We start from the raw sequence: 219,864 nt of genomic DNA, 5'->3' as shown, positions 1-219,864 counted from the left end.
ATACACAAATAACATACAATATGTTTTATGGTGCCTATATAGTGCAATATACTGTATTATATAATGTATATCACATTATATACATTATATACTACATAGATTTTAGATCACAGATTCTGCATATGATGCTTACTGAAATAGAATATTGTATACACATTATATCCGTCTGTATTTAATACCTGTAATATATACTGTATCTCATATACATAATATATCAGATATATAATTGGTTCTACTATAACATGATAAATATATGTAATATATTATTTAATGTTTCTATAATTATATAACATATTTATAGATAGAGCAATAAGATAATAGAGGTGGAAATGTTAGGCATTGTTATGTATAAGTACAAATTAATTTTTTTTTTATTTTATTTTATTTTATTTTATTTTATTTTATTTTATTTTATTTTATTTTATTTTATTTTATTTTATTTTATATTTTATTTTTAATGCACGTCTGTCTGTGGACATTTTTCCGCCCATTGCCGCCAGCTGGTCGGGCTGATGTTGCTGGGGGCGACTCGGGGCAGCGGCCGCCTGCTCCCACGCTGCACCCGGCCAGGCTCTGCCCCCGCGCCCGTGTCCCTGCGCCCACCTGCAGGCCCCGGCCAGGAGCTGCACCGTGCGGATAGCGCAGCGCTGGCCGCGTCCGTGTCGGGGTGCGGGGACCCGCTGTGTGCCCCCCGGGCTTGGGGCGCGGGAGCGGGGCAGGTGGGGCCGGGCACCTGCTGGCGGTGCCCGCTCGGGGCTGTGCTGGCTGCTGAGCGCCCGGGCCGTGAGGAGGGTGGTCCGGGGTGGCAGCTATGGCCGAGGGCTGGGTGGGGACCCCGGCGGGTGATCAGCCTGGGCACCACACCTGCCCTGCGCCCACTTGCTGACGGGGGGTGTGGGGTGCACGTGTTTGTATAGATGTCCCTCCCCTGGGGTACCTGGGGGCTCACGGAATGATGCAAATTAAATGGGAGGGTACAATGACTGCCCTGCGAATGATCCGGCTTCCTCCAGTGTGCCACGGCCGTCGTACATCCGCACGGAGCACCTCTCGGCCGCACGGCAGGAAGGACGGTGGTTAAGGTGCCACGGAAGCCCCAGCGGCGTCTGGCCCCAGGGACGTGCCCGCCAGGCTGGGACCAGGTGCCCACATCAGCCCTGGGGCCACAGGAACGTCCCGCACCCATCAGTGCCGGGCACAGCCCAGCTCTGTGTGGAGACAGCGCGGGTGGCCCCAGCGCCCCGCTGGCTCTGCCGAGCGGCAGCTGCCAACCCTCGTCCGGGAGAACGGCCGGTTCCGGCTGCTCCCGGAGCTCAGCACGAGTGTGGCCAGTGCAGGGCCTGCGCCCCGGCTCCTCCGTGCGAAGGACGGGTGGAAGGTGGGTTCCCAACGCCGACTTGACGTGCAAAGGTGCTTCTGGAAATGGAGCCGCTCGGGACTTTATCTGGAGCCACTCGGATTAATTCTCCGTTTCTGCCTGAAGCACCTGCAACCCATGTGAGTGAGAACTTTGTGGGCTCTTTTCAGCCAAGGAACAGCCATTTCCAAGTGCCTTTTCCCACTGCCGGATAACCCCTCGCAGTCCCACCACCATCCGGGTGGTGATGCGTCAGCGCCCCGACGCAGTGCCGACGGAGCACGCAGACCCCCTCCGTGTCCTTGAGTGATGTCGCCGGAGCGCAGGAAATCACCACTGGACACAGTAGTACTGGTTTTACTGTCGGTGTGGATCGCCCAGCAGTGAGGCTGTACGCGGGGACGCCGTGTCACCATGCGTTCCTCGCGCTGGGCAGGACGTGCATAATGCCCGGTGGGGCTTCCCAGTGCTCCGATGGGGCGCGGGCCTCAGCCCAGCGCGCGCTGGGGGAACGCAGCGTAGAATCATGGAATCACAGAATGGTTTGGGTTGGGAGGGACCTCAAAGACCATCCAGTTCCAACCCCCCTGCCGTGGGCAGGGACACCCTCCACTACACCAGGTTGCCCAAAGCCCCATCCAGCCTGGCCTTGGACCCTGCCAGGGATGGAGCAGCCACAGCTTCTCTGGGCAACCTGTGCCAGTGCCTCATCCGAGCCATGGCAGTACCACGTCCCATCACTGAACACAACCCCCTCCGCGGCACCCGACCCACCCTGCAAACCCACGCGGATCCTGCCCAGCGGCTGTGTGAGCCTGGGCACCAGCGCCCCGGCGCGGAGCCTCGCCGGCGCTGCACAGACCACGCAGGTACGTCCCCTCGAATTGCTCCGTCAGGATTTCGGTGTGAGCCAAGATTTATTGAGTTTGTCAGGGGTAACAGGACAGCTTTGTTATCCAGTTCACAGTACAAAACCGCAGGTGGATTTTTTTACAAATCAGTATTTTTAGGTTTTTGACATCAGGAAAATACTATTTTCATCCGTGTTTTAATTCTTCCCTGAATGAGAGATGCATATTGCTCTAAAGAGACCAGTCTCCTTTCATTCAGAAGAATGCCTTTGAAATTGTTTCAGACCATTTATTGGACAACTGAGAACAAGACAGCCTTGCCTACCCACTCCTGAACATAAAATAAATTAAAATACAGGTTTTATTTTCTGATTTCCTTTACCGACACACCATCGGCAGAAAGCAAAACCACAACATGAGGCAGAAAAGCAAAACCAAAACCTTGAGCCAGCCAGGCTCGTCCCAGCCGGACGGCTGCGTTACCGGCGTCCCGTGCCAGCCAGGGTCGCGCTCAGCACCACCAGCTCCAGCGCCTGCCCGGGGCAGGCACGGCGCCCGGCGGCACCTCACCCGAGCCCGCTGCCTCTCGGACCGGGTAACCCGCTACGGCAAAGCCTGGGGCTGCCTCGGGGTGACTGGCAATATCCATAAACGTCCTGTATTCACAGGGAAGTGGCGGGGCTGGACGCTGACATGCCAACAGATGTTGGCGTGAACGCCCAAGCACAAGTGCAAAAAACCAGTGGCCCAGTGGTGCATTTGGCTTCACCGAAACCCAAACCCCGTCAGCCGAACCGGATCCCACGAGCTGAGGTGTGCGTTTGAGGCCCAGGAGCAAAACAAGAATGGAACGGAATGTGCCCCGGAGCGGAGGTGGGTGAGGAAGGCTGAAGGGGTCTGGCACAGCACGCAGGAACGGGCAGACACTGGTGTTCAAAACAGCAAAAAAATGCAGTTAACGCAGTATTGTTCGCTTTGCAGCCGTCTCCTCTCGTGCCCCCACGCGCCAGGAGAGCCGGGAGCCCTGGCCGGACGTGGTGCCCAGCCCGTGCCAGCCGCCGGCGGGTCCCGCAGCGGTCGTGCGGCGGGGGCTGATGTTCTGCTGCGCCCAGCGTGTCCGGCGCGGTGCAGCAGCGATGGATTCTCCCCGCGGTCCGGCCATCCCCGTTCACAGCGAGTGGTTGCGGGACGTCTCTCAAATTGCTTTTGCTTTTATAACACAGGGTTTTAGCTATAAATAGTTCTCGCCCAGAAGCCCAGGATAGACTGAAACGCGTTTCCTGTGAAAACACGGGCTGGCTGACTGCACCCAGCGCCAGGGGACACTGCACGAACTCAAAAGCTTCAGCCTTATCTTAATCAGCGATACGTCAAGTCGCGGCCGATGCCCTGACGTCGTGACAAGGTGAGGGGGTGACCTGAGAGCTGCTCTGCCTAATTATTGAAGCCGTGGAGAGAGGCAGTCGTGGCAGATGTGCGGCCTTTGCTCTTCAAAGAGGGATTTGATTGTTTTTATTTTTCTAGCGAGTAGTTCGCAGTAGGCAGCCGTCGCACGCGCTATCGCGAACGACACGGCAATCCCGAAGCCAGAGGCGGTGCTGGGAAAGAGGACTTGGAGCTCAAATAGTGCAAAGAGGTGAAGGTAAGTGGTTGAACCCGGCCAGTGCAGCAGCTGCTGACTGGTACCTCCCACCCGCCAGTAATGGCACCGCTGCCTCGGCGGGCACCTGACGGGCGCTACGGAGAGGAGCCCGGTCCTCTGCTTTGCGGCCCTGCCCCAGGTGTGCCCGAGTGGGGCTGGAGCATCTTCAGCTTCAGGATTTTACACAACAGGCAGTTACGTGTGGCCTTGAACGAGATACTGCGATTACACAGATTTTAATGCAGGTACTGGCTGTACCCTCCGGAATTCCAGGTAATTGACCTCTTTGATGATTACTGGTTCTTAGCTACATGCACAAAACTGGTGCGGGGTGACCTCAGGCAGCCGGAGGGGAGCAGGGGCTGAACACAGACTGGAAAGCACCTCCATCATCCACCCACGCTCCAGAGGAGAACGTTTGTTATGTGGCCACTCACATGAAAACCTCTACTTAGACAAAATCCCCTCGTACGCAGTGAAGTGCTGACCGGAACGACTAACCGCGATGCTCTAAAGTTACATTAAATAACTGGTTTCAGTACTGGTTCGTGTCCTCTTGCTGCAACACCAGCACTGGTGCACAGGTGCCTGGGGAGAAGCGCGTGCTGCCGTCAGCCCGATGCCACGCCAGTGGCGGGCGCTCCCATCGCTACCAGTCTCTGTGAGGGAAACGATGGAGTGATGGGCACGACGACAACGCAGGGGATGGCTGCTCAGCGGCCACGTCTGGCTGAATGCATCAGAACTGCAATTCCACGGAGCAAACCCCCCGCCCGGCCCCTCCAGCACGCCAAGATGGCAAGTTCTGCCGGGGCAGTGAACGATTTATCTGCGTGGAGGCCTCGGGGTTCCCTCCGCGGCAGTTCTGCTCCCGCGGCGGCTCAGGTGGAAGCCTTGCTGAGCGCGCTGGCGGAGCGGCGGAGCTTCCCAGGGACTCTGCTTCGCGAGGCACGTGGCACCGTGGGCGAGGGCTGGGCCGCGAACTCCAGTCCGATGGTGAGAGTGAGGTCAGCGCTTGCGCTCGCCGTGAGGCAGCCTGGAACACAGAGCGGGCGGAGAAACAGGAGCGTAAGGAACGATGGAGCCGCCAGCTTTGCGTCGGAGCAACGGCTCAGCGGAACGTGGCCCCCCCACCCCACCCCCCCAGCCTATTTCCAAATCCACCCTGGGTACCACTCAGGTGAGCTTGGCATTTATAGTGTAAATTTGGCCCAGGCAGCTCAGGAATGGCCACACTGGGCTTTCCTGGAGAAATACGGAATTTCTCTTTGCCAGCTTCCAGAAGCAGCACGGAGCAGGTGGGCTGTGCGTGGTCGCCAGTGCCCAGGTGAGTGCTCGAGAGCCCCCCTGGCAGCTGCCAGCGGTCCGGCACCACGAGGTGCCGCAGCGGCCCCGCAGCGGGGAGTGGATGCACCGATCCTGCTACCTCAAAGCTCCAACAAAACAGAACTCAAAAAATCTTTCTTTCAAGTGTGTTTTATAAAATTGCCATTTTTGCTGTGTGTCACTAAAAGGCTGATTCTAATTAGTTCCACTACTTGGGCAGGACACTAAGTACCCATCGTCGTCGGTGCACCCACGGCCACCACCAAGACCCTTATCTGTGGGCTGGGGAACCCGGGGCTGCGGCGGTGCCCACACGTGTTTACACGTTGTTGCTCACAACATTAAGTTACATCCCAGTCATTCCCCACAGGCAATTCCGACTGGAGCCCAGGACTAAACAGGGCGTCTGGCTGCGAACAGATGAGGATACAGCTGTTCAAGGAAGCAGCAGATGAATAAACGGAGGCTCCAGCCTCTCCCCTGCGTGACCGTAACGGTGCTCGGAGGAACACAAACACGTATGCTGCAACCCAGCCCTGCTCTTGCTGCTGGGATTCTGTGTCCCAGGGCACGGCCTGGTGTCAGCGTCATTGCGGCAGCTCCCGGGGGTACCGTGTTTTTAGCCATGTTACAATTCTGTCTCTGAGCCTTAACACAAAGGTGGTGGGTTTTTTAAAGGTGGGATGGAGGAGCAGCCTCGCGCCCAGGTGCTCGCAGGCCCGTGGGGAGAACAGAGGCAGACTCTGAGCCCACCCCGAAGGTCGGGGCCAGTCTCAGCAGCCGTGCGACCGTCTCTGGACTCCAGACGGATGGTTCCGTTTTGCACCACTACCCTATTTCCAGTTCAACGATGAGGGGTATTTTCAGAGTGCACTTTTAATTGCTGTTAGTGTATGTGATTGATGATTACAGGGATGTCCTTAATAATCCCTTCAACTTTATTAACCTGTGTGTGCAGAGACATCATGTGCTCAGGGAGAGCAGCTGTAGGTGCAGTGCATGGGGCTGGGCGATGTGGGGCTGGGGCCATGTGGGGCTGGGGCGATGTGGGGCTGGGGCGATGTGGGGCTGGGGCGATGCAGGGCCGGGGGGATACAGGGCTGGGGTGATGTGGGGCTGGGGGGATACAGGGCTGGGGGGATGCGGGGCTGGGGGGATGTGGGGCTGGGGCGATGCGGGGCTGGGGGGATGTGGGGCTGGGGGGATGCGGGGCTGGGGGGATGTGGGGCCGGGCCACACTGGCACCTCCGACCGCTACTGACATCGGGAGCCCCTGTGCCGGGCGAGAGGGGCAGGCACTCGCCGTCACAGCTGGCACTCGGCTGGCATCCGCCCTTTGGGTTATCGGGTGAATCCTCAAAACGCTGAAATCGACAGCTTGCGCCGATCCTGCCACTGCTCGGGAATAACTTGGAAACTCCGCGGAGTTTGTTGGGCCCAGGCAGCATCGGTTCCGTTCCTCACTACAAGGTGCGAGCTGCCCCGTGCGCGAGCTGCCGCGAGGCGCTGTGCGGCCTGAAAGCGCGGAGCCGAGCGGTGCGGAGCTCGGCTGCGGCTGCACCCAGAACCCCCTCGGCCCGTTCCAGAGCGGCGTTTGCATTTCAAAGAGGGTCTTCACTTACCACATTTGTACTTCACTACAGCTGACTGAAGGGAAAATATTGCATTAAAAAAAGGTGAAAAACGGGACTTAGCGTGTAAAGGCATTTTCTGTGAAAAATGTGGAGCTGTCAGTTTTGGATTAAAAACAAAACCTGCGGTGCCGTTGGCGGGGAGAAAAGCGTGGGGGAGGGAAGGGCTGTGAGGGAGGTGTCGTACTTTACATTCCTGCAGTTCAGCGGAATGGCAGATGGTCAAAATAATACAGTTTTCCCCAACTGGACAAGCTCAAGCAATATTCATGCAAGCGCCGAACAATGCCCGGGCTGCGCGTACGCGAAGCCGGGCGGCTGTGGCAGGCGGGAGCCCCTCGCTCCGCTCCGGGAGCACCGCAGCACCCGCCCGCCTCGGGAGCCCCCACATTCCTCCGGTCCCAACTTTCTTCTGGCCAGTCCTTAGCTATGCACTCAACCTTGAAGCTCCTCCGAAAGCGCCTTGATTGATAGGGAGACAGCAGCTGCGGAGTGAGCGCGCAATGCCCACCAAAGAGAAAGGCTTCCATACAAATATGATAATTCCACTTGCAAGCTGTCTGGCACGGACTCTAATTACTTGGCCGTCTTGCAAGGGGAGCCGGCAACTTTGCTCAGAGAGGAGGCTCCGCGCGCTCGGCTGCGCCGGGGAGGGAAGCGGAGCTGCGCTCAGCCGCCGGCGCGCGCCCGGGAGCATCGGTGCTGTGGTAGCACTGGTGTTAAGATGCTCGCCAGGGCACCTTAGTTCTTTTTCCTTTTGCAGTGATGCGGAGGAGGGTTTTTTCCCTCTCGTGCTGCGTTTGTTTCAGAGGATGCCCAGGCAATGTGAAGTTACAAGTTGTGAAAACCAAGCAGCAGCTCCGCGATGGCGTAGTAAATAAAAAATACTAATTTCTGACTCACAGGTGGACCAGTGGCATGCTCAGCCAAACATGTGAAATTTGCAAAAACGAGGGGAAAAACCCACCGAAAGGTGCACAGCATTTCCGGGCAAGTGCGCCCGCGGAGCCGATGCTGTGCAGCTCCCGTGGGCACGCGTTGCCCGCAGGCCCGGGATCATGCCCAGCCCCGGTCCTGCCCTGTGATGCCCCAGTGACACACACACAGACGGGCCCAGCCGTGACCAACACGCTTCCCAGCGCGGCAGGTGCCGGCATCGGCTGCGCCCGGCAGCAGCCGGAGGGAGCAGCAGCCGCCCGGGCGGGCAGTGGGCACCCCCGGGGCTCGGTGTGCGGGGAGTGGGAAGGGCTGGGGTGGTGGTGACAGGGACGGGCAGAGACAGACCCAGAGAGCCCCAGAGCCACCGCGGCCGCGCGCTGAGCACAGGAGGAGGAAGAGGAGGAGGAGAGCTGTTAGTGATGGAGCACAGTGCCAGCAGCAGCGGGGCCTTTGGGAAGCATTGCTCTTACCTGAGGCAATTACCGTAACGAGACCATTACATATTCTAATCTAAAGGGAGAAAACACAAATCATATAAATACAGGAACAGCACACTCGTCGCGCGCGCACGAAGGTCAGGCCGGCTGGTGTTTGGTTACGAAAAATAGGAAAAGTGGCGTCTCGAGGAGCTGTGAGTGAAGCGGTAGAAGAATCTGAAACAAGGGGTTAACGAGAGGCAAAGACAACCCCAAAAAGCCCTGGGCTCCCACACAGGTGATGAGTGCCCGACACCACCACAAACCAAGCCCTGACGGCTCTGGAGACTCAGAAATACACCCGGCAAAGTGCCAATTAGTCGTGACTTGGAGCGGCCGCTAATTAGTTCTGCGGCGGTCGGGCAGCCAGAGGGGCCACAGCGAGCCTGAGGGTCACTGCGCCTGTCCCTGCACGGATGTAACACCACGCAGCCGTAACCACAACCCTTAACCACGACCCTTAACCATGACCCACCACACAGCCATAACCACAACCCTTAACCACGACCCACCGCGCAGCCGAAACCCGCCCCATGGCTCCGCTGGGCGCGGGACGGCACGGCACGGGCCCTCCGCCGCGGCCGCAGGGCTGACGTGCGTCAGTGCGGAGGGACAACGCGACGGGGCTGCATCGCCCGGAGCCTTCTCGGGAGCTGACAGCTGGAGCAGCTGGAGCTGTCACCCGGCAGAAGAGAGGGGCCCGTCAAGCCAGTGTTTTTTCCCATCCCAGCGCTGATTGCTCGGAGGAAGCCCGCCCTGCCGGCCTCTCTCCCGGAGACCCCAGCTGGGGGAGCTCCCTCGGAGACACTCAATTCAGCGCCCCGATGTGCTCCCACACCCCCGCCGCCGCAGATCCGCAGGTGACCCCGGGCCGGGGGAGAAGCACCCCCAGCACCCGGGCAGCCTCGGGGCCGGGTCCAGGCTGGGCACCCTCCCGGGCCGTGGGCAAAGGGAGAAACTGCCCTGGCACCCAACACAGTCTGCACCCAATGCAGAGAGCTGCAAGGCAGTCGCGCCAGTTCCTCACCGCTCCGCACGGTCCGTGCGCTCCCGAACCAGCGCTGGTTGTCCTGGCGTACGTTTACATCAGGCTGTTCCAGCCAGAGGCACGATGGGGGCACAGAGCCGATGCCGCCTAACAACGCATGGCGTTTCCTGTGACTTTGCCCTATTTAATAGCAGACCTTTCCTAACCCTGATGGGAACACGAAGCATTTGACTGTTTCAAGAAAGTACTTTTCTTTCATGAAAATATGCAAACGCTCATCCTGCCAACGGGCACAACCCTCGACTCTTTAAAACCACAAAGGGTCTGATGGAGGCACGGGAGCGGCCCCGTGGCGTACGGAGGAGGCAGGAGCCCTTTTCATTCCTTCTTCTGTAGCTACCAGCAAGGTGCCTGAACCCTTCAGACTGCTAAAGGCACCTGCAGGTGAACAAATTCAAGAAGACACCACAGCCTGGGAAAGATTTTCACTCGGTGCCTGGGTTCAAAAGAGGAAAAATAGGGTTTCCGATTTTTAGTGCTGGCTTTGCGACTGTAACAAGTGCTGCTGTGGGAGGAGGGACGCACTTTTGCTCTGTCGCTGCTTCCCCATTCAGCAAAATTATTATTGTGTTTACAGCATCCATAGAAACCTTTGGGATTTCTGGGGTTTGCCATTAAACATCCCGAAAGTAGATCAGAATTGCTGTGTCGTGTTACTTGAATACGCTCACGTGGGTCTCCCCAGGCCAGGAGGGAGGGAGGAAGTAATGGAAAATATGAAATGGATTTATTCCGTGTGTCTCGCTGAAAGGCATCTCTGGGGAGAAAGGGTAAATTTGGGGTTTCTGCAGAACATCCTGACTTTCCTCCTTCATTAAATCAGGTAATTACGCTTGATTCAATCGGAAACTTGTTTTGGCACCTTTTCATTCTCTGCTATCGAGCAGCCACCATGGGCCAAGAGACCATTTCACCGCGCAGGGAAGCACCATCTGCCCCCGGCTCTGCCTCTCGGCGCTGCGGAGCTGCAGCTGGAGCTCAGCCAGCTCTCCGGCGAGCCCGGCGCTGCCACGGGAGGACCGCAGTGCTGGGGGATGTCCATGTGCCTGAGCCAAGGGGTCTGGGGTGGCAGTGACCGAGAGGGTTATGACGCTGCCGTGTGCCCGTGAGCCCGAGCACGGACTTGCACGCACGCGACAGCGCGGTGCTGAATGCTGCCCAGCGCGGCGCTCGCCGCTGGGCACCACACGTCCTGCGGTGGGGACAGTTCTGGCAGGCGGTGGCTTGGTGGAAGAGAGGCAGGAAAGCCACACAGGGACCCCGATGACCAAGACCATCGGGGCAAGGAGGGCCTCCTGGATCGGCTGGTGCAGCCTCAGGGTCCTCCCGAAGGTGGCCCGAGCCGCCAGCCCTGAGAGATGCTCTGGTTTGCCGTAGGTCAGCTGGAAGGACCACTGGGATTAAGTGGAGAGAGGAGCAGGGCAGGTCCCTGCACCTCCTCCTCAACACTCTCCGCAGGGGAAGGCAAAAAAATCCCACCCGCCTTCAGCCCTGCCTCCTCCGCTAACTCTTCCCACTCCTCTGCACCACCTCCCGGAGCTCTTCCTCTTTGTTTACTGCCTGGAGAATCCCTACAATCGCAACGTCTGGCACCTGTGGTTGCACATTTTCCTTCCCACCTACTGAGAGCTAAGCTCAGGCAGAGCTCGTCGGCAGCTCTGGGCTAGGGCTGAACTGGTGCTTCCCTTCATGCCCCAGGGCAGCGCCTGTGTTGGAAAAGGACGGACCCGGCACAGCGGTTCGAGCCCAGGGCACAGCGCCGCGTGCAGCTCCGCAGCGGCGCCCTGTCCGGCCGGTGACCATCACCAGATGGTCCCAGCAGCGCCTCTGCTCACAGCGGCACAGCCGAGCAGTGGGCTCCTCTCTGCTGGCGTAGTCTGGAATTTTCTACATCCCAATCACTAGGAACTAATTTTTCGGTTTCAGGCAACAGTGTCATATTGGTCAAACCCGACGCTTGGCACGTGCTGCGTTCAGTATCGTGGCACAGCTACTTATGGTCAGATGCGTATTTTTTTAATACTCAGCTCCATCCAGCTTCCCTAAAAATATGCAAAGATATTTTTTATTCCACCTAGTACACAGAACCGACAAAACATCCTACAGATTCTCAAGGAAAATGCACAGACAAAGAAGTAAAAAAAAAAACCTCCAGAAAAAGCAAACTAAACAAAGCCAAAAGGTTTAAAGCTGCTCAGTCAGCTTTAAAAATAATATAATCCTGTTTAAGACAACAGTTACTCCGGGTCTCGTTTTGTTTCTGTCAAAAATACAATTTAAAATCACATGGCCCTTTGAAATACTCCTTTTGCTTTAAAGTGGGAAAGATAAAGCTTGGAATCTAGCAAAAAGTGTTAAAAATAAACCAAATCTTGCTTGTTGTACATTCGACTATTTTCTACAAGAAATTTATGCATGTAAAAATCCGGAGACAAAAGCAAAGCATGTGTCACCTTTCCAACAAAAAGGCTGCAAAATCTCAGTTTTATGTAAATAAGCAGGCACAGCTTCAAGGCTTTCAAACCCGGGAATGCTGAAAACGTCTATAGTTCCTCAACTCAAGTGTTGCTCCTGGGCAATGCTATAATATTCATTAAAGAATCCATTTATCAACAGATACCACATGTCAGAGTTTTCCAGCACAGTTTTCCTGACACTCCACTGAAAACGATGCTTTAAAAAAATGAAACTGGCGAGCGCCGACCCGCGATGCTTGTGCCCCGCTTCATCCCGCAAGAAAAAAAGCCAGATTTACACTATATCCTTCCCGATAACGTCAAGCGTTATGCTTTATTTTCCAAATCATTAGCATGCACAAGAATGACCTCATGGTGAACAGATGCACTTGGATATGGCAGTGATTAGATCAGTCCTCTCAGCAGTCAAGTGTGCCCATTTCAATTAACCCTTTGAAGCACTGGCTGCGAGTCGACGCTGCTGAAAAGCGGGTTTGTAGCTTCTCTTGAAAGTAGCAATCTGCCCTTGAGCGTGTGAAAACCTCAAATACGAACCCTTCTCTAGTGGGACAGTTATCTCTTCTCCTGTCTAGAATATCTGACCACTTCCATTTTCCAAGCCTTAACACGATTCTGGCTTCTGATCTCCAAAGAGAAAACCACCCACCCAAACGTTCTGGAGGTAATTAAAGTTGGAACGCGTTCGTGTCTGTTTGTGCCTGCTTCATTCTCAGCATTTTTTTAAAGGATGCAGAAGTACTTTGTTGAATAACTGTTTTTCTTTTTGGCTGAGGGAGCAAGAGCAGAAAAAGACCGCAGCTTAAAAGCCCGTCCTCTAAAACGAGAGAAATCTGCAGAGGGAAAGGATAAGAATAATTCAATAGCGTTGGATTACGGAGGATTTCCTGGGCTGACTCTCGTACCCAGCCTAATTAAAATACAGCATGTAATGGACCAGTTTAACAACAAAGGACCGTATTCTCATCTTTTGTTCCTGATCTGCACATCCCCTAAATGAGTTCAGGGATGTCCGTTCCGCCTACCAGGCTGCCTTTCCAACGTCTGAGATGCACGGGGCTACCTGCACTACGTACAGGGAGTTTAAGGCTCTGCTTCTGAAGGCAGCAAGAGGTCAACTGGGCCGTTTTCGTGCACCAGACGAAGCACCTGCAAGACTATCTGTGAGCCTGAGTCAGGGCACCCTTCAGGAAACCCATATCCCATCTGAGCCGAGGGGAAGCATCCCTAGAGACAGTATCAGGAACATAAAAACCTTTAGTTCAAATAAACAGATCATGGTTAATAATAGACCAACAACGTGTGTCATTAACAGCGACACATCCGATTCGCTTAATGATCTTGATTTCCTTCTTATAGTGTGTGCACTGAGACCAACCTTAGTGTCGACACCAAGCGTTCTCACTCACTGACCCTTGTGCACGCGTACGTGCAGTGATGGCAGGATCACAGCTAGGCGGAATTAAGAAGATCAGAGGAGAATTCATCGGAAATTCACCTGAGAAGTTGGAGCTAGGCAGGGTGAGGAGCTTCAGCTGCCTTGTTACTCGAGAGGGGGAAACGCAGACCTGTCTCAGCTCCGGGCATTTACTGCGCCTTGATTCATTTTTTTCTGTTTCAGAACAGAAATTCCCCTTTTACACACAGAAAAACGCCTTCTGTGCCTGCTAAGCGGCACAGAGCCGGTTCTGCAGACAAGGACGGGTCGATCTCAGCCCGGAGGAGGTCAGGCTGCCCACGGCACGGGGGGAAGGCTGCGTGCTGAGAACGCGGCGCACGGCCCCGACCGCCCTGCCCGCCCCAGCTGTGCCCACCCGGCCCCGACCGCCCTGCCCGCCCCGGCTGTGCCCACCCGGCGGGAGCCCGCGGCTCCGAACAGCTTTTCATCCCGTTCTAGTCACCGACAGGGATGGCTCGGGGGCTGCGAACGCTGTCCCACCGCACCCCAGCTGGCTGCTTCCTCGTTCCCGGACGCTGCCGGCACATTTGTAGCACCCGTCCATCGCACCGCTGAAAACGCGGAAGCGGGAAGGCTGCGGCGGGCGCTCGCGATCCGCGCGGGGCTCCTGCTCGCGGGACGGGGACTCGCCCGCGCGGCGGCTGGCAGCGGGCCGGGCTGCGGGGTACGCTCAGCATCCCTGCCCACTGCCAGGGCCTCCGGTGGGAAACACATCCCGACGGCAGCGGCTGGCACAGCCCTGGTAACGTTCACTAAATGCCCGAGTGAAGGGGTCGGTGAGGCGGGGAGACCCTCGAAGCGACGGCTTTGACTCCAGAAGTCGCCACCGGCCTCTGGTTCCTCTGAGAGTACGAAAGAAACTTGGATGCTCGGCAGTCCGAAAATCGGGACCCGACTGTGGCAGGTTTTACTCTTAAAAAATAAATAAATCATGAAACCATTCAAATGTGTTCAAGTGCTCATGATTTAACAGTGTTCTGAAAAAATTAAGTAGGTATTAAGAAACATTTTAAATATATTTTGCGTACAAAAAATCACAGAGTTTTTAAAGTACAACTACGGTATTATCAAATTAATCTGGCCTTGCTCGTCAAAATAAATTCGTTTATAGTAAGATCACTGTGTGCTATAAGAATGTGAAAACCAAATACAGTTATGCATAGAGCAAAAAATTTAAAATATATCAATATATCTCCGTTTTTACTTGCTGATACGTCACCAGACAAATGATTCAAAGTGCCAACAACACTGGGCACGAAATCTACATTTCCATTGAAACTGATAATTTTTTTTTGTCTCAGACTTTTGGCAGAGCGTATAAAAGAATTTAATTCACAGCTGTTCTACTTTTTAATGTAGAAAACATTAATCAAAGCTTTAAGTTATAAGCTTTTCTAATGTTGTTTAGTATTCCAGTTCAACAAAGATCAATAGGGGCCATCCCTGTGTTTCTTGACGCCTCTCCAGGAAGCGGCGGCGCGATTATGTAAATAGCACCGGCTCCCCTCTCCCCCTGCCAGCGCTTATCTCCAAAGCCTTCTGCTGCTGGCGACCGGCGCAAGGCCAGGCGCACACCTCTTATCTCCTGACAAAGCTCTGAAAGCTCCAGGATTGCAGCCAGTAACGTTAAACAATGATGCACGGCTGATTTTATTTGTAAGTGATTTATTTTAGTAAATTTGATTTCTTCCTTCAATTTTTCAGTTTAGATGGAAGATATTTGCTAACGAGTCGGGCTAAAGAGAAATAGAGCAGATGTCCTGCAACGTTTGTGCAGGTTTGAAACAATCTATGAAACAATCCGAAAGAATAGCGGGGAATAATCAGGAAGTGCCAGTTTCATCCTGGGAGTGCAAAATAGGGATTAAGGAATCTTTGTGAAAGAGGCCAACACACGGTGACCATATACTTTTTGGAGGCTGGAAAACCAAATCCTGAGGGTACCAGAAATCCGCATGCCAGAGTCAGAGCTCCCTTTCAGGAGGCGTTTATTTGAACTCGGGCGAAGCAGCGGAGCGGCGGTTGGTGGCTCGCCGACCGCACGCCAGCCGAAGAGCCCGGCAGGGCGCAGAGGGAATAAACCCAGAGAGTTCGGCGCGACGTTTTCGTCGCTCAGCGGGGCTGACGGAGGGTGACCAGCACCCACGGGGGTGCACGCACGCACGCACACGCACGTACGTACGTACACCCATCCATACACGAACAACCCCGAGCAGGTTCCAGGCCAGCTGTTGGAAGAAAGCCTGAGATTTGCTCGTCTACATTGAAGGGAAGCGTTAGCATCCGGCACGCTGCTACGATTTTCTAACAGAACACCGTTCTGACGTTTCTTTTGCATTAATCCCTGACCCTGGTATCTCAGCAGCATAATCCCCATTTAGCATTAGCAGCAACGGCTTCTACTGGGAGGAACTATTTCTCGATAAGTAAGCACCGATTCAGGCACAGCTTTTGAACAACATATTCCCAGCTCAGCAAGAAACCCGCACTCCTGAATGAGCCCGAGCACATTACAGAGAGAAAGTTCATTAACCTTGCTAGATTCGGGGGTTAACAGGATAGCTGAAGAAAGGAGCAGAGTGAATAGCTCTGATGCAAAACAAATTAAAATGAATGTCATCATTCCTTTTGATATTCATTAGTTGATTCAGGGGAAGAATAGTCTTCTTAAATTTGCAAGCATTTATCTACAAAAAACAGGTGTACATCTGCTGCTCAAGTGCTTCTTAGTGCTAAAGAGAAGAATAACGTGCAGAGACTCACCAGTTCCACCGAGGGAGTAGCTGGGAGAGGGAGAAAAGACCTGAGCGGCAAAATCCTCAAATGTCATGACTTCTTTATGGTTCTGGATTATTGCTTCGAGATACAGAGCTCTTTCCTCGTAACTGCAACGACCAGGTTAAGGAAACGTGTGGGCAGAATTAAATGCTGTTACACAACACCCACCACCACCGGCTCTTCAGATGCACAGCAGCACCGCCCGGGCCGTACGCAGAAAGCGGGGACCAAAGCTGCCCCGTGCTGCCGAGCGGTTCTGAAGGTGAGCAGCAAGGAGTGAACGCACCTGAAGGGCTGAGAAGAAGGGCAGTGCCGTTCAGCTGCACGCAGGAGAAGCAGTGGCTGGGTAGATCTGACCGATTGCTGAAGTTACCCAGGGCAGCAAGGACCCCCCAGGCTGCAGGCTGCTTTAATCCGAACCCCACTTCAACAGCCAGGCTGTGGGATCACCCAACGTTCCTCCTGCAATCACCCCGTCAGACTAGGAAAAAACTGTCAGGTTGGAGAAACAACCTAACAGGAGAGAGGCGATCCCCCCCCCCCCATCTTTATTTGATCATTGTACTTCTCAAAGGCAATTAGCTGTAATCAACACAATTCCTGAAAGCGTGAAGTCTCCGTCCAAGGCAGGTGCTGGAAGCTGTAATCTTACGTATCCCAAAGAAACGATGCGCATCGGAAAAAACTCACCGCACAGCTCGCGGGCGCTGCGGTCTGCGCAACGCCGACGACAAAGCCATCTAAACGCAGGGCTATTGCCTTTTAATTAAAACTCGGCAACCTGGAACCCACGGCATTCAGATGTGTAATCAAAAACCAGTCACCAATAAAACTTACAAGCGTAACAAGCCGAAGCAACTTTCCAGCTGTCTTAATAGGACCCCTGCTTGCGGCAGCTTTTCACGGCGGAGAAAGCAAATCTTTTCCCTTTGTGTGCAGCTTCTGTTTTCTCAGAAGGTGAATCATACACTTCCAATAACAGGATAACGCCTGAAACAAATCCACAACGGGCTGAAGAGCCTCACGTATGACTTTATGAATTAACGCTCGCAGGAGCCAGTATGACATCTCATTCTCCGTCACCTCATTTAGAACAAAAGTTTTCGGGTCCTCACTGTGTTCCTGTTACAGGGAAATGCATTTTGGCTCTGCGAGACTGCTACGTGGGAGCAAAGGGCAATTTAAGTTTAGAAATTAGGAGCAGTGAGAACAACACCAGTGGCAGCACAGTGCAGGTGAGAGCATTTAGAACTGAAAAGCATTACTAATTAATACTGAAGTGCCATTTGTGACTTTCATTACATTAACAAAACCACTTTGAAACAGTTTTTTTTTAAACAATAAAATCAGAGTAAAGTGGTAACTGAAAATAGGAGAGGATGGTCCAGTGTTCTGCCTCAGGGGGAGTAAGCAAAGCGCGTCTTAATTGCGTGCAAGTTCCTATAGGCGTGGTGGTAAAAAAGACAAAAAAAAAAAAAAAAAGAATTTTGCTTTTAAGGCTGGCAGAGGCCGATTGATGGGTGACAAATCTCCTTATAAACTTCCCGTGGAAGCCTGAAGAAAGAAAATCAATACGCAGCGTTTCAGAGTTCGCACCTGCTGACAGCCTTATTTGCTTCGTTCTCCTGCCTCCTTCCCCCAGCCCCGCAGGAGCATTCCTGCTAGCGGAGCAGGAGCCCGCCTGCGCCCGCGCTGCCTCCCCATTATGGGCTGAACTCCTGATGACTCTTGGTAATGAATAGGCTGCCAAACTTCCTCGGAGAGGAGGCACACGCCTGGGCCCTGTTCTAAAGGGACTGACGGATGCCATTCACTCCTCATTATGAAGCCCCTGATTCCGCGGCGCGCTCGGCTGTTGCCAGGGCCGTGCGGAGCGCGCGGCCGGGCGAGCGCCGGCCCCCGCCAACAGCGGGACGCGGGGGCTGCGCGGCCGTCTGGCGAACAGCCCCTCCGACACGGAGCTGGCACGTGCTGGCGCAGCGGGAGCAGACCCCAGGCGTGACAAATTGCTGAAAGGGCTCGGCTCAGCGCGGGGCTGGCGGCCACCTGAGCCTGCCGACCGGCCGGCGGCGCGCGGCCGTTGGGGCCGCGGTCTGCTCGTGGGCCGCCTCGCACACGGCCGGGAGGCCAGAAAGGCTTTTCACGCTCTGCCCAACAACGTCCCGCTGTTTAACGGAAGGCCTCGCGCGGCTGGCGCGGAACGACTGCCGCCGCACCAGAAGTTTGCACCGGTTTTGCTGAGTATTGCACGGGAAAGGAGAGCGAGGAGGCTCGGACTGGGTTAGCTCTGCATCTCCTAAAATCCTTATTTATGAGGTGGGAGGTGCCCCTAACCACACAAAAGACTGGGAAACAAACCACTCGGCCAAACAGCCCGGTAGCTACAGGAGAGGCATCTGAAAAATAACGCACTGAGCCGTCTAAGCCGGGGTCCAGAGAGCTGTGCAGATCCATCGGCAGCTTTGGAGGCGTACGAGGAAGATCCCGACCCAGTGCTGCTCCTGCAGACTGAAAAGCTGAAAGCAGGAGGTGCAGACAGCATGGACTCAGCGAGGAAGACCGCTGTGCAAACCGGCCCCGCGGCACCAGCACCCTTCTCCGCTCTGCGCGCTCCGTACGTCTCCCCCAGGCTCCCCTGAGCACGGCTACTGGGAGCACTGGGCAGCACGGGGGTCCTGCTGTACGCTCCACTTACAGCCCAACCTAAAAAGCATTGTCACTGCAGGAAAATTAAACTCTCTGCTATCTCCGTTTTAATACGTTCACATATTAGGGGAAACGGTTTGGATTCATTAAAAAAAAAAGTCAACTAAAGTTTTAGCGAAGTTTAAGAATTTGAACGGAGGCATTAGGAGCACAACAAGTGGTAAAGAGCCCTTTGAAAAACACCTCCAGCCTGTACACATAGGTCAGGGAAGCAGCACGACATCCCAAAAACCATCTGATCTCTCACACCAAATCTTTGTTCGGTAACTTGTTCAAGTCTCGTACGCAAACAAACCCAGCGCCCAGCTACTCCGTGGTGTCTATGCCAGACCCTCCAGTGGGCATCACTATGTCGGTCGTGTGCCAGGTACCCCGGGCACCAGTAACGTGTTGAGGCTCCGAGAGAACATAACGTACCCAAAGCATAACCGTGTGGGATAGATGGGGGGTAGGGGAAGACTCAGCATTTCCAGACTGTTTGTACGGCGCAGTCTGGAACAGCGCTGCAGCCTCACGAAGCTGCACGTTTACCACCAGGCAGGAATGCCTTCATCCAGAGAATCTCTCGTGCAACACCCGACCTGTCAGAGCGGCCGCCCTGGGAAACGCGCCGTGCCTTCGCCCTGATGAACCAGTGATGTGGTTTTACTCATCTGCACGTACCAGAAGTACCAAGTCGTGCCACCTCTCTCCCGTGGGCCCCCAGCGCAGCGTCTCTGACACAAAGATGCAACGGGCACTAACGTTTTTATTTATTTCCTACACTAAATGACGTAGAGTCATGGCAAGGTGCGAATTATCGGCGATGAGTATATGTGTTTGACGACAATCAAATATCAGTGTTTGAATATGATGAGGTTTTAGAACTGTTTTATCAGTTTATCAATGATTTTAATGGTTCAATCACACAACGCAAGCTGTTTGAAAAAAACGTGACGATGCTAAAATTCACTATTTGCAATAAACCGTGTCCTCTTATCGCACGCAGCAGGATGAACTGGGAAGTTCTGGGCTGAAAGACATGCAAGACCTCCTTCCAGATGGAGAATCCGAAACCAGACAAAGGGTGGAATTTTTTGAGAACTCACCAGAGATGCAGGCAGCAGCCGGTGCACAGCTCCGATCTACGAGCATCCCTTCCATATTTAACCGCTGCAACGCAGAGCCGGTTTCAGACACACGGTTTAAAAGGGAAAGCCTTTGAAGAGCCTTCAAAGGCCTCGTGGCCTGGGTTCTGCAGGTGAACTGAGCCATCCTGGGGTCAAGATCTGTCTAATGTTTCCCCCTCTGCACACACACACACAAGGTTAAACCACAAATAACTACATAAGTAGAAACGGGGAATACAGAAGACTCTTATTTAAACGGATCCCAAAAATCTAGAGCCTTTGCTTTTTAACCTTAACTCTGTGCTGACCTCCAGCAAAACCATCAGCTACCCATCACTGCTGATGGCAATGGCCAGCAATTCCTTCCCCACGCTACTTTCAGAAAACAAAAGCATTTGGGCAACATTTATATACTCTCACCAACATACGGAAACAACTGCGTGTTCTGTTGACACAGCACTCTTTTCGTGCAAGTAAAAGACAAAACCATTTGTGGGTTTGTGAACAGACGAAGAGAGAACTGACTGGCTGCTCTCCACAGCTCGGTGTGTGCCGCGTGCCCATGCCAAGGGGCTGCAGACTGGAACCCAACCGCTCGGGTCCATGAGGTGCACGCACCGAAGCGACTGTTCCTCCAGCTCCAGAGGGACTGCCAAGGAAGCTAATGCGGACTGCTGGCATGAACCTATTGCAATTCCCATCTGTGATGTGAATCCCACCCTGAGAAGGGTTTTGGGGGCATCTGGCCAGTGGAGAAGCTGGAAGTATAGAGGCAGACAGCTCTTTCCAGCCCATCAGACATCAAGGCTGTCTACATGTCCACATGCCAATTCCTTCTTCCACCCAACTAGAGAGACTTAAAGCAAACCTTTGAACTGATTGGTGAATGCAAGGAAGCACGCTTCCCAAATCTGCACTAGGGCTCTCCAGCCTCACAGGTGCTTACAGAGGAGATGGCACCGGTAGCGCGTGGACACGAGAAGGAAAGCCTGTTTTGCAAACAGCTGGTTTCTTGGGCAGCCTGGCAGAATCCCAGGCAGAGGAAAAACGGGGCTGTGGTGAACTTCTGTTTTACTGGTCGCCCTGGCAAGATTTCAGTTCCACAGAACTACTGGTAAGTCATTTCTGACCATCACACGTATTTCAGTATCCTCCTAATTTGTGTCATAAGAACCAAAGACGGTTCTACAAAAAGAACTTGCTCCTGACACCGTGATAGCGGTTTTGAAAACAAACAGGAACATAAATGTTTGGGACTTACCAAGGTAGAATAAAGCGGGGACCATAAAATTGAGGTTAACGTAAACGTATCGGTAGATGATCTTTACGCACCTAATTGTCCTCCTTAAGCTCTGAACAGGACAGGGCTCCTGTGCTTTTAAAACGTTGGGACAGGCAATTTCGGTGCGAAACTCAATATGCTTGATGGGGCTTGCCATCATTTATGGTCTGGTGACTGTCACTACTGCACAAATTTAACTGGAAACTTTTGGGGGAATTCTAGTAACACATATCCTTCCTTGAACAGGTGCAATTAAACTATACCTGTCAACAACTGCAGATTTATGTGCTTTTTTTAAACCAAAGCATCTGAGATCAAAACTTTTCAGCGCGAACCATGTCTCAAACTGGTCGATGTAACACGTAGGACACGCGTTGGACGAGGTTGACTCTGCGTAACCGTCCAGCTCAAACCGAGGGTTCTGTGGGAGAGGGGAGCAGGGTTGGCTGCTGTGCCCCACGCTCAGCCCCCAGGAAGACCATCTGTCTGCGGTGCCGCCGCGGGAGGCAGGGCTGGACGCTCTCCCTTGGCAGAGCAGGGCTGGCTAGTGCCAGGGCTGCTCTTCCTCCTCCTTATCCAGAGCGGGCAGATGATCCTCTGCTGCCAAACCCAAGAGCTCATCCTCTCCGCAGAGCAATTCCCTCTGCTCTGCCAGTGCTCACTGCAGAATCACACGGACGGGCAGCCCTCTCCTACCGCTGCGCCGGGGGGTCGGGGGGGGGGTCCAGCCGCGAGGGATGGCCGGAGCCCGGAACACCCTGGTGTACAAGAGACGTGACTCTCGCTGAGACCGACAGGTACACAAAGGTTTTCCAACAGATTTCTGGTTCGTGGAGCTTTGCCCAGCACCTCAGCACCCCGTCTGGAGCTCTGCCACCTCCCTGCCCCCGTGGGGCCTGTGTCTTTGCACGGGATTACAACAGAACTGATGGAGATGGGGCTCCAGGTACCGCCAGAACACAGAATAAAAAATAACCTGTAATTGCTTTGAGTAAGATGGCAGGTGCTACGGCACTCTCCAACGTGCACCATGCAAGACCGTCGCCGTTAATCGCTTTAAAGAGGAAAGTGAAACACAACAACAAAACACGTCTCACGTGGCTGCAAACCCTCTTCGTGGAAATCCAGTAACGAAACAGCAAAATTGTACCGAAGGCGCCCTGAGGCATGAAGCTCCGGCTCGTGCTCCTCTGCGCGGAGCCGCGCTCTGCGCTGCTCGGCAGGCAGCGCGGTGCCCAAGGTGTGCCGCCGACCACCCGTCTGGCGCAAGCCCTCGCCTGCCGCTCGGGGACACCGAGAATATGTGGCACATTAGTCATGCCAAGTGCTTCAGGGAAGAATTTTGCATTTATTATGAATAAGGCAGAAAAGAAGCTTTCATCTTAATTTACTACTACTCCTTCTTGTGGGAAGCCCCTGGGAGGAGATAGGTTGTACCGTTACAGATGGATCATTCCACAGGAGGAGTGAAGGAACAATGAGTTACGTCCCTGATACAACAATTGTGTACTTTATTGGCACTCGCGTTTATCCCCATCTGAAGCTTTTTGCATTCTAACATAGAGGACTTGTGATGATCTCCCATCAGGTATTCCTGTTTGTACAGACACCTGCTCTGTTGGAAAGAGAACAGTTACAAACGCACCTCATCTCTTTCATTAGCTTTGTTCTCATGGAGATCGTTCCCAATCCAGCAGAAATGAAATGCTACAGCGGTGCCCAAACCAGTGGTAAAACCACCAAACACGCATGTGCCAAGAGAAACGGCATTGTACGGTCAGCCCTCTGCACATCCTCTGTGCTCCACGCTTCACCGTACTGAAAAGGCTTGTTTAGAATATTCCAATTGATTAAAATGATGACATAATTGCCCATTATCAGCTAATGCAGCAGAAGCCCTAGCTGGTAAGTCATTCCACAGAGCACACAAAGATTTAACCACCAAGAGCGCTGTATTGGAAGAACTATCATGACTTCAGTTATACAAGTTTTTGGCCAGTAAACTAGTGGGCATGATTCCCCCAATGTACATTTTCTCTACAAGTATCCATATAGTCCCCTATGCAATCCCAAGAGATATTCTAAAGGGACAGAAGCTGTTTGGGTCAAATTGAAAGTTGCCTTCCCAGTGCCCCAGAGCAGAGAGACATAGAGGTCTTCTCTCCTGAGGGCCGTGGGGTGAGTTATCTTCTGGTCTCCTCCCGCAAAGTACTTACTCACCCAGGGAAATGACCTGGAGACTGCAAAACTAAAGATTTTGGGTGGGAGAGGCCCAGAGAGTGGAGGGTCAGGAAGATGTGCTGGTGTCCCAGAGGCAGCACAGGCTGCAGGGAGAGATGGACCTTGAGAAGAACGTCCTGAGGAGCAGAGCCTGGCCATGGCTTGCCTTGCCCGTGTGCTGCGCGGGAGCTCGGGAAAGGAGCTGCCATCCCGGAGCCTTCGTCGTTCGGCTCTGGAAGGAGCAGAAGACAAATCCCTCGGTCACGTTTTCAGAGAGATCATTATCCCGCCGTGGCTGTCCCGTTTTATCAGTGTATGTACAGCTGCCGATGCTCGTGTTCTGCAATTATCCAGCTTGTTCCGCAAACGGGGTGATCATCAGGGGATAAATAACTGGAGGAAAGGTCACATGTTACCGAGCAATGCTTCCCCTGTGCTTTGTTGCGGTCTTAATTTTATTCAAACACTAATGAAATGCACCTATTTCAGTAATTCCACTAATGAGCTGTTACTTTTGGACATCTTAGAAAAAGGGCAAAGGTACGAAGGTTCAATTATTTGTCATCTCCTTATGCCTCGTGGTTCCTTCAGATTGGCTGCCTGAACACCCAGGGATAACGCCGTCTCCTCGGTCCGCCGTTGTCAGCCACGTACCGGCAATACGGCCCCTTCGACTTCTGTCGTCCTCTTTGTTGCAGCGTGCATCACGGAGAAGGGGAGGCTCCTTTGGAAAGCTGGAGTATTTTTCCACTAGACAGTGCACTAACAATTCCTTGTTTGTGAACAGATTTTCCGAACTGTCACAAGTCACCCGCACCACCTTCAGGGAGGGGCGGCAAAACCCCCGACAGCTTTGCCAGGCAAATCCTGGCAACTTCTGGAAACGTCAGCCCTGCAAGAAGAGCTGTAAGGACCGAGTAACGGCCGAGTACCACAACGCCACACATGAGCTGTCCCTCCCAACACGCCATCACCTCCCACGCATCGTCCCCGCGGCTGCGGCAGCAGCTTACGGCGACAGACGCTGCGCTGCACTGAAATCTCCCCAAAACCGTGCGGAGAAAACACCCCAGGCTGTTTGCACTGGGGGAACGGCCTCTGTGATCCTCATTCTTCAGACAAAAAAGCGACCGAGTGACCGAACCCCTGGGGAAGGGGCTGTCTGGGAGACGTCAGCGCTGCCTTGGAGCTACACACCCAAAAGCCCCGAGCCATCCCCGGCCGGGTCCGTACCGTGCATCCGCTTCTGCGTACCGCGGGCGCTCGCTGGGCGCCGGCACGCTGCGCCGCGGGGTCGGGTGAGGAGGAGGTGGTTAACTCACTCATTTTTGCAGCACGTGTGGACCAAATATTTAATTAAAGCCGGGCCTGGCGTGTGCTATCACACAATATAGCCCGCCTGAATGCGCGACATAAAGACATTGTCCACCGGCGCGGGTGATTAATTCAGCACTTACAGATGGCCGAGCCACGTGGGTGTCATTCAGCGTATTCCAAGTGCGAGACCCTCGCCGGTAGGTTGGGTGACCTAATGGAAACTAAAGGACCAGAACGTGCTAAGTGAGAAACAAATATGCCTCATCCACGCAAATAAATTAAAAATGCTGAGGAATGCTCTGGCACGTCACCTATTTCGTACGGAGCACTTTGCACCCATGCTATTAGTTTTTTTTCTAGTTTCCAAAGCAGGATAGCTGTGTCCAAGTATTTTATGCTTAAGAAGAGAGAAAACCATGCAGATGGGGAGTGTTATTACCTTCATGTTACAGAGGACCTAGGCTACAGAGAGACAGAAAAATGTATTTAGAAGCTATGCAGGAAGACTTTGTGGTTAAGGAACTAGAAAACAACTCAGGTCTCAATTTATTTTTCCTTAACAGATTTCCTTCTCTCCTGTTTTAATAATTTTAAAAAACGTCAAATGATGGCTTTTTAAAACACTTCCACTATCTGATATGTTTTAGAAACATAAAAGTGACTTTAATTGGGATTTTTTAAATGAATAGGAATTCTGTCCTTTTAAAATCTTAAGCAGAAGTCGTTTCATTTTTGCAAAGCTAGAAATTCTCTCTCTCTCTCATCAGATAAAGCATCCATTTTTGGTAGCAGTAGCAGACTGCAAAACATCCAAACCTTTGGTTAGTCCTGGACTTCAGCATCTTTAGCTTTGGGCCGTACACGTGTATTAACCAGGGAATCAAGTTCAGGGGAGAAGCAGAAACAGTTTTTTCTGCAGCTCATTGTTTGCATTTGACAGCTGTTGGAAAGTGCTTACATGCTGGAAATATTAATAGTCCTGATGGAGATAAGTGAGGCAGGCGGGCAGGAATGGGAAGAGCTGTTTATCACACGGCTCTCCTCTATGGCTGCAACTTCCTCTGGACAGCCAGATAATACGATTTGGCCCTAAAACACGCGCAGCAGACAGCGGAATGTTTACTTGGAGCCGAAACCAGAACATAAAGGCGGCAGCATGGTTAGGCAAGTGGAAGCCGTGCGCCTCCTCGGGAAATGCCAGGCTGCTCCTGCAGGTTCACGCAGCCGCAGCGGTTACTTTTGCAGTCGACACAACAGGGAAGGGGAGAATCTCTCCTGCGGACCTTGTTCCAGTGAGCTGTGCCTCTGCACCTCACGATTAGATTGCTGCCATGCCCTGTACGTGCTCCTTTGCCCTCGGGGCACCCAGACCCAGAGCTGACACAGAACGCAGCTGCCCGCGAGCGCCCACGCTGGGAGCACGGCTAGCGCTTGGCCAGGCTCCGCGCCGCCTCCGCGGGCTGGGATCCCGGGGGGAACTCAGAGGGACCCTGCGAACCTCCAGATCCCGCGGCGGTGGAGCGCGGGCAGCCGGGGGCCCTCCTGGCAGGGCTGCTCTGCCGCGCGCGGGCCGGGCTGCGATTTCTCACCGTGAACGCAGAGGAGCTGCGAGTGGGTGGATGCTCAGCCAGCTACACCAGATCTGCCTGCCTTCTCCTCAGACCTTTAGGAAAGGAGCAGGCTTGCCTGAAAGGTCTGTGGGTTTATTTCATTAATGGTATCAGACGATGACAAAATGCTGTTGGCAGTCGCTTATATTTAAAATTTTATAATAAAAAAATGATAGCCCATAAAAGCATAAGAAAGAGGCTTACGAAGTTTTTGAAAATGTGTTGCTATACTTTGGTCACTGCACGTTTGAAAGTGCACAAACATAAAAATATATACCTATAGCCTTACAGGCACATGTGTCCCTATTTAAACACATGCACCTGTATGCCCTTCTCAGTGTATTTTAACGTTGCTACACTTACTGCCATCTCTTTCTCCAAATTCAGGCATATTCACCTGAAGTCAGAAACGTCACCAAACTGGTACACTGCCTCTTAAAAAATTCAAATGCCACATCAGCTTTACTCCTCAGCCCACTCTGTCACAAAATGCAGCTTAAGACAGGGTACAGGTCCCTGCGTGTCCTCAAGAGCCCGTATTTTCAAGCTCCATCACGGCAGTATCCAAGTGAACACGCACTTAGTCATTCTCAGTCACTCTCAGCTTTGAAAATTAAACAACCAGAGACAGGGGAAGAGAGAGATAATGACTGATTCATAATTCAAAATTCTCGAGAACTGTTCATCAGACTTACAAGGCAATCAAGTAACTTGCAAGATAATTCTCCCACAGTAAACCAGAAGCCAACTTTTGTCTCAGTGTTACATTTAAACGATAAGGGAAAGCAAGCAGGGATTATCAAAACATTTCCCCGCACATTCACTTCAGAAATCCGGGCACTTTGGAAATGGAAAAAGAGGTAATTACTGACAGCTTACAGCCGACAAGCAGCGCCAAGGCAGGACAACACTGGCAAAACAGGTGAGACAGCTGCGGAGAGGAATCTGGCTCCCCCAGCCACGCACCAGCACGCACCGGAGCAGAGCACGCCGGCCCTGGCGGGCAGCCGGGCGGCACAGCCCCCCCAGGCAGACCCCCGTCACACTCAGAACCTCCCTCCGTAAACTGGAGGGCCTTTTCCCTACAGGAGCACCAGAACTGCCCTACCTGGGAAGCGGCTGCACGACTGACCGCGCTCCGGAGAAAGCGCAGCGCTCCTGGCAGCAGAACCAGCGCGCCCAGGGCGTGCCGAACGGACACGCAGCGCTCCCGGTCCCTTCCGAATTTACCGGGTGGGTAAACACAGCCCTGCAGAGCGGCCAGGGGAGCAGAGGGTACAATTACCCAGAAAAACCTGGTTAAACAGGGAAGAGTCCACACTTAATTGTGTGTTTGCACATAAAACCTTGGGGGGGGATGGACGAGCTGGCAATCGCAGACTCATAGATCAGCTGAAGTTATATTCACCTACAAATTTGCTGGTAAAAGCCTGTGTTTCGAGTTTCTGAGCAAGATGCTACAAGTGTTATTTAAACGGCACATATATGCCAAGGACAAGTCAGGAGACCGCTGTGTCCAACGAAGGGTGAAGGGTCTGGAGCACAGTTCCTACGAGGAGCAGCTGAGGGACCTGGGGCTGTTCAGCCTGGAGAAAAGGGGGGTCAGGGAAGACCTTATCGCTCCCCACAACTGCAAGAAAGGGGTTGTAGGGAGGTGGGGGTCGGTCTCTTTTCCCAGGTAACAAGCAGTAGGACAAGAGGAAACAGCCTCAAGTTGTGCCAGGGGAGGGTTCGATGGGATATTAGAACAAACGTCTTCACCAGAAGGGCCGTCGGGCATTGGAACAGGCTGCGCGGGGAGCGGTGGAGTCACATCTGAAAAGACATGTGGATGTGGTGCGTGGGGACTTGGCAGTGCTGGGGTTAATGGTTGGACTCGATGATCTTAAAGGTCTGTTCCCACCTAAGTGATTCTATGATTCTACAATTCTATCTACGTGAGCCTGAACAAAAGGAAACGCTTTTGATTTTAAATAAATTGAAACAAAAACTGTACTTCAGTTAGTTTTAAAGCAATCTTTTTGCCCACAATGAGAGCAGCAGGCTGCCCACTAAACCGACCTGCATCACACATGCATCTCGTTGATGGGAGCATCTATGCCTTCAATGAAAAAGTGCTGTAAGCCTGATGAGAAGTAACGAGCTACTCCATTGCTTATAAAAATATAACACTCAGCGTATCACTCGCACAAATATATTTGATTTCCTGATAGTGATATTTCCAGCTCTTCAAAATTAAATGTTTTCCAAATGTAAATCCTTGGAAAACTTGGTTTCTCTGAAAAGACAAGATTCTACAAACTGTGAAGCAGTTACCAATGTTTACAAATATTTATTCTTTACTTTTGAAAGAGGATATCCATAAAGGATCTTAACACACAGTCTAGAAAAAAATAAACTGAAATGCCTTTAATCATGTATGATTGCCACCCACCCAAAACAAGTGCAAGGACACTGATTTCTAAGAGCACACGCTGCCCCACGGCCAAAGGGCTCCGTGCGTGCGTAACGTCGGCCGCACCGAGTTGCTGATGAGCTGCACGCAGACATGGAAATGTAAATTCCTGGAATTTACCAGTATGAGATTTCATCTCCCATCGCACATGTACCCAGGTCACCTTTGTGCCTTGGATATAACCGATGGACTAGCAATCTCTCCTTCAAATTCTCACTCTTTGGTTAAGGGAAAATCTTTTTGGATGAATTTGTAATCGTATTTTTTACCTCCTAAAGGTTAATAAACCATCACTGTCAGTTTGATGAGAGTATAAGGATCAGGCAGCTACAACCAGAACAAAATATAATTACACAAAATAATTTTGCCCCTTCTACTTTATTACAGATCTTTTCATTATTCTGGGACTAACACTAAATGGCTCAGTTTCAGGTCTATTACACGTGATAATTTACATTCATTACAATCAGGGACAGGTAACTGTGGTGCTTATTATCACATCCATTACCAGTGACACCGTTTGCAAGATGCTCAACACTAAATGTACTTGTTGCTGCAGTGATACAGGCTGGGAAATAGCTCTGCATTAGAGGATAGGAAGGAAGAACAAATTAAAAAAAGACCACCAAGAAATTGGTGGGGATGTCCCAGTTTTAAATTAAAAAAAATAAAAAAAGAGAAGGAGAAGTTTAAAATAATCTGACACATTCGTAACTGTCGTAGACGTTCTAAAGCAGAGCAGAGCCAGGGGCCGCCCAGGGGACCTGCTGGGCACGAGGCTCTGAGTAACAGACACAGCACCTCGGAAACATCTTCTCAGGTCTGATTTTGAGAACACGGGAGCTTCGTGGGGGCTTAATTTCAAACCAATACTCCCGTGCCGCCCCGTTCGTTCCGTACGAGCCCCGTAACGCCCGCTCTACCTGAGCCCACTGGGGTGCAGTGGGAGTGGGGTCCCTGGCTGGCAGTGGGGTGCCCAGCCAGCAGCAGGACCCTGGCTGGCAGCGGGGTGCCTGGCCAGCAGCCATGCCTGCCCTGCGCCGCAGCCGCAGCCGCGCCGTTTGTTCCGCGGCGCCAACCGGGCAGTGCGGCGCAGCACAGCACCTGGTACTCCGGTCCAGGCCCTCCGTGGCAGCTGACTCTGCAATCTCCCTGCCAGGTGGTTGCACTTCAATTCCATTAGCTAGGCTTTGTAGGGTTAACCAGTATCCAGAGGAAATCTTTTATTCATATAACACAGTACGCCTTTTGTTGATCTCTGAACAATGTTGCTTAAAGTCCATTAAATTAAAATTCTCTTTCAGGCACAGGGCCTGCAACAGGTACAGCGGCACGTACCCACCCTGTCCGCTCCCGCGGCATTGTCGTGGGCACGCAGCCGTCGCAGCAAAATTTGGTCCCCAAAAGCAGACGATTAAGCCAGCATTTAAAATAACATTTTTTTCCCTGGGAGTGACCTCTGAGTAGGGGGAATGGATTCCCCTTTCATTGCACAGCTCAGCCGGTGTGCGTGCTGTGATGACCCTCCGTTTTCCCAAAGGAGTAAATTAAAATTCTGGTGCATGTTTACGAAACCTGCTTTTTTTTTTTTTTAAATTATAAAGTGGGGGTGAGGGGTGAACAAGGAAGAAGCAAAACTGAAAATGTGACTCTTTCACAACAAGGCAAGTTAGTGCAATAGTTTCACTGCTGGTGACTTCTTCTAAATGCTCTACTATTTCTAAAAAAATTTCCCCGTGGGTTTTACGTAACTCAAGTTGCCCAGAGTCTTATCCTCACATTTAATTATGGGGCAAGAGGTGAGTTAATGACTAAGCTGTACGATATGCTTTTAAATAATCAAGTTCTAAATTCAAGCACGAGAGAAACTGTGGTGAAAACGGAGAAAGAGTAGCAGGGTGGAGGACGGAGGGCTGTCGAGGTGCCACGCAGCCCGAGCTGATGGTCACTGTTTCAACGCCCAGGACTGGTCAGTTTTAAATCAACTTTAAAGAAATGTGAGAATAAGACATAATCAGAAAACAGACAATTGTGTACAGGTAATGCAACGCACAGAGGAAGAACAGAAGTGCTGAAAACTGCCCCAGGAAAAACTACTTCTGCCTATAGGAAGAAACGACATTACGGGAAGGACGGGGAGGGCTCCGACAAACCAGCAAGGGGGTCGGCCACAACGGACGAAGCGCCACCGGAGGCCTCTCCAGATCAGGGCATTGAGGTTGTGTTTCCCAATTTAAAGCTGCCAAAGCGCACTGCAGCACCGGGGGCAGCGGGAGCTGAGGCTGCGCGTCGCAGGGGGAAGAGGTGGGACAGCCTCTCCCCATGGGGTACACCCCCCCCCCCCCCCAGGGGCTCATAAAATTGGGGTCACCAAAAAATACACCTGGGAAAGCGCAGGCGAGCAATTCTGCTGCACGAGCCACGGGGCACTGGCAGAGGCTTTACGCTGCAGCCCATCACCGAGGTGTCTGGGTTATGGAGGACGCACTTCCGCCGCGATGAGATTACGGCCGACGCGCAGAACGGCAGCGCTTTGCTCAAACGGAAAGTTAATCTGGTTTGGGGAGGCAGAGGAGCGAGCTAGAACTGCCCTAGAGAAAGCTGTGACGCGGAGCAGAAACCCCACCCGAGACCAGAAGGACCTTCTGCTGACGCTCGCTGGGAGCCTGCCCGGGGCAGGGGAGGTGGCTGGCAGCCGGTGACCACCGTGCGGCTCCAGCCCCCTCCTCCCAGGCCATCAGAACCAGCGCCTCGGAGCCCCCTGCGAAAGAGCAGAGCTGCTCTGCTCTGCACAGCCCTCCCCATCTGCTTCCTGCCAGGCCCCACTGACACATCTCCTTCTCCAGACAGCAGGAAACGCTCCTTTGTGCGCCGTGTTGGAGATGACCACGGATCACCTGAGGGGCTGACCCTTCCCCAGCACGTGCCTTGAAGCATCTCCAGCTTTAGAGAAGGGAAGAAGGATTCTAACAAAAGGTGTGTGCCGAGGAGCTGAACACCTAACTACCTGGTGCACGAACCTCTGCAGGTGCCCGGGAGTCCGGCTGTTCCACCGTTTCGGGACACACCAGGTGTCCGGGTTGCACAGCCCTCATCGCAGAAACCAACTGAGCAAAAACCTGTGAAGCTTTCTTCTCGTTCTTGGCTTCCGCTGGAACACGTAATTCTTAGTGTTACCACTGCTTCTTGAAGATGGTGCCCTTTAAGCTAAAGTTCTGAAGTTCTTTGAAGTCCTTAACTGCAGAATCATCTCAGATACAAAAGGAGATCATGGGAACCGAAGAGAAAGGGGGAGAGCAGACGATGAATTTTTAATGAAGCATCAAAGTTGGTGGAAGCAGAGAGGGAGAATCTATAGGGAGAGCGACCCAGGGAAGAAGCGACGCAGCAGTAATGCTGCTGCCATCGTACCTCACCAGGAAATGTTTCGAGTGCAGGCTTAGGTAAGACTTTTCTTTATTCACGTTTTCTTCCAACTTTTGTTAAGTCTTAAGTTTATCAACGAAATACCTGCCCAGGTATAAGCTTTCTGAACTAGCATCTTTTAATTAAAATAAGAAATGATAAGAGAGTTTTGAACACGTCCTACTTCACCGCTTAGTTGGCAACTGACTGTTTTTATAACTACAGCTTTTTGAAAGCTATCGTCTTCTACGGCTTGAGAAACGCATCAGGCCCATGCTGTGAGTCTGGAGCAGAAAGCTGTTCCGCACACCAGATGACACTTCCCTATAACACCCATCACCAGAGGCTGGTTCACAGTGAGTTAACTTACTCACTCAAAACTCAACCACCAAATTTCACCCAATTTTAAAAAGAAGGGTTTTTTATCACTCGATTGACAAGTGTCTTCTACAGAACGCAATCGACGCTGACGTACCGCCTGCGCAGTCACACACGGACGCTTCCCACACCTATCTTCACCAGGAATCCAGTGAACTACTTCTTCACAGTCAGTAACACAAGGAGAAGCGGTGTCTTTGGCAAAGGTAAGAGTGGCTACAAACAGCCCTTCTCCGTGCCAACCTCACTACGCCTGCGTCACGCAGCTACGTGAGCCGTGAGCTGGTCCTGCCAGCAGCCTGCAAAGTCTCATCCATTTGCTGGAAAACACCCACTGCGACACAAGATGAGGCCATCAAATAATTTCACTTGCTAATTAACTTTGGAAATGCGTTCCAGCCTTGTCTTCAAGAGTGATGTTAACAGACTACAGCGCTCGTTGCACCGCCAAGCTTGCTTTCTATTTGAAAACTGAATTATATGACTGGGTGGAACAGCATAACACCGACACCCGTAAGTGGATTATTTGAAATGAAATATTTAGCTTTTTTGCGATATCTATTTTCAATAAATGCCTTGGCTTTGCCGTGGTATTTATCTGTGCAGGCACACTGCTATCTGATCCCAGCGTACGATGCCATTAACACGACGGCACGTTTACACGATGCTACCTCGAGCCAGGCTGGGCTGCCCGGGCACCAGGATCTGCCTACATGAAGCAGATACTGTTCTGCAGCTCAAAACAATGACCAGCACTTGTGAATGAAAAGAGAGAAAGTGAACATTAGCACATCAAAGGCCCTTTCTGAAAGAAGAAAAATTGCATGATGCACACTTTAATCTTTCTGACAATCTATGCATGGATTGAACTGAATTCTGTTTTTCACACAAATGTGAATGCTTGATATGAGGACATCTTTACCAACAGCAAAAAGAACAGAGAAAGACATGCTAGGACAGTCTTTGAACTTTTACAATATGGATTAACATGCAATAATATTTAACAACTGACAGAATTACATCCTTCTTATCTCTTAATAAACCCAGAAAACGTAAATATCATTTTACGGGCAACATACGGAAAAACTGTTATAAATATTTTGATCTGAAAGTTAAAAAATTAAGAAATTAGTAGTAATCAAAATACAGGCAATATTAAAACCTTCACCAAATGTCTATTATTTAAGATCAGTTACCCATCACAGAACAGCCTTAAGAGACATTCAGTTAATTAGCACTTCTATTTAGCTAACTACCGGTGGAATAGGACGCGTGCTTGTGGGTTTAAAAGAAAATACTGCAAAAATACGCGTATGACACATATCCCACTAATCATCCTGCTGTGATAAGCGCAGAGCTTTCTGCACGGGGCTCCTCTCGCATTGCAGAAGAGCCAGGTCAGCCAGGCTGGAGAAGGGAACACTTGGGAGCTGCGCCGTTTGATCCAGACAGCTCCGCTCAGCACGGCGTAGGGAGGAGCACTTCCCAAAAACTGGAGCATGAGCCAACGGCACGACACCCCGGAACGCTGCGAGAGCACCTCAACGATACAGCTGTCTGCACCAAATCATTACTTCGGGCAGGGTAACACCACGGACGGGATGCTTTTGGTTACCTCTTCTCCACTCAGGCAAAACCAGCTTTTATTCTGACCCTACAAAGAAGCAGCTGAAAGGAGAGCAGGTAACCAGAACACTTCAGGTGTGTTTCTGCAGCAGGTACATGTCTAGAAGATGGTGCAACACCTTTGGAGGGTTGCTGCAAGGTAGTTACTCCCAGCCACGTGACCCGACAGACCTGCACCTACCCGTGGAGGAACGAGAGGGAAAACGAGTGAAGGGCAAGATGTTTCTCCTCTCATTCCTTCATCAGGATGCTCTGCTTGCAGCTAGAATTTCACCAAGATCACCTGTACGGTTTTTTTTCTGCTGACAACATGTTGCACCGTTGAGTCCAACTGCTTGCAGAGAGCAGGAAAGGGACTGCACGGAAATGACAGCCCAGAGTTTTCTTCAGGTGAACAGAACTGCGTCCTCATAACCATCAGCTTGTGAAGGAATCGTACGAGTTTATAGACAAGCCTTCTTAAATGCACGTGCTGAATGAATTTGTCCCTAAAAAAGCCGAATTCATTTGGGTGTAACTCGATCACAGGCAGTGGAACGACACATCGAAAGAACCTGAGCAAGATCAGAGCCTCTGACGTGCAGAACGTCACTTTTCTAAACACGGTGGGTTCAGCCCCACGCCCCCCGGACTTTTATTTCACTTTGCATTTTGCTTCTCCAGGATACGGCCTTACTCAAAGCACCAGCTAAAAAGCATACTGGGGGAGGAAGGAACGACTGGACCAGACAGATGGTCTGCCTTTGGATGCTGAAAAGGATTTTGAGGGAGTTGAGTAGTATGACTTAATTCTTGTCCTGAATATTTAAGGTAAAGACAGATCAACCCAAATTAGGTAAAGCACAACCACAGCACTACAACACTGTGCTGCATGCAGCAACCAGCAACAGATGATGAGTGCAAAAACGCCCTTGGAAAACGTGTCCTCCTTCTCCTTCGCTAATCTCTCCAGCTCCAAAGGCAGTCGTGGCAGTCGTTTGACATTCACATTCAGCACAACTATTTGCCTACACATCCTTAATATACAGAAGCCCGCTAAGGTGGATTTTCTTAAAAATCCTGACACTCTTGAAATATTGCCTCTTCAGTCTGATCAGGGAGCACAAATTTACTTTCATTTCTAAAAAACCACAACTATTTACTCATTCTGCATAAATCATTGACTCGGCACACTACTGCACAGTCAAAACGCACAGAGGTGAAGCAGCAGAAACATTCAAAGTATTTAGGAACTTCTCTCCTACTGTTTTCTTGTGATTCTGGACTATTATTACAATAGTCTGGATGATAACTTCAACAGCACTGGTGGATTCCACTCCATCCTAAAACCTCATTATATGGAACACTCCGAAAAAAACCCCAAAGCTGTCTCAGCCCTGATGCTCTAAATGTAACAAAAAGATGAAACACAAGGGGAGGAAAACGTGTGTCTGCATGCACTGTATTTCTAGCGTTCTTCCAATAAGTGCTAAAATGAAAAATAAGGTTTGTTTACTGGTCTCTGTGTATCTTCTTCAGTGATACAAGGGAAAATGAAAAATTGTTGGTTTGGGCATGAAAAAGAACAGTGAAGTCCACGTGAGCCTTTCATTTGTAAGCACGGGTTTCACAGATACTGTAACTGACACGAAAAATTGAAACTAAAAGTAAAATCTCTCCACCTTGCTTTCCAAGATACCAGTGCTTTGTGTGTTGACTTTTGGGATTCCAAAATGCACGTTGCTGTGGTATTTAAAAACAAACGGAAATGCTGGCATGCAAATCCCATTCAGCAACTTGAGAATACCAAGGGCTTTTACAAGGCAAAGAACACGTTAAAAGTTCATTAATTAAACAGTGCTTGCGAACAGATGGAATGGCTATCTGGGCTCTAATTACTGTAAGTTGGTACAGAGGTTCGCAGACCTTAATGAGGTTCAATAAAATGAATGATTACACATCAATCACAATTAGGGAAACCTGTAAGATGAGCTGAATTATCGCAGCAACAAGTCATAGAACATGGGAGCACAAACACAGCGGGCTCTGCGAAAGCATACAGAGAAAACATTTCTGAATTCAAACTGGATTGGAAGGATTCCTCCCTACTGCCAACCCCGTAAAAACGCCCCGTGATTTAACTGGAAGGGCTGTGCTGTCCCTCGCTGCCAGCCCCGAGGGCCGATGAGCCGCAGGAGAGCGCGGGGCACTGCGGCACCCAAAGGGCTGGCCACAGCGCAGCAAACAGGGCAGTGACCTGAAAACCAGTTACAGACGTGCACGGAACGGGAACCCTTTGTCACACATTAAAGATGTGGCTGAAAATAAAGGCACTGATGTTTCTTTTCACCCTCCCAGTGAAACGGAGATGTCAAGCATCAGGTACAGAGGCTGTTTAAAACCAGTGCAACTGGAAAGCGCAGCTACACGGAAAACTGTGAAGCTGAGGTTATTCCGACTGATACGTGTGGGTATAGCTGCTACTCCTACAGCTCCAGACCTTAAAACAACGCATATGTTTATTTAAAAATTAAAGACAGAAAAATAATCCGAGTCATTTCCACTTCTTACCACTGGAGCCACCTGTGGGAAACTGTTTTCAGAGCCTCGAGTTTCCCAGCTGTAAGAGATGCTGGCGGTGGGCAGAGGAAGGTGGTGAGACGAAGACAGAAATTAAGAGTAAGGGGAGGAGGTCACTTATGGTATATGAAGAAGTCTCTGAACATCAGCTCCAGTGCTTGTTCCCCAAAATAACAGCTCTGTACTTTTATCATCTTCTCTGTATGCTGCACTTCTATGGCCTTAATGGTGTCAGCTGGGCAGACACAGCCCTTAGAAGCTCCAGCAGCCAACTCTCAATGCCAGGAAGGTAAATTAGAGTCACAGGTACGGCACGAGCTCAGGTAAGATCTTTCAGGAACACGAGGAAAGAAAAAGGCATGCTAGCTTGAGGCTGTTTTCTACATTTTAATGACTTCCCTTTCATGATGCTGCACTTCCAGTATCAAGACTTTGCAGCAGTGCAAACTGAGCTAAGCCCCAGTTTGCTCGTCACAGCGCTCACACTAAGGTTTCTCAGTGAAAGAACTGCTCCTTGAACACCCTGCTCTGCCCAGCTGAACGCCTGTTTTATTTAAGGAAGCCAACCAACTGCAGGCTAGCGAGGTTTTGCAAGATCATCCACATCGTTACACAGGTGAAAATGAACGAGATGGCTAACCCTAAATTGGCACAATAAATCTAGCTGTTCAGCAGAAGTTACAGCTACAGGTTCTCAAAAAACCCTGGCTCAAGCCAATTTAGAGAAAGTATTAAAAAACAGCAAATGAACTGAGATTTTTTTTTTTTTAAACAGAAAACGCTCCACATGTACTAGATTGTTACTTAGCATTAGATTTAAGAAATCATTAAAAGCCATCTGCTCCTGTTTATACACTAGAACCCTGACAGTTAATCTTACTGTGAAATACACACAAAGTATGACACTGCTGAAAGAAAAAATACAAGTTAAATATGCCAGCCAATAAACCCACTCTGAGAAAGCAGCTTTCTCCTACTTCTCTCTCTTGTTGTCTCCACATTTATGTATCCAACTTAATAAAAAAGTCCCCAGTAACAGGATGGCTTTAAAAGTTTTTCAAGTACATGTAGAGGGAAAGCCTTTCCTCTTTAAAGAATGATGTAAGGTTATTGTGCCACCCATTAAAGTAGCTTTTATATAACAGGCACAAAAATTACGCGCCTCATCCTCTTAGTATCAGCTGCACAGAATCAGTCGGGTTGGAAGATGTCAGGAGGTGATCTAGTCTCACCTCCGTAGAGCATGGTCAACACTGAACTCAGAAGCTCAGTTTTACTAAGAGAGAAACAAAGCGATTAAGGAAATTCAAATCTAAACCTAAAAACATTTTTCCTGTTCTGAAAACTGTCTCTTAACTTTTGAACAAAGTGATTGCAGCATGTCTGGTTCAGGGAAAACACACACCGAAGGCAGCTCTTCTTTGAAAGAGAAAGATAAGAAAAGTTGGAAAAAATATGTAAGCCTATTTAAAGTGCCTTCCAACCCGCGCCGTTCTAGGATTCCGTACCGGTGACCCCACACGTGTGTTAGTGCGAGCGCCCGGCTCGCTGGGGCGCGCACGCGGGAACGCCCCCGCGCACATCCCGCTGGTCTCCTGCATCCTCTGGGCCCCCTCACCGCCCATGCAGAAGCGCGTGCGGCTTTGGGTACACGGGCACTGCCTCGCTGGACCGAAACTGCCATTTCCGAGGCTGGCACAGGGGCTACGGCTGTGGCGAGGATGCGGCACGGCGTGCCAGCCCTGCTGGAACCCCACAGCAGGTTGGTGTGGGGTCACCAGCCCCACAAAAGCTCTGGTGCTGTCCCCTAGCAAAGGCTTTCTGAAGCCAGGACTTCCTAAAAACCATCCCCACGGGAGCGCTAACCCCGCGGCGGCGCGGCCGCGGCTCCCGGTAACGAGGTGCTCACGGGGAGCCCGCGCCGCCGAGCTCGGCCACCTTCGTCCCTCACCGCGGGTCCCTTTGTTCCTTTGTTGCGACGGAGGGAGCCGGGAGCTTCCCGCCGTGCCGCCCGCTCCGTCCCTACCGCTCCGACGTCCCGGGCGCTTTTTGTCTCCCAGCCCCTGTCAGCAAGGCTCAGCTTTTCACTCTCTTTTCTAAGGAGCCTTTTCATGACCTGTATAATTCCACCCTCACGCAGGGTGCCCGCGTGCCATGCGACCAGGATACGCCGGAGTTTTCTCCGAATTTTGCAGTTTAATTTGATGATCACGCTGGAAAAATTAAGACGCGTCCTTTTAATCTAAATTACTTGGGGTAATTTAACTTAATTATATTAAAACGAAGAAGCGATCGCTGCACGTTCTGCACAAAGGGATTAGACTGGAAGGTTAAGGATCAGCATCGGCGATACCAGCAGCTCCCTCTAGTTGGAAAGTGCACGGTTTTTCTCCCCAAAGAGCTGGCACATAGGAAAGACAGCCAGATATTACAAGCTGCTTACAATAAGCAGCCTGGTAACTCGTGCTGTAATATGTCATCGCTGCAGGTCTAGGAGCTACACTGCTCTGATTCTCTCTCAGATGAAAAAAACTTTGTATTGTCTGTGCTGATTTCTGACTGGTTTTGTCATGCGTAGCTACCAAAAAATTTAAAATTCTCAACACTTGACAGCGCATCTACTTTGGAACAAAAAAAACCCAAACAAAACCTTACGTTAGAACAGTGATTTGAAAACTGTGTTTTTACTGAAATTGAAAATAAGCATTAGAGCTTGCATATGCTTTAAATAAATATAGGGTTTCATATATTGATCCAGAAGCCACCTCCTTACATTTCCAAGGCTTTGAAACTAAAGAAGAGGCTTTTTAGCCTGAGGGGTTAAAAGTGTGGGTGTGGAAGTGGGCTTTTGTTAGAAAAATTAGCAATGCTATGAGTCATTGTGCATTAGCGGCAGAATAGTTTTGCATCTTGTATGAATCCAGACACCATATGCCATGCGAGGGCCCCGCTACTTTATGCGGTGCCGCTGCTGCCGGGCGGCCACGTGGGCATCCCCAGCGGAAAGGCTGTCTGCGCGCGGCGGCGAGCGCAGGAACCCGGTGATCCGAACACGCCGGACATTGTCGCGAGCAGCAGGAACAGCTGGTAGGCCAGCAGAGCTGGTGGAGCTCGCCGAGCCCGCAACGGCAACGCCAGCGCCGCGGCGGCCAGCCAGCATGCTAATGAGCCGGCGAGCGCGCACAAAGCCTGCCGCAGAGGGGGTCGGCCCGGGTTGCGGGGGGTTTAGCCCGCTCCTCCAAACCTCCTCCGCGGCTCCCCTGCGCCCGCCGGGCTCCCCGTGCCGCAGCACGGGCTCGGGGCTGGCACCGTGCCCTCCTCGGGCACGAGCGTCATCGCTCTTCTCGCCAGCGACGCGGCGAGAGCGCCGAGATGACAACCCCTACACGCCGAAGCCATAAGGGTTTTCTCCGTGTGAGGGTTGCACAGCCTGAAATAAATTTAAAGTCCATTCGGATAAAGCTCTGCTTGCCTTTTCCCCCCCCCCCCACCTGTTTGTGACACAAGCCAAACAACAATAACCTTAGGGAATCCAAACTGCAAGTGAGCATCCAGAAACGAGTTTCCAAAAGATACAACGGAGTGTTTTAGCTACACAAATCCCTTCAGAGTTAATAGGGGTGGAACAGCAAAATCACCAAAATTTACTTTGAAAATACAAAAAAAACCAAACCCCTTTAATTTGTCTGGTGCATAAGTCAAAAAAACCAAAAACAACCCACCAAGAAACCCTGTAAGATTGAATGAAGTACGCAGCAGTAAGTTGAATACGTCAGTTTTGCTCCTGCTGGACTTCAAGGAGAGCCTCTCGTTAAACACAAGTCAGAGTTCTTGGTCTGACACGGCAAAACCCGAAACTCGGAGCAGCGGGGCCCCCGCACACCTCCCGGGAAGAGCGTGCCAGCTTGAGGTCACACCTGGCGACGAGAGGCGCGTCTCCTGGTGCCTGCACTGACCCAGTGTTGGTCACTGCAAGCTCAACAGAGGCAGGTCCCACCACAGACCTCCTGGGAGCACCCCGGGAAGGCCATGATTACGCTAACAAAGCTGCACCTTTAATAAACTTGTTTTTACAGAACCCACAGACGCACTCTGCTCGCCCTCAGCACCACCAAACCGTAGGCGTTTCGTGAGCAATGCCCCAAAGCTGACGGACTGCTGGGCAGCGAGAGGGGAGCGGCCAGTGAGTCCAGACACACGGCCAGCGTCGGGCAGCCCTGGACACCTACCAGCCACGGGCCAGTCGGTACCAACCTCAGCATCCGCACGTGCTCTTCCCAGACCGGCACAGAAACCTACTGCACGTTGCGTCTGAATACATGAAGAATTATACTGTGCTCTTACGGATTCAAGCTGGATAAATGTTAATTTATCCCCAGCAATCTTACGAGCGGCGGCGGTACACAAACCCTTTTGCACAACTCAAGTTTGATTCAGTGCTGGGACACGAGTTTAAAGCAGCATTGACATAAAACCCTCAGCTTCCTGCAAAGTTATTCATGAACAAATAAAATAGTACTGATGAAGAAACGGAATAAAGAAATGAAGTGTTTCATTTAAAGCAGCAGCTTCTCCGTGCAGAGGAGAGTTTGAATTCAAATTCCCAACTCTCAATCCTGCTCTGCTACTTATACTTTACGTACTATATTATTTCCAGCAAGATCATGACTTCCCAGTCTTTGGCAGTGGCTAAAGAAGTATGGCTGTGTATTTCAGGAAGCTTGTTTTCAATTAGTGCACATGTACATCATTTAACAAATCCAAAGTTGAGTTTGGTTGGTTTCCCCCCCCCCTATTTCTGACATACATCGCACAGTGAAATCACTTTTCATTTAAAAAAACGTTACATTGACGGTGTCACTTAACCACAGGTCCATTTTTGGAACTACCCATTAAATCACTTAGCAAATAAAAGCCTTTAAACCTGCTGGGGTTTATTTACTCTTACTGAAGAGTCCAGTTGCTGCCCAGAGATCAGGAGGGGCAGCAGTCAGTGCTGTTTAAAACGCTGCTGCAGAATTAGCTTGGGACTTTCTCAGCAGCCTTCCCTGATCTTTACAGCTTCCAGGCGCGGAGAAGAACAACGATGCCCCACGTTACAGCAGAAAAAGAAACGGCACTGCTGCCACGCGACCTTCGCTGTTGCCTCCCGTGCCCTCTGTACGGCGGGCAAGCCACCAGCAGCTTGCAGTAACGCGCACGCCACGCGTCTAACGAGGGACAGGTGTGTACAGATGCAGGCACAAACCCAGAGATTTAAAAGCACCGTGCCCGTACATGGCTCAGCAGCACGTGGCGCTCAAAGCCGCAGAAGCATTATATACTCTTCCTACATTCACCAGTGGGACGCAGTAGATTTCCCCGCAAGTCTATGAAGAGCACGATGAATAAGAGCTGAAGAGCCGACTCCACAATCCCGTGTAATGCCACCTAAAAGCTTTGCCTCGCATGACTTATTACAGGCTGGAGCAGATTAGAGGCATCGATCGCCGCCTGGAGAAGGTTCTCGCTGCGAGGAGGGACGCAGCCGCAGGGACGGGCAGCCCGGCCATCGATCCGCGCCGGCGGGGAGCTGCGCGGCAGAGGGCAGGTCAGCGCCGCTGCACGCCGCCGCGGCCCCCGGAGTCTGCCGGGACCAAACGGGACCGAACGCTCCTGTCTGGGACTCCGACCCTCGTGCGTGGGGCGGCGCGGGACAGCGAGTCGGAGCGGCTGCTCCCCACGGCCGGAGCGGAGCCGCCAGCCAGAACCCATCGCTTCGGCACACAACTGTCAGGTGCCATGTCACAAAAATTGTCACAGCTCCTGTGACACGTGCCTTAGAATCTCGTGGTCATTTCTAGCAGCATCTATATAGCTTGAGGGCATAACTTCTTCAGATGCAATAAAAGGAACAAATTGTGAACCCTTCTCTGAAAAGAGGAACAGGCTTTACTTTATTCTCGCGGTACCATCAAACAGCCCTTTATAACCAAAGCAGAGTTCTCAACGCAAGCTCAACACAGCACATTTCAAAAGGTATGCAAAACACGTTTTCAGGCATCTGACATTACGTGCACCTACAAAATGTATGACTGCCACTCACAAAATTAAGTCCATCGCAGCAAATATCTTCCTTTCCAAGTCCCCGATAAAGCAGGTAAGCAGATCAGCCACTCTACGTTAAGCTAATCAGAAATTGGCTTAAACCAACAAAAGGAATTAATTCAGAATTCAAAGCTCATGTTCTTCACCTAATCTTCTTGATTCCAGACATGACATACTCATATATAGTAGATGTGTTAATATCTGGATGCAACGTAAAGAACTAAAGTTATGGATATCTTTTTTGGTTATGTAAGTAGATGGCCTTTCGATTTTATCCTAAGGAACTACTTGTTTGGCATAGTTAAGTAGGAATTCCACATTCATCACAGCGGATAAAACTTTAAAAGTTATTCATGTATCAAATTACTTCTCCAAAGTAAGGGCTGCATTTTCTTCTGGCCCACCAACATGATTGCAAACTGTAAGCAGGGAAATGGTGACATCCAGTGCTCAGATATTATGTAAAGCGTGTGCATCCTCCTGGTGCTCGTTTCCGTTTGATCTAACGCGCAGATGCATGACACTGCAGCAAAGTGCTGGCAACATCCATGACAAACTTAAGAAGAATTTAAAACTCTTCTACCTTCAGGTTTTCTCTTTGAATGAAGAACAAACAACTCCTTTGGAAACTACCACAACCTGCCGCTGTGGTCATTTTTTTCTTCTTACCAGGCTAAGAATATTTAGGTCAGCCCTTGCATAAATCTATTTATATTAGTGAAAAAGCACAGCTTCTGTCAGAGGTTTGTTAGGACGACATCTCCAAGAAGACTGGCACGGCCACCTGAAATGGACAGTTTCGACAGCAAAAATAGTGGCTGACAGACAGGGGTCTGCATGCCCACCCCGACAGTTATTTCTTCTTCCCCGCAGAGTCACACGGCACTGTGCTCTCATCGAGATGCCACGGAAGAGCGTGAAAAATACACAGGAAATCAACAGGCAGAATAAGAGCAAACCCCTGTTCTTTCCATCAGACCAAACCTTAATTTATCCAATTTATCCTTAAAAAGATACATTTATAATAAACACGTTAATTCTCAATAAACCCCAACGGGAACTAACTCCCTATTTACTCATTCACAAGAAGGTACATGTAGCTTAAACTGTCCAGAAAATAATTCAAAGACTACCAAAAAATCAGCAAAGAGCACAGGACAGAAGCCATCTGGTGCTTGCACATCGGGACATTTTACACCCTCGAGCAGATTACAAAACGCTGGTCGATGGTGGGGTGACAATTGCAGACCTGTCGGAATCTCTCCTACTCTTCTTCCAATTCAGTCAGCGAGACTGAAGGTACGACTGAAGTATGAGAGTTATTTGCAGTGGTGGGGGGGAAATAAAAGCAGTAGATACTACAAATAACATCAAAGTAATTTTTCGATTAAAAAGAAGCTTTTTTTCAATAGAAGAGTGAACACACAGAGACATGGGCGTTTACATGCAGGTGCACGGGGCCACTTCACAGATCATGACAGGAATTCACCAAAGTCTCCTCTTCATCACTGTGGCCATTTTTCAAACTCTGAGAAGCCTTTCTTTCCAGTTGAGCAGCTCGTGAAAAGGTTCAAATACATCGCTCCACCTTACACTTCCATGTTTCTCTAAAACAAACCAGGTCTGGCACAATCTTTCGGCCAACGCAATCTAAAGAACAGCTGTCTTGGCTGTGAAGATGATAAAAGATGTAAGAATCCAGGCTGTTTATCTCCATTGTTACTATGAAACACGTGAGATAGGGAAGAATAAGCATCCTGGTTATGAAACTTCATAAGCAAAACCCAAGACCAGCTTACAAATCTCTAAACAAGAACAATTTAATTCAGGGAGTAAGGAAATTACTCTATTTTGAAAGACAGTGTGTGTTCTGGGTAGTCAAAATTGCATTTCCCTATGCATCTAAAGAGAGCTTTCGCTCAGGCATCACTGTCCCCAAATCCCAAAATCTTTTTGGAGACCAACATTAAATTATGGACCAACCAAAGCTCCTGACACCTGCAGACTTAGTTGCATATTTGGAGGTTTATTGGCACCGAGTTTAAAAACTGTCAGCTTAAGCAGCAGCTGTAAATCAGATGCAAATCTTAAACACAGACACTGTCCCCCCCGCCAGTATTTATCGTTACAGATAAGAGCAGCTCCCAAAGACGTGGCACCACTGCAGCTTAGGGCGACTGGGACTCCAGAGTGTACAAACGTTCAAAAATCCTTTCTGGCATACAACTAATTCACTCTAAGCTGGAAGAGAGCACAAAGACGCAGTTTTATGTCATCACCCCTACTGCTTTTTGAAATATTCAGTACTCCTGGAGCCAGACCAGCCCCCTGCTCAACGCGATCACAATCACCGAAGCACCACATTAGGAATGCACTGGTTTCCATCGCTGCGCCTAACTCCTGAGGCATCCTGCTTACAGACTTGCCTTTCTCTTAAATACTGACAATTGGCAACCTCTGCTAGGAACCTCGGTTTTGATACGTAATTATTCCTCTGTGAGATCAGTTGTTCCTCCCTTTCTGCGGCACGTAAAAAGGTGGCTTTAATGCTCTCAAAAACCTGCATAAATATATACGACAATTTTTACACAACGGTTTTAGTAAGTTCAAATGTTATTCTTCCTTGTTCTTACATAATTTAAGCCACCTCATTGGTTCTGATTTATGTAAAATACACAAGCACACTGAAAATAAAAATTACTGCCTGAAAGAGCAGAGTGGTGAAGCTGCTGAAACACGTTCCCTTGCACTCAGCGGTGACTTAGGGACGGACGGCGAGAGCACCAATTAGTACGGTCTGCAGCCGCTCGGTCTCGATGCTTCATTGCACCAAGGATGAATGCATCCCTGAAAAAAAGCGCTTACTTGGAACATATACTAATGTATAATCACCCATGACCATGTAAACATCGCAGCAGAGAGGGACAACCGAGCTTTCACCTTCCAAAGGGCAACTGAGCTGGGCGTTAACTCCCTTGGTTTTGCTCCTGCGTAACACCATCGCGTGCCACTCGACGTACATCACGAACTTGCAGCCAGAAAGGCTTTAAGCTAAAGTTTTAATAGAGTTAATGAATATTTCTCTCACCCTAATGAATTCCTTAAACCAGAAACAGCTACATAAACGTAGAAAAATAGACTTTAAAAAAAAAAAATAATCTGATGTGGTCTGCCATAGTTACCTTCCTCATTTTCAAAGAGATTTCCAACAGAAAAATGTATTTGGGTACGACAGTGGAATTTGTGTCATCATGACCAAGCGATTACAGCGCACAGCGAGATTCGGCCGCCGCTCTGCGGTCCTGGTCCCCATGGAAACCGGACTCGGATATTGTCCTCCACTCGCTGGAGCACCGAGACTTGGGAGCCTTTTGTGCCTGATGAGATTTCTTCCACAACCTTCCAGCAACAGACCCTATGCTTCCTCCTGACTCTTTCCTAATTGAGATGCAAATTAATCTCTGTGGCTGATTACACTTCCCTTAAAGCCCCTGACAAGAGCAGCTGTAACCGGAGTTTACAGACTTTCCAACAAGTGACTTCAGCTGTCACTGCTGGCGAGCTGCGGCCCCAGCTCGCGGCACGCGCCCCTTCCCGCGGGCACCGCCGGCCGGCGCGCTCCCCTGGCACCTTGCAGCGAGGATGAGGGCTCTGCTGGGGCTGGGCAGGCTCCCAGCAGGCATTTCACACCCCGCCGCTGCTCCAGCGCGAGACACCGAGTCCGCGGTGCTCATCGCCGCTGGACCGTTTACACCAGGAGCAGCGTTCGACCGACTGCCAACAACGCTCGAACCGAGAAAACGTTTAGCTACGAAGGCTCAGGATGGATATTAGGAAAAAATTTTTTACCATGAGAGTGGTAGAACACTGGAACAGGTTGCCCAGAGAGGTGGTGGATGCTCCATCCCTGGAGACGTTCAAGGCCAGGTTGGACGAGGCCCTGAGCAACCTGATCTAGTTGGAGATATCCCTGTTCCTTGCAGGGGGGTTGGACTAGATGACCTTTGAAGGTCCCTTCCAGCCCTAACCATTCTATGATTCTATGATTCTATGACACTGGTGTTCAACTGGCATGGGGCCAACACGTGGGGCAGGCTGCTCCTCAGCCCTGCCTTGCACGAGCTCTTCTGCTCCTATCCAAACCGCAAGGTTACATCTAACGCCGCTGCCCAGCATCACCCGTCACTCTTCCAGGACTATCCTTTTTATTTCTCCCTTCTATGGAAATTTTGTGCGTTATTCCACCTTTGAGGTTTCATCCCCAGTCTGATGAAGTGAACAAACTCTTCCATTTACTGTTTACATGGCTGGGCCTGCGTCCCTGCTGCTCTCCTTGTGGCAGTTAGCAAAGCAAACACCAAAGCCTTCACTGCACGTGCACCCTCGGGAGCTCCAAAGCCGAGTTACTGCCTCGGCCAGGTCAGGCACCACCTTCACACATCTATACATTTGCATTCCTATTTCTGGCTCTGAGAATTTGAGTACATCTAAAAGTGTTTCATTATCTGTAGTAAAAGTCATGGATAGCTTTCTGTCCCACTCCAGCGTCATCCCGATGGGATCTTCCCACCATGTTTTCTTTGCCCAGTTTCAGAAGTTTCTCAGCCCACTTTCACTTACCAAGCAGACAAGATGATTCGCTACAGATACCGTGGGTGCAAAGCAGGCACAATAAAAGGAAGAAAAGAATCCGGGAACAGATGCTGTTTCAGCTAAACCACAAACACATGCTGAGAAGCGGCATGCGCCATCATGTTTGTGCGGCTCGTGTCTCCCTGGGGAGGAGGAGGGACCCAGGGAGCGACCCTGCTGGAGAGCTGGAGCACAGCAGGCTGGGGAGCACTGTTTGCTCACCGAACGCTGAAAGCCAAAAGATGAGCAGGGTGGTAAGAGGCAACAGGAGCCCCTCACTCCTGCAACCACCGTTACTCATGTTCATTTTACCGCACTGCTGGTTTACTGGGGTAAAGCAGTTGACTGGAGAAGCAGGCAGACGAAGCTAAATTCTGCAGAGAAGAATTCTGGTCACTAGCCAGATTTGTCTCATGAAGCAAAAGGGGAAAACTGGGCAAGTTTTGAATCGTCTGTTAGGTACTGCCGCGGTTTTGCAGCTGGTGTAGCGCACTCAACCGCTTACGCAACAACCACCAACGGTCTTTGTTTTAAAACGAGCACACGGTGAAGTTAATAAAAGACAAATTCATTTAACCACGATGCTACTTTTAATTCCTGACAACTTTTGCAAAGCATACTGGATAAAATTTAGCCTTTTAAAAAAACTTGTTCAAGTACTTTGAGGATATTTTGGGTTTTAAAAGTGAGAGAGTCTAATTAATCAATGTTCTTTCAAAGATCAAAACATTTCATTTACAAACTCTTGCTGCAAGTCATATGGTTAGAAACATACTCAAAAGATCCCCAGAGAAAACGAAGTGCAGTGAGTGTTGGTCCTGAGATAAGTGATGTGATTAACAAAACGAGCTATAAAATGTTTCTAGCATAATTACGGCAATACGAGAAAACCAGAGAATAAGTGAAAACCAGTAATAATGTCGTTAGTCTGTGTATCACACAAGAATCAAAGCCTGTGCTGCCATCCCCATGACAGAAGCACACCACCTAGCTACCTTCCAGCAACTCTTGGAAAATATGTTCTGAAAACGCCCAAATACAGGCCCGGCTGGAATGAAGCAGGAATTCAGGAACTGAAACATTCGTTTCTGAGGCCAAATCCCATCTGCCTCATTAACGTAATGAGGCCAAGCCAAGTCAATGGGACTGCTTCTCTGACTAAGAGCAGGATACCACAGAGCTCCACGTACTACCCTCATACACACCGTAGGTAACTTCTATCAGCGTGAAAGAAAATGGACGTTTATCAGTCCTTACAGCAGAAAGCAGCAGTGTTAATCCAGGCCCACCACCAGCGAGACTGACTGAAGCCGCTGGTGAGAAGAACACTCTTGTGATGTTACCATCTTATTTTGAAAACACTGATGACAACCAAGGGTGAATGACTGAAAACATTGAGCTTGATGTGAAGAAAGCTTTGGCCTTTTCCAGCAAAATCCAATGGGAAGGATTTTCATTAAGACTTACCCGTCTGCAGAAGACTGTTGAGAAGTAAGAGCCCTACACCAAGGGGAGCCTTGCCCCAGCAGCAGGAAAGGATACAAGCTCTGGTAGAGAGGGATGAGCGACTTGACGGCCCTGCTGGCGTTGATGCACGTGGCACATATGAGGCTTGGCAGCAGCTTTGCAGTCACGATTGCTCCATCGAAGAGAGGACCGAAAAATGGCACCTGCAGACCCCAAAACAGAAACAGGGCGTGTAAAGCCGAGCCACGGGAAGCTGAGAGCTTAGTGCAGAGCACAGGGGCGACTTCCGAAACCGCAAACAGGAACGACACGCCAAACGCCCGGGGGGCTCCCGCGGCAAGGTGTCTGCGGCTAAGAAAGGTGCCAGGGAGGCAAGAGGAGGCCAGTTCCACCCTGCCCTGCTCCGGACAGCGAGGTTATTCCGGTGAATTGCAAGGGTTAGCTTGCTCTGGTCTCCTCTCTAGACCACAGGCACAAAGAGACTCCTCCAAGTACAGCAGAAGGCAGAAACAAATCACCGCCGCGGGCTGCAGCCGTGGGGCCGTTACCGGCCCGGTCGGCACGGTCCAAGCGTGCTCCTGCCAGCACCACGCACTGCGTCCTGCACCGTCTCCCTGGCGTCTGCAATAACAAGCACCAGACCCACTACAGAAGACCAGTACATTATTTTGCCATAAAATGCTATGACCACATTGCTTTCCACACTGAAACTTCCAGTGTGAGATTAATCCCGCAGTTTTTAAGTTTTTAAACCTTCCATAACTGCCATCAGCATGCTTTACACATATATGCACATTCCACAGAATATTCAACTGGGTAAACACGAGCTTGTAATGCATATGAACAAAATTCCTCTACAAATTTGGAATGGGCATTCCATTTTGAGCAGATATTAAGCGCTGTTTTCTGTCCTGCATCCCAGCAAGAGACCCTGACTCGCTGGCCAAATCTGACACTGGCAGGAGTTTTTGCAAAGAAGCATTTGTTTCAGATAATCCTCTGTGAACTCCTTCCATGGTCTTCACTGAAGGAAAAATAAAAACTGAGCTGATCCAAGATGAGGAGGTCTGTGGAAAGCAGAGGAGATGGTGGAAGAGGCACAGACAGGTCTGTCCAGCACTGCCCGTGAGGGGCTACCACGCTGTTCCTCCAGGGCTACCTCCAGAGGAAACCCCATATCATGTCGTTTAGTGACACGTGGCTCCTCAGATAAAGGCTACACTAGGGAAGAGAGACACTTGATAAAAGTGGAAAACGTCCGGAATTGCATACACGTAACAGATTCTGCCATGTCAGACCTAGAAAATTGTAATGCTTAAGTAAATACTAAAATTTATTACGTAGAAGTAGTCAAACTCGTTTCCCTTTCAGAAACTCAAAATGAAAAAAAAAAAAATCCAAAGCCCCCAACTGAAACCCCAAACAGAAGCTAGCAGCAATTATCAATATTTAAGCTGTGGATTTTTTCCATCTGTACAGAGGCTTATCACATAAATAAATACCCTCTATTATTCTTCTGCAACTGCTTGTGGGTGACTGTGACAGTCATTCAATAACTGGACAAAGGGAATAATATAAATCCCCTGCATCTAGGGAATTCCTCTAATTAGAAGTGGCAATGAATTACAGAAGAAATTTGGTTTTAATATAACATCTGCAAATGACAGCTGTCTTTTCACACAGTTATTTTGTCATTCCTTTACTTAAAATAATTATCCACCTCACAAAAAATAGATTAGTGTAAAATGTTTCCATAGTGGTTTTGCCTTTTTTTTTTTTTAATGCTAGCATTAGCATCTAGGCAGTTGGAAAGAAAGGTGACAGGAAGAAAATGTATGCCACCAAAGTGATAATGTTCTGGAGCATCAAGTTTTTCCTCTTTAAGCAATGACATTTCTAAGTGATTTTTTTAACGCATAACTGTTTACAAGTATTGACAAAAGGAGAAAAAAAATGTAAAACTATATTTTTATGTAAGTACAAATCAGGAGGTTAAGTACACACTAGTTCTAAAATTATAGGAACATACAAATACCAGATATTTAAAGTCAGATTAGCACTCACATACACTGCTGTACAGGGAAACTCACTGTCAGGCTCCTGGACAAGCAGCTTTTCCCTACGGGACTTGGTTTCACAGGACTTGCTTCCAGGACTGTTTCAAAACCACCTGGAGTCTAGGGAGCCTGGTGGATTTTCTTAACACAGTATTACAGAATTTATATACTCAAAATATAGATGAGGTGTGTATACTCTACACGCCTTACACGTGTGTACACGATACACAAGTACATACACATCTATATGCATATGCTGGCATTCCAAAAAATCTTTCAGTGGCCACTCTCCAGCAAACATTTCAAAAAGACCTCCAGTCCCTCTGCCACTTTAAACCAAAAAGTTCAATAGTTGTTTTCTCTAAAAGTTTAATAGCCAAAAATCACACTTTACTCTAAAAGTGCTTTTGAACAGAGAAGTAGGTGAACCCTGCAGAGCCCTCCCTCCCGGGCACCCCTGGGCGCTGTCCCCCAGCGCAGGGGTAGGGGTGCCGTGGGTGCTCTTCGGAGGGACTGTCATGAAATTGGGAAACCTGCTTTTTTCCCCAGCATGTTTCAAATAATCCAACCGATCAGAGTCCAAGAACTGCGCCCTGGGCACGCGATTTACCCAACGCAGACGTTTTTCACGACCCGAAGGCGGCACACGCTGGCAGATGGACGAGGGGAACAACGGGAAGGACGGAAGCGGCTTTGGAAGAGCGGCTGCTTTGGCGTGACCGAAGGAAAAGCGGGGCCGACCCGAGAGCGGCACTTCCCTGGGCCGGCTCGCAGCCTCGGGGCGCGCGGGGCGAACCCCGCGAGAGCCGCCGAGGGGCGGCTGCCCGGCGGGCGCGGGGTCCGCGGAGCCCGCTGCGACAGGCGGAGCGCACAGCCGGCCCGCGCGCCCGCCCGGACACAAAGCTCGGGAATTATTAATTCCTGAGCAGAGCTACCGGCCACGCCGAGGGTCATTAAAGTCAATGGGGCTCGCATATCGTCAGCTTCCATCTGCACAGGGGCTCTGCCTTAACGAGGAGCTGCAGGGGGGGCACCATCTGAATGCAGAGGGACGTGCTCCCCGCGCCGTATTGTTCTGGAAGTTGGTATTAAACGCCCATTTGAGGAAAACAGCGTTTCGAATGGTTACAAAAAAATATATTATGCTTGCACAGGAATCAATTAAAAAAAAATACTTAAAAAAGAGTAAAGGGAAATACCCCCTTCCTTGACTAGACTACTCCAAATGTCAACGCAAGTTACCCATGAAACAAAAATTAATATTCAGCCCGCTGCAAACACCTGCTTCATTTCAATTTCCAAGGAAAAAAATAATTATTTCTGTTGCGCGCAGTAAAAGTAGGCAAGGTCAAACAAACCTTTTGAGCACAAAGCCTTCCCCTCTGCAGCAAGCAGCACTAGTTAAAAGAGTGGGGAATGGGTAAATTATTGTACCAAATGGCTGAGAATTAATCTCTGATGACTAGCTGCAATCTAACGAGGCATCTGTGTCCCAGGGAACCCGCAGCATGTCCCTGGCGGTATGTGCAGTGTGTCGAGTCTGCCTGGCATGCTTTGTCCTCTCTCGCAGGCAGCTTTCCGTCTCATTGTTCGGAATATCCGCGTGCATCTGTGACGCGTGGAATGCATTCACACCAACAGACTTACTATTGTCTTCCCTCCCAAGCTTTGTCGGGCAAAGACTGCGGCACGGTTCCTGATAATTATATTGCTTAATTAATCAAGACAAAAAAAATTTGCAAATCATTGCCCGGTTGCCAAGCAGGGAGATAAAAAATGAAAACAATACGAGCTGAGGCAATATAACAAAAGTAACAGCTATCTGATCAGAAATTCTTATATAATGAAGCTATTAATGCTAAATCGGTTAATGTTAACATTGCTCCAGGTGTCTCTACTTAGACGCAAACAAAAAGGCTAACATTATGGATATAAAAGGCCAAATGTTGCCATGGATTCTGTAACCTGATAGAGAGGACAGCCTTTTCATTTGATTAGGGAATGCAATTTAAATACCAGGGACTGAAGCCAAACAACAGACATTTCTCTCTGCAAGCCTCTTTCATTCACCCTGGGGTCAGTAGCTGGTGAACAAAAGGTCAGCCACACTTGCCCTGGAAATGTCTGGATTAATTTTATTACATTGTAATGGTTTGTACTTTAAATGTAGGGATAACACTAAATTTCCAGTTAGCTGTTATTCTCTCTGCCCGTTGGGTATTTTTGACTAATATGTAAGATGACATCGCTTTCCTCGATTGGTTCATAGAGTTTTCAAGCGTGTTCGTAACCCTAAATTCCGATTTTCCTGATGGAACATTAAAAGCTGAAATTCCCAAGAAGCTGATTGCAGACCTCAAACTCAAGTGTAGGAAAAACCCCACTATTTCAATTTATAAAAAATTTTCCAGTTTGAAATGTCTGCTGGCAAACCACTGGTTGTTAATACATAAATAGCTCTGCCATTCACAACTGAAAAAATATTGTATGCAGCTGGTAAATATGTCATTTGATGTATGCATTTTTCCACAGCTGGTTATTCTCTTGGACAAATATCGTCCCTCATATAAGGGAAATGGTACTCATCACACCGACTACTTTCATAAAGTTGTATTTTATACACATTTTTGCATCCATGAGGTACCAGACAAGCATTTATCGAAGCACCTTTTTTATACTTACACATATATCTATCTACATACATACACATCCCTGGCACTTTCCAGGGAAAACAACCCATTATTTCCAAAAAACGTCTAAAAAGTGGTTGTATAACAACAATTTAAACAGAAAATACGAAACCTCAAATACTTTGTTTGATGTAAGGATATCCAATGCCTACACGATCCCGTTGAGTCAGATTACGAGGAGGGTCTCAAAGACATGTGAGGTTATGCCCAGCACCATATGTACCACAGTAACCAAGCTGTGTGGGGTGAATTAATGGCAAACGAGAACTCAAATCTATTATTTTGCTTTTACAGCCTCACATTGGAAACTCACAATTATTTTAAACATTGTACAATGGCTCCCACGGGTTGAGAATTTTGAAATATTTCTTGAAGTGCTAAGCATGAATATAAAATGAATTACTAACCGTTTCCATTGCTATTAATAATTCTAATTTTAAAATAAAAGCTCATTACTCAGTATACTTTTAAACTGAGATGGACAGACTATATTTAGCATTTGCTGGAAAAAAAAAAAACAAACTAAACTCTAAAAGGCTGGAAAAAAACCCCAAAACTAAACTCTAAGCCGCTGAGCTTTCTTTAAGCAACAAAACTCTCGGTCACTTGTGTAACACATACGATAGATCCAACAGAAGAGTCGAAACGTACCTCGGGTTTCTTCATTATCTCAATGAAAAACATGTGATTCTTCATTGGATAAATAACAATTAAAACGTCTCCGAAATCCGTTGGTATAATGCCCCTGCGGTAGTTCCTGGTGTGCTCAGACCAGACGATGTGAACCTCGTCATTTCCCAAGTGACGAAGCTGCAACGGCAAATTGGCTCTTTATTAATCAGAGTGATAACAACAGTTTATGAGGGGTGATGGCTTACAAATTGAATTACAATGCTCAATAGTAGAAATATTTCATCACAGAAAAAGTTAAAATATTGTTTTTCTCCAGTTGCTCATGAAAAGATCAGCTAAATGATTTGCTTCATTCAGAACACATTGTTGCCTGATGGCTTAATTAAGTAATTACCAAACTAGCCATTAGCACAATATGTAAATGCACCTTACCTACAATAATTTCAGATGGCAATCTGAATTACTAGGACAAAACATTAACCAACAGAACATCATATTCCAGCTAAAATAATGTAGCTGCCACAAATATGAAAGGCCTTGACTCAGGATGTCAAGAAACTTTCCATCACGAACCACTGTTACTGAATTTATTATATTACAAATATCTCTGTGCTGACTCTGTCTGGGGAGGACTTTTGTTTGAAAACGTAAGCAAAATATCTTGGGCAGCGCGAACTAGAGCAGCATGAGAAATACTGTGGGAGTTAGTTTTTAATTTGGAGCAGAGTTGCATAAAACATGGATAAAATTTAAATGTGACGTACACGAAATGCATCTGAAAGCCCGTGTGCTTGCTTTGTTACGGGAGGAGCTGGAGGTGATCTAACAGATGGCAAAAAGTGTTTGGCAATCATGTACAAGCCACTCACAATAGTTTCAACTGTAAGCTTTAAAGTTAAAATTTCATCCACATGCAGAATGCCAGCTCAAAGCATAAAGAGAATTTAAGTCCCACTTAAAGCTTAAAAGACCACCCCCCCAATTTGGTGCTAGCCCCCGGAACAATGTGCACAACAGGCCTAACAAAGAAGCCAAAACGTGGCTCTGTCTTCTCCACTGTGTGTGTGCGTAGTGGGGGGATGAGGAAAGGAAAAGGTGGTGCTTTTCCTTGGCACAGAGCAGCGAAGCAGTCGCCACACGCCTTCTACCAGCCCATATTACACCACTGAATTTTCCTCCTTCAGAACCAGTAAAGAATTTCACTCCTACAGGACCAGGTGGCAAAGCTTACCCTGGTTGTAAGGGGCAGCTCGCAAAAAGCGTGATACGTTACAAGGATAAAAAAGCCAAAGACAATGAACTTGGCTTACAGTTTATACCCCAGCAGAATAAAACAAAGATAAGTTCATAGAATGGCTTCGATTCTCATTTTGTTTTAAATGAAACAGACATTAAAGGGATTTAATTACACCTATGAATAAAAGACATTTTTAGATCCATTTGAAGAAAATATAAACCATTTGTGTCCTATAAAAAACATGGAAGCATTAACGATGTTATTATATTACTATATAATAGATAGTCATATTATTACCAGCGGTTCTTACACGTACAAAAATCAGGAAAAACTACTGTTCTGATGGCCATCCTGACTTCTGTGCATTCTCTTGTATTTTCTTAATTGCTCAGTAAAAAATAAAGCAGCATCCAAGAAAATGCTTCTGTTGATAGTATCGCAGCACAGACCGATACCTACAAAACTAAGCAGTAATTGAGGCGCAGGACAAAACCCTGACTTGACTTTCTGGGAACAGATGCAGCCAGGTCACCTTAAAAGCAAGATGTAAAGTTCAGCCTTAAAAGCCCAAAAACTCCGTCTGGCTCCGAGACTCTGTGCACAGGAGGTTACAGCCAGGAGGACGCGGTGCGCGGCGCGGCTCCGCACACACGGCCGATGCGGAGCTGCGGTTCTCCCGACAGCCCCGGCTCACACCGGCGGCATTCGGAGCCGCCCGACGGCCACGCGTTTGGGCGCAGCGCCCGCGATTTATGGGGCTGGACCCAACGTGCCCTGATCCTAGAGCAAGGCTGGCGCTGGCTTCGCAGCACCGGGAGAGCCTACCGCGGCGGCATCCAGCGACCTCCGCTTTAAAAAGCCCAAAGAAACACGGAACCCGGATTCTGCAAGGTGATACGGTCGTCCAGTCGCACAGGGCGATTCACAAACCCAACACAGCTGCTCCTGCGACAAAAACAAGCCCTGAAGAAAAGGCTCTGTGCTGCCCTGCCTCCTCCTGCACTTGGAGTGACAAACAGCACATACTGCTGTAAAACAGGAATCAAAGTATGTCCAAACACTCATTAGGAGACCCTTTTTAAATCACAAGGAACTATTCTGATAATAACAAATGCTTTTCATACCGAAGCATCCCAAACCACTCTGTACCTATACCGCATCCAGGAGAACAAAATTCTGTGAACAGGGAGAAGCCAGACCAACGGAGGCTTGCTGTGCTTGTTTGAGACAGGAAGGGATGGCCGCGAGCTCAACATCTTGCAAACATTGTGTGATAACAAATTGCTACCTCTGCCACCATCCTCACCACGTGCTAGTGACTCGTGTTAAAGCTTGAGTTCCTACCTGTCGTTGTTTTGATGTCATACATCCTTAATCGTCGCATGTATAGGACGTAACATTACAAATAAAAAATTAGTCTTAATAAAAAAATATTTGTTCTCGCAAGATCATCTCATTGATAAAAAAATACTATAATAATCTTATCAGCGACAATGAACCAGCTGCTATTGTCCTGTATCGCTCATTCAGACCCAACTGTGGGGCAGACTCAGTACCCCCTGAAGGACATAAGCAAGTTTGGCTTAGAGGTCCAAAGCAACACAGAGGATGTGTTTGGAGTGAGGGTCCTGTGCTATGCTCTCCATGTAGTTTAGGGGTGGGGGGGGGAAGGAAAAAAATATGTTAAAAAATTCCCAAAGCAGCCTGGAAATGAGATATATATATGAAAAAGCAAAAGCAAACAACAGAACAGCTCAAGCACAAGTGGCCAGATTGTTTAGGTTTATTGCCGACTTGAGCCATCTCCCTACAAACCTTCAGGGAAGGCAGCTCCCGAAATGGCAACTGCTTCCCCGCCGAGCGAGCCGGCCGCAGGGACTGCCGGCCCGCGCGGAGCCGTTTGGCCAACGCCAACAAAACACACGCTCCTCTCCGTGCCACGGCCGGATGGGCGCTACGCCCAGCGCCCGGGAGCTGCTCCACGGAGAGCCCCTGCCGCGCGTCACGCCGCCCTTCCCCACGTCTGCTCCGCATCTCCTCGGCCCCGACGTGGGCGCCGCAGCGCGGGCGGCAGCTCCGGGGGGCTGGCTCCCCTCCGCCCCGGCACACGGCGCACGGGGCGGCGCGCTCCGGCTGCCCGCTGCCTGCCAGGCAAGGCGCCGCCGCCACCGGTCACGGTACACACCTCGTGGCCTGACCTCCTTTCCCCGCTAATTGCATTACCCGGCCAGCTGGCTCCAGAGAGGAGTCGTCTGTTTGACCGAAGAATTCCTGCTTTTGGGCAGGCATGGCTGCTACTTTTGCTAAGTAACAGTCGGGCCTGACATCCCCATTGTCTGGCTGACAGTGTACCCATCCTAAAATCTAAGTTTTATTTGTAAATTAACCCAGAAACTTCCTGCCAGAACAGCGCTGCCTGGAGACTGATAATGTGTGCCTTTCATTCCCTTTCACTCTTACTGTATCACTGCCAATTTGTTTTTCTGCTGCTCGCCAGCCCTAGGCTATAAAAGCCTTGTAAGACATAAGTGCAATTATAGTCCTGGAGTCAAATGAATTGGACAAATCCAATAGCACAGCTCTGTCCCCACTTTGCAAACCCCTACAGCAGTTAGATTAGCTGCTAAAAATCTAATCTAGCTCCAGCTAACAAATTTCTGCAGCGAAGGAGCAAGAGTTCAGTATGGGGTTGCAACCAGATTTCTGAATCGAAAAAGTTCTGCTATGACAATGGAGAAGATGGAATAAATCACTCGGAAATTCTGCAGCTCGTTTTTAAACCGTTAGGTACAATTTAGGCAGAACAAGACAGGGAGCAGTAGGATGCTGTTACTATGATTGATTTTCACTCTTGCCACAAGACAGCCAGACAAAAAAAAAAAAAGAAGTTTAGAACCGACGATGCTGAACCCCACAGCAACAAAAGATATCAGCTGAATTTTGATTATTCCACCAGAAAAGATTTCTTTCAGGGCTAAGACTTATTTGGAGAGTTTTTTCCTCCTCCCTCCTCCGAATGAGCAATATGTCAGCATATACTTCAAATAAAAGAATACAAACTGCAAATTACAAGTGTACCGCACAAAAACGAGGGTCCAAGCTCATCCTCAGCGGAAGTGCACTCATTCTTGTGAATTTATACCAGAAACGAATTTATCCTCTTGTGTTCAGTAAAAATAAAAGAACTATAATAACATATTTAAGTAAAATTACTGCATCTGCTTAATTCCCCAGCCCACAGAATTTATGGCCTGCTGTACTACTTCCTTGGCCAGCAGGTGGTAAGACCTTCTGTTCAGCTCCGGAGCCGGCGAGCCAGGCACACTGATGGGTATTGAATTCTTTTTGCCTGTCTGGAGGCAAGACAAGCAGAGAAGGGACCACAGAAATGACATCAAGATTTCAGAGATAAGGGGGACCCCTTAGATCCCAGACAGTATCCATCTTATCTGATGAAAGCAAGGAAGGCAAAGGGGAAGGCAAGACAACAACTCGTGGCCACCACTGCATCCCGATGGGCAACGTGATAAAGTTTTCTCCTCCCAGTGACGCTGTCCTCTCCCACCACGCACAGTTCTATCGCAGTAACTGTGCAGTGAGCAACTGGAAGTACTAAAACACTCGTGACGATCTCGAGAGCTGCTGCAACCCCGGCAGCAATGGCAACACGCTGGCTGCTGATGGATGAGCTAGCTTGCATTTGAATTTTCACGGGATTAGAGAACTATCCATCTTCCAGAAAATTTACAGTGCTTCTGAAATGCATCTGCCTCCGCTCTCAGCTGCAGTTTTGTAAAATTTGTGAAGAAGTCTATGCGAATTTGCACAGAAATACAAGCTTGCTGACGAAAGAGCTGCGACAAATCCAAGGAAGCTGTTCCGTGGAGCAGCCCGGAACCGCGGGAGATGACATGCTAAAACAGACCTCTGGAAGCCCTCTGGTCCGACCCACTGCTTCCAGCGAGGCCGGCTCCCGAGCTCCGTTAGGTTGCTCAGAGCTTTGTGCTTTACAGGAACACACAGTGTGATCCCTGCAGGGTTCCATTCCTATAGCAGACTTCAGAGTTTTTGCAAAGTCTCGGAGTAATTACTCGGCAGTATTTCTGCGGATAACGTACTGGAGCTGGCCTGCTTTCCCAGCACTTCAGGACCTGGGGGCTGGCAGCTACTAAATGCTTTTGCTTTTTCTTTCTCACAAAGAAGAAATTCTCTCAAAGCAAACTTAGGGAAGACAATTAAATAGAATAGCCAGACTCTCTCAATGTCTGTGTTAATCCCTGATGTGGGTGGGAATTAGGAGAATTAGTAAAATAGACTGTTTGCAATTAAACCCCATTTTTCCCCTGGTAGTAGCTCTGTCAGACTGTGCTCTCTCCTCTCCCAGGTTACTGGGAGCTCAACAGCTACACGTATACACACACACACATTTCACTGCCTTTGCTATGCTTTCATAAAATCCAGGAGCTCTGATTTACACGGGAAGATTAGACTAAACGACCCCAATTTGCGTAGGCAAAATAAGACTGGGAAAGACGTGGTAGCAGTTCTCAAACACGAATAAGTCTGCTGCAAAGCGATCTGTTCTCCGTATCCATGTGGAATAGGGTAAGAATAAATGGGCTTAAATTGAAGCAAAGTAGATGCTACAAGAAATTTTCTCATGGTACAAGAAGTGGAGCATAGGAATACGTTGCCCAGGGAAACTGCAAAGCACTCATCACTGGAGTTTTTAACTAGCAGCTAGATAAATACTGGCCAGGAACAATAAAAATACAGGTAGTCCTGCCTTGGTGAAGTGATGAAGACTATCCAGACTCCTAATAATACACACCACAGCCCTACTTCTCTATCCTAATGTACTCAGATTACGTATTTTTCCATAGCCATGTAAATCCACTAACACAACGATAATGCGTTGCATACAAAAAGAGAAACATGTAATTCGGTTGACTTTTTTTTTTTTAATGACATATCACAATAAAAAAGAAAGGATCTAGCTTTAGTATTAAACGCTGGGCAAGTTTTCAGGATTGGTAATTAAAAATTCCACCTTTTTATTTTGAGGAGAAGCACATGTTATTTTGAGACTAATTGGACAACAAACACAACCACCCAGTGACATATTTAAAGATAACTTTGAGAGCACAACAGTACTACGTGGCAGACTGGGTGGCTGTAGCAGCATTATTAAGGCACATTAACAACATGTGTAGGACAAGTTGCCAATCCTAATGAAAAAGGCAAGGATTCGGTACGCACCTAAAACCTTCTTTGACTCTAGGCAGCAGTTGGCAAGCGCCATAATCTCAAATCACTCCTTGTTAGGACAGACAAATGATTAAGTACTGATATCAACACAATTTCGGGCTGGGTTCTGGCCATCTTTGAAGCAGAGCCTGCTTGTCAGAATTGAGAACAATTGGATAAGGGCTTTGAACATCGTCTGCTTTTGGTTCTGTTCTTGTCACTTCCCTTCTTTTCTGTGACGTGCTGACGATCCATATGCAAGGTTTTATTATGCTGCCTTCGGTTGTTTTGTTCTACCAAACTACAGCAGTTTTGGCAAGCAGTCAACACACAAATGAAATTATTGCTAATATTATTACTAATGGTGGTATTCGAGGCTACCATGGAAATGTTAATTGTGTTTCAGAATCCAGAATTTAGATGCTATTTAATTCGGACAATCCAGCTGCAGAGCACCACATGGCAGAGCAAAGCTGGCCTGCTAGGGCCAGCCAGCACGATCTGTTTTCAGTGTAAACTTCAATTTAAGCACTTGAGGATTACAGACAACGTTTTGACACAGGCAGCAAGTTACCTTTTTGGTCAGCGAATCGTCCGAATCCGACGGCATTCTTGTAGACACGTGAAAAATGATTTCCACGGTCGAGGTGGCGTAGTAGGGCGCTGTTTGTCCCGTGCTGCCGTTGCGCTGCAGGCCGCCCATAAACCCACCGTGTGTTGACAGATCCACCTGTTCGAGTGAAAGTCATAATTAGAAGAAATCTGAAAAGACTGATGAATAATCAGTAGTTATTGATATGCCAAGACTTGGTGAACTTACTGCTCTAGAACCCTGTTACCATTCCAGAGACAGAGAAGTCTGGCCCTAGGCATTTGTGATCTTTGCATTAGATCTGTCCATTCCCCATTCCTGAATTTGGCATTTACCAAAAGTAAACATCTCTAAACCAGGTACTGAGTCGTCACCCACATGGCCATCCCACCTTCCTTCCAGCAAACAGCAGCAAGCAAGCCAAAGCGTTCTGCCACGCGCAGCTGCGCTAAGGGCTACGCGCAGCTCAGCGAGCCCACGCAAAGCATGCACAGAGAGAACTAACTACGAAGCACAGAGAAAATACAGGGAGTCAGAAAAACTGCATGAGATACTGAAGATTTGAACAAAAAGAAAAACCTCAGAAGAAACTATGCTGGAAGATGTTTCAGAAGAAACACCTCTCCAAAGACAAGCCTGTGTCCTGAAGCCCGTTTGTTTTCCCAGCTGCATCGGTCTAACTGAGGATGCTCCCTCTCCCTGTAGATCTTACGTCCCTTAAATCCCTAAACACGAGATGCAGCTACGATGCACTTCCCAAACCCATCAATGTTCATGTCATTTCGGTTACTGACACACCACTTCAACAACGCAAAGTAAAACCAAACATCTTTGTCCTTCGTAAAGCAGTCGTGGTTGGGGAAGTGGCCTGATCACGTGGAGAGCCAAAAGCAGCTAAAATTCAGGTAAAATTCTGTGATAGCTCTTAATGATGCAGAAACAGCCACTGCAGTGCCACCTGTCCATCAGAAACAAGAAGGATGCATTCACCCAGAAACAGCCTGCGGATTTACTGAATTCTGTTAAAAAGGTGATCTTTTAAGTACTGCTAAATATTTGAGTATATTAAAATTGATCTTTTTTGAGAGAGAGTTAAACGTTCAGCGATATAAGCAGTTTGTTTTCCTTTTACTGTTTTACTGGCCTACTTTGATTTCCGTAGGTCTTCAGATCAAGCATGTTAGCTTGCCTAAATTTATACCATTACCTCCCAGCCCAGTCCAGCAACAAAATCTTCATATGCCTGGCTTCCCCTCGCGTTGGACAGAATCGAACATTTGTCCTCCTGCCCTTCTGCGATGTAAAACACTGCAATCTTGTGAGTTTCACGGCTGTAGAAACAAAAAGAAACAAAAGTTAAAGAAGTTTTAGCTCAGAATTATCTTTTAGATGACCTGCACTCAAAAGCTATGACCAGGCGACTATGTTTAACTCTACGTGTCCATTTCTTTTGTGCACAAAATACATCACTCGATTTCAGTTGCAGAAACGTATTTTCACCAATTTTTACCCCATGACCACAGTTGAGAGAGCGGAGCTGAGTCTGTTCCTTTCGTGTATCGGCAAAAGAACTGATGCCCAAGCTCCAATTCCAGGGTTAATGCCAAAGACAGTAAGATTGCCCAGGTGCTAATGGGAGCTAATTTGACCTACAGAATTTTAATTATAGGGTGATGATACGTGAGAAAGAAAAACCCATTATTATTGACTTTCAGATCCTGGGTTGAGTTTTACAAGGCTGATAGTGACAGCAACTTCTCTGAAAACAAGCTGGGTGGATTGGCTTGAAAATTGTTGGGGTACAAGAAAATCAGAGCTCTGCAGTGCTGCAGACGTTTTTCAAACAGCTACATGTCAAGTAATGAAAATAAACCAGAATATTCAGAACTCTATTCTGCCACTGCCTGGCTGCAGAGTAGTTGTATGGAAACTACCCCTTAAAGTACTGCTCTTGACACAGGGATAATCCTGCAGAAAACAGTCCTTTGGGTGAGTGGAGCCAAGGTCACAAAAAATTTTGGAACTCCTTTCCTCCCCTCCCAGCTAAAGAAAACAGGTTGCTGTGTCTTATTATTTGCTACTAATTTTGAATTCTGTGTATAAAAGCACGAGTGAAAATAGCTTGTCAGGCTATACAGAACTCTTTGGAAACAAAGAGTCCATTTTTCATACAAATATTTGTATGGGTGGCACGTGCAGTTTTAATGAATTTTTTGGTTTAGTGACATACTTACTCCTTCTTTGGGAACACTAACCTTATCAATTATTGTGTTTAACAAACGTTACCTACCATTGGCGGGAATCCAGATTTTTCAGCTCTCGCAGTAATTTTGAATTTTTCTTAAGAAGATGAAAGCTTTTTCTATAAATATATAAAAAAAGACTTGAAGGAAATTGCAACACAGTACAGGCAGACTATTTTCTCATTCAAACACCTAAGAGAAGAGAATCAAATTAGCATGATTCAAATGATTTAAAAAAAAAATATTCTTATTATAAACGATCTGCAGATGTCTATTTAAAACAATCACCAAAGCAAGTATATGTAAAAGTTCAAGAGGATGCTCTGACTACCCCCCAGCTAATCAATTCCTGCTTTCTTAAGAGTGCACACGCTTGGGGGTAGAACTGAGAAGAGCAAGAGTGCCATAAACATGTTCTGAACCCTCTCTCCCTACCTTCTGTCCCAGGAGTTCATCCCCAAGTCATTTAGCAAGAGCCGACAGAAATAAAAGGACGCCTGAGGTTCAGCAGGACGTGGCTCTTCTTGACGGGCCACCTTCATACTGAAGTTGGAGCTGCATTTAAATATGTACTCTTTTTCCTGGGCGCTCTGCCTCATCAGGGCTTCAGTGATGGCACTCTCTTGGTCGTAGCTCATGCCAAAGGGTGGCGGCGATGGCTCATTCAGCTTTCGCTGGGGATGCAACAGGCATTCCGGACTGGTGTGACCAATCTTTTCCAGCAACTGGTCGAGAGCGTCTTCTCCTTCTTCCACCTGAGAAATGTCTGTCTGGGAAATGAAGTGGTGCTCAGGGTTGCCCGAGATCACAAACGCTTTCGTTGTGCTCTGCTGTGGAAGGCAGTCCTCCAGAGGTCCGTACAATATTCTGCCATCCCAAGAGTACTTCCCTGAGATATCTCTGACAATTACCCTGACGTCCGAGGGGGCTGCTGCTGGCTCAGTGTCTGTCTTCTTCTCTGCGGGGATCTGGAGGTAAGATATGAGAGTACTGTCGTTAAACACGAAGAGCTGCAGGTTGGGACTCCGGAAGACTTCTGAGGACAGTTCGGAGGACTCCACGTAGGAGTTGTCGTGGTTCTCGCTAAGGAGACTGTGGAGAATGGCAGGGCCTCCGCTGAGCGGGTAGTGGCTCAGGTGATTCACCAGGTGAGTCATAACCATCCGTGCCGTTAGAGGTATCAATTCTAAGTTCCTCCTCCTTTTTTCTAAAATGACCAACAAAAAGATAACAGATCAACAAGAGCAGCAGAAGGTAACTAAAAAGAGCACCTGCAAATTTCTGTCATATTTCAGAAGCTTGCCTTAGCTGTCCTCCTAACCCTTCCTGTTCAAGAAGCCATTTCCAATCACTTTCCAAGAATCCTACCCGTCACACATTTTTATTTTATTTTACCACGTGTCCTTTGACATTTAGCCTACAGTCACATCCATGACTCCATACAACACACACACAGTCCTGCACACTGACCCCCCAGTGCCTGCTAGCCTTTTGCTAGCCCCAAAAGCCAAAATTCCTCAGCCTCCTCTCATAAAAAAAGCTCTTTATTCTTTTCCGGAATCTCCCAGTAGTAAAAACTCTGAGTTAATGTTTTTCGCAAACAAGCCAACCAAAGAGCTCGTGGGGCACTAGAATATCCAAGATGATAAGAAACGCCTCGTTCTGCCCAAAACAACAGAAGTACCTGACACACAACTTTATCTTTCTGCTATCCACAACACGTCCTGCTCGGTGAGAAATTTGTGTAGAGTGGCTTTAACTTCATATCGCGTCTCCACTTTCAATTCTTTTGCAAAAAATACGATAATGCATATTAATGCAGGAAATTGCTTAAAACAGACTTAATTCATAGTTGAACAGCCATTGTCTTAAAGGTTACTTTCAGCAAATGTTTGAAACAAAGATGATGTCTATGATAAATCACTTAGAGAGAAATTATTTCATATGTTTGGATGAATAGTTTTAAGTTGACTTTAAAAAGTTAGTAACCTAGTGTGCCTAGTTCCAAATAATTTCTTTTCACTTTAGGCACAGGCAGACTGAATTGCTGGAATGGCACATTCATGCAGTTGCAGAATTTGATCCAAATCATACACGTTCTTCTCAAATCACTCAGAACAGGCACGTTATCTATGACAACGCAGTCGTTTCTCCTGAAAAATTCAAGAAGGGCAGCTGCATGCTTCTGAAAGAAGTTTGATTTGGGACTTACCTTATCTGCTGAATTTAATCCTATATACCAAATTTTAAGTAGTACCAAAGACAAAACCAGCTTCTCAGTCTAAACTGTTGCTGTACAAATTTCTCACTATACAGCACCTTAGTGTCTCCTGTGATCTTCATAAAGTGTGACAAACAAACTCCAACATCCCATTACAGAGGCAACTGCAATTCATTTTCACAAGGGCGCTGCCCAGTTTTCAAGGAATAGTTGCTACGTGCAGTAAGGAGAAGCACATTTTCAAGGAAGAGATGCAACCTGGAAAGCTTTATCTCCTAGCTGCCGAACGTTGACGTGCTGGTCCTCACCCCGCTCTGTGAACTCTCTTACCTTCAGCAACGGTGAGCAGGTTGCCCAAATCCGTGGAGGAGTGGCACTGGGCTGGCTCAGAGCTCCTGACGTTGCCCAGTGGCAAAAATGGGTCATAATCACTGGACGAGAGATCGGCCAGACTCAGCACGTAATGGCTTTGCTGCGTGTAGGTGCTGGAGCCATTCACACAGCAGTGCAGAACCTGCAGGGACACAAGCATGGCACTGAGCAAGTCGCAAAGCGTGCGTTACGGTACCCACCTAAACACAGCCACTAAGGAGGGACCCACCACAATTTTTACATTGTGAAAGCCAAGACGTGCTACAAACCCAGCTACGTCTAAATACAGGTTTTAAAATAACAATCTGCATCAGCACTCGTTTTGTACTTTACCAGCCCATTTCAAATAACTCAAATATTTCTGCAAAGATTATTTTCCCTGGCTTGTTGTTTTAGAGCTTTTTACCTTTCTCTCTTCACTATCCTCTGACTATGCTACATCTCTGATTTCATAGATTTCATAGATTTCACAGATTTCTAGGTTGGAAAAGACCTTAGAGATCATCCAGTCCAACCGTCCCTAATCCCCATTAAACCATATCCCCAAGTAGATCATCCACCCTTTTCTTAAACACATCCAGGGATGGGGACTCAACCACCTCCCTGGGCAGCCTATTCCAGTGGCTGACAACCCTTTCAGAGAAGAAATTCTTTCTAACACCCAACCTGTACCTCCCCTGACTAAGCTTATACCCATTTCCTCTTGTTCTATCGCCCATCACTACTGTTAAGAGCCCTTCCCTTGTCTTACAATCGTAACATTTCACATTCTTAACTTCTTATCTGTACAACTTCTGCCCACACTGCAAGAATTCATGATCTTCTACAGCTTGCGAAAAACGTTTCTGTGCCTAACAGGACCCGTGAAAGGCACCTTTGAACTTCTAGACACCAAAAAAAAAATAAAAAAAATCACATTTCTTCCTCATACTCACTCTGTAAATATAGTCCAGTAAAGGAGCTTTGGGTGCATGTTGATCTTCAAGAACCCCAGCAGACACTGGCTCCAGGAGCATTTTCATAGGTAACGCCATACACCAATCCAGCAAGCAAAGCAGCAGTGAAACTATGAACTAAACAGAAACACGCGCCACAGCATTTAGGTACGTTCCATTAAATTCACCCGAACTTAAAGGCAGGAGTTTGACAGTTCAAAACGTGAGTCTGGTTCCAAGTGTCTCCACTCAACAACCATCTCGAGCAGCACAAAGGACCGAGGCTGCTTCTCCAGTGCCGTACCTTTTTATCTGCCTCCACTGAGGAGTGTTCCGCGCTCGGCAGAAGAAACGCGATCGTGGCCACGAGGATCTGCATTGAAACAAACAAAATGCCAGAAAGACATTTGATTTCTTCCGCTATCAAGACAGCATGAACTTCATTTGAACAGCGTATGAAAAAGGTTAGATTCTCTTAGGAGCATCTAACTGCCCTTGTAAATCAATGTCCAAGAGAAATAGAACATTTTATGAAGCATTTTGGAAATAAATCACTACAAATGAGAGAAGTACACTGGTCCTAGGACCACACCAAGTACATCTCCTAACAACAATTGCAGAAGAAAGAGAAAGTTAACCAAGTCACGGTTCCAGTAGCTCAAGTAAGGAATTGAGACAACTTTGCACATGATTTCCATCCAAACATTTGAGAGAAACTGACGTACTTCAGTAATTTTTCTGGACAGAGAGGATTCGTACTTCTGAAGCTTTTGCCAATAAGAAACCAGCAGCTGAAGAACATCACAGGCTACCTGAGCTACTAGTTTATTAGAAAACTGGAAGAAAAGAAAAATTATTAAAAGTCAAATTAAATATCCAGATACAATACAATACATGTAGTTTTTTCTACATTTTAAATTATTTTGCATCTACACAAACAATAAAAAAAAAGTTAATGTTGCGAAATCACACGGTCAGCGTTAGAAACCAGCAGGCTTGACGCTACCTACGCAACCTTCACGTGGTCTGTTGTGGAAAGGGTCTATAGGCACACAATCACACGCTATTTCTGCAAATATTTTGCAGTTTTGCATAGAGTACCACCTTGGCCCCACTGAAGAACTGTGCACACACTCTTCAGCAAGTTCCCAGGAGCCGTAAGGATCCGAGCCGTGCTCGCTGAAGATAACGAGCTCCTGAGTACGTGCCAAGGTTCGGAACTGGGAGACATCTCTCTGAAAATGGCCCACGCTGTATCCCTAAGACCACACAAAAAGTCCTGAGCAGCTGCGTGTTAACCAGCATCCTGACAGTGCTTTAAGCAACGAAAAGACAAACCAGCAGACTGTGCTCTGTACGACCAGCAACTGTTTTAAAAAAATGAAAATACCTTTTCTACACAATGTTTATTGATTACAGAGACTGTCACAGTAATACCTTCAGTGTCACACCTATGACATTGATCGCTTCCTTCACTTGGGGATGGTTTGTGCACTGTGTTAGTTCTTCACATATCCAAACTCCAAGGCCACAAATGGCTATGCATCTTTTTCAAAAGAAAAAGTAGTTTTGTCAGAAATTTTAGAAGAACATTTAGAAAAAAAGAAAAAAAAAAAAGAAAAAGAAATCAATGCATAAAGACGTGATCTCTCTTTGGTCACACAACAGGTCAACGCCTTCATGGCGCAGAGCGAACCTCATCTCAGCAGGGCTAAAGGGAAGAACTCATCCAAATAGGATCAAACCACCAGGTAGTAGCAACAACTCAGCTGTACGAGCACCAAAAAATCAGTAGCGAAAAAGGTTTTCCCGTTTTTCCTGTTACTTAATATTTTACCTTGCAGCTTCACTTGGCTCCTCTGTAGCGTTCTTCAATAAAATGTTTATGAGGTAGCACTAAAATAATAAAAGGAGTTAGAATCAGTATCTTCTTCACACATCCACTGTATTTAAAGTTGTTTAATTTTGACACAGTTACAAGTCAAATAGCTTTAATTCTCAGTCTGTTCTTAAACCGTTTTTACTACACACCAACTTTATTTTGTCAAGGAAAATAAATTAGATTAGAACTCCAATTACAGTTTAGAATTGATTAGAACTCCAATACACAAGCCCTTGTGGATAAATCTAATTGACTTAAGATCATGTACAGGCAGCAAGATGGAAATAATTCATTTTCAGAGTTGAGGGGTATTTACTAACGATGAGTGGTGATCACCTGACAACACAAACTACGGCGTTCAAGCTCTAAGCAAGCCACGTTTTGAAAACTTTAAGAGTATTTTCTAGTACAGAAAAGACACTTATAAAATTGAGACTGTTTTAATGCTGCCCCAACGACTCTCCGAGGCCTGATGAAGGACGCAAGAAGGGGAGCCAAGTGTGCCAAGGGGTCTGCAATCTCTCTGGCTCTGCCTTCTCAGGCTGCGGGAGGAGTTCAGAGATTCCTCCCCGGCTTTGCCCAACTTTGTGCAGTGGAACAGCGTGGTGCCTCAAGCTTAGGGAAAGGCAACGGAGGTTTGTGTGAGGGCAACCATTTGGAGAGGTTCCACTTGCAAGCCATGCTCCAAGACACCTTTACTGGGTCTTTATGGGATGGCACGTGTGATTTTTTTTTCCCCCACCAAGAGTATTGCTGTGAGGGTCATTAAATTACAAAGCTTTCCATCCATCAAAAAAATTCATGTCACAGGGTGTTCCACTGAAATGAATTCTCAGGGAAAAACTATTCCTGTAAGTTGATGGTTCTGTCTAAGAGCAGACTTTTCTTAACATTTTACTATAATACCAATAAGGCAAAAAATATTTCCCTTATGTGCGCCCCACATCTCTCACAGGACAAGCTGACATACACAGATACAACGAACGGGCACTTTAAATAATATCACCGACATCTTTTAATGAATTGACCTGCCAGGCAGCTGGCTGGAAAACATCGCATTTGATCATAGCCAGGTCACTCCCCTTGAAAATAAAATGTCATTTGCAGTATCTAGGCATCGTTAATTTTATGGTCCACGTCAAGCAAAGCCATGCTTATCAATGAAGTGTATATAATGTGTGCAGTTGTGGGGTTCTGAGGGGAGGGGTTTATTTCTCGAACAAAAAGCGCACGGCAAACACGCAGGGACGGTGGAGTAAAACACGTCGGGTTACACGAGGATTTGCTGATCACACGTGACTTGACCTTCACATCTGCAGTTCCCGCGATGATCTCGCCAGCTTCCGAGGCGGGCCGCAGGAGCGGGATTTCTTGGTAGATATTTGGAAAGCAAACCAGAGAACCAAGGATGGTATGAGCTTCTGAACGGGGAGCCTGGTGAAGGAAAAGTCAACAAAAATAGGAACAAAAAAGAAAACTTGATAAGGCTATGAAAATGGCACGAGCTCTGAGGCTAGTGTCTCTCACCATGCATAGCAGGTGTGCTGCATTCGCAATGCAGCACTGGAAGCGTCCCGAGGAACACGTCCCAGTAGCTTTTCCTTCAGAATTACAGCAAAAGCAGCACTAAAGCTGCGACTTACAGACTGTGCTTACACTTTTGGCTGCTGCGTTGCTCTGCTCTTTTGCTGAGGCTGAGCTGCAACGCCAGCAGGGACGTGGCCCCGCTCCGAAGCGCATTCTACATTTTTAATACCTCCTCTGTCATTACACAACTCAACCATCAGCGATTCGGTGCCAATAAAGACCTTCAGAACAACCCAAAGAAACGCTGGGTGCCGGTTTTAGGCACTGACCCAGCCCTGTTGGCTGATGGCGTGACCCAAAGGACAGCACGACGCGCTCAAACTGCCTGTGCACAGGATATAACACACAGAGGGCTCCACACTCCAACAGAACCATCGAAGGCAACACGCCAAGAGCTATAAATGCACCAGCTATTGCCATATAATCTTGCAACATTATAAAATGCAACGCACGCTAAGTTTTATGCTTGTAGGAGAAATGGAAAGTGGTGGTGGGTTTTTTTTTTTTCCATGGAAAGCTGAGTACTCGTTTCTTATTAGCACTTTAAGCTTTAGATCAACGACCAAGTTGATCAGGTTTTTTTTAAAGAGATGTCAGAAAATTAACGGCTATAAACTCTTTGAGGGAGGACGGGAAAAGTGTGGCCAGGCTGCCCATCTCAGGTCTGCCGAAATCCGAGTGGCCGTGGCCCTGTGCAGAGCCACACATGCGTCAAGCAGCTGTGAAAGCACTTGGCCAGAACGGACAGAAAGGTCTCCCCTGCACTCGTGTTCCATGTACAACACAGCTTTCCTGGTTTTCCCAGGATTGCCAGACCTTTACCCTTATTTCGGCATCCCATCTTTGATATATTTTACTTATCCTTCGTTAATTTAATTGATTAAAATCACATTTCTATTAGTGTCGATATTTAATAAGAAATTCCATATTACTAAAAGGCTTCTGTACTTTCAATATTTTCTCCCTGAAAAAAAAGCTAATGAGATTCTGCACTCCAAGCCCTGCCTTCCATACAGAGGCACACTGCGCTCGGAGCGAGGATATGATTTCTCACACTTTGGCCTTTTGATGAAACACCTCTGCAACACCAGCGTGTCGCCTCACCCCACAATTTCACACATCAGCTGCCGTGGTATCCGCCCCAAGAGCCCCGCTTCCCTTTGCACTGATGAGTCAACACCTGTTGGAGCGGAGACATCGGAACCCAGCTGGCCGGCGCGCGCTCCCGGGCACGGGGGGCATTGCCATGCTCACCTCTGGCACGTCGGTGCTCAGCACCCTGGCCGCTGCCGTGATGAAGTCTCCTATCAGCATCGTAAAGCCAGGCAAGCCCAGGAAGAAAAACCAAGGTGGGCAGTGCTTGATGATGGTATTTAAGATATCCTGAAAGAGAAGTTACCCGTTTGAGAAGATATAAGCCCCCCCCCCCCCCCCCCCGAAAAAAAAAAATAAAAGCCCCAAACCAAAAGGGAGCGTTTGGGAAGATTTAACTTTGCAATTCACCAGTTCCACACTGATTGAGATGATAATTCACAGAGTCCCACAGCTCTACGTGTAACTGATTGTCACATAACCACCACTACTCTGCGCTGCAGATGCATTTAGTAGGAAAAGTGCATTTTGGTAATATTTGTACTCTTAAATTCCCATTTAAGAAAAAACAAACACACATATCCTCGTGTCTAAGCATAAAAGAACTGTTGTCCTGTTAAATAAGACTTTGGATGCAAACCACTCAAACCGTTAATCAGTTTAAGATGCAGCATTGCACCACTCCAAACGAGGTATTCCCTAAAATCACATTACTCAAAATTCCGTAGCCATAAGAGGTGAGCTGCCACGAACAACTGCTGCCTTTCCCCGAAGGAGCCCGGGGCACTCACTGACAGCTCACTGCTGTTACGCTGCTCCAGCACACTCCGGATGTTTTAGTTATTCTGGACTGGTTGAGATGCACAGGGATGTCAAATGCAAGAAGTGATCACACACAGCAAGGTCACACAGACAGATCCATGCCAAGCAGATTGTTCTAAGTCACTCTTCTTCTAAATGACTAAGATAGCAAACAGAGATAAGCCTTGGGGAGAAGAAGAGTTTTGCTGAACTTCTGAACGAACAGAGGGAGTTTTTGTTTTGAAGAGGAAGCACTGTATGTGTACGAGTACATTACCCTGTGACACAGAACAAACTCGAGACAAGCGTTTCAACGTTAGTCCTTCCACATTTCAATTCTTCATGGTCTCTCCAAATCAGAGCAAAGTTCCTGCATTTGAGTTAAGATTTCCTTCCTATGAGGTTTCAGCAGGTTTAAAATTCAGCATAAAATCTATATAATCCTTACCCGCAACATTATGTTTGCTGAAGAATTAGATAATGCTATTTCTGTACCGAGTAGAAAATTATTTTTCGCCTCAATAAAACTTCAGAGAAAATTTGTGAAAGAAAACCATTTTCAATGTCCATCTTTACGGGTTTTATGATGTGTTAAGGAAGGCTTGAGCTTAAATTTAGTCCCAGAATGTGTTCATATGCTCGATTTCTACATCAGAAACTAAAAAAGCCAAACTCATTTTTCTCTCTACGAAGTTATGCTTTAACTACACCAGTATTTTCTCACTGCTAGAGACCTGGAAAGAATCTATTTAGTGTTCTGCTAAGTATTTACAGCAGGAACATCCTATGAAATAACTGTGTTATATATTTTAAATCAATAATATCAGTTCTTAACATAGTAGCAGATAATGCTTTCGCTTTCCTGAATAAGCTAAAATGCCACTCGAGTTAATGTTTAAACTAGTTTTAATCACTTCCTTTGATACATTTTAAAGTCAATATCAGTCAATGCAAACATTCAAAAAGAGAGAGCAGATGGATGCAGCAGCTCATAAAGCGGGTGGTAAACCCACGCTCCCAGCAGAACAAAAGACCCACCTTTTCATAATTAAGGGTCTGATTAATGCACCGGGCTCCTCACAACACGACGCACCTGTAATTACCACCAGAGCCAGGTACCGTGATGTGTTTGGTCTCCGAATAATTTGGCACCGAGCTCTGGAGCAGCAGATGGGAGAACACTCCTGTTGACATATGCCACAATAAAAGAGCCCGTGCTAACCTGGCCTGAAAGGTAACAGAACGTGGCGAGTACAAAGCCCTGCTGCAAACAGCCGCGTGAACTCCTGTCCTCGCTCCATCAATCCCATCTGTCAAACACCGCCGTAACGACCATCCGGCTTCGCCGACTCTGAACCGTGGCGCAGGACGCTCAGAAAACGAGGATAAAATAGAAATTAGTACGTTAGTGCCTGCGAGTTTACACCACGGCACAACTGACACAACTCCAACAACTCCCGCCACAACGCACGCCTGCCAAAAAGCTGCAAGAACGTGGCTGCGTGGATCTACTTGCTGTTTATGAGATGCACTACTCCCGAAAAAATGAAGTTATTTTTCATAGTAAGAAACCTTGGAAAAACTTATTTTGAGAAGCTAATGAAGCAATCCTCGATTTCCCTTTTGTGTCACCGGGCTCCCAACTGCTGCGTTCACAGCCCGGACCGTAGCTGGGCGGTGGAACACGCACCTCGCTGTTCACAGTCAGCCACGTGCCAGTGCACCAGGGCCCCCACAAAAACACATTCAGCCTGGCTTTCCATTAGCTTCCAGTTCTCATCCCAGGCGTTTCAGTTACGTTTGGATCGTTTGAGGGACTTGCTTCAAATTACCAGGAGGCAGAACATCTCCTGACTGCAGTACTGTTGTTCTACCCGAGCTTGCTCCAAACAGCAGGGACAGGAACGAACCCACACCCCAGGAAGGTGCTTACTGGTAAAACTGGGCAGATTCTCTCCCGCTTCCCAAGCAGCACTGCCATGCACAGCCCAGCTGACAAGGAAAGCGGGTTTTTTCCCCGCAGTAATCCGGTAGCATCGCTCGCTTATCGGAAGATTCAGGCTTATGAGAAAGCGACCGAGTGAGAACATATGTCCTATCAGCGATACTGCAAAAATCAGGTAATTCAAACAGAGGCAAGTTGTTTCCTTCCCTTCAAAGTGCTGTTCTAGAAATGTAAACTCTGTTCAGCAGCTCACAGCCTAGTAAATGAATCACTTTAATTGAATGCTATGTACACAGTAACTGGAAAAACACAAGCAATAAGAAAAACATATGGTGATGGCAATAGAAATTGGTTTACTCATTCTGTACAGTGTTGTTTCTTTACTTCTTTCATAATTGACCTTTAGAACGATAAACGTGTAAAATAATTTTGGTTTATTACGGCTCCAAACCTTTCAGCAATTACACAAAATGAAAATCTAAAAGGAAGTATTCATTCTGGAAGCATTTCCATTGTTTACATAATTGCACAGCTATAATTTAGTGTTCATGTTGTTAAAGAAAAGTGAAAAAAAGGACTATTATGGACTATTTCGATTCAAAATGATGCTCGGTAGTGTTAAAGATGGGGAGGAGGGGAGAGAAGGGGGCAATCACACGCATGTCCTTCTCAAATGCATTAACCCTACAAATGGCATAATATTTCAGCATAGGTTAATCTAGTAATCCAAATAATAAGGTCACAAACATCCACTGAGTAAGTGAAAAAAATTTATGCAAGTTCATGGAAAGTTCAATTACAAAAATATTCCTCGCCTAATTTTTGTTCCAGCTTTTGCAGATTACAGGTGTAACCAAATAGCCTGCCATCTGCCTTCATCACGTTTCCAATTGTCCCTCAACAGGAACAACACGGATTTTTCGCTTAAAGTTCATTCTGTTCTTCACTGAGAGACACCTCATTAGAGGCTGAAATTTACAGCATGGGAAAGATTATTAATTTACACAAGACTGACGTGTTAAATCCTTCATTTTTTAATTTTAAAGGAACAAAAGCTTCCGTTTACTTGTTCTAAGTTCTCCTAGCTATCATCACATTTTAAGCAAGAGTTAACTTGTCAAAAATTAAGTTCCAATAAAAATTTGTGAAGTATTTTGACACCTTCAGAAAGCACAGGATTAGGTTGTCAGAAAAATCTATTTCAATCTGTCATTTAAATGTAACCTCCAAAAAAGCTGTATTTGCTAAAAGTATCCTGTGACCGGAATGCGATAAGGAGAGACACTAAAAACCAGAACAACGTGGTATTTGCAAAACATGGAGAAGGTTATTCGCAAGCACTCCAGATGACAGATTCCTGCCTACATCACTGGCTGCTAATTGCTCCTTCCCCTCCAGACTGCACTAGAAAACTCTCTCTTCTACAGTTGTACCAATAATTAAAGAAAAAAAAACCCAAAGCCCTTGTGCTGCCAGAGAGGTGCTCTGTCAACAGAGCTCAGAAACAGAATTTTCAGTTTCTCCCTTCTCAGAGTGTGTCAGAAGTTTTCACAACCCAGGAGGCCATTGGGATCAAGACGACACTTCGAATCGGAAGAAATATTTTAAGATGAGGCACAACGAGAGGAAAACATCTGAACACCCATTTGCTACTAGAGGTGCGGAGGTTCGGGTGCCAAGAACACAGTCCCGACTTCGCGGCGCTGCGTGTGTCACCGGAGGGATTTCTCCCAAACGCCCGGGGCAGGAGCGCTCCCAGGTCTCCGGCTGGCAGAAGCCACAGTGGCAGTGCCACAGCACCTGTGGAGCGGGAGGTTGGATGCTCGGAGGGACGGGGGGGTTTTAGGGAAGCACTGGTGAGCACTGGTCGGAGAGCAGAGGCGAAGGAGCTCCCTGCGGTGCCCCGCGGGAAGGTGGGTCCCCACCTTGGGTGGCAATTAGCAGCACTCAACGCTTCTCCCTTCCACCTGCGTGCTGCATGGGTTTTCAGCGTGGAGGAACACGTGCAGAGGATAAGGGATTGTTCTGCATGTTTTTGTTCGAACATCCCAAAAAACGGCAAATGGTTAAACCCTGATTCGGTTACAATAGTCACACTCAGGATCCACCACGTACCATTGCTCAAAAGAGAACAGCTGGGCGAGAAGTTGAAGGAAAAGGTGTCCGAAGAGGAGAAGCAGGACTGAAGATGGAGGGAAAAGGCAGGATCCCGGAGATGCAGCCCGGCTGAAGATGGAGGGAAAAGGCAGGATCCCGGAGGTGCAGCCCGGCTGGAATAAGCAGCAGGAAGAGGGGAAGTGACGCAGAGGGCTAAGGGAAGGGATGTTGGAACAGCGTTGTATCGCAGGGCCAGGGTAACAAAAACTTACTTCAGGAGATCCCGAAGCTACACGGACGACTGGAGAGGTGGAAGGGAAGGTGTGAGCAAAACGAGAGGACAGAGATGCTGCCCCTCGTTCAAAAACTCTGTTTCTATTCTGGACAGAGTGCGGAAAATCCTCATAAAGGAGCTCGCAAGCAGCGGGCACTCCAGCAAGATACTGCTGGGATGACAGAAGGGACAGACCGAGCACCGACTACGAAACAGGAATTTGTGTGGGATGGAAGCAATTCAGAAAGAACAAAAGCGTTACCAAGAAAAACAAACCAAAAAGTATCCAAATTTTTCCACGACACACGGTTCCTACAATCAGCGCTACCTGGTTCTCCATTTCTTTCAGTCAATCCTAGCAGCTATTTTCCTCCAGCACTTCCAACTCACCCTACTACGGGTGAGAGGGCGTGCAGGATTTCCTGGGAGACCTTGGCATCCGTATTTTTGTCCCTACTGCAAAGGTGCTTTCTGTTAACGCTTTCCCAAAGCACTCATAAAACACAGCATGGAGGCACACAGGCAAATTTTCTACAGAAAGTGAGATATGGGGGAGATTAGGAGAGGGAGGAAACCGTGGTAGTCATTGGAAGAAAGTCACAAGAAACTAAAATACAGGAATCTAAGCTTTAATAGACTATATTATAATTTTCTTGTAAATGGCAGTCTGGAAAGGAATCTAAAATGCATGATGATTTCTGAAATGCTGTACAACTAAGGGCCCTCATGTGCAACGTTACCGGGCAGAAATCTGAGCAAGGAGGACTTACTCCACAGCGTACGCAAGCGAAGCTGCTCGATTATTGTACCTTCAGAAGACAATGCTCTACCCAGCTAATGCTGCCCCAGTGAACAGCACTCTAGAACTTGCACACCGCTCCTCACTGTTGAATAAAAACTTAACAGAAAGATATAAAAGCTCACTTTTATAAAAAAGTGCCTTTTTTTTTTTAACTCCACTAAAAAATGCCTGATATGATAAATTAGCCATTTCTCATGCACAGAGCTAGAGTCAGTGTTTCTACACAAGCTTACTACATAACTGGTGTGGCTTCCTTTCCACAATTAGCAACAGCATATCTAAACAAACTGAGAGGCTTACAGACAAGCACAACATACATTAGCATATCATCATCTTTATTGATAGAGTGTGTCATCCAAGTCATCCTTTCACTCCTAAAAGGATCCGAGCTAAAAACATAGCTGTTAACTTATCTGCCCACAGCTGGGCTGCGTTCTGCAGGCAGTCCAATCTGCATGTGCTGAAATCTAATCACCAGGGACATCTGTCAACTCATTTGGATTTGGGCTTTTTTTGCTTCTTACATATTTAAAGTTTGTTCTGCCCGTAACATCACCCAACTGAAAAAAGCCACCAGCACAGTCTCCTTCCTTGTCTGTTCATTGTCCTTTCCACAGAGAATTTCTCAAGTCTATACTTTTTATCACATTCCTTAATATCTTCTTTTTATATAAATGCACTCTATTCCACAGATACTCTGGCAAGCCAGTGTAATTGTACGTTTATTAAACTTATTAAAACTCACTTCAAAAGTCAGGACTACAACTAACCTGTTAACCTCTGACCACCGGGCGAAACCTCGGCGGCACGTGTGGCAGTAGGTTATGCCAAGCACGTTAACTGATGCCAAAGCCCTGGTACTGGGGTGAGACTGCCTGCAAAAACCTGCACCAAACAGCTGGGGGTTTGAAACCTGAAAAGTGTTGAAAAGCTGCCTCTTCTTTGACAGCGTAACGACAAGGGAAGCACCTAACTTGCACTGCATTCTCTTCTCAAACTAAGGGCAAATTCAGAAATCAGACAGTGCCACAAGAATCCACAGAAGTTTTATGAGAAAAATATCAGGAATCTAGAAGGATTACTTAATTACCAAAAGTGCCAGAATTAAGGAATCAGAATTATCTCAATAGCTGCTTTTCTGAGAAGGAGGATGAATCGTGTTGTTAGTATTTTGGAATTGCGGTTTGGTACTTTTTTTCTTCAGCAAAACCAAGGAAGCTATGAAACAAGGAGATGCTTACGGACTTTTTCAATTTCATGAAGCAAAAATGACTGCTACAGTAAGCAGCCAGTAGCAATAATAAAATACATTTCCTTTCCTACTTCAGGTATTTGTAAAATTTGTGCATTGCAGTGTTAGACTTTGGTTTAATTTAAGAAGCTGTGCTTGTTTTGCAAATCGAAAGACACGTATAGTTGCAATCACTGGAACGGGGGTTTTTCGACCATCAGTCTCACCTAGCAGCACAGGCAGCTATGCCTACCCAAACTGCAACAGGCTATCCCCTGGTATATGTTCAAAATCACACCCCAGGAGCATTTCATGCTTTTCCATAATCCAGACGAGGAATTGGAGCAACTGAAGGTGAAATACCCCCAACTAACCCACGATGTCACAGCGAACGTCCAAATTTACTTTTCTTTACACTGGAGGTGAGGGAAGGGAGGTGGTGAGCCTCAGTGAGCTTCGTTCATAAAAAGCTGTAGGAAAAAAACCCAGGCTCACTACAGCATCAGGAAAACGCCCACTGAGCCGAGCGGTACCGGAGGAGAATCACCATCCCAGGACGGTGCCCTGCCCTCCGAGCCCGGGCCCCTTGGCAAGCTGGAAGTCGTTGCCACGCCAGACCGTGACTTACGCCACGGCGCCGTTGGTGCAACGACTTCTCCCACCTGGAAAGGTGATGCAATTGTTGCAGAGAATTGGTCACCTCCTTGTACAGAGCTGTTTGTTGTTAGATGCTTCCACGTGGACAAATTAGATGCAGCTCATTACCTCGCTATCTCCTTTCTCATCTGCTAAGCTAATTGCCACATCTTGAACTCGGAGTGCCACAGGAGCTTTCTATGAAATACACCCTTACATTGCTCTTTTATATGCCCCAGGAGACAAGTCTGCAAAGTCAGGTTGCACTTGCTGGGAATAATATTGTGTTAATTTATAACCATATTCAAAAATGTATTGCTTTGGTTTTCTATCAACACTCAAATCTGCACAATACAGCAGAAATTTTTTATACTCGTATCCTTAAGGGAGGAGTGACAAGAGAAATACATTTCAAGCTCAGGTATTGATAATCACATTCGGGTCAAAAAGGTTTCTGATTGTAATTTTTTAAATTATGTAAAAATTTAAAGCTCTTCTAAAGCAGCCAATGGGATTTCCTGGAGTTGGTCTACCGTTCTGTCGCCTTCCCCCATCAATTTTGAAGTTGCACTAGTCATACTTACAGAAAGAAAATTCCTCCACGAGAACACCCTCTGCTTTCTCCTGTTAATGTTCCTTAAGAGTGTGAAATACATGCTTGTGCTTAGCAAACTAAAACAATCTGTGCTGAAAAAATCTGCACCAAAGCTTATTTTGGTACGCAATAACTTGAATCCTGGAAATCATTCTTTGGTGGGGAAGATTCTGCAGTGCTACAAAGAACTAGGATCTGTGTTCCAGCGATCCTTGTGCCCCACGATACCGCACCCTCTTTCATAAGAAGTTCATCAGGTGTAACAGCATATACTAAAAATTACTGAGGAGTATCAAAAAAAAAAAAAATCACAAAATCAGTACCAGTACTGTGTTGCAGAGATCATATATTGTCCTGTTTCTTACGGGAAGCTGTGAGACCCTACGCCAGCAAAGTGCTTGCCACATTGCTGCTGCTGGCAGGTACCAGAGGAGGCACTTCTGCCTCCTACAGCACATTCCTGCGTTTGTCCTTACAGCAGATGTCCCTCCAGCATGCAAGTTGTCCGACTAGTCTCAACGCCCATCGAGCACCTTGGCACTATTCGTACTGGACATACAGAACTAGGCATCAGGATGGTGCTTCTCGTCAACACGCTGCAGGAGAATCCGAGCTCCGAAGCAGGAGGAGCTAACTCATCTCATAGCCCAGGAAAGCAAAACTGAAAGGACAGTACCATCAGAGCAAACTTGTGGTCAAGTGTGCCACCAAGAGGCAAAACAAGCAAAACCGAGCGAGGTGAGGAAGAACAAAGAGCAGCGTCAGTGTGAGAAATATCAGGGAAACCCCGGAACGACAGGCAAGGCGAGGGCTGCGCAGCCCTCACCTCCTCATCTTCAACTGCTGGGCTGTAACTGCGCAAGCACTGAAATCCAACCCCCACAGCAGCAAGAAGCTGAAGATCTGCGGAACTGTTATTAACACCAAAACGCAGTAAACAGAGTAAAAAAGGGCTCAAAACCAACCAACTCCACATTTTAAAAATCTCCCAGTTTCTGTGTAGGAACTGGTTCTCCAGGAAGCAATCGGATTTCAAAATACAGAGCATCCTTTAGCTTAGAAAAAAGGAGCTGCCAACAGCCAAACACCTCTGAAAATCCGGCCGTTTCATGGAAATGTGTAGATGAAAACAATTTAAGTATTAAAATTGCTGATATTTTCCATCCCTATGGCCCTGTGTCAGCAGTGGCTGCTATATTGACTTAAAAATCTTTGTTTTTTCAAAGTGAACACTTTTTTTAAAATCTGTTCTACGTCAGGCTTTAAAGTTTCCCAAGTTGTGTGTCTTATGCGAGAGGATTTAATGCTGCGTGGTTTCTAAAATTCAGGGGGTCTGACCATAGTGGGTGTCATCACAGTCTTTTTTTTTGGAGGAGAATGAAGTCACTCTGCACACCGAGCAGTGCTGAACTCTCTGAAATGTGAAGGGCATTAACGAACTGAGAGAGTAACGAGCTCTTCGTCACTCTCGGGTAACACAGAGTGGCATGACGGGGAGCTCCCACTACGCTTTTTTGTTCCCCCCCATGTGTGCTTTATAAACAGCAGATGCTTATGGTTTTGTCTAAGCTTCAGCAGCAGCCAGGACTCTTAGGTTTTTCCAGAAGAAACCTCTTTCCTTTCTTTTCTTGCCCCCCTTATCTATTTAAAAGGAATATTTTCCAAACGCTTTAGTTTTCAGGAGGGGAACTGAGACTGAGAGGGCAGGAGTCTGGTAAAAACGGATTATTTCTCTCTCTCACCTCAGAAATAACCAAACCTGTGCACGTCTCTTCCTCGCTGGCTCCCTGAAGGCACCAGAAACAACTCAGAAGCAGCAAAGTGTCGGCACTGGGATTTACGGAGGGGTCTGTGTGCCCTCTGCCGGCATCTGCAGCACAGCTCCAGCCACCGCTGGCCCTACACTATTTCTCTTCAAGGAGAAAACTCTCTCCTACAGCTAGAAAAACGTGGAAAATCTTAAGATATTCTCTATTTTGTCTAAAGAGTATTTCTTATCGTTCTTGTGAGCGCTTAGCTGCTTCTGTGGCCAAATAATCTTCTCACATCTCAACAGATTAAGTCTTTCTCCCACTGAATGCTTCGCTAATTAGGCTGACCCAGGACATGGGTACCTCAAAACATTTCCATCAGCACACAGGAATAAATCAATTTTTTTATCAAGTAAAGTTTGTACCTGGTCTTCACTCGTTAAGCCAAGGTGCATTACGAAATAAAAGTGGACCAGGAAATCGGAATTTGGCAGAACATCTTGACGCCTTGTCATCATAGCACAGATCAGCCGGTACGCCTGAAGTTTCCCTTCCTTGTACTCATTTGGCAGGGTGGTTGCCTGAAAAGAGAAAAAAATCTTGTGTCATTACCTTTTTTCCTAGTAGTCAGCTAATGCAAAACTGTATCTTCAGCAGATTTTCCATAAAGCAAATCTGTTCCGTGTATTTAGTAAAACAGATTCAAGCCCAAATAGCCTTTGGAGAGCACTCGTCGTCTTAGCCAGCAGTGACTGCAAAAACTAAAACTGACGCAACCAAACACACACAAATTCAGTACTGACATAGAAGAAAACACCAATGTGTGAAAATTTGAGAAAGAACTTACCTTGAACAACCACGATGCAAATATTCTGAGAGGAGGAATTAAGACAGGAGGAGAGGGAGTAGACTGATTGTCCACGCTTATCGCCAGGTTGTCCCGTATCTAACGTTTTTAAAAGAAGAGCGTTAATAAAACTGATAGCTTACTTTATTAATGCTCTTTATGTCATATTATTACTTTTACTTTTTATTTTATTTACTTTAAGGGCACTGTGCCCTATGCTACACATAAGGGAAACCACCAGGGAAGCTTTTTCTACAGTGCTTCCCACATTCGAAGCAAACGTTACCATTGTAGGTCACACCATGGGCTTTCACACCCAACACCAGCGTTTGTGGTACCCTATTCAACACTTCTGTATGCTTTGCTGCTGTTGCCTCACCCCATTCAAATTGCCTAATCCAAATTCTCTTTCAATGGAACAGAAACATTCTCTACTGGGGATACGTACTAGAAATCAAAAAAGATTATCTTTCTCTGTGACAGAATCCTCCAAATCTCATGCTTATGTTCCAGATGTTAATACTGAAGCAAATTTAATGATTTTACAACGAAAGAAAAGTCATTATCATTTGGTGTAGGCACCACATACAATACCTTTGCAAGTTTATACCACAGCTCGTAAAGATATCCAAAAACTTTTGCATGGATTTTCGGTGACTGTATATTGTTCACATCTCCAAGAATTCCCAAGATCCTCCTCCATAACACAGCAGCCGAATCAGGATGCCAACCGATAAGGCTTCCGCCAGCAATTATACTGCAGTCATCAGCAAGGAACTCACTGCTGTCTGTAAAGCAAAAAAGTTCCATTTCCATCAATTAGAAACGCAGCTCACAGTACAAATTCAGTCAACAAAAAATGAACACTGCTCCTTCTAGCCGTCTGCTATCCCACAAGTATTCTCTCCCACCAAATCTTGTCTCCCTTTCATTGCTCAAGCTGGCACATGATTCAAAGACAAATGGTGGAAAACGTAGGCTGCAGGGCCTACAGAGATGGCATGAGAGCAGTTTGACATCAGACAAGCAAAGAAAGGGTTGGGATTTTGTTTTTAGCAGGGAGGCACACACGGTTAAACGGAACATTCATGTACTCAGGGATTTATTCAATCGATAACTGGCTTTTACAGGGAGTATTTCTGTGGCCAAGAGTCCTTTCTGTTCTACGATCACGCAGTATGAAGTGACCTGGAAATGGAACTGAACAAGGAACCAAAAAGCAGGCACCACCAGTGATGAAGAATACGCTCCGGCAGCTCCGAGGGTGTTGTGAGGACTGCCAGGATAGTGGAGTTAGTATGCTTAAACAGTAGAAGAAAAATTCCATATTGAAGTGCAAATTTTAATGACAAGAGCTGTTACACCCTCTGTCCGAGCAGGCAGAGCTGCGTAGCTGCCTGTCTGCGGGCAGAATCAGACCCACGGTCCAGCGTGGCACCCTGCAGGGCTCAGCAGCCGATGTTTTGAGGAAAGGTGCAGGAAACCTCTAGGCAGGCAGAGGGAAACAGCTTCTGTCCTCCCAGGACCCAAAGGTTAGCAAAATAAAAGCCATTTTAGATGGGTTTATGCTTTCTTGAATTTGTTTTTACGAAAAGCTTTGGGGATTTTTTTTTTTGCCTTTTTTTTTTATTTCGTTTGTTGTAGCATTATGAATTCTCAAAGTGTTAAAACACACATTGTTTGCTAAGCACATTAGAATGATCTTCAACAGATCTATTATCAGAGAAATCGCATCTACGCTGCTCAGCACTGGCAGCACAGCACTTTTTTTGCCTTACACCACAGAGGTTTCTACAGCAAAACAAAGTTTTGTGACTTGGGTGAGAACCAGAAATGCAGTAAGGGCACACTGGCTCTGTTGAGCAATTATACATCTATTATCTCATTTTTTCGTTTTAGTCTACATCACCTTTCAGGTTATTTTATGTAATTCACTCTCTTTGGACACACAAAGGAGCAATGTCTTGCAGCATAGCCATGAAGCAAGCAACGAATTTATCATCCCTAGCAACCCTTACCACGTACTGTGTTACGCTTCACCTTTCGTACAATGGCAGCCTGAACTGCCGAACTAGGTGTGCTGGTTCATTAAATTAGAGACATTTCAAAGAAAGAGTGAGCATGATAAAAAAAAATCCTTGGAACTACGTATCTGCTAGCTAAAACAGCCTATGAGAGTTTCATACGTTACTGCATTAAGTTACTGAGATAACATTGTCAGACAGGAAGGTACCTTCACAAATTGCAAAGAATCAAAATGTTTCAATAAATAATCATGAGCATTGTATATGTTGAAGATACTATAAATAAAATGACAAGGTAAAGAAAGGCCTTTTGCTTCCGAATTAACATTTCTGAGAATGCCACTTACCCCACCCTACTAGAGCACAGGCATTGTGGACTTTGAACTGTGAATAAGGAGGGTAACAGGATTAAGACCAGAGAAGTTATCATGAATTAAATTAGTTATTTCCTATCGGTCGAAATATATAGTAAGGAATTTCTTTCCATCATTCTGCTATGAAATAAAACTTAAAATATTAATTAACTTAAAATATAAATTAATTTATTTTACCTGAACACTGGGGCAGGCTAAGAGAGCACAAGCGATCAGCTGTCACATCTCGCTGATTAGCAGTAATTTGACAGAGTAAGCAACCCAACTATTTTCACCTGTGTGATCATTTTCTGGATCACAGTTTATGTCGGCTTCAATCTGATTATCCAAATTCCTTAAACTCTGGGCATTCAAATCTCATCTTTCAATTAACATTATGAACGAAACTTCATGACATAAGTCAAATGAAACATGTTTCTCCTAAGCAAACTGAACTGTATAAACTCCTTTTCGAGATAAAGATCTGAAGTAGTAAACACATTTTCTGGACTGCAGGACCTGTTAGGTTTGCAGCATCCGAAGGACTGAGCTGGAGCCAGCGAGGCGCGTCGGGATCCACACCAACATCTGCTGACGCATGGACGTCGTGGTCGCCTTCGGCCGCCTGCCAGGGGACCAGCGAGATCTCCACGTCGGTGCCATCGCCGATGGACGTGTCGCTGCTCACGCTCTCGCCTAAAGCAAGAAGGAGAGCAACAAAAACCACAAACCCTCTTTCTAAAGGCTCCATGAGCAAAGCATGACGAGAACAGCGTCTAATATATCCGTCACGAGACAAAATTATGACACTGGTTTCAATTAACACACTTCAGAAAAATGCTGTATTTCTTGAAACTCACTTTTTTCTCTCTCTCTGTAATTCCCATGTGATTGCTGCAAGTCTGCTTTCAAATCTAATTCAGCTGTACTGCTGCTTCTTCGTACTAGTACCTTCAGAGAAGAAAAAAATATTAATTTCTGCTTATTACAGTTTTGAGAACTACATCATTTTTTTGCAAATTCAAGATATACACACAGTTATTAGAAATTAAAGACAACTCAGTCAAAATATTTTCACGAATATTCAGACTACCCAAATATGTTTAAATATCTCAAGGAAACATCATGCTTTCCATTTCAGTAGTCATCCTCCCTTTCTTAAGCTCAGTTTTCATATCAACAAGCAGGACTCTATTTATGCATTTCTACAAACCTGAAATCATTCAATACTTTTAAAAGCATCCAAAAAAAAAATTTTTTGGGAAGCAATCAGTAGTTATCTCTTATGTCAGGGCACTACTCTGTTGCAAAACAACTCATGCAAAGACACCTGGTCTCTTGTTTACCACCAAATGGATTTATAGCCCATTTGCTGAAAACCCTTCAGCCAGTTTTCTGCTCCAAGATGCTACTGCTCTGTCCCTAAGCATAATTGTTTTGCTTTGTATCTGGCAGATCATCTTCAAATTCACATTTCTTGCAACTCCATGTCATCTATAAGAGCAAAACTTAATGCCTGCCAGAAAAATAGATCATCGCGCTTTCCACTGCCAAGAAACAAGAAAAAGCCCCAATGCCTTATCCCTAGGAACACACTAGATCTGACTGCTGAAGAAATCTCTACTCTAAAATACCTCAATTCAGTTAACATTTCTGAAATTCCATTTTTTATATTTGCAATTATTAGTATTACTATTGCAAAATAAATTTCTTGAAGCAATTTCTGATCCACCTGCCAGACATGAATGCATTTGCTCTTTCTGCACATATCAGAGAGCAAATGATCGCCACCGAAGAGACGACCGGCTTGTAGAAATTATATTATCTAACATTATGGCTTTTTTCATTATTTTTTTATTTAACTGGAGAGAACTGGCAATCATTCCCAAGAAACACACGTTTGCTTGTGCTGCCTGATAGGCTGCAGAGTGGCCTCTCTTCCCTGGCAAACGTGGCTCCTGGTGGTCAGTGACGACAATACTTCAGTGGGTTGTGATATGGAGTCAAACTGGTTCCCATGGTGCATCAGCAAGGTATGCAGAGAACACATGGTCAAACCCCAGTTCCACTTGCAAAAGGGTGAAAGTGCAATGCTGGTAACAGCCTGGCAGCACACGCTCATGAATATTTTATAACACAGCCCACTAAAACAGAACGGGGAGCCAGGTTAATTTTTAATTCCTCCAACTACTGAGCTTACTTCTCTCCCTCCCCCTTACACCGTGCAAAGCGCACTGGGCTCTTCTTCCTTTTTGAGACACTCAGCTATTCTCGACGCGATTACGGAAAGCACTCCGCAGCAAACGTCCCGTCCCGCTTTTCCAGAGCTAAGTGTTCATGGTGCTTTAGATGTATGGGAGACCCACGGCCCAAAGACCAGCTTCAGCTTGAAGTCCTCCCCACGGCATCACATACTTCCACAAAGATGGTCAGCCTCAGCCATTTACTATTTCTACTGTTTATCCAACAGTTGCATTAAAAACTTACAAAGCTTGCCTGCCCTAATGGTAACTCACACAAACAGCTGCAGCACGAAGCTGGCGATACAAATCGTGCTGAAGGAGAGCATTTTCCCCAGCACTTTAATCCATCAAACATTTATTCCAGTGTACTACAGCTCTAAGATAGTGATTAATTATTTATATTTAAAAACATATGAACTTCTCATTTATGATTAATATAAAAAAAGGACAAAGGTCTTGTATAAGGCTAGAATACAGCCGGTGACATGCACCTGCATGAGCACCTGGCAAGATGAGGACACACCGAATGATCACACCAAACAGCATAATGGACAGCTACAGCTCAATTCCAGACTCCATACTAGAAACGTGATGAATGATTTTTTCCCACTTCCAGTTGCTAGAGCTTCTAAATACTGAAAGGCACCTGATTAGAAAAAAAAGTTAGACTCTTATCAAGAATCACTTTCTATTTTGACTTACTTGCTCAGCTTCATGGTCCTTCTTTGTACATCCTTTATTCTCCTGACCTGATTTGGAGTCTGAAGAAGTTAAATTATGAGAACTTCCAGCCTTTTTACCTAGAAATTTTAGGAAGTAAACAAGAAATAGACATTTGTGAGACCAAATTACATAGCAAATGATATGAAAATTTCAGTTATGTTTACATGTATGCTTCTTATATTTATAGGTAAGTGAAGCAATACAACACTACAATGGAATACAAGATGTTTTGGAAAATCCTTACAAGCATAACATACTTCCATGACAGGAACAGAACTGTCAGCTTGAATATACAAAATTTAAATGCAAGTCAGATTAAAAAAAAAGTTTCAGAGTTACAAACGCATACAAAATGCACACAATCAGAGGTTTCATTTTTAACCCCCCTGCTTTATGAAAGCAACTTCTTTAAAACAGTTCTTTCAACAAGATACCAACAACATATTTACTGAGAAAATGAGATAAAAACCATTTCAGAAGAGAGCTGGAAGCCAAGGTAAATAACAGCAGTATTTATGAGGCCGAACGAGCCTCAACACTTTTTCTTCAGAAGTACAGTCTCGCTGTATTTTATCAAAATCACCTTGGAAAAAATCAGATGGAAACTGATCTGTAATATCTGATGTGCTGCTACTTCGAGTTAGCTGCTGCTCTTGGTCTGCAAACAGGCCCGTAGCTTCTGTTCCTGTTGAATTTTCCAGCTGTTGCGATTCTTCAACTTCTGTTGATTTAATTAAAACACAAAATATTTGCACAACCTCAGAATTATATACGGTGATCTCCTCACCAAAGCAAGCTATACAAAAAAGTGACCTGTTCCAATATTTAAAACTCCCCAGTTAAAAAGCTAGAATTTAACTTCTAGTTATAGAAGTTATAAGTTTTACGAAATATCCTTAGAAAAATTGTAAAGTTTATAGAGAGATGTATGAGCAGCGTAAGTGGTAAAAAGTCTAGAAAAAGGACAGAAATGACTCTGGGGGTTCGGCGTACACATGGGAGGGTGGGAGGGTGGCACGTGAACAAAGCTGTGGTTTTCAGTGCTGGAGACCCAAACTGGACCCTGTTCCCCTGTTCATTCTGGGAAGGAAAGCAGAGAGCAGAGGCAGCAGACCCACTGCAGATGCAGAGGGCAGTGAGGATGGCCGTGCCTGCTGACCGCCCCTCCGTAAAGAGGGGAAGGGGAGAGCAAAGAAGGCCACAATTCAAACAGCAAAAAAGGATCTGAGCCACATATGACTCGGGCTCTCTTTGTGAGGGCAAGGTGAATCATGCAGCTTTTTTGCTGTAACTGCAAATGAGAAATAGAAAGAGAGGAGAGGGGGGCATGAAAATTCGAGTGAGAAAGTAAATTGATGTCCCAGGGCGGGAGCAGCAGGAACTCCTGAGATCAGCCAGTACCACAGTGCTTTTAGAAACACATTTCTCCCAGCATTTGGGGGAGGCAAGCGAAAGGCAGTAACACTCGGGATCAAGGAGGTAGATGGCATTGATCAGTAGCCGTGCCAGTTATGGCCAGGACACTGATTGATGCCATCTACCATGCTTAAGCTCATTGTTAACTCATTGCTAACTCTCTGCAGCCAAAGCAGTGGCCCACATGCCCCATCAAAGCTGACCCAACAGGACCACCAGCAGACTGCTCAAGGTGTTCAATCTGCACAGCCAACGCTGCGATCTTTTTATGAAGAATTTAAAACAAATTTTACTCTTGTTACTAGGGAATATAAATCTAATTGTAGTTCATGGTAATCTTTAATATGAAAATGAACAAAAACTGCATTGCTTGCAGTACTACAAACATCTTGGGAGAAATCAAACACTATTTGAGAACTAAGAGGCACAGACAAATCTTTCAGATTTGCTTCTGGAATCATAGAATCATCATAGAATCATAGAATGGTTTGGGTTGGAAAGGACCTCAAAGATCATTTAGTTCCAACCCCCCTGCCATGGGCAGGGAAATCCTCCACTACAGCAGGTTGCCCAAAGCCTCATCCAACAATAATTACAGGAAGAATTCTTTGGGAAAAAAAAAACAACAAACTGCTTTTGTATGCATTGATTTGTAACTGAGTGTAACAGACTGAAGGAGATTTTCCTTTCCAATCAAGTAGCCCACCAGCCAGTGAGTTTGAGTATTCAGCTCACACTAGCTCATCCCTTCAACTGGGCTCTACAGCAGGTCCTTGAAAAGATACTGCTATTGCTCTCCTCCTTTTCCCTGGAAAGGTTACTTATTTTGACAATGAACCCAGAAACAAAAGAAAGGCATTACAAGTAGCCACTTTTTGCCACCCTTTGAAGAAGGACGAGACATGCTCCCGTTAAACTTACTCCTCCCTTAATGGCTACCAATAGTACTTAACATCACGGTTCTAACAGATCCGAGGCACGGGGAACAGAACCAGTGAAGACATCTCATTCCACACTACTAACGAATAATCAACTGGGCAGAAAGGGAGTAGACAGACAGTAGTTTAAAATATAAAGAACATTTATATAAAAGATGACTTTAAGGTACAGTACCTGACAGTCTGTGAGAGCAAGAAGTGTAAGAGATACCAGGTAAGAGAGAGCTCACAGTGTGAAGCAGAAGAGGAACGCTTTTAGTGGCTGGCAAAGCCTCAGAAAGATGAGCACAGTTGCTGATAGACTGGCTTCGCTTAGCTTCCGGGAAAAAATAAAGCAATAATTATGTCAGAAAAAAAAAATCATGAAATATTTCAAGTTTTGAATGTCATGATAAAACGAAACACAAAGCTTTTGAAAAAAAAAAAACAGTTTTACAACATTAAGCCCGGAAGCATTTCCTACAAGCTGTAAGTTACTAATGTGGAACTCTCATACATTGCAAGTGCAATAATCGGTGATTGCTGAATCGCAGCAGTTCCACAAGGCGGAATGTTTCATTTTCTCAGTTGTGATGCCTACCCGTCTCTGGGCTAATTTGACTTACCTTTTTTTCTTTTCATTGAAGCATCTGTAGCAGCACATACGGCTCAAAAATAAAGAATGGAAAAAATTTACTCAAATTCCCCTTTACCAGCTACCTTTTACGTCCATCCATCTCTACTGAAAACAAATAATTTTCATCTGAGAAGCAGGATAGTGTGCCTCTCAAAAGTGGACCTAAAGATAGAGCTGCCTCTGGTTTTGCTAGGGAACCCAGTTCCAGACAGGATAAAGCCCCAAGTATCCTGTAATGTCTTACATTAGAGAAGGGATACACATTTTATATATTTGACATTATTACTTGTTATAACCCCTGTGCAAACATAAAACATTTTTGCACCTGCTGATCTGGGAGCCGCTGATCATCACAAGTTCCACGAAAGGCAGAGCAATTCTCTTTTTATATGACCATGAGACAGAACAAAACTAAGGGCTTTTTACACATAAAGTTCATCCTCCTACCTGACAACCTACTTGCTCCCTACCAAATAAGCTTTTCTTACTAAACGTAGGAACTTTCTTTAATCTGAAGGCACACAACCAAGTAAAGTCCTTGCTGATCAATACTTCCAGGTTCTCTCCATTGCTCTGGAGAGAAGTCTAGGGGAGAAATGCTGAAGCAGAAGAAAGAAAGATTTCTCCACTGGCGTGCAAACAGAAACTTGCTGAATTAAAAAATAAAACAGGCACAAAGAATGAATTGACTCCACTGCCAAAACGTTTTGTGATCTAAGCTGAAGACTGTGGCTTAGTTATGAAGCCTGTAGTCACGAAAACATACTAAATCACCTTCAAATTCACCTGGTAGGAAATACAACTAATCTGTTATGAATGAGGAAGGAAGCTGTGCAGCAAAATATCTCCTATTCAAAATCAGGAGATTTTCTATGGAGACTTTTAATCCATAGCTCGTTGAATTGGAACACAGAAACATGCTACCATGAAATGAAAGAGAGCTCAAATTCAGACTGCTGAAAGGCTTTAAAAATCAGGTGTCTGTTCAGTATCTGGGGTCTCCGACCCCATCATTCCTCTCCCCCGTTCTCCCTTCTCCTGTTTTCCTTTTTCCAGAAGTAAACATGAGAGAAAAAATGGAAAAGGAGATGCTATACATACCTCATCATGCTAATAAAAAGAAAGCAAATAAAGCGAATAAGATAAATATTTGGTTTACCTGGTGCTCACAGCAAATAGCTACCTCTCTGGAAGTTTGGAAGCGATACGTATTATCTGACTGAGGTTAATAAATGCTTTCTTACGAACTGATAAAAATAGGAATGTACTGTACTTCTTTACAAAAAAACGTAACTTCCACACGACTAACTTGCAATTAAGTGTAATGCATTTAAAAGCATACATTTAGATTTTTCCAAAATCCTTGGATTCTTTATTCATACTGGCAGTGGTCAGGACATCCAGACACAGGTACGCAATCTCTCTGTTTAGGCATTCAATTATCAATTGCACGACTGTGGAAGCAGCTGCAACTCACAGGCAGATTTAGAACTGGAGTGTTACTGCGTGTTTGGGAACATGAGTGTGCAGTCCTGGTCTAACCTGTTGCTCTTTGACGCACGATATTTCTTGCTTTCTCGACTCCTGGGGCTCCAGAGGTGGTAGCACTTCTGAATCTCATCGGCTCCACAACTTCAGGATGACTTTTCCAGCTTAATGAAAAAGATCTTCCCACTACAGCTGTCTTCTGAGGCTCCAAAACGCCACCTTAGAGATAAAGAAAACAAAATTCTCTAGCGTTGTATGCTTTGGCACGTATTTTTCTGGAAGGATGAATGGACTTAAAGCACTCAAATATGAAAAATACTAATCTTTTAAACAACCTTGATGTATTTCTACTGTTATTAAAAAACAATCACTACTTCAACTATGTGCACCAATTGCAAGGAGGCACAGAAATGCAGCTAAAATACTGTAATTAATAAAGTTTAATAAAACATATGGAAAAGAATTTTTACATTGATGACTATGCCAGACTACAGCACAGGAAATCATCTTTCATTTCCACTACGCAGAACAGACTGATTTTGAGCGCGTGCTAAAACCTGCTAAATAGCTATAGTCTACTGACCCTAATTACCTTTCCTCCCACAATGAAGGATGAGAACACATAAATCCAAAGCACTTCACATTTGCTTAATCAGATTCTTGCACTAGATTAAGTAATATTTAATGTTAGATTAAATTAAATTAGTTTTTAAGTTTAAACTTAAACATTTAAATTGTTTGACACAAAAAGCAGCGAAGCACAGAGACTAACCTTTTCCTCTCTGCTTTTTTTCTTTTTGTTCACTGAGCTTATCCAAAGGTAAGTTTGTCATTTCCACCCCGTAGACGGTTCTCGCTAGCACCGCCGTTAGAGAGTCCATGATATTGGCCCACTCGTTTATGAGCTCCTCCCAGTCCGTCAGGGCAGACAGAACGCTGAGCAGCTCATCCCACAGCTCCCGAGAGATGTAAACACTCAGGTTTGCTCTGATCCAAGCCACGATGAGGGTCTGAGAGAGGGGAAACAGGTGACAGGTCATGCATTTCTGTCGAGATTAATTCAGCACACCACCATGGACCCACACACCGACCTGCATACTCGCATGGATTATTTGTGATGCACACATACTATGTGTAGATATGCTTCACCAAAGAAAACATTCCTTGAAATTGGTGGATAAATAATCGAGGAAGTTACTGACTATGGAAAACTAAAAATTCCGAAATGTTATGTTTCAGGTGGTCTACAAGTTCTCTGGCAAACTGAAATAATACAGTTTATAACAAGAATAGAATGAAGAACTGTCTCCTGCACCTACAGAACGACCGCGGCGATCGAGCTCCGCCAGCGCCACTCAGACCGAGGCGCTGCAGCTGAGCGTGCCCAGTACAACATCACCTGCAAAAGTTTTCGTCTCATTCAACATGACTCAGTTTTGACTTCCCCGCTGAACTTCCAGGAAAACAGTTACACCAAGCTTACACTTCAGACATACTCACTGAAGGTATCCCACACAGAGACTGTGTGCCTGACCACTCCACCACGGTTTGTAACAGAGCCCTGGAGAGCAGATCAAATCGACTGCTTTTTGCACCTGGAATCTGTGTCCCTCTCTTAGGAACAGGTTATAAAATAACTACTTGTATTACTGCAAAGGAGAGTTTCTTTGTGTTTTACAAGTAGGTTTCGTAGTACTGTGCAACAGTACTTAACTAAAACTACAGGTAGCCATCCCAAAAATCAACATCCACAACCAACCAACCCCAGGCACTCACTCGGAAAAGCAGTCCCGACATGCTTTGAGCGAACGTATCCCTCATTTGGTTTTCTTTCGGCTTCTGCATCACAGCTTCTGTTATTCTAAGGAGTATCTGTAACATCTGTTCCCTGGTTCCAAAACAGAATTGTACTTTTTGTTCACATGTTCTATTAATTGCACTCGGTAATTTTCACGTACCAAACCCCACTCTTAATTCTCCAGTAAACCTGACATACTGAGAATGGGATCACACTTCAGACTTCACAGATCACTTGGAAAATAACATTAGTTGCCTGTAGACTGTAAAAACTAATTTTTGAGGTGGTGAAGTCAGGCATGGAAACACCAGTCAAAACCTTGAAGGTAAATAGTATCACGATGTAGAGTCAACAGAACCTGCAATCTCACAGATCAATTCAGAGGCCAGTTACAAGTGTGACTTATGTCGTAAGGTCTACCCCTGACAAAGCCAGTTTTTTCCCTACCCAATACTTCTCCCATCAAGTTTAAACACTGATAATTTTCTCTTAAAACGATGCAGAACATATTAAGCTTACCATGTCTTTTTATTCATTGACAGTTCCATTATCATGTGCCTAAAGATACTCAGAACTGCTTTGCAAGCATCGACTTGCTCCTTCAGAAGCACAGGGACCTCAGTGCACGGTTCCAGTAAGAAAACGTTTGCAGAGTTTGTCAAGAACACCTTCAAGACAGGCATTTACAATCAGTTTACACAGTGTCAGGAATAAAAAAAGTCAAGACTTTAAATAAACTACTTGTCCTCCTCTAGTCAGACCTTCTGCTTTCCTCAGAGCAAGTTTCATGTTTTACCTCTAACTTTATTTTTCTGCATCATTCTAAAAGTCAGGTGGCATTACAGGCCCATCAAAGGCACACACTGCACACTAGGGAGTCTGGAGGTATCTCTTCTATTTGGTCAGGCAAGAGTTCCATTCCTCCAGCTACTCATTTCCTGGCATTATATGCTTGAGCAACCACCCATATTTCCAGTAAATGAGGTTACACGAAAGCAAACGTACAGTTCTGATTCCTACAGCCCACAGCAGGAAAAAAAAAAAGCAGCTTTGTCCTAAATGGATACCTGGCTCTAAGACATGGCCATATGGTTTAATATTCATTTTTAAAAAGTTATAAACGAAGTTGAAATAGTATCTTACAAAAAACATCGACTGCTGGTAGCTATTTGCCTTAATGTCCGAGACTGTATTGTAATTTGTGGTGTAAGTTACACCACTACGTAAGTCCCAGCCTGGCCCCCTTTCCACACCCGCACCTGTAACGCAGCCTGAGCGCCGGCTTTAACGTTTTTGTCCTCGTCTTCCAGCACGCAGCCTCTGCTCACAGCGCTGGTGAAGGAGTACGTTCTCCCCCAGCTGGAGGAGCGCTTGTGGCCGCAATGGTCAGAGGAAAGCTGTCCAAAACACGACCCAGTTAGTGACAAGGCAGAAAGGAACAGGTCCACATTTATGCAAAATCATTTCCACGTCAAGAGCAAAAAAGGGACGCTCATTCCAGCAAGGAATTCCTGTCCATAATTTCTTAATCTCTGAACAAGCAGACAGTATACAGAATTTAAAGGTTCATAAAAGTTTTAAGAGCTATGTTACTTAAAATATTTTGTATCACATTTTGCAGTCATTGATTGCAGCAATAGTTGAACTTAAGCCTGGCAAAACTACAAATCCCCTACAAAAATAATCTGTCATAACCTTGTAATTCTCACTATGTTTTTACAACTTGAACCTCTTTCTCAGTACAACAAAACTCCCTTTTAAATAGCTTCACAGTGTCAATAGTGTCAAAGTCAACTTTCACTGACGGTTCAATACGGAGTACTAAAAAGATGATGTACAGAATTTTTATCTACACTTTAATTTTCTAAATTATTATAGGAAATATTAAATATTATTCTAATTTTTATTATTATAATTTTATATTAATTAAATATTACTATAATTTCCTAAAATTTCCTAAATTACAGTGTCTGAATCCAAATATTTCATCCAGTATATATAAATTCACAGGTATTTTCAAATTCTTAAGTAACCACCACCAAAAGGAGGTAGTCCCACACGCACTAGGCCGACAGACAGCGTAAATTTTAACACTGCAGAACATACTGGTATTCCATCCGTTAAGTTCTTCCTACTTCTATTTGAATAGACAGGGAATGATCAAATCACATTTCTTAAACTAGCTTCAATCTTTCCCTGCACTCAGTAAGGGCTACTGAACACCCAATATTTATTTAAATTTCTGCACCTTAAATAAAAGCATTTTTTAATCTTGATTTTCCACACTTTCAAAAAATTGTTACTCATTTACACAGCGAGTTTAAAACCTAAATCATATATTGTAGGTGAAGAGAATAAAGTAACATTGACACCATACATGTTTACTGTCCGTTTGCTCTGATGAATCCTCCAAGCTGACAACGGCATCCTGACTGTCTTCCTTTTTGTCTGGCTCCTCCATGAACACGGGTTTCTCTTGCAGTATCCACTTCCGATAGACCTTCACCACTTTTCGCGTTGCAGATATATCAGAAGGTGGCAACAAAAAAGCCTAAATCGAAAAGTGCACCAATTTCACCATGTATAGGACACAGATGTGCGTGTAGAATCATAGAATCATAGAATCGTTAGGGCTGGAAGGGACCTTCAAAGGTCATCTAGTCCAACCCCCCTGCAAGGAACAGGGATATCTCCAACTAGATCAGGTTGCTCAGGGCCTCGTCCAACCTGGCCTTGAACGTCTCCAGGGATGGAGCATCCACCACCTCTCTGGGCAACCTGTTCCAGTGTTCTACAACTCTCATGGTAAAAAATTTTTTCCTAATATCCAACCTGAATCTACCTCCCTCTATTTTAAAACCACTACCATGTGTGTGTACATACAAACACACCCTCACACACCACCCCTAAATAATATAGCTCAAAAAAAAAAGAATACATGATTTTTACTCTCTGCAGAAGATGACTTCAAAGCACAGCAGCAGCATGCGAGGTGAAACGCCGCCGCGGCGAGCGTAGGTGGAGACAGGGCAGCGAGCTGTGGTGCAGGTAACAGTGGCTGGCACTTGATCCCTTCTCACTATGGATCGGGAAATGGACACAACGAGTTGATTTTCACCGTGCTACCCCGTGTTTGTATTTGGGAACCATTCTGGAAAGACGTCCCCTTTGGAAGCTTGCAAAGGCTGGACCGGCTGCCTCCCCAGTTTCTGGAGGTCTTAAGCTCCCCACTACACTCAAACACATAGAGCGACAGAGACCTTTGCACTGCCGTGAACAGGCACAGAAACCAACGTCTGAAAACGTCATCTGGTACAAAAAAGTGCATTTTGCCAATAAAAAACATATTTGTATCAATACACGTTATATTACAAAACCACTGAAAAAGACAAAAATAAATTCTTCATACTAAAAAACAGGTTCTTTCAAATAGGAAGAGATTTTTCCACTCTCCATGATTAACAGGGACAAAAACTATAGCATTGCATTTCAGAGCGCTCACTCGTGGTGTATTTTCCTATACCCAGCACAGCTGCAAAAACATTACGAAGGTATCTTGCCCAGCCCAGGGGCAAATCTTTGCATCACACAGAACATTTTCAGGTCTCTGGTAGCAGGAGGTGCGACATCCAGCAGCTGATTTCAACAGAAATCGAAAGGTGAACAGAAGAAAGTTTAAATACGCCACACGGCAAGCGTCTGTGAAATTTCTGAAAAAGTCTTCCCTGTCACGTTCTTAAGGATGCAGGAACTGAAAGAGCCAGAAGGCAACTGCTAGAAAATCAGAGAAACAGCAGCTTGCCAGGGGGATGAATGGGCACTACACAGAATGTTTGCAGAAAAGCTAGGAAGTAGGGTAGGAAAAACAAAAAAAAGGAAAAAAAAGAGTAGAGGAATTCCGAGTGACTAGTGAGATTCCTGTAAGGGAGAGATAAACACAAAAGGGATCCAAGATCCAAATCCCAGTACCTGTTTCAATGACTGAACACTGACCATATTTAACCAAGGCAGAAGCACTGCATCACGTTCGCCTGTGCTGCCGGGGGCTGGTCTAACCTCACACCCCCTGAGCAGAGCCCAGGGGAGGGCAGCACACCACAGCAGCTCTGCACACACACAGAAGTACCCCATCCTGCCAAAATGCCATCCCTCCCACTGGAAAGCACTGCTGCAAGGAGGTCCTGCCCCCTGCCACACGGGCACTTCATAGCAAAGTGTGTGTGCTCACTCAGCTGCTGGAGAGCATCTTCTGCACATTTGTGTGACCTGGAATTGCTGCTTCCATCAAGTTCTACCTTGGAACTGGACAAAAAAGCAAAACCAGAAACAAACAAAAGAACACCCACTAAAAACAAACTCTGCCCTCCAAAAAAAAAAAAAAACCACCAACCAACAAAAAAAGAAACCAAACAAACAACAAAAAAAAGAGACTGGTACTCTCCAGTAGGTCCACACGTATTTTTATCACAAACAACTGAAAAGATGTCACACTAATGAAAAACACTAGTAGAAGTAATCAAGGTTCAATTAGACACTAAATACTGACGATGACAGGAGGAATATGAATCTTACTAATTCTAATAATAAATTTGCAAGCTAATAGGTCTTTACACACCTTTAAATCACACCATAATACCAAGAACAAACAAAGTGGCCCATTCAGACAAGACACGTCGCTGTCTGGCATCACCAACAAGCTTCAGTTCCTATAAAAATTTCATAATTCTCTAATGAAAACTAGACCTAGGAAAGACTCCAAACGAAAAGGGTGCTGGTGTAACTAACATTGAGTTTGAGCAGTTACCTGACCAATAGCCTTTGCAGTGCTCTTCCTCATAACCACGACATTTCCTTTAAAAACCCAAAAAGATACAACAGCAACTCAACACCCGCACTTACCTGCCGAAACACCTCATTAACAAAGTTAACGTATCCTCGAGTGGACAGGAGGATCCTCTGCACCATCTCATAGACAGTCCGGTGCTGCTCGTCGATGCTGCAGAGGCTGGAATTGCTGAGCCTTCTGTCCGACAAGGTGCTGCTGTTCGAGTGGCTTCTCTCCTGCTCGCTTCCGTAGGGCGCACCAGTTTCCAGCTCCGCAGTTTTATCTTGGTTTACACCACCAACGGTCTACACAGAAGAAAACGCACATCTAATTAAAGAGCTGAAGCAGTGTACACCAAAAATCCAGAATACTTAACGCGGAACTCGAGATACTCTTTGGCACACAACACGCTGGGATCCCAGCAGTCACGAAGTGTAATTTTCAGTCTACTGCTGGATGCAAGAAGGAATTCGGTCTACAGTCAGTAGTGAACTTCAAAACCACTAAGGAGTCAACATGTGCCAAAAGCTGGCACACAGCTTCAGCTAAGTGAGAACTTCTGACCAGTTTCCATTCTGAGGGCAGCAATACCTTTATACAACCTAAACATTTATTTGGTGTCCACTGCCTACAAAATTCAGTGAAAAGAATAAAAATCTTTTTCCAGGCTATGTCCGTTGGAGTGACACAGCAGTTTACACAAAAGGTGGAATTTCCAATGAGAAAGAAACGATTAATTGAAAAAGCACTTCCAGCAGGTGAGCTACACTTAGCTGGTTTAGGGTTTCAGAATTCTACAGCGAAGAACTTCAAACACAACCGACATGAAAATATACAGTTCTACCATAATAGTGAAGGCATGCTTTTCCAATGAATCCACGTTTGACATTGACCTATGATTCAAGAGAAGACTGTAAGTTGACATCAATCCTAAATTTTTAACAGGAAGTTGGAGATCTCTTAAAAGAAAAAGAATCTTTTTCTATAAAATTCGTTGTGAAGTCCCTAATCCTAAGGAAGTTTCAACCAGCAATTTGAAAGTGAAATATTTTTCTAATGTCTCATTGTAAACAGCTGCTATAGGAAAATAAAGCAGCCTTTGATGTTGCTGGGAAATGCTCCATGGCACAAATAAGTTTGACAGTTTACAAATTAAATTCCAAAGTCTAAACATAACACTGATGAAGCTGGTAGGGCAAGTAGCTAGGAGAAAAAAAATTTCTAGTCAATCTCTAATGAGTTTCCCTTGGAGATTCCCTCCTTCAAAGGAAAAAAAACAAATCAAATAATCAAGTACATAATTTATTCACTTAGGGGTAACTTTTCGTTCTTGCTTCAGCGCATCGTGACCATCTGCGAGGTTAGCATGTGCGTAAGGAAAGAGAGGTAAACTTTAAAGCACACCTGAATAATTTTAGGGATCATTTCTCCTCCATTTTTTGTATGCTGAACAGCAGTTAAATACTTCTTTTCAAGAAAGAAGGTAACAAGCCACTTAATAAAAACAACTCGAGCTGCCATGTATGGGATTTTTGTGCTATAGACATTTTCATTGTTCCGTGTTGCAGTAACGTATACCGGTCTTGGTCTTACATCAGGAATATCTGGTGAGGTAAAAAGGGAAGACAAAGAAAATCCAATCTTAAAAAACAGTAATTGCTTCCAGACTCTGGTTAAATGTATTGAACATGTCACCAGCATTTTCTTCACATGAAATAACAGATGCAATGACTGACAAATTACATTAATGCTTACATTCTATCACAATTTTATTACTCCTAAAGAAAAACAAGAACATAAAAGCCCAAATCTTTCCTGAAGGTTACAATTTGTATCACACAAAACAAAGGAAAGCAAAAGAGAAGGGCTGCAAAAAGAAGGGCAGAATCTGAAACTAAGAACTACTCCTACTACAATGTACATGAATTTTATAAGTTTCACAGAGTTTTATTAATAAAGTACAGTGAGGAAGAGAAGATGGCTCTGGAACACTCAATAGAGCAAGGATGAAGAAGGACACTGTGCATTGGAAAGAAGATAACTGAGGTGCAAAGAGCACTGCACAAGCTGAAATAAAAGGAAGAAAACACATGGGAAGAAGTGGAAGATTGCTGAAGGGAAACAGGTTGGGCCATAATTCATTCAGATGCTTAGTTTCGGGAAAAATCATTTGTATAAGCTGAAAAACATGGAAGGCCTGGGCTGTAGCTGTGAATGGCACCGAGGTGATTTTAGACACCAAACTGCAAAGGCCAGGAGTTGGGTCAGAGGAGAGGGGGCAAAGATGATGCAGAAGAGGCTGCAGTACATCAGGTGAGTATTAACACCACTGTTCCTATGGGCTCTAAGACATAATTCAGTAGAAAATTAGGAAAAATGAGAGCGTTTCTGAAATAACATGCTTTTAATCCTACAACTGTAGCTGTACATCCCCATTTCCTTTCACTTGGCCTTCCACGCTCATTTTCTCTCCAAGGAAACACGAAGCAAAATAAGAGTAACTAAGCTGGCTACTCCCTCACGCCCCGGCAGCGTGCAGAATCGTTAAAAAGCCCATCAGGGAGCACGTTCTGACGTGGTGACACAGCACAGTCACAGAGCCCTCGCTCACTCACTGTAAATGCTGTGCCCCTGGACACGTCCTTAGGGAAGGAGAATCAGGGCAGCCCTTACGCAGTGATAAGCAGCAGCAGCAGCTTCCTGGACTATCCCAGAAAACCAAAAGTTGTGCTAGGAAAAAACAAAACCATTTAGACAAGGGAGGAAGAGTCCTCATTCAACAGAAGTGCAGTGATACACCAGCAGGTAACAGAGATGCTCCTGAGAACAGTCACTATTATTTCTTTTTCTACCCAAAAGACAAAATTCACTACTTACCAAGAACAGGTTTGTAGAGGTTGGTTAGCTTTGTAAAAGATGGGAACAAGTGAGGAAGATAGTATTTTCTGAACAAGGTAAAGAGAAACTTAAAACCAGTGTCTTGGTTCTCCTTATTCTTCCACTCTAAGCTTGCAGCCTTTGTCACGGAGTTAGAGAAAGAAAAAGCTTTAAGTCGACGTGTTATACAGACAATCATTCCATATCAAACAGAAAACAAACGATTACACTTTAACAACAGATATAAATTAGCACTGTCCCAAAAAACCTTACAGACTGCAGGGAGAATGTCAGACAAAGCCAGGAAGGCTTTAGCCCACGAAGCAAGCAAGCTCGTCAGAAGCCAGCGCCTTTGTGCTGCTCTAACACGGTGAAGCACAGAAAATGCCTTATTAATGTTTTTAACAAAATTGATTGCTACCTGTAAGCTTAGACGAGCTTACTCTGCGCTACACTTTTATCAGAAAGATGTTTGCCATCAGAAACACGCTCAATGCTCATGTTCAATACGGTTGCACACATAACGACATACCGACGCAAAGCACAATAAATCCCCAGTGACACGGGAGAGGCTGACACCCAAGTTCCTTTTTAGAGGCACTTTCTGCACGGATCGACACCAGAGTCACAAACGGACTTTGAGCTGCTCTTTACCGACACTTTTGAACTACAATTCCTCGGAAGACTGTGCCAAATTTGGATAGTGGTGCTCTTTTCGTATCAAAACGCCTTCGGTTTGGAGTAAGCTGCACGCAGCCTACAGCAGTGCGCTCGCTTTATTTGTATAAGCAAATACAACAGCATTTCAAACCAGAAAGCTAAAAGCAGGGTTTTAGCACAAAACAATGTGGCACATTTTCCACGGATGACTCAAACCTACCTTGGTTTTAATCACTTCAATCACTTCTCTGTGAAACCCAAGCGAGCACTAGAAGTGTTTATGTTTGACAGACACTTTTAATTCAGGCCCATCTCTCTCTTTTCTGTTTGTTTTGTGGGTTTTTTTTGCTTGTTTGGTGTTGCTTTTTTAAAAGCAGTATCAAAAGACTACAGGATTCTTATTTGTTTTGCAGTAGCAAAAAGTAGCAAACTTAGAAAAGCTTGTCCAACTATAAACAGCAGATAAGTTTGCTGACTCTATATCCAAGATGATAATTAAATTAAAGAAAATGACTTGTTTACATCAGTCATGTGATATTTATTTCTTTATTTTCTTTTAAACACATTTTCTTACTTTAATCTGCACTAGATCTTTTCCAAATCTCTATAAAAATCGTGGAACTTGCAACGTCCTACTTTTGCAAGATACACATGTAGAGCTTGGAAACAAGGCTACTGAGGTTTTGTATCATTTTATTTGTTATGTAAATAAACTGATTCCTATTCAATGCTACCGAGTTGCAGACACAAATTTTCTTGACGATGTAGATTTGCTCTACGCTCTGGCTCTGAGTGATCATTTTGTACTTGCATCAGATATTTTAATCTCATCTCTTGCCTGAAGCAAGAAGGTTACTGCCCAGCTGTGGTCCCCTCTGCTGTGCAACACAAATAAGTGAACGTGGATGAACCACAATGCAGCTGGATTTATAGTGTAGTCAGTTTTTTTACATCTCAAACATGTAGTACAAGTACGAGAAGAACAGTGAAAATATTTTTTTTTTAACTGAAGTATTGTGAGACTCTGATATGTGAAACAAAGAGTGCCGTGTAGGAAGCTGATAATTTCGTATAGCTACTTTTCAAAATAAAGCATTTATTCAAGATGACAATACCCCTTCCAAATATCATTTTGGTCTTGCCTTTTGGTATTAAAAAACGTATCTCAAAGCATTTCATTATCTTGTATCTTTTTTTCCTAATACTGAGTTCTTTAATGTTCATTGTCTATAGTTTCTACTTTATTTAAAATGTTGTTTCATTTGTAGTTTTTAAATGTATACATTATCTTAATTTCTTTCCTGTACAGATTAATCTGATCTATTTCTAATTAAAATTTTTGCTGCACGTTACTTGCATCCTTTTAAAAAAAAATATCTTAGAAGCCATCTCTCTTTTTTTATCTCTTCTCCAGCGGTCCTTTACATGTCTTCTCAGCTATGATGTGCCCAAAGGTAACAAACTGCATCTTTACCCCATACCAATTTTCTAAATGGGACCACAAGCACATAAAATAGTCAGTTATCCTGCAGGTTTGGATAACGTTCACTAATTCTTATCACATGTGTGAAAAACTTCTTATTTTCACCAAAAATGGCACAAGGGAATACCTTTGGGATGATTTTTTCCCTTTTAAAAACAAGAGTGAGAAAGTGCAGAAGACAGTTTCTTCCTGGGGAGAGGCAAAACCAGCTCTGTGTAGATACAGTGTAGAATTAATTGTCTACCACAAGTACATTCTCCTAAATATCAATAGTTAGAAACGTATATCCTCCGCACCTGAATTACCATATATTTTAACAGCAGCTGAAGAAAATAGCAGGTTTGATCTTCAGTAATTTTCTCTCCAGAGACAGCTGGCAAAAGTGGCGTTATTTCTTCTGGAAAAATCTTAGCTAAAATAAAAAGAAGATGTTTTAAACATAGAAAACCTGCAAATAGTGAAATAAAACACATTTTCTATAAAAAGATTAATTTGAAAATAATCATTAATAAAATAACTGCTAAGTTGTATGAAGTCAAAGTCCAATAACTGCTTCAGATTCCCATATTTCCCCAGGTCCTACCACGTACAGTCGAGGATGGCACCAACCTCTGATCTCCTGCAGTGTGGAAGGGTTAACACAAGCAATCACTGCAGGTAACCAGTAAGCTGTAAATCTACACACCTGCTTGTTTTGCAGTACTGTGTTCATATATCTGTGCTCCAATTAAAACAACAAACCAAAACCCAAAACCCAGCTGTTCTGAACTCAGAACGACAAGATCAGAAGGCTTTACAGCTGCAATAAACACAACAGCTTGACAAATTCAGTGAATCTCTGAATTACAAAGACAAATAGCACCATCCATGGGACATCTCCCCACAAGAAACTCCACTGCTCCCCAGTGACCTCAGTGGAAGGGGGATGTACACCCATCATGGAAGCGCTGTCTGTCTACTCACCGTCTGGCGCATTAGGAGGACTAATGAGGTTATCGAGCGTGTAGGGACCTCGTGAGGACATAAGGGGTGGAAAGCCAGGCACGAGACAAGCAAATATTAATATCTGCTCTTCTGCACAGTTAGTCTGAAGTGCTTGAAGCCAGAGAAGAAACAGTCGTATTCCTTCACATCTTATCTACGAGGGGGGTTGGTAGAAGAAGATACTCAAACAAACTTGTAAGTACAGTAACACAAATAGCCAAGAAAAAGCAGAACAAGTACTTTCATCCCAGCTACGTGCCAATGAGCCCTTCCATCACAGCAAGAGTAAATCACATTAATTTAATTATGAGCGGAGAAGGGCAGGAGCAAGCTGAACCCAAGGCAGTGTCACTCCAAGGAGACGGCACTACCACTTCCATCAAGTGGCCGAAACGTTCTAGCTCCACTCCCCCAGCTCCAGGGGCCAAATGCATCTTGGCTAGTCCCAAGACTCGATTTCAACAGGGGCTCTGGAAGCACAACAGCAAGTGTAACGCCCAGTCGCGGAGCTGCCACGCTTCGTGCCCCAAGTCTGAAATCCTGGCTCCGCAGAGGACCAAGCAAGATATTGTCCTCAGCACAGAAGATCATAGAGGATTCATGAAGATCCTCAGGAAAACTAAGATGCAACAAAAGCACCCAAGGTAGGGCATTCAGGAAGTTTACTAAGTTCGTTCACTTTTATTTTAATTAACAAGATACAATTGTAATTTTAGCAATATATTTAGAAAACAGAAAATGGATTAAAAACTCTTTGGCAAACAAGAAACCAATACGTTTAATACTGCATACTTAGTGCTAGAGAGACCAGAAAAAATGAAGTATTAAGCAAAATATATCGATACTTTCTCCAGGTAACTTTACCAAGGTGACCAAAACAGCAAAATCACTGAAGATAAACATTAAAATAACCTAGGATTACAATAACATTTATGATTAAAAGGTGATTAAGTAAAATTACAAAGCCTAATGATCTGAAAAATACTAATATTGGAAAATTATAAAGTAAAATGCTTCATAAGAATTAAAGTGAAAAGAAATATGAATGAATACATCAAAGAGAAATACCTTGAGAGAATTTCCAGTGTGCAAAAGTTTCTTCAGAATCGACCCTGGATTAGAAAAATTAAACAGGCACGTATCAGATACTAAGATGGTCACTTTCCTCCAGAATGTTTTTTAAAAAATATTAAAAAAAGACTAGTTTAATGCCATTTCCTATGTGGCTACTGTGCCAGAGAAAAAAAACTATGGGGTGAAAAAGCCCAAAGTTAATCTAATTACAGTCATCACCATCGGTGTTACAAGATTAAACATTAGCTATCTTTACAGTGAGGTACTTTGGTTTTAGTCAGATGACAACATCTCAAATTATTTTCATTAAAAATAAGATATCTAGAGGAAATTTTGACTTACTAGACTCGGAGGAATCAAGAAGTCCAACTTCTATGACTAAACGCATTCAAATACACTAATATTGATAACAATACAAAAAAAGATGCTAACAATCTATACTGCATTCATGTCTCTAAACCATAACTATTAAAATTGCAAAGTATTTTGATTCTGGTTTTAGAAATACCAGGCTAACTGCCCTTAACTTCAAACATCTGATCTAAAAATCAAAGAGTGATTTAACTTCATATGCTTCAGGTAAAAACTGGTTTTCATCCAATTCTGAGAGAAAGACATGATGTAGCACTCCGATACATGATCCTTCCCTCAAGACCTCACCCTTTCACAGCATTAAAAGGAAATTATAACATATATAGCAAATATATATTAATGCACATTAAGCAAAAAGACATTCATTTAAGCAAAAAGCAAATCACAAGGTATAGCTGTAAGTAACTGCACTGCCAAATTTTGTAGCTTATTTATGGGACATAGTCAAAAAATTATTCAAGTACGACTATTCAAGAGAAAAATAAAGAGGATATTAACTATAAGACAACTGACTAAAACCAATTTGTTCTGGACTAATTCAGATGAAATGGCAGTAAAGTGGTCAAGCAGATGTCTCCTTTTATTTTTGTCGGTGCTAACTGGAAATGTGACTACAGCCCTTTCCTCGACCTGTAACTTCCACCCGTTATTTCTTCTGCAATAGCAAACTCATTGCTCTGATGGAAACGTGGCAGCTGCTGAAACAGTGCTGGAAACCAAACCAAACTTGATGTGCAAGAGAGAACAACCATAGCAGAAGAACATCGAGCGCTCTAAGCCAAGCTCTCCAAGCACACGCCTTAACTAAGCTGGCAACTTTATTTTGTTCTTTTTTCATGCATGTATTGCAACACAGTCTTCAGTTCAGGGCTTATGAAGCCTTTTTGTGCAGAACACCTGCCCCACAAAGCAGGCAGAGTGGACAGGAGACTAAGGAAAAAAAAAAAAAAGGCAGAGCTTCACTAACTCCAAGATTTCTCTCTGCCGGACTCCTCCTATTCCTTCCCTTGCTCCAGAAGCCAGAATTTGTACAGAAAACACCATGAGAGCATGTGGAAAGAAGGGAGAGTCTCCGGTTTGACCAGGTGAATGCCATCCGTAGGTGTCTTGTGTCTGTCACGGCCAGCGGGATATTCTAATGGGATGATCAGCAAATCCTCCATTATTCGAGGATCAGTGAAAGACAGCTGGAGCTAAACTTGCACAAGTACCACGTATTTGTGATATCATTTACAAAGGTCAGTAAAATTGTGGGCTATCCATTAAAATGGATCAAGAAGAGTTACTAAGAAGTTTGTGGTTTTGTCCCTAATCTCTTTCCTTCACTATCCCAGCTCTAAACCAGAAATTCCTCATTTAATTCCAACAAGCAGTGTGACAACTGGGTGTTTCACAAATGTTAATGACGTGAACTGCACAGAGAACACAGGGATATCAGAGAGGAGCTTCAGCTCCTGCTCACTGCAGCAGCCCAGCGGTTTGCATTCAGTTTAGCACATGCTCGACTGCCCAACAGCCGCCCACCCACAGCACAAGTTTCACAAAACAAATTCCCAGGAGGCAGCAAGGGCTGGGCTCACCATGGCACCCATCGTCAGGCACAGAGCAATATTTAGCACTATGAATTTCTGTGGACATCTCATATAGGACCACTTGCAAAAGACCATCATAATGCAAATTTGCAAGAGAGTCACACAGAGATTCCACGAACCTCCCCAGTCTGAATTTTTGGTGTAAGCCTGTGGACACAAAGACAGACCTAACTAGATGATGTGCTGGTTTATAACCCCCAACATCTTGATAGCTTCTACCATGTGAAAGAGAAGAAAGGGAGGGGGCAGAAGAGGAACAGAAAAATTAGAACAGTATTTGTGCAAAATAAAAACGAAGCAGGCAACCAAAACCACATAAACCAAGGAACACACAGAGCTGTTAGAGCAGGTACAAAGATTTTCCATACACTTTGAGAATTTTCAGCTGCAAGTCTCACACGTAAGCACTATTTGTGTACAGGCAATACTAAAGGATTCGGTGGTTAACAGGACTTGCAGAACCAGGGAAGCCACTGCAGAAAACATTGATTTTATTTGTACTAGAATGTCTTTAAACCATTCCTTCTTACCTATGCTGCGAAAATGCCATCGATAAAAAATCCTCTCAGGTAGTAGCTGCAATATTTTCTGCAGGAAACAAAACTAAATAGTCAAATTTTCCATAATAAACTGGCTCATTCAGAGGATACAGAGAGACTAATACACAAGACATAAATGAAATGGTAATACATACACAGAGAACATGATAGAAAGCAAACACCTATCACAGTAAAGGGCTCCCACCCATTACTTTAATCTCTTGTTATGGAAAAAGACACACTTGGAACGGTCCTGAATAAATATCATGACACTGTCATGAACTGCTTTCCCTTGCCCACTGTCTTGCAAAACCCTAGCATTCCAGAACATAAACTGACGTCTAACAAAGAAGTTCTGGATTTCTAAGCTGCTCACTTTGGGTTACGTTTTTCTGAAGTGTCTTGTAATGGTCCAGCCCAGATTTTGAGCTTCCGCGGCTGAGGTCTGTCCTTCCACCAGCCAACGGGCTCGGATCTCCCAGCTACGGCAGAGATGACCAACGGTGCAGGGATTTTTCCTGCATTTTGAGCTGGAGAGCCAAGCCATGGGAAGCCAGACTCGCTGCATTCCCAGCACGCGCAGCTAACGAAGCGCTTACGCGGAATAACGCGCAGCGGTCTGCGTCTTGGGGCTGATCCTCACCGAGGCAGATCACACACAGAGGGAGGCTGTGGCCAAACCCATTCCCCCTCAGTTTTGTTACCCTACGGGGCACCAACAAAGCACAGCAATTTCAGCGTGTGCTTAAGTGCTTTCCTAAGTGGAGCCTTGTAATCCCAGTTGCAAAGAGCAGTTGGAGCCACCAAACGTTCTTTGTCAGTTTAGTGGCTGGTAATGCTATTAAACTACATGGACAAGTCAAAACTATTGGAGAGCCTCACTTGGGTAATTATGGCTTTTAAAAGGACTTTAACAGGCTACAAGACACCTTCCCCCCCCCCCCCCCCCCCTTTTTTCCTTAAACTATTAGCTGTATAGACTAGGGCTCAGCCAGTAGGTGTATCAGCAGTACAGGACAGCTGACTTATTGCTGCTCAGCCTCCCAAAAAAAGTGAGGAAACAAACATGGTTTCATGTAGATTCCATAGAAAAAAGTGTCTGGATCTTGTAACTTTTCAGTCACTGACATATGAAATTACAAAGATATATTTAGATAAGAAACTAGCTTGCAACATTTACTTTTGAAAGTAAAATTAAATTAAACAATGTTATAAATGACTAACAGTTCCTTGTAGTCATCAAACATCACTGGAAAAAACTTCTGCACAACTAAGCTTTCAGAAATACTACATGCAGGATGCAAAATGAATGACAAGTCATTTAAGCAACGGTGACCCATTTGTTGGTCTTTTGCACATAAAAGCTCACAAGAGGAAATAAAGCTCACAGCCAAGAAAGCGAGAACTGGCGTTTTAGGCAATCCTTCCAGACAGCCAACACATGAATCATTATTGCTGTTAAAAACAGTATGCTCCAGAGATGGAATAAGACAGACCACTTCTTTTTTTTGACAATAAAGTGCTTCAGAAATTATATGCAACACTCAAAATAGAGTCCTTTTGAAAATGGAACATTCCTTTCTCCATTGCAGAAGATGGAAGTCATGACAAGTTCTTTGACTTAGGGAACTAGACCTCGGGCCACACAGCCAGCCTGGCCTTCCTTCACATCTTTACCATAGCACACGCTCCCCAAATAGTGCTTGGCATTTCTAAAAGTTTCCCTAGAATAAAAATATAAATTTGGCACATCCCTTCTATGTTCTCACGGCATTTTGTTTCAGCATTATGCCACAGCTCCCTCCCCAGGCCACCATGGCAACAGGGACCAAAGGAGCAGGAGGCTGGTGGCCTGAGGTCTGGCTCCCCATCCATGGGCAGGAGGAATGCGCTTGGGATGAAGGATCTGACTGGCTAAAAATGAGGCCATGATTGACATTTGGGCTTTACCTGTTAGTTAAGCACCATGTTTCTGCCAGTCAGATTGCAGGATCCATAGACAAAGAATTATCATTATCCATCTAAACGTTAAAATACTAGCAGCCCACCACTTTTCAACACTATTTCTGACATTAATCTTTATCTAACTTGGCAGAGGGCAGAAAGGAGCATCTGATCTAAATCCTGACTACTTCAAGTCACTGCAGGAGCGGTGGCACTGCATGCAGAGTCTCCAGGCACACGTCAGGCTGATCCCGTACCGCACGCCCAGAGCGCACGAGGAAGGGCTCCATTAAGCAAAACCCTAAGACAAACTGGCAAGAAAAGAAATGGTCTGAATTCAGGTATTAGAATATGCTGCAGGGAGGAATCTTCAAGCATCTTCATGTTTATCATGGAAAACCAGACAAAAACCACTTATATTTTGTTTCCATTGCTTAAGTCATTATAAGAAGTACAGTAAACTATTAGAGCAAAACCAATTCCCTTTTACAGGCCACACTAATAAGATACCTTCAGTTTGTCTTTGGATGTAAATTCTCTCTCATTTGTTTCAAAACACTAACTTTTGAGAATCGATTGTATTAAACGTTCAAAAAAAAAATCAAGCATCACTTCTGTATCAAAATGTTGTATTAGAAATCTGCCAAAATCTGGTAAATACTACTAGTGCAAACACGTATCTTAGTATATTTCAGATGATACAGTAAAATTCTACTTTATTTTACTGTTTATTTATAAAACAAAAATTATATTTAGAAAACATACGTCTGTTTCACTGAAAGGCTGATGTATACACCGGGCATGGCACACTCATGTCTTAGGAGTGAAAGTTTGTGAAAGTAATCTGAAGTACAAATACACATTCCTTAGCTGCCAAAAGAAACAACATGTATTTCCCAAGAGCTCCAGCAAGGTTCTTAGATTAATTTCACAGCTTACACATCCCAGTTGATTCAGGATCAGCCCAGTTGCTGGCTGCTCCAAAACCCAGCAGTGCACCGAAGGCAGCTGGGTTTTACTCCGCCGTCTCCGCACGATGCCCAGCACCTTACCCGCTATTTGGGAAAGGCCAGTGGCACGGTGGCACACGGAGGGAGGGCAGTACTGACACATTCTGCAATTTCACCTCAACTTGAACACCAAGTTCCCTTCCAGAAGGCCAACTACGACAAGGTGAGAGCTGCATCAGCTGGTAAGGTGGCAAAGCTGCGTAACGAAGACTCATTTCGAAAAAGAAGTTAGTAAAGTTAGTAACGACTCTCGTATCCAAGTGTTAGTGAATTTTAGGTTATGCTCAGAGAAAATCTAGAAAACAAAAGCTGTTGCAGAGTACAAACACCACCAGGAAAAGCAAGCTTAAACTTTAAATTGCATGAAGCTGGGAGAGTTGGGCAAGAAAAGAACACGCTTACAATTTTTTTCTTTTAAAAAACCACAGAATCAAACACCCTTGTCAGGGGACTGAATCAAAACAATTCAAGGGTCGAAATACATAGTGAAAGGACAGAAGTTCCTATCTGAGGAAAGCTTCCATATCTCAAAATCTTTTCATATAGCAAAAATTGAGACACTTAAGTAGTTTGTCATGCCGTTCTGCTTTTCAGCATCTCAAAATCAGGGGAGTTGGGGGGGTGGAAATACACGGACGCACTTTGAAAAAATGCAAAGATGTGATTAATCACCTGCATAGTACTATCAAACAGCAAACACGAGTCTTTTTTAAAAAAGCAAATTACATTGCTACCATCACAGCTACCTACTTGCAGATACGAAAGCTTTGCAGCAGATTAGAGTGAACATAAATGATTTAAATTCAGAGCCCACGCTTGCTCCTGCAATGCAATAATAAGTTATCATGGTCAAAAGTCTACACAAAAAGTTCCAAATGTTCCAAGTTAGTTCAAAGTGACGGGTAGAATGCCTTTTAACTAGTCATTTTCGCACGTGTGCAGCGAGAGTCCCCAGGCTAAGACGGCGTTCCAGTGCGACATCAGACTGCGTAAGTCATGAACAAGCTCCAGTTGTTGTCCTTTCAACTTGGCATTTCCAACAACGTTTTCTACGCTCTCCCAACCCCTGGTGTTCCAAAAACCACATATTGCTATTTCTATAAAACAAATGGCAGTTTCTTCCACTCCAGCCTAGACTTTCAGCAATACCGCTGTGAATCCACACTGGCTATTGACATCTCGTTTCTAGTTTCACAGTACACTAATAAGAAATATTTTAAGAAACCCCACAGTGCGAAATAATATTGCTTTTTCAGAAAACACATAGATCTATTTAATGCTTAGTGCTTTGCTGCATCTATATGGTAATCCATTATAGCACACTTGAAATAGAAATTAGGTATTACTACTGATCAACACATCAGGGTATCTGTCAGTTCTTTTAACTGATTATCCATAGTTCTTTTTCTTCTGGACTTCTTGCATGACTGGGAATAATGTCAAGTTTAAATCTTAGTTTACACAGAATGCTGCTTTTTGAAAGATGTATCTCCCTATTTTCTCCAAGTAAAATAAAAAATACCAAGGTTTGTATTTCAACAGATTCACTCTGACTTAACCAATACTGCAATTTCTTTTAAAAAGCCTTTTATTTTTGCCGGCTTTGTCGAATCACATCACAATCGGTGGCTTTGTGCCTGTTACTGTGTGCTGTGCTGCCCTGCTGTAAAACGTGCAGAAAGCTGTTACCAAATCTTGCACTGAAGACCCCTACGGCCTGAACGTTTTCCAGCTTCACGTGCACAGAAGTGAGACAATAAGCGTGGCTGCTGCGCCTTCCGGAGCTACGAGAAGCTGTCCTCTAACATGCCATGCAGAGTCTCCTATTAGCAACAACAAAGCCAAAAGCGTTCTTGCTGATTGAACATGCTCTCAGAGGCAATGCCAATGGCAAGTTCAGAATAACAGTCATTCCAGGAGAATGGATTCTGAGGAAAAACAAAAAATAGCTTTTCTGATACAAGCTGTACATGATAAGGAGTCTCTATTAGTCAGGGGCAGGTGGATCTACTTTAAGCCAAGTCAAATGTAGAATGGCTCTCCTACGCCTCTATGTTCAAGTACTCTTTGGTGGTATCTCCACAAGAGCTTCAGAGCATTCAACTACTGAAGTCTGCAGTAATTTAGAAACTTTCCAGCTATTACTCACCAATTTAGGTGGAGCCAAGAGCCCACTGAAGTTAGTATGCCTGCAGCAGCTCAATCTAAATAGAGATACTCCATTTATCGCAACAATAAATTATTTACAGTTATTCGTTGAGGGAAAACATCTGCCCAAAGCACGCAAGATACTTATTCTTGCCCTAGGTGTACCAATAAACAGTAAGGTCCCTGACGTTGAACATATGCAACGTATCATTAGAAGTACAAGAGAACACTAAGAATAACATCAATGTTACTTTAAGAGCAATAAGAGATGAACCGATCAGAATTATAGCAGAACAAACTGCAGATAGTTCAAAAAGTAATTTTCTATCTGTAGAAAAGAAGAGCTATAAGCAATTTTATTGCTATCAACAAATAAGCCCTTTTTACTCTATTGAGCTTGAGAATTGGCCAGCCAAGTCTGTGTGCCCAGACTTGAGGCTCAACAGTGGGAATGGCAATCACAGCAGGCACAGGGAACCCACTGAACAGCTCTAACAGAACCTACAACCTGAATTTAAAGCTGTGACTCTTAGTGGTAATTTGATTTCAAGTGTAAGATAACCTGCAGATGGGGAAATTAAGCCACTGAGCTGCACGGACATGAGGAAAATGCAAATAGTAAAATGGAAGTTAAATAAAGGGGAACAGTTAAATAAAGGGGATAACTCCAAGAAATGAGAAAGGAGGACCTGTGACAATAAGAACTCAAGAATTACTTGACTTGATTATTCCTTGTAAAGAATTTTATAAGTACTTTTCACCTTGATCAGTTTCAATACGCAATCTATTTCTGCAGAATTCAGTCTTGCTCAGTTTTATTCACAATGCAGCAAGTAACTCGGAACAACATCCTAAGATCAGCAAACCACTCTAAGAAAATGCTACAGATACAAAAGAATGTCCTTTTGCACATTCATAAAAACAGCAACGCAGTGCCAAAGCCTTCTGAAAGAATTACGAATCGAAAACTGCTGAAAGTTTCACTGATGCAGGTTTTTGTGAAATTGAAAACGATCTGCTAAAAATCACCGCTGGCTTGGAGATCTGCTTTAAGCTGCTTAACAAATGCTGCTAATTGCCACAGTAGTCTACATAAAGCAGAACCTACAATGCGGCAAAGAATTCAGTGTTTAAAATACCCGCAGCAGTCTTAGCCCAGAAGGAACCAAAGTTACCCATTTTAAAAGTTACCCTTACGTGCACTGCTCAGCAGTACTGAAAAAGAAGTGTACATTCCTGAGCTGGGCCAGTGCCCAGAGCTGCCTGGTTGCCCACCACCGCAGGTGCTCCTCCCACAGACGCGGCGTATTTACCGCGCACCGTCTGCGACCGACTTTCCAAAGGGGCTGCTCACAGACTGCAGCCCATTAGGAACCTGTGCCCAATTACCATCAGCATTTGCAGAACAAGTGACTTGTGCACATCTGCAGCAATAAATTTAGGCTACACAGCTGCTTCTGCACCCGCTGCGCTCACATTCCGACAGCAGACCGATCCACGTTTCCATGGATTTATCTTTATCTGCTGCCTGCGTGACCATTTGTAGTTTATATTTAGATGCACTTCTAAGGACAGCGATACTTTAGTAAAACCAGTAGCAACTGCTACACAGCAAGGAGCTCAAAGTTCCAACAGTTTATTGATTCCCATCCCTGGAAAAACGCTTAGCGTTACACGAAAGCCAAAGCAGACTGCGAGTTCGAGCGCAATACAACTGCAGAGGCTATTAGCACATCTACATTCTGTCCTACACCCACTTAATACTTAAATCCACCTGCTGGGTCCATACTCAGGATACTCCAAATCACACCTAGGAATGACACACTAAAATTTTCCGGCTGAGCTTCTAGGGAAGGTGGAAACAGACCATTCTGTTTCTGTTAGAACCACAGCTCGTCTCTCCTGTTTCAGCAGGGCAGGAGGCATACGGGGGAAGGCTAGGCTTGACACATAAAAGGGTGTAGAAGCATGATCACAGCAAGGTCAATATGAGGTACATTAGATACCTTTCCCAAGGTACAATTCTGTAGATTCTTTTTAAATAAAATAAATAAAGCAAATTGTGCTTACTCCGTGTCCGGACCCAGGGACTCACACTGCTCACTTTTTCACCAAGTTCAAGAAACCAGAAGTTCCACACAAAACATGGACTTACAGAAATTAAGAGACTACAGCATAAAAGAACCTTTTTGTACAAGTTATATGAAAAACACAGTATGCTTCTATAAATAAGGGCCCGTGAAATACAAGGGCACTATATGTTATATCAGTGTGCACCAGTGAAAAATGAACAAGAAAAAAACCACCACACTGAGAAGCTTTCAGCATAGGCACCATCCGTGTGAGCTGGGAGTACCTACTCCGTCTTCCCAGCTCCCTTGAAAACTGCAGTGAGACCTGAACTTCACTGACAGCATGGGAAAAACTTCTAGCAACAACAGCAGCTACTTCAGTGACTTTGGGAAGCTTTACTACACTAGAAAGAGTGTCTGAAAAAATCCAAGAATAAAATATTTCATAGAGTAAACATGTTAAATCAGTGTAATGAATTTTATGACAGCATCAGCGTAAGAGATGTGGCTGTTCTTAACTAGTAAGGCGTAATTATAGAGAACGAAAAGAAATTGATCTCTGTATTAATTATATCAAAACCATCGCTCTGCTCTTCTTTCATTGCAGACACAAAAAAAACTGCAGTGTCAAAGAAATCAGCTGCAAGAAAAAAATACTTTATTCTAAAAAAAGATAAAATCCAAGCTTGCACAATCAAATGATGACCTGATACTTTTATGGGACCTACAAAACTTACATGAACGTAGTGCATCTTTCCTGAGTTCTGTGACACAGTGCCCAGCTGACAGCTGTAACAAACAATGCCCCAAACCCTATAGAGCAGTGATGTAAGAACAATATTCACGTATTCTGAAAACAGGTGACAAATCTGGAGATAACTAAGCCTTACTAGAGAAAAAGCAAATTTGTTTTTCAATCATTTTGGCCTTTTAGCTGAAACGGGGAAAAATAATACAGATAATTACAGTTGTTGTATCATTTCATGAATGTCTGTTTGGAAGAAGACAAGGCCAAAGCACCGTAGAGAGTACAAAATAAGAACCTGGTAATATTAATTGTAAAAAAAGTACAAAATGAACTGTTAACCTTTCATATGACTCCCTTTTGATTAATATCTCCTCTTCCATTAAAATGTTGTTTGATGTTGTTGTTGAGTGGCCAAGCTACGTAGCTGACGTATAAAATTAAGACTTCCAGAAATTACAACTGAGTCGACTTCGTTTTCAGAACATTTGTGGAAATTTGTTAGTTTTGCTTAATATACACACTAGGTGTCACTCACCAGCAGCAGAACGCCCACCAAACTACACCAGGAAAGGCAGAAGTCAATTCCTTTCCCAAGTATTTTTATTGATTTTTAAACTGTTAACCCTCAGCACCTGGATTCAGGATTTGCTAATCCTAAGTAATTACCTACTTAGCTAATTAGCAAAAACTCGAGGAAACCTCTGGCTCACGCTGCCATCAGATGAAATACGGCAAGCTTAACAACCAATTAGTTGTGTGTCCTGTGGCTTGCAATATGAATGTTTAATTACTTGGCATTTACGTTTTTTCTTGCCGTGTGTTCGGACTGACGTGTTCTCGGTGTCCCCGTTAAAAGACCCTCTAAAAAGCTGTTTTCCTACAGTGCACTACGTTATCCAGCGGTAGAGCTGCAGACGGGCTGCAGGCATCCCAGAAGATGAACACCACGAAGTGGATCGCTCCAAATGCCACTCAGTTTTCTTAAACGACAGCTCCTTCCCGAGAGCTGCCGATGACCAGGCTGTGGGACAATTCTCCTCGACCGGGACCAAAGCTACGCTCTGCCCATGTGTAACTGGGGGCTTTTGTTTCTTCCTCCAGCACGTTCTCCTGCTGCTTTCATAGATTTTCTAGGTTGGAAAAGACCTTAGAGATCATCCAGTCCATCCTGGGATCATCCATCATCTCTGGATCATCCAGTCCAACCTGCTTTGAAGCAGTATCCCAGGGGCAGTTATCAGCTGCCACTCTCACGACAGGAATACGTATTTATTCACTTTCACTGGGTGAGTGAGCACTAGCTACTTTCCATTCCACGACACAGACACAGAATTTAATTACTTATTCAAGACCACAGAGTCAGCGTATTAATGAGCTCCAATTCAATTGCACAGCCTTGCTCAGTAACATGGTGATACCTTCTCCACTGGGGGTGGGGAGGGAGGAGGAGGAGGAGGAACTTCTGCCCCCAGTACAGTCCCAGTGGATACACAAGCTCATGGTCTTCGGCACCACCCTCATGCGAAATCCTAAAGCAGACTCTTTTCCTAATATCACAAGTAGCTGAAAGCACAATTTGATTTTCAGATTTCAGTCTGAAAACGTAGTCTTGTAGTTAAAGGAGCGAAGGGAGGGAGAAGAGGAAAAGGGAGATGAACCTGCTGCATCATGTAAGGCAGCAGACGAGACCACAAAACCCCAGGATTTCATGTCATCATTCTGATGGCCATTTTTCATCTTCCAGGCACGTCAGGCTAAACAGCATCATTCTTATTGTCAATATTAATATTTTTCTAACTACAAACTATACATTAATGCAAAAAAACAAAGCCATATACTTCCTGGATTTTTGGTTTGGGTTGTTTGGTTTTGGGGTTATTTTCCATTTAACTTTTGTTTTAATTTCAATTTCTAGAGTCCCATTGAAAGTTGTTTTTTTTTCCCCTACCAAAAAAACAACCCACAATATAAACAAAGATAACATTTTTATGATGCAATAACAAACTGAAAAGTTAGTAGTTGGATTAACACAGAGAAATCAACAGAAGATGCACGTATTTACCCTTAAGAATGAAATCAGGCCAATTACTTATCCAATTAATTGTTAAACAACTAAAGGCACCACTGACACTGATCTCTGACTTCAGAGACAGGTAGAGCTTATGCTAAGACTTCTGGTGTGCGTTACAAAAGCTTCTTTTGTATGTTAGGCTTTCATCTGGTCCAGGGATACTTTCTCACATCCAATATAGTTAGGCAATAACACAAATTACAGAGGTCCTTTGGAAAATGATCTATCACCGTCTATTCTTATTTAAATTAAAGACAACCTACTTTGATTATGCAGAAGTTAACTAGCTAATATTTCCTCCCAGACACTGCAAATCCTATGACCACCAGTGCTGGGAAGGATATGCTTCTGGAAGTAAAAGATGCTCCACTGAATTAAAAAAAAAACAGAAAAGAAAAAGTTAAACAAATTAACATTTTGAACACTCAGATCAAACTGATATGCAGTAGTTGACAACTCTTATCCTTTCATTTTCCTTGTGCTGCAAGACCAAATGCTGCAATCATAACAGATGCCTCCATTGGAAAGTAGAGCCCAAACTCCTGCTGGGACGCATTCAAAATAACATAACACCGAACTGCATACTGACAAAGCACAGGAAAAAGTACTGCTGTTTTGAACTACCCCCTCATAAAATACAGAAATAAGAAGATATTTAATGAAAAAAAAAGAAAAAAAAGACTATTTTGACAGCTTTAGCCTAACAGAGGCTATGCAACTGTTGATCACTTGCTCCCAAATGCTACTGAAAAACAACAGGATGTTTTCAAAGAGCTGATCCTCAGCTCCTTAGGACAGATATATTAATGGATGATTTTTAAGTAATTTTGATAAAATTTCTTAACTGTGGCTATTCATTCAACCAACGCTCCCATTGCATAATAAATTTTTTATTGTTGTATCTGAAAACTTACTGCATACCTGAGTTCTTCTCTGCCCTTCACCTCGTATAGTCGTAGACACCTACTGTCATGTTGACTGATACCTGGCTTTGCTCCTCATTGTAAAGGTATAAGTAAGCATATAACAATGAGATTTAAAATAAAAATTAGTTTCATGATATGGAAAACTTACTTCAAAAAGAAAGAGAATGGAGTCCAGCTCCTCCCTTTGTGATTTATTCCCTACAAGACAGAAAACAATATTGTTTGCCATAAACACGCAGTATGAGACAGACAGCAAAACTATGCCATGATACAACTGAGGTCCAAGATGCTGCACTTAGATAAAGATGAAGAAAAATGAACCAATATCAAGAGAGCAAGATGTTTCCAAACTTCAGTGCCTCCCTCTGGATTCTGAATGAGGGACACCTAGAGCCTCAGACCTGCAAAGCGCCGCCGCCGTGCTCATCTCCGAGCAAACGGCTATTCCTGCCAACGCATCTTCAAGATCGACATCTGCTCTGCGGATCTCTGACAACGGTTCAGTTGAAGGGACATCTGCTTAACTGCAGGATGAAGGCCTTCAACACTCCAAAACGAGTGTACAAATGCACAAGAACCGATTTTTGTGCTGAAATGAAACTTAAAGCCATAAAAATGTAATTAGAATTATTTTTCAGAGAGCAAATTTTCATGCTTCTCTTCTAATACCATAAAATTAAAACGATTAATACTGTATTCCATGAAACTATTAATGAAAATATAGATATTTGTGAACTATAGCATCACTAGATAAGCTCCAATAGAACGCTTTTGTGAACAGTTACGGAAAACTGACTCAATTGCTAGCAAAACTCCAAAACTTACCTTTTTGTTTCAAGCTATTTTCCAGTGTTACGAAATTTTCATAGAATATAAAATAAACTTGAGAATAATTGTTCTCAAAAAATTGCTTCAGGTCACTTCCATCCACAATATCTGAAAAGAGGAACAGACAGAGTTATTACACAGCGTCAGAAAGCTGAAAATTGTTGTCTTCATGCAAATTTAGTATTACAGAATGAAATAAATGCAACGTGAAACAATTTTTGTGATTTCATTAAACAGTCTGTTCTAAATTGTGATTCCATCCTTGGAAGTAAAATAGGGAAATATCCATTTTCACTTAATTTATGAAAGTTTGCAGTGTGGCTTAGATTCATTTGTTTTCCATAAAAATAATTTAAAAAAAGAGATGGGATATGTCTTAAGTATCTAACCAATTGGCTTCCATATCATCAAAACAAGCGAGCGCTGGTGGGAAAAAAACAAACACCAGCAATGACTTCTGTATGCAAATTACAATACAGTTTTTAATTCAATCTAACAAGCAGATCAATCAGAAAACAGCATATTTCCAATTCATTTTTGAAAAAATAAGAGAAATACAAGCATGCATCTCTTCCCTAAGCCTTAACTTAGGTCTAAAATTTGAAATAAGTTTATTTTTTAAGAAGAAAAAAAAAATTAACATTTTCTAAACCTAACACTAGCAAAACACACTTCATCTGTTCGCTCTTTACAGTAACTGATTTGGTCAAGAAAAGATAAATGATTCCATCCAGAATGAAGATGATGAAGGGCAAAAATTATGAACAACATGTCTTCTCACTCAAGTTTCATCTTTGGAGAAACCCGTTGGTTAATCAAGACAACAAAGCTGATCACAACAAGACGACCCCGTAACATCGCACAGCTACAGAAGAATGAATGACTTTAGCCTTGGATAATGTTTTGGGTTTTTTTAAATACCTTTTCAGTAGTAAGGCTCTGTTTGGTTGCTTGTACTACGGAAACAATCAGTGCATGGAAACTCTCTTACATGATATTTGTCTCCTGCAAACGACTGGTCTTGAATTTGCAAGCTAAGTGCAATTATTCCTCTCCATGAATGCGTTCTGTTAAACACAACTCCAGGAGAAAACAAGGCTTTCATTTACAAGGATTTTATATGGAGGAATGAGGTCATTAAAATCTAAACAAAAAGGAAACTTTCCCTTTAAATTGTGAAAGGAGGAGAAAGGAACTGCCTAATCAAAAAAAGTAAATTCTCCTTTTCTGTAAATGTGGCGTTTCAGTGGTGACTCATCTGTTATTCTGATGTCAGCGTGCATTCTTACTGCTACATCCTTTTCCTACTGAACCATTTTGTTCCTCATATTCCTCTGCAAGATACATAGGAAAACCATTTCTAACCTTAAAGAGGCCAACAACAATACTCTCATCTACTACCTTAAGAGTAGATATTCACTTGTAAATGAGATTATCTTGCAGTTCTGCATGCAAGTTGTCATCCCAACACCAGGGCCCGCTTGACTTGAAAAAAAAATAATAATGCAAAATAAGCCACACACCCAGTAATTGCAATGCTCGGTCAGACACACAGCTTCCTCGGGTGTTTCACTACGACATTCCCTATTTTTCGCACGCACTAGGAAAACACCATTTCTCTCCTCCTTCACCGTGCAGGTGCTCACGGCGAGGAGCGGTGCAAAGCAGCACTGACCGTGCCCTGCTGGTGCAGGGAGACGGGCAACGCCGTCGGCTGGCAGGGGCAGGATGCCCAGCCAAGCTGGGGACACCCTTTCCAGCAGCCTCTCTCCCCTCCGCGTCGCACCGGGTCGCAGGGAAAGCGTCTCCAGGCAGGCAGCCCCACGGCGAGCACATCGCGGTCCTGCAAGCTGCCCGCTCGCTCCGGCTCGCCCCACAGCCCAGCTTCTCCCACCCATTCCCCCAAAACGCCACCATCACAGGCAGAGACCACAACACACAGACTGCGGCTCAAAAGGATTTACCCAAAGTGGGCAGGAAGCCTACGACAGTAACGTGGATCACTACTCCATGTATGTCTAGCCTGGAGCAGGATAAGGCTCATTCTTCTGTTTTCCAAACGGAAAACACCAGTGAAAGTTTCATGCACTGTTTATCGTTTAAGACACTAAGATAAAATATTGACTTTTGGCAAATCGCACTGTCTGAAAAAGTGTTAGAAGCATCAAGGAAGTCAAACAGCGAGGCTGGGACTGAACTGCAGGCATTAGGTTATATTTTTGTACTTAGATTGTTGTGTTTACTCACAAATAGCTCTTAGATTGCTCCTGTTGAAAACAGCCACCTGGTGATTCCAAACTCTGAGCACCAAAATCTAAGGCAAGCTGGCAAACGCTGCCAGCCATCAGGTAATGGTGGCTTTCCAAAAACACACATAATGCACCTCCCTTCCCCGAGCAAGGATCGGGGATCCAGTGGCTAATGCTTCTGATTAACACTTCCCAGCTCTTCCAGCAACATACAGGACACAGCGAGGCATTCCCGAGGGTACTCAGACATTTCTTCTACAAAAGATACGGAACGGTTCACCAGATGACTGCAAGTCACCTTTGCTTGCCTTATTACCTAAGCTTAAAATTTAGGGAATCAAACTACTCGGGTACTATTTAATAAGAATCAGAGTTTATTGCCAAGCTCTTTCTTACTACTCTTCCTCGTATTAAAAAAAGTAAAAATCTAGAGGGGACATTAATCACTAGTCCTTAGCACACCAGCTTCCCTTTCATTTTTCTCTTTACTACCAAATCTCACTGCATTCATTTCAGCAGCTAGAAATCCTCCCTGAATGTCACCAACTTCCAGAGTCACTCGGCTTTGTGTTATTCATACAAAGTTCTCCCAGTCCTCAGGGGTTGCCTTTATCTCTAGTACTTCAAAAATTAAGGAGATGAAGAGACAACTTTGCAGTCATATTGTGGTTAATGATCAACGAGCCTCACCCCAGAAACTACATACGATTTTTACCTACCTTAAAAAAACACAAACATAAAACACCTCCACGCTTTTTCAGATTGGAACATTAAATGCCAAATAAAAGCCTAGAACATAATTTTCCTTCATTTTTTTCAAAGGAATGCCAGCACGGAAACACACTTAACTAAAAAAACCCCTCCGATTCAAACAATTTCGAAAATAATTTCACACGAAATCTAAGGAACAACAGCTGTTCTAAATTCAGCAAGAAGTTTGGGAGCATTCACTTCCGAATGTCTCTAAAGGAAAAGCTCTGCTAACATTGTATTAATCTGGCCATGCAGAACTGCGTAAGCCAAGGCAGCGCCATCACTAAAAACCCCCACTACTCTCCTTTGTTGTCTCATTTTTCATTGAGGGAGTTAAATGGAAAACATGTTTTTTCTTAATTTAGGTTTTATCATTTCCAGCCTTCAACAAAGAAAGTTCTCCGGCAAATCCCACTCTGCAATCAGTAGGAATAACAGTGCCACGAAGAAAAGGCTCCTCACCCTCACGAAATGAAAGTATCCTGTGATACCTCATTCCATCTCATGCACGAGCTAAGAGTGACATCATCCAGATTACTGCAGAACCACAGCAGACAGCAGTTGTTGTTCCTATTGCATCATTATTCATACAAGATACTGTGTCATGGCAGAGTAATTCTTGAAACCAGAGGAAAAATTCAAGGCAAATACACTAAGTCATGCAAAGACATTCAACTAAACATTGCAATTGTATCTGACAAGAAAACACTGAAAGAGATGTTTCAATTTAAAAAAAAAAAAAGACTATTTTTTCCCAAGAACGACCACAGAAACAGTCTTCAAGAGCAGAGACACTTTTATGCTAAAAAAGTCCCACAGAAATTACTCTGGGAAACAGTGTAGAGGGCTTAATTTATGGCAAATCAGTGTGAAAGAGCCAAACTTGTACCTCACCACCACCATTTAGACCACCATCATTTTTCAAGTCTATCCTAAAAAAACACCACACTATTGACCACTTTCACACTCAGTATTTGGAAAAAAGTTCCTACTGACTTTACGAAAGTTCTGAAAGTTAGTACCTCTTTACAGCAATAAAAAAAAATAAAGGAATTTTTTTTGTCATTCCCCCAACACAAACGAATACCCACTTTAAAATAACATTATGGTTCTGGTTAGTGTTTTGTATTATCGTGCAGGTGGGCTGTCCCACAGAAGCAGGGACTCAGCTCCTACAGGGCATTAAAGACTCGAGAGCTGTTACGTGCAACAGAAATGCAAAGGGAATCTTTTCTTTCAGTTTGGGCACTGGACAAACTTACACCCATGGCAGCTGAGATACCTGAAGCAACCAAAAACTGGGTTGTTGTTGACCCTGGTGCTCACACAACCCCTTATTTATGGAAATACACATTCCTTTCCCTCATCCCTCCCCTATTATCATCTTTTCTCTGATTTTTATCCTCCTACTTCAGTAGCATCTCAGAAGAGTAACTGTCATTTTGTTTACAATTTAATTCCTGCGATTTAAAACTAACAAAGGAAGACATGATGGCTTTTCCGAAGGAAACATAAAACCAGGAGCAGTTATTTTGAGAACATGTGCCAGTATGGCCTGAGTGAAGCAGTTGGGGACAGGGAGGGAAATGGCTGGGGTGGGAGGAACACTAAGACACACACATTCCTACCCTTGACCAGCACAAGGACCGCTACATACCAGAGGAGGAAAAGAAAAAGGAAAAAAAGAGGGGAAAAAAAAAAAAGAAACATCCAACTATTTTTGAGCCTTTATACCAAAACCTTTGTTTTCCTTAAACACAGGAGAGGTTCTTACCATGTGTTGTTTCGTTTTCTGTGCACAATAGCACCATAAAACACACACTTGCAACAACAATATCTGTGAAGATATTCTCTTAAAAAAGCCACTCCCACGGTATCTCAAATGTTTACTCTGCCATCTCCGGAACATCACAGAGCTGCTCTAGCACCGTCCCTGCACTGAAACGTGCCCAGCAGAGAACAGCCAGCTGGCATATCGCAGCCCTTTGGCCAATACGCCACAATTTTCACTTAACCCCAATGCTCAATAACCAGTTTGATCACCAAATCAGGTCCCTATCTCCAAACGGAACAGACACTTGGAAGAAAAGGTATTTTCTGAGAAGTGACAGGTGTATTTTCCCCTCCCCTGCCAACTGGGTGATAAGTATCTTCACAGAACACCGCCAGACAACACTACCTTGAGTACCACCTGCTTTGGGACATAAATTAATTCCGTCACACTAGCAGGCACGTTTTGCCGTTTGTTCCGCCCGCCAGGTCCGTCACGGGAGCCTGACCACCTCCTCCGTGCCACGCTGGCACACAAAACGTAACGCTCCCGTAAGAGAGGTATCATCAAGAGCCACAGCAAGCCCAGTATTGCATCTCAAACTGGTTGTGACTTGGCTTCACAAAACATTCTGAGCCTCATCTTGTAAACAATTTCCCAACATTTTTTTACAATTAAACTTGACGTTATTTTAATACTGTTTGTACAGCACACGAGCAATAAGACATACACGGTTAAAAGGCGTATTGTCATGCAGACAAGGTGTCTTCTGCCTTTCCAAATTCCTGCTTAGGCACTTGGATACATGGTACAATAAAAAAAAAAACAACCCACAACAAAAAATCAAAACAAAAACAAGCAAACAAAATATTTTATACACCTCCAGTACAAGAAAAGTGCACATTGGCTCCCCACCAAAACTGACCATCAGATTGTCAACTATTGATATTTTTTACACAAAGAATAGGAAGAATTTACGCACAGAGCAGTCCTGTACCCTTCACTCCCAGCTAGCTCCAAAGCAAAGGTGCAACTGCTCACAAAAAACGGGAAGACTGGAAGGTGCTGAGGGACTCAGGTGAGCCTCTTGCCTCCCACCGCCAGGCACGGCAGTCAGAACTGCTCTGCCTGTGAGTCCAAATCGTGAAGCTTCAATACCTACGGACTGGGCATGTCGGGCTTAGGTGCACTGCTCAAAAGATGAGCAAGACCTGGTCACTTCTGCAGCACGACACGAGACCATGTACGGATTCGTCCAGCACCTTCTCCGCTAATCCATTACCCACAAAAATCTCTTTTTCAGATTAGTTACTTAAACACAGTAGGATCACAAGGGAGTAACGTCTTTAAATCAGAGTGATGGTTACTCACACCTGTAAGAAACACACCCCCAGAAATCAGCAAGATGCCTGTAACAAGTTAATTATCACAGATTCTTCTACTCGTCTGTTTTCCGTGCTTTCACAGAGTACAGCCTTCCCAGGGGGAGCATCCTGCCGGAGACTAATCGCTACGCTTCTCGCTCAGGATCATAGTCAGAGCCCTCACCACAAAAGCTCCTCGCTCTGCTACAGTCTGTTCAAAACTTCTTTTGTACGTTTTCTCCTATCGGCGAAATGTCATGGGAAAAAGCTTTAACCTCAAACCCAACCTCGAGGACCACCAGCGAACCCACGCTCCAAACCGCAGCCAGGTTCCTCGGTGCAAGTCTTGCAGCCTGGTGCACGTTCCAGGCGGAGCACCGGAGAGGAGCACCCCAGCTCTGCAGGGCCTGGAGCTGCTTCCCGGGCAGGACCTTGGGCTCCACGCATCCTGCACACCACCCAGAGCCAGCACGCAGAGGGTCTGAGGGGAACACCACGAATGCTGACTGACCAGAGAGCTGCTCCTCAGCAGAAGATACATCAGCCAACTCCTGCTCTCTCTGGGAGAGCCACTGACCTCAGGCCCTCTCCTCCATCCACTTACTATTTACTTACTCCTTACAGCTTGTAACACAACACCTTTGAAGCTCCCACATACCTGCCGAACTTGACTGAAACGGTAGACTAAAAAACGATTAGAGTACATGAGAAGCACAAGGCAGATCATTTCCTCCTCCTTGTTTCTCAGGAGGACAATCTAAACTGAGATAAACAAATACTAACACTGTCTTTGATTCTCCTGAACTAGGACGGTGCACAAAAGCTCTTAAAGAGAGCCTTCTCCTGCCCCAGCGTGCCGACTAACTGGGAACGAGCGGCCACCCAAACCCTTGCAGATCATGGCTCACAGCTGAAACGCATCAACTGGTTTCAACGTTCAGAACAGAAGGACCAGGGTTGAGGCATCAACTGTTGGAGAAAAAGGTGCGACCTTGCTACAGACATGGGAAGGGCACCACAAAACACCACTACACGACCCACTTTAAACTTTTTTTTAAGAAATAAATAAATAAAAAACCCAAATCAGCCTTGTTGACACGAGCAGCGTTTCTATGAATGGATCTTCCAAAGAACGCCGCAGGAAATACGTTTACGTGCTATTTTGCACCCGAACAGCAACGCTGCGTTCACACTGAGCGACGCACGTTTTCCCAAGCCAGGAGCAGCAAAACGCACCAGTAACTTTCTCTAACAGCTCCCGTAACTTTGCTGGGACACGCTCCGCTCCCTTCCAACGGCGGGAGCGCACGGAGCTCCGCAAAAGGCGGCGGGAGCCCCCGGGCACAGCGGGGTCTCTCGAGGTTCGACCGCTCGGTTTTACTCCCGGGAGGAGCGCGCTGACCCCCGCCGCCCCAACACGCGCTGCGGAACGGTTCGGGGCACGCGGAAGGGTGAGGAATTCGGCGTGCCCGGCGAACCGCCCGCGGTCTGCCCCGGCGGGCACCGCCGGCAGCTGCTCCCCGAGCCGGGGACAGGCGGCTCCGTCCCGCGCTGCCCGGGGGCTCCCCGCCGCCCTGCCCGGGGCTCCCGGGCGCCGTCTCGGCGGTCCGGGGGCAGCGGCGAGAGCGCCGAGCCGCTGGGGGGGCCCCGGGGGGCGGGGGGCGCCCCTCCCCGCCCCGCCCCGGCCCGGCCCCACCCGGCGCGGCGGGAAGCGGGCCGGCGCCCCGCGGCTGCGCCCACTCACCCAGCAGCGCCCGGAGGTGCTTGAGGCGGGTGAGTACGTCCCGCTTGGGGTCCAGCGCCTTCTGGGTGGATTTCCTGACATCGGCGTGGCCCTTCCTGGAGAACATCCCGGCGGCGGCGGGGCGGGCGGCGGCGGGGAAGCGGCTGAGGGCCCGGCGGCCCGGCAGGTGCGGGAGGCGGGCGCGCACAGCTCCGGCCGCGGGCAGGGAGAGGGGAGGGCGGGCGCGTCCCCGCCGGGCTGCCGAGCTCGCCGCCGCTGCCGCCGGCGCAGGGGTGGGCGTGCCCGCGCGGAACCGGCCGGCCCCGCCGCCGGCGGGCCGCCTCCCCCGGCCCGGCCCGCCCCGGCCCGGCCCGCGCCGCCGCAGCGCGCAGGCGCGCCATCACCGCGCGGGAAGACTACAGGCCCCGGCGTGCCTTGCGGCGGGTGGCTCCGCGCGGGGCGCGCCGGTCGGGGTGGGGGGGACAGACACGCTGCTGTCTTTGACGTCACGCTGGCGTCGCCTTGACGTCACCGTCAGCGCCGCCCGGCTGCGTGTTGGTGCTCCGTAGGCTGGAAAGGCTCGAGCCCCGCGGGCGGGCCTGGCTGCGGCCTGACGGGCCCTCCGGGGCCCCGCCCGGGGCCTGTCAGCACCCCGGGGCCCACCCGGGGCCCCTCCGCACCGGCTTCGGGCCGCCACCGCAGCACCCGCGTCCTTCCTCGCCGGGCACCGCGGCCGCTCCCCACGGCGGCGGTGCCGAGGCCGTGCGGGGCTGGGGTCAGCGAGGGGCAGTGCCAGGGGCAGGGCAGTGCGCCCAGGTGTTGGAAACGGGCACGCCGTGGGGAGCTGGCACCGAGCGACGCTCGGTTTTGTTTGGGGGAAAACCCTTCGTGTTTGGAACAACGTGTAAATAACACGTGCCGTCTTCGCTCCCGTGACGCGTGGGAAGGGGGAAGGGCTCAGCAGGTTGGTAGTCACGCAGCAAAAGCAGGGTTTGCCCCCAGAATTGGAAGCCAGCAGGGATCCAAGTCAAAGGCCCTCGGATCCTCCAGTAAAAATCCTGGGTAGAAAAGTGAATTTTCAAGTTCCAAAGCAGGATGAGGCCGTAGGAAAGCGAACAATGTGTTTCGGAGACATGAATTGCACATATACATCTTAGCTTTAAAAGTTAATCTATGTGTCCTATATAGAAATTATTTTTCAGCCACCATGAAGCATTGTAGAAAAAGAAATGTCACAAGAACTGTAAAAAATATATCACTGCCACGCCTCGCTTCCTCTGCGCCCTCTCAGGGATCGCTTTTCCCACAAAGGCCTGGAGCCACTGGAGCAGCACCTCAGCAAGCCCTGACCATGGCCTGTGGCTTCTCCGCTGCGGGGACACCAGCCCTGGGGTGGCCACGTGGCTGGCGAGACCGGGGGACTGGGCTGGGTGAGAATTAGCCTGGCAGAATAACCAAACGAACAAGGAAGCGGCAGGAGTTTGTGGTGGGAAGGGATTGTGGTGGGTGCTCGTGGGCGCTGCTGGCCGTATGACATGGTTGTCACTGTGGCCAGTCGAGTGGTTGTCGCCGTGGCACGGCTCTCCCCGCTTGGGAGCACGGCTGGGTTCTGTCTCTGCCCGGCAGATTGTCCGTGTTTCGTAGTGCTGCCCCAGAGAGTCCCCAAACCTTGTGCCGTTCCTGCTGCTCGTTCAGAATTCACTTCCTGGAGTCACAGGAGGAGGAGCAGTACTGACCCGTATCGTTTTTTCAAAAAAACTTTCATCCTTTTTCTTCCACAAAAAGGTTTGGAGCCTGACCTTGGAGTCAGACACAGAGGGTTTGTCGTTGCCTGATGGTGTGTTGTTCTGCAGCCCGCCTGCGGCTCACAGAAATTCATTCTGCATCGTCTTGCCGTGACGCTGTTACACAACGTCTCATCCTGGAGAGGCTGGAAATCTTCCGCAGTCGTCCCAAATCCTTGCTCTCGCGTTGCACACTGAGTACCTGCAGCTCCCTGAGGAGAGCGAGTCAGGTCCTTCAGCTTTTCCCTCTCCTTGCCACAGATGGATGTGTGTGGTTGAGTGAGGAAGCACACGGCTGAAATCTTGGCTTGCTCTTTCCCTTCTCCTTTTTTTGTCCCCTTCCCTTTTATTTGTTTTAGAAAAACAACAGCTTTCCGCTTGTCTCTTCTGGGAGTTTCTGATCGTGCCATGTTTTTTTCTGCTTTGCTAAAAGAAAAAAACACATTGTTATTGCAGATAAAGCAGTTGTGGCTCTACAGCTGCTCTAAGGTCTCAGAACTTTGGTGATAACTCAGAAAGCACTGTGGTGCTTGGCACCTCACTGCGTCGCTTCAGGCACCCAATGCTTTAAAGTTTGCCAGAAATTCTTGTGAGAAGCCCCACAGAATATGGATTTCATGACTTGGATCACTCCAGGGCTCTTGGAGGACAGTCCTTTCTCTCCCTGTTAGGTCCTGGAAAATGTGGTCACGTGGAGAGCTCTGTGGGTCAGCATCATCTCACATGAGTGTAGTTAGAGTGGTTTGGTTTTTTTTTATTTGTGTGCTTTAATCACGGAATTAAGTTCATTTGAAGCCAGTTCTTGTGCATCATTGAGCTGCAGAGGTGAGCAAGTGCCCCTGGTGCTGCGTGTAGAGGGCAGGGAGATGGCCCCCCCGGCACCGCGGGGCCGGATGTCCGTACCTGGAGGTGGGAGGGCTGGCACTGGTGAGCGAACACGTCGCGATATCCAGCGGTGAGCGACCAGAGGAGATCTGGAGACTACCTCCTTGTTTCCAGCGGCGTTGGAAAGCCTGGTGCAGGGCAGGTGGCCCACATTCAGCCCTGCTGCCGTTGCAGTTGAAGTGTTGCTGTGCTTTCTGCATAAACGGGGACTAAATCCCATCTCCGTGTCTCTAGTGGCTCCTCTGGAATAAGGAATGAGCAGGCTGGTAAGGGGAACATGGGCATCGTTCAGTGGGTTCCAGGGAGAAGGGGTTTTGGCCGCTTGGCTGCGGCGAGGAGACTGTCAAAGCTCCCAGAAATTAAGACGCTTCAGTACAGAGTGTGATGAGAGACTTCGCTTCTCAAAAGTTCCTTCTTTTTGTTTTTGGAGCGCATATTACTTGGAAATACACAGTGTAAGAAAAGCTTTTAAGAATGGAAGTTATCCTAAAGGTTTCTGACAGTTTTCCTGTTTATTTCTGATATGTCTTTGCATTGGCTGAATCATCACGGCACCAAACTGGATGATAAGCTGTGGATGTTCTAACTAACTCGTGGTTTTTTTGCACGTCGTGTCGTAGTACGTGAGGCAACGTTTTGGTTTGCGTGTCAGCGCATCGCCACGCGTTGGCGAGTCTTCGTGGTGTAAAATTCCCGTGTCTTTCGTTAAGAACAAGCAGTCAGCGCAGCAGCAATGAAAACCAACCCATTTAACAGGTTCTCCCCTGAGTTTTAGGTGAGCAAATACATCTGAATGAGTATACACCTTTAGGAACTCTGAATTGTATGGAACTGACCTTTGACCCATTAGGTTAAACATCATAAAATACAACTTCTCAATGATTCATTTCTGAGCTGGTGCAGCATAATGCAAACCAGAAATCCCAGTAAACCCGCAGCAGTGATTTCAGCCTGTGAGAGAAGGGCTTGTAAAACCCTGTGGCTTGTGTTTTCTAACAACACAGCAGCTGCCATTTCCCGGAACATCAGGCGATGTGTTTCCGAAAGCCGATGCTGAAGGTAGAATCATTTCCTGAAAGAGACCTGGTCACTCAGCGTTCCGGACCTGATGTAATGTCTGCAGAAAGCAGTCGTTTACGGGGGCAAAGCAGTAGCCACGTGTCACAGAACTGGATTTTAAAGGGCACGGCACGACACGGCGCCCGAGGTGAGCTGAGCGTGCTGACATCGGCATGGCCGCGGTGCGGTGCGTCCGGTGTCCGTGTAGCCACATCACGCCCCCCCGTGGGAATCTGCCTTTTAGCTGCGTGTCCGTTCGGATAACAGGGTGGGCAGCCCCCGGCTCATGCTGGCTCCGGTGGAGGAAGGCCAGCATCGCAGCCGGACGAGGCAGGTTTCTGGGAAGTGGCAGTGCAGCCAAGACCCCACTGGCAAAGCAGGAAGAGATGACCTTGAAAACCCTGCCGCTGCGGTGCGTGCCCCGCGGAGGAAAGCATGCCCGCTGCTCGCGGCCCCTCGGGCTGTATGTGGTCCCGTTGCTGCAGAGAGCTCTCTGTTGCTGTTTCAGGCACTCCTGGCATATAGGCTGTATGGGTAAGGGGCAGCACGTTCCCAGCCTGGAATAGCCTAAATTATTAATACACGTTTACGCCACGGGCAGGCACGCCGCCTCTGAGTTGCGTGGCTCGTGCATTGTGTTCCTCCCCTCTTGGGAGCAGCGTGCTCCTTCCAGGCAGTAACGGGGCCGCGCCGACAGCGCCGGCCCCGCAGCGGGCATTGCCCCCGCCGCTTCTCGCAGCCAGTCCCTGCCGCTGGCGCGGGCTTCCTGCCCATGGCTAACAGGAGCCCACGGAGCGGCGGCGGGACGCGGCCCCGGCACGCTTTGTGCTGGGCGCGGGTTGCGTGAACAGGAGGCTGCTGAGCGGTGCTGCCCCCAGAGAGCTTTGCCTTGGAAAGGAAAAGGCTTCCCGAAACATTCCGAGACACGAAAGCTGCAGATCCACTGCTGCACCCTCCAAGAAGGGCCATTTTCCCGCACCTCCAGGCATCTGCTGGCTTGCCCCTCTCCCTGAGGTCAGGCGTGCCCGAGGCCTGAGCACCATCTGAAGGGCAGAGGAGAAGCCCAGTGAGGTCCCGAGTCCAAACAGAGCCGTGTGCCTGCCCAGGGACACTTCTCCTGCCCCGAGACCGTCTGTATGCTGGGGGTGAGGAGCAACCTGGGCGCAGCCTCCGCTGATCCTTGCAGAGAATGCCCCATGGCACCAGGTGCTGGCCTGGAGCTGGCTCCTGGGAGCCACAACCTGATGGTCTTTGTGCCGTACGCACTCGGCTCGCCACGGGCGACCGACCCGAGGGTACAGGCACATGGCTCACACTGTCCTCGTTCGATTTCTGAATTTCTTTCCGATGCGTCGCGTGAGAGCGCAGCGGCCCTGCGGAGTGAAGGCCAGCCATGGCTCTCAGGGCTTTGCTTATCGTCGTCTCGAAAACGTGCTTCCTTTCGAAATTTTGTACCAGAAGGACCACACAAATGGCATTGGGCGGGCAGCGGTGGGAAACTCTGCCTCTTGCTGCAGACTTTGTGGGAAGGCGAAACCCGCAGCCGAAAACGCGCCGTCTGGATGTCACGGGGCTCGGTGAACAGGCAAGGTTGCTTTTCCTGTTGAGTCTGAAATTTTAATGGCAGAGATTAAGTTACGGAACTTCTCTGCTTACTTGTGTCACTACAATGCTTTGTAATGAGGCCGGAAAAAAGGGTAGGGGAAAAGTAAATAAAAGAAACTTGCCTCCCAAATAACACACGGGTGAGAGAAACGTTTCCTTAGTACAGAATGCTGGTGCTCACTATTTGTCCTTCAAACAAACGCTTCACATTTTGCGTAGAGAGTGATTTTTTGTGTCCTGTTGCATATCTGACACATCCGTTAAGGCACACTCACTCCTTATTCCCGCATTCGAGTCGGCTCCCTGGCTGCTTCCCGGCTCAGGCGGGCAGAGCCCTGGTACTGTGCCAGCGTGCTGCCTATGGAAACGGGCTCCGCTCTCTTAGTCTTGATGTGACTAAGCTCATGTGGAAGATTTTTCCAGCCGGCTCCAAGTTTGATGGGTTTCTTTTCCTACCAGTGTTCCCACAGGGTGTGCAGGCATGGATCCCTGTGCCTCCCAGGTACTGCTTCAGACTTGGAGCCATACAGTTAGTGCTTAATTTCTAATTTTCCTAAGTCTGGATCCTACAAACTGCTTTCCATGGATCAGCTTCTGCAAAGGTCGGGAGTTTTGCCGGGTTTGTTTCAGCAAAGGTGCCTCATCCATGTACACTTGGCAAGGGTCTCCCCCCGTGGCTCTCATTCCACAACTGAAGGGTTTCTTACTGTCCCTTTGCCCATTGCAGGTGACTTAATGAAGGACAGAGAAGCCGAAGTGTCCCGGGGGCTGGCGATGCGAAGGATGGCGGGAGAGGTGTGACCAGTGGCTGGCTTCTCTGGCTAGTGGAGAAGGGCGGTGCAAAGGTGTACGGTGTCTGCGAAGGATGTCTCCTGGAGAGCCGTGCTGACTTCTCAGGTGAGCACGATACACCCTCAGGCTTCCCAGAAAACAGTTCGTTATTTAGCAGGAGTTGCTTATTTAATCCTTACTTCACGTGAGTTGAATGTTTACTTTAGGAAGAGCGGACGGGACTCTTTGGTACACAAAGGTGTTTCCTCCTTGGAGGGATTTAGTTCTGGTCTGGGCTGGAAGTGGTCTGCGCTGCAACGCGCAGGTCTAGGTCAGCACATGGACTGGGGACCAGCAGCAGCGTTTCGTCTGGTTCCTCTGGGGACAGGTGGCGAGTACGTGAGACCTTCAGTCACGGGGTCAGCACGAGCTGGCTGCTGTATCTGGTCGCTTGCAAAAGATACAAGTACAGTGGAGGAATCGAACACCAGGTACAGATGCCTGAGCGTAAAGTTGTGTCATTCTCCCTCCCAGCCACAGCTGGAGCACCAGGGGTGAGCCCCTGCACGTGGCAAGCGGGACGCCCGGCTCGGAGCCCGGCACGGCGGGGTGAAGGTCAGTGGCCCTTCAGGGAGGTGGCAGGATCTGGCCCCAGCCCTGTTCTGAGCACGACTTCCAGTGGGCACAGGATTGCAAACTAAACCCATAAACTCAGCCGTGCTTAAAGCTGGGAGCTGGAGTGTCCCTGAGCGGAGCAGCGGTTGGGAACTGGGTTTTCAGAAGTTCCTAACCCTGGAAATCTGGCAGTAAAAGGGAATGGAGCTTCTGGGTGCTGGGCTCTTTAGGAAAAGTCTGATGGAAAATTTCTGACTGCTGTAGCATATGAGGCATTAAAATGTCATTCGTATGGTAAAAACGATTGACAGGAAAAAAACACTGTCAAAAAAAGGCATCAGATTTCCTTCTGCCAGAATTTCCAACTGTGTACAGAGGGAAAGAGACGGATTTATGGCTATGCGTGGAAAAAAATCCAAAACAGAAGGAATGTGGATTGCATGTCCCTTGATGCCTTCCAAAAGGAAACGGCACGAAGAATCAGGAAATTTCATGGAGTAAAAATCAACCCACTAAGGAGGGATCCAACTACGCTGCAAAAGGTCGAGCTGCATGAAGAGGTTTATGGCGAGTTGTGAAAGCCCGTGACCTGCTGCCCTGGCCGGGATCCTTCCGAGAGAGGAGGTGTTGCAGCTCCAGACCGAGAAAGCGGAGACGGCTTGCACCGGGAAAGCGGGAAAATCGCTCCTCTGCTTCCCTGCTCGGCGTGCCGCGGTACAGAGATAAAGTGCTGCTTGGCTCAGCTGCACTGAATCCCAGAGAAGTGCTGTTTGCTTCACCCCTCTCCGAGAGGAAAGGTCACTCGTGGCCTCGGCAGAGATCCAGCAATTTCCTCCTGGCAGCGTTCACCTCTGCCCGGCCGGCATCGGCAGAGGTCCAGGAGCCCCTGCTCCCCTCCTTTGGCTGCCTAGCTGTATCCTGGCTTTTGGGGATGCCTGTTAACCCTCTCCCTGCCAGCCCGTGCCCCTCTGTCTTCCCTGGAGCTGACTCTGAGCAGACAGGCAGAATATGTCAGCAGTACGGCTTTAAGTAGCAGGGGGATGCTGATGGTCAGACTTACAGAAATACTCCTGGTCCTAAGGGATAATGCACGGAGGGTAAGAAGTAAAGGTCGTTTTTTAGTGAAAGTTATAGATGGAGTATTCTCCTACATGGTATGAGAGTCTTCTTTTTTCTCTTGTCCTCTGCTCAGCTTGCTTGTTTGGCTTTTTATATTGCCGTATATTTGCCTCAACAGTATGTTCACATTTTCATTGTTCTCTCACCTTCTGTTTGCTCTTTGTCACTCCAAGGGGCAGTAAATGAAGAAGGAAACAGTTGACTGGGATCACCCTTAAGCTGAGCTTCATTAACATCATGAATGACCACGCAGACTGTCTTAACCGTGAGTGCAATTTATACTGACAAACTAGACTTTGATCCTAATGGCTATGTAATATGTTAAATTCTCCTTCTGAAGGTGAGATCTCAAGTTCTCCTCTAACATAAGGAAGAGAACAAAAAAACCTTAAAAATTAACCAGAAACACACAAAGCAACCGCTGGCCACTGATGTTACACGGATTCTTTCTTCTTTTCTTCTTTTGCAAATAAACGACTCCAGAAAGCGGTGCAGTAATTATAGCCTTCAGAAATGGCTCAGGTTTTCCTCCATGGGCAAGCATGACAAAAAATAATAAAAAATAATTTTTACCAACACAGCTGGTGTTCAGATGAAATTATGTGGTTAGCTTTGAAACGATATTAAAAGAGAAATTTTAATTAACCTGTACCGCTGAGTCAGAAGATAATATCTGATGCATATAACAGGCATACAGACAAAATATGATAAAATAATTATTTGCAATTAGATATATGCATTACAGACAATGTTGTAATTAAAATGTACTTAATGTCACAGGAGGTCCTTTATTATCAAAATAATTTGTAGAAGGACTGTGGAAACAATGTGATGATTATCCATTGCTCTGTGAAAAAAAAAAATCAAAATTTACCAAGAGCCCGAAGCGTTTCTGGTTTTGGAGCAGGTACCAGTATGGCCAAACAGCTGGGCTCTTCTCCAGTGCCACATCCACTGATCACTGGAGCACACGAAGGTCACCCCTTTCGTGATGTGCTTCCCTTCCGCGGTGCCCTGACCGGCGGCAGCCAGCGGGTGCCATCCCTGTGCTGCCCCATGGCGGGGAGCAGGCACACGTCCAGACGGGAGCGCATTCCCACGCAGGTCAGAGGGAAGGAGAGATGCCATGGGGCCCTGCGCTGTTCTTCTGCTGGGAAAGCAAATCTCTTTTTCTTTCATTATTTGCTTCTTAGCAGGGTTGGGCGAGATGAGCTGCAATAAAACTGAGTGATTAAATTTATTAGAGATGATTCTTGTCTCTACTGTGGCTATTCTGAGGCACTCAGGCCATGAAAAGGGGCCAAAACCAAGGAAAAATTGCATTTGTATCTGCTTGAAGGGCTCCTTTTCACTTTTACATCTCTTGAAGAGTTGGCAGCGTGAGGGACAGATAGGCACAGCCTGGTGAATCTGAGGGGGTGACTCGGGAAGGAGCCGGGCACAGCTCAGCCTCCTGGAGCTGGGTCTGTACAGCCAGAGAGGCCGATACAGCCGCAGGAACGTGAATGGAGTAATTTGTGATAGACCTGGCAAAAGACACGGCAAATCCCGAGGGAACGGGAGGATGCCCGAGGATGTGGGTGCTGCTGCTGCTCCATCCTTAAGTAACCTCTTGGCCCGTGTGTTTGCTCATCTGAGAAAAAATAGTGTCAATGCCTCTCTGACTCGCAGGGCATGCTGCCGTCCCGGTGTCGTCGCGTTGCGGGCTTTCGGTAGGAAGGGAAAACCTCGTTTGACCGAGGTGAGGCCGAAACATGAATTCCAAGGTGATGGAGAGATTTCACTCTGCCGCCCTGCACACGGCAGCAGTCAGACACTCCTTTTAATGGGTCAAGCCAGTGCTCGGGGGCGCGTTGGGATGCCATACCCCCAGGCTGCCCGGGAGCCCCTCTCCGCCAGTTCAGCCCGTGCTCTCGCCTGGCAGCTGGCACAGCACGGCTGGAACACTGGCTCTCTGCAAAAGAGCCTTCGTCTTCGGGGAGAGCCCCCGGCGACGCCGAGCATCTCGCCCGTGGCTCTAGGAACAGCAGCTTTTGCTGGCAGCCGGTCCCTGCGGCTCACGTGGAACAGCCCCCCGGTGCCGAGGTCGGTTTCCGGCGCCAGATGCTCGCTCTGGGACCCGACCTTCTTGGTGCTAATGAAGGTTTTGGCAAACCTCCCCCTCTGGTGAACGTTTCCCCGTCAGAGCCACCGCGCCGTAATTGCAGGGGCTGCTTTGCTGTGTCTCGGGCAGAGCTTTCCTCACCGACGCTCTCTGGATTTGTGCCCCGCGCTTGTGGAGTTCCTCTTGCAGTCAACGGAGATTTTGCCCGAGTGTGGAAAGAACCCGGCCTCGTTACGGGCTGCAACCTGTCCTAGTGGCACATCTTCCTGGGAAGGATAGAGAGCAGCAATCAACCGTGGTGAAGTTAATGCTTCTTTATGGAAATACTTATTTCTTCAAATCATAAATAATAAGTAAAATGGCTGCAAAATGTATTAAACTGGAGGAATGGCTCAAGGGGAAAACAACCCCCCTCGTATATCATCAGCTGCTTCTTTATCTCCCCTAGGCTTCTCCACTTCCCCGTTTTCAAAAGAACAAAGAGAATGCGCCAAAGCTGCTTGGGGATTTCAATGAAAAATAATGAGAATTCATTGCTAATTAGGGCTCCAATTAAAAAAATGATCTTTGCAGGGACACTGTTAATGAACTTGTAAATTGCAGCTGCAGACTTGCATCCCTATAAAGATCCCCCGAGTTCGGTTCCGTTTGCGTGCGCGCAGATAACCCTTCTTCCTTTGGAGTGGGGGAACGGCTCGCGCTCCTCTCCGCGGGAGCGTGCCACCCTGCCCTGTGCCCGCTCGCGCGCTCGGGGCGATCGTGCTCTGGCACTCAGCCGGGCTGAGATAAAGCGGAGGGAGGCGAGCGCTGGGGAGCAGGGAGGATGGGGAGTTGCTGAACGCTCAGCTGAATTAGGTTGGCATTCACCTCTCAAAATATTTGGCTTTGTGAAAAAGAAGAATGGTAACTCGTGATGCGTTTTTGATCAGTCTCCATCTAACTAGGAACCGCTGTTTGTACACTGTTAAGAACTGTAGGCAGTCACAGGTGAGCTTTGGAGGGTGACCGCATCTTTGCTCATGACAGCAAACACCCAGGTCGTGTAAATCTGCACCTTCATATGTTCTAAGGGGGTTTAATTAGGATAAATGGCTACCACGGCCTCCCTCCGTAGGACTTGGTGGTTTCCGACAGCGGTGGCTGTGCGTGATGAGCCCCAGCTCCCAGGTCAGGGAGGGGAGAGCCTGCGTAGAAGTAAACGTGAATGTAAATGTGCTGGGGGAAAAACCATGTTCTTTTTGTCCAACTGCTGAGGCAGGGGCAAAGCAAACAGAGCCAAACCCAGCCGTGCGCCAAGCCCGCCGGCTACGGCAGCGGCAGCACGCGTCCGGCTGCGCGCACGCACGGGCGTTCCGCGCTGGGGAGCAGGTACCCGGGCAGACTGGTGCAGCTGCAGATAAGCCCTGCTTGCGTGATCCTTCGTCCCTCTTTCTTGGCTTGCCGGCGTTTGCCAGGAGGCACATCCCCAGGGTGTTTTGTGCCAACACCTTGTTTTCCCCTTCCTATCACCCGAGGGCTTTTATGAAACCGTTGAAGGGCCGTTAGCAGGGGGTCTGAAACCTGATCAGAGGTTGGCGATGGCAAAACATGGATAGAATTCGTGTTAATTGTACACGTTCTCCTATGAACTAACAAGGAAACTGAAACGCGCACAGCGGTCGATGTTGGCGGGCACCTCTGGGGATCATCTAGTCCATCCTCTGCTCGAGCAGGGTCACCCAGGGCGGGTTGCTCAGCACGCTGCCTGTCTGGCTTTTGAGCATGTCCGAGGATGGAGACTGCACAGCCTCTCCAGGCAACCTGGGCCAGTGTCTGACCACCGAAAAAAGCGGGGGTGTATGCTTAACTGGAGTGTCCCGACTTCAGTTTGTGTAAATTCCTCTTTTCCAGAGTTTGAAGAAAAAGTTGTGGTGATGGGAAGAAGGGTAACAGGGGTATCCCAGGCTCTTGGGTGAGAGCCTCTCTCAAACTCAAACGCAGCTGGGGGAACAAAGAGTGCGTGAGACGTGGCGGGTCATTATTCCGCTCCCTTTGTGGGCAGCGAGGTCTTTTGCTCTGGAAGGGCTGGGTCTGCCCTGGGGGGCTGCTTGGAACCCAGCCCCTCCAAGAAGAAGGGTTTAGGTTGGCTGACGCAGGACAAGAAGACATTTGCTCCTGCCCCGGTCCGTCCTGCCTGGGTGTCCGTGGGTGCGGATGTGCGTGGGCCTGTGCCGTGCCACTGCAGTTGTTCGGGGGCAATGGTTGTGCCCTGCTCTCAACACGCTCAGGGTCGGTCTGGATGTGCTGGGGGCTGAAGGTCTAAGGGCTCTGTGGTGCCAAACTCCTACATGCCACTGGACCCCCGCGCTCAGACCCTGAGGTTGCCATATAGCACCAGGTGTGCACGGAGGATCCTTAGGGATGAGCTGAAGCCAGCCGGGATCCTGGAGCGAGGCTGAGGACCCCATGCTTGGGGCACCAATCCACAGCCCACCACATACAGAGCAGTAGGGACGAAGTGCAGCATAAATACCAGGAGCGAGGTGAACCGTTTCATCCTTGTTCTGGAGCTCGGTATTAATTTATGCTGTTTCATTCAGATGCGTAGATTTTATTCCTGGCAGTGTGTCACAGCTGATAACGTACATAACGGAGCCGTTCAGGGGCATCTCTGAACGTGCACTTTTCCCACATGTAAAAATGTACCTGAAATTTTGAAAGATTGAACACTCATTTGCCAATTTAAAAAGAAAATGGAGAGAACGAGAGAAAGAGGCTTGTGGAGTTGTAAGTCCTTGTAGAAAACTGATGGAAAATCACATGTACATTTAGAATGATGTTGACATTTCTGAAATAAGAGATATGGTGTTTTATCTAAATTATACCAAAACCCTTCAAGATAATGTGCTGTGTAATAGCTGCAGTTTTAGACACTATTTCATTTTCAAACCATTTTCTGGACAAAAAGCGTGATTCTTATCCACAATTTCCGTTCAGCGTTTGACAAATTATTAGCATGTACATCCCAGATGCACCTCATATAGGGAGAGCTGTGATTTGGGGGAAAAGGCTACATTTCCACCTTCCCCTCCACCAGCTTGGTCCGCATTTTATGTAGCCTGGAGAGGAGGCAGAGGTTTGTAAAGCCCAGAGTGGAAGGAGATGCTGGAGCATGTCCAACGAAGGGTGAAGGGTCTGGAGCACAGTTCCTACGAGGAGCAGCTGAGGGACCTGGGGCTGTTCAGCCTGGAGAAAAGGGGGGTCAGGGGAGACCTTATCGCTCCCCACAACTACAAGAAAGGGGTTGTAGGGAGGTGGGGATCAGTCTCTTTTCCCAGGTAACAAGCAGTAGGACAAGAGGAAACAGCCTCAAGTTGTGCCAGGGGAGGTTTCGATGGGATATTAGAACAAACATCTTCACCAGAAGGGCTGTCGGGCGTTGGAACAGGTGGACATGGTGTGTGGGGACTTGGCAGTGCTGGGGTTAATGGTTGGACTCGATGATCTTAAAGGTCTGTTCCCATCTAAATGATTCCATGTTTCTGTCCTATGGGAGCACTGCGGGCACTATGAGCCTGAGCTGCCCTGACGAGCATCACCTGGGCCCCCACCCACGCAGCCCCTGCCCGTTGGTTCCCGAGCTCCATTTCAGCTGAGGGCCCAGCCCCTATTCTTGTCTCTTCCTCGAGCTGTGCTGGGGTGTTCCTGTGCTTGCTGCTGCTGCCACTTCTCATGCTGGACCTTGACCCGTGCTGCAGGTAGCTGCTCTCTTGGTCCCTGGGCTGTGCCTGCCGTGTGCTCCCCTGGACCCAGACCAACCTCTGGCCTGGGCTCTGGCCCTGCCTGGGTAGGGGTGGGTGCCCTAATTGCTGTGGGGTGGGGGTGCCCTGCTTGCACCTCTGGCTTTGTGTGAGCCATGTATCCCTCCTGGTGTGTGCTGGCTGGTGAGGCTGGGAGGAAGAATGACCCCCAGACCTGCCAAATGCTGTAGTGACCTCCTGCGATTCCCTTGAAGTGTGTGTGGGCAGGTTTTGGTGCTCTGAAGGACCTTAAAGCCTAGGCTGGCTGGAGAAGGCCCTTGAGCTCCTTGGGAGCCTCTGCAAGGAGTTGTTTTGGTGTTTAAAAGTAGATGCTGGACACATGTGTTTGTACCCCCTGTGCAAGTTGCTCCTGTCTGCAGTGCTGGTGGTGAGTGCCTGTGTCTGGCTTGTGCTGGTGGCTCTGGGCTCATGTTACTGAGGTGTTTCCATGTCTCCTGGCAGCTGAAAAGGTATAAATCCTCTTGACACCCACTTGGCTTTAGCAGTGATGCTGCTGGCATGGTCTTGTCTTTATCTGGCAGCAATGCTCTGTGAGCTCTGGAGACCACGACACAGGTGAACCTCACCTGCACCTCTGGTGAGGCTTGGTGAGGGGCTCGGCAGTGCTGCACAGGCTTGGGGTGGGGGACAGTGTGTGAGATGTAAAATCAGTATCTGTCCAGGTGAATTGGCTGGTTGTGGAGCAGGATGCCCTTGGAGGGGCTATGAGACAGCCTGACCCCCTCCGAGTCCCTCAGCCTGATGCTCTTGGTTCCAGCACTCCTTAATGATATTCTAGGAAAGTGTGGGAAAGCTGTTTCCTAATTCCATGTGCTGGGACATGTCTGCAGGTGTGCTTTCTGCTAGTACTGCTGAGCAAGGAAACATGGAGCTGAGTTGGCAAATTTGTTTAGTTCTCACTCCAAGAACAAGGTACCCTGGTGGGGCTGGCCAGGTCCAGCACAGGAGGGAGATGATGGATGTCACCTGCTTCTGTGGAACGTGTCACTTCCACTCACAGCTGGTGAGATGACTCCTGTCCCTGGGACGGGATGGGTGGTGAGCCTGCTCCCTCTGCAGGGAGTTCCGACTTCATCCCTAGGGATTTATTATCTTCAGTGCAGAGGTAGAGAAATCCCTTTCTCCTGAGAAGTCTCTTCCAAGACACTGATGAACAAAATCTGGAAAGATGTTGTTTTTTGATAAATACTTACAAGGAAGCAGTCATCAACAAAATGTGAGTGCTGTCCCGGGGGTGGAGGTGGTGCCCAACCCCTTTGACAGCTGCTGAGTGGGAGGGGGGGATTTCAGCACCCCTTGTAATTAGCAGGGAAAGGAGGGTTTTCATAACAACCATAAAGCAACAAAATATAAATTAAACTCTGCTAGGAAATTAAATTCAGGGAACAGAAATAGCTTCCTTGGCAAGCCAAGAATAATGCTGGCACCAGCACCCAAACTGGTTGCTAAGTGCGGGGGCAGAGCAAGAAAAGGATAACAGTAGCTGTGATTATTATTGCTACCTTAACCAATAATAGTCATTAAAGGTAATAAAATTATACTTTTAAAGCTATGCAGCTTTCCAGTGTCACACAGATTTCTTCCTTTGTAAACAGAGTAAGGGAACCAAGGGTGAGTAAAGCCTTGGTATGTGTTCTGGAGGCAATCTGTCCGTGGTGAAAATAAAACTGTTTATTTCTGCTGCACTAGGAAGGTCATTGCCCCTCTATAAATATGCAGGGGTTCTTCTTTGCCAGGTGTAGAGGGGTGCCCGTGCTTCGGTAACAGCAGCATGCCATCAGAAGGGGGAACTGGTATGAGGAACAGCTAATTGCTGGGCAGGCAGGGCAAGCAAAATTGCTTTTGTTAATCTTTACATTGAGTGCATGGGCCCTGGTCCAGTCTGCCCCGAGGTGGGGGCAGAGGTTCCCTCTGAGCACAGCGGGCACAGGACCGAGCCTGTGCCAAGTGCTTGCTGGAGGAGACTGGGAGGGAAAAGGGAACTGCTGTGCTCTGGTCCTTGTCTTCAGTTATTTACCCTGTGACCTTTGGCTTAATGATATTTGTCTTTCCCCAGCAAAGGTTAAGATCCACGGCTGGAAAAGTGCTGTGTGAGTGTTAAATCGTTGTGGAAAATGCTTTTACCACAAATAACGTGAGCTCGCCCCAAATCAGCTTTTTGTGCATCTTCTTGGACTAGCGTAGAAGTCGTGTCATCGCCAGAAGCCAGGGCATGACAGAAATGCTTCTGCAGTCAAAGTTACTGACTAAATTAAGAGAGCTGCTATTTTGGGGCAGGTGTTCCTTTCCTGAGGCATGATGACAGGGCAGAGATCCCTAATACCTAATGCGTCACGTGGTGCAGCCCTCCTTCCGAAGGGATGTGGATGGTGTGGGTCCTGCTGCTGGGCTGGCTTGGATGGGAACTTGGAGTGAAAACAGAACTTGTTTGCTTGTGGGAGGTTATCGATCCCATAGGTGTGGTGATCTCCTGCAGATGCAGTTCTGTTCCATGCGGTGTTACCCTGCAGCCTTTGCTACCCGTGTGCTCATGGTCCCCTCGTTCCCCAGCTGATGGGAGCTTGCTTTTACACACACTCATGCAATTTTAGAGACGCTTTCCCAAAAGGGATCGATTGTTCTCAAACATACCTCTCTGCTCGAAGGATCCCTGCTTAAATTCGGTACAGGGTTTTCCTTCTGCTTGTTGAGCTCACTGGTTACCATGAACCAAGAATGCCTCAACCAAACAGCTACCTCACCCTGTAGGCTGGACTATAGTTGGTCTTGCTGATGGCAGCTGTTTCTTGAGATCTGAGAATCAGGTGCCAGAAGATCCTTAGGGATGAGCTGGGAGTGTTTTAAGCTGCATCCATCCATCAGCAGCAATGGAGTTGAACAGAACTTGTCCATGAGTTTGCTTTCTGTAGCCTGACGTTCACCTGGAGAGCCTGGGCAGTTTGAAGTGTGCCTGTAACAGATTTGTGAGCTCATACCTGCTCTGCTGCAGGGAAGGAGCTGGGATGTGCTGGGCTTTGTCTCGGGGCTCACTTGTGGCACTTGGCAGGAGCTGCAGCGTTCGGGCTGCTCCTGAGCAGAGCTGTTTTCTTACCGAGGGTGTTCACTGCAGCATCAGAAAAAATAAAAAAAAGCATGGGAAAAGTCTCTAGGGGGGGAAATAAATCTGAGTTTTGAGTTTGGTCAGGTACTATCCTTAGACATGAAACTGTCCTGAGGTCTTGCTTCAGCATGGGCTTAAATGTTGTTTTTAATAGTTTGACTTTGGCATGTAACAAAATACTTGTTTGGGCCTTGCTCAGGGCAGTTAACTGGCAGCTGAACAGATACCTGGCGTGGGTGACAGCAGCAGTTCTGGCTTTGCTTTGTGGAAGGCTAAGACATCTATGGGGAAAGGTCTTCTGCAGAGTGCTTCTCTGGAGTGATTGTTCTGTTTTCAGTGTAAATAACGTATTTGCTTCTGTCCTTAAGAAAAGGAAAGGCATAACTGGCTGCCAGAATGATTAACCCACGTAGAGAACTTGGAAAATTAGGTCTCTTGGTCACGAGGCCAGACACTTGTGCAGCCAGAAAAGCTTCAAAAATTGTTTGCAGTGTAAGAGATGACTCTTATCTACCTGCTTTAGTTGGTACTGCTATTGTGCACTATAATTTGAATTACTATTTGGTTTTCTGTCCTGTGGTTGCTGGCAGCTCCCATACAGAATGCTCATTTCAGTGTTTATTTGAATGTTTAATTACTCTATAATAGTGCAATAATTACCATGTAGCTCCAGAGGAATTACATGGTTGTCTGTACTCTCTAAACCAGTGTCAACCTCATCTGCAAACAAGTAATTATGCAGCTGACATACCTGTTCGACTTCAACAGCAAGGAGCAGGGAAACGGGTGAAATGTAAAAAATGAACTTGCTGCTTTTAGAAAGAATCCCGTGTGCAGAACTCCTTGGTTCCCTGATTTCTTTGGCTACCACAGTGTTAGATGCTACGAACTGGCACTGGGAAAAACTGTGGGATTGAAGGCTGGTAAGGCTGTTTCTGTGCTGTTATTTCACAGCCTGTCGCTTCCCCAGCTGCAGGCTGTGATGGAGCAAGTGGAAATGTTTCCCGATAGCTTCCCGTGTGCTCTGGCTGCACCTGTGGACTTTGGGGCCTCCGCTGGTCGCGGGAAGGACCACCACGAGGTGGCAATGTGCGCAAGGAAATCGGAGCCCTGGCACACGGTCCCGGAGCAGCAGTGCTCCTCGGGGGTGGGATGATTCAGCTGCATTGGCACCTGTCCTGTTGCAGGTGTGAGTGCAAGATTGCAAGCATCTCTTCTGTTTTCGAAAGATTTTGTAGGTATAAGAAAGTAAATTCTTTTTTTCCATGACAAAAAAAACCCAAAACCTGTAAGGATGAGCATCTTACTGCTTGCTTTCATGCTGGTGGATATCTTCAGTGAATTTGTACTTGTTTGCTTTAGGTTCAAGTGCTCCCCATTGAATATTTGAAAAATATTTTCTTGTGTTGCCAATGTCCCACTGGGAACTCTGTCCCAGCACAGCCTGTTTATGTACTTGTAGCATCACTGGTGCTCGCTCTGGGTATGGGATGTGGAAACAGCACTGCAGCTTTTGACCCACTGACCCCTCCCCTCCACCTTCCCCTGATTTTGGTGGGGAATGTTTCCAGACTGGAGCCCACGGCAGTGGAAGGACATCTCTTGGGTGCGGCAGGACCCACTGATACACTGTGTATTTAAGCAGTAGTGTACTGGTGATTGAGACAAACTGGGTTTATCCAGTGTAAGTGGGTTTGCAGATGCGGATTATCCTCAGGGATGCTGGGAAACAATTGTGACTGATGTTTCCTCCTAAAGGGTGCTGAGGTTGCCTGTTGCATTGCTCTAAGGAGTGCTAAACTGGCTGAAACCAAGGGAACGCAGCTCAAAAACAATTTTCTGGGTTATTCTGGCATGGCTGGAGCAGCATGTGCCCAGCTTGGCAGCAGGGAAGAGATGTGTGGTGTTATGGGGTCTCAGTGGGGTGATGTGGTGTCAGAGCAGCCAACTTGTGGGCAGTTGTCCTCGTGCTCCCTTGTGTGGGGTCTGCTGGCCACTGGCCATCCCCTGCGTTAGCCACAGCTGCTCTGCTGGGGCTCAGACTGCTAATGTGCCAAGGTGGGCTAAAAATAGGCAGGGTTCAAGGGCAGTGGCAGGGCAGAGGGGCAGTCGGAGTGTTAGGCATGGGAAGGCAAATTCCCTGTCCCTCTGGCAGAGCAGTGGCCAGACTGGGGACTGACTGGGGAGTCCCTGCCTTAGCGGCTGGCCAGGTGCTGGGGGGGAACACAGGGCTGGGACTGGTCTGAGGAAATGTGATGTCCCATCAAGCATCCATCAGCAGTGGCGAGTCTTGTTGCATGATTGTGGGTGAGAAATGGAGCAAAGCTGACCCAGCTTTGGCTTGCTGGAACATGACCCACCGAAAGGTTGGCGATCACCTTCCTGATAGGAGAGATGCCCTTTTTTTAGGGGAATACTATCCACAAAACCACCATTGTTAATTCTTGCAAAGCAGACCTGTTTTGTACTCAGTCCCTTTCTCTGAGGGAAGGCACATACTTGGTTCTCTGTTTTTTTTTTATGAAGTCAACTCATTTATTTGCTCTTTGAAAAGACTCTTTACAGCCCCTTCAGGACCTGCGGTGTGCGGCTCTGGGGTGGGAGGCTGTGCCAGTGCCACGTGCAGTGCCAGGACAGCTCTTTGGCAGCGGGGCTGTCTGCAGTCCAAAACCTGCAGATCCCCATCCGATGGAGACGTTAGCAAAATTAAGAGTTTCACTGTTACCCGTGTTCTCCTTGCAGCCCAACCTAAAGCAGTAAGACAAGTTGATGGGTTGTGAGTCAACGTGGTGCAAGGGGAATGTTAATCTTCTGGCAGAGCAAATGCTGTGAATTATTGCATGTTTGCTAACCTGGGGGCTGCTTGTTCCCCTCGGAATATCTTGCAGGCTCTGCCCAGGAGAAGCCCTGGCACTGCCGGGGAAGTGGCTGGTTGTTCTGCCTGCAAGCACCAGGTGGCATGGCATGCAAGTGATGGGAGCCCACGCTGAGCCCAGGCAGAAGGAAGCTCAGCCTGGAGCCTTTCTGGGCATAGTTCCAGGCAATAATATCTTTTCCCACCAGTTGTGAGGGATCTGAACTTTAGTTTGCATGAGAAGCTTAAAAAAAGCAACTGTTTAAAAAACAGAATCCCTTTTCTGTCTTGCATGGTGCTTGGGGCAGAGCTGGCTCGCGGAGCCAAGCAGGCAGCTGGCTGTGGGCAAAGGCGTGTGTGGGTTCCCTGACCCTGCTGGGGCTTGGGGTGGGCCTGGGGCTGTCCTGAACAGCCTTCATGTGGGGGTCGCTGCCCACATCATGAACAGCGTGAGACGAGCAGAGCTTCAAAGGCACAGGAATACATCTTGGCCACCTGCAGAGCAGGACTGAGCACACCTTTGGCCATCCAGCACTGGCCACTTCCGTGGGTGTTTCCACTCCTCTGGTTGTGCAGGCATCACGTTGGGGTCCTGCAGCTAGAATACTACCAGCCTATTCCAAAAAGCTCTCTCCAAATCTGCTGGGAAACACTCAGAGCAGCTCTGGGTTCTCGAGCCTTGATCAGCAGCAATGTCCCGGCAGCACGAGGGGAGATGCGGTGCCCAGGACTGGGCTGTGCTGGGCAGCGTGACAGCAGGACAGGCTGCTGAAACCTGTCCTGCTCAGCCCCAAACTAGCCCTGCTCTCATCTTTCCCAGCTATTCTGGTTGTGTTTTTCAAAATGTTTATATTCTTTTGCTGTTTGAGCTTTTTTGTGTAGCCTCAAAGCTTTGAAAATGCAAGGTGTTGTCTCTCTGAAAGCATTCAGTGTTTGTTTTTTTTCCTGTGGAAAAAGTCAGCCCTTTAAATCTGGCTCTCTAAAGCTGATATTAGTGAAAAGCTACACTCTTCCCAGCACAGCTCCTCAGCAGGGGCAGGTCACCAGGAGGCGAAGCCGCGCGCTGCCCAACGCAGCCACGAGCTTCAGCCACTCGCTGGGGAACAATTGCGTTTTCTGTGGCTGTAGAAGGGCTCAGTTCAGCCCAGAAACAAACAGCCAAGCTGATGTTCACTCACATTCATCTGCGTCCCGCAGGAGAGGAAAGCAAGCTTCAGCAGCCCAGATGATTTTCCAGTGAATGGGTGGGGAAGTCAGAGGCGCTTTTCTGAAGAATAGAGCCCTCAGTGTCTGCGCTGCAACACTGTTCCCCTCTGTCTGTCTTTAGCTCTTTGTTGTGTCAACATCTGTAGCTGTGAGTAAATAGCATCAGGGGAGAATGCATATTGTGCTCCTGCTGGAGCAGCCAGGCGGGTGGGGGGGGGGCCAGACGACGGCGTGAACTGTGCTGCCTCTGTCCGGAGTGAACGCGCCCGTGGGGCTCCCAGAGACCCTCGCTTTGGGATGAATGATCCTGCTTAGTGCTGTGGTGACTCGATCCTGGGCTTGTGCGAGCCAGAATAGCCCTAGTGTGGTCCTGGGGGTGCGCTGGTTCACTGGAGCTGGCACCTGATGCGGTGCAATCAAGACAGGATGCAAGCGCTTGTCTAGTTAGTCTATGGAACATTCGTGCTTTCTCCTGTCAGCTCCCTCCAGATATTTTTTCAGCTATGTTGATTCTTATAAATAAAAATGTGAATATTTGTAATTGTATAAATGTTCAGAACTGCAGGGAGAACCTACTTGACCAAGAACTGTAAAATCTTGCTCTGCCTGCAGCCTGTGCCACCTCCTTGTCCTCCTCCCAGCCAGTTCCAGGTGAAGCTGGCAGCAGAGCTGGTCTCAAAGTGAAGGAGCTCTGCTGGTTTTGTGGAAACAGGCAGCTGAAGGAGATGGTCAGTGGGTGCTGAGGGGAGAACTGCTGTGAGCTTGCCTCTTGCAAGCCCCTGGAGATGGACTGTGGGAGATGTTCTCCAGCTGTGTGGTGTGCTGGGACCAGCTGAAGGTCACCTGGCTGTGGGAGGGACGCAGCCCACCTTCTCCAAGTGGTGTGCTGTGCACGGGGAGCAGGTGGGTAGTGCTGACATCATTTTGTGTGGCATTTCCCTGCTCAGGGAGCCAACTAATGAGCAGGTGGCTGGCTGTTGCAGTGCAACCTCAGAGCATGTTCTTCCCAAAGGAAAAAAAAGAAAAGGTCACAAATACTTGCCAAGTAAACATTGTTATGAACTATTAGTTGAGCTGCAAAAGTAAACTTCGAAAGATGTGCTTTGGCTCTCTTCTCTGTTTGGCTGCTGTTGTATAGCCCTAAAATCAAAATGCCACCATCTTTGGGGCTGTTTCTGGCAGTCTTGGCCTCTTCTGTGCAGGGGCTGCTTTTGCTGGGTCATGCTGTGTTTGAGCTGTTCTGCTTTACAGCTGTTCTCTTGCTGAAGAGGTCAGCATACCTCATATGTGAGCTCACCTTAAAGATGGTTGTGGTTTTTTGCGGCATCCTTGCTTCTAAAGACATCAGGACAACTACATTGCAGCCCAAGGTGCTGTGTAGACATGTGGCACGGGGAATCTGTCTCCAAAGCGCTGATGAACTCATTAGGCAAAGGGCAAGGAGGATCCCAGGGAACTGCCTGGGGTCAGGCAGCAGTTCTGGGCATGGGAATTGCATCTGATGGTGCTGGCAGAAGCCGAATGCTGGAGCTCAGGTGGAACACACTTAGATAAAATTTTGCTTAGACCTGTGATCAAAATGTGTCCTGTAGGTCCCTTTGAACAGAACCAAAATGTCAGCAGCTGGGAGTCTGCAGAAACACCTGGCTGCTCAGGTGAGCAACTCGTTTTGCACACCTAAGGGCACGTTGGCATCACAAGTAACAAACTGAATCAGCTGTGCCATGGTGAATCTTGCTGTGGGGCTGAGGTGCTTCCTCTGGGCTGTTCTGCCATACAGCTGTGTGGCAGGTAAGTATGTTCAAAAATAGAGATGGGTTCCACAGCCTGAAAGAGGAATATGGGTTAGTTCTCTCTGAATAAAAATACACTTTTCTGCGTATTCAGTTGAGCTGTTTCTGTGCCCTCTCAAGTTAGCTGTGCAAGTACTCCTTCCACTTGAGTTTGCATGTGTTGGCTTCCACAGACTGCGTTTTGTGTCCACGTGTTGCACTAATCGGGGTGTTTCTCTGCAGCAGTCAGTGAGCAGGGAAGGACCTAAGCACCAGGTTGCTCTGTGTAACAAAGTGTTGGAAAGGACTAGCTGGAAGACTCTGGCTCCATAACTTGATCTGCAACTTTCCCGTCTTTTTTCACAAGGCTGGTGAGATGAGGAGGTCTTCACGGGAAGCCCTCTGGGGAAAATCACAGCTGCGAGTCCCAACGCAGCAGTGAGTACACTGTTAGTAGCCATCATCTCAACAGCTTGCAGCCAGGAATTCCAGCACTGGCGTTGGTGTTTCACGTCGGGAATGTGTATTATATTACTTTCCAGAAAATGAACTGAGGGTGAGAAGGGACCACTGGCCCAGCCTGGGCTGTGGTACAGGACAGTTTCACAGTCTCTGGCCCTCTGATGCTTTTCTGGACTGTGCTTCCAAGAGGCCTTCGAGAGTGGTGTGAAGTCATCCCTTGGTGGCTGGTTCTGGCAGTTAATTGGCGAGCTTTATAAATGAGCATCTCTCTTCCACAAGCATCCGAAGAGCGGCAGAGCTTCGCTTGCGCAGCTCGTCCCGCTGGGCTGGTGCGCAGCGGAGGAGATCTCGGCAGCCTCAGCCTCCGGGTGGGATGTTGGACTTGGAACCACGGACTCGAGCGCTTCTCCTTGGTTTGGCTGTTGCACAATTCACCCTGACGAAATCCTCTCTGTTCACCTTGTGCCTTTTTTCCCCTGTGTGCTTGGACTTCAGCCCCCCTGGGGCATGGTCTGCCTCGTGGGTGGTCCCTGTTACGCCTCGCAAGGTCTCAGACATGGCCTGCCAACGTTGCTGTAGTGCTGACAGCGAAGGGAATGGGCATTGGCATTAAGGAGAGGTATCTGAGCAAATGTGCCTATGTGCTACTGTTTACGAAACACTTAATTGTTTTTGATAACTAATTAGTGTTGTCTCCATTTTGACATCTTCAATACAATACGTGCTACAAAAGACAGTTTGTGGGGGATAGGGTTTCCTTTGCTTTGGAAGGAGCCTTTACCTGTCTTTTTTTGTTCTGCTGCATTCAGAAATGCTGTTTGAAGGCCCACTAACCATTCTCTTGGTTGCAGCTGATTTTTTTCCCTCCTCTGGAGGCTTGACAGTAGGTTTTGTTTCCATTGAGCATAAGGGGGAGACTTTGAAAAGCATAGAGGACTGTAAGGAACCTAATTTCACGGGGAGGTTGGGTGCCTCGTTGCCCTTTGTGCCATTAAAAAAATCTCCCCATATGTGTTTTGTTTTGTTTGTGGGCTTTTCCTTCCCCACATGGGTAAAAAATCGATTGATCAATGTTTGTTATAAAGTTATGAACAAACGTCTCTGGTCTCCTTGATGCATTGATGTCAGCCCAGTGTGTTCTCCTTGCTGACAAAATTAGTTGCAAAGTCAGCAGGAGGCTTGTGAGAACACAGAGCGTGGGTTTTGTTTGCATAGCACACAGGGCTGGCTGCTGCTTAAACAACATCCTCCCCCTCTGCTCGCGGACCTTCTGACGGCGGCGGGTTCTGGTTTTGGTTTAGGAATTGTTGTTGGAATAAAAGGTCATTTACTGCCTTTATTGAGGGGGAAAAACAACAGTGTAAATGTGCAGTGGTGTACTGCACACTGGGGGTTTTCAGCGGGTCCACAAAGGAGGCGGTGTGCGGGAGCTGTAAACAGCCCGGCACACCACGTGTGAGCGCGCGGCTGTCAGCCCGGGGTGCTGGGCAGGGTGCCTGGGGTGCTCAGCACCTTGGTGGGACCCGGCACTGAGGTGGGTGGGGTGCTCAGCACCTTCACAGGACCTGGCACTGAGGTGGGTGGAGGTATGGGGTGCTCAGCACCTTCATGAGACCCAGCACTGCAGAGGCAGGTGAGCAGGGGAGCTGCCACTCTGCAGGCAGTGGGCATCCTGCCCTGGCTTTGGTGCTAGTGCTGCTGTATTTAGCTTCTCTTGCCCCAGGGGGCTCAGTTCTAGCGGGTGCCAAGTGCTTGGTCTCCAGTTAGCAAGGTGCAGATGCCATTGTCACTGGGATGTGACATATGCTTGGAGCTAGGGATGGGGCTGATGAGTCAGGAGGGTGAGGTTATTTTGCTTTTTGACTCCAACAGGGTATGCTGGCAAGGGCCTCATTCATACTATAGCTTGCAAAACTGGTGATTGCTGGTTGTGGTCAGGCTGGGCAACCATCTCACCTTTAACTGTTGGTGGTTCCAAAGGCAATTGGTTCCCTGAAAGCCTTGGGAATGGCCTGGGTCTTCACCAGCCTGGTCAGACTGGCTGTCACTGGAGCAATGATGGCTGGGTGCTCTAACCAAAGACCTCTCCACATGCTCTTCTGATATTTAACCTGCATGTTTACCAAGGCTCATCCTTGTTAAATGCACTGGCTGAGACTGGGTAGTAGTGACTGCTAAAGCAGAGGGTGTTCGCCACCCCAGATGTTCCCTTCAACCCCTGCCTGTCACCTGGGGTATCCTGCTGCCTGGGTGCAAGCCTCCTCCTGACACTCTGCTCAGGCCCAGGGCTTCACACCGCTGGGGCAGGTGGAGGTCCCTGGGGATGGGCTCCAGGGTGGGATCACAGCCCCAGGGCAGCCTGGAGCTTATATCCAGCTCCTGGCATTGCCTGTTGCTCTTCCAGTGGGACTGCTGCTTTGTGTAGCACCTCCACCACAGATGCTGCTTCCATCTGCAACCTGCTCGTAGCAGAATGAGTGCGAAGGGTTTGGTGTTGGCTGTGGTGGGCATCTTGGTGTCCCCGCCTGGTTGGCGGAGCATGCCAGGAGGACAGGGAGATGGCTTGCTGGCCACTCTGCATCTTCTGTTTGCTCGCAGATCGGCTGTGATGAGCCTCTTATCTCTTACAGCTTTTATCTTTCTCTTTTCCGGCTCAATTTCCATCTTTAAGTCCTGCAGTAGTGCTAAGCTGTCTGGTTTTGCTTCGCTTACCTTCAATGTTTACATGTTATTTTAAATGGATGTAAACAAACCCGTACTGGTAACACTAACAAAATGCAATTTTCACTTCCTCCAATGTTTCTTGGGTTTTGGCTGTAACAGCAGGAACAAAAAAAAATGTGCAAAATGAAGAGATATATCTTTAATTTATGGGAATTCTTAAAAGGCTCCTTTAGGTTCAGATTAAACCCTACTGCAGGTTCAAGGAAAAGTTTAAGAAAATCAATTTTCCCAGGCTAAAAAGAGCAAAAGCACTGCAGTTTATATAGTGTCCTTTGTTACTTGAATCAATAGCTCTGTTCCCATGAATGGCTGAATAATCACTTTCTCTAAAATGTTAGTACACACACAGACTTATCTCCTCCAGACTTTGTTGTTGAACCTGCAGGAAAATATTTTTGATCATTAACAGTTTCTTGCTCTTGTTTAATTTTTTTCTCCATATCTGAGTCTTGCTCTGAGCTTGAAATATGGTGATTATTCCCTGCTGTGGCGCTGGCATGAAGTATAAAAATGTTTCAAATAAATTAATGTTTTTCTTACAAGAAATCGTAAGAAATGTCAAGCATAACCGTAGCTAAATGCGGCATTATTTGGGTTTCTTTTTGGCTGGGAATATTTTCAAATTGTCTGTTCCAGGGTGGCTAATAGTGAGGGGAAATGTACCCATTTTAGCAAAACCAGCCGTGTTTCAGAGGAAACCACTCGGATAAAACGTGTCTGAGGAGGGAGCTGGTGGGTTTGTCCCCTCCTGGATGAGGGTGGGTATTTCTTTCAGCACTGAGCTGGCTGCAGGTGCTGTGAAGAGGCCTGTCCCCCTTTCCCAATGTGGGAGGGGGTATTTTCCTTCCAGCTATTCCCACCCCTGGCTGGGCACGGGGGTGTCTGTATGCGTAGAGGTTCCAGACCGTAGCACAGGTACCCGTGCATCAGAGGTGTGATGGGAGGACTCGCTGGTAGGAGGCGTTTTATTGTCTTTAATGGTTCTGCTGTCTTAGATATGATATTGCAAATTGCCTTGCAAGGACATGATCCCTTCCAGAGCCAGGCGGGACACGCCTCGCAGAGGCTGGCTAAAAACAAAAGGCTTTTCTCGGGTTGGTTTCAGTAATTCGTGCTTATTACCGCTCCGGATTTTAAGCATCACCTTTTCCGCACACACAGTTACGTTATTAAAAAGGCGTCTTCAGCTGATGGTAACCGTGGCAGTCGTTGCCAAGGCTAATCGTCTGACATTTCGGATCACCTGCAGCTCATCAGCGGAACGTGGCGGCACATGGGAGAGCGCCGTTAGGGCTGTGCGCGCGGCGTGCCCGGGCAGCGCCATGCGGGACACGGGCGGGCGGCCCTGCTCCGGAGTGGCACCCATGGTAAGCACCCAGTCTTCCCTTCCAGCTTCTGCAAGAGGCTTTCTCCATCTCCGGAGCAGCTGGAGTCATGGAGACCGTGTCGAATCATAGAATAGTTTGGGTTGTAAGGGACCTTCCTCGAGGTCCTCGTGCCTGTCACTCAAAAATACTTGTGGGCAATGGTTTTCACAGCTGTCTGCCGTCCTGGAAGCTCGGGGAAGCTCAAAGCAGCCAGACCTTGTATCAACCTCTTTGAAATCCTCCCATGCCCAGGCCTGGGAGCCCAAAAAAAGAACAAAAGAAATAACTGTCTGGCTTCTCAGTTCTCCTGCATGGCAGAGTTGCTCAGGCACTTTCTTTAAAGCGTTTGGGCCCATTGACTGCAGAGGAAATGGCATTTCTGCTCAGGTGCTGCCCGGGCTTTGCATCTGCAGTGTGGAGAGGGAGAGCTTGGTGCCCTTTGGAAGCCACCTGAGCAGCTGCTGCTCTGCCCCAGGATCTGGCAGGTACCTCTCCAGGCCTCTGGTATTGTCTGGGATGGGGGTTATGAGAGAAATGTTGTCCTGCAAAATGCTGAGGTATATGAGAAGAGATTAATTTAAGGGCAAGTGTGAGGTGGTCTGTAGCATGTTGGAGTGCGGGACAGGTGGGTTCTGGGCTGAGAAGCAGCTTCTGCAAGAGTCTTGGCATGGGCCTGGGACTACAAATGGGACAAAAGCCTCCCGTTGGCATCTCACCAGCTGGCCTCTGTGTGATGGTGTGGACACAGATGGCACAGGCTGACCTGCGTAGCTTGTGTGCTGTTTTGTAGGAAGCTCGGCTGATGTTGCTGCATTTCCAGGGATGTGCCCAGGGTGAAGACTCATCAGATGGCCTGTTCTCTCCAACAGGCAAAACCAGCCTTCCTGGGATATCCCCACTGGTGACTTTTTGGGGGCTCACTGGGAACATCTGAGCAGCTGCTTCGGTTTCGTGAAGGGCACCAGCAACAGCCTGTCCTAGCTCTGATTTAATGGGATAAAACTATAAAGACAGTTCAGGGCTTCTTTGTGGCTTTGCCTTTAAGGAGCTTTGCTGCTGCAGAGCATGTCCAAGACACCGTGAACTGGCAGAGAAAGATGCAGTGAGGTCTCTGCTAATCTCCACTTAAATCGTCAAATGATTGAAGTATCCAGTCTTAGTGATGGCATGAAGAAGTCAATGTTGTGTGTGGTTCCTCCAGTGCCCACTTAAAGATAATGTGTTTTCATGGACACAGTTCAGCATATAAAAGACAAGTTTCCACCTGGTTACAGCACCTTGGAGTAAATGATGAATGTGAGGACTTTTTTCTTATTTTTTTTCCTCTTCAGAAACAGTGCAAGAGGAGTAGTTTGATATGGCTGACACTTCTGTGACTGAACATTTGCTGACACCCAGCTGAGATCGCTAAGGAAAAGGTGGAAGGTGTTTGCAAAGCAAACCTGGTGTCACAAACAAGCTTTTTTTTTTCCTGAGCCTGTCCAAACCAGCAGCACTGCGTGTATGTTACGTGCAAAACTGGGAGGCTGCATCCACCCACGGGTTTGTGTAGGTCTGTCTTCTAATTGTGTTGTGTCATGGTCTGGGGGAAGAAATTTGTCTGGGACATGTTCATTTTTTTCTTTAGCACTCTTATTGATAAGAATTTCAGTGAGATCTGTATTTATTTTGGCTGGGGTTTTGTGAAGCTGGGAGCATAACAGCCTTGTGTCCCTGGTGCCTTGTCCCAATAGCTGGAGCCTGGAAGAAAACGTTGATTTTTCTCAATTCCTGTGACCACTGGCTCCTGGTGCCAGTTGGGATGTTTCAGCCTTCTGGGGCTAATTAGACCTCTTTTTCAGCACAAACTTGTGGCTTCTTCAGGCGAGCATCTTAATCCCAAATCTGTCTGTTTTTTGTGTGCTCCCAGTGCAATCCAGCTCACTTGCCTGAGCTGCTGTGGCCATTAAATTGTCCCCATATATGGTTTAGTATCAGTTAGACTTTTAACCTTTTATAACCTGTTATAAAAATATTGTCCAGATATGTACCATGACTTTAGAAGTGGCAAAATAATTTGCAGGTGTCTTCCTTGCAAGACTCACAGCTTGTTGGCCAGGAATGGTTAAAAATAGTTGACTGACTTCGAGGCGGAGGGCACTTGAGAACATGCATCCTATTTATCTATGGCTGGGGGGTGGGAAAAAGCAAGGGAGCCAAAACTGAAAGTGTAATTTAACTGCCATATGCCTCTACTCCTGGTGTATATATGCACCCCTTTCCTGCTCTGGACATGGAGGTGTTGCCTTGCTACCTGGCCTTATGCATTCCAGATACATAAAAACCCTCCAGGGCACAAAGTTCAGAGGTGTTTGGAGCTGTGGCTGGAAGAAGGAAACCTTGGGTGGATGGTGGGAATGCGAGGAGTGAAAAAATCTCAGGTGCAGTTGGTGGGAAATACCCACTGGGATATCATGACACATCTTATCCAGGCCTCCTCCTGGCCATGGAATATCTGGACCACTTTTGGCTATACCTTGTTATTCCAGTAATGCCTGTTCTCACTCAGGCATGCTGTAGGCAAAGAATTTTAGACCCACCATGGGTTTGTGTTGCTCCTGAGCTCCTGCTGTTTGCAGGTGCCTTCTACTGGTGGAAACACTTCTTCCTCTTTTCCACCCTTTGACAACTGCTTGAGTTTTGGGGGAAGAATAAGGAGAAAACATGAACTAAACATCATTGTTTTCTTGAATTTTTCCTCATCCGCTTAATTGCAATAACATTTATATCACATAATACAGTGCAGCAGGGTTGTAATTTTCCTATCATCTAAATTGCAGGCTGAAAATTGTGTGAAGAAAGGACTGTAGGGAATGAATTGCTGCTTTCAGAGCAGCTCTGGTTGCTGACGATGACTGGCAAATGGTTACCGAAGGCAGGGTGGGCTTGTGTGTAACGTTAGGGAGCTCTAGCATGGTGTTCCTGAGCACGGCTTGGCACGTGCTGAATAATGCATTTCCAACTAAAAGCAACTCTCTTCAAGCACGCCTGTGTTCCTTGCAGGTGCCTTAAAAAAGGGACGCGTTCGCCGTGCCTGATTCTGTGTCCGAGTGTTGCTGAAGGAGATACAATCAAAAGGGACTTTTTGAATTCAGTTTCCACTGTTATTTGTGAAGGTTTTTATGTCCCTGTGAGACCCGTCAGCTTCACCTGCTTAAGCAGCTGGGCTTTCCTGGGGCAGGGATTCGGTGATGTTCACGTGGGACACAAAGGGCCGCTTCCCAGTAGTGGAACAGTCAGTGGGATGAGTTAGAGAAACTCCTTTAGGTAATTTAGGTCCTTCTTGAAAGCCCAGTGCTTCAGCTCTGACCTCTGAAATACCTGTCTGCCTTGGTGCAGGTGAGAGATGGACTGGAAATGCTGCTTTGATGTTTTGTGGAATTTCCTTCTACTTACGTATTTGTATACAAGTGGGACTTGGAAGTTAAAACAGGAGCGGTTCGAAAGGCTTTACCCCAAATTAAGTTGTGTCTGAACACAGGGCTTTTGAAAGATACCTGTGTTCTGCACTCATGGGAAAACCTTTTTGTGGTTTTTAAGCCAATAGCTTCTGGATGGGGTTGGGATGTTTCTTTTTTACATTTTGGCTGCTAATAGAGGTTTTTGCTTAGTTTTAGAAATGCAGATGTTGCAAAGCTGGCTTTTTGAGAAGGAACTTGCTTTCAGAAGGCAGGCTGGGGCAGCGCATCATCTGGGTTTTCAAACTGTTGTTTTGGACCTGAAGTATTTACCTGGATCCCACTTGGCGGCTGCTGTTGTCCTGTCCCGTTTGGGTCTCAGCTTGGCATGTAGGTTCCATAACCTCTGGGTGTTTTGGCTCAGGCCCACACCTGACATGCATAGGAAGGGGGTTATTTGCTGAAGGGACGGGAGCGCTGCATGATGGGGAGAAGAACAAAAAGCATGATGGTGCTGTTGCTGTACGCCCCGATTTGCTTTCAGGCTTTTCTGGTTCAGTCAACTGCGATGCTCCGCTGGACGCGTTAAAGTGCATTAAAGTGCCCGGTGCGCGGAGCGCTGTGTGCCGCTGGGAGATGCTCCGCATCCATATGCAGAGCCAGGGCAGGTGGCCTCGGGCAGCGTGTTCTGCTGGTCACGCAGACCCCACGGGTTCTTGAGAAGTAAATGACCAGTTAATGTCATGTGACGGATGCCTTTAATGTATTGGAATAATTCTTATTAATTGTTTTGAAAAACAGCAGCGTGGTCACGCTCAGAGTGAACGCGAGCGGCCTGTGAAATTGCCAGTTCGATTAGTGGGTTTCGCAAGGGGACAGAAGTTGCTGAATTAACTTGTCTTCTCACTGAATGGTCCAACTCCATATGTGTAACTGTGTTTTATTTCCATCTTGCTTTCAAGTTTAGTTTTAACTGTCAGAAAAAAAATTCTGATATTTGAGTTTTCTCTTAATTTTTATGTACTGTTCCACACCACCATCAGGATTCTGGGTTTTTTCCCCTAAACATTCCAAACAGGGTTAGTTTAGTAAAAAGCCTACTGTGGCTCTCATGCTCTGGTTGGTCCGTAAATTAGTCTGTAAATGTTACTTACAGCAAGAATTAAGCTCCTTTTACCAGATAAAGGAACTGAATGTGCTGGGAATAAAGCCTTCTGCATGTGTAACTCTGCCACAAAACATCCAAGAAGGCTTTTGATTATTTAAACCTTAATTTTTTTTTTCTTCCTTCCATGACTTCTTGCTGGAAAAACTTTTTTGTGTGTCACCAGCGCCAAGGCCTTAAAGTTTTGAAGCACCAGGTGAAGAAAGCAATTTCATGGTTCGTGCCACCCTTAATGCTCCGTTGTAATCTCCAGCCAGCAAACCCCTTCCGTTTTAAGTTCGGGATAATGAAGGGTTTAACTTTTCGGTCCTGTCAAATTAGCGGTGGGAGCGAGGAGAGGGGCCCGCTCCCCTTTTTGGCTCGGCGGAGATTGCCTGGGCGGACAAATAAGTGAGCATTACAGGTGATTCTTCCTCGGCGCGGAGGTAGAGAGGTTCCATTTATTGCCATCAAACGCATTAAGCTGGAAGTCAAAGCCCTTCGCTTTCTGCTGGCTGCTAGTCTGGACCAGAAGACAATCAAGCCATAAGGGTCATTTTCTGCATGAGCTAACCTTTTCCTCTCGTACGGTTTGAAGCCTTTGTTGACAATGAGGTGCTCAGTGGGAACATTAAATTAACACTTCATATTCGTGGCTGTAAATTTACTGGCAAGCTGAGGAAAAGTCAGGGAAAACAAACACTCCATCATTTCTGCTTCATTTAGCCGCTGAATGGGGACACTCTCACCTGCAGAGAAAAGAGGTCAGGGCAAACAGGGATAATTTTAATCTGACTCTCAGCCTGGTCTTTAGTGGCAGCGGATTGTGTTGCCTTCTGTGCTGAAAGTAAAGGTGAGAGCGAGGTGAGAGCAAGAAAATGGATAAGTGCCGCGCGGAACGCTTCAGGGACCTTGCCGCAGGCAGGGACGGATGGCGGGCTGGTTACTACGGAAACTGGCAGGCTAAATACTATTAATTTTGCAAACTACAGAACCAGTTTGCTCTCAGATAATAGCTGCGTTCAGATTTCCTTGTGTCAGCCGGGAGATAACACTGGATTCCTCTGCTGGAGGTTTAAACAACAAACTGTTTTTCCTTCCCTCCGAGATAACGATGCTGGATGGCGGCTTCATCTGAGCTGTACGTTCTCGGGTTGTTGGAGAAGCAGCACCCACCCAAAATAATTCAGATTCCTAAAACCTGAGTTCCTAAAGGATTTCTGACCAAGGTGGACATGGAGCAGCATGAGCAGATGGCAAGTGGGGCAGGGGGACGAAGGCTGGAGCACAAGATGGTTTTTGAAATTTGTCTCTTCCTCCTGTGGGTGTTGGAGTGGCTCTTCCTCTGCCCCGAGCAAGGCTGGGAGCAGCACTGGATAAATTTCTCAGTGCCCCTGGCAGAAAAGGGGCTTTGAGAAGAGGGCTCTGCAAAGCGGGCAGTCCGTACGGGTGCCCAGCTCTGTGGGAAAGCCTCTTTCCTTGTTGCCTCAGGCTGATGCGGAGCGGTGATGTTTTTATAGTTAGAGATGTTATGGGGAGTAACGGTGAAGGGAGCCGCATGAAACAGAAAATAGGATAAATTAAAATACAACTTATTCTTGGCCAAATGGCTGTGTGGCCCCATTGCAGGTAATTACGATACCATACAGCAGTGCTACAGATATTTTAATTAGCTTTTTCTGCCTGCCGACAGGCTGGAATCAATGCCTGTTTACCTGTGCTTGGGAATTTGGAGTGTGAGCAAGGGCCTGGAGAGGAAAAGATGCTTCTCTGATGGCAAGAAGAGGGAGATTTTAAGATCCTTAAAGCAAATTGGGAGCAGGAGGAGGAAGAGGGTCAATTAGCTAAAAAAATCTGTCCAAAGGTAACGGAGTGTTGCTGGGAATACTGCGCGTGGCTTCTCCCCGTGGCTGTGAAATAAGCAGCGAAAGAAATGAGCTACATCAGCCTGGCTAATGAATTCGCAAATTATCAGCGGAGCAGGGGTGCCTGACATCCCCCCCGGGGAGGGCAGAGGCACGGAGACATGTCCCCTCCTGGGCATTCCTGCCGGTGGCCAGGGAGATGAGCCCAGGGTCCCTATGGGCCGGTGCCGAGGGAGGAGAGAAAAATGTGGGCAGGGGTGGTGGGCTGGCAGGCGGTGCTGCCGGAGGGGCAGGGCAGCCTGGGATACACTTTTCCTGCTCTTCTGGCTGGAGTGGGTGCTTCTAGAGGGGCTGTCTCCATGCAGCCCCGTGCCAGGCTTGGGGACGTGTTGGGTGTTGCGTTGGGTACCAGCTGCCCCATCCCAGCATCCGTGTGCCTCCTTTCCCCTGGTTGCTGGTGTGCAGGGGTGTGGGCAGTCTCCAGCGGGGCAGCCCCATGGCACGTGCCGCCTTACCCATCCATCAGCTGTGCGCAGTCATTAACTGGGGGCTTTGATTCCTTATCCGAGCCCGAGTGCAGTTCTGGGAAGTCTTCGGAGGACCACGGGTCCTTTTCGAACCTCAGTAGGTGATGGTGGCCTTGAGTCAGTGGCAGCTGGTGTTGGAGTTTTCCTGCTGATCTTTTCTCTTGGAGCTCAGTGAGCTCCAGCACTGCTGCTGGGCACAGTCCTTGGACGGCTGCGGCCCCGCTGCAGCTGTCGGACTCCCCTTGCTCTGCGCTGCCAAATACTCACTTGAACTTGTTTTTTGACGGAGATTGGGTTGATATGTTGGCTCTTTGTTTGGCTTCCACCTGTGGGGGTTAGGAGCAGGAGGGATGGTGGCAGCGTGGCATACTTGGTTATCCGTGGATTTATGGGTGGTGGCAAAAACGGGGTCTCTGCTGTAATCCCGATTTGCCAACTCACTGCTCATCGGCTGCAAGAGCGGAGGTGGGGCTGCTCCCAATCACTGCATGAATTTTGGGCACTGGGTTGGGGTCTTGTGCTGGACTGTTAGAAACCTGTCCCTGTTCAGGTTGCTCAGAGGGAATTTAGGGGTTCAAGTGCAGCCTCGTGGTAACGAGCTCAGCCCAGAGCTTGGAAGCCTTGGGTCTGGCCCAGGGTCACTGTTTCCAGTGGGGTTGCTGGAGCAGGCAGCAGGAGGAGCCTGGGGTGAAGCTGGCAGAGCTCCCCAGGTGCCCCCAAGCTGTGAGGTGGGCAGGGGCATGGGCAGTGCTGGGCAGGATGTCCTTGGCATGGCTCTGAGCAGCCCTGTAATCAATCCATGGGACTGTAATCAGTGCATGGGATGGGCTCATGCCCGCTGCTCTTGCTGTGGGTGCGGAGCAAGAGTGGCTTTGCCTCCATGAGAATATTACCATTTATTTTACTGGCCTCTTACCAGATAAGGTTGAAACATGCAGTCCTGCAGCTGAGAAGAGAAAACGAAGAGGATCAGACACAACCCCCTGTACCCATGGTAATTTCTAGTCTTGCCTTATCTTGTAGGAATTATAAGATACCGAGTAGGAAATAAATCATAATGTCAGGACCAAATGCCATTTTCTTTCTTGGTGTGATTTGCAGCATCCCAGTCAAACAGAGATTTCATTCCCGCTCGTAGGAGTCTGCTCTTTAATTGAATTATGCCCCAACTAGCAAATGGGATTTGTTCCCTGAGATACAGGGAAATTACCATTTGATGAAACAACGCTTTACTCCTTTCTCACCTGCACAAACATCCTTCAGGAAAACTATTATGCAGATATCCTTGATTACAGACTATTGTTCCTTTTGATCTCCACCTTCGTTTATCGTAATCAACAACAGTGTGATGCCACATGAATGTTACGCAGCGAGTGCACAGATGCATTTGAACTCTCCTCCACGATGGTTTGCCGGCTGTTTTCTTAGAACTTCAAAAGAGTTTTTTGGTTCTATTTAATCAAAATGCTCTCTGCTGCAGATAGCTAATTGATAGGCGGATTCTGTGTCAGTGAGCTGCTTGGTGTATCACAGCGTCTTTATTCACCTCCTCGCAGGGGTGGGGCATTTCAGAGTAATTAATGCTAATGACCACCAGGAACCTGATTTCCTGCTAAATTATGAACTTTCATAATCTGAATTGATAGAGATACTTCCATGCTCGAATCTGTGTTGCTACCACCAGTGAAATGGTGAGCGTTGCAGTTCAAGATTGGGAGTTCTGACTCCTGTAACTACAGCCATAGGTCTGTTGAGTGATCTTGGCCTGGAATTCAGGCTTTTGCCTAATTGCCCATTCTCACAGTTGAGAAGAAATGGAGAGCTTCAAGTTAAAACCCCGGAAGGTGAGTGAGAGAAGCCAGCCCATGCAATCATTAATTTTCAGCGGATGCCATGGTTTGGGAGGGGAAAGGCTGATCCCATTCTCGGGCCACGGTATGGAGATGGCTCTGCAGGAGGGCACCGTACTGTCAGCTCACTTGTGGAGGAAATGGGTGAGGCAGGGGAGGAGACTTGTTAATTTTTTGTAATTAACCCTTGTGGTGTGACCTCTTAAAGAGAAATGGCCTCTGCCACCAGTCCCGAACAACATGTACCTAGCTCTGCAGATCCTCCCTTCTGTATAAACTTGGAGTGTGTTTCTCATGGAACATGAGAAACAAGCAGGCCAACCTGGCCAGGTTGGTAACAAAAATCTGTCTCAATCTACGAGGCGGAGGGATGGCAACTAATGTTGTTAGAGTAATGCCATTTCTAATTAATTTACTTTGAGCAGCGACTGCTGATCTGTCCCTTATTAGTGAGCTTATGCTGTTTACAGGAGTTGCAATAAATAGGGAAAAACCTGCCTGTGCAGGGTGGGCAGGGTGCCCTGGGGTGGAGGCTGGATGTGATCCCCGCTGAAAGCGCTGGAGCGTGGCACTGCGGGAGCCCCTCGGCTTCCCAAAACTGCACAAAGGGATGTGGGCACCCCTGTCTCCAGCCAGGCATCAGCTCCGAGAGGCTGGTGTGTGCCCGCTGTGGCCAAGGGGCTCCAGGGCTGCCAGTCTGGCTGCACAGGGGTCAGTTCCCATAATTACTGCCCCTGTCGTTGGTAGGGTGGATTCACCCTCTGATGCATCTGGGCAGCAAATTGACCAGCCAAGTGCAAAACGCTGCAAGGAGCTCCCACCCCACAAGGTCCCTTCTGAGGCTCTCTGGGCTCCATTTGCTTGGCCGTGCATCGGGTGCGGACCCTGCGGTGCCGTGGGACCCCCTGCCCACCCCCTGCCCTGCGTGGGCTGCCGGCTGCTCCCGGCCCCGCGCCTTCCCGGGCAGGCGCACGCCACGTCACTGCAAGCATAAAGTCGGTGCTTACTCCAGCAATAGGAGAACCGAAAGGAGGAAAACATAAAATAATGATTTACTGATTCAGCGGCTAGTTCCTTTCATTAGTTTCGCATCTCTTAGAGCTAATTACGGAGAATCTCATTAGCCGCATGGAGCGGGCTGGAGAGCGGCTTTCCCGCGGCGGGCTGCTGCCGTGGGCTTAGCATCTCTGCGCTGGCAGCGACCGCCGAGAAGCCCTGATTTCCCCAGGCAACAGGCTCGCTGCCGGTTCACACGGTCCCTTTCGGCGCTCGGCGGTGAAGGCGTAAAGCTCTGGTGGTCCCGTCGGGTGGATTCCGTGTGCTCGTGTAGCTGTTCCCCCTTCCCAAAGAACAAATAACACTTTAAGGCCAAAGCAGCACCAGTGTGGCATCCCGAATGAATCTGAGATTATTTTGCTGTCATTCCCAAACGGCTGCCTGCAAAGTGTGCTGGTGTCGCTCACAGCAACTGGAAGTCACCTGTGCTGGTGTGGGGGTCAGAGGTGGCTGCTTGCACCACTGCAGACCTGTAGAGCCCCCCAGCCTGCAGTGCCTGCAGCAGCACCCTCCTTTGCTTCTCCCTGCAGCAGAGGGTACCCCGTAGTGCATCCCTCCCCAAAGCTTGGGGGAAGGAGGTGCCTGCAGAATGAGGAGGGTCTCAGCAGTGCTTGAGTTGTCAGGATCCTTTCCATCGTACGGTGACTGTGCTAATCCTGTGGGAGGGAGAGGGTAGATCGAAGCTCTGACATGTAAATATTTAATTTTTAGGAGTTATCTGTTCTATGTCTTGACCGAAAGAGCTGTACATGTGCCAGAGCCCCATTGTCACAGTGATTCTCAAACTGGGCTTGCTGTGATGGAGGTGCACCCCTGCCCTGCCTGGCAGCTTTCTGCAGTGCCAGTTGCAGATCACCTTCCTTGGGGTGGAAAGTGAAGCAGAAGTTCAGAGGTCTGTTTCTGAGTCTTGTTCTTAAGCAGTGGGGAAAAAGAAATCAAGTTTTTTCAGCCTTTGTAAAACTTGAGGGGGTTTTAGGAAGGCAGCTGCAAGAACTGGGTTTTTAACTAAAACTGAAGTGCAGCAGCAGATGCCCTCCAGGTGCCGGGCACAAGATAGCGTGGCGCCACAGGCAGGGCAGGCTTTGATCACCGCCACTTTCAGCGCGTGCCGATGGTTCCGTTTGATGCCCAACAATAAAACCTGTGTTTGACTTACAGTCTGGAAACTGCCTTTGGTGAGAGATGGGGCTTTGGCTGTGGGCTGGGACATGAATAGCAGCTCCAACCAGCCTTCGAAGGGAGGAAATAGCATTTTTAGGCTGGGTAGGATTATAGGAACGGCCTCTTTGCAGCCTGTGTTTCCACAGAAGTCGAGCAAACTTTCATTTCTGCTCCGTGCAGAAGGACTGTTGTCTTCCTGCTGTGCAGTGGGGCTGCAGTTCACAGCTGGGTGGCTTATTTTTGTATTCTTACCTAAGAGATGAGTAAAGAATATATTTTTGGCTAGATGCATGTCTTGCAATTAATTTTTCAAGCTAATCCGAGTTTAGTAAAGGCTCAACAGCTGGAATTGGGACCGCTGCTTTTAATCCCACAAGCCAGCTCCGAACTCTGAAAACATTTAGGTCCCCGTTCCTATCGATGGATGCCAAGTGCGAAAACACTTTCGCGGCTCTGGGTCGCGAGTAGCCAGCAAATGACTTCGCCAGTGCTTTTCCTGCTGTGTAATAAAACCTGCTGCCGTTAGCCAAAGCCCTGCCAGGAGCCAGGCTGCCACAGCAGCCATGGGCAGGTTGCTGTAGCCAAGAGCGCACGAGGGGTGATGGGGCTGGCACGGCCACCCCCTGTTCAGAAAGAGACGTGGTTTTGATGAAAGCTTTGGGTGGCTGTGGCTTAATTCAGAGCGTGGAAGAGAAGTCTGTGGCTTGGGCTGCTCGTCGGGTTCACTCGGACGTGGCTGCTGTCATAGTTGGGTTTTGTGATGGCTCCCAGGACCTGGGCCATCTGATGTGCTGAATGTTAATGGCAGCAAAAGCAAAGCCTGTTCGGCGAGGAGCATGTTTCCGGAGGAATACAAATCATTCCGCTGCCAGTTCTCTTTTTTTCTTGACCGTACAGTAACTTTGTAATTAACATGTTAGCTGGTTGCCAATTAACAGGCAGAGTTGGCTCGGCTGCTGAATGCTCTTCCACTCCCAATACATTCCCTCTTTCTTTCCTGCCTTTCATCTCCGCAGTCAGTCGGATACCACTGCTGAAGCCATCTGCCCCTTCGCGCTGGGAATTGCTGTCGCAGTGTCTGGCCCCGTACTGTGTCAGATCAGCCCTCTCTGGGCTCGCCTTGCTGCTTCGTGGTTTTCTCCTTCCTCCCTCCGTTTCTCATCCTGGCTGCCTGTCTAGCTCTTTGGGATCCTTTCCCTCTGTGTCAGACGCCAAAATCCTGTTGCTCCATCCCCAGCTCTCCCCTTGCTGACTTTCTTAAGCAGCCTCCCATGCTGTGCTGGTGGTCAAGATGGGTCTCATGTCTTCTCCTGTTGCTCTAAAGGCATTCCTGGCTCTTGGACGTTTTTCTAGTAGGTCAGGTGGTGGCTGATTCCAGTGCAGGTCTGGTGGGTGGGTGGGGTGAGGAGGAGGTTCCTGTATTGCTGAGAAGGGATGGGGCTTCAGCTCTATGGAGGTGGGTTGGGGAGCAAGGGGGCAGGTTAACTGTCCCATCCCCAGAAGGCTGTATTGCTGTGGACATGCAAAAGCCTCGTCTGCAGCCCAAAGTGAAGAATGGCTTCACCAAAGCTTGGCTTGAAGCATGAAAAGGAGCTGAAGATGGATATGGCCATGTCCTTCTGCCCTCTGATAGCAGTAGAGAGGGTTCTCTGAGTCACAGGCACCAGCAAAGCTGACAAAGAGTGTCTTCAGATGGTCTCTCCATCTATCTGCCTTTGGGCTCCGAGGCGAGATACCCGCTTGTGCCAGGCAGCGTTGTGGTGAGAGCGCACCGCTGAGATGGCTCCTGGCAGTGGGCAGAGTGGGGACCGCGTGGGACATGTGGGGAAGGACTTGTTGGTGGGACATCCCTCCTGACATGGCTGCAGGTGATGGGTTACCCCCACTGCCCTTGGCTGTGGAAGGATGGAAAAGGGTTCTTCCACTTTATTACAGTGCCAGTGAGAATCCCGCAGCGCCTCCGACTCAGTCACCTATTTATTCTCTCCATATGTGTTGTGTGTGCCTCTGCCATGTATATTTATACAAATTCGTATTTGCCAGCTTCATAAAACACCCGTTAGGAGCAGGGCTGGGTGGGGGTGACCCAGATGCACAAGAGGAAATGTTTCATATCTCGAGGAGCGCCGTCTGTGCCCCCCGGCAGCCCCTCCCTCCCCCCATCAGATGTAGGGCTTAATGGGCTTAAGAATTAGAGCAGCTGCTTGGTGCAGAATTTATTGACTGGCTGTGCATCACCAGGGGAATTAAAAACCTAATTGGCGGAGCTGCTCCCGTCAGGTTGAGGGTTTGTACTTTTCTCAGGGATTTGTGTTTTTATCACGGTTCCTGGACTCTCCCCTCCTCCCGCCTCGCTCTTCTGCTTCTGTTTTATGTCTCGGAGCTGGGACTGGGCAGGAGTCTGCCCATCTTCTCAGGGTGATGCCGCCCTCCTCACTGGTGGTCTCTGGGAGAGAGTGATGGTGTCCGTGGTGCCCGGTGTGCAGAGCCCGGGGGAGCTTGGCGGGCAAAAGGTGGGATGCCCTGCAAGGGAAGGGAGTTGGAGAGGTGTGGAGTGCGGAGCCGCTTCCCGGGTCACCTCCTGGGGCAGGAGGCAGGTCCCAGCAGTGGTACATCCCCCTGCCCAGGCTGGAGCACGCTCTCCCTTCCAGAAGAAACTTTGCTGTGCTTCCCACTGCCAGCGCGACGCTGGAGCTTGTTTGCTGCGTTAAGGAGGCAGGAAAAGGGAACTCGCCTGGAAGACAACGTGCAATTGAGGCTTCAGTCCTCTGTGCTGCAAGCTGCGACGCTCTGAAGGCACCGGAATAGCTTTCCTTTTGATAAAGCAGGCTCATTAAGCGCCTCCCCGGAGAGACCTCACCTGTGCTGATTTCTGCATCCTTTTTCCAGCTGTGTACATGGAAGGAGAGAACGAGTTTGACTTTCGAAACTCCAGACCTAAAAACCTTCCTGTGGGCTTTTGCCGAGGCAGCACACGGAGGGCTGTGCCCCTGTCCGGGCACTGCTCCCGTGGCCCGGAGCACGTGTCCCTGTTGGCTGCAGGGGACAAAGCATGGGGTTGTCCTCTCTGTGCCAGCGAACGCTCGTAGGTGCCCGCTGAAAAAGCAGTTTCTGTGCGTTGTTGGGTGAACAACTGGTGTTGCACAACTTGTTCCAGACCGAACGTGCTGTTGGAAGCCGACAGCCCTGGCTTCAGCCTGGGCACCCTCCCTGCCCAAACCCCGCAGGACGTTGCTCTCTTGATGGTGTGGCATCGTGTGTTTGAGGTCTGGAAGGCACTGACTGGATTTCTACATGGGTTTCTCCCAGGCCGTCTCTGGAGGTGCTCTGGGGATGAACGGCACGCTGCAGCTTTGAGGGGGTGTTTTTAGTTTATTTCTTGGTGTTACCCAGCACTGTTCCAGTAAGGCTGAATTACGTAAAAAAGATGACTTAAGTGTGTCTCATGTAGCTGCTCCACACTGGTCCTGCTGCATCTCGTGGTGGTTGGAGCGAGGCCTCTGCTCCGGGCTCTGCTGCGCTGTCTCCGGCTCGCGGGGACCAGGAGAGGCTTTTCCTCCTGCATCTCCTGCTGCCGGAGAGGCTGAATGGGCACGGAAATAGCCTCACTTAAGGCTATGTCTCATTACTACATTAAGTCAACAACCACTTGAGTATCCAAGGATTTTGATCAAAGCTAGATATTGAAAGGGGGGACAAAGAGTGGCAAACTTATTTGACTTCCACTTATTTCCAGAGCCTGTTGAGCACATGGCTGTGTTCCTCACCGGCGTGAAGTGCGTTCCCAGTGGAGCGGCTGCCTGCTGGCTGCCTTCTCCATGGGCAGGAGAAGGGCTCCTCCGGGATCTCCAGCCTGCAAGCGAGGGCAGCCGCCTCCCTGCCTGCTCCTGGCCTCTGGCACCCTGCAGAGGTGGTCACCCATCCCATCCCTGTGGGCAGAGACCCTGGTGCTGCCGTCCTGTCAGAGACCCTGTGAGCAAATTGGGATGCCCTTGGGACAGGCATCGGATGTTGCTGCAAGCTCGGGTGCAAGGAGTCTAAAAGAAGCAAATCCAGATTCCTGATTGCTGCTTTGGTTTTGTTCAAGTCTCTAATTCACTTTTTTTGTTAGTGCAATGGCTTTCCATGGCTACTTGCAGCATCTTTCTGAAGATAATGCGGTAAAAGCAGTGACCAACACAAACCTCGAAGCCTGGGTCCAGCGCAGGCTCCTTGGGTGACCTTTTGCTTCAGGTAGGATTTGCCACCTCAATTTTGGATTTTTGTGCCTGGTTCCTGCCTCTCTAATATGGACCCTCCTCTGCCTCCAACAGCCCTGCGTGTAGCCGTGTCCCAGGGAGCTGCCAGCATAGCAGCAAAAAGCCTTTTGCATTTTTCCCATGGAAATCATATCAGTGTTTCAGACTCCACTGGGGGCAGGACCGAGGGGTTTTACTGCGGCTGAGCTTGTTGCGGTCACCCCTGTCTCCTCGGTCCTCCGTACCCAACGACGCTGCAGTAAAAATAAAAGTAATCTACAGTAAATGTGTCCTGGGTACCTGTCTCGTGGTAAAAGCACCTCAGTGCAATGAAAATGGAGTGTTAGTGAGTCGTGGTACTGTCTACTAAGAGCTCTATCTCTTGAATCAATTTTAAGCCCCCTCCACCAATTCTCAGTGTTGTTTGCAGAAGGCTGGAAAACACTCAGAGCAGCAGCAGCAGCTTTGGTGTGGCTTTTTTCCTTGCAGGCATGTCCGTGGGCATCGTCACTTGGGGCTGAATTAGACCGTCTGATTATTTGTGCTCCTGGTGGGGAAGCAGCGAGGGATGTGGCGGGGCTGGGAGGTGCTCCTGCTTTGCATTAAAAAACACTTTTGTTGATATCCTAGTAACCCTGTGGAAATATGAAAGCAGAAATCTGTTTTTGCCGTGGCTGAAAGGCTATTGAAACCCCCAGAAACCCAAAGTTTAACGTGGGAAGTCATGGTGAAGGAAGAGCGGAGCATGGGAATTTACATTCAAGAGGGAGGAAAATGAGGGATTTGGGTGGAGAATAACTGATAGGTGCTGTGAATTCATTAAAAATAGGCCATAAAAGATACACTACAAGGTTCTGGTGACAGACCAACAAAGCTTTTTCTTCCCCTTCATTGTTTATGCTGTCACCAGATCCTCACAATAGCTGATAGTTTAGCCTTGTACTCCGTGGTTCATTATCTATTATTCTATTTATTAATGCATTCTTGGGTCTTAGTGATGTGATAAACCATCCATGCTTTTCTTTTATGCTTTAATAGGATTCTTCTAAAACCCCCTCCATGTTTACATAACCTTGCAATTCCCAGTTATCTGTCATTTATTTCCTACTTTACACGTACTCGATGAAGCCGGGGGGCGTCCAGCCCGCGCAGACCAGCGGCAGCATCTCGCCAATTCGTGTTCTTCATAACGACCATTTCCATGAAATCGAATTCGGGGTGTCTCTTGGGGAGGGCTGTCCCTCTGCGAGGGCGAGAGGCAAGCCAGCTCTCGTGGCAGGTGGGGTTCGGTGGCATCAGGAGATCTCCATCCCTCTGCAAGAAGGTTGATCCAGGCTCTCGTGCTCGTGAAGGTCTCTGGTTGGCCTTCGGGCAGGGACTGGGGGCTTGTGAGCCCCCTGTGGAAAACCCAGGCCCACGGCGGTGCTACGCTTGGCTTTAATAGGAAATAAACGGGGGTTAGAAGGGGCCTACAGGAAAGCTGGAGAGGGACTTTTTACAAGGGTGTGTAGTGACAGGACACAGGGCAATGGCTTTAAACTGAAAGAGGAGAGATTTAGATTGGATATTAGGAAGAAATTCTTCCCTCTGAGGGTGGTGAGGCACGGGGACAGGTTGCCCAGAGGAGCTGTGGCTGCCCCGTCCCTGGAAGTGTTCAAGGCCAGGTTGGATGGGGCTTTGGGCAACCTGGTGTAGTGGAGGGTGTCCCTGCCCGCGGCAGGGGGGTTGGAACTGGATGGTCTTGGAGGTCCCTTCCAACCCATTCTGTGATTCTATGATTAGATGTTGATTTTATTCTTTCTCTGGGAAACACCAGGGCTCCTCCTGAGGAGCTTGGCTGATGGGATGAGCTGCTGACCAGCAGAGCTGGGGCAGGAACCCCTGCTTGAGGCACTGGAGGCGGTATCCAGAACTTTTTTCATTAAATACCCTTTGGAGAAGGGAGGACTGGCAGCACTGCAGGGCCACTCTCCATCAGGAGCAGAAAAATCATCTAAATATGACACCAAACCTTTATTAGCGATACCAGGGAAGGGATGCGGGACCTCATTTATGATTTCATTCATAATCCCTTCAAAATGAGTTGGTACCAGTATGTGATAAGTGGATTATGTGTTAGGCCTAAGCAAAGCCAGACACAATTAGTGCTTTAATAAACCAGTTGTATGCATTACTAACGACTAAGTCACGGGGGAATTGGTGTATTTACAAACCCTAATTAGTAGTTTGTTACTGTGATACCAAATTTAAACAAATCTGTAGCATCACTGACCATCTGGGTTAGAAATCTCTGTTTTGAATTTAATTAGGAAATAGTTGTGACAGCAAATTGGTCCTTATTAGTTAGCTAACGATCAGCATCCCCCTAATTGAAATGAAGAACTGTCTGTCGGGTCTGTGAAATGTTTGGGTACCGGCAGAGACAATCAAAAAAGGTTCTCTCACTTAGGGCTCCGTGAGCCGCGACGAAATACCGGGGGGTGTGCGGTTATTTGTAACAACAAAAATGCAAACGGCGCGGTTACGGACGCGCGTGGCAAAAATCCGGCAATTAGAGTCGCGCCTTTCTGGCTTTGCTTCGGAAAAGGGTAACGAAGGAGCTGGGATGGGCAGCCCTGGGCACCCTTGGGAACGGCGTTCCGAAGGAGTGTGTCTGAGCAGCCCCAGGCACCCTCGGGTACGGTTTTCTGAAGGAGCCAGTCTGGGCAGCCCTGGGCACCCTTGGGAATGGCGTTCCGAAGGAGTGTGTCTGGGCAGCCCCGGGCACCCTCGGGTACGGTGTTCTGAAGGAGCCGGTCTGGGCAGCCCCGGGCACCCTTGGGAATGGCGTTCTGAAGGAGCCAGTCTGGGCACCCTTGGGAACGGTGTTCCGAAGGAGCCGGTCTGGGCACCCTCGGGAGCGGCGTTCCTCGTCCCGGAGCAGCAGCCCACTCCCCTTCGCCATCGCGTTCCCCAAGAACGCAGCTCGGCACGGCAGCAGCGCGAGACCAGCCGGGTTCTGGCACCGGTTTGTTTTGGTGGGAGTTGGCCGTGTCCCAACCCCGCGGCGTCCGGGCATCCTCCTGGTGCCCACATGCCCCACGCCGAGCAGATCGTGGGCGTTCAACGGCCGATCCTAACGGGGGAATAAGACACGTACCGTTTTCCACGGGCGCTTACGGCGGAAGCGAGCGTCTCGGCCTCGCAACCAAACCACGGCCAGTTCCCGTAAAACACAGGCTGCCGTTCCTAATTCATTTTCCCTGCCTCCCTGTGCAGGACCCTGGCTGTTGGCATTCCTGGTGAGCTTTGCGGATTAAAGACAACACACAGTGGCAAGAATAAACAACTGGGTCGCTGTGGTTGTGGCGTTACTCGGTACTGAGAAACTCTTTCTATGTCGTGCCAGGCAACGAAGTTTCTGTAGGGGCCTTAAATCACTTAATGTTGAAAGGAATTCCCAGGCGGCGTTGTCAGTCACTGCGTAAAATTGTTAGAGATCTCCACCAGCTAATAAATTTGATTTGGGGTTTGTTTTGCTGGCATTCGCGCAAACCCTCTGAGAACGATAGTTACTGTATTCCCATACAGTACTGGAATTCGAAATGGAGACGCCCGCTTCCCTCTCCTCTGGGAGGGGAAATAAAACTTTGCGACAGAATATGAATGTCGGTTGTTTTTCTTTCTAAGCTGGTGCATTATTATTTGAGGAGATATAGTGTTTGGCAAAACCATTTATTTTGTTTCAAACGTTTTATTGAGTAATAAAACTAGTTTACGTTGCTGCTGCGCGTGGGATTTGTGCCTGTTAACGCGTAAGGGAGATGGCAGGGACACGGGTACCCCAGCTTCGTGGCCCTGCCCTCCCTGCCCCGTGCCCGGAGCGCGATGCCAACGCCAGCAGGAAGGCTGGCTGTGGGGTGGGCTGTGCCGAGCCCTGGCAGGAGCCCCATCACCTGTGGGGGAGCTCCTGGGGACTCCGTGGGCAGTGCCAAAAAATAAAAGCGATGTTGTTTTCTGGGCTGATTTTTTTTTTTTTTCCTACCCAGCACTCAAATTTATGGTGAATGACCCCTTTTCACGATGCTCCTGCTCTGAAGGGGAGGGAAGCAGCATTTTTAGCCTGGCAGAGTCCCCCGCGAGCGAAGCCGGGCGCAGCCGAAGGCACTGCATCCGCAGCATCCCGCCTCGGCGCAGCCCTCGTGCTGCTCCCCGGCCTTGCCGCGCTGCCCGGAACGCAGAGCACGGACGGCCCCTCTCAGAATAGAAAGTTGTTTGGTTGGTTTTTTGGTTTTTTTTACTTCCCCCAATGCCTCGGAGCAGGGTTGGGGTTCCACAAGCCGCGCTTCCAGCCCCACGTCGGTTCGCCCTTTCCAGGGGCTCCCGCTCCTGCCCCGGCTTCTTCCCCACGTCACGTTCTCCTCTGCAGGACGAGGCCAACAGCGACTCTCCCCGAGGGTGTGATGCCCTCGAGGGGCTGCGCGCAGCAGCTGGGGGGCACTCATCGGAAGCCCCCGGATGGAACGGGCACGTTTCTCTGCCCGGAGGCTGTGGGGCGATGCCTCTGCGCAGGAGCGGGGCTTTGAATTTGCAGCACTCTGCTGCTTTATCTCTTTGTTTTGCATAAAGATATTTAGCTGTAAGGGACCGTGGCACGCAGGAAGGCTGGAGTTCACTCGTGTTAGAGCAGTCCGGGCTCTCCTTCCCTGGAATTTTCCCAGAGTGCGCAGGAAGCCACGTGTGAGCCCGTACAGATGTGTGTACATGCAGATGTGCTGCTGGACCACTGCGCGGTGGTGACAGCTGCTGCTCTGGCACCTCGGTTCGAGGCAGGTAACAACAAACTGGCGGGCACAGGCTGGCAGTGCTCCCGCTCACCGCTCTGCCCTCCTGGGCACGGCGGCGCTGCTGGGGCCGCGGTGGTGCCCCCTCATCCGTCACCTGCTGACGGCTCCGCTCGAGAGTGACACTGATGGTCTCCAGCGAGAAGCCCATCCATCCACCCCCCTCGAGGAGGATGACAGCTGCCACGAAGCTTTTTGAAGGGGGGGATAGAGTTTAATGCCCTGGAAAAATCCCGGACCCTGCGGAGCATGCAGAGGATCGGCAAATGGGGCGCGTCACAGCCGCTGTCGCCGCGGTCAGCGAGCGGGTCGTGCATCATCCGCGAGGTGGGTTTGGAGCGTTTCCTGCGGAAAGCAGCACGTGGTGCTGGGATTGTCCCAGCCCCGTGACGAGGTGGCATCATCGTCATCCTCCCGAGCGCCCTTCGTGCCGTTTATTCCTGGGAGCGGAGTTGAGGCGCTCTGGGGAACACGTGCGTCTTCGTGCTGACGCTGAGCCCAGCCGCAAATGTCGCTCCAGTGATTCCAGCGTTCCCGTTGCGTACGTCCAGCCTCGGGTTTAGCTCACCTCCTACCCAGTGTTCACTTCAAGATCGTTTCAGCTCGCCGCACGCGAGCCGGGTTCCCCGCATTCATCCTGGGTCTAGTCGCATGGGAGCCCTTCACCGCTGGCCCTGGAGGGACCCCGAGCCCTCTCCTGGGTGGTCATTCCGTATCGTTTTAGTGCTGGTGGATGCTCCTGCTCTTCTGAGAAGGTACCTCACTTTTTGGATGCCTGATGGGAGTTGTCCGGAGCGGGACACTTGCCCTACCTGGGTGTGCGACGGTTGCAGGGTTGTTCTTTTTCCTAGAGTTTGCTGCCATAAAACAGCATCCGAGGCTGTTTCTAGGTGGCTTTTGTGTATTTATTTTGTGCTTTAATAGCCTGGAAGTGAGTATTTGTCTGTAGGCTACGTTATCCATAGAAAACGATCTGAGATGCACAAATATGAGTAAACCAGGGTGTGCCACCTGGGCAGCCAGTCGTCCTTTTGGTGGTTTGTTTGTTGGTTGGGGTTTTTTTTCTTGTTTTAAGAACATTCATCTAAAGGGAAGGTTTGAAATCATTTTCTTGGTCAGCACCTTGAGCAACGTGCTTCGCCTCCACACCTGTCTGCCCGGCAAGGGCAGCCAGGTGGCCTGAGGGCACGTCCTGGCACCGTGGGCGTCTTTGGCACCACCAACGTCGTCACCGGCGGGCGCAGGGACCCGCGGCGGGCCCGGGAGATGGATGGAGGCACAGGTCTCCCACCGCTTGTCATTAGTCCTCTCTCTGGAAAGGCTTAGCGATTCCTCCGCGGTAAATTATGTGCCATTCCTCAAAAAAGTGGATTAAATAAATGGGGCTCGAGCATGTCTTTTTTGCTCTTCGCTTTAGCGTATTGATTTGGACATATTTCCAGGCCGAGAGTAATCAATGCTCGGGTAGGTGGGCAGAATGAAATAATTTCAGGCAAACTCTCCCAACAACTTGTCATTAATTTGCCTTTTGCCGGCGCTGGCTGAGGCCGGGCGGGATGCGCTCAGCATCCTCGGGGCGCAGGATCGGCGGAGCGGTGCCCTGGGGATCTCCCGGGGCTGCCGGGCGGGAGGGAGGGGGCCACCCCGCCGGGGCTAATGAATGCGCCGTGTTTGCTCATCTTTACCCAGTCACTTATTACCGCTAATTGGGAGGGACAGTTCAAACAAGCACAGAGGAGCAGTTGTCGCGGGAGCGTGACATGGGTTTAAAGAAGCCGCCGGGGAGGACCGCGCCGCCTGGCCCCGGCCCCCGAGCCCGGCCGCATCCCGCATGGTGCTGGGGGTGCATCCTGCCTTTGGCGGGGACCCCCTTCCCGAGAAATCTGGGCAGGACAAGGTGTCTCGGGGTGCCACAGACAGAGGTGCAGCTGCCCGGGACACTTAGGAAGTCCCCAGCGGAGGGAATGGCCGGACACGGCTTCGGAGATGTGCTCCACGTTCCTGCGCTGGGCACAGCCAGGGCTCGCTCTCCTGAGGAGCCCCTTGGATTGGGAGGGGCACGCTGGCGCCAGGGAGGGCTCCGTGTCTTCTTTCGGGGCTGCCAGGCAGGGCGGAAAACGCTCACGTCTGCCCTTCTGCAGGGAGAGCTCCTCTCGGAGCACAAACCTGTCTCATCTTTCCGAGCTGTTTTTACTGTCAAGTGTCCTCATCCGAGCTCCAATTCTTTTATTTATTGTTGCTTTCCCTAATTGAAGGCAGTTGGACTATTCTCCTGCAAGCCGAGCGCTCCTTGCAGCGGTGTGAAGTGTGCACTGTAGCGGGATTGACCCGTTACGCTCATTTTTAAGACGTTTTTTAACGTTACTCGGGGAAAATGGCCAAGTGTAAGTGTTTTAGAAATCAGAGCCATAGGGCCGTTGTTTCTCGGCCACGCTTTGGGTTTATGGCGTTGAACAGAAAATCAGCGGGTCCAGAGAAGCACCTCTGTCCCTCCTGGGGTCGGGCGCGGGGGTGCCACGTCCGCTCCGGCTAAACGGGTGCCTGGATGCGTTTACATTTCCAATTTCAGTTTTGCCTTCTTTTTTTTTTCTCTTTTTAATATAAAAATGAAGGTCTCCAAAGTGAAAACGAAAGGCTCTGTTTTCCTTTGAGTGAATAATTCCTCTCCCTTTCCAGAAAAAAAAACCCAAACCTCCCTGTCTCCTGTCTGTGATGCAGGAAGGCAGAGATTCCAGGCATCCGCAGCCTGATTTGGAACACGCTCTGGCGGCGTGTTGTGTGCACGTCGTCGCTGAAGAGGGTAAACCCGAGGAAACAACCTTAATCTGAGAAGTTAGCATCAACCGCCGAAGCGCCGGCACGCAACTCTCCGTGTGTGGCTCGGATCCTCCGCGCTGGCCAGGAGGCGTGTGAGCCAACGCCGCCGGGCAGAGACTTCTCTAATCGGAACAGCTAACAAGGGAAATTTTTTTCTTCTTTTTTTTTTTTTTGCATGTGTGGCAAAGATAAATCGAGTTTGTTTTACAGCCCGTTCTGTTTTAGATTTCCTGTGTCATAACAGAATGAATTTGTTGTTCATTGATACCTTAATATATAGGTTGTTGGGGATTTTTTTTTATTTTCTTTTTTTCCTCCCCAAGGAGGAAAACAATGTCCCCTTCACTTTTGCATGAATGAGTTTGTTTATTCTCCGTCGCCTCCGGAAGTCGTTTGTTTCGCCCCGCGACAGCTGCGGGGTCTGTTTGTGTAGGAGGCTCGCGGGCGCTTGGCAAGACCCCCGGCCCTTCCTCGCCACCCGTGCCCGGCACCGGTGGCACTTTCGGAAGGGTCTCGCAAGAAAAGTGCCCTCTCGACGTCAGAAACAGGCGTTTTGCTCTGCTCGGGGTGAAACGGCACCGACCACGCTGTTCCGCGCTCCGCTCCCCGGCGGCGCTCCCGGCCGCGGGGTTCGGTTCTGCTCTGGGCGCCGTGAATCGCTGATGAGTTCTAATCGCAACTTAATTAATGCGTATGCTTTATCCATGTTGTTCTTTGTCACTTAGCAGTGATAAGCTCCGTGCCATGGCTACCTGGGATGTCGTGCTGTAAGTAAAGAAAGAAGGAAATTACTCGCCGGGGAGACTTCAGCGTTGGTCCGCTGTAGCCCACAGCCGAGTTCAGCAAAGCCAAAAATTCATCCCGTGGGTCTTTGTATTTAAACGGTCAAAATAAACACACAAAATCTCTCTCTTCCCCCAAAACCCGGCCAGACACCCCAAAGCAACTCCCTAAGAGAAATTCTGTGTTTCTGCAGGCCCTGGGGGTTATCCTCCGCGGACTCGTAAGCGGCCGTGGGATTTGGTGTGGGAACGGGGCAGCGAGGAGCTCGTGTCGCCGTTGCGTGGGACGCGGCGCGGCGCCTGCTGGGCTCCGTAACGCGTTACGAGCATCCCCGAGCATCTCTTCTGTGACTGCGGGGTGCCGAGGTGAGAAACGCCGAGATAGCCTGATTAAAGCGTGGGAATGAAGAAGAAACCCCCCAGTGGATGTGAGTGTGAGGGTCTCTAAGCTGTCCATCCGTGGTCGGCAAAGCGCGTCACGTCTACCAAGCCGGAGGTGCCTCTGCTGGGCCGAAGCGCGATACGGGGTCAGCTTCCCCCAAATCCACGCGGAAGGCGAGCGTGCGCCAAGGGTCGAGCTCCATGGAGGCTCGGTTCCTCCCGAGGCACAAGATGGCAGATCATCCCCAGTCCACCCCAAATCTCCATCCTTCCCAGCACGCCCGCTCCCCTGGCACCCCGCGGACAACCGGGGCGGCTCAGACCTGGGGTTGCGTTGCCAAATCCAGAGTAAATTCCTCTCCTGTTGTTTTTTTCCCACCCGTGCCCTGGTCAGGGGCTCCGGGATCGTGCTGCCGGTGGGGACCGGAGCACGGACACCCTTCTCCGCGGGGGAAGGACGGAGGAGCCGGTGGGCTCAGCCGGAGGCTGCGCTCGTCCTCCGTACCCGGGCTGTAAATGCCGCAGCGCTCACCAGCTGTGCTAATTGGAAATAACGTGCGGCTCCGGAGAAGTTCTCCATTAAAAGGTTCTGGAAATAACATCTGAAATGCAGGGTGCGGCTGGCGAGGGAGGGGAGCCCCGGCTCCCTCCTAAAACTGAAGCTGGGAATTGGGTTTGATTTTTATTTAAAATTCAAATGTCTGATGTTCTTAAATTGAACAAATGATATTTTAAAAAAATATATCAGGCTCCAACATCTGCAGATTATGATTTGCATTTTGAAATTGGCTGCTTGAATTGAACGAGGATGAATACTGTCACTCTTCTTTTATTCGCTCAGTTTATTTAATGAAATGCTAGAGGTCAACCCTTTGTCCTTAAATTAGTTACTATAAAAATCTTTTTGTACTTTTCTGCTTGTTATGATGTCTTCTAAGCAGAAGAAAAGGTTGCCATTAATTACGTCTTTGTTGAATATGGATATCTATTCAGAGTTAGTTAAACAGTTTCAAACAAAATTAGCATCGAGCAACTCTAAGGCCAGCTTTAGGTTGGTTATCACGAATTTTTTGCTAAGAGAATGCTCTTCTGCAAGTGTGCATTATCTAATATATTCAGCTTTCAGTTGCTAATTTTTTTTTCCAGATGAAGATGGGCTTAATTGAGGTTGTGCTTTTAAGTTTGTAGAGCTCTTCAGCATCTCATACAAAAGCATCTAGAGGCTTTTCATTTGTCTTGAGTATGTTTTAGATGTACAAATATTATTTACTTTAAACTCTAAATCAAAAGGCGCGCTGTAACTATTTTAAATAAAACGTTATTCTCTGCTGAAATATATATAAATTCAAAGCAGGACTTTTCTGCATTATCGCTTAATTTATTTGAAAGAGCCGCTATTAGCAAATTTTAGGATAATGTCGAAATAGCAGTTTAGTAGCTGGTCTCAAACAGGCGTTTAGTAATGTAATTTCCTTGTCAAAGATAGGGGATGGGTATTAACGTTAGGATATAGCTCCAGCTCCGTGCCTCCCGCTCCGCCGAGCGCCGTGCTGAATAGGGCTCTGCAGATTAAAGCGCCTGCGTTTTGAGCAAGGTCTCCGGACGGCGACGGAGCCGGGTTTGTCCCCGAGAGCCACCCTGGGTGGCTGTCTCCTTTGTGCCGGCGCTGGGTCCATTGTGTTCCGCGGCCGGCGGTGCCACCCGCCGTTACGGGGGCAGCTCCCGGGGCAGCGGTGGCTTTCGGGGGGCAACGAGGGGCTGCGGGGCAGGTGCAGCCTCCCTCGTCCCGGGGAGCCCTGCATATACCCCTCGCTGGGGGGGGGGGGCAACACCCCGCAGCCCCACTGGGATGGGGCACACCACCTGGACCGTGCCCCCAGGACCTGGCCAAAAGTGCTCTGCTCTTCCTCGGCCCCAGAAACGTTCCTTGTCGGACCCTGGTGATGCAGAGTGGGCTGCGGCTGCGGCGGGGACCCAGGCTGGGGCTGGGGAGCGGGGGGCAGTGGCCCCGGGGGTGCACCCGCCTTCCGAAGGGGCTGTAGGGACCCGCCGGTGCCCAGCCGGACGGCGACACGGCGGGCGTTCGGAGACGGGGAGGAGGAGGAGGGAATGGGGAGAGGAGGAGAAGCTACGAGCCAAAAAAAGAAGATAATGGGGAAAAGTAGTAAGAAAATATAAACGTGGTAGCAGAGGATTAGTCCCAGTCATTGGAAATGCAAATGAACTCCACGCTTGCTCCTAACATCTTTTTTTTTTCCCTAGGCTTGTGTTTCAGAAAGGATTTTTCTCTCCTGTTTTTCTCCTCCTCAGCGTAGCAGTGCTGCTTCCCCGGCAGCATTAAATATTCTCGGAGACGAGCCTGTAACCTTGTAACGCTTTTAGGTATAATATACATATTTTTTTTTCATTTTAAATGCTAGCTCGTAATGACATTGTGAAGTAGGGATCCCGAGTCAGCCTTATTATCATGGTGTCTCCTTGAGCTGAACCTCTGAGAAATGTGAAGGGGAGACCTTTTGGAACGAACAAATCCTTTAGCTGCCTATAATTATTTATTAAAATAGGCTACCGGGATAAAGGATGGAGAGGGGGAGGGAGGAGCAGCGTCCCTTTCTCTGTACGTCCCTCCGTGCGGATGTATGGATGTATACGTATCCAGCGACGGAGAGAGGCGCCAGCGGTGCCCGAGCCCTGGATTTCAGAAATATAAAATAACGGGTGCGCAGAAAGGAGAGAGAAAAGGTGAACAGATCGCAGGTGTCCCTAGGAACGGAAAGGAAAAGGCTCGGGGAGCATCCTCGCCCTTCGGCGCAGCTGCCGGGGATTTCCGTGTCAATGTGGTTGGGAGGAATGTGGTTGTGTACCTGTGCTCGGGGCTCCGTGGGGAAAGGGAAACAAGGATGGGCTCCGTGTTTTCCCCAGTGTGCGCCTGAGTGGTGAAAGAGAAACCATCCTGCTACATCCCTGGGTAAAGGGAAAAAACAAACCAACAAACAGGAAAACCCCAAACGAAACCCCACAGCCCAACCAAACAAAAAAACCCCAAAAAGCAAAGCTGCTGTGGCTTTGTTTAATGGGTTGCTGTGGTTGCTGCAGATCGGTCTGACTCCACGAACCGGCCAGCCCGGCGCGCGTTACCGGTGTGCTGGAGCCGCGCAGCCTCCTCGCCGCATCCCGAGGCACGTTAGAAACTTGGCAGGCTGTTAAAAAAGGGAAAAAAAAATCTTCGGGGTCAGCTTTCCACTTGTGCCTTTAGCTCTTGGACAAGTACTTTTATGGCTTCTTCTAATATACGGGATTTATCCGCAGCTCTGTGAAGAGCTTTTAAATTTAATCCAGCGTTGAAGTAGTAATTTGTTGCTCGCGCTTTACGCCGGGCTTTTCTCTCCGCGCCCGCGGGCTCCGCGTGCGGCCGATCGCCGTGCCCCCGGCGGATCGCGCGGCCGGACCTCGGGATGCGGGGAACGCGCGTTGGCGGGTGCGTGGCGGTGGGCACGGTGAGGTGGGAATTGTCTGGTGTGCGGCTGGGGGGGGGGTCGGGGGGCGGCTCGGAAAGCCCCGGCACCGCCGGGATTCCCGTCACCACGGGCGTTCCGCTCGTAACCTGGTCAGGATCTGAGCTTTTTCCACGTGCGTGCACGGAGCCATCGGTGTACGTGATTTATTAGGAGCTCCTGCAGCTTTTCTGGAAAGTCTGTCATTTTTTTCAGTCCACTGGGATAATAATATTTTAAATAATTTTTTAAATTCCTCTTACCTCACTGTTAGTTGTTTTTTTTTTTTTTCCCTGGAGGAGGTAGTGGTATAAGCTGTGGATATAGATTTTTTTTTTTTTTTTCATTATTTTTTTTCTTTTCTTTTCAGAGAGGGGAAGCATCATGATAATAGAAAAGAATCTTTTACTAACCCTTTCTTTTTAATTGAACTATACACAATTTTTAAAAACGATTTTGAAAGCGAGAGTTTCTCCTTTCTGCCTTACAGATGCACGCCTTTCTCTTTTTTTATTCAAAATAGCGTTTTTTTTATCCCAAGTGATTAATGAATATTTTATTCCAGCCACAAAAACGTATCAGGGACATGTTCGGACATAGTAGAAGCATGTGGAATAACGCACGACAAATCCGAAATCGTCTCTCATAAATAGAGACGCCGAAGGCACAGTGTCAGAACGGGCAGTAGCTCTGCCCGCCTCCCGTGTGCCAGGGCCAGTTCCCAACCAGACTGGTGTTATCGGAGAGTTTTCGGCAGCTGCGGCTCAGGCGACAAACGCCGATGTATTTGCACAAATTGTACTTTATATTTTTTGTCTGGGGGAAAAACGGGTCCTCCCTTCCATACGCTGCCTAAAGTTGTTCCCGAGGCACAACGCGCGTCGGTGAATTTTCCTTCTCTGGTGGAGCTGTTAAAACCTGCTTTTGGGAGCCCTGCGCACCCGAGCCTGGTCCCAGTCCCTTCCCACCGGGGACGATTTCCCTGCGCCGTCGTCGCGGGGTCCCTCTGCCTTTTTCCTGCCCGCCACCGCCGCACGGGCGTTAATTAATTCCAGCCCAAACGGTGCGTTTCCGAAAGGAGGACCCGCAGCCCGGACGCGTGTTTGAGCCGTGAAGCGGGGAACGCGCAGGTACGGCAGCACGTGTGGAGGTTTACAGGGATGATTTAGTGAATATGAGAACATATTTTGTGCTCCATTGTTTAGACTCAAGAAGGCATAAAATCTTTAACATCTATTTATCATGTAGCTGTTTTAATGTAAACATTTGTCTATTTGGATGAAGTGTTTTCATTATTAAGCTAATTTCCACATGTTTCAGATAGACTGATGAGTTGGAAGCAGAGCACTTGCTGATGAGAAACGAAATTCTGCCTCGGCTCAGCCTGCTGTCAGATACATCTTCATTAGTTTTTGTCATTCACCGATGGCAAATGCTCTATAAATGAGATGACGATCAGGTCCGCCTTGATAACTTGCCTTATCTCATTAGTTTTCACATCAAAGTTAATCAGCAATGTGAATTGTAATTGCTGGAAGAGACAATGCAATAGATCACTCGGCCCTTTTTTTCTGTATGGCATCTTGAAACATCAGCAGGCTGGTGTGAGTAGATAGGCTCAGAAAGAAAATGATGTGGAAAGCATAATAAGCAAGCTGCTCAGAATTAATGAGCTTACCCAATAAGAAAAGAATAACCAATCAATGTGAGTTGGGCAAATATAATTTAGGAATAATTGCTTGATTGGTTGTCTATAGTAGACTGATTTGACCACACACAAGGATTAAGAATTAAGATGTCAAGGCAAAAAATAATTTGGCAACTGAGGGCATGTAATTTTTTGTTTCCTTCCCTTTATGACTGAAAGCGATTGCTGTTTGATATGTTATTCCCCAAGAATGAAAACATTAGATAGACACACACTGGTGGGTGGTTTGCTGTTTTTTTTTTTCTCCTTTATGCTTCTTTTATAATACAAGCTCTTTCAAACCTCGGTGGGGATATTTCAGTACGGGACATTAAAAATGAACAGAGTAAAAAAAAAAAAAAAAAATAAAACTGACAAAAAACCCAAATGTCTTCATTTGTAAGCGTTGCATTGAGAAGGGCTGCGAGCGGGCAGGTGCTGAGCACAGAGCGCTGGTTTGTGGCAGAATGGGGTGCCTGGGGGTGTGCAGAGCCCGGCCGTTCCCCGGTCCGAACCACGACGTGGTTCTTGCGGTACGCGCGCGTGTCGCGCGGTTCTCCCCGCAGCCGTTGGCCAATTAGCAGAGAACCCTCATATTCCTCTATCTAAACTATGGGGAAGGTTCAGCCAGAAGGTAAATTTGCTTTGATCTACATTACACCTAATTGAGTCACCACCAATGTCTCTATCCCAACATCAAGAAATGTGAAAATGTTAGATTATTTCACTGGGGATTAAACCTAATTTTCGCGTGTTCTGCATTAACCTATTAGGCTGCCTCATCTGCATTGCTAATGCGGCTCAGGCAGCTGTCACCGCTGAAGAAAAACATGATCGTGCAATCCTTGAATGAATGATGCCGGCGCTGATTAGTGCTGGCGAAGTTAGCTGAGCCCGGGCGATAAGGCAGCAAAATTCCCAGGTTGCCAATAGCTTTGAAAATTATCAGACTGTGGGCAAAGAACGTCGCCGGCGGCGCGCGGGCATCCCTCCGAAGGCGCCGTTATTTAAGGCCGTTTTTTCCGGCCGCCCGCAGAAGCGCGTGTGCCGCCCGGCGGGCCGGTGCCGGTGCCGGCGTACGGATTAACATGCTAACGGCACCGACCCGGGCGCAGCCGGAGGGTCTTCCAACTTAGCGGTTGGGTTCCAGTGGCGTTTCCAGAAGGAGCGGCGGCGGCGGCGATGCCGGAGCAGGGCCGGGGCTCGCGGGAGCCAACGCAGCCCGCTCCGGCCGGTGCCGACCGCCGCTCCGCTCTACCGGCCCCGCTCTTTGTTCGCCGGGCACCGCCGTCGTCTCGAGCCCTTCCTCCTTTCTTTCTATCCATCAGATTTAAATAGCAGGGGGAAAAAAAATAAATAAATAAACCACCAAAAAAAAAAAAGCGACAATGACACATCCCCTTGAGATGGGGAAAAATGAGGAATGGGTTCGCCTCCTGGCAATAGAGCCAGGAGCCAATTTAATCCGATTAGTGCCTGCCAACAATAGATGCTCCTCGCCCATTGTGGACAGAAGCTTTCACTTTATTTGTTTCTATTAGCCCAGAATCCCAGATATCGGAAAAGTGGAATTTCGCCCCATCGGATCGCTCAGACGATCAACAACAACAACAAAAAAAAAAAACAAATTGAGGAAAATAGTCTAATGTGTCAATATTTATCTTTTGGCCCTAATTGTCTGCGGAGAGGACTTGTTGAGTGTGCAAAGTTTGCAGCTGGGGTTTATCTGTGTGCTCTCGATTCCCCCTTTGTGGGACGCAGAGGCGGCTCCTCGCAACGGAACCGTGTTTAAGGAGGGCACCGGCTGCGGCGGCACAATAGAGGCATTTTAATGGAAAAAGACTCGCAGTCGTCGACCGAACTGCGACACTTGATAGAAAACGTGAAAGGGCTTTAAACTGATACGCGCGTTTCTATGAATTCACAGCTTCTTTGTGCACACACTTGCTGCAGGTCTAGGCAGCGGCTCGTTCCCGTCGAACTCGGCAGCAATAAACTCAGTTTTGGGTACTTTTGACTGCGTTCTTCCCGCTGCCGGACCGAAGCCCGTCCTGGCATTGACATGATTTACCACAAGCAGCATAAATCGGTGTCGCTGGTGGCTCCCTACGGGCACGTCCGTGGCATCCCTCCGATGAGGAGATGCCGTACCGGGGCTCGGAGCGGTACCGCGGGAGGGACCTACTCTGCCACCTGCACCAGAGGATTCGCCTCCAGCCTGGGCAAAGCCGCCCCGGCATCAGCCTTCGTGCTGGTCCCCGGGGACCCTCCAGAAAGCACTGACCTGCTAACAATTTCCTCCCCTCGATGACTTTTCAAGGTCTAGTAGGTATCTGGTTTCTAATCAGCGTGGCACACGTCGTACCGCTTCGTTATAGCGCAGATGTTCCCCCGAGGCTGCTGTGAAATGTTTCATGTGAACCTGCTCCGGGCTGGAAGGGGCTATTTTTAATTTTGGTTTTTTTGTTTGTTTGGTTGGTTTTGTTTTTTAATTAATTGACTGCACTTGTAGCATCATCAAAGTAGGAAAGCAGGTTGGTTTAGACAGACCTGGTTTACTACAAGGCTGTGTTGGCCTCGTTCCTTTTGCTCTTTGCCCTGGGCACGGCTCGGCTGCAATGCCCTCAAAATCCCAGGGAGAGCCAAGGGAGGTAGGCTGGGAACACCACGTCTTAAACGTCTGAGCCTGGCAGCAAAGGGCAGGATTCTTGTCCGCTGCAGCCGTCCGGGTCTGTGGAGCCCGGAGACAGAGACCGAGGTCTGCGGAGGGTGACCCGTCCCCTCCGGAGGTTTGGCACCCTCAAACGGCAACAGCCCCGTGCCACTGCGGGGTGGGTGGTGGTTCTTCCCAGCCTGACCCCAGGAGGTCCTGTGGTTCCATCCCTCCCAGTCTGACCCCGCCGACGGGCACTGCTGTGTGGGATGTCACAACCGACCTGACACACGAGGATTCGAAGGAAAACGCTGTTCTGCACCGCTGCGATTCGCCGGTGATGCTCAGGCAGTGTCGCTGGAGCAGAGTTTGTAGGATTTAAAAAAAAAAAAAAAAGGGATTAGATTGTTGTATTAGATACGGTTAAAAGCGTTCTAAAACCTCATTGTTCTGGCAGTCAACCAGCCAAGAACCTCCTTCAGGTGCCTTGTTTTGCAATTGTCCCTTATGAAATCTGTTACCGCTTTCTCTTACCGCCTGTTCTGGCAGGTGCTTTCGCAGGGGGGCCCTCGCCCCTGCCCTCGCCAGCTCAGAGCAGTGTTTTGGGGTCCCCCCGAGGAGCTCCCCCAGGGTGGGCAGTGCTGGCAGTAACACGCAGCCCCAGCCCCGGGCTCGGACAGGGCAATGCTGGCTGCAGAACGAGGAAAACCACAAAAACAGCGTCACAAGGTATTGAATAAAAGCAACGTGACCACGAGGAGGGGGGCACTGGGCACCAGGAGCCCTCCCCTGCCCTCGGGGTCCCCCCTGGGGACCCCCACCACGGGCCCGGAGTGCTGGTCAGGGCAGCGGGACCTGGTCGTGCCCCTGGGCTCCTGACACCAGGGACATGTGGGGCAGAGCCTGGAGCTTTGGGGTTTTACCCAAACCAAAGCTATATGGAAAAGGACCGATCCCGCAGGGAAGACCTGGGCCACCTGGCAAAGGTGCTAAATTGCAGTTTGGGAGAGGTGTGTTCGCACGTCACAGGCTCCCCAAGTAGCTGCAGAGTGGGATTTCATCCCTCTGGCCCAAATCCTTTAAGGCAGTGATGGATCCTGCAGGGGCTGGGGGCAGCTCTGCCCCGGGGCAGTTGGGTTAGCACTTTCCCTCGGCTCCCCGGGTGGGCGCTGCCCTGGGAGCAGCAGCCCTGCGTGGGAAAAAAGCATCAGGGTGAACCATTCCCCACAGCCACCCCAGAAAAAAGCCCCGGTGTAGGTACTCTTAGCCTAAAATGGGATTATTTTGTCCCCCTCCCTCTGTTACGGCGATTGGCTCCGTGTCGACTGAGCAAACTCAGGAACAGCCGCGGTTACTCCAGAGGACGTGTCCACGTGCAGAATGTTCTGGAACAGGTATTTCACTTTAAATTCATGCCCCGTCTTGATCCAGAATATTTTCCCCGCGTAGAGGAGCACTTAGCCGGGTCTCCGCTCGCTGCCGTACTGGCGATAAGATGGATTGGCTGATCTAATAGGTCTTTTCAATCTCTGATTTTGAAAGCTAAGATTGGGAAATTAATTTCAGAAAGGTCAAAACAGAGCAAGGCTATCCTGCTGCTGTGTGATGGATCCTATTTTTTTTTTAAATCTGTCTATTGAAGAAAAGGTTAGTTATTCAGCATCCTGCGAAAAAAAGAAATAAATAAACCGAGCAGAGGGAATACAAAAAGTGTATAGATCTGCTGACCCATTCGCAATCTCCGGTTAATGAAAACGCCGGGGAAGAGGAGCGGTAAGAGCCTGCCGAGCTGGGAGGCGCTGACCCCGCGGCTGCCGGAGCTCGGCGCTCCCACCCTCCGGCCCCCCCGGATCCCAGTGCACGTGCCGGCGGAGCTGCCCAAGGGGCTTAGGAGCGGCAGCGGCGGCAGGAGCCCCGCCGGCACCGGCGCCCACCGCGGCGGTGGCCGAAGCGTGGGGGGTCTGCTCCCACCCCGCTCCTCCGGCGGGTGCCCGGCGGTGGCTTCCCCGGGCGTTTTTCAGGGCGGTTTGCAGAAACGCCGAGCAAATCCCAGTGGCGTCGACTAAAAATTCCAGCTCGAGGCGTCGGGCTGTCAGCGAGGGTCGGGGATGTCCTCCGGGGTTCACCCGAGTCCTGGAGGGGCTTTGGGAGCCGTGACGTAAGTTCGTGGGAAGCCAGTCGTGTTTTTCGGTGAGAAGAGAGAACACAAAAGAAAAGGGGGCGGGGGGGAATCAAAATCAAAGGCTTCGTATCAATATTTCCCTTTTTATTATTCATCTTCTTCCGAAGTGCAAGCCAAACAGTAAAATTCAAAGTAAATTGCTTTGTTTTTTTATAAAACCAGGAAATCATAGGGAGAGAAAATGGGCCACTTGAGGGGGAGGAAATCACTTTTAATTAAAAATAAACCATTTTTTTTATTTGTTTGCTTTTTTTTTTTGCCTCTCCACCTGGTATATTCAGCAAACTGCTGAGCTGGCCCTTCCTCTGTCCACTTCTGTTCTCAGCGGTGAGTACGTGATGCGGCAGGCTTTGGAAGCGGGGAGAAATCCATCGGTTTTGGTAGCACCAGTCAAAACCTCGTCCTGCCCCAACAACGCGCCGTACGTCCCGCCGTGCCGTGAGGCTGACGCGTGGCGGGCGTCCCGGGGCGAAGGCGGGCAGCCGCTCTCCCGGGGTGTCCGTGGGAGCGGGGTCCGGGAAGCGGTGCCTGGGAAGCCAAAGAAGTGCAGTTTAGCCGTCCCAGCCCCAGCGATGCGCCTTTCCCCGCTGGGTGAAAGACAGGGTATCCCGACAGCGCTGGTTTGGCTCTCCGCCGAGCGGACCCACGGAGTTCTGCGGCTGGCTCTGGAGGTGGGCTCCTCTCTTGGATAGCTGGCCAGGGCAACGTTCATTAGCGCGCTCATCTCAGCCGTGGTTCACCCTTGAACCCTTGTGCGCCAACCTCCCTTGGAAGGTCGTTCTTTACAGGCAGATGTTAAACCCATGTGTGTGTTTGGGGTTGTGCCCACGTGGTCCCGTGTTTCGTATCCGTTATCGAAGCTCTTCGTTCCTGGTCGTAGAACGTAGAACGGTTTGGGTTGGAAGGGACCTCAAAGATCATCCAGTTCCAACCCCCCTGCCATGGGCAGGGACACCCTCCACTACACCAGGTTGCCCAAAGCCCCATCCAACCTGGCCTTGGACACTTCCAGGGATGGGGCAGCCACAGCTTCCCTGGGCAACCTGTCCCAGTGCCTCACCACCCTCAGAGGGAAGAATTTCTTCCTTATATCTAATCGTGTGTTCTCCTCTGGCGTTCTGCGATTGGTTTTACAAAACCAGTGCAACGATCCACGGGCAAAATAAACACGTATCTCCAGTTGGAGATGATGTTAACAAGTTCAGTAATAAATGACAATTATTAGTCAATATATACGGATGGCTTAATTCTTTTAACACATCGGGCAGCACTGGAGATAAAGTATAACTTGGGAAATGGGCCACGTATTTCATCCTGAACAGAAGATGTGAAGAAAAATGTCGGAGCAAGCAAACACATCTGGCTCATTAATGTGATTATCTTTCCCCAGTAAAGAATCTCAAGCAGATTTGAATGGACACCAGAGCGTCTCAATAAATCAGATTTTACTCCCCGCAGCAAGTGCCGGGGAAGCCGCCAGGCATCGGTTAGCCTGTCCTCTGCGACGTTCCTCTCGCTGCTACTTCCAGAAACGTTGGAGCGATTCACATGGGAAGAAGTTTCCACAGTCCCAAGTACATCCTGCTTCCCAGACCTGGCCCTGGCATCAGGCACGGGTTAGTCTTCTGGCATCCAGTGAAAAAACAGGAACTTTGTAAGTCAAAAAATAGTTACGTTACTGACTTAGGATGAACGTTGGCTTAAATGGAGGAATCTGTCCAGTGGGGAAAAATAAGGGCACGTACGGTATATCTGGTGTACGTGGGGGTGTTTGATGGACACGGGGAGCGTGCTGTTGGCTGGGAAGGCTCCTCTTGCTCCGTGTTGTAGGGTGTGCGTGTGGCCCGGAATGCCTCTGAGATTGGGGATTTTTGCTGTTAACACATCCACACGTGGATGCAGCTGGGCGGGTGTTCGGAAGGGCTTCCGTAGGGATGTGCTCGTGGCCCCTTGGCAGGGAGAAGGCGGTCATCAGTAACGAGACTTCTTATTAGCTACATTCCATAGAAACGTCTTCCTTGGTGGCGGAACGCCCAGCCGGAAGACGCCAGTTCGCCCAGTCCGCGCACAACGCCAGCGGAAGGCGTTTGTTTGGGTCATGGGTGCTGGGAAGGAAACTCGGCTCCGTGCCGCGGCGTAGGACAGCGCCTCGCTGGCTCGGTCCGAAACCAAAAGTGGGGCTCGTTCCTCCCGCGCTGCGGGGCCAGGGCTGGCACCGCCACAAAGCAGCGTCTTTCCAGCATTTTCTGTCCTTGTCTATTTTTAGTTTTGCCCAAAACCTCGTTTTCTTCCCCTGTTAAAGTGCCCCCTTACCCAAGAGAGGATCTAGGCGCTCCATACTTAGGCTTAGACTCACAAAGACGTTTAGGGCTTCATATTCCTTTGATTTTTATTTTTTTTCATGTGTTGTCGACTTCTTTTAATTCAACCACTGCTTAAACACAGCATTTATGTAATAATCTGAATTTATTTTTATTATGTTTGTAATAATTTCGCATTAAGTCGCGCTTCGGGTCCAGCCCCGAGCGATTTGCTGGTGCAAACCCGCGTCCCTTCCTTGGGCTTATCTCCCACTGTGCCGAGGGGAGGGTGGAAAAGGCAAATAACCTGCGTTTCTAGGAAGCAAAATAATAGCAGTTGTTAAAGCCACGGTGCTGCTCTTCTTAACTGTTTCTCTTCTAAAGTTTTGCCCCCGCCGGCTGCGCGGGAGTCGGAGGAGCTGCCAGCGGCAGCCCGTGGGTGCTGTGGGACCCCCCACTCGCCCCCCCACGCCTGGGAGACGCCGTCAACTGCCTTCTCGGAGACGGTGCCCAGGGCAGATCCCAAAGAGCCGCGGGATCGGTGAGGCGGGTGCGTTCCCGTGGCTAAGGACCCTGGCAGCGGCGCTGGCGTGAAGCCGCGGGGGCTTAACCTCCAGCAGATCCCGGGAACACCGGCGGGAATAGCTCCAAACCCCATTTAAATAGGGAGTGGGGGGGGGGCAGGGGGGAGAGGGGAACGTTTATTAACATCTAATCCTGTTAAGATTTTCTACACCATATGTCTGAGCAACAGAACATGTGAAATGTGTACTAATTACTCCTGCCTGTGTCATGCGTGTATATTTTATATGCAGTCCCTGACCTTTTTGTTAATAACTTCACATTACATCCATTGACCTGAAACAAATTGAATTCAGTGGCACTCACTCCAGAATTGAATTACATAGTCTTCCTAATTGGTCTCTTATTTAAATGTGGAAAAGTAACAGTTTACCACCTGTAATTTTTTTTTTTTTCTCTTTCCTTAAGAAATTCCTGCGGTGAGCACGTGTGTGCGTGTGCGTGTGCCGGGGCTTCGTCCGAGGGGGGGAAATTACCACGGAAAACCCGAGCCCGGCGTGCACCGCGGGAAGGAAACCCCTCCCCAAAAGTTTTGTCCTTCCGAAGCAAAACCACTTGTAGCAGTCTGTAAAAACACCCGAATAATTCCCCCTCCCTGGGGGAAGGCGGGCCAGCCCCTCCGCAGACCCCTGCCAGCTGCTGTGCCCCCCCTCTGCCCGCTCCCATCCCCACCCTCAGCATCTGCCGCGGAGCATGGGCAGCCAAGGTGGCAGCTGGCCATCCCGGGAACGCTGACCCGCGGAGCATCCTCGCCCGCCGCGGAGGAGACGGAGGCCGGCCGAGGTTTCCGCCTGGCTTTCGTTCCTCCGATGCCGCGTTAATTGCCGGCGCGGCGAAGAGGAGACTTACTCTTTACTTACTATATTTAACTTAAAAATGCAAATGTTATTAGCGTCCCGACCATCGATAAGAGTGCCTTTGTGCCGTGCCTTAACCTCTATTAGGGGGGATTAGGGGGCCGTATCCACATTGGCATTTTCCGAGTGTCACTGTGACAGCACTTGCTGCACAAATGCCTGGCTGTCACACTGAGCTTTATCACTCGGGTTTTTCCTGCGAATGCAGACTAATAAGCCCAGAAATTACAATTGCCTCCCTGCCGAATCCGTGATAGGCGGAAATAATGATATCAGTGCCCTGCTAATCTCCTTGCCTCCGCGCTTGGCACCGTCCTATTGAGTCACCTGTCACACGCCGCTTTGATGAGGCGAATTCAATCTCTCGGCTGTAATGACAATGGAGCCATTTTAATGTTTGGAAATGATTATGTGAAGGTTTCTCTTTGCTCTGGCTTGGCAAGCAAACCAGGTCAGCGTTCCGGCTGTGTCTCCCGCCGCCGCTAACGACTTGGAAGGAGCCGGGCTGTATTAAGTGAACGCGCCGAGTTATTAGGAGGCGCCGGAGGCAGCGTCGCGGGGGGAAGGAGGCTCTTTTTATTCCCTTTTCCGCAGCAAAGCGTGAGCCTGAGAAGATGCTTCAGGCACGCGTGGTCCCCGGCACGGGCGCCCTGCGGTATCCCGGGTGCTCCGGGCACTTTTCCAGCGCCAGTCGCGAGGCTGCTGCCCCAGGACGGGCGCAGGCGCATCCCCGGCCCCGACAGCGCCGTGCCACGCACGCGGCTCGGTCCTTGGCGTCGTGCCGGGTGAAGCGGGATGCGATGGCGGAGTGGGCGCAGGTGCGGGTCCCCCCGGTCTGGCGGGGCAAAGCCCGGCGCGTGCTGGCAGTGGTCAGCCGTGGCAGCGTGCCACCAGTTTGGTGCCAGCAGTCGCTCCCGCGTGCGATCTGTACGTCACGTTAAGCGTGTTTAGCGTGGCTTCTGCTGGCTTCGCCTGCAGGAAAACCCTCCGGGCACCAGGCTCTCGGCATCGCTGGGTAGGAACGGTGTGGGTTTTGACATATTTTTCTCTCTCTTCCCCACGGGCAGACGGGAAGCGCTGCGGAGGGAGCTGGGGCAGGGCCGCTGGCTCGGGGCGCTGCTGGAGCAGCCGAGCAAGCCACGGACGGGCCGTCGCATGGAGCATCAGCTGCTTCGGCAAAAATTCCGGCTCAGGGCAACTTCCCCTCCCTCGGACTGTGATCCATCACGGACCGCAGAGATGGGAACGGGCTCCCAGGTGGAAGAACCCCTTTGTGCCCAGCCCCGGGGACGCAGAGCGCGCCGGCACAGCTCTGCAGAGCCAAAACTGAGCACCAAAACCTCTGGTCCCTCCGGTCCGCTCCCAGGCCCGGTTGGTAACTGGGGAAGTGAGCTGCTGTGCTGCCAGGGCGGTGGGAGCCACAGCCGGAGGCGGGCTGGGCAGCGGCGGAGAGGGTTCCATGAGCGATCGCTGCCTCTGCCTTGTTTTCCATTAATTTTGTGGCAGAGAAACTGAATTTCTTCCCTTCTCCAGCATCTGCGTCTCCGATGTCAGTGGTGCCTGAAACCAGCTCTCATCCTCCCCTTCAAATGTGAGCTGAAATTATTTATTTTAGCGTAAAAGGAGAATAACTACGTTTCTTCGAGCTGTCGGAGGTCCCAAATTCACGGAGGAACGCGTCTCCATGCCAAACGGGGGTTAAAGTCATCCTGGAGAAGCGCTGGCTCCGCCGGGGCCCACGGCTGGAATTCCATGGCTGGGGCGAAACTCGGGGTCCCTGCGTGGTGCCAGGGCTGCCTCCGGATGGCCTCTCCCGGGGGGATCCCGCTGCCAAGGTCCTGTGGCATGTGGGCAACGTGGACGTGGCCCGATCCCGCGGCTGCCAGCCCAGCCGGGGCGCGGTGCCCCTGCACCGGGTGAGGGAATGCCGTACACAACCCGGAGCTCTTCTTCCTCATCTTCCTCCTGGCCTTCGCTGCCGGGTTAGTCGTGTTTATTAATAGGACACTAATTTTCTGCAATCTTGCCCAAGTCTTTGGTAAGGGAGGAGGAAAGAAGTGGAATTCCAGACGTGGAGCTGTTATTAAGGACGGCGCTCAAGGCCGTCTCCGGGTGGGTATCACGGGCTGCTTTCCCTCTGCTCTCCAGTTTATGAAAAGCAATTGTTTAGCGGTGTGGAGAGCGCAGAGCGGAATCAAATTGACCTGCGTGGTACGGAAAGTAGCACGGAGCCCATTTAACTGAGGGCCCTTTGAAAGAAATCTTCTTTATTATAGATGAGTGCGGAAATTATTTCAAGGAAGTGATTATCTGTCTAATAACTTTAACTGCATGAGCGACTGCTGCGGGTGAAGTTAAGGCAGCCCGCGGCAGCGGGTTGGAGATGGGCTCAGCGCATGGCACGGCGACACCAACGCGGTGGGCCATTCGCCTGCTCTTTGGCTTTAGGAATGCTCCTGGTGGGAGCCCTGTCCTCTGCGATCAGCCTGGCAGGATGAAGTTGGTGGGGATGGATGCATGGATGGGATGGACGCTTGGATGGGATAGATGCGTGGATGGAATGGATACTTGGATGGAAGGGATGCGTGGATGGGATGGACACTTGGATGGAAGGGATGCGTGGATGGAATGGATGCATAGACGGGATGGGCGCGTGGATGGGATGGATGCATGGATGGGATGGATGTGTGGATGGGATGGATGCTTGGATTGGATGGACATGTGGACAAGATGGACACATGGATGGGATGGACGCTTGGATGGGACGAACACTTGGATCAGACGGCCGCATGGACAGATGGATGTGTGGATGGGATGGACGCATGGATGGGACAGACACTTGGATGGGATGGATGCGTGGAAGGGATGGATGTGTGAGTTGGATGGACGCTTGGATCGGATGGACGTGTGGACGAGATGGACACATGGATGAGATGGACGCTTGGATGGGATGGACATTTGGATAGGATGGATGCATGGATGAGATGGATGCTTGGATGGGATGGACACTTGGATGAGATGGATGCTTGGATGGGATGGATGCATGAATGAGATGGATGCCTGGACGAGATGGACACTTGGACAGGATGGACGCATGGATGGGATGGATGCATGGGTGGGATGGACACATGGACGTGTGGACGTCGGTGTTTGGGGTACGGGGCTCCTCTGGTTTGGGGTACATCCTTGCAATGCCAGTCCGGCTCAGGACTGGCTTCACCCACCCTCTGGGCAGCCTCAGGACGCCCGAGCCCCGCAGGTGCCCGCGTGGCGGGGCGCTCGGCGCTGCCCCCCACACCCCCACACCTCCCTAATTGAGGCAGCCGATCTAATTAGGGCAGCGCCCGCCGCAGCCGCCCCGTGGGGTGCTCGGAGCCCGCGCCGGGGGGCGGCGCGCGGGCGGCGCAATTACCCGCGTTAAGAAAACATCCCTGTAATTAGCGAGGCAGCTCCGAGCACAAGGAATGGAAATTAGTCGCAGCGCAATAAATTAGCCGCTGCATATATTCCGTGCCGCCGGCACCCCGGGGGCCTCCCGCTCGCCGGGCTCGGCTCTGCCGCCCCGTGCCTCTCCATAAAGCCTTCATCCCTCGCCGATTATCTTCCAGCAAAAGGAGTTTTTAGCTGAATTACAAATTTTCTTTCCTAATTCTTTTGTAGGCAGAATTGGGATCCCTCACTTTTTCTCTCCTTTTTTTTTTTTTTTTTTATTTTTTTTTCCCCAAAGGTCTGGGGAGCAGAGACACTTCCCTCCCCCTTCAGCTGATAATTAATTTTCAGCTTTTCAGAGTGCTTCAAGACTCTGCATTGTTTGCTTTAATTAGGAGCAGGAGTTAAGGAACTATTTCAAAATCCCTCCCCAGTTTTGAACTATTTTAGCTGTCGTTTCTTTACTGGGGGAAGGAAAGGCAGTGGGGGCAGAGCAGGAAATTGGACTGTAACAGCACATAACATTTGCATCAAAATAATACAGCCGGCAACAGAAAATCACAATCACATCACTCAGAAGGAAGGAACGGAATACAAATTAAAGGAATAATGTAAATTTTTTGCCATTAAGCTTCAATGACCATTTGAAATGGTGCAAGGCACAAAGGTTTTGATGAGCATCATCCAGTTTGATTATTCATACTTGTGCTTCTGCTTGAATTAAAGTAGGAGTGCTAGAGCCTGTTAAAGCAAAATATTTGAATTGGTGGTGAACTCTCACCTTTACTTGCATCCATTTACTTTTCAAATGAATACCAGATAAGTTAGTGCATTTTATAATCGGCCTGTTTTCCAGTGAGTGCTGTCATTACATACCAATTTCTTTTAGAAGTGCTTCCTAAGAAACATTAAATACTTACAAATAAGGATCTGTCCGTCACCGGCAGCAATCCCGCTCGAGCAGCATCGCTGACTCAGGCGGGTTCCGTGCCCTCCCCATCACGGTGCCGTGCCCGACGCTCCGGCCCCGTGCACAGCCACCGACCGGACGGCGTTACCACCGTGCGTTGGCCGGGGCTCCGCGTGGGCATCGCCCGTCTGCCAACACCCTGCCCAGCCAGCACAGGTCCTCGCCTGCTGCTTGTGGGAGGACCCCCTTTCAATTAAAGGGTGATGTGTTATTTTATTTTACTTCCTTTTATTTTATTTTATTTTACTTTATTGTATTTTATTTTATTTTACTTTATTTTACTTATTTTATTTTGCTTTATTTTACTTTATTATATATGATTTTATTTTTTTTTTAGGTAGTATCGCCACCTTCTCTGCAAGACCGAGCTGGGTGCGCGGCCCGCAGAGGCTGGCATCCGAAGGAGCCCGCTTGCAAAGGGCAGAGCTGCCCAAGGGCCGTAGCAAAGGCTGAGCCAACATTCCCGCTGACGGAGGTGCATCCGGCACGCCGGCACGGCAGAGTCGTGCACAGGAACACCCCTCGCTGTGACCGGCCGGAATTCCCACCCGCAGGTACGGGACGGCAGAGCCTGGTGTCAGCGGGAGGTGCAGCTGCCGGGGTCGGGAGCGATCCCGCCATTCCCGACCCGCGCGGCGCGAGGACAGGGTCCGGGTGGTTCCCAGAGGCCGGGCTGCAGGGAGGGATGGATGCAGAAGGAAGGGGCGGTGAGGAAGGGCTGCGTGGGATGGCAGGAATACCCTGGAGAAGCCTCCGGGGCCGGCTGGAAGAGGCTGCAGGTTTGCTCTTTGCCCAAACGGGAGCAAAACCAGCCCGGCGTTTGTTAGCCATGAGCTGAGAAGGAAGAGCAGGATTCAAAAACTGAGCTTTTGTGCAAGAAATCCATTTTAAATTAACTCGGGATTTCTCCTTTAAAAAAAAATCGGCGTATTCCAGGGTCAGGTTCCGGATGGCTTCTGCACAAACCCTGGTGCGGGTTTCTGAGCAGAGAGGGGCGCCGGGATTCACCGGCTCCGCGTGCGCTCACCGCGCACCCGGACCCGGAGGCGGCCGGTCGGCCACGGTGCACCTCGCCCCGCGGGACGGAGCCGGAAGGCAGCCCTGGACGAGACCGTGGCACTGGTTTTCCCAGGGTGTTGCGGAGAGCGTGTCCGGAGCGCTCCGCTCCGGAGGGGCTGCCAGCACCGGTGGGCCCTCCGCCGGGAACACGCAGGCTCCTGCGGGAAGCCAAACCGCAGCCTCCGGATTTACCGCTCCGAGTCACCGCAGCGACAGCCTGGTGCTGCCCGCAGCACCTGTTACTGGGAAGATCCATGTGCTGGGCTGAGGAGCTGAAGGAATTTTAATATTCTGATGCGCTTTTTCACTGCGGGAAGGTGATGTTGGCCGTGGGCTTTGGGAAAGCCTGGGGGTTCTGGGACAACCCAGGGGTTTGGGACAGCCCAGTGGTACTGGGACAGCCCAGTGGGATTGGGACAGTCTGGTGAGGATTGGAACAGCCTAGTGGGACTGGGACAGCCCAGTGGGATTGGGACAGTCTGGTGAGGATTGGAACAGCCTAGTGGGACTGGGACAGCCCAGTGGGATTGGGACAGTCTGGTGGGGATTGGGACAGCCCAGTGGGATTGGGACAATCCGGGGGGGTTTGGGACAGTCTGGTGGGGATTGGGACAGTCCAGAGGGATTGGGACAGTCCGGTGGGGTTTGGGACAGTCCAGTGGGAACTGGGACAGTCCAGAGGGATTGGGACAGCCCAGAGGGATCGGGACAGCCTGAGGAATTGGGACAGACTGGGGTTCAGGGCAGGCAGGGCTCTCCAGCAAGCGCTGCCGTGGCACGGTGAGCTCACCTCGCTGCGCTGCCCCGGGCTCGGAGGGTTATTCCAAACGAGCAACGAGCCGGTGATCCGGCTCAGATATGCCCTTCAACTCCACCCGCTTGGAGACGTCAGCAGAGCTGGCAGCTCCAGCCAGGACAGCGTGGGTGACCGCAGATGGGGCGGCGGGCGGCGATTATTTTGCGTTTCCGCTCTGGGGTAACTTCAGGAGCCCCACGTGCTTCGGTACCCGCCGCCGACGTGGGGGTCTCGCTGCCCTGGGCCCTGTGTCACCTCCCAAACTCCCTCCAACCTCGGCAGCACGCGGGCAAAGTCCACTTCTGCCCATCCGGTGGGCAAACACCCCGCCGACGGACAAACTGGGAGCTGCAGGATGTTCCACCCTGCTTCACCTTTTATTAAAACGAGGGAAAAACCCCAAATCGATGCAACTGCGCATGGAAAACAAACAAACAAACCCCCTTTTTAGCAATTTTAAAGGGATCCATCAGAAGCTGAGGAAGGCTGCGTTATTTAAATGATAAAGGACAGGGAATGAATGCATGCCGTTGTCTCTGGCGCCTTTGCCAGGGTGATCTGGGTTAAAACTGTGCTCTCAGGGTTAATTCTGAGCTGCTTTTCTTTTAAAAATGTGGTTTTTTTCTTATTGACACAGGGGGCTTGATGTATATAATATCCACAATAATTCCCAGATTTCTGTAGAGTACAAGGTTATCCCCACGAACGGCTCTGCTGGCACAGGGACGTTGTCCGACGCCAGCCTCCCGTCCCGCACCAGTGGGGAGAGCAGGGTCCGGCCACCACCCGCTCCCCCAGCGCCCGTGGCCCTTCGCTGCCCTCTTTAATTAACGATGCTGATTAATACACAACGCCCTGGGGTGCAATTAACACCAAATACAATAGAAACGCGGCATGGAAAAGTGCAGCCCTGCTCTGCCCTTCCACTTTTTCCCCCTGTCTGGTTTCTGTGTTGCCTTTTCAGCCCGGGAATGGTTTCTGGAGACCACCAGCACCAGCCCAGTGGGGGGTCAGACCTGCCACCTCCTTCCTGTTCTCCCAGAATGGGGGGAACGGGTTCCCCCATGCACATATGGAGTCATGTCCATGCTCATGAGCCTGGCAGTGCCAAGGGGTCTCTCCTGTCCACATCAATAATTTAATAAACCACCCAAAGAAGTGACCAGGTTGGGGTCCAACTCTCCCAAACAGGTCTCCCAAGCCTGAAAGACAGAGTCCCGGGGAGCAGGAGCAATGCCTGCTGCTCTGCCCGCCGGCACGTCAAGGCTCTGACCCCCAAACCTCCTGAGATCCAAAGTGCACCCGTAATAACTGGGAGGTTTCCCTGTGCCATGGCGGAGGGGCACCGGGCGCAGGAGCAGGGGACCTGGGGTGGGGTGGCCGCGGTCGAGGCAGACGAGGGACGGAGCTTCTCTGCGCCGCTGCCCGCGCGCGTGCAGGACCAGAGACCCTTCAGGAGGTGTGGTACCTCGAGCTCGGCCGTCCAAGCTGGTTATCTCGCCGTACGTGGGGTATGTTTCCTCCTCTCCATGGCTTTGCTGCTGCTGCTTCCCCCCAGAGCTTCAAGGCCCCCCTCTCTTTCCAGGCACCTTGCCACGTCCGTGTTATCCGGCCGTGAGCCCTCCTAAGGCGTGCGTGTGGGCACTCACGTGCCCGCGGCGGTGCCAGGGCCGCGGGGGCAGAAAGGCGAGCGCGCTCCTGCCGCAAACCGCTGCTTCCAGGGACCGTGCCGCTCGTCTGCCTCCAAAGAAATCTGCTCTGATAGAAACTGTGTTGGAGGAGTTGGGAACCGGGCGACAGTGCCCGGCCGACGGAGCTGGTTTATTCTCGTGTGCCAGCGTGGGGAATTGGTATGCACCAAAGCGGAAAGTGGAGCTGGCTTTTCAGGAGTGTTTGAAACCATGCGGCTCCGGAATCACCAACTGGTTATTTCCGTAACCTTCCGGCGGCCGAGCCGTCCCCTTTCCTTACGGACGGTGCTGTTCTGCAGAGCAAATGCTGCGTGGGATCAAAACGTGGGATCGATCTCCCCCACCACCCCGTTCCAGTTCCACTTTGGGTATCAGCTCCAGGCACGAGGTGCCGGCAGGAGGCTGGAAAGGTGCCGGTGCCTCGCAGGAGGACCTGGGAGCGACTCGGGGGGTATCCCATAGGTGTCTGTGCCCCATAGGTGGGCACCTGACGTGGTGTTACAGGTGTGTTATGGGGGAGCGCGATGATTTCTGTGCACATCTGCTTTTTTCCAGGGCTTTTACCCCAGCGGAGGTGGGCAGGCAGGAGGAGCGGCTGCCGGGCCAGGGCAGCATTGGTGCCCACAGGCAGGTCCCAGCTGAGAAGAGTGGTCTCCAGCCTAGGTGATTTCCCAGTCTCTTAGAATCATAGAATGGTTGGGATGGGAAGGGACCTCAAAGACCTCTGTTGTCTTGAGGGGAAGTGGTAGGACAAGGTTTAAAAGCGAACCTGAGCATCGTGCTGGTGTTGGTACCAAAGGAAAAAAAAAGTGAGGGAGCTGAGAATCGCACAGCCCTCCCGAAGGCAGCACGCTGCCCCGCACCGCGGATATCTTCCGGTTGCTCCCGACGGCGTCCCGACTGGGCGCCGCTTGGAAAAGCGACGGTTTACAATTCGTGGGCCGCTAAAAAGCAATTCAGCCGGATGCTAAAAAGCAATTATTGCTTAGTTTTTGTTGGTCCTTTTGCGCCGGCGTTCTTTGTGCGGCTGGAGTTGGCTCATGCGATAAACGGACGAGGTTCAAAAATATGACTCCTCTGAACTTTTTAACCTTACACGAAAGGGAGGAATTCTGAGAGCAATGGATAAAATTCAATTAACTGAGATGACAGAAAATAATCTACTAAGCAAATACATCAGGCAATTGGAAGCTTTCATACCTTTCAAAAAGGAAATAACCTATTTCTTTCCTTGTTATCTAATGACACAGGAGTTTATTTCTCTGGAAGCAGTTACAAATCTACCTAATGGGGCCTAAACGCTGTTGCCAGGCAATTAGGGGTTTATTGTGTGGCTAATTCTTTCATTTCCGTCGCCGGCGGTTGTCATTACTCCTGAGCCGTCCCCTCGGCCGCGGCAGCGCCCGCGTTCGCACGTAGGCACACGCGTGTGCAGCCGTGCGCGCGCCTGCAGCTCCGTGTGCGCGTGCCGTGCTTTCCGGTGGGCGACGTGGCTCGTGCGTCGCCTTTCACGCCTCTTCCCGCGCCGGTCAGCCCTGTCCGTAAGGCCATCTGCGACGTCCCGCCCGCGGAGGGGGAAAATGGGCTTCCCGGGCAATGCTTATCCCCTGCAAAGAGGGACAAACCCCCTCCCTGGGAGCCTCTGCCAGCGCTTGGGCTCGGAGAACCCGGCTGGGATGCCATGCCGGGGAGATGATGGCGCCAGGGGCACGCGGAGGCAATGGGAGAGCTGCCACCACACTCCCACCGCTGCTGTGGGCACTCGCTGAGCCCCAGCCGAGGTGTCCTTCCTCCAAGCATCCCCTCCGGCACCGCTGAGCACCATCCCGCGCGCTGCCAGGCCCCTGTCTCTTTTTTCTCATCCAGGACTTGGGAGCCGGCGCTTAGATCACACGGAGCCGGCCCTGCGAAGCCCTGCCAGGGCAGGGAGGGTTTGCTGAACTCAGGGCCCATGGTATGGACAGTGATGATTGAAAATAATCCCCCAAGTCAGTCCGAGGGTCAGCCCTTCTGTGCCAATCTTTATTTGGGTGCCGGCGTCGTCTCCTTCCCAATGCCGTAGGCTCTAACGGCTCCTTTATAAAGTAAATGCCCGCGGACTGTTAAGTGGCAGGATTGTCGGGCTCACCCGGACGTACCGAGGCTGCTCCGTCTGCACCTTGCCTTAAAAAAATGCCCTTAAAAATTGAACATAAACGTTCAACGGGGCCGTCTTAAACTGGGTGCCCGTTGTGGCTCCCAACCCTGGGTGGGCGCGTGCCCGGGAGCAGCCATGGCACGAGCTCAGCGTCGGCGGGGCTCCGCAGCCGTTTTAATGAACTAGAAGTGAACAAATCCAAAAGTATTACGGAGATCCCAGTAAAAAAGACCCTTAAATGGCGGGGAGGGTGTCTCGCCCTCCCGCAGCGCCCGCTCCGGCAGCGGGCGCCGGCCCCCGCTTCCTGCCAGATTTCCCCCCGCCTCGGCGGAGCCGCGGCTGCCCAGGAGCACACGCAAATCTTTTCATCGGTCGCCGGCGCTGCATGCGCCCAGGTGAATTCCGAGCGTGGTTCATTTCATAGATTCATAGATTTCTAGGTTGGAAAAGACCTTAGAGATCATCGAGTCCAACCATCCCTAATCCCCATTAAACCATATCCCCAAGTAGATCATCCACCCTATTCTTAAACACATCCAGGGATGGGGATTCAACCACCTTTCTTATCGTACTTTTCCCTTCTCTCTTTTTTTTTTATGGAGGAACTTTCTTTCGTGGGAGTTTTTGTTTTGTGTTCCTTTGTTGTGTCAGTCTGCTGATAAAAGCGCGCCGCGGATCGCGTCGTGCTGTTAATTTTCCTTTTGGTGTGCTTGCTACAGTGACTTATTTTGTGTCTGATCTATGAGTTATCCAATTTTTGTAAGCTGATTTTAAATATGTTACTACGCAAACTCTTTTTACAGCCTGTGCAGCTTTTGATTATGAATGAGTGCAGAGACACACGCAGGAGTATTATTTATATAAAATATATAAGCAGGAAGAATCTTCATAAATCACAAAATGCTATTATCCTCGGGGTTCATGACAGCCATATCTTTTTTTTTTTTTTTTAACAGAAAACCAGAATACATTAAGCACCCCAGGCATTCCAAAGGGGCGTTTCAAAAACTGTACAATTGCTCTATTTATTCCATTCCTTTAGCTGGTAGCATTTAATATCTAAAGTCTGTTTTGCACAAATAAATCTCGAAATTAAGATTTAAGTAAGAATTTATTGAGGGAAGCTACTGTATCTGCCTGTAGTAATATTATGGTTTATGACCCGAGGAATACGATATTTAATCCTGGAGGGAGAGCTTTCAGAAAGCTATTTTACATAAGGCTCCGCCGGCGATCTCGTGCCCGTTTGGGAGCATCCACGTGCTTATGGGCCCGCACGGAGCCCCCCTTGCCCAGGGGCTCTGCCAAGGCCGTGCCTGGACTGGGATGCAGGATGCTGCAGGAGCGAGAACGGGGACGCTGCAGGAAGGAGGATGAGGATGATGCAGGATGGGGGAACAGGGATGCTGCAGGAGGGGGGACAGAGATGCTGCAGGAGGGAGGATGAGGATGCTGCAGGAGGGGGGACAGGGATGCTGCAGGAAGGAGGATGGGGCTGCTGCAGGAAGGAGGATGAGGATGATGCAGGATGGGGGGACAGGGATGATGCAGGATGGGGGGACAGGGATGCTGCAGGAGGGGGGACAGGGATGCTGCGGGAGGGGGAACAGGGATGCTGCAGGAAGGAGGATGGGGATGCTGCAGGAAGGAGGATGAGGATGATGCAGGATGGGGGGACAGGGATGCTGCAGGAAGGAGGATGGGGATGCTGCAGGAAGGAGGATGAGGATGATGCAGGATGAGGGGACAGGGATGCTGCAGGAGGGGGGACAGGGATGCTGCAGGAAGGAGGATGGGGATGCTGCAGGAAGGAGGATGAGGATCCTGCAGGAGGGGGAACAGGGATGCTGCAGGATGGGGGGGACAGAGATGCTGCAGGATGGGGGGACAGGGATGCTGCAGGAAGGAGGATGAGGATGCTGCAGGAAGGAGGATGGGGATGCTGCAGGAGGGGGGACAAGGATGCTGCGGGAGCATCCCTGCCCTGCGGCAGCACCTCACTAGATCCGTTACAGAAAACCCTTCCTTGGGTTGCACTAATCAATAGCTGCGCCTAACGGTTTGCTACACCGTTTAATTAAGCAAATTTACCTTTTGAAGGAAAATCCACTGCGAGCAATTGAGATCCGGGTGTAGCGCACCCTTTTTGGAGGTTACCAGTGCTTTTAACCACTGTCTAAAGTGCGTACAGTGTTAATTAGCATATTTAGGATTAAGTAGATTTACCATGCGGTAATCGTTCTCTAATTCAGTAAGAACTATCTCTGGTGAATAGTGGACATTAATGACAGTTGCAAGAGCTTAGATATTACATAATCACTAATTACATTCCGCACAATTAGCGGAGGCTCCTCAATGTGAATCGCTAATGGGTGATTCGTGTCAGCAGCCTGTTCTGGCTGTAAAGAAATATAAACAGCCTGCATAATTTTCCGATGGTATTAGCATAGGGAAGGAGGTTATTGATGGAGCCGGGAGTGCGGGCAGATGGGGTGAGCCCCCGCATGGCATCGCCGCACCCCGCCTGGATGCGCGCCCGCGCTCAGTGCCGATGGGCGCCGGCGGTGCCGCCCCTCGCCCCGGGTCTCTGGGCTCCCTTGGGGTGCTCGGAGGGTAAAACCGGCCCGTCCCAGGGCCGGGGGCTGCGTTAGGAAGCGCCCGGTTAAGGGGTGCGGAACCGGCTCCCGCGCCCAAAGCTCCGGGCTGTGGAGAGCTTGGGCTCCGTGTGCCGGCGCAGGGTCGGGAGCGCCGCGCGCCAGCTACGGCAAGATGGAGAAGGGCCAGCTGATGGGAAAGCTTGTTTTTTTGGGGGAGGGAGGGGTTTCCTACTCAGTCTTTGGAAAATAAAACCGTGGTAGTTTGTTGCACTGCTGCGTTCAGCCGTTCCTTACGTTTCACTGTCTTCTAAGACGGTGAATAAACGGAAAAAGCTGAATTTCCCGTTTGCCCCCATCTTGCCCGATAAAACCGACCACGTCGGGAGAGGACCTCGCTTCTCCGCTGGCCGTGACAAAGGTGGGGACAGAAGAGAGGTGGCGGGCAGGCTGCAGTTCTTTAAAGAACTAAATCTTTGCTCAATTGATTTTTCGTGATGTTTGGATCCGGTCCGCCGTTTCCGCAGGCGGAATTCAGCCTCCCGCCTTTGCCGCGTGATTAAAATGAGGAAGAGTGGTATTAAGCCGGCGGAATTGCTTTGGACAAATCCCAAACCGGAGACCAGCGCTGGGCCCCTGTACCTTTAGGTATTGGGTGTTTTAAATGAAGATTGCGTGTGGTTTTAGAAGGCATTGTCGGAGCCAAAGCAATTTAGCAGAAGGCGACGTCTCCGCGACTACTCTCCTGCCTGCCAAGTGCTCTTCTCCGCCAGCCCATTGTAGGGATGGCAGATTACATCTTCGGAATATTTTTGTCTGTCGCTTGGTTCATTTTCATAATAATAACTCGCATCCTTCTGTATCCTTTCATGTTGAAGGGCTGCAAACTATTACACAAACAGACCCACTCCTGGGATGCAGCCTCCTCCGAGGGGAAAGGCGGCAGCTAACGGGGGCTGAGCTGCCAGTGAGCTCTGCTCTTGGGCAGAGCGCTTGGGTGTGAAACAAATGGAAATATTATTTAAAAAAAAAATAAAATAAAATCCAAAGCATAAGTAGCCCTTATTTTCCACGTTGCGATGAACCATTCTGGATAGAAGCGAGGGCTTCGCGGTGGTGTCGAACGGGAGCGGTGGGTGCTGAGCATCCTCTGCTGCCCATTCAGGTCCGTCCTTAACCAAGGGTCGTGTCCCAACAGGAACACTTCAAAGCCCCAAAAACCTCTGCCTCTGCCCCAGCAAACGAGCTGCTCTGCTCGCTTTCACACCGCCAGGTAGGATTTTGGAAAGGCTTAGAACGTTTCTGATGTTGTTTCCCAACAGCTAGGGTGGCAGAGAGTCCACGTTCGAGTCTGAAAACATTGGCCTTGTCTAGAAACTCCATTTTTTTAATCTCTGCGGGGCGGGCAGCTGGGCCGGCGCGGTTAAGGCCATCCCGGCGAGCGGCAGCGGCTTTCCGCGGGATGCGCTCGGGAGGAGCGATTACCGGTGCGGATGCGGCACGACAAGTGTCGCGTTTAGACACGGGTTCTCCAGGCACGCGCTGTCGCTCTCGCTGGCCCTTTTTCCCGGTGTTTTGACCCAGCTGAGCTCTGCGGGTGCCCTCCCACCGCCGGCCTTCCGAGCCTCCCGCCTCCTGCGGGACCGGTGGGTGCTGGGGGCCGGAGATGAGGCGCAGAGCCTGGCTGGGGTGGCATTTCCATAAGTGCTGTTTGGGAAGGCAGGTGCTATTCCTTACATTATCGCCAGGACATTTAAATCTTAATGACTGGCATTGCTGCCTCAAAGACGGTGTTTTTCCTGCTGAGAAACTGCATTAGATTGGAGAAGCGGAGCTCATTTCCATTCACTCAGCAGTCTCTCTAGAAATGACATGCAGTGCTTGAAACTGTTTATTTCCAAATTCAGGCCTCCTCCGCATCAGTCATCAGCTTCAATTACCAGTTTTCCGGAGCCGAGCCATCAGGCAGTCTGACACGAGGGTCCAACCTAATTCCCACCTTCTCCAAAGTCAAGAGCATAATGTGCAGATGAAAAGGTGGAAAATAGCCTGGACTTCATTAGCATGCAGAGCCCGGCTGTTCATTTGCTTGCTGCGAATGGAAGTTCTGACACTCGGCGCCTTCTGCAATATGAGAAAAGTCCTCTTCAGAGTATATGATGTCCTCAGCAGCCAGGAAAGGTCATCAAAAAGGCAGGCGCTGACCTTGCTCCCTGCTCTTCATGACTAGTTTATTGATTCCAGGAACACCTCATTACATGCCGGATCAACATATTATTGCCATGTTCAGCGGCTGAATTGTTTACAAGTGTCTTTATAACCAGCCAAAGCCTTCCGGATGATGCATGACTACACTCATTTGGATGTGACCTGCCAATTATGTGTTATCCGATATGGTGCCGCGTGTCTTGATCCCTGACCGGGCCCGCTGCCCCGCATCCGCACGGGCCCATTTACTACTTCTTCCTAACCGCTCTTTGGGAAAGTGTCCATTAGCCTGTCAGTCTGTAAATATTGGGGATTTTTATTTATTTATTTTTTTTTTACCTCCGCCGCCGGCGACGCCAGCGTTATTGCTCTGTCATTTGCTATGCATGAGGTTCATCAGCAGTTGGGGGAAGAGAGTGGGTTGTGGGTTGTTGGTTTTTTTTTTTTTTTCCCTTTATGGCAGCGTCTGATAACCCACCCGATTTGCAGTCAGCGTGCGTGGCGAGCGGGGCGGCTTGTTACGGAGCCGCGTGCCGGCCCTGCCAGGGAGACCTGTCATATTTTATTCAGGCGCAGGCACGGCGAGCCCGGTGATTTATTTGCAGGAGGGAAGGCAGGAGCGACCCCCCCGCTCCGCAGCCTCTCCCTGCCCTCCCTCCGAAGCTCCGATAACTTGCCACCCAGCAAATGCCTTTTCCTCTTCTACATATTTTTCTGTGCTTTGCATTCGCGTTCGCTTAATATATTGCGGCGCGTTTTTCATCCTCGGTCTGCAGCCGGGCGACTCGCTGTGGTTTACACGAGAATTTAAAAAATAAATCACGGGGCACGACTACTATTTTAATCTCTCGTTACAGGCACTTCTAGGGCTCAATAAAAAAAAAAAAAAAAAAGAAGGAAAAAAAAAGAGTGGCACGGCAACTTGATTAGCAAGTCTGTAAAGAGAGATGGCTCCAGAAAGCGGCTGGCGCGCGCCCGTCGGCACGGATTTGAGGTGCTTCTCGCCAGCTCTGCTGCTGGTCGTGGGCAGCCCTTGGCAGGGCGGGCGAAGGGCACGCTCCGATGCCTTAAACACAAAGGAGATGGACGTTTGCTTCAATTTGTCTCTGTTTGGGGGAAATTTCGGGGGACTTTTGACAAGGGCATGTAGTGACAGGACACGGGGCAATGGGTTTAAACTGAAAGAGGGGAGAATTCGATGAGATCTAAGGAAGAAATTTTTTACAGTGAGGGTGGTGGGGCAATGGAATGGGTTGCCCAGAGAAGCTGTGGCTGCCCCATCCCTGGAAGTGTTCAAGGCCAGGTTGGATGAGGCTTTGGGCAACCTGGTGTAGTGGAGGGTGTCTCTGCCCATGGCAGGGGGGGTTGGAACTGGATGATCTTTGAGGTCCCTTCCAACCCAAACCCTTCTGTGATTCCATGATTCTATGAAATATTTGAGAGTGACCTCAAAGCTACGCAGAAGAGCCACTCGGTGTTTGCCTGCCCGGGGACACTCTCCTGGGTGTGAACCAGACCCGCAGTGACCGTACACCCGTTTTGTTTTTTTTTGCTGGTGCAGAACGATGGAGCCGTGTGAGAGAGGGGCAGTATGGCCCCACGGTACCTCATCCCATAGCAAGCAGCATCCTATCCCGCCTTTACAGGGTAGGAGGACCGGTTTAAAAAAAAAAAAGAAAGAAATCTACCAAAAAACAAATCCAGCAGCACCTGAAGCTGTTGGGTAACGTGTTCATTCTGCATCTACACCTTCCAGCTGGTTTTCTTTAGAAAGTATTTCTTATTTTTATGAGCCATGGTGCAAGAGCTGTGACGGAACGTGTTTGACCAACGGATCAAAGTCAGTTTCTGCTCCGTTACCCGAACCAGGGCAGAGGCACGGGGGCTGCCGGCACGCTGGTGCCTCTCGGGGGGTTTCTGGAGGAGCTGGGGGGCAGTTGTGCTCCTGGAGCCTGAGCTCCGGGGCCCGGAGAGGCTGGAGGAGGCTCCTGGCAGAGGCAGTGCAGCCGCAGAGCGGGCTGGTGCCGGGATTTCCAGGGGTTCTGTGGCCTGGCTGGAATAAGAGGGAATTTATGCGCGTGTAGCCTGTCTGCCCAAAGCTCCGCAAACATTAATTAAGTTGCCTGACACCGCTTGGCGGGTGTTGGCGTCGAAACGCCCTGGCTGTGGTTAAACTGGGGGACCGAAGGGGCTTAAGCGCTCCGAGGGCGGACCGACGGCGGCGAAGGTGCGAGGTCTCTCCAGAACCAGCCTTGCACCTTCCGGCGGGTAAAAGCCACCGCGCCCGGCCCCCGGCTGCCTCCGAGCTCGCCGGCGCGGCGGGGAGCGCGCGAGGAGCCGGGGGTGCCTCTTGCTGGGGCGACCAAAAGCAGCCAGGGGCCCGTTCCCTCCTTACGGCACGGAGCGTTGGGGCGTGGGGGCTGCGGAAGGGGGATGTGGGTTTCCGAAAGCAGCTCCTTTAGCTTCCAGACTAAACCCCCTGGGTTTGCGGGTGGTTTTTCTTAATTGGAGCTGGGGCAAAACCCAGTCTCGCGTCAGAGCAGCCTCAGGCTCTGGAGACAGCACAGTGGGTTGAGCTGAATCTGAATTTTTGGAAAGGGGAGAGAAAAAGAAAGAAAAAAAAAAGTCCATTTCCTGGGAAGTCCCTGGGTGTGGGCAGCCCTGGAGCTGCCGGTGTTGAATATTGAAAGGGCCGACTGACCCGGTGAGCTCTGGGGTTTGTGCCGCGGTGCTGCCGAGCAGTCGGGCGACGCCGTGCCCCGGCGCGGGCTGTCGGCAGCGGGGACGGAGCCTGCGGCCACTGGATCTCACCGCGGGGTCTCCACCGCGGCGCTGAGATCCCCCCCCGGTGCAGTACCAGCCCGTTCCGGTGTCACCGCTTGACCTGTCCCATGGGAAGTTGGCTCTGGCGTTATGCACGCTGGGATAAGCCTGCAGAGGTTTATCAAGCCCCAGACACCCGTCCAACCTTGGCACTTGGTCCTTTCGCTCCTCTTTATGTCACTGTTCCCAGATTCCTGTTCATCCTGTACATTTTCTCTTTAAAAGGGAGAAAAAAAGAGCTCTTCATGACAGCAAAGGGGACAGTGGCACGAGTATGAGGAGGAGCCTTGACCTTTCCTTCAGCCTGAAGAACTTCATAATCTTTTTTAAATCAACTTTTTGTTAATTTTGCAGCAATGCTTAATGCGTGGTGGAAGCGAGAAACAGCGGCATCATTCGGGGAACTCTGCCACTTCCCAGTGTATAATCCCAGGCCACGCCGAACCTGTGGGTGCTGTGGGGATCGCAGTGTTGTCTCCCTGCACTGGCACGCTGAAGCCTTCAGCAGGATCCGAACCGGCGCGTTTGCAGCCCCCCACGTCCCACCTTCAGGAGTTTTTTTCCCTTTAGAAACTCAGCAGTGCCTGCCTGTGCGGGCAGTGCCCGCTGGGTGGGCAGCACGGCCACATTTTGGGGACTGGGTGCTGCAGCTCTGATGGTGGGACAAGGCTTCCCTCGGGATGCGGAGCGGAGAAGCTGAGCAACATCAGGAGATGCCGCAGCGCCAGCCCTTGGTGGCCTTGCCAGGAGGCTCGTTAGCAGGAAAATGAGGTGGCCACTGGATTTATTAACAGCACCCAGTGCACAAATTTGATTTTCCTTCTTATTGCACTCCAGCAGAGTAATTGGACGCAGAGTCCAGGGCGGGGACAAAGGACAAGGTCGGTTATTTGTCTGGCAAATACAATTACACGTAGCTCTGGGAAGAGGTTTGGAAACCGCGTTCCCGGGCTGCGTCTCGCCCTCCGTTGAAATCCCCCGCGCTCCCGGAGCACGCGCTGGGAACGCGCTCCCCGTGATCCCGCACAGGGTCGATCCCCTTTGGCGGCGCATGGCCAGAAAGCCAACTGGCGAGGTGGCACAGCCCTTCCCGAGCAAACCCACCTCGGAGGAACCCGCGCGGGGTTTGGGTGGTGACCCCCAGCCCTCCCTGCCGCGGTGCCCTCACGGCCCCGTCACGCAGCCGGCTGTTTATCGAGCCCACGCAAAACTTCCCTGTAGTTTTCGGTTGCTCCGAGCGCTTTTGCCGCACGTGTTGCATTAACCAGGACAAGGAATCCTTCTGTGCGTCCAGTGTAGCCCCACGAAGGCGGGCGCTGGAGCAGCAATTTGAAATGCGGCCCGGCCGCCGCACCGGGAAGTCAATTTGTGCAAACGACGGGCGGCGGGGTGGGAAGGATCCTGCCGGATGCCAGCGCCAGATTGCAATCCGCCGGAACAAATTAGCCCTTCTGTTCATCTTCATTAGCCGCGCGGTTTCACTGGGTCCGGGCTCACCACAAGTGGGTCCCAAATATCTGTGTAAATCCTTCTCTTCCTCCGCCTCCTCGCTCCCGTCCGTCAGTAGGTACCAGAGGCAACGCTGGACGTACGAGCCGTGCGGGAGGGGGAATTAGCGAGGGGCGCCCGTGTCTGCGCGAGGTTATCGGCCCGATTGCGCCGCGGAGAGCGGAGCCTTGGGGCGTTACCCCCGTGGTTGGCGGTGGTGGCTGTGCATTAAACGCGTGCGTTTAAAAATAAATGAAAAATAAATCAGGCGGGTCTCGCGCCATCGCAGCGGTTCGGTTCATGCCCGCCGGTTGTATCGGAAGGCGTGGTGGTTGGCCAGCGTGGCGTCGGACCTCTACAGCCGCGCTGGCGTGGATGAAGGAGCCACCTCGATTTCCTAAGAGCGGATTTCCCCTGGAAACCAACAGGTGGAAACCCAGATGCCCTCCGTGGGCTGCGGTCTGGGTTTGGCAGGGCCACCTTCAGCCATTCCTCCTTTGAGGCCCGGGCAGGGCACAGCCTGGACTTCCAGAAGAACACGGCCCCTTTCCGGTGCGTTGTGTGGGAAAGGAGGTGACCAAGGGGCTGTAAATCCTGTGGCCAGGGACGGGGCCCACGCCGAAACCCAGCAAGAGCCGCCCATCCCGTTTGTGCCGGCACCGTGCCACCCACACCACCCGACCGGAGACGATGGGGACTCGGGGCACAGGGGGCTGCGGCCCCCTCCGGCACACCGGCACCCCTGCGCCTCCTCTGCAGTGGGACTTGGGGGGGGGGGGTGTTATTAATTACTGGTAATTACTTTTCTGTATTGTTATTGATGTTTTTTTGTTGCAAGTAGCTGATTCTCTTCCAGAGATAAGGAGGGAAAATGTCTGCCCCGGCAGCGAAATCCCTGGGACGAGGCTCCGAAGCCGCGGCGCGGCCCTCGCCAAGGGCTTCCAAACTGAATAGTCGTCGGGTTGGCAGATAATTCAGAAACTATTTGTATGAGCTGTTTATCAAATTATTAACTGCACAGATGTTGTTTGGTTGAAGAGCAGCTGAACCTTCTCTCTGCCAGCCGTGGAGACAAAGGTCTGCAGGAATAATTGGAGATGTGCATGGAATATTAAATTAATTTACTGCTCTTAATTCTTATGCAAATCCTGACCTCTGATAGAGCCTATCAATTACCCTGCGTACAGGGAAAAGAAAGGAGAACAGTTTCTTTCTTTTCTCCTCACTCCCCCCCTTCTTTTTTTCCTGTTGTTCTTCAGTTTGGTTTTTTGTTTCTTTTTTCCCCCCTTACCCCCTTTTTGAAAAGGAACTTGGAAATATTTGGGGGAGGAAAAAAGCCATTTGTGGGAGAAGCAAAGGACCGGGATTATTTAATTGAATCTCCTGGTTGCAGCGATGTCCCCTGGGAGTCCGGGCACAGTTTTTAAAATAGGGGGGGGGGGACGGGGGGGCACGGGGGAGGCCTGGGAATGGGGGCCCGGGCCAGGCTGGAATAGCTCCACAGGCGACGGAGGGGGCCCGGCTCAGCTCCCGTCGCCTGCGCTTGGGGTGGGAGCTGGCGGGAGCCCTGCGCCCATCTCGGCTGGATTTTGGGTGCCGGGGGCAGGTGGGGGCCCCTCACTCTGCTGCCACCAGGGTCCGGCCGGGGGTCCGGGTGGGTTATCTGGGGAGGGCGTCGCGCTGGGAGCGTGGCTGGTTCTGCCAGTAATTAACGGTGCGGAAGAAAGGCAATTTGTTGTCAAGTCCATTGTGAGATCCCAGGTAAAATGAAGGAGGATTTAATTGGTCCTCGTTAAAAAGAGCTGTTTTTCTAATATGGAGAAAAGGCCTCATCTTGGGCACTTTTTTTAATTGGGGTTGTGTATGCGCTGCTCAGTCAATGTTTAAAAAAGACTCCGGGCCTTATTCTTTCATCATATTTTCTAATAAGGATAAATAAATAGGATGAATAATGCGATCGGTCTATCCCTCGACCTCTGCAAGACCTCAGCAGCGAAATGATGTTTCAAGCTCCTTTCGTCACATCCAATATGCGCTGCCTTTCAGCTCCGCGCAGCCCAAACAAAGGCCATACAACAATATCAATTAATCATGCAGCAGGCAAACAAGGAGATTTATTCCACTACAAATAGCCTCACAGAGAGGCGCTGAATGGGCCTGATTAGCATGAGAAAAGAGGAGCAAAACTCCACAGTTCAACAGCTAAAGAGCAATTTGATGGGGCTGGGATGGGGAAATTACTTGATTAGTGTCTGCCGGAGGAGAACGCGGTTGGGACGCGAGTCCCAGCCCGGCCGCGGCCACTGGGGCGGCCTGGGCCGGGGGGGGGGCGACGGGGTGAAAATAAAAAGGAGGGGAAATAAAAGGATTTTTTTTCCCTTTTTTTTTTTTTTTTTTTTCCTTTTTTTCCCCGTAAATCCCGGGAAGCGCCGGGAGACTCCGCTCCCCCTCCCACGCAGCCCATTCGGGTAATTTCATTTATCCCGCAAATCTAATTAGTAATCCGCGGATGACATTAATACCGATATAATGAAGCCTGCGATGACCAGATTAGCAGGCGCGCACTGATAGCCTTAAAGGCACATCGCACCTTGGCATCCGGGCGGCAACGGGGGGGGGAAAAATCTTGCTTTAAAAGAGGAGGAATTTAAAAAAAAAAAAAAAAAAAAAAAAAAAAAAGCGGAGAGGGGGAGAAAAAAGATGAGCGGAACCCGCGCAGGTCGGGTTTGGCGGCTTAAGCGCCGGCGCTTTGCTGAGCCTCGCCCGGCCGCGCTCCTCCCGGTTCTCCCGGTGTCGCTCGGCAAAGGAGGAGAAGGGGAAGGGGGGGAAAAAAGGAAAAAAAAAAAAAAAAAATGCAGAGCCAAAAGAGTCGCTCTGCAATTTATTCCGATGGGTGGCTTTTAAGAAGCTGGCAATTTGAGACGGCTGGGTGTTATTTAGTGCAATATGAAATCAAATGATCCTATTTCTCAAATAACAGTGTCTGGGAGGAGAAGTGAATGCTCTGAAAAGGTAATTGTCTCCTGATGATATTTCCATTATACCCCAGTCCCGGCCTGAACGCCACCAGCGCCCGGCTGACATCGATCCGGGGGGACGGACGGGCTCTGCCGCCTCGCCCCGCTGGGGAGGAGGGAGGGGGGGTCCCGGGGCCGGTGCGGGGGAGCATCCCCAAGCTGACACCCCGCGCCCTTTGCCGGAGGGCTCTGGCAACATCCTAACTCTTTACTGGTATTTTTTCCCCCCGAGCCCGGCGGAGCGGTGGTTCGCCGGCCGTGCCGGCTGCCCGGGGAGCCGCAGCCCGGGGCCGGGGCCCGCCGTGCGGGCTGACGCCGTCCCCGCCGGCGGCATCTCGGTGCGGAGCAGCCGTCGCGCCGGAGCCGAGGTAAGGAGCGCGGCGGGATCCTGCCCGCGGCGGGGGGAGCCTCGGGGGAGCGGGGTGGGGGCGGCAGGGGGTCAGGCAGGAGCTGGCGGAGCTGCCCGCCCCCGCGCCGGGCCGCCTCGGGGACCCCCGGAGCCGCGATCCCCCTCGCCGCGGCCGGCCCCCTCCGAGGGAAAAGCCGGTCCCTGCCCGGGGACCGACTCTCCATCCTTTGAGCCCGTCGGGCGTCCGCCCCCCTCACCGAGCAGCTTTCGGGGCGCTCTGACCCCCGCTGCCCTCGCACCCACCCGAGTTCCAAGCCCCGCAGCACACGGCCGGCCGACGGGTCGCCGCTGCCTTCCGTTACTGATGTTATCGCCGGTCGCGTTCACCCGCCGGGGATCAGCCCAAACGGGGCAGCGTCTGGCAAAACTCTCCCGTCCCCCGAGCGCCGCTGCGTCTTCTTTTGGGGAAAAAACACCCTGATTTCTGAAAGCGAGCGTCCCTTCCGCTGCCTCCGATGCGCCCGCGCTGCCGAAATGATAAAATCGCCAGAATTAAACCGCTCGAGGGAAACGACGGGGGAAAAAAAAAGAGAAGCGAAGGCGGTGAGCGGGAGGAAGAGGCGAAGCAAGCGGGACCTACCTGAGTCCGCCCCCGCCGCGGCAGCCGCGCCGGCGGGGCAGGCGCTCCCCGAGCCCGGCCGGGCCGCGGCCGCGGCGGGCACCGCTCGCCCGCTCCGGTGCCATCCGGCGGCGCGGAGCGGCCGCAGGGCTCGCCGCTTCCCGGGAATTGCCGTCGCACCGGCGGGGGCTGAGCGCTCCTGGCCGCGTTACCCCGGGGGGCGAGAAGCGGCACCGGCGCTTTGCCCACGGCGCCGTCCCGCTGGAGCGGATTTTCCTCCGTGGAGCTGAGGGGTGCTGGGTTGCCCGCTTTTTGCCTTTTTTTTTTTTTTTTCCTTTTAAGCCCCCTCGCCCAGGCTAGCGGCGAGAGGGGTCAGGGTAGCCCCGGCTGCCGGGGCGCGGAGCGGCGAGCCCGGATTTCGCCCTGGCCTCTGGCTAATTGCGGCGTAATTGCCATTGAAGGGCCGGGCGGGCTGGCAGCGCGGCCCCGGGCGCTTCGGGGCGCAGCAAAGAAATGCACTTCTGCGGAAAAAAAAAAAAAAATTAAAAAAAAAAAAAATTAAAAATAATAATAATTTAAAAAAAAGAGCGAGCGGAGTGTATTAATTGAGCGCGAATCAAGGCTCGCTCGTTAAAAAGTTCACTGGATGGTTGCGATTTGCGGGGGAGGAAGGGCTTGCCCCTCGGTATGGAACCCCCGCAGCTACTCAGGGCACGGCACGGCTGCACGGGGCGGGGGGGGGGACGGGACAGGCCGAGGGCCACGTTGAGATGCTCGAGAGCCCCCCAGGGTCTGGCCCCCTCCGAATGGGGGGAGCAGGGCACCCTCCTGGCCAGCACCCTGCTCCCGGGGGGGGTCCGTGCGTCTGCAAACAGCCGGAACGCTTTGGCCATCAAGCCCGTGAGCCAGCCCAGACCTGCGCTGTTCCCAGATCCCACCCGCACGAGTATCGCCTCCAAAGGAGACCTGGAAGGAACTCTCGAGCACTGCCTAAATGCACTGCCGGAATATTTTCCCGTCTCTTCTCAAGCCTTTTTGCCAGCTTCTGCTTCAGGCTCCTGTTCATGCTTGGCACGGCTGTTTGCTGTTGCGTACGCCGAACGGAGCGCGGAGGGCAGGGCCCGGGGATGCCGCGCTCGGAGCAGACACAGTTCAGTTAATTTAACAGTCTCAGGCTCGTTCTCCTGCTTTGCAAATGAAGGATGGGGTTGTGCATATGGATTCTTTTCGTTCATCAGCACAACAGCCTCCTGCCCAGCAGAGCGGGGAAGATGCTTAATAAATCACAGAAAACCAGCGGGGTGGTTTGGGACACCTGTCCACTCGAAGCTGGATTTCAAAGAGACGGCGAGTTCAGAAAAGCCGTGTGTAGCTATTACCCCGCGTGAAATTTGGCCTGACTCTGCCGACAGCGCGTGCTGAAAAACAAGCCAGCTTCTCCGGCACCGCGTAGGGTCCGGATGTGCAACTCCACACCCCAGGCAGAAGTAAGAATAAAACGGAGACAAAACCACACAGTGACCAGAATTTAGTTCAGGGTTACACATAATTCTGGTGCAGGGGGAGGCGTTTATTTCCCGCTGCCGTTTTGCCGATTTGCTCGCTTTTGTTTGGAAGTCACTGATGACTTTGCAAACATTCGCGCTGAAATACAACCGCCCTTAACAGGGTTTAAATATCTCGGTGTACGACAGCGAGGGGTTCTCGGGAGACCCTCCGTCAGCGTCTCTCCAGAGAGCAGCATCTCGCTCCCCGTGCCAAGGGTTAGGAGCAGCCGGCGGGTCCCGTTTCCTTTGCCCCAGCCAGCACGGAACTGCCAGGCTGGCCCCAGTCCCTCCCTTTGTTTCAAACCCTTGTCGCCTGGAGCACTTGTTGAACCTGACGACAAGTGCATCAAAGTGGCTGACAATTACGAAATAAACAAATATCGTCGGAGGCATATTTGAGCAGAATCCAGCAACGCCTAGATGAGCGTATTGATGTCGTTATCGTATCGAATATTATTCACACTTCTGATACTTCTGCTCGCAGCAGCATCCCCTGCTCAGTAAACATCACGTTATCTCGCGACGCAAAAGGCTTCATTAATCAAAACAGACAATAGGGCAGGCGCTCTCCCTTTGAGTCCGGGGGTTTGGATCTTCCAGGCTTTTTACCGTGTCTAAATGCCTTGTCCCTGTCAATGCAGGAAGCAACTCTTCAAAACAGATCGCTGTAAAATGTGGAGCTAAAAGGAAAGCATTATCTAATTCGGTTAAAAGAAATGCCCAGTTATTTTATATTTGCCCTTTAATTTCACTAAAATTTCATTTTAATGGCTACGAGTCATGAAGATTCGTAGAACAAAACTTTTCCAGTATTTCAGTCAGTACATGAGATGAATCCACTACTCATTTGTTAAAATACTAATGAAAGAGCCCGACAGATCTCTGTCCTTCGAACAGCAGCAGCAGCAGCAAGTGTTGAGGTCAAGAAAGATGGAGTGGACTGGGCAGCCCACGATTTGTAACGACGTTGAACCCTGTGGTTGTGGTCCGCGACGCGTGGCGGGCTCTGCCACGGGACCCGCACGGGCAGGTGTGGGATCGATTTTGGCTACGTATTTGTGAGCTGTCCTCATCCTCCTGCTCTCTTTTTGGTTACTGCAGGCCTGAAAGAGACATTCCGTAACGATCCAAACCAGCACAAAGTAGTCTTCCCTGCACAGCCTGTACGTCAGAACCATTTCAGATTGAGTAGCAGAAATTCAAGCAGTGGCCGTGCAGGGCACTCCGGAGCCTAAGGCACAGATGATTTCAGAGGAGACAGGAATAAAGCCTTTTGATGGTCTGCTGTGAGTGGTCTCGTTCAAATTCAGCCTCTCGTCTCGCATCTCAGAAACCCTAAATTCAGTTCTCGTTTCCCCAGGGAGGGGGAAACTCAACACCGTCAATCTCCTCTTTCCTCTTCAGACAACAGCAGGCACTTCAACGGAGACTGGTTAATTCCTCGTGTCTACATCTTAGAAACAGAAGTGACTGTGAATTATTGGGAAAGGAGAGAGACCCGAAATCTCCCAGACATCCTCTCCACATCCTTGGCCTTGGAAAAGCCTGAGCCAGGTCGTAGCCAATCCCTTCTGCTCTTGGAGCCTCATGTGCTGCGTAGGAGACTGGACAAGCACTTTGAGATGGCAGAAGAGGAGGGATACTTCCTGGAAAACGGCCCTCTAAACCGGTCTCTTCCCTGTGCTATGGCATTTCTGTTGCTCACGAACAACAGGGAGCTGTAAACAATGGCACGTGCTTGTATCTAAATTCTCCAGGATTAATTCAAAATTCGTTGACGATGACATTAGCAGAGACTTTTCAATTATGCCAGCAGGCTCTGGACAAGGCCCTTACATCCTTAATAAACATTATATAGTTT

At 48.8% G+C, this 219,864-nt stretch overlaps 1 protein-coding gene across 2 annotated transcripts; it reads right to left on the bottom strand.

Moving 5' to 3' along the window:
- Positions 1-4,708: 4,708 nt before the first annotated feature.
- RALGAPA2 (Ral GTPase activating protein catalytic subunit alpha 2) lies at positions 4,709-128,340 on the bottom strand. Of its 2 annotated transcripts, XM_086631942.1 has the most exons (40): positions 128,235-128,340; positions 120,351-120,461; positions 119,674-119,723; positions 108,598-108,655; positions 106,098-106,141; positions 105,009-105,183; positions 104,342-104,457; positions 101,903-102,041; positions 100,430-100,629; positions 99,100-99,330; positions 96,572-96,751; positions 95,460-95,600; positions 94,720-94,868; positions 94,179-94,290; positions 93,175-93,412; positions 92,457-92,621; positions 90,474-90,614; positions 88,528-88,665; positions 87,924-88,021; positions 85,839-85,929; positions 85,498-85,674; positions 83,196-83,389; positions 82,602-82,700; positions 82,180-82,335; positions 71,785-71,913; positions 70,249-70,377; positions 68,899-68,957; positions 68,499-68,607; positions 67,787-67,897; positions 67,366-67,434; positions 67,062-67,199; positions 66,085-66,268; positions 63,969-64,740; positions 63,581-63,652; positions 62,498-62,621; positions 61,273-61,428; positions 54,233-54,391; positions 48,910-49,037; positions 15,967-16,088; positions 4,709-4,886 (listed from the first exon to the last, which is right to left on the bottom strand). In XM_086631942.1, the coding sequence occupies exons 1-40, from the start codon at positions 128,338-128,340 to the stop codon at positions 4,732-4,734; spliced, it is 5,925 nt and encodes a 1,974-aa protein (XP_086488068.1). In that variant the 3' UTR covers positions 4,709-4,731. The 2 variants fall into 2 exon arrangements, with proteins under 2 accessions (XP_086488068.1, XP_086488069.1); XM_086631943.1 differs by lacking the exons at positions 4,709-4,886; positions 90,474-90,614 and adding an exon at positions 8,217-8,256 and having other exon boundaries at positions 95,460-95,597; positions 96,578-96,751.
- Positions 128,341-219,864: the final 91,524 nt, after the last annotated feature.

The sequence above is a fragment of the Tauraco erythrolophus genome, chromosome 2 (genome assembly GCF_009769465.1).
Source record: "Tauraco erythrolophus isolate bTauEry1 chromosome 2, bTauEry1.pri, whole genome shotgun sequence".
Lineage (NCBI taxonomy): Eukaryota > Metazoa > Chordata > Aves > Musophagiformes > Musophagidae > Tauraco > Tauraco erythrolophus.
This window is presented reverse-complemented; position numbering and strand designations above follow the sequence as displayed.

Bases quoted from the DNA above. Each gene is read 5' to 3' on its own strand.
- RALGAPA2 (XM_086631942.1), bottom strand. From the start codon at position 128,340: ATGTTCTCCAGGAAGGGCCACGCCGATGTCAGGAAATCCACCCAGAAG. The intron at 63,653-63,968 runs GTAGGGAGAGAG...ATATATTTATAG, and splicing joins ATGAACTCCTGGGACAGAAG to AAAAAGCTTTCATCTTCTTA. The intron at 4,887-15,966 runs GTGAGTCTCTGC...TCTGTGTTCCAG, and splicing joins CTACTCCCTCGGTGGAACTG to GCTGCCTCACGGCGAGCGCA.